This window comes from Eucalyptus grandis, chromosome 3 (assembly GCF_016545825.1).
Source record: "Eucalyptus grandis isolate ANBG69807.140 chromosome 3, ASM1654582v1, whole genome shotgun sequence".
NCBI classification, from domain to species: Eukaryota; Viridiplantae; Streptophyta; class Magnoliopsida; order Myrtales; family Myrtaceae; genus Eucalyptus; species Eucalyptus grandis.
Window position 1 is genome coordinate 50,919,365 of NC_052614.1, and position 286,042 is coordinate 51,205,406.

The window sequence follows — 286,042 nt, forward strand, 5'->3', positions numbered from 1 at the left end:
CCAAAAAAGTGAAGAGATGTTACTTTCAATTAAAAGAGTTCTAGCCATTTCTTGAAGCGACCTATTCTTTCTTTCCACAACTCCGTTTTGTTCTGGAGTATATGGAGAAGAGAACACATGCTGAAAGCCAGATTCATCACAAAATTTTGTAAAACCTTGATTTTCAAATTCACCTCCATGGTCTGTTCTTATACTTGAAATAACATGCCCTTTTTTTTTTTTTTTTTTTTTTTTTCATTTTGAACCTTTTTAGCAAAATTTTCAAAGTAAGAGAAGGTTTCAGACTTACTTGCCAGGAAATATACCCAGGTAAATCGAGAGTAGTCATCCACAATTACTAGGCAATATTTCTTACCTCTAATACTCGAGTTCGGTTGGTCCAAAGAGATCCACATGCGGGAGCTGCAGTACACGATTAGTGGAAACTTGATTTATTGGTTTAAAGGAATTTCTTACACCTTTCCCAATATGCATGGTGTACATAGATCAGACTTTTGGTATGATAGATTGGGTAAACCACGAACAAGCCTTCTTGCTGAAATTTTGGCTATCTGCTTCATATTGATGTGCCCAAGTTTTCTGTGCCATAAGTTCGCTTCGTCTTGAATTGAGATTAGACATTGCGATTCATCTGGTTTCACATCCAAGAGGTAGATATTTCCATGTCTTCGACCCATGAATGGCGAGTAGAATCTTTCTTGGTTCCTTAACATATTCCCTCTTGAAAGTTGATTTTGAAACCGGTATCACACATTTGATCGATGCGGCGCAGATTGTAGTTGAGTCCTTCCACTAAGGAAACATTGCTTATTATGAGGTTTCCAATCTTTACAGTTCCAAATCCCACAATTCTTCCTTTACTGTTTCCTCCAAATGAGACTTTTCCACCATTTACTTATACGAGTTTTATGAAGCAACTTGAATCTCCTGTCATATGTCTTGAGCATCCACTATCCAGATACCATTTAACCTTTTTCTTGATAGTGACCTGCATTTAGAAAAGAAACTCAAACTTTCTTTGGTACCCATATTTTCTTGGGTCCATTGGTGTTAGCATTATATACGGTCTTTGCCCAGACTTTCTTAATAGGTTTCCAGACCATAGGACATTCTTTTTCAAAATGATCTGCATTGTTGCATTTTGAACATCTGAGAGCATTGCGACCTACTGGTTTTACAAAAACTCTTTGGAAATGATTTTTGTAGGCATCTCTTGTAGGTCTTTGCTTAATTCTTTCCTTCACTTTAGGAAAATCAATTAAATGAATGGTTTTCGCAGTCATTCCCAAACCAGATTTATTGAAATAAGGTCTTTGAACAGAAAGAATTTTTTCTAGTTTCTCAGATCCTATAGAAAATCTCTTAGAAATATTTGAGATATCATTTTTCAAGAATGCATTTTCTTTTGAAAGATTGCCTACATTTTCTTCCAAGGTAGAAACATTTTTGTCTAAAGCTTTGACCTTTTCTTTCAAAACATTTTCTTGTTGTTTTAGTGCAGAATTTTCCTTTTTAAGTTCGGAAATCCTTTTAAGAGAAGTCTTAAGACTGAAACACAACTCATCAATGTATTTAGAAACTTTAATAGGGATTTTAAAGTTACTCACCTCAAATTCACTGCCTGAATCTGATTCTGTCTCGGAGTTTGAATCTGAATCCGATTGTGCCATCAAACATTATTGGCATAATTATCATCACTTTCTTCATACTCTGTATCACTCCAGGTTTCTGCTTTAAGAGCCTTTCGATACTTTTCAGCTTTTCCTTTCTTCTTCCTCAGAAGAGGACAGTTGGGTCTCATGTGTCCCTTTTTCTTGCATTAAAAAAAAACTACATCTTTGTTTGATTCATCATCCTCAACAGACTTAGTCTATTGCTTTTGAAAACTTTGTTCCTTTGGATTGAATTTTCTTCCTTTTCTGTTCAGTTTTTGAATCTTCTTATCATGAGAGCAAGCTCTTTGTCATCCATATCGTCTTCAGAATCTGTGACATCAGAATCATCATTAGATTTTAATGCAATGGATTTCTTACCTTTAGGATCTTCATCTTCGTTGATTCGCTCTACTTCATAAGACTGAAGAGTCCCAACCAATTCATCGACCGAAAGTGACATAATTCTTTGTGTCTCCCTTATTGAGGTCTTTATGTGATTCCAATCCTTAGAGAGTACACACAGAAGCTTTTTTACTTTCATGGGATCAGAAATTGGTTGCCCTTGATTTTCAAGGCCATTCACGATCTCGTAAAAACGACTAAACATGTCGGTGATAGATTCTCCAGATTTCATTTTGAATGCTTCATATTGACCGAGCAGAATGTTGATTTGGTTTCTTTCACTCGATCGGTTCCTTCATAAGTGATGTGTAATCTATCCCGGACTTCTTTAACTGTAGAACAAGAAGATATTCTGTTATATTCAGTAGGTGACAATGCACAATATAAAGAATAAATTGCTTTTGCATCAAGAGCTTGTCTCTTGATTATCTCTTCCTGAGTCATTTCACTAGACTCAACAGTATCTTTTCCTCTCTCTAAGATAGGTGCAACTTTAGGAATGATTCCTTTGTCAACAACGTCCAATTCCAGAGGATCCTTTGATCTTAGGAACGCCTTCATCTTGTTTTTCCATATGTTGTAATCATTTCCATCAAAGTAAGGCAGTCTGGTATTGCTTTGCCCTTCTACCAACCCTGGAGCTAACATACTAGCCATGGATCTTTAACTCTGAAGTAAAACACTTCAAACAAAGTGAGTACACAAGCTCTGATACCAATTGAGATAGTTAGTATAAGCACCTAGAGGGGGGTGAATAGGTGTAAAAATAATTCCTCGAGATATAAGAGCAATACTAAGCAGACAATAGAAAGGAAGCTCTTCTTTGGTTAACAAGACTAATTATGATCAAAGTAAAGCAGAGAGTAGGGAAGAGAAAATTGAACACAGGGTTTATAGTGGTTCGGCTTATTCCAAGCCTACGTCCACTCTTCCGCACTGACAGCCCATCGGCTGGATTTCACTTTGAATAAAAGAGTTGTTACAGCAAAGCTCTCCCTTGATTCCACAGTGTAGAAACTCTACCACACTTCCTCAAGGTCTCTCAAAATATATACTCTCTTTTGCGTACAAGATTTCGCTCAGTAAATGAATTGACTAAGAACAAAGAGCTTCAGACTTTGGAATTCTTCTATCGCGCACACACTCGAACAACTGAAACGTCTTCCTTTTATACTCCTTTATGCCATCATACCCGTTGGCACTTACCAAAGGAATTCCTCCAATCTACCCGTTGGACGGAATCAATTAGGAAGATCATTCGAGCTATTAAAGGAACATATCGATAGCCCATCAATCTTGCTCGCCCATACAATCAGGATCTTGGTTTCCATAAGTAGAACCTTTCAAGTATACTTCGTCAATCATCGGATCCTTAATCTCTGAATCAATCATGATCAAATAAAGGATTATATTATGTCATATTGAGCCAAGAGATCTTCTCCAGTCGATAAGGTTAGATCCTTAATGAAACACCCAGTTTTGGATAACCCTTCTTCAACGGATTAGAAACTGTCAATGATAATAGACTTTGAGTCTTGACTCTGGCAGTCCAGAGGTCTTCAAACTTTGAATAGGAGAGTCTGCAGATCTTCAGACTAGACTGATGGAAACATTTTGTCAGCTTCAAAATACTCCAGGAAAATTTCTCCAACATTATTCATCGATTCAAAATCCACTAACTTCTTGCAAATAATGGCTGGTGATGAGATTTAAAAACCCACGTTGTGATCATTGTACTAGCCCTATGCAAACAATCACAAAACATTTTGTTCTTTACGTGTTCATTTTCCTCACTAAGTTTCTAGCAAATTTACACTCTAGCACTTTAGATTTCAGGTACCCTTTACCTTTCTTGCATCTTTTAATTTCGAGTACCTATATTTAAATTCCTTTAATTTACAGCCACTTACATGCCTGTCCAAAATCAACCAAGAATTCATTTTTCATTAAATTTCATAATTCCATCCTTCTTAAAGATTTTCAATTTTTTGCGAAACAATAAAGCGAACAATTCTCAACATTGAAATACCATTGTCAATCCCAGTTGGGTGATATTTCGGTACTTGCACTCGGCCATGATAGCAAGTATGAAATTTTCTTCGATGATTCTGTCATGTTTCCATTATATTTTCAACGACGCAAATGAATTCGAGTTGTTCTTTTCAAACCCCAATGCTCCGACCGTCTGCAGGGCTGGTCAGGGGAACGCTTTGACTTTAGTGGCTTGCATACTTTACCGTCTAACCTCTCTTTCACGGAAATGCACCTTCATCCTCTCCGCGTTCTTAGTATTTTCAGACCTCTCTTTCACGGAAATTCACCTTCATCCTCTCCGCGTTCTTAGTATTTTCTTCATATTGAGAGCGATCGCAGAGCCAACAATAACCTGTCCTTGAGAAGGATTAGTCGATCTTCTTTCACTAAATCCTGTTGCAATTAGCTCTGTTTACACGCTTTGGTTCAAGGGTACCAGTGAACGCAGTGGAGGATCTGCCGCATATAGGACACCACCGAGATCTGCGTGATCGCACCAGTGTGGGGTTTTAAATGCCGGTGCTTTCGGGATTTGTTGGTGATTGCAGCTCTGAGCAGGATTGGCCGCAAATGGGACTGATTGCAGCCGTTGCTTTAATCTCCATCATCTTGGCCTCGATGCTGTGCGTATTTAAGTGCTCTCTGTTCGGCTTATTTTCCAGCGCTTGCTTGATGGGTTCCCGTTTTGAAGTCTCCTTAAAGGCGTAAACTCAGATTCAGGATAATTGGCAGGGTCCTGAGACAACTGACGAGAGTGAAGAAAAGCCGGAGGAGCTCAGAGGCAACGCTGAGCAAGGAAGATGTACCACCAGGATATGAGTACGAGGTTTTCTTGAGTTTCAGGAGATCGGACACACGCAATAACTTCACTGATTGCCTTTACCATAGATTGAGACTCGCTGGAGTCCATGTCTTCCGAGACAACGAAGAACTCCGAGTTGGCAAAGAAATCAGTGGTGAGCTTTTGAAAGCACTTGACAAGTCTCAGATCTACATTCCCATCTTCTCTCAGAACTATGCTATCAGTTCATGGTGTCTCCGTGAAATTGCGCACATGGTAGAAGGCACCTCAAAGTCAGAGGGGAAGAAAGAGATACTCCCTATCTTCTATGATGTCGACCCTGACGACGTTAAGCTCAAAACTAAATTGTACAAGAAGGCCATACCCAAGCACAAGAAGAAGTTCGGTTCTGATGCATTGAAGTGGTGGGAGGATGCTCTTGCGAAGGTTGCACATCTGAAGGGATGGGAACTTAAAGGGAAAGGGTAATGTTCCTCAACCTTTGGTTATCATTAATAAGCACTATAGTTGCACTCCTCATTTCAAGAATTCTGTCATCTCAAAGTTCAAGAATTAAAGACATTTTTTCATTTGAAATTCGCATCAGAAGTTATGACAGCTAGAGCCGACAGAAATGATATTGGATCTGGCAAACCAATCAAAGAAAAAGAAATTACTGTGAGAGAACAAAAGCACACTCAGCAGTGAGGACTCACTCGAGGAAAAGGAAAGAATAGGGCGTAAAAGAATCCGCTTTGATCCAAATTTATGAACAAAGTCAGATGACTCTTACTTAAATGAACTATACCTGACTCCGGTCCGATTACCTGTCGAACACAGTCCTAGAGAGAACTTGCCAAATAAAATCTGTTCAGTTCTCGTTTTAAAAAAAAAAAATAAAAAATCTGTTCAGTTTTTTTTCGCCAAAAATAAAGCTCGTTTACTTAGAAAACAATGAAATGTGAGTCTGTTGTGCTTCTTTTGATTTTGCTTGAGACCTGCATTTATTTCGGTTTTATCTCAGATTCAACTCCTATACGAACACAATCCTATAAATTTAGCTCAATAATACACTCACTTTGGATTTTGCCGCTGCATGTTTTTTAGTCAATGCAGGCATTATGAAAAAAATGTTACCTTACCGAGTTTTGTGAATCTTACTCTATCCATTCCATTAAAAATATCTCCTTCACATGAATCGGCTCCTGCATTATTTTAAGCATCTCCAATACATCAAATTAAGCGACATTCCATGAAATCTCAACACATGTAATAACTGATCATGACGCTCAATTACTGTAATAGTAACTGAAATAATTAACCTATTTTACTGTATGGTCTTAAAAGACCTAGAGATTATCATATCTGGACGAAATTTATACCGTTTTCTTTCATGTCATTGACGAAAACAAAAATTTCCCGATTTGCTGCAGCCATGGAGAACTAATTGAATTGGTTGTTGGAGAGGTATTGTGTAAGCTTAATGCTAGAAACATGGATGTGCCTGAATGTTGGGTCGAAAATCATCATCAAATAGAAGACATACTAGAAATGTTGGAAGTTGACTCTAATGGTGTACGTTTCCTTGGTATTCATGGAATAGGTGGAATTGGTAAAACAGTACTTGCAAAGGTTGTGTTCAATAAAATATCTTCTCACTTTGAAGGTGTTTGTTTCCTCAATGAAGTTCGAGAATCATCAAAACATGGTCTTATAAACGTGCAGAAAATGTTATTAGCAAGTTTTGTGGGTCCTGTGATTGCTGATCATATCAAAGGCATTGGAGATGGGATGAATTGGATCAAGAGAGTATGTTATACTAAAAAAGTCCTCATTGTTCTAGATGATCTAGACAAGGACGAGCAACTCAAAAAGCTAGCTGGAAAATCTAATTGGTTTGGTTCAGGCAGTAGGATCATCTTCACCACTAGAAACTTAGAGATCTTCAAGACTCAAGTGGAATCATCCAGCAAAGAGGTCCTAAATCAACCCAAATGAATTTTGGCTTATGAAGTTCACAAAATGCAATTTAGTCGAGCATTTCAATTGTTTTGTAAGCACGCATTCAGAACAGACTCTCCCCAAGATGGATATGATCATCTTGTAGAGAAAATTGTCCATAGGGTGGATATGCTTCCTTTGGCTATTGAGGTGATAGGTTAATTTCTTTATTGCCACAACTCTAGCGTGGAGCAACATTTTGATAAAAGAAAGTTATGGGAAGACACATTAAAGCAATTAGATGAAGGTCCTTTTAAGGATGTCCGAGTTGCATTAATGATAAGTTATGAAGGACTAGAGAATAAGCAAAAAGAAGTGTTTCTGGATATCGCTTGCTTTTTCACCAACGAGGACCAAACATATCCAGTTATCATGTGGGATGAGTGTAATTACCATCCTCACATTGCAATGAGCGTCCTCCACCAACGGTCCTTGATAAAAATTGGACATGACAATAAATTTTGGATGCATGACCAAGTTCGAGATCTAGGAAAGCACATCATGCTTGAAGAATATCCTCGTAGATTTAGTAGGGTGTGGATTTATGAGACTGCTGTAAAACTATTAGAGAGAAAAGAGGTAAAGTGGAGGAGTATGTCATATAATTTTAATTTGGAAGAGAAACTTGTTGAATTTTTTCTTTCATTTTCTACTTAGCTATGTTTAACTTTCCATTTGTCTTTGAGATAAGTCTCTCTCAAACATTTGGGTCAAAAGGTCTTGTAAATTGTCGAAAAGAGACTAGACCGATTGCCTAGTGGTTAGCTTCGGTTTCTAGATCCTATAGAATAGAAAATAATTTTCTGGAAATTCTGAAACCACAAAGTGCCCTTTCAAATGAAAATTTTCCTTAATGGTGGTAAACGAAAACAAGTAAGTCTACTTGTTGGGAATAGGCGTGTGCCGGGTAGGTTCCCTGTTGGAGAAGTTTGCCAATGTTCACATGCTTCTTTTCTTTATAGTGTTGTAGGAGTGTTGAGTGTTGTCCTCTCAATTAATCTTTGAGTCTTTGTTGGCAGAGTTGTTGGGAATAACGGATCCCCGAAAACCGGATTCGACACTAAATCAAACCCCTAAAGCAATGCGGAAGACAAGCCCGGGAAAAATCACGTATCACCGATCCTAAAGCACATCACGGATTCGAGCGTACCTTGTTAGCCACAGATTAGACACCGACGCCGATAAGAGGAAGAGAATCTGGCCCTGTTCGATCCGATGACGCCTTGAAGGGAAGAAAAACGTGCCTTGTGCTTTACTGTTTTCCTTTAGGGAGAGAGAGCGTTGGAAAGAGAGGGAGACGTACGTACGTTTTTTCCAAAAGGTGCGTTCTCCCTCTCTCTCATCCCTTTTATACGTCCCTCCATCCACGGGCCCTATTCCCGTGGGCCGGGCTTTTAGGCCCAACATGGGCGGACGGGCCAACTTAGGCCCATCACTATAAATAAAACCATCATCTCCCACTCCCACATGGTGGGCTGAACAGGATTCTCTTTACCTCTCTTCAACATTCATACCGGTGAATAATCCGTGCGACCAGCATACTTTGAGAGCTCGTTGCTATACATCTGTTAGGAATATATAGCAGCTCATAATGGGCATCACAATCTGAGTAGATTTAGTATGCAGTACCCTAGATCGATCGATCACATTTATACCTATCTTAATCTCTTTTAAAAAATGATACATATATTGTATTCACAATTATAATTATCACAAAGACAGTCATAATTAGTCGACCAGTGAATACAAAATTATAATGTGATTCCCCAAAATCGATCTTCCTCTTTCCTTTAAACTCTCAATTTCAGTTCAGCTTGCTTTTCTAGAAATGTCCCATTAGATCGAATCAACTCATGACCATTGGCAACATCCTAAGATAGCAAACACTAAATAGAAACCTTGAGAATAAGTAAAAGTCATGAGAGCGCTAAAATTGAGGAATTCTTTTCCTCAAGAGTCTCACACGTCATAAAAGTTGAGATCAAACCTTTTGCCACTCTTATTGGTCGGCTCATGCATACGTAGTATGAAATATGTATTACGGTATTAACTCCTTTCCTATGGAGCGTATGTCTACACCTTTCAATACCGTACAGATGATAGTTCAGACATACCCAATGTCTAACTTGAGTTCATGTATTTACTCATTTACAAAATTCATCAAAACTCACATCTGGCATTTTAGACAGATAAAGTAAAATATGTGGGGTATTTTACTTTCGAACATAGTAAGTATTATGTCCTCATCTTAACACTCAATTAAGGCGACATACGTATTTTAAGCTTGAGCTCTCGATTATCACCTAGATAATCAGCTTAAAAACAGTCTCATCTCTATTTATCACACAGTAAATAGAGGCAATTACCCGTGTGAGTGGGCTAATCTTTTATCTGTCCGACATACTTTCTCAACTTAAAGTAATGCACTGAACATTAAGATGCATAAAGATCAAACAAAAATTCATAGGCATTAATAATGAAACAACACTAGTTCATAAATGTGAACAACTCAGGGAAATTATAATCCAGTACATCAGACTCTACGCAATCCTAGAGATTTTACATGACCACAAAACACATCTCTAGTTATTGGCTTTGTCATAGGATCTGCTACCATTCTATGCGTAGATATGTACTGTAAGTTCACATCCTTTCGTGCAACCATATCCTTGACAAAGTTATACTTGGTATCTATATGTTTGGTCTTGCCATGATATTTTGGATCTTTGGTGTAAGCTATAGCTGCTTGGCTATCACAGTTAACCAACAATGGATTTGCAACTTTCTCATTAACACCTAAATGATCCAAAAATCTCTTAAGCCAAACTCCTTCTTGTACCGTTGCTAATAATGCCACGAACTCAGCTTCCATCGTGGACATGGCTATGCATGTTTGCTTCTTACTGCTCCATGATATGGCGCCATTGTTCAGTAAGAAAGCAAATCCTGAGGTAGATTTTCTTTCATCTAAATCTCCTCCCTAATCAGCATCTGAATAGCCTTCAAGTCGCAGATCCTTTCCTTGGTAATTCAACTTGAAATCAGCAGTTCCCATCAGATACCTCAGTATCCTCTTAATGGTTTTCCAATGTGCTGGACCTGGATTGGATTGGTATCTACTCACCATTCCAATTGCAAAACATATGTCGGGTCTTGTACACATCATAGCGTACATCAAGCTCCCAATAGCACTAGCATAAGGAACATGTTTCATTTGTTCATTCTCTTGTGTAGTCCTTGGATACAGTCTATGGCTCAATCCTTCACCTTTTGCAATAGGAGTGTCTATGGGTTTACAACCTTGCATACGAAATCGTTCAAGAACCTTGTTTATATATGTTTCTTGTGAAAGAGATAACGATCTCTTCGAACGATCTCTTGAAATCTTAACTCCAAGAATGTATGCAGCCTTACCAATATCTTTCATCTCAAAGTTGGAAGACAACCAACTCTTGATAGTATGAACAAACTCCATATTGCTTCCGGCAATTAGTATATCATCAACATATAATGATATTGTGACATCCTGAAATTCGACCTCGTTTCGATAAAATGAATTGTGCATATCGTCGGCGCGCCTATGGTCCTTTTTCTCTGAGCTGATCACTCACGAGTTAGCTAACTTATTGGGTGAAGCCGTTAAGGGATATAACAGCGGTAAAATCCTAAAAGCTACCTAATTTGTTGGATTGGACTAGAATCGCGTCCGGTCGATTTTAATCATGAAATTTAATTCGGTTTGGGAATCGAATATTCGGACGTGTCACAATTCATTTTAGGACCATCTCATCGTCTATCAATTTATTGCCGAGTCTGAAATCTCAAGAAATAAATTATCGGAGGAAAAATCGAAGACCGGAAGAAAATAAAAGGGAATGAGAAAAGGAAAATAATAGAAATAAGAAAATTGGGTTTTCTTATTAAAGTATTATTTTCTTTCCCTTTTCTTTTCTCTTTTTCTTTCTCTCCTTTTTCTCTCTTTTCTCTCTCTCTTCTCAGTCCTTTTTGACTAGTCAAAACTCCTCTCTCTTATCTCTTCTTCTCTCTCCTCTCTCTTCTCCCTCACCCCACGTGACAGAAACCCCTCTTCTTCCTCCCTTCTTCGTGCGACCCGGCTGAACGAAACGAAAGCAGCTCGCACAGGATCGGAGCAGCCGCCGTCGCCGCCCAAGCTCGGCCGCTCGCCGGTCGTCCTTCCCCGCGCGACGCCGCGCGTTCAACCGCTCGCCCCTTGCGCCCGTGCGCCGTCTGCCCCCGTCCAGCGAAGCTGCCGCCTCTGCCCCGCCGCTGTCCAACCCTGTTCAGCCACCGTCGGACCGCCGTCCAGCTCCGATCGGCCGTTGTGCAGCCTCCCCGGAGCTCCGCCCATCCTTCCCGACCCCTTGCCGCCCCCATCCCTCTCTCTTTCTCTTTGTTTTGCAGCGAACCAGCAAACCCGGTGGGTTTTCAGCTGGCTCTTGGGCCGTTTTGGGCCGTTTCCGGGCCCCGAACCCGAGCCGTGCTTTGGGAAGAATCGTTCCTCGCGTCGCCCCCGTCGGATTGATCCGATTTGCGCGCGATTTGGTGAGTAATCTCACTAAGCCAGGATTAGTGGCTAATTATGCTTAAGGTTGGTTTAGATTTAATTAATTATGTTTAGGTTGTTAGATTAGAATAAATTAGCAATTATTAGTCAATTGTGATGCGATTTTGATATATTGATTGCGCAATTAACAAGTAGAAGTGGTCTACTAATTATTGGAAGTGCTTTGGGATTTTTCCCGACCCTTAGTGGGCTCCAATTAGGCTTTTCGGGCCTAAGTGGAATTTTAGTATTTAAATATTAATTTTCGGAATTAAATTAAATTATTATTTATTTTCCGAAAATTCAACTGAGATGGCCCGGGACCAGAATATTGTGCTGATGACCGTGGTGAAGTCCGTTTATTTAATCGGGCTTTATTTTGAGCTAAATTGAATTTTTAATATTAATTATTTAATTTTCGAAATTAATTATTTTTCAGAAATTAAGATGTTGATGGCCGACGACCGAAATCTCGTGCTAATTGTCATGGTGCAGTCCGTTTATTTATTTGAGCTCTACGTTGTATGGAATTGAATATATTGTGATATTTTAGGATTTACCTAAATTGATTGGAATCGATTGAGATTGAATTATTGATTGGTGATTGGCCAAGTATGTTATTCAGCATTTATAATGTTTTGTTGAGTTGATTTAATTATTTGATTGAGAAATCGTTGGGCATTGGTTGTCGGTATTGAAAGTAGATTGATAATCACTTGAAAGAGGACACGTGGGCTCAGCGAATTGATGCATCACTTTGGTGAGATAGCACCTAAGAGAATGCACGTGGGCCAAGGCATCTAAAAGGGCACATGGGCTCGGTGAATTGATGCATCACTTTGGTGAGATAGCACCTAAGAGAATGCACGTGGGCCCGGGCATCGTAAAAAGGGCACGTGGGCTCGGTGAATTGATGCATCACTTTGGTGAGATAGCACCTAAGAGAATGCACGTGGGCCCAGGCATCTAAAAGAGCACGTGAGCTCGGTGACTTGATGTATCACTTTGGCGAAAAGGTCGCCTGAGAGAATGCACGTGGGCCCAAGGTTCGAGGCACGTGGACTCGGAGACTTGGAATGTCGTCCTAGAGAATGTACGTGGCCTCGCTTTTAGATACTCCTCCGTGGAGAATGATTTGTGTGACATGTAATCGACTGGTTCGATTTGTTTGGAATAAATGGGTGCCTATTGTGAATTGTGCTGACTTGCAGGTGAGATCTGAGGCCAAGGTAAGTCCTCTGCTCAGTGCGTGTTTAGGCAGCCTATAGTATAATGGTTTATCTAATCGGGCTTAGTGGGGTAGAACTCGCTGAGACGTAGTCTCATCCCAGTTTGGGGAAAACCATTTCAGGACCCCGATGAGGAGCTGCTGAGGAGGAGTCTGAGAATGAGAACTCGTAGGTGAGACTTAAGGAGAAAGATTTTTGGGAGAAGAAGATAATCCCGAGAAGAGCCTTGAGTACGGCCCGGATGGCTAAGAGTTTATCTTATTTTGAGATCTCCTTTTTGATGTGATTAAAGTTTAGAGTAAAAAGTTGTAGAGTGCTCTAGTTTGTGTTTTGTATAAAAGTTTGGTTATAAGTTTCAATATGAAAAATATGGCCATGCTTTTCTATCCCATCGTTTTATTGTCTGGGGATTTTAACTGCTTCCACATGTGCTTAATAAAAGAAAGGGTCGGCGATATATTGTCCTGGGATATCGCATATTAAAATCGACCAAGGTAGAAGGATGTGTGCGTGCCCGATGATCGGGGCGTGACAGATATGATTACAAATTGATCCTTGGATCTTTTGATATATACACAATGATTCTCATCAATCATCGTAAAATCATATGCTATTATGGCATTATGAAAACGTATATACCATTGTCTTGATGACTGCTTAAGACCATATATCGACCTCAAAAATCGACATACATTTTCTTCTTGGCCTTTCAATATGAAACCAGCAGGTTGTTCCATATATATTCCTTCTGCTAATTCTCCATTGAGGAAAGCAGTCTTTACATCCATCTGATGTAACTCAATATCCATACTAGCCACTATTGCCAGAATAATGCGAATCGAGGTAAATCTCACTATAGGAGAAAACGTATCTTCATAATCTATTCATTCCTGTTGATTATACCCCTTCGCCACAATGCGAGCCTTATGCCTTTCTATCGAGCCATCAGCCTTTCGTTTTATTTTGAGAATCCATTTGTTCCCAATAGCTCTGCATCCTTTTGGAAGATCAACCAGTTCCCAGACTTGGTTTGATTTCATTGAATCCATTTCCTCTTCCATTGCATAAATCCATTTTTCCTTACTAGGGCAATTCAGAGCCTCATTAATATTTCTTAGTTCATCCTCATCTTGTGGAGCAACCATAAAAGTTTCCCCTTCAATGTTAAAACGTCGACGGGGAATACTTTGGAGACTTGTTCGCCGTATGGGAGATTGTACACTTTGCACATCATTCCCCATCATGCTCCCACTTGGATTAGGTAATGATGATGTCGTCTCATCATGTGGTTGTAATTGAGAATGAGTTGAATTCAATTTATCACTTCTCATATTACTCCCACTTGGACGAACTCCACTAAGATCATTATCTTGATCCAAGGTTTCAAATAGGGAGTAATCTTCCCCTATTTTGCCCTTCTTAGGAAACTCATCCTCTAAGAATGTGACATCCCGTGATTCAAATCCAGTTATACTACCACTTTCATGCTCACCTATGAACACATATCCTTTCGAGTGTTCCGAGTATCTTATGAAAATACTATTCTTTCCTCTAGGACCCAATTTCTCAAACTTGTGAGAGCACTCATGTGTATAGGCAGCACAACCCCATGGCTTAAGAAAACTTAAGTCCGGTTTTCTACCTGTCCATAACTCATATGGAGTGGAAGTAACTGATTTAGAAGGCACACGGTTAAGTATATAGGCAGCAGTTAACAACGCATCACTCCAAAAGGTAATAGGTAAGTTAGTATGCGCCATTATGGATCTAACCATTTCCAGTAGGATTTTGTTTCTTCTCTCCGCAACACCATTTTGTTGAGGAGTATATGGAATAGACAACTGTCTTTCTATTCCTTTTTCATCACATAATTTTCTGAACTCATCAGATAAATATTCTCGACCTCGATCGAATCTCAATGCTTTTATTTTCTTGTCTAATTGATTCTCTACCAGGTTCATAAACCTTTTTAAACAACTTATTGCTTCATATTTATGAGAAATTAAATAGACATCCAAATCGAGTATAATCATCTATAAAAGTGATGAAATAAACAGCCCTATGCCTTCCTCTCACATTCATTGGACCACAGACATCATAATGGATTAAATGCAGAGGAAATTCAGCTATTTTACATTTTCCAAATGGTTTCCTTGTCGTTTTCCCTTCTAGGCAATGCTTACATATGGGAAAATCGACTTTTTCAATGTTGCCCAACAAGCCCTCTTTGGCTAGTCTATTCATACGCTGTTGGCCAATGTGACCAAGTCTAGCATGCCACACATTCACATCATTATCATATGTATTAGGAGACGTGATAAGGGAATAACAAACATTTGCATTAACATATTCAATATCTAATACAATGAAACCATCCAGAAAATAATCACAACCATAGTAATTTGTATTCAAAAACAAATCCACACCTCTATTATAGAAGTTCATATTAAAACCTAATTTAACCAACACTAAAACAGACACTAAATTCCGACGAATCTCCGGAGCGTACAACACATCATGTGGGAACAAAGTGCGTCCACCACGCATATTCAATTGGCATGTGCCAATTCCTTTCACTTCAGCTCTGGAGTTGTTTCCCACATAAATCCACTTAGTTCCAGTTGGTACTCGTCGGAATTCCACGAAGGATCCTCTATCCTTCGCTACATGGTCTGTCGCTCTGAATCTACGAGTCCACAAAGATTAGACTCGAGTCAAGAATATATAACTCGACACAAAAGCAAAATTCTGAAAAGTACAAGGGGTGCATACCTTCTTTGGCTCACAACAGTCGCGAGCATAGTGACCCTTCTTGTCACAGTTGTAGCATTTCACCCTTGCAAGCTTTTTCATACGAGGACGATTTTCTCTTTCATGTTGGTTAAACTTGGGTTTCTTCCCTGAAGGACCTGCTTCCTTGCCTTTCCCTTTATCAAACCAGTTAGGGCGTTTGCGCTTGGAGCTCGAAACTCCATGTGAGCTAGAACTAGCATGATAGAGTTCAGCATCCGGCTTAGCCGCCAAGAGGCGGTCCTCTTCCACTCAAGATGGCGCCTTTGCATCCTCAAAAGTTTTTATATTTTCATTATGGGTCAGGTGCACCTTCATATGCTCCCAACTCTGAGGCAAGGAACAAATCACTAGTTGCACTTGCTGCTCATCTGTGAGGACATGGCCAGCATCTTTCAGCTCATTTATCATGTTTGACATCTTTCTAAGATGCTGCTTCATGGTTTGACCATGAGGCTTCTTGTAAGAGTCAAACCTAATAGTGAGCTGTCTCAGTCTGGTCACCGAAGTATGACTAAATCTAGCTGCCAATGCCTCCCACATTTTCTCGGTATTGTCAAAACGCCTAAACTCTCGCATGACGTCATTTTCCATGCTGCTCGGCAACGTGATGCGAGCAAGAGAGTTCTTTATTTTCCATGCAGCAAATGCTTCCTTATCTCTCTTGTACTTGTGCAGTGGTTCCTTCTTCAGGTTCTACCATTGTCAGGTTAAGAGCTTCCAGTGCCTCTTGCTCTTCCAGCACATATTGGATTTTCATGTGCCATATCTCATAGTTGTCACCATTGAGCTTTTCACCTTTGTTCAGCTCGGTAACTATGCTTTTTGTGGCTGAAGCCATTGATCTGAACACATCAGACATATATGCACGAATTAGTTAATGCCTATCATTTATGCATCCCTTTTTGTACAGACCCATCATATTAATAAACAATTTCAAGTAAGGTTTCAGAATCAAAAGGTCACTAAGTTTCCAATCATCCTCCAAAATCCTAATTTAAAACTATCATTAATATAATTGTCTTATGCAAAATAAATTCTATGAAGTTACAAAAACTTCTATAACTACCTACTGACTAACTACCCTGAGCAACCAACAATAACAGGATGCAACAGATAATTGACATACAATATAATAATGCTTTTATATAATACAACTAACATATAGGTTGCTACATCAACAACAATTAGGTAGTAAGCATTACATAAGATGTTCACAAAGCACACTTAACTAAGAAAATAGCCAATTCATCTAACACCAAGCCAGCACACGAACTGGGAAAGATCCTCTTTTGTTCAATTTCTTGATCTTTTCCCTTGTAACAATCCTATAATAGTCATCTACAAAATCCATCACAATTTTCTTATATGAAGTAGCTCCGTTGACATCCCATATGCGATTCAACACATCTTGCCATTCAGATGGAAGAGTATTTATGAAAAATCGCACCATCTCTGACTGTGGCATAGGACGACCATTCCATATGACCTGTTGAATTTTCCCGTTGACTTCAAGGACGTGATCAATTAAGTCACCACTCTCCCATCGATGATCAGTCAGCTCAGTTATCAACTTAGAAAGCATTTCCTTTAGTTCATCGGTAATTGCACGAATAGGTGTGCGCAACCTGAGGGGAGGCATTGTTCCTGCAACAAATGCATAACAAATAAGGGATCACAAATAATCCACATAAACTTAATTGAAAAAGAAACACATTATTTTCCTCCCTTTTTTTTTTGGTCAACGGTCAGGTCAGGTCAACGGTCAACAGTCAGGTCGTCGTCGTCGGACCGGATGGACCGGTCGGCCGGTCGGGCCGGGTCGCACGAACCGACCGCACGTGCCACGCGCGTGCGCGGGTTGACGTCACGCAGACGTCAGCTGGCACGTGCCGCGCCCGTGCCAGGCGTCCGCGGGTCGGGTTGGGTCGCCGGTCGCCGGTCGGGTCGCTGGCCGATGACCGCCCAGCCAACCGTCGTCGACGCTGACGTCATCGATGACATCATCCCAGCGGTTACCGACCGGTGCGTGCCGTTTCGCCGGCCGGCGGCGCACACGTGCCGGTTCGCCGACCGGCACATGTGCCGCACGCGTTGGCCGAGCCAGCGCTTCGGGCGCGTCGCGCCCACGCGCAGCGCCTTCTGGCCGTGCGTGCGGCGTCGCTCGGCGGCGCACGACCTGTCGACGGACTCGCCTCGACGAGCCCTTTCACCCTATGTCTTCAGAAATCGAGTTCGAGTCACAGAAACTCGAAAAAAAAGGACGAACAGTGCTCGGGTGTCAAGATTTCTCGCCCGATCCGTACGGCCGACAATTTTCGCGAAAAATCAATCAAAAACATTAAACAGGTCGGAAAACGTGAACTAGGGCTCGATACCAATGTTGGGAATAACGATCCCCGAAAACCGGATTCGACACTAAATCGAACCTCTAAAGCAATGCGGAAGACAAGCCCGGGAAAAATCACGTATCACCGATCCTAAAGCACACCACGGATTTGAGCGTACCTTGTTAGGCACAGATTAGACACCGACGCCGATAAGAGGAAGAGAATGGCCTGTTCGATCCGATGACGCCTTGAAGGGAAGAAAAACGTGCCTTGTGCTTTACTTGTTTTCCTTTAGGGAGAGAGAGCGTTGGAAAGAGAGGGAGACGTACGTACGTTTTCCAAAAGGTGCGTTCTCCCTCTCTCTCATCCCCTTTATACGTCCCTCCATCCACGGGCCCTATTCCCGTGGGCTGAGCTTTTAGGCCCAACATAGGCGGACGGGCCAACTTAGGCCCATCACTATAAATAAAACCATCATGAGTAATCAAGATGTAGAAGCACTAAGCCTGACTTCGATGGCTGCAGCCGGAACCTCGTACCTGAGGAATTAGCAGCTCTAGCAAATCTAAGGTTCCTTCGAGTTACAGGCATCGATTTTTTTGGCAACTTCAAGAATATTGTTTGGAAGTTATATTGGCTTTCTTGGGAAGTGACGCATAATAATTTTTATGCGGAGAGTTTTCATTTTGCTAGCTTAATCGTGCTCAACCTTTCATGGAGCAATATCGAAGATGACTGGCGTGGATGGAGCCAAATACAGGTACACCTTCCTCTATTCATATTATGGTTCAAATTTACTGAGAGACCAAGAAGAGCATCATTTGGGTAGAGAGTCCATGCTCCCTTGTTTCTTTCTAACTTCACCAATCATTTTTGCACTGTACGTATTGAATTCATGTTCTCTTAATATCACGTGAATGTAAGAACATAAATTATTTTGCACAAGTAACTTCTAGCATTGATCCATCCAAAAAAACATCTAGCATTGACAACAACCGGCTAAATGCATTTAAAAAGGAGAGGAAGCTATAGAATCACATCATTTTGATTAAACCCATTTTGAAAAAATTCTTCTTCAAATATCCCATTTCGAACTTCTATTTCTTCTGCTTTCTCTTTTTCCACGAACTTGTCAGCAATCGCACTCATGATCTTATTCAATGTCGTACCATTTTCTTCTTCATCAAATTGTGCTATGTGCAATTACCCCAAGATTTTACTGAATTATTAAAAAAAAAAAAAAGAGGGTAATTAGGTTAACTTTCCCATCCAGATATGTACCTTGAGATGATCGGTGTGTTTCATTCATTTTAATTCAATTTCTTTTCCAGCAGATGACAAAAAAATTGAAAGTTCTAGATTTAACAGGTTGCACAAAGTTGACGAGGACACCCGACTTCTCTGACTTCATGTCTTTGGAGGTGTTAGTACTTGCTAGGTGTGTCAAGTTGATCACAATCGACTGCTCCATCGGTAAGCTTGAACATCTGGAAACTTTGAATATTGAGGGGTGTACGTATATCTGGAAGCTGCCTGCTCTGCCTTCTTTGACCCGGATTGTCGGGCTTCCGCGGGGGCGACTATTGTGGTCCATAATGAACCCTGGGGCACTGCCCAGACGCCGCGACGGTGGCTGGCAGGTGTTGTATCCGCGCGCGCGTGCCTCCAGCTCCTGCAAGTGGGATTCCTCCCAACCATTAAAAGAAAAAAAAAAAAAAAGTTGTTTAGTGTCAAGGCTGGAGGCACTCGACAATCTGAAATTTCGGTCAAACACTAGATTAGAAGTGGACCCTAAAATCTGTTATAACTTCCAGAGTCTATTGCCAGATAGGAGAGCCAAATTCCACCCATCTCCCGGGCCATTAGTGTTCTTTATGGAATTATTATGTATATTTGATCGTATAATATGACATTTTCAGATGCAAAATTTCGATTCGTAAATGAATGGCTCTTTTTTTGTGGCTAAATTTTAGAAGATGGGAAATATATATAAGAGGAATATTTCGGCAACCACTGTGCATATTATTATCCATTTTAGGACCCCAAAAACGACAACTGTCATGGACCCCTTTTTTTTCATTTCAGATTAAAAGATTTATACTTCATGCAATATGGTTACATTATAATTTTTCCCCAAAATTCATTTGCGCCACATTTCAATAATCAGTTGATGTTTTGTAGGGTTCTTGTTTGAACTTTTTTTAGATGGATTATCCATGTTGTCAAGGATACCTTTTAACCAGTAGAAGAGAGCACTTACGTAAGTGCATAGGGATAAACAAATAATAAGTGTGCCTAGAGAGAGAAGTTGGAGATAATAAGTATATTTTCTTTGATTTTTTATTTTTTATCTTTATCGTGATTGTACATATATCTAAGAGATATAATTGCCATTTAGTTGTATATATCTTTGATAGATCATAATTGATTATCTCCTAATATAATTATGTTATAACATTTATAGATAAACTCATGTATTCTTCATTTTGGTTCAATGAAACATAGAAAAATATACAAAAATTACACAATTCTCTCTTCTACATATTTTTTTATCTAGAGAAAATAAATAAATAACTTTTTATGCTAATCGATAATTATCTTGACTAATATAAATTACATATTTGTGGATTTTGTTATATCATGTTCTTATGTTCGTGTGATATATCTTAAAAGAACATGATATATAAAAACTTTCAGATAAAAATTCGAAGTTGAAATCCTTTTTTGGATTTTCTGATAAAATAGTATACATTATGGAGTGAAGGATAGTGGCATGTACTAAGAATGTCAACCGTAACAAGGAGCCGAGTAGCATTACCGATGGTGATTCAGGATTGAAAGCGTTTATCAATTATCTTTTTCATACCTTCCGGTACTGATGAATGAAGAGAAATCTACTACACTTTAATGAATTTTTGTACCGACCTTCTAATCTAAAGTGTAAATTTGCAGCTGATATCTCTATCAGCTAGTAAAATGGTTTATTTTTTTGGGCAAAAATTCGTTTATTGACATTCTCGCCAAAACTTAAAACATATAATTTAAACTTCAACAACTTATTAAGAAAAATGATATTATACGTTAAATGCTATTTATACTTTTGAGAGGCATCAAGTGTTTTACATTAAAAGAACTCAAATCACAAGAGTCGTGATAATAATAAAAAATAGTGAAAAGTGAAAAATTAACGAAGGGAAGGACTAAAAATCCTAATTGTTGAAAATTTCAATCAAAAAGCTTATATTATAAGTGGAGGGAGACTAAATATAAGACCCATTGAATTCCCATAGACAAAATGTTGTGTGTGGGGATGCTATCCGGCCGGGTGACCCAACGAGTTTTCATGTAGAGATGAACTTGGTTCGTGGATATTGAGAGATTTAGAATATTCAATTAAAATATTTATAGTTAAAAGTTTCATTTACCATCCCCCATGCCTAAGACTTGATCTACCATTGTTTGAAGGTGAACGCAAATTACTGATTGTGTCACGCTCCGAACCTCGAGCGTGCCAACATCCCACTCTGGTCATTCAAATGCGATATTCCCAGGTTAAGTCGCCGACCCAATCAATTCTTTAATGCACATGCGGAAACATATTATAAAACCCCTGACAATAAAATATGGTATAGAAAAGCATGAAGCAATTTCACAATAATACACTTTCATAATCAACGGAGTTACAAACGAAGATCTACAGCCAAAAGTCTACAAAAGACCGGCTCTTAAAAAGGAACTATCCTATGACCTATAAGTCGGACACGTTCTCCAATCCTCCTGACTTCACCTCTGCGACTCCTCAAGGCCAACAAAAGCGATCTAGCCGCTCCGTCCACAAGGGACCTGAAAATGTTGGCCCACAACAGGATGAGATATTGTCTCAGCAAGTTCAACCCCCTAAACCCCTATTAGAAAGAAAATATGTCCAAGGATGGCCTAGCCATACCACATAAAAAACTTACCTTCCCTCAATTCCTTTATGCAGATCAGCACAATTCATATCACTCAATCACATGTTCATATCACACAACCACATACAGTAATACAAACTTAAACAACCAGAACGCATTCGCTTTCATATAATCGACAACCATGGGGGTCCTGATTATAAGACTAAATCGTTATAACACGTCCCATTTCATGCTACACAATTCCGTCCCATAATCCGACACATCAACAACACTCAACATGCATTCCAATTGTTATTTACTGCCACACAAGAGCATAGCCTACTCAATTCGACTATCTACTGGCATATAGCCAGGCATCGTCTCCCCACCTTGGAGCATGGTTTCGTCAGTACCTCGACGGCGTTCCCGAAGGAGCATGGGCCCAAAATCAATTGCAACCCGCAACCACTATGTGGGCATCCCATATAAGGGCAAATCCGACTCAACAACCCAAGACGATTTCCACTTAATTATCACACGACCAATCCACACTCGGCCCAGGACACTTTGCATTTCACACAATGCTTCAATTTAAAATAGTGATCCCGGCCTCTTTTCTTCATATTAAAAATATTCCATAAATTATTCACATGTGTGCGGACACGTTAATTTCAAACCAGGAAACCAATATCTCACTTTTCTTTTCAAACCGCACTATTTAATAATTCTTAAAATCCAATTTTGTATCAAAACCCAACACTTGGGATTTTCTAAATAAAATCCATATTTTCACAATCAATACTCAATTTGCAATATCCAATCATCAAATTCAAATTCTGAATACACGAACGGCGATCGTGAAATTCTGAGAATTTAAGGTTCCCACAAAATTTTCAGAATTTAATAAATAATTAAATTTATTCCGAAAAGTAATTAAATAATAATATTTTAATAATTTCAAATAATAAAATATTATTAAATTATTAAACAATTTCGAAATATTTATTTAATCCAAAAGTAATTCATTTATGTCAAATCACCATTATACTAATATAAACATCAATTTAACCTTAACTAAACATACTTTAAATTAAACCAACCTCTTAATCTAATTCACAATTAAATAAACTAAACTAACCACCTAAGTTTACTTAACTTAAATTAAGAACACCCTAAGCATAATTAACTCGCTAATCAAGGTTTAGAGAGCTAAACTCACCCGATTAATGAACCGAACGGTTCCAAACGACAAGGTCAACGAGGAGATCAATTTTTCTCAAGGTGAGCCGAGCTTCCGGGGTCGGGAAGCCGGCCAAAACGGGCCAAAACTGAGCTGGAATACCCATTTTTACTTGCTGCTGGTTGAGGCCAAGAAGGGGCGGATTCGGTGCCGGTTGAGGTGGAGGAGGACCAACGGGAGCTCGGGCAGCTTGCATGGATCTCCGGCGAGCAGGACGGCGGTTCGCGATGGCTCGGCGACGGCAAGCAGCTGCTGGCAACAATGGATGACGGTGCTAGAGGCTCGGGGCCGCACGGGCAGCAGCGGAGTGGCGAGCTGGCATGCGGGGCGACACGCCCGAACAGGTGGCGACGGCAACGGACTCCGGCGACGTGCGGGTGAGAGGCTGCTCGGCTGGCTTCCAGTCGGCTTGGTGGTTGACGAACGGCGAGGTAGACGGCTAGAGAACGCAGAACAACGGCGGAGCAGAGGCTGGACTCGCGGCTGCACGCAGCTGGGCGTGACGAGCAAAGGAGCGGCCATCGGCGGCGAGCAAGTGGGCGGCGAAGTGGCGGACGAAGGGGGGTGGTCGGGCGGCCTGGTTCCGTTCAGATCTCTCTCTCTCCTCCAAGTTCCAAGAAGCCAAACCAAGGAAGAAAATGATGGAGATAGGGGAAGTGACATCCTACTTTTTGGGTTCAATCTCCACCTCCACTTGTCCATTTCTTCTTCACTTGGCCCCAACCACCATGACATCAAGTGATGTCATCTTCCACTATCTTAATTCCTCCACAACCTCTTCCAATAGTTGCAATTTCATTTTTTGCCGAGGCATGAAACCTTGTACATTAATTTCTTTAATTCCATTTAATTCTCTTCCAATTGAGTTCAATTGAAGTCCTTAAAATTAATCCAATATCACCACACTTCAATTTACATATTTGCTTGACCATAGAACCAACTTGATCTCAAAAATACTACCAAAAGCGGCCTACCAATTTTCCGAACCAAATTCACCATACTTTGATTATTTTGCTAAAAAAATCGGCTTGCATGAAAAATCTTCCAAAGATGAGTCAATGTTCCTAAAATGATTTGTGACACACCAAGACTTTCAATTTCTGAATTAAATCTCAATTTCACGGTTAATTTCACTTTGGCACAATATTAGCGCGTCATGATCTACCGAGTAGCTTTTAGAAATTTTCATACATTTGACCTGTGGTTGATTAGTTCAAGCCACAATGTACATCTTTGACACATTGGCGACTCTCGGTTGTCGTGATAATCTCAAGGTTTCAAATACGGACACAGAGTACCCAAATCGACAGAAAAGTCGGTCCAGTGCCAATCTACAAGAATTGTGCGATCTGGTAGAATCACCCATACTTAATCACATGCCTCTATCGAGTTGATCTATCTTCGGTCTCTAGTTGATTTTTAATTGTGTCGTAATGACCCTTACAGATTAACTCGGTCGAAAGATCGCTTCCTGATCAAATTCTCGAATCTGATGCATTAGAATCTCTTAACAACTTCACCTGATAAACTAGTTTTCACATGAGTGGCTGACTCAAGGAAAGGAACTATATGCGTGCCAATGAAATACCCGTCTCAATTTATTGAAAATAGAATTGGAAAATCGGGATGTCACAGATTGACTTGTTCGTCGTGTCTAGAATCATGAATAAAAGGAATATAATGAATTTAAGTTTTTTTTGTTAGAAGATAGAGGATTTTGTTATAAATAGCGCAAAATGAGGAAATGGAATGTAGTCAACTGTTTGTGGACAAAAGATTATGTAGCACACTTATAATTAGGAAAAAATAACCCAATCAATCTAAATCTATCATACGGATATCAATATACTTCTAAACTTTTCCATTTTATCAATTTAATTGTAAACCCTTTGTAAAATTTTAATGTAGTTCTTTTGGCCAATTTCCGTTGAATATCACTGATGTGGTGGTCTAGTCATCACTAGTCATCCTACATGACACACTATCATGTTAGAGATTTCCAGCAAAGATTGACCAAAATAGCTACATTGGAATTTCGCGCACAAATTTAGAATTAAATTGTTAAAATTAAAAAGTTTAGGACTACATTAACATTCGTACAATAAATTTAGAGTTGATTGGATAATTTCTCCATTGTAACAACTCACATATTAAAAGTTTATTTCAACCAAGACTTCGTTGTCTGCATTAAAAGGTTTTTCGACCTACTTTTGGTCATCCTCATGCGAAATTCGGAATGATTAATTGGGCAAACCCTTTTTTTTTCTACCTTCATTACTCCAAAAAGGAACAAAATATTGTTTAATCTATTAAAAGAAAAAGAAAAGAGCAAAACAAAGAGGGCAGAGACCAATTTTTTTTTTTATTTATGAAACATGACATGTCCAAAGAAGTTGAACGCGAGAACTATCGACGTCGGGGTTTTGCACTTGTGGATCACACCTCGCTGTACCTACGTGAGTTGTGTGATCTATTCAGCTTTAATTACTTAATGAATTTTGTTAATGAGCTCCAAGAGTTGGGGCTATCAAAACAGACCGACAAAATCTAAACCAAACTGAAATTATCCGAACCAAAAATTGAAAGTTTTGCTTTTTGAGTCTGGTTTCCATTTGGCTCGGGTAGGGAATAAAACGACAGGCTTCAGAGAGTTGAATTCTTGTTTCAGATCATAAACCCGAACTGACCGGAACACATTAAAGTGATTGCTCATTCTAGGTTGACGCTATCAATTATTGCTCATGAGTTCTTGACCGTCGCTAACACCACCCATCTCACCTCCCTTGATAGGCTTGTCCCTCTACACATGGACTCGTGCCTCTCCATCACTCCCTCTCTATAAACGTTAATTCTCGCGGCCTTCATCGGCGATCTGAGTAAGGGCAACCTTCGATCGAGGGCTTCCATCAGTTTGGACAATCACTAACCAAATTAGCTCATGTCTGTCTAGATGCAAACATGTTAAGAAGTTCAGTCTCGGGTGAGGGTGAAGGTCGTCACCACCATCAATAGATCCTGGAGATGGAGATGGTGGACCCATAAGGCAACCCAACTCATTAAGCGAAACAGAGAATTAAGTCAATGAAACAACTAATCTTATTAATATTTTGTACAATATAGATAGAGAGATATCAGCTCCTATAATTATTGCCATTTGGTTTGGTTTCTAAAAAGTTGAAACTAGATCAAATAGAAAGGGGAAAAAACAGTCTAGTTTGCTTTGCAAATTGTTTTTTCAAAAAAGTATTCTTTGACCAAATTGAACCGAACCGTCCATTGTAAGGGTTTGAATCGTTTTTTTGCTCAACCCTAGTTACATAGACTTTGTTTTACGATTCGGTTCTCCCTTCTCCAATTTGGAGTCCAAGAAACGAGCCCCAAAAGACATTAATTTAGTGGGTTCGGGCTAACTCCCCTCTCCCACAAAATGTACCCACCTATCCAACCATAATACCAAAAATATATGGAGGCACTGAAAAGTGTGCATCGGAAAAACAGCAAGGAGAAAAAGAAAACCCATTTTTTTTTTATTTCGATTACCAAATTGAGTTCCCGCGTAAAAAGAAAAGTAAGAAAAAAAGAAAAAGCCACTTTTTCTAATGTGATTAACTAAATAGGTTCCCTACTTTCAAGTTTTTTCGGGTTCTTTCAACTCAATCATAAAATTTAATGTCTGTATATCTCCTCCTAATAAAAAGGAAAATAAAAAATAAAAACCAATTTTTTCTTAATTTGGTTAATTAATCAGGTTCCCTACTCCTGATTTTTTTTTTTTTTGTATTTTCAACTCAATTATGTTTTGACCAAAAAAAACTCAATTATGAAATTTCGACAAAAAAAAAATACTCATTTATGAAATTTTAATCTGTCATAACTCAACCCAACGACGTTTCGTAATTTCCCTGTCCAAGGACCCTATCTATGGCCCCGTAATTCCTGGAACAAAGTTGGAAGACTCACCACCAATTTCATAAGAAACAAAATGATGGGTAAGCTTCCCCACAAACAGTTGCCTTTACTCACCGCTTGCAATTTAAACCCTTCCCTCCGTCTCAGATTTTTATTAAACTTTTTTAACTTAAAGCGGACGGGAAAATTGTCCAAAAAATCCTAAACCTATTACACTTTTGCCAATTCAGTCTTAAATCTTTTAACTTTGCTAATTTAGTCTTAAATATTTTCATTTCTTGTCAATTTACTCCATCTGGCCAATTTTGGCCGGAAAATGCTAAAGTGGACGCCGGCGGTGCTACTTAGGACTACCGATGCTGACATTGACAATTTTTAATAATATTTTAATATTTTTGAATTTTGTCTTTTTTTCCTTTTTTTTCTTTTCTTTCTTTTCTTTTTGCCTTTTCCGGTGCCCGGCCAGGGGCGAGGGCTAGCCTCGCCAGATCACATTGCATTCGCTCGGCCAACTCTCGGTGAGGCTGCCTTGGCATGGGTGAGGGTCAACCTCACCCAGGCGCAGCCCGGCAAGGGTCGCCGCGGGGCGGGCTCCCCTCACCGGGACTCCTCCTCGCCCGATCGAGCCTCGCTTGTGGTGGGCGAGGCTAGTGGGCTGGCCGTGGCCAATGGCCGGCCACCGAAAATGCCAAGAAAGCCAAAAACAAAAAAGGAAAAACAGAAAAAATAAAAATAATTCAAAAAAATATTAAAATATTATTAAAAATTGTCCATATCAGCACCAGTTGTCCTAAGTGGCACCGCCGGCGTCCACGTCATCATTTTCTGGCCAAAATTGGCCGGATGGACTGAATCGGCAAAAAGTAAAAAGATTTAGGACTGAAATGGCGAAGTTAAAATGTTTAGGACTGAATTGGCAAAAGTGCAATAGGTTTAGGATTTTTTGGACAATTTTCCCTAAAGTGGACTGTGGTAGGATACCAAAATCATTCTCACCTTCTACCAATTTCACTTTTGCATTATTCATCTTTAAAACCATCACTTTGTATCCTGACCATGATTATGCTTCACGTTACATTTGTCATAGAGAGTAAGGGGCTATTTGGTAACCATCCAAACAGTATCCGATTCTGATTTTTTGTTCCCGAGAGTAGTTTTGGAATAGTATCGCGTTTGGTAAAATTTGTTATTATGAACAAATTTCTATTTTTTTGTTCTCGGAAGTAGATTTCGAACAGAATCAATAATAATAAAAAATTATTTTGTTCGGGGAACAAATCTAAGAATCAAAACCAACTCTTCTTCTTCCATTTTCTTTTCTTCTTCTTCTTCTTCTTCTTCTTCTTCTTCTTCTCTTTTTCTTCTTCTTCATCGACCACCATCCCGCAGTTGCTGTCCGCCACCGTCCACCACTATCCGCCGCCGTCCGCCGCCTGTCGCCAAAGCAACCAGTCCGGCGAGCTCGCTGGAGGCTCGCCAAGCCAAGGCAAGGTTCGACGAGGCCGAGGCTCAGCGGGGCTAGACGAGCCTCGCCCAACTGCCGGCAAGGCTTGGCCGATGAGGGTTGGCCTCGCCGAGGGTCGGCAATGCTCCAGTGAGGTCACGGCCCGAGTGACTGGCCACTTGAAGAAGAAGAAGAATAGGAAAAAATGAAAAAAAAAGTAAAAAAAAAAGTAAAAAAGTAAAAAAAAATTATTTAAAAATTATTTAAAAATTAAAAGAAATTGATTTGGAACAGAATTAATGAGCACGGTACCAAACACAATTCTATTCCATAATCAGAACTTTTGGACAATTACCATGACTTAAAATGCTTAGAAATTGTTTTTGGGAACATAATAAAAAAGAATAATTTCTGATCAAAATATGTTCCCGGAAATAGAATCGTTACCAAACGTTCCCTAGGAGAGCCAAGTTGGAGACACGAAGGGGTTGAATCTGGTGATGTTGAAGATTGTGGTCAAACGTGGTGTGCTAGTGGTGGCTAACGAAGGTGGGTGGAGAAATATCAAAACAAGCATAATTTGTATACAGCACTCCTTTAATGTCATGACTTTTCTTTTCTTCAATCATTTAAGCTCCATATCGGAGAAAAATTTATCATTTTAGTGCCTCTAGCTACTTACTTTGGGGATTCATCGATGTGGCTATTTTTTTTTAATGAATTCTTAATCATGATGTGGCATATCTAATAAAAATTAAAAGTACAACCAAAGGACGGGACAACGTGGCACTTGTGACTAAAACGACGCCGCTTCCTTCATTTGATGGGGAAAAAATGGTTGGGAAAAGAAAACGAGAGGCGAGTGCAGGACCCGAGCGCAGTGCAAGAATGAACAAAGGAAGAAATGCGTAAGAGAAAATATATGGCCGATGTGACAAATTAGAAAAAGGAGCACAAAGCATATTTATGATGCATTTGGTAACGCTTTTGTTCTAAGAAACAATTTTTGCTAAGAAATGATTTTTTTTTATGTCTGTTCTCGAGAACAATTTCTAAACAAAAGAACGCATTTTGTAACTTCCCAAAAAATTTTGTTCCTAGGGATAGAAATATGTTTGGTAAAATTCTTAATTTTTTTAAATTTTTTTAATTTTTTAATTCTTTTATTATTTTTTCTTTTTCTTTTATTATTTTTTCTTTTTCCTTTTTCTTTTTCTTTTTGGCCGATCGTCAGCCACCACCATGGCGGGCAACCGGCTAGGCAATGTCCGGCGAGCTCGGCTGATGGCCGGGCGAGCTTCGCTAGGCCACTAGCGAGGCTCAGGCCGTGGGGGCTGGCGACACTCCAGCAAGGTCATTAGCCCTCATCGGCGATCGTCGGCACCGGTCATGGCCAAGGCTGGTGACCGGCCAAAAGGAAGAAGAAGAAGAAAAGAAAAGAAAAAAAAGAAGAGAGAGAGAGAGAGAGAGAGAGAGAGAGAGAGAGAGAGAGAGAGGAAAATTGATTCTAGAAATTGTTCTTGGGAATAAGAAGCTACCTTTTTTTTTTTTAACTTCTTGTTTCTGTTCCAAATCTATTCCCGGAAACAAAAGTTTTACTGAACATGTTTCTATTCTTTTTTCGTTCCCTAGAACAAAAGAATAGAATTTTTTTTTCCGGGAAATAGAAATAGTTTTTAACAAACGGGGCCTTAGTGTCGGTAAGTTTGTCGGCCAATGGTACTTTTCTCGATATGTGTGGTTAAATTACGAACTTTCCTCATCGGTGTTGTAATTTTCAAAACAAATACAGCAAATACCATTAGCAAATATATATAAAAGCTCCAGTCAAGTGCCTTCTTGAGTTATATAGGTGTAATGCGCGTTGACTATTCAAGGAGTGCAAAACAGTTTGATTTACCATGCTATGAGGGCCGAGGCCCATTATTGGCCTCAAAACATGGAAAAATTTTGCAATAAAAAATGACTTTGGAAAAAATTACCCTATCTATCCTAAATTTATTGTATAGATATTAATTCAACCCTAAAATTTCTAATTTTGTCAATTTAGTTTTAAAATTTTGTGCGAGATTCTAATATAGTGATTCCAATCAATATTTACTGAAAATCACTACAGTGGCCCGGTTGTTCCCTGCGAAAAACAATAAAAGCAGGTCTTTTTTTTTTTTTTAATTCCATAGGAAATGAATGGTTTGTGGTTTTTGAAAGAATCGAATGTCATTCAAGTCCTTGAAAATGAGGCATCTATTGACACCAAATATTGACCATAAAATCAACAAAAAAACAAGCTCTCTATGAGAGCAATGTTTGGTCAAAGCAAATGTGATCAATAAACAAAGTAATCGACGACTAGAAGGAAATCGATAACTCACCAACAGAGTCATCAATAGCAAATAGTGCAGGAACAATCGACGAAAGCCTTCATCGAAGAACCATTGATAGAGTTATCGATAGCAAATTATTACAAATTTCATTAAGTGTTAAAGCAATGCTATTTACAAAGGAAATAGAGTTTTTGCCAAAACCTCAGTCGAAAACAAACATGGCTGCTAGGTAATTATGATTAATCTAAAATTTGTGTGGATAACCATTACTAAATTATAGGATATCCTGTCTAGGATTTGTAACTTCTTATTAATGGTTATAGATAGTACGAGGATGTTATTCATAGATTAAAAATTCACTGAATTTTTGCAAATAATTGTTGATGGTGAGTTATACTCGCCCCAGGCAATATATTAGCCCCACGCAATCAATCACAGAACATTTCGTTCTTTACGTGTTTATTTTCCTCTTTAAATTTCTAGCAAATTTACCTTCTAGCAGTTTAGATTTCCGAAATCCTTTACCTTTCTCACATCTTTTAATTTCAGGTATCTGTATTTCAATTCCTTCACTTTTACTTATATTCCTGTCCAAAATCAGCAAGAATTCATTTTTTTCATCAATTCCATCCTTTTTAAAAATTCCAATTTTTTGTGAAACAATACAGCGAACAATTCTTAACATTTAAATACCATTAACAATCCCAGCTCGGTGATATATCGGTGCTTGTGCTCGGCCATGATAGCAAGTTTATGAAATTTCGTTGACATTTCTGTGATGTTTCTGTGATAATATCAACTACACTAATTAATTTTAGTCTTTCTTTCCAACCCCAATGCTCCGACCAGCAGCTGAGTGGTCAGTGGAGCTTTTTAACGTTAGTGGTTTGCATATTCTGGGAGTGTTTGGGAACGTATGGCTTGGCTCATTCACGTGTACTCTGTTGGAAAAAGGATCTAGGCGGTCGTTAGGTAGATCATAGTGTCAGCTTTCGGATGTATCACAGATTCGATTAGCCAATTTATGAGATTTTGTGATGATAGACAAATCTTTCGAGATCCTAGACTAGCGTGACGCATTTCTAAGCAGTGCAAAAGTGGATAGGACATAATCGGATTGAATGGTACTGTGTCGACAGCCGACCAAGATGGCACTACCTACTCTCATATCAAAGCTAGCCTCTATTACCTTACCGCTTTCACAGAAATTCACCTTCATCCTCTCTGCGTTCTTGGTATTTTCTTCTTATTGAGAGCAATTGCAGAGCCAAAATCGCTGTCCTTGAGAAGCATTAGTCGATCTTCTTTCACTAAATCCCGTCACAATTAGCTCCTCTTACACGCTTTGGTTCAAATGTTGGTGAACGCAGTAGAGGATCCGCCGCAAATTGGACACCACTGAGATCTGCGTGATCGCACGAGTATGGGGTTTCGGATGCTGGTCCTGTCGGGATTTGTTGGTGATTGCAGCTCTGAGCAGGATCGGCCGCAAATGGGACTGATTGCAGCCGTTGCTTTAATCACGATCATCTTGGCCTCGATGCTGTGCGTTCTGTAAGTGTTCTCCTCTGTTCGGCTTATTTTCCAACGCTTGTTTCATGGGTTCCTGTTTCGAAGTCTCCTTGAAGGCTTAAACTCAGATTCATGATAATTGGCAGGGTCCGGAGACAACTGACGAGAATGAAGAAAAGCCGGAGGAGCCCAGAGGCAATGCTGAGCGTGGAAGATGTGCCGCCAGGATATGAGTACGATGTGTTCTTGAGTTTCAGGGATCAGACACACGCAACAACTTCACTGATTGCCTTTACCATAGATTGAGACTCGCTGGAGTCCATGTCTTCCTAGACAATGAAGAACTCCGAGTCGGCAAAGAAATCGGTGGTGAGCTTTTGAAAGCGCTCGACAAGTCTCGGATCTACATACCTATCTTCTCCAAGAATTACGCTACTAGTTCATGGTGTCTGCGGGAGGTTGCGCACATGAACGAATGCACCTCAAAATCAGGTGGGAAGAAAGAGATACTCCCCATCTTTTTTGACGTGGACCCTGACGACATTAAGCTTAAAACTGAATTGTACAAGAAGGCTATACCCAAGCACAAGAAGAAGTTCGGCTCTGATGCATTGAGGCGGTGGGAGGATGCTCTTGTAAAGGTTGCACATCTAAAGGGATGGGAACTTAAAGGATGACGGTAATTTTCCTCAACCTTTTGTTTATCATTCATAAGCGCAATAGTTACACTACTCGTTTGGAGAAACTTTGTCATCCCAAAATTCAAGAATTGAAGACATTTTTTGCATTAGAAGTTATGACAGCTAGAGCCGACATAAATGATATCGGATCCGGCTACCAACCAAAGAAAAAAATATGGCAGATGACCTATGAGCACCAACACTCTCTAGGAGCCTTCGTGTCATGTTGGACACTTTGACATGTGTCGACACTTTTCGATACTTTTTATACTTGGTCAACACGTGTCGGAAAATCTGACACCTGGTCAACTTTCCTGACACTCTCCGACACTCGAGTCGGAATTCTGACATATGAGTTTCCGACACATGATTCCGATATCGAGGTCAATTTTAAAAATTCAATAAATAAGAGTCAAAAATATATATATATGAAAAGATAGAACACGATAATAAAAATAATAAATTGAGAAAGAAGAAAAACATAATCTTCTCTTCTCTTCGACTCCCACTTCCCGTTATACACAATTCGCCCCTTAAGTTTTTTCCTATTTTTCTAACATATCTAACATACGAGTCCAGAATATGAATAGCTTGTTTTTTTTCCAAGTTTTGTGAATTATTGAAATAGAGTTGAATTTGTCAAATTGAAATAATGAATGATAGTAATAAATGGCGGATTAATATTTTTAGTGTAAATTCATTATAGGCTTTTTAATTATTTATTTACTTATGAATTTGATTCAAATTAATTTGATTGAAATAATCATAAAAATAATAATTTAGCACACGCACGCACGCACGCACGCACGCACGCACGTGTCGGAATTCTCTATTTTTTGAGAAACAACATGTCGGCGTGTCGTGTCACATGTCACATGTCGGTGTCGGTGCTACTTAGCAAATGATAGAACAAATTTACACTTAGCAGTGAGGACTCACTGGAGGAAAAGGAAAGAATAGGGCAAAAAAAGGATCTGCTTTGATCCAATTAACGAACAAATTCTGATGACTCTTACTTGAATGAACCACATCTGAATCCGGTCCGATTACCTGTCTGATAGACCTAGAGAAAACTCACCAAATAAAATCTGTTCAGTTGTTTTTCACCCCAAAAAAAAAAAAAAAATTTACTTAGAAAACAATGAAACAGTTTCACCTATCATGAATCTGTCGTGCTTCTTTCGATTTTGCTTGAGACTCCGAATATATTTAGGTTTTATCTCAGATTCAACTGTTGTATGAACGCAATCCTATATATTTAGCTCAATAGTACATAAACTTTGGAATTTATGTCACTGCATGTCAGTTAGTCAATCCAAGCATTATGAAATAAAAAATTACCTTACAAGTTTTGTGAATCTTAGTATGTCCATTCCATCAAGAATATCTCCTTCACATGCATTGGCTCTCGCGTTATCTTACTCATCTCAAATACATCAAATTAATTGACATTCCATGAAATATCAACGCCTGCATCAACTGATTATAATGCTGAATTTCTGTCATAGTAACCGAAATGGTTGAGTTATTTAACCATATGGTCCCTAGGCACCTAGAGATCGTCATATATGGAAGAAATTTGTACCCTTTTCTTTCATGTCATTGATGAAAACAATAATTTCCCGCTTTGCTGCAGCCATGGAGAACTAATTGAATTGGTCGTTGGAGAGGTATTGTGTAAGCTTAATGCCAGAAACGTGGATATGCCTGAAAATTTGGTTGAAGATCATCATCAGATAAAAGCCATAATAGAGAAGGTGGATGTTGACTTTGATGGTGTACGTTTCGTTGGTATTCATGGAATAGGTGGCATTGGTAAAACAGTACTTGCAAAGGTTGTGTTCAACAAAGTATGTTCTCACTTTGACGGTGTTTGTTTCCTCAACAACGTTCGAGAATCATTGCAGCATGGGCCTAAATCATTGCAGCATCGTCTTATAAAGTTGCAAAAAAAGTTATTGGCAAGTTTTGGGGGTCTTGTGATTGATGATCACATCAAAGACACTGGAGATGGGATGAATAGGATCAAGAGAGTATGTCATACTAAAAAAGTCCTCATTGTTCTAGATGATCTAGACAAGCAAGAGCAACTCAAAAGGCTGGCCGGAAAATCTGATTGGTTTGGTTCAGGTAGTAGGATCATCTTCACCACTAGAAACTTAGAGGTCTTGAAGACTCGAGTGGAATCATCCAGTGAAGAAGTCCCAAATCAACCTAAAGGAATTTTGGCTTATGAAGTTCATGGAATGGAACTTGGTCATGCACTTCAGTTGTTTTGTAAGCACACATTCGGAAGAGACTCTCCCCTAGAAGGATATGATCATCTTGCAAAGGAGATTGTTTGTAGAGTGGGCATGCTTCCTTTGGCTATTGAGGTCATAGGTTCACATCTTTACTACCAAGGCTCTGCCCTAGAGCAACATTGTGATAATCAAAAGCTATGGGAAGATACGTTGAAGCAATTAGATGATGGTCCTTTTAAGGATGTCCGAGATGCATTAATGATAAGTTATGAAGGACTAGAGATTAAGCAAAAAGAAGTATTTTTGGATATTGCTTGCTTTTTCACCTACAAGAACCAAGCATATCCAGTTATCATGTGGGATGATTGCAATTACCATCCCCACAGTGCAATTAATGTCCTCTGCCTACGGTCATTGATAAAAATTGTTGATAATGAGTTTTGGATGCATGACCAAGTTCGAGATCTAGGAAGGTACATTATCCTTGAAGAATATCCTTGCAAATATAGTAGGGTGTGGATTCATGAGGATGCTGTAAATTTACTGGAGAAAAAAGAGGTATAACGAAGAGTATGTCACATTAATTTCTTTTTTTGGAGAAATTTGTTGAATCTGTTCCTTCTGCTTTATAGTTAGCTTAGTTCAACTGTCCATTTGTCTTATGAGTGAGATAGCTCTCTCTCAAACGTTTGGGTTAAAACATCTTGCAAATTAGTGGAGAGAGACTAGACAGAATGTCTAGTAGTTAACTTCGTTTTCTAGATTCTATAGGTTGTGGTTTCATGAGGATGCCGCAGATCTACTAGAGAGAAAAGAGGTAAAATGGAAGGGTATGACACATAATTTCTTTTTTAACGGAGAAATTTGTTTAATCCGTTCCTTTTATTTTATAGTTAGCTTTGTTCAACTGTCCATTTGTCTCATGAGTCTCATAGTTTTTAACAGATTGCCTAGCAGTTAGCTTTTATAGATTCTTTAGAATAAAAAATAGCATAAAGAAAATTCTAAAACAACGGCGGGCCATTTCAATTGGAAGTTGAAAATTTTTGTTAATAGTGGTGATCGAAAATATGTAAGTCTACTTTTTCCGAAAAGGAGGGCGCCACAGTATGTTTCCTATTGGGGAAATTGTTTACCAATGTCCACATGCTTCCTTTCTATATAGCTCTATAAAAAATGTTAAGTGCTCTGCATTCAAATTAATGTCGAGTCTCTATTGGCAGAGAAATGAAGATGTAAAAGCACTAAGCCTGACTTCATGTGGCTACAGCTGCGGCTGCAACGTTGTACGCGAAGAATTAGCTTTCGATGGCTGCAACCACAAAATTGTACCTGAAGAATTAGCTGCTCTGCCGAATTTAAGGTGCCTTAAAGTTCAAGGCCTTGGGTTTTTGGCAACTTTGAGAAAATTGTTTCAAAGCTATCTTGGCTTTCTTGGGAGGTGACGCATAATAAATTTTATGTGGAGAATCTTCATTTTGCTAACTTGGTCGTGCTAGACCTTTCATATAGCTACATCAAAGATGACTGGGGTGGATGGAGTCAATTCCAGGTACACCTTTCTCTATGTACGTATTGAGAGATCAAGAAGAGCATTGTATGGGTAGATAATCTATGTCTTCTTTCTTTCTATCTTCACCAATTGTTCATGAAATGAATATATCACTAGGAACAGAAAATATTTCACCGAAGTAACGTCTAGCATGGATAACAACCTACTAGATACATTAGAAAAAGAAGAGGAAGCTATAAAATCACATTATTTTGATTGAATTGTATGTCTTACCATATGAGTCATCTAGACTGAGCAAACCCATTATTCGAAAAATTTCTTCTTTGATTATCCCATTTCTAACTTCTACTTCTTTAACAAACTTGTCGGCAATTGCACTCGTGATCTAATTCAATCTTATAACATTTTCTTTTTCATCAAATTGTGCTATGTGCAATTACCGCAAGATTTTACTGAACTATAAAAATGAGGGTAATTAGGTTTACTTTCCATCCTGATATGTATCCCAAGGATGATTGAAGTGTTTCCTTCATTTTAATTCAATTTCTTTTCCAGCAGATGACAAAGAAACTAAAAGTATTGGATTTAACGGGTTGCATATTTTTGACGAGGACACCTGACTTCTCCAATTTCTTGTCTTTGGAGATCTTAATACTTGCTTGGTGTGTCAAGTTGATCACAATTGACCGCTCCATCGGTAAGCTTGAACACCTGAAAACTTTGAATATAGTGGGGTGTAGTAAATCTCTTGGGAAGTTGCACCCAGAAGTTGGTTCTCTACCTTCTTCAACGCAGATTGTCACGTATGCTAATCGTATCGAACGTTTCGGGATGGCGGTTCGTTTGCTAAATTTAAAGCGAATGGAGCGAAGATCCACGACGTGGAAGAGAAAATCCGAGACCGTTTCATTGTAATTGAGGAGAGTCTCCAGGAGCTGATTGATACGTTTGATTACACCGCCAAGGGGGCTAGAGCAGCGACGTCAGGAAGAGAAAATACGAGGGAGGCACCCCCGGATAGAATGGCACCCAGAGATACTTCCAAAGCCTCTTGTGGCTGGAGTGTGGGCGAACCTTACCCGGTTAAGTTTACATGGGAGTGGGGAAACAAAGGCGCTCCTGGAGGGACTTGACAGCCTGAATTTTCGGTCAGATATCATAATAGAAGTGTGCCCTTGAAATCAGTTTGACTTCCAGAGTCTACTGGAAGGTAAGGAGCCAAATTCCATCCATCTCCCAGGCTATCGGCGTTCTTTATGGGAATTATCAAATCTATATTTGATCGTATAATGTGACATTATTAGACGCAAATTGTGATTACACTGTAAGTTACTTCGTATAGAATGCTTCTCTTTCGGGGCTAAATTTTAGAAGATGGGGAAAATATAATGACAGGAATATTTCGCCAATCACTGTGCAAATTATTATCCATTTTAGGACCCCAAAAACAACGAAAGTCATGGACCCCCCCCTTTTTATTATTTCAGAATAAAAGATTTATACTTCGTGTAATAGTAGTTACATTATAATTTATTCCCCAAAATTCCTTTGTGCCGCATTTTAATAATCAGTTGACGTTTTGTCTGATTCATGTTTGAACTATTTTTAGATAGATTATCCATGTTGGCAAGGATATCTTTTAACCAGTAGAAGAGAGCACTTACGTAAATGTATAGGGAAAAAGAAATAATAAGTGTGCCTAGAGAGAGAAGTAAATAAGTTTATGACAGAAGTTAGGATAATTAGGAAATTTCTCTTGATTTTTTATATCTCTCATGATTGTGCATATATCTACTAAATAAAATCGCCATTTAAATTTATATATAGTTGATGGATTATAATTAATTATCTCATCACTTGAGATAGTCATGTGGTAAAGCTTACAAATAAACTCATGTATTATTCACTTTGATTTACTGACACACAAAGAAATATACAAAAATTACACAATTCTCCCTTATGCATATATATTATTTTGAGAAAATAAATAAATAATGATATTTTTATGCTAATTGATAATTATCTTTTCTATTTTTGTTATATCATGTTGCTGTGATATATCTTTAAAAAAAAAAAAAAAAAGAACATCATATATAAAAACTTTAGGATAAAAATTTGAAGTTGAAATCCTTATTTGGATTTTTTTTTCATATGGAGTAGAGATTACAGAGTGAAGGAGCGGCATGTGCTAAGAACGTCAAGCATAACAAGGAGACGACTACTATTACCAATGGTGATGAACGTTGAGAAATCTAATAAACTTTTCTGGGTTTTTGTACTGACCTTTTAAATCTTAAGTGTAAAAACTTGTTGAACTAAGTCTCCGTTTATTTATTGAAAATTGAATGATTTGGAAAATATATTTTCAAAAATGATCTCTTACATCATTCAAAATATTTTGTCAGTGGAAAATATTTTTATTATCGACAATAAATTATGTCTAAACATTTTCACGAGCAATGAATTTTTTTTTATTCATTCCTTTTTGCAATTGATACAAGTGCTCATTTTTTTTCAAAAAAAAAAAAATCTAAATCATTCATCTTTCACAAAACAAACAGAGCCTAAATAATGGTAAATTTGCAACTAATATCTCTTTTAGCTAGTACAAATTTTTTTTTTAGGCAAAAAGTTGATTATTGACATTCTCGCCAAAACTTAAAACGTGTAGTTGAAACTTCACAAATTATTAAGAAAAATTATATTATACGTCACATGCTGTTTATACTTTTGAGTGGTATCAAGTGTTTCACATTAAAAGAACTCAAATTGCAAGAGCCGTGATAATAATAAAAAGTGAAATGTGAAAAATATACGGGGGAAGGATGTGAAAGGGGATGCTGATCCGGGTGACCCAACGAGTTTTCATTTAGAGGTCAATTTTGTTCGTAGATAGTGAGAGATTTAGAATATTCGATTAAATTAAATATATAGTTAAAAGTTTCATTTACCATCTCCCATACTTAAGACTCAGTCTACCATTGTTCGAAGGTGAATGCAAGAGTCCACTTCTATGTCGTGACTAGAATCATGAATAGAAGGAATTTCATGAATTTAAGTTGAAGATATAGGATTTTGTTAAAATAGCGCAAGATGAAGAAATGGAACTTATCAGTATGGTCTGTTGTCAACTGTTTATGGACAAAAGATTATGTAGCACACGTATGCTTTGGAAAAATTACTCAATCAGTCTAAACCTATTGTACGGACGTCAATTCATTCCTAAACTTTTCAATTTACCAACTTAGTTGTAAGCCTTTCATGAAATTTTCGTGTAGTTCTTCTGGTTAATTTCTGCTAGATGCCACTAATATAGCGGTCCAATCATCACCGGTCATCCTACACGTAGCACCATCATGTTTGCGATTTCCTGTAAAAATTAACCAAAATAACTATATTAAAATTTCGCACAAAAATTTAAGATCAAATTGGTAAAATTGAAAAATTTAGAACAACATTAACATTGGATAATTTCTCCATTACAACAACTCACTGGTTAAAATTATTTATTTCAACCAATACTATGTTATCCGCATAAAAAGGTTTATCGGCCTAGTTTCGGTCATCCTTATGCGAAATCCGGCATGATTATTTGGGAAAACTTTTTTTTTTTTTTTGAACTTCAATGCTCTAAAAAGGAACCAAATATTGTTTAGTCTAAAAAAACAAAAGGAAAAGAGCAAAACAAAGAGGCCAGAGACCAATTATTATTCTATTATGAAACATGAAATGCCCAAAGGGAGAAGAACCCAAGTGCAGAACACGAAGACACTAGGAAATCCAAACAGATCAGTTTGAGTTAGCGGAAGTGATAAGCCATCTTACAGATCAGCAAAGGGCGCCCACGACCTTTTAGCCAAAATTCGGCCCATCAAAATTACTCATTGTAGAAGAGATGCGAATGGAGTTGCTGACTGGATTGTGAAAGCCCAGAGAAACAACATTTTACCGAACAACTGGGTCCAATATCCCCCATAGAGTCTCTTGGACATTTTATGTTCGGATGTAGCTCATCTAAAATATTATTAATGAAATCTACGTATGTTTTTCGATCAAAAATAAAAAAAGAAGTTGTATGCGAGAACTATCAACGTCGGGGTTTTCCACTTGGGGATCTGCCCTAGGTGTACATACATCAGTTGCGTGATCCATTTCAACTATAATTACTTGATGGATTTTGTTAATGAGTGCCAAGAGTTAGGGCTATAAAAAAAGACCATCGAAATTTGAACCAAACTAAATTAATTAGAACAAAAAATTGAGGCTTCTGACTATTCGATTTTGTTTCGGATCATAACCCTGAACTAACCTGGACACATGATAGTAATTGCTTGTTCTAGGTTGATGCCATCAATTATTTCTCATGAATTCTTGACCGTCGCTAACACTATCCATCTCACCTCCCTCGATGGGCTTGTCCCTCCATAGATCGACTCGTGCCTCTCCATCACTTCCTCTCTATAAACATCAATTCCTGCAGCCTTCATCAGCGATCTGGGCAAGGATGACCTTCAATTGAGGGGAAGCTATAGAATCGCATCATTTTGATTAAATCCATTTTTGAAAAATTTCGTCTTCAATTATCCCATTTCGAACTTCTATTTCTTCTGCTTTCTCTTATCCACGAATTTGTCAGCAATCGCACTCATGATCTTAATCAATGTTGTACCATTTTCTTCTTCATCGGATTGTGCTATGTACAATTACTGCAAGATTTTACTGAATTATTAGAAAAACAAAAAAAAAGGGTAATTAGGTTAACTTTCCCATCCAGATATGTACCTTGAGATGATCAGCGTGTTTCATTCATTTTAATTCAATTTATTTTTCAGCAGATGACAAAAAAAATTGAAAGTTCTAGAGTTAACGGGCTGTACAAAGTTGACGAGGACACCCGACTTCACTGACTTCGTGTCTTTGGAGGTCTTAGTACTTGCTAGGTGTGTCAAGTTGATCACAATCGACAGCTCTATCGGTAAGCTTGAACGTCTGGAAACTTTGAATATTGAGGGGTTTACGTATATATGGAAGCTGCCCGCTCTGCCTTCTTTGACCCGGATTGTCGGGCTTCCGCGGGGGCGACTATTGTGGTCCATAATGAACGCTGGGGCACTGCCCAGACGCCGCGACGGTTGCTGGTAGGTGTTGTATCCGCGCGCGCGTGCCTCCATCTCCTGCAAGTGGGACTCCTCCCAACCATTAAAAGAAAAAAAAAAGTTGTTCAGTGTCAAGTCTGGAGGCACTCGACAATCTGAAATTTCGGTCAAACACTACATTAGAAGTGGACCCTAAAATCTGTTATAACTTCCAGAGTCTATTGCCAGATAGGAGAGCCAAATTCCACCCATCTCCCGGGCCATTAGTGTTCTTTATGGAATTATTATGTATATTTCATCGTATAATATGACATTTTCAGATGTAAAATTTCGATTCGTAAATGAATGGCTCTTTTTTTGTGGCTAAATTTTAGAAGATGGGAAATATATATGAGAGGAATATTTCGTCAACCGCTGTGCAAATTATTATCCATTTTAGGACCCCAAAAACGACAAATGTCATGATCCCCTTTTTTTTTCATTTCAGATTAAAAGATTTATACTTCATGCAGTATGGTTACGTTAGAATTTTTCCCCAAAATTCATTTGCACCACATTCCAATAATCAGTTGATGTTTTGTAGGGTTCTTGTTTGAACTATTTTTAGATGGATTATCCATGTTGTCAAGGATACCTTTTAACCAGTAGAAGAGAGCACTTACGTAAGTGCATAGGGATAAACAAATAATAAGTGTGCCTAGAGAGAGAAGTAAATTAGTTTAGGAGAGAAGTTGGAGATAATTAGTATATTTTCTTTGATTTTTTATAATCTTTATCGTGATTGTACATATATCTAAGAGATATAATTGCCCTTTAGTTGTATATATCGTTGATGGATCATAATTGATTATCTCCTAATATAATTATGTTATAAAATCTATAGATAGACTCATGTATTCTTCATTTTGGTTCAATGAAACATAGAGAAATATACAAAAATTACACAATTCTCTCTTCTACATAATTTTTTTATTTAGAGAAAATAAATAAATAATTTTTTATGCTAATAGATAATTATCTTGACTATTTTAAATTACATATTTGTGGATTTTGTTATATCATATCGGTGTGATATATCTTAAAAAGAACATGATGTATAAAAACTTTCGGATAAAAATTCGAAGTTGAAATCCTTTTCTGGATTTTCTGTTTAAATAGTATACATTATGGAGTGAAGGATAGTGGCATGTACTAAGAATGTCAACGCTAACAAGGAGCCGAGTAGCATTACCGATGGTGATTCAGGATTGAAAGCGTTTATCAATTATCTTTTTCATACCTTCCGGTACTGATGAATGAAGAGAAATCTACTACACTTTAATGAATTTTTGTACCGACCTTCTAATCTAAAGTGTAAATTTGCAGCTGATTTCTTTATCAGCTAGTACAATGGTTTATTTTTTTGGGCAAAAAGTTGTTTATTGACATTCTCGCCAAACCTTAAAACATATAATTTAAACTTCAACAACTTATTAAGAAAAATTATATTATACGTTACATGCTATTTATACTTTTTGAGAGGCATCAAGTGTTTTACATTAAAAGAACTCAAATCACAAGAGTCGTGATAATAATAAAAAATAGTGAAAAGTGAAAAATTAACGGAGGGAAGGACTAAAAATCCTAATTGTCGAAAATTACAATCAAAAAGCTTAGATTATAAGTGGAGGGAGACTAAATATAAGACCCATTGAATTCCCATAGACAAAATGATGTGTGTGGGGATGCTATCCGGATGACCCAACAAGTTTTCATGTAGAGGTGAACTTTTTTTTTTTTTGGTCAGTCTTATTCCTTTCCTACTCTATACTCACTCTCAGACTTTTGCCCTGCCTCTTGCAGGGCGTGAGAGTTGAAACCCACTCCTGAAACTTATACGTCCCCACCCCATCCTCCCCTGAGAATATGGGGATTTGAACCCCTCACCTCCCTCTTCCATGTTGGAAGGGTGGCCACTGGGGCGAGTCCTAGTGGTTATGTAGAGGTGAACTTGATTCGTAGATATTGAGAGATTTAGAATATTCGATTAAAATATTTATAGTTAAAAGTTTCATTTACCAAACGGGGCTTGAAAAGAGTGCATGGGAAAAAACTAAATGAAAAAGAAGACTCATTGGTTTTTTTTTTTTTTTTTTTTTTAATTTCGATTACTAAATTAAGTTCCCTCATAAAAAGAAAAAAGAAAAAGTCAATTCTGAGATTTTTTTTTTCCCGAGTACTTTCAACTCAATGAGGTTCCCTGCTTCTGAGTTTTTTTTTAACACTTTCAAACTCAATTATGAAGCTTAACATCCGTTATATCTCTTCCTAATGAAAAGGAAAAAGAAAAGAAAAACTCGATTTTTTTCTAATTTGATTACCTAATTAGATTCCCTATTTCTGAATCTATTTTATGTATATCCAACTCAATTATGAAATTTCGACAAAAAAATTCAATTATGAAATTTCAATATTTGTCATAACTCAACCTCACAACTTTTCTTAATTTACTTGTCAAAGGACCCAAGTTGGAAGACTCGCCAATTTCATAAGCAATAAATTGAAGGGTACTCTCCCCCACAAACAGTTGCCACCAGTCACCGCTTGGAAACCCTTCCTTCCATCTCAGATTCTTTCTTAAAATTTTCAATTTAAAATGGACTGTGGTATAATACCAAATCGTTCTCACCTTTTATCCACTTCACCTCTGCATCATTTGCTTTTAAAACCATCACTTTGCATCCTCACTATTATTAAGCTATACATTAACATTTGGCATAGAGAGTAAGAGAGAATTGATTTGGAGACACAGAGGGGCTGAATCCAGTCATGTTGAAGATTGTGGTTGGACGTAGTGCCGTGCTAGTGGCCGATAAACGTGGTTAGAAAAATACCTACGAAAGAATATCATGACTATCATAATAATTGTATGATGCTCTTTCAATGTTGTAACCTTTTTTTTTTTTTAACCATTTGAGTTCTACGTCGAAGAAAAATCAATTCATTTCAATGCTTCTAGCGATATATTCCGGCCATTCATCTACATGACTTTTTTATAATGAATTCTTCAGTAAGATGCGGCATACTAATAAAGTACAAATGGGCAAAGGACAAGATGACGTGGCACTTGTGACTAAGGGTCTGTTTGGTTCGGCTTTTGGGGAACGCATTTGCCAAAATGCAAATACCTTTGGGTGAATGAGGTTTTCCGAAATGCAAATATCGTTTGGTAAGATTTGCATTGGGATACAACTTTGGCCAAAATACCGTTTGGTAAAATTTGCATTTGTAAAGGACTTTTACTAAATTTAAAAAACAAAAAAACATTTGTATTATTTTTTGAAGTCCGCCACCGGATCCGGTGGCGGATGGCCGGGCGCGACCCGCGACGTTCGCTCGAGGTCGTGCGACCCGGCGACGGTCGCCTGAGGTCGCGTCGCGGGGTCGCGCGACCCGGCGACCGTCCGCGTGGGGTCGCGCGACCAGGCCATTAGTCGCCTGGGTCGCGTGACCCGGACGTCGCCTGAGGTCCGGCGACGGTCGCCGAGGTCGGGCGACCCTCGGGCGGTAGTCGCCGGCGCGCGGGACCCCTCGACCGGCGGTCGTCGATCTCCGTGTAGTGGTTTTCCTCGCCCGATGAACAGTACCTCGAAGATGAACAGTACCCAAACTTGCATTCTCAAAATGCAACTTCCCAAAACACCTCCGGACCTGCATTTGGCTAAAGGCCCTTAGAGCCACTTGGAGATGCAATTGCATCTCGCCAAAGTCACCCAAAAAACCGAACTAAACACGTTTACATTTGGCCAAGGGACTTTAGAGTCCAAATGCTCATCTCCAAAGCTGAACCAAACAGGGCCTAAAACGAGGCAGCTTCCTCCGAGGAGAAAAAGTTGAGGAACACATTCAAAAAGCTCTCGGTTGGGAAAAGAGAACAAGAGAGGTGAGAACACGTAAGAGAAAATATTCGGCCGACGTGACAAACTAGAAAATGAGCACAAAATACGATTAAGTATTTAGCGACAACAACTTTGTCTATCCAATAGTAATTTTCTCGATATGTACAGTAATTTAGAATTACCAATGTCGCGACCAATTTTTTCGGGGTTTGGACCACCTATGGTTTGGCTAATGGATTGTTAAGCCTAAACTTAACTCGGGCTCTCCCAAGCCCATACCAATTCGAGACTTAGGTTTGAATTGTTAACATGCAATTGAATTTTAATTAGGAGTCGCCACTAATCTATTTTTTGTGGGTCGATTAGAAACCCTAGTAAAGTAACGGGAGATTTACTTTACTCCCACGAACCAGAGACTAAGGGTACGGGGACTTGATTACGCTAGATTCCTCTAACGCCCTTTCGGTACCATTTCTTTTATTAAAAAAAAAAAGGTTTTGCAGGCAGCTTGAATTGATTTTAAACTAGTTTCCTAACATGTGAGGTGTTCATGCAGGTGCGCATACCATCAATTTAACACCCAAGAAAACAATTAAATAATGCAGGATTTACCTCAAAGCAACGAAAACATCTGCAGTGTTAAATTGAAATCCACATCAACAACCCTAGATATGGTTTCTAATTAACAAGCAATTACTCAATTTTATGTTTTCGCTTTTCTTAATGAAAATCATGCGATGCATTCTAATAATCTAATATGACATGGCAGCATGACCTAAACTATATGACATGAAGAAATGCAATAATTAGATGCAATCTAAATGACCTAATTCTAATGACATGCAATGCGATGCGATGACATACAAAATTATTTAAACTAAGATAACATGCAGCATATAATTTAATACGCGAGCTATATGTCACACGACATTTATTAAATGATCTAATTTAATGACGGACAATTTCTAATTAGAAATGAACCTAATAATAATCACTAAAATGACATGCATTTCATGAACCTAATTCTATATGACATGCAAATGACATTTTTATTTTGAAAATGCAATCTATCCTAGAAATTGCAACTAATTTATCCTAAGACAAATTTTATGAAATTTGAAATGATCTAACTAGATTAAGATTCTATCTAATTTAAACTAGAGATTAAGTCATATTAAATCCTAATTTAAACTAAGACATTATCTAAATCTAAAATGCAATTTATCTGAAAAAAGATGATCTAAATTTAAAATGAAACATGCAATTCTAATCTAATATGCACAATGATTTTTTGTGTGTTTTTCTTTAAGAAATTGAAATTAAAACTAACACATAATTAAACATGCAATTCAAAAAAACTAACAACCTAAATGATTGCACTTTCTTTTTGGATTTTTATTTAAAAATTCATGATAAGATTGCAATCCTAAATATGCAAGATAACAACAAACCTAATCCTAATTAAGATTTTTTTATTTTTTTATTTTACGAAAATAAGACTTGACTCAACCAACTTGACGATAGCAAATCAAACAAGATAAGATTGATATCCAAAATTGGCGAACCATATCTCGCGCATGAGATCGAGTTGACCAATTTTAAAATTAAATCGCGAATCGAATCTCGGGCTTGAGATTGGATTGTCGATTTTTGTAAGGGATTGCGAGTCGGATTTCAGGCGCGAAAATCGAATTGTCAATCCCTAGCTTGAAGGACTATTTCATGTTGGAATCTCAATCAACATTTAAAGGGAACAATTTCACTAAAAGAATAAAATAAAAAGGAAAGAAAGAAAAAAAAAACAGTAAGTAAATAAATAAATAAAAACTACCTAATTTTCCCTTTTCCCTTTTCCCTTTTTTTTTTGTTTTTTTTCTTCTTTCCTTCCACGATTTGGCAGCTTCGTGGAGGGCCACCGGGAGTTAATCGTCGGAGCTCGGCAATGAGGACCAGCGCGAGCGGATCGGCGGGGAGCGGTGGCGTCGCGAGGAGCGGCGGCGAGCGAGATCTCGGCGCGTCGCGGGCGCAAGTGCTCGGCTCCGACGGCGGGGTGGCGAATGGGACTGCAACTCGGGAATCTGGTCGCGGTGTTGCGGTGGGCTCGGATCTGCGGGCGGAGAGGCTTCACGGGCGTCTAGGTCACGGATCCGCGGGCGGAGCGGCTTCGCGGGCGGATCGGGGACGGGCGGCGCAAGGTGGGGCTCGGCGTCGGGGGAGAGCCGGGAGTGGTCATCGGGTGCGGTGGGGCGGCGGAGGGCGGATCGGCTCGGCGGAGTGCTGGTGCGGGCTGCCGAGGTGAGTCGCGGACTACCGGCGTTAGGCGTGAGATTGCAGCGGCGCGGGATCGCAGCGTGGCGGCGTGGCGTCGGACGGAGCGAACTGTCGGAGCGGGGTTCAGGTGCCGGCGGGCTTCGTGGCTGCGGGTGTGAGGCTCCGGGTTGCCCAGCGGTGTGGATCTCCGGCTGGTGATGCACAATCGTGAGCAACGAAGGAAGGAGACGATGAAGCAGTCCCTGTCCCCACACTATTCCTCCTTTTGCTTTTTACTTTTCCCCCTTCTCCACGCACGGTTCTCTCTCTTTTTCCCCTTTTGACTTTTTTCCTTCTCTCACGTCACTCTCCCTCTTCCTTCGTACTCTTTGGTGCGCATGGATTTGTTTCTGTTCTTTTTTTGTTCCTAGGAAGTAAAAAAAAGTGTTTTGTCCGGGAAAGGTTTTTGAACAAAAGAACACGTTTGGTAACGTTTGGTCCGAGAATAAAAAATGAACAGAAACACGTTTGGTAAATTTTATTATTTTTTGTTTCTTTTAATTTTTTAAACATTTTTTTTATTTTTTATTTTTCCTTTCTTTTTATTTTTCTTTTCTTCGGCGGTCACCGCCTCGACCGGCCGACGGGGCGGCAGCCTCGCCCACCACGGCGAGGCTCGCCGGCCCACGGCGAGGCCGAGCCTGGCCGTGGTTGGGCGAGGCTCGGCCTCGCCGCGCGGCGACGCCGAGCCTCGACGGCGGTCGGCCATGGCCGAGGCCGGCGACCGGCCAAAATGAAAAAGAAGAAAAAAAAAGAAGAAAAGAAAGAAGAGAAGAAGAAGAGAGAGGAGTGATTTTTGTTCTTTTGTTCCTTAGAAGTGTTTCTTTCAGGAGAAACAACTTTTTTTGTTTCTTTTTCTGTTTCTATTTCGTTCAGAAACAAAAAAACAAAAAAAGAAACGCAACCAAACGCGTTTCTGTTCATTTTTGTTCCGGGAACACTTTCCGTACAGAAGTGTGCCGGAAACACTTTTTGGAGTGTTTCCATGCACGCCCTTTCTCTCCTTCTTTTTCTTTATGAAGCAAAACTTCTCTTGACCTTTCTTTTTTTTTTCAAAGAAGCTCCCCAGGTCGTACACGGTTGCTTTTATAGGGGAAGGAATTGGATTTTCAAATTCTTCCTCAAATCAACCTTCGCAAATCTTTTTAATAAAATTCATCTCATATTGATAAGGATTCGAGATCAAGATGAAATTATTTCTAAATCCAAATCTTTTAAAGACAAATCGCAATATTTTTTTACCCATCTGCCCTATCCAAAAAAGATTCATATCTCGGAAAAATTTTAAAATATTATATTCCCACAAGATAATTTATAATTATTAAAAAGCACGGGCTTGGGCCAACCTGTTCGCTTCATGGGCCTGATCCATCTAATTTGAATATATCCGCCACCGGTCCAATAAAATGCAAAAAATGCAAATAACAAAATAAATGCAACTTAAATCTATATGTTTTGCAATTAATATTTTTTTCAGGAATTAAATTAACCCTAATTTTTAATCTGATAAATGAGTTGCCAAAATTTAGGTGTCAACAGCTGCCCCTCTTTGAAAGTGAGCTCGTAGAGGTTGCGTTTAAAGACAAATTGAAACCTAAATTTTGACCATGCACATGCATTGAATGACTTGATTTTTATTTTTGATTTTTTCCGGAAAATGAATTCCATTTTAAAATGCAATTAACATGATGCATAGAAAGTATCTCCTGAGGCAGAATTGAAATATCGGGTGTAGGGAGTCCAGAATTCTTCAGGAAGAATTTTGGTGTCTAGAATTGAACAACTTGCACCTGTGTCAATGAGAGCAATAACAGTGATAGGTTTGGCGAACTTTGATGTAAGGATTTTAACGGGAAGTGTGGATAGTGAGTTTGACTTGAAAATATGTCAAGGTTTGGTTCGGGGATGATGGTGATATATGGAAAATTTCTTGATTTTGAGTCGATTCAGTCTCACCGGAAGTTTGGTAAGAGGGAATGGCACAAAGTGTTTGTTCGGATGGTTCTTCATCAGCGAGAGAATAAGGATTCAATATCATCATTTTCGAGAGAAATACCTATTTCGTTCTCAATATGATGGATTAGATGATTCCGACATTTTCTCGCTTGAGGACAATTTTGGCAAAATGTCCTTTCGATTGCAAATGTAGCAATGGTTTGATTTTTGTGGCTTGTGCGATCCTTTCTTTTGCGTAGGTATCGCCATTTCTTCTTTTTTTCGGAAATGCTTGGAACCATGTTTGGATTTCTTTATCCAAAACTTCTTGTAGTGTTTCTTCTTCCGAGAATGCTTGCCACATGTACCATCACAGTCTTTCTTGGAGCATTTAATTTTCAACTCCTGTCGGGAGCAGGCTGATTCGAGGCGTTTGTCATCTGTGATGTATGTTTGCACCATCCTGCGTTTTAAGCATAATTCTTCTAGACACAGATGGATTTCTTGCTGTATTTCTCCCAAGGGAATATCTTGTATCCGCCTTTGTTTTCCAAAGAATGATCTTTCAACCATCTGGGATAGTTCTTTCGGGATGGAAGTAAGGAAAACATGCTTCAAATTTGGGTCTGCTCCAACTTGATAAAAGGTTTGAAGCATTAATTTAAAATGCTTATCGAGATGTTTCTTTTGGAGGGAGCAACATCGTCTTTCAAAAAACTCTCTTCTTTTTATCTCTATGAGATCACCGGGTTTTCCCACAAAGACATGATATAAGAGAGTGAGGGCATGGCTGAAATTAGGTGACATCAAAAAATGAATCTGGTCCTGTTCTGATAATGATTGCCACCAGAACTTCAGGCTTCCTGTGAATCTTGTGACGAAATTGTACAAGACGTCATTCATATCATGATTGGTGATAGACTGGGTATTTAGCCAAGTATGGAATTCTTCAAGCCTTATCGGCCATTTCTAATAAGGAATGTCATCAATGGTGAAGAATTGTTTTGATGCAATGGACGTATGTCGAGTAGGATTGCTTGTCTGACCCATATCTAGGTCAGAATAACTTGATTCCATATCATCATCTGATCGGTCAGCCATGAATATCGATGAAGTAACTGGTGCAATGGGAAGGGTATCGACTGTAGGAATTGAGAAGGATGAGGAGGAGGAAAAGGATACTGAGGATTCTGTTTCAGTATCATTAGAAGTTTGCTCTACTGAGAGCAGAGTCTGATTTTCTGGTTTGGAAGGATCAGGTTGTTCAGCCGGATTGAGTCGGGTTCTGGGTGCCTAAATCCTTTAGAAAAGATTCTAATGGATTTGATAGCATCATATGTTCTGGGTTTTCTCTTATGACAATGGAGCTTGATTTTTTAGGTGGTGCTTTTTCTTTTCCTTTTTCCTTCTGCAGGGCTTTGAGGCGATTTCGTAGTTCTGGCATATCCGGCTCTCTTCTATAAGGATCTGTTGGGATAATGGCAAAAATGGATGTTTGTGGTGGTGGGGGTAAATACCCGGTTTTAACAGGAGGTGCCAATGGGTCAAATGGTCTGAACCTTCCTTCTTCAAGAAGCTGGATTTGGGTTTTGAGCTTCTCTATTTCTGGCTTTGGATTTTCAAGATAATGGTACCCAAGATGTTGTCCTGATTCCAAGGCGTGAAGCCTTTGGAATTGAGAAAGTATCTTCTTGGTACTTTCATCATACCTTCGGAGATCTTGTTGCACATTTCCAATTTTGGAGTTAATTGCCTTGAAGGCATTGTTTGTGCTAACAAAGTCTCTGATTGCCAATTTAGAACAGCTTCAGCAGCAGAGGGAGTAGGAACTTTGGGAACATGGCGGTATCTGCCATGAGGATCGATAAACTCTTCTGCAGCAGGGAATGAGAGTTTAGAACCTTCCTTGACAAGAGGAGGAAAGTCAGTATCCTGAAACATAGCGATAGAAGAAGTAGGTGATGTTTTTGGTGGATCTGGTGAGGCTTGGGATGTAGTACTGGACTCTGATGATGGAGGTGGTGCATAAGAAACCATGAATTGGTATTTGTCGCATTCACCAAGAGTATCAACGGATGAATCTCCGTCTAAGTACTTTTGGAACATCTTATCATTTGGCCTTTTCCGTTGTAGTGGAGATTTTGCAAAAGGATCTACCTCGTCGGGGGAATTTGTACAGTAAGAACATTGACAAAAGGAGTCCCAAAAACAATGACCATAATTGTCTTTATAGTAATGAACAGGATGTCCATCACCATCAAAGTGTCTTACATGCTTTTTTGGATCTGGCTCAGAAATGGATTGAGGAACACATGGTTCAATCATGAATAGGGTTTGGAAGATAGAAGGACTTTCTTCTTTTTCCTTGCCAAATTTGATAGAAACAGTTCCATCTTTTTTCCTTACGAACTCTGAGTCCATAGACTGGAAAGGCCTGTTGTGCTGATGTAGTTTTTCGTAATTGGTGATCCAAGTCTCCGGAAGGAGCTTGGCCAACGTATCCTTTGGGATCTGCCTAGGAACGTGGATACAGGATGCCTAGTCATTCTGCATGGAGATGAACAAGGCATCTTCATTACCATTGTTGAAGTTGAGGTCAAGTGCATGGTTCTGCACTCGATAAACCATCTGGTAATGTAATGTTGCAGCTACAGAGTCAGCAGTTTGAGGGGCTCCAGTAAGTTGAACTTGGACTTTCATAAAAGAAAGTAACTGAGGATCCGAAAGGGCGATGTTGAAGTTGGGATATAGAGTGACAAAAAATGTTCCTGCATTCAAAGTAGTTTGAACAGTACCAATGCAGGCATGCTGGTATTGTAAAAACCTGGTGTCCAACAATGCAATTCTTGCCACGACCGGCAAACCTTTTCAACCATGGATATATCATATGCTCTTCTTGCTATGAATATGCAAAATAAAATCATAGAGAAATAGGAGATTGGATATATCATATGCTCTCCAAGCAAGTACCTTCTTCAGTAATTAGCCTCGCCTAGGCGAGGTCATAATCGCCCCACTAGTGAGGCTAGCCAAGCGAGGGCGAGCCTACCATGTCGATGGCTAGCACCGGAAAAGAAAGAAAAAAAGAAAAAAAGAAAAAGAAAAGATAATTAAAAAATCAAAAAAAAAAATTAACATATTATTAAAAATATCTATGTCAACGTCAACATCGGTAGTATCATATAAACCAGCCGACATCCATGTCGGCAATATTATGCCAAAATTAGTATAAATGATTGAATTGGCATTAAGTAAAAATATTTAAGACTGAATTTATACTAAATAAAAAAATTTAAGATTAAATTGACATTAATAAAAGATTTAGGATTAAATTGATACAAATGCAATAAATTTATGACTTTTTAAATACTTTTCCTAGATGTTTTTCACCGATTCAAAACAGGCGCTTGCAAATAATTTCTGATGGTGAGATCTAAAACCCACGTTGTGATCATTGTTACTAGCCCTACGTAATCAATCACAAAACATTTTGTTCTTTACAAGTTTATTTTCCTCTCTAAGTTTCTAGCAAATTTACATTCTAGCACTTTAGATTTCCAATACCCTTGACCTTTCTCACATCTTTTAATTTCGAGTACTTGTATTTCAAATCCTCTTATTTACGACCACTTAGGGTGCGTTTGTTTGCACTTCTTTTTCTGTTTTTGGACAATTTTTTGTTTTTTTGTTCCGAGAACAAAAAAGGCAATGTAAACGCGTTTGAAGTGCGTTTTTGTTCCAAAATTGTTTTTTTGTTCCCAGAAACAAAATGGAACAGAAATAAGAAACAATAAATTTATGTTTCTTATTTCTAAAACACATTTGAAGAACAAAAAGGAACAAAAACATAAGGGTTCGTGTTTCTTTTCTATTTCTTGCTCGGCCCCTTCGAACACCGCCTCTCCTCCGCGAGCGTCTCCATCGTCGTCTTCTCTGGCGCCTCCCACTCTCCAGCGCCACAGCCGCCTCTGTCTTGAGACCATCCGGCTTCTCCACCGTCGTCCTCTCCGGCGTCGATAGCCACTGCTCCTTCACTAGGTAAACTTGCTCACTGCTCCTCCTTCACCGATTGATGAGGGCTTCGGCGAGAGCCACCCCTAGCGGATCGGGCGATGGGCGCCGAGCTTGAGCGTGAGGGCTCGCTCGAGCCAGCGCTTGCCCAGATCTGGGGCAGCGTTGCTCGCTAGATCTGTGGCAGCGGCTCGTTTACTCGCTCGAGATCTGGACCAGCACGCTTGCCCAAATGAGCAACTCGCTCGCTGTTGCTCACGCTCGAGCAAGCGAGAAGCGAGCCGGAAGCGAGCGAGCGAACAGCGTCGCTCTCTTACTTCTCTACTCGCTCGTTGCTGCTCACGCTCGAGCGAGCGGAGCAAATGCAGTGTACGCTCGCTCGGCGTGAGCAGCAGCGGCGAGCGCTCGCTTGCTTCTCTGCTCGCGCAAGCGAGCAGCGAGCCCCGCTCCGCTCGCTCGAGCTCTGCTTGCTCAAGCGTGAGCAGCAACGAGCGTCTGCTCACTTGCTTCTCTGCTCGAGTGAGCAAAGCAGTGAGCCTTGCTCTACTCGTTCGCTTCTGCTCCCGTTCGAGCGAGCAGAGCAGTGAGCGTGAGCAATAGCCAGCGAGCAGAGCAATGAGCATCTGCTCACTTGCTTCTTTGCACTTAGTTATGTCTAGCTTATAATCAATGCTGCAGGCATTTCTGAGTCTATCGGTAGTCACCTTGTGAGCGATACTACTGTTTTTGAAATTTCCACTGTTCCATAGTGTCTTGATATCTTGCTGAATTTGCTGCTCACATTTTCAAATTCATCGGGAATGTCATAGGGCTTCTATTATTAAGTGGCTTTAGAATCAATTGGTTCCAAATGAATGTTGGGGATTATACATTATGCGAGATCCTTGGTATCTTATGGCTATAATGCTTCAGTTTTTTCTCTTTAAGTTATGGATTTGCAGAGAATGGAGGGCGCTGTTTAGTTGTTGCCTTATTGCTTCTTGTCTTGAATTTTTCTTTACTTAAGGTACATCCTCACTCTATCTCAATTAGTTGTCTCCTTCCCAGGTGAACAATACTGGTGTTGGTGGATCCATTATCGACGCTGATGCTTTGAGAACTTCGATGGATCCATCCAAAGTTTCGCCTTGCCGATGCCAATCCACGAAGACATATTCTTTTTGCCTTGCTCTGTCCGGAATTTGCTAGTCCTTGCCACATAAATCGCAATTTGCTGACTTTGGAAACAATCATCCGCACGCTAAGGTTGGCCTTTCAGCTTCTTTTTTCATTGTCTTAATCTTAGAGATCTTATAATTTAGTTGGACCGTTCACAAAATAGGATAGGGTATACGGATCCATATAGGTTACCATGCTGATTTTGTGTATGGTGTGTAGTTCTTACGATTTTATGTTATTGATTTAATTCATAACTCATGTGATGCTCAACCGGTCGAAGATTCAATGGCATCTAAGAGACTCATTCAATGCAAAGTGGACGGAGTCTGTAACCAATGTACTTATCGATTTATTGGTGGATGAGGTCAAAAAGGGAAACCGCACCTCTTCCACTTTCAACAAAGTGGGGTGGAGGAATGTACAGTCTGAACTCAGTAGACAGATAGGATTCCAATTTACCATGGTACAGCTGAGGAACAAGGTAAACAAACTGAAAAAATAGTATGGCAGTTTTCACAAACTCATTTCTCAGTCCGGATTTGGTTGGGATAATGTGAACAAAAGAGTTGTTGTCGACGATCCAAGTATATGGGAATCTTATATCAAGGTATTTATTAACTTTGTGGTCATTTTGATATCATTACAGATGTCAATTTTAAAATGTATGATTATATTGCTGAAATGTCATTATTGTGAAAATTGTAGGATAATGTCGAGTAGGCAAGATTCAGGAAGAATGGATTTCCTCAGTATCCTGAGCTCTGTATTGTTTTTGGTGGTACATATGCTACTGGGGATCACGCCATAAGATGTGCTCAAGATATGAATGTGTCAGATGATGATGATAATGGTGATGACAATGTAGGTGGTGACAACAGTGGTGGCGATGCAGATGGTGTCAATGCAGGTGGTGACTATGATGGTAGCAATACAAATGATTTCATTGGACACCACAGTGATGACAGACTCTTTACAACAAACGATGCTGGAACTTCAGTTCGTGGAAAGCACAAATTGGATAGAACTCCAAATAGTAAGCAGAGAAGAAAGAGTAACCAATCCAGTATTACTGAAACTTGCAGAGCCATACAAGATTTTCTGAAAGTTAGGTCATCAAATCAATCTGGTGGTGGCTCTGCGAGCTCAGGGACTACACAACCACCTGTAGACTCTTTCTCCGTATCTATTGTGGTCCAGATTCTACTGAGTATGCCCAAGATAGAGCAAGATTGTCGCGACCTAAATTTTCAGGGCCAATCCTAAAGTTTAGGTTAATGGATTACTAAGTCCGAAGACTTGGCTCGGACCCTCCCAAGTCCTACCAATCGCGACTTGAAATTAATCTATTTAAACATGCAATTATATTCAATTTGGAGCCGCCACTAACCAATTAGGGTCGGTTAGAAACCCAAGTAAAGTATGGGAGAATACTTTACTTTTGCGAACTGGAGATTGAGAGGTTCGGGGACATGATTACGCTAGATTAATCTAACGCCCTTTCGGTACCTTTTATTTTAATTTCAAAAATATTTTGCAGGCAATATTGATTAATTTTAACTTAAGCTACTAACATGCAAATGGTGGTCATACGGGTGCACAATCAATAAAATAACATTCAATAAAAAATGCTAATAAAAATGCATGCCCTAAACATGATTTCTAAATGACATGACACCTAATTTTTCTTTTTTCTTTTAAAAATGTTAATTATATGCAATCTTAATTTAAACTTAATATGCATGAATTTATTTTAATGGCATGCGAGATGCAATTCATATGGTATGACTTAAACTTATCACTATATGTATGCAATCTAATTTTTATAATCCTAAATATGCATGTCTACGTGATATGAGATGAATGACATGGTATTTCTACATGCATGTTCTTTTATGATTTTATTTTAATGATGATTCATTTGTAATGCATATATGCAACCTATGCTAAATAATGATGATGTGAGATTAATTATGAATTAACCTATTAACTAACCAATGAAATGATTTTTTTTTTTTATTTTTTAATGACATAATGTTTTTTATTGAAAAGAAAGTAACTTAATGGTGCAATGATTTTCTTTTAGCATTTTCCTTTTATTAAAAAAACAATTAAACTATAACTCACATGGCATGCATAACATTTTTTGTTCCTCTTTTTGTTTTACTAAATGAAAATTGACTTAATCTAAAACTAATTAGACTAACTAAAGTGAATGATATTCTAATTTATTTTAGGAATCAATTTAACTTAAACTATATTTTATCCTAAAAGCTATATAAAATCAAGACATGCCAACATTATTTAAAATTAGCCCTAACAAAAACCACCCATCTAAAAGTATAATCTAAAAATTATAATCCTATAAATGCAAATTCTAACTTACTAACCCTAAATGCTCTAATGCAATATTTAGATTTTTATGTACTTTTTGATTTTTATTTTATTTTTTAATTTTTCCAAACAAGTAATTATTTTAAAAGAATGAAGACAAGAATTAAAATAATCGAAAAAATAATCCGTTGTCTCATGGATTAAATTAACAATTATTTTAATTCTATAACGATTTAACAATTGAAATACTATCAAAATTCCTAAAAATTAAATTAATTAAAAAAATGACCCGACGTCTTACGGGTCAAATTAATAATTACCATAATTTGAGATAAAGTACTTGCAGTTAATACCTACGAGATTTATAAAAGAAAAGCACATCTCAATATTCTAAATTGAACAATAATAACAAAATAAATAAAATAAAGAAAAGCAAACTACCTAATTTGCTTTTCTCTTTTCTTTGTTTTTGTTTTTTTTTCTTTTTCTTCTAGTCACGTGCTCGTGAGTCTCTGGGTCACTGGGGAGCAGCACGTCGTCGGACCAGCAGGGGCTCCGACGAAGGTGAACCGGCGGTGGGCGAGCGGTGAAGAGGTGAATCGGCGGTGGCTCGAATCAGTACAGGAGCGGTTTCGTCGGCGGAACAGAGGTGGCGCGACGGTGGGCACTGGATCTGCTGGCGTCGCAGGGGGTGGTCACGAACAGAGGTGCTGCAGCATCACGAGGCAGAGCAGCGCGGGGAAACTTCAGGTGCAGGCGCTGATCGGAAGCGGGGCCGTCGTGGGATCTGCAGAGGGGCTCCGGCGTCGCTGGGTCGTTGGCGGGGCTTCGGGTGCAAGTCCGGCGTCGCGAGGGGTTTCACCGGCGGCGAGCTGAGATGCAGATCATGGGTTGAGGTGCGCGGGCAGCCGGTGGTGTCTCGATGGGGAGCGGCGTTGGTGCTGGTACTCGGACGAGGGTGGCGTCGGCAGCAGGGCGGTTGTGAGGCGAGCGTCAGTGCAACAGGGGCCGGCGGATCAGGGGGCTTTCCGTCGGGTTCCGGTATTGAACTTGAGCGTCGCCGGATTGAAGCAGAAAAGGAGCCGTCGGTCTGCAGGCAGCAAATTCCGGCGAGTGCAGGGGAAGAGGATGAACAGTAAACGTCCAATCCCCCCTGCCGATTGAACTTTTGCTTCTCTTTTCCCTCTGCTTTTTTTTGTTTTCTTTTCTCTCCTGCTCTCACGTCACCCTCTTTCTCTCACCTGTCCCTGTCTCTTTCTGCTCCCTGTGTACTTTCTACAGGAAACTTTCTTCTCTTTCTCAACTTTTCTTTTTTTCCTATCCCACAAATCGAAGCCTTCTTTTCTCTTTTTCCTCCTTTAACTTTTCACTTTTTTTGGACAAAGAGGAACCCCTAAACCGAAGCCTCGGCTTCTCTTTATAGAAGAAAAACTTGAAATTGTTGAAGATCCGGCGATATTTACTCAACCTCTTCAACAAAGAAATGGCTCAAAATCCGGCCGTTGAATTATTTTGAATTCAAAATTTCTTTTTCAAAATTTCCCTCTGCAACCAAATGCTATATTATTATTTTCTAAAAAATAAATTAAATTTTAAAATAGGTGTCAACAAAGATGTTTACAATAAAGCAGTGGAACGAGCATGCGTCAGTTGTGAATGGAGGAGGCTTTCATTACATCCACACCTGCAAGGAGGATTGGACTTCTTCAATTCCTTTAGTAGATGTTTGAAATATATTATGAATTGCATGGAGTTTCATTAGACTGTATAACTTATATTATCTATTAATCTTTAGTTTATTCAAATATGATTAGTGTTGAGATTCTTGTACTTATATGTAATGGCATATCTTATTGAGATTTTATGACTTATGTTATTGATTGTTATTGGGATGTCTTTTCAAAATCTATATTGATGTTTTGGTCATTTTTGTGATTGTATAAATACTATGGAAGGGGGATCAAATAGTGTGTCTAATGAACAAGTACAACCAGTTGAACAATTCTTGGGTGATAATATTAACATATTGGTAGCGTGATTCTGCTTAGCTGTGATGGACACATCCCTGCATACAAGAGAACCTATTAGGGACATGATTAATTATCGAAGGCGAGAATGAATAAATGAGATTGTTCATGGACATTCAGATAGGATATATGAAGCATTTAGGATGGAGAGGCATGTTTTTCTGAATTTATGTGACTTAATGAGGGTAAGGGGATGGTTGAAAGATAGTCGACATGTTCAAATAGATAAACAAGTTGGGATATTTTTAAGTGTGGTTACTCACAATAACTCAAATAGAGATTTATGTGAGAGATTCCAACATTCAAAAGAAACGATCAGCAAGTATTTCAACAAAGTGTTGAAAGCAATGATCAAACTTTCAAAGAAGATAATCAAACCACCGTCCTTTGACGTCATTCTATAAGAAATTCTTATTGATCCTAGTCATAAACGCTACTTCAAGGTATGATTTTATATTGATTTTTTATACCGTTAAATACATGTAGTTGATAATCTTATATGATATTAGATTGTTAATATATTGACAGGGCTGCGTAGGTGCTATGGATGGCACCCATATAAATGCTACCGTTCCTGTGTCTTAGCAGATTCCATTTAGAGGTAAGAGTGGAAGAACAACCCATAATGTGCTGTGTATTTGCTCTTTTGATATGAAATTTATTTTTGTGTATGCTGGATGGAAATGATCGCAACGATTGTCGAAAGTGCTTTCAGCAAGACTCGAAAATCCTCAACTGCAATTTCCCCGACCACCACCAGTACTTACTTTGTTTATGAAGACAATTTTATGATTATATATTATAGTTGAATATCACAACAAATTTATATATATCATGTTATAGGGAAATATTACGTAGTAGATTCAGGTTATGCAGCACTTCCAAGATTTTTAACTCCATTTAGAGGCGATCGGTATCATTTAAGCGAGTATAGAGGGAATGGGGGACGACTAAGGACATCAAGAGAATTGTTCAACAAAAATCACTCTTTACTAAGAAATGTAATTGAGATGTCATTTGGGGGCATTAAAGAATCGCTTCACCATTTTGAGACAGATGCCTCCATTTATAATTCGGAAGCAATCACTTGTTGTAATTACTTGTTGTGCTCTCCATAATTACAATCGTGATCAAGATGCGATAGATAGAAACTTTTATCCGGAGTATCCATGTGGACCTACAGAAAGGGAGGTTGCAGATGATACATTGCATGATGCACCTAAAATAAACATGCTTAGGACAAGGATTGCAAATAAAATGGCTAGGGATCATAATATACTTGAGATTTCATGACTTTGTGTTTCCAACTTTTGTAATTTTGTTTTTAAGTATTCACTTATCAAATTCAATGTGATGAAGTTGAACAATGAACTATATTACTTCATTATTGTAATGTTATGTATGAAAGGGTCTATGTAGAGATCTATAAGATATTTTTCTTTTAGGTAGTTCTTATTGTACAAATTTTACTTAGGAAAGTTTGTTCCAAGTATGCACATGACCATGTTCAGAATGTTTGTCTTCACTTACCATGAACAAAATTAAATTGATGAGCATTTCATTAGAATGATAATGCAATACCAAGTTTACACTTTATTGAAAAAAAAAAAAAAAAAAAGGCACGTGAGAAAAATTTGATACAAAGTTTATTTATAAAATTTTCTTCAAAGTATGCACTTGTAATCATGTTCAGAATGTTTGACTTTACTCATCATGAACAAAATTAAATTGATGAGCATTTTATGATAATGATAATTCAAAATCAAGTTTACACTTTATTAAAAAAAAAAACAATTGGGAAAATTTTGGTACAAACTTAAAATTTTTTCTTCCAAGTAAGCAAATATGATCAAGTTTAGAATGTTTGTTTTCACTTAATATGAACAAAATTAAATTGATGAGCATTTAATGAGAATGATAATTTAATACCAAGTTTACACTTTATTAAAAAAAACACTTGAAAAAAAAATTGGAACAAAAATTTTGTACATTATCAAATGTATTTTGCTCTTTTCTATTTCAAAACATAAATTTTTTCGATTCCAAACGCGTGTTTTTTCTTTTTTGTAAGAAACAGAAATTTTATACGATTCCAAATACGTTTTTGTTCAAAAATTATTCTCCGAAGGTAAACACTTTTTTCTATTTTCGTTTCCCAAACAATTTTTAAATAAACGTACCAAACACACACTTACATCCTTATCCAAAATCAATCAAAAATTCATTTTTCGTTAAATTTCCTAATTCCATCATTTTTAAAGATTTTCAATTTTTTGCAAAATAGTATAGCAAATAATTCTCAACATTTAAATACCATTGTCAATGCTAACCGGGCGATATTTCGGTGCTTGCGCTCAGCCATAATAGCAAGTTTATGAAATTTTATTGTATAATTCTCTCGTGGTTTCGTGATATTTCCAACTACACAAATAAATTTAAATTGTTCTCTTCAAACCCTAATGCTCTTATTAGTTGAAAATTAATTAAGAAATTCTCTCTCCTCCACCTCTGCTCTCTCTTCCTCCTCCATCCATAGCCGCCGACCTCCGCTCCTCTGCGGCCGTTGCCACCAGCGGAGTCGCCGGCGGCGTGAACAGGCCGACCACCACTGCGTTCAAGCCGAGCCTGTTTCTTCCGTCTCGTCGTTCTCCAGGTCTCGAATCTGGCCGTCCCATGGCCGAAATCGTCTGCGCTGGTCCGTCCATGGCCGAACGCGTTCAGGCGTCCATGGCCGTCGGGAAATGTGGGCTCCGTCCATGGCCCGACGGCCATGGACGCCTAATTCCTCCGCTTTTCTTCTGGATACGTGAGCTCCGTCCATGGCCGTCGGGATCTCGACCTTGCCCATCACGGCCATGGACGAGCAGTCATGGCCAATCTGAAGGCGGCTTCGGATCTGGAAGCCATGCCTTCAGTGCCCCCATCCACTACTGAAGAAAGCACGACTTCAGTTCAAATTTGAAGCAGAGGGAGCGGAAGCCATGCTTTCTTTCCGAGCATGACCCAATCAGTCCAGATCTGAAGCCGGTCGTCAGTTCATTGCCGTCTGCACCTCGAGCTTGCCGTAAAGGCTCACGGCCATGGACAAGCAAGCCATGGACGAGCTAGGCTTGCGGATCTGGAGGCAGGACTCCAGTCCAGATCTGAAAGAGCAAAGGACTGAGCCGACCGCGAGCATGACGAAGGGGTGGCTTGGGTCGACTGCACATGACGCCGAAAGCGGTGGGGATGCTGGCCGAACGGGCGGTGCTCTATGATGGAGGAGGAAGCGCCGGCGGGCGGCGGCCATGGAGGACAACCAGATCGGCACAGAAAGGAGGAAGAAGGCAAAAATATAATTTTTATTTTATTTTATTCGACTTAGCTCACACTTTTCGATTTATTGTTGCGCATAAGTAAAAAAGCATGCCACGTCAATTGCTGACGTGGCGGTTGGCAACTGACGGATATTTCCTCACCAGGAGCAGGGGTGGTCAGAGGAGCGTTTTGACTTGGTTTGCATACTTTATGGTCTATCCTCTCTTTCGCGGAAATTCACCTTCATCCTCTCCGCGTTCTTGGTATTTTCTTCATATTGAGAGCGATCCAGAGCCCAAAAACGCCTGTCCTTGAGAAGCATTAGTCGATCTTCTTTCACTAAATCCTGTCGCAATTAGCTCTGTTTACACGCTTTGGTTCAAGCGTACCAGTGAACGCGGTGGAGGATCTGCCGCATATTGGACACCACCGAGATCTGCGTGATCGCACGAGTGATTTGTTGGTGATTGCAGCCGTTGCTTTAATCAATATCATCTTGGCCACGATGCTGAGCGTTCCGTAAGTGCTCTCTGTTCGGCTTATTTTGCAGCGCTTGTTTGATGGGTTCCTGTTTTGAAGTCTCCTTAAAGGCTTGAACTCGGATTTAGGATAATTGGCAGGGTCCTGAGACAACTGACGAGAGTGAAGAAAAGCCGGAGCAGCTCAGAGGCAACGCTGAGCGTGGAACATGTACCGCCAGGATACGAGTACGAGGTTTTCTTGAGTTTCAGGGGATCAGACACACGCAACAACTTCACTGATTGCCTTTACCGTGGATTGAGAAACGCTGGAGTCCATGTCTTCCTAGACAACGAAGAACTCCGAGTTGGCAAAGAAATCGGTGGTGAGCTTTTGAAAGCGCTCAACAAGTCTCAGATCTACATACCCATCTTCTCCCAAAACTATGCTACTAGTTCGTGGTGTCTCCGTGAGGTTGCGCACATGGTCGAATGCACCTCAAAATCAAATGGGAAGAAAGAGATACTCCCCATCTTCTATGATGTGTCCTCCGATGATGTTAAGCTCAAAACCAAGTTATACAGGAAAGCCATACAGAGGCACAAGAAAAAATTCGGCTCCAATGCATTGAAGTGGTGGGAGGAGGCTCTTGTAAAGGTTGCACATCTAAAAGGGTGGAATCTTAAAGGGAAATGGTAAATTTCCTCAACCTTTTGGTTATCATTAATAAGCGCAATAGTTACACTCCTCATTTGAAGAAACTCTGCTATCCCAAAATTCAAGAATTGAAGAATTTTTTCTTTTGAAATTTGCCCATACAAATTATTTTGGATCCGGCCAAACAACCAAAGGCAAAGAAAATGACGATGAGAGAAGAAATGTACACTCGGCAGTGAGGACTCACTCAAGGAAAAGGAAAGAATAGGGCAAAAAAAGGATCCGCTTTGATCCAATTTATAAACAAATTCAGATGACTCTTACTTGAATGAACTATACCGATCACGTTTCATTGTTTGCACTTAGAAAACAATGAAACAGTTTCACCTATCATGATTCCGTTCTGCTTCTTTCGATTTTCCTTGAGACCCCGAATTTATTTTGGTTTTATCTCAGATTCCACTCCTATACGAACACAATCCTGTAAATTTAGCTCAATAATACACTCACTTTGGATTTCATGTCACTGTATATCAGTTAGTCGATGCAAGCAATATGCAGAAAATATTACCTTACCAAGTTTTGTGAATCTTACTTTGTCCATTCCATAAAGAATAATATCTCCTTCACATGTATCGGCTCCTGTGTTATCTTAAGCATCTGCAATACATCAAATTAAGCGACATTCCATGATATCTCAACACAAGTATTAACTTAATTGAAATAGTTAACTTATTTTACCATATGGTCCCAAATGACCCAGAGATCATCATATCTGGAAGAAATTTATATCGTCTTTTTTCATGTCATTGACGAAAACAAAAATTTCCTGTTTTGCTGCAGCCACGGAGAACTAATTGAATTGGTTGTTGGAGAGGTATTGTGTAAGCTTAACACCAGAAACGTGGATGTGCCTGAATATTGGGTTGAAGATCATCGTCAAATAGAAGACATACTAGAAAAGTTGGAAGTTGACTCTGATGATGTATGTTTCCTTGGTATTCATGGAATAGGTGGCATTGGTAAAACAGTCCTGGCAAAGGTTGTGTTCAACAAATTATCTTCTCACTTTGAAGGTGTTTGTTTCCTCAACGACGTTCGAGAATCATCGCAACATGGTCTTGTAAACATGCAGAAAAAGTTATTAGCAAGTTTTGTGGGTCCTGTACTTGCTGATGTTATCAAAGACATTGGAGATGGGATGAAATGGATCAAGAGAGTATGTCATACTAAAAAAGTCCTCATTGTTCTAGATGATTTAGATAAGCAAGAGCAACTCAAAAAGCTAGCTGGAAAATCAGATTGGTTTGGTTTAGGCAGTAGGATCATCTTCACCACTAGGAACTTAGAGGTCTTGATGACTCAAGTGGAATCATCTGGTGAAGAGGTCCTAAATCAACCCAAAGGAATTTTGGCTTATGAAGCTCATGCAATGGAATACGGTCGAGCACTTCAGTTGTTTTGTAAGCACGCATTCAGGAGAGACTCTCCCCTAGAAGGATATGATAATCTTACAAAGGAAATTGTTCGTAGAGTGGGTATGCTTCCTTTGGCTGTTGAGGTCATAGGTTCATTTTTTTATTGCCAAAGTTTTGCCTTGGGGAAACATTTTGATAAACGAAAGCTATGGGAAGGTATGTTGAAACAGTTAGATGATGGTCCTTTTAAGGATGTTCGAGATGCATTAATGATAAGTTATGAAGGATTGGAGAATAAGCAAAAAGAAGTATTTCTTGATATTGCTTGTCTTTTCACCAACAAGGACCAAACATACCCAATTATCATGTGGGATAACTGTAATTACCATCCTCACCTTGCAATTGGAGTCCTCCGCCAACGGTCCTTAATAAAAATTGGATGTGACAATAAGTTTTGGATGCATGACCAAGTTCGAGATCTAGGAAGGCACATCATGCGTGAAGAATATCCTCGCAAATTTAGTAGGGTGTGGATTTATAATGATGCTATAGAACTACTGGGGAGAAAACAGGTAAATTGGAAGAGTATGTCACACAATTTCCTTTTTGAAGGGGAACTTTGTTGAATTTGTTCTTTTTACTTTATAGTTGGCTTTATTCAACTTTCTATTTGTCTTGTGAGTGAGATAGCTATCTCTCAAACATATGGGTCAAAAGGTCTTGTAAATTGTTGGAGAGAGACTAGACCGATTGCCTGATAGTTAGCTTCGTTTTCTAGATTCTGTAGAACAAAAAATAGTTTTTTGGAAATTCTGGAACCACATAGTGCTCTTTCGAATGGAAGCTGACAATTTTCGTTAATGGTGGTAAATGAAAACGTGTAACTCTACTTGTTGGGAATAGGCATGTGCCAAGGTAGGTTCCCTTTTGCCGAAATTGTTTACTAGTGTTCACATGCTTCGTTTCTTTATAGTTCTGTAAGAGTGCTGAGTGTTGTGCTCTCAATTGATCTAGACTTCTCTGTTGGCAGACAAATCAAGATGTAGAAGTACTAAGCCTGACTTCCGATGGCTGCAGCCGGGATATTGTACCAGAAGAATTAGCTGCTCTACCAAATCTAAGGTTCCTTCGAGTTAAAGGCATCGAATTTATTGGCAACTTCGAGAATCTTGTTTTAAAGCTATGTTGGCTTTCTTGGGAAGTGATGCATAATAAATTTTGTGCGAAGAATATTCATTTTGTTAGCTTAGTCGTGCTAGACCTTTCAGGGAGCAATATCGAAGACAATTGGGATGGATGGAGCCAATTCCAGGTATGCCTTTTTCTATTCATCATACCAAGAAAAGCATTGTTTGGATAGAGAATCCACATCTTCTTTCTATATTCACTGACCATTCATGCACTATATATATTGGTTTCACGCTTTTCTGATCTCACGCGAATTTGTGAACAGAAATTATTTCACGAAAGTAACACCTAGCATTGACAACAACCGGCTCAATGCATTTTTTTTTTTTTTTTTTTAAAGGAGAGGAAGCTATAGAATGCCACCATTTTGATAAAATTGTATCTCTTATTGTATGACTTCCCAATCATCTTGACCAAGTAAACCCATTTATTGATAAATTTCTACTTTAATGTTCCCTTTTCGAACTTTTATTTCTTCTACTTTCTCTTTTTCCACTCTTTTTCTACGTACATGTCAGCGATTGTACTCATGATGCGATTGTACTCATGATCTGATTCAATCTTTTAATATTTCTTCTTCATCAAATTGTGCTATGTGCAATTACTGCAAGATTTTGCTGAATTATTAAAAAAAAAAAAAAGAGAGTAATTATGTTAACTTTCCCATTCAGATATGTACCCTGGGATGATCAATGCAATTCATTCATTTTAATTCAATTTCTTTTCCGACAGATGACGAAGAATTTGAAAGTTTTGGATTTAACGAGGTGCACGAAACTGACGAGGACACCCGACTTCTCTGACTTCGTGTCTTTGGAGGTGTTAATACTTTCTGATTGTAAGTTGATCACGATTGATGGCTCCGTCGGTAAGCTCGAGCTCTTGAATACTTTGAATATCGAGGGATGTAAGTATCTCGGGCAGCTACCCGCTCTACATTCTTCGACGCAAATTGTCAGGGACTCTTCGACGCAAATTTTTACGGACCAGGAGTGCTTCAAAAATCATTTGAGAGAGCTACTTTATATACAGAAAGCTGCATTGTCATTTATCGAAAAATTTAGTGTCCCATGGCAACCCAGGTGATGTGGGACAAGAGACGCACTCCCCCTTTGCGCACGTCCGGGAACCGAGGCGTGGATACACCACCATCCCTCCCCGTGCATCGTCGCTTGGGTTGTCACACATCTAACTCCTCCAATCGGAGCCAAAAGGCAAAACAAAAGGAAGGGTGCTTCTGGAGGCACTTGACAATCTGAAATTTTGGTCAAAAATTACAATAGAAGTGGACCCTGAAATCAGTTATATAACTTCTAAAGTATATTGCGAGGTAGGAGAGGGAGATTCCACTCATCTCCCGGGCCATTAGTGTTCTTCATGGGAATTATTATGTATGTTTGATCGTATAATGTGACATCTTCATATGCCAATTTCGATTTGTAAAAGAAAAGCTCTCTTTTGTGGCTAAATTTTAGAAGATGGGAAATATATACGAGAGGAATATTTCATCGATCACAATGCAAATTATTATCTATTTTAGGACCCTTGTGACATCTTGAATTTCAACCCCATTCCGATACTATGAAATGAGCATTTCGTTGACACGCCTATGGTCGTTTTTCTCGGAACTAATCACTCTTGAGTTAACTGATCTATCGGATGAAACCATTAAGGGATATAAACGCAACAGATTTGAGAATTCGATTAGAAATCAAAAACTCGACCGTAATAATTGGCAATAGTCAATACGGCATCGTTATAAATGATTAGTGATCAGATATAGGTCGATTCGACGGAATCACGTAATTGAATTAATCACACCTGATTGCAAAATTCACGTTGAACAGCATTAACCCAATTTTATATTGATTCGGTACCCGATGCCCGTAATTGAAACTTTGAAATTTTTATGATAACCGAAAGTTGTTGATGAGTCAAAGATACATAAATGTGAATCGAAAATTATCGACCACGGGTTAAATACGATAAAATCCCTAAAAGCTACTGGTATGTTAGGTCACGCTAAAACCGCATCCGATCGATTTAACCACAAAATTAAATTCGGTTTTAGGAATTGGACATTCGAGCGCATCACGATTCATTTATAGGACATCATCTCATTTTCAGGAAAAATTCCGTCAAATCTCGTTCGAGTCGTAAATAGAAATTCGGATCAAGGGAAATTGGATTATTTGGCCCTCAAAATGGTTTGTTTTGTGAAGAATTGGAGGAAAAATAGCCATTGGTTAGCAAGAAGACTTTGGTGGCGAAGGACTTTAAGGACATGTAATGATGAAATTGATATTTGGCCCTGACTTCCCCCCTTGTGTGTGCCTTCCCCTTGCTGCCGACTTCATTCTTCCTGCCCCTCAACTCCTCCATTTCCCCTCCATTCTGCTGCCCCACGTTTCCCTCCATCATCATTCGCACGCCCACACATCACCACACGCCTCCACCACCACAACGCCACTTCACCCCATCACCTCCCTTTCCATTGTCGCTGCTGCCACACCACACGCCCAACACCATCTAACGCCTAGCTTCTCACGCCTCATCAGCCGAGCAGCTCCTCACGCCGACGCTTCACTGCCAACAGTCACTGTCCAGCAGCACCACTCGCCAACCTCAGCTCGTGTCCAGCACCTCAGCCAAGCCGAATAGCAGCCAGCAAGCTCAGCCAAGCAGAAACGCCTACCACCCAAGCCATGGGCCTTGTAGGGCTTTTTAGCCTCGGCCGAGCCTCCATTGGAGACTAGGTAGTTACAGGATCTCATCGCCGTCGGCGTGGACCCGTTTTCTCGCTAATCCAGTAAGTTAAATCCCTAATCATTGATTAGATTAGTGTTAATTAGTTAAGTTAGATTAGTGCTAAGAAGGATTAGTGCTAAGTAAGTTGTGTTGACACCTAAATTTTATCATTTTATTTATGATTTAATCGCATACAAAATTAGGATTAGTTGCTTAAAAAAAATAAGTAAAGAGTAAAGTAAATAGCTTTCATTAAAATGCATTGCATATGTTTTCATTAAAATCCATTACAAGTAGACATTAGGAGCATTTATATAACTATCACTAATTATTAAATCTAATATTTCTTTTACATCGAAAATTTACAAGAAAAAAGAGAGAGATAGAGCGAAGGACAGAGAGTGGGGGAGAGCTCGAGAGTAGAGGGCAAAGGAAGAGAGTGAGACTGAGAGAGCGTTTCGCCGCCGCCTGAAGTACGCCCGTTGCTCGTCATCCGAACCAGGAGAACACGAAAAACAGAAGGGGGTTGAGAGGGAAGCGGCAGGAGAAGACGCACGGAGGGGGAGCGAGATGGGGGAGCTCGAGAGAACGGAGGGCGAGCCAGAGGGAGAGAGTGAGACCGAGAGAGCGTTTTGGCATTTCTTGAGACCCGCCCGTTGCTCATCATCCAAACTGGGTAAGCCTTCCGAACCGTACGTGCCCCGTTTTAGAAGGTGTCGGATCGGAGCTCGCGATCTAACAGTTCGCGCGAGCTTCGGTCCCGCTGGTCCTTCGTTGATCTTGTTGTGTGTTTTGGCGTGTTTCGATAAGAACTTAGGGCTGTGTTCGAGTCTCGACCGCGTCGCAAATCTCTCGTTCGAGTCGTGCACGCCAACTGTTTGCAAGGATACTTGAATGAAGTCCGAGTATCTTAGTTGGTCTTGACCGAGCCTTATCGTCCTTGAGTTCATACCTATGTTACATTTGATGTGATCTGTCTCTGAGTTGGTCTGGAATGTTGTTTGTGTGTCGATGATCATTGCTTGGTCCAAACAATAGCCCCAGGCGAGCTTGGTTCCTTCCTTTAGCTAGTGCATTCTATGCGTTTGATGAAATGTCAAAATGAGATTTGGAAGTGGTTTCTGCGAGGTTCGTTGCTATGATATTGTCTTTGTTCGAGTTTGAGTCTGTTGTTTGCTCATGCTGATGTTAGTACTCGAAACGACGGAGTTTTGGTTATACAAAAATTTAGAGTTCAAAAATCTAATCTTTAGCTGGAAGCATTTCGGTGAAGGCGTTGATCTCCGGTCAACTAGTGGCCGGCAGAAGTTCAGTAGTGGAAGGGTCGCCGGTTGTTCCAAGCTGCCTTGTTGTTTGGCTGGTTGCAATGAGGCCATGTTTTGGGAAAGGAAGCTTCGGGCGTACAGTGGGCAAGCACGAAGGAGAAGAAGACCAAAGGGAGGAAAAAATGAAAGAAAAACAAATGAAAAAGAAAAGTATAGAAAAAGTAAAAAGTAAAACAAAATATAGAAAAAAAAAAAAAAAGAAGCAAAAATTTGCTTCGGGAAGGAGGAATGCAACGATAGGAGTGCAGCAGAAAAAGACAAAACGTAAAAAGACAAAAAAAAGAAAAGAATTAAAAGAAAATAAAAAGGGAGAAAAAAAAAGTGAGAAGTACGCTAGGGTGTTCTGTCATGGGCTGGGCTCATTTCAAACGTGGGCCGGAAAAAGAGTTAAAAAATTTCATGGACTTTTATAATTAATTCGAACGGCCTTTTAGGGTTAATGTTTTTAGTTTAATCCGATACAATATGCTTCGGGTCTGTTTAGTTGGGTCGGGTCTCATGACCCGGTCCGAATCCTTTTTTTTTTTTTATCAACAATGAATAAATATTAAAAAGAACAAAAAAATCAATTAAAATTTGAAAATAACAAATAAAATTAATTAATTAATCAAAAACTAAAAAAATTCGAAAAAAAAAAATTGAAAAAGGTTTTCGAAATGTCCCAAAAAAAAAATCGTAAAAACTTAAAATTAAAATTCATCAAAAAAATTCAGATTAATCTCTTGGTTTATTTTCTCTTAAAAAATGGAAGTCTTTCAATTTAGAACCTTTCGAGAGGTTATAGTTGTCCTTAAAGACGAATATCTTTGACTATGCAATTTTGGTATGTTGATTTTGGCTTCCATTTAGTCTAGTTAGTATTAGCATTTATCTGTTCCTTCATGTAAAATGTGTGCTCTCCCATGCAATTGATTTAAATGCTTTTTCATTTGCTAATTGCTACTTTAATGATTCTTTTGCATGATCATCTCACATGTTAGTAGATAGGTATAAAATCAATCCAAATTGTCTGACAAAAATTTTTTCTTTTAAAATGAACAAGATTAGATACCGAAATGACATTAATTAATCAATTAGTGTAATCAAATCCCCGACCCTAAATTCTCTAATTGTGTAGGAAGTAAGGTATATTCTTATGCCTCACTTGGTTTCTAGCCGACCCCAATAGGCTAGTGGCGACTTTTCATTGCAAAATTCTAAAAAAAACACCCCAATGTCATGCGAGGTATGGGCTTAAGAGAGCTCGCGCCTAATCATGGGTTTTAAGTCCATCATTTAGGTAATACCCCTAAACCTATTATCTCCCTTGAGGGGTAGGTCATGACAAGTTGGATTAGTTGAAATTCTGATCAATTTACTGGACTCTCGCCGTTTGCCATTTTGTGGATTAAAATGTGCTACAATTTTGAGGTTACTTCTTTCATGAAAAATGTTCTAGACATCTTCATCTATGACATATATTTTACTCAAGATTTTTAGGGATTTGAAAGAATGAGATTTCAGTTTTGTCATTTGCAAACAAAATCTCAGATGGTGCTGGAACTGGTGACATTTTGGTGTTCAAATGATTTTTATCAACCCTTAGGGTTCGATTTTCGAAATGGTTTCTTCACAAAAGTTGTTCCTTACATCTTGTAGTTTAAGATACTAAAATTTCATATCAAACGGACAAGTTTTGGACCTCGAACCAAACTGATTTTGAAAAACGTAATTTCTGGAAACATACCCAGTTTTGGTCTCGACTTGAGCGATTTATTTCTCTCATTCTAGAAGGATTTGGTCACGGTGTCTTCATGAAAAATTTTATTTTATGTGTCTTTTATAATATATTCAAATTTGAGAATTTTCTGAACTCGTTTGATTATGTTTATGGATTTAAACTCGGAGACGCACAGGTGGTCCGATTTCTACCAATTAGGACCGATTATGGTTTTGCGGTTGTTTTTGATGTTGTGCTTACTGAATAAGGTGTATTTAGTGATGTGGTGGACTTGTGGCATGCTGAGAACTTAGGTGTGAGGTGATGAGATGGATTGCTCTATGTTGGTTGTTTTAATATTATTATAAAATGTGACATCTTGGACTATTAAATAGAAAATAAATGAGGTATTGGATCTAGACACCAAAACTTATTTGCGCAATAAAACAATAAGGTTTTAAATTAGGTACGTGCAAAGTTTGACGGTTTAATTTTGAGTACGTTAGTACCTACGAATTTATTTCTAAACGTTTGAACAAAAAAAAAAAAAAAAAAAAAAAAGGGGTTACTAAAGGTTTGTTTTCAAAAGAGGGGGTTGGAAAAGAAATTAGAAAAGAAATATGGTGTTGGGTTTGGACGCCAAGTTTTATTTGCTCAATAAAATGAGGAGGTTTTATACGAGGTGCGTGCAAAGTTTGGCAGATTAATTTCAAATATGGGACCCCGTACAAATTTATTTCGGAAGGTTTGAACAAAAGAAAAAGGGTTACTAAGTTTATTTTTAAAATGAGATTTTGGTGTTTTAGCTATATGATGGAAGCTAAGAGTTGATTTGGTGGATGATGTGCCTGCATGGTCAGGTTAATTAAGTGGTTCAATTTAATTAACCGCAATTTATTTATTTAATTATTTATTAATTATTGTAAATTATACCGAGATAGCCGGTTGTTAGAATTTCGTGCTGATTGTCGTGGTGCAATTAGTTTGTGTAATTAATTGTTAATTTGTGCAATTTGATACCGGGTGTTGATTCTTGAATTATTATTTCAAAATATGAAATTTCGGTATTTAATTAAAAAAAAAATACTGGGTGTCGGTTTTTTACGCCGAAAATGTTTTTAGTACTATATAAAATCGTGAGATTTTTAAAATGAAAAGATATCATGCTTTATGGTCCGATTTGACCGTGTACCCACACACAATTATTTTATCGAGTGCTTTTAATACGAAGAAAATAGGCCAAACATATTATCTTAATTGAGACATTTGAGTGCAATGCACAATGTCCTTGGCCGGGATTAAATGATCGTGTAATGATTATGAAAACCCGTCCACGATGTGCGTCGGGTGGACGATGCCCCTATATGGGATGCTCCTTCGCGATTGCCGTCTAGTGTAAATGTTGCCGTGCTCAATGGGGTAAGACGATGCCTAGTTACACCAGAAGACCACCGAACGTCAAGTAGGCCGTGCTCGTGGGGTCGTAATCAATTGGAATGTGAATGATTGAGATAAACACACTTGATTATGGGACAAAATTGTGTGGCACGGAATGGGACGTATCATAACGATTTGACATTATAATCAAAACCCCTGTGATTGATTATGATATAAGTGAGGTGTTCCAATTGATGTATGCATTTACTATATGCATTTGTGATATGAATTATACTGACATGCAGGGAGGTGTTGAGGCAAGGTAAGTCTTATATGATGTGTGCTTAAGCTGCCTCTAGATGAATTATCTTTCTAGTCGGGGGGGCTTAGGGTTTAACTCGCGATCTATTCTCACCCCCATTGTGGGCTAACCTTTTTTAGGGTCGTAGCATGGAGATCTGCTGAGTGCGGATTTGGTGGGTGCGAGATGGGATATCTCGTGGCAGGCCCTGTTGCTAGTGGAGTTAGGTTGCTTAGGGGTTTCCTTTAAGACTGACTTATGTTTATAAACCCATAGGTTTAACAGGGTATGTATATAAGGTGTGTTTTGTGAAAAATAGTTGCATGTCATTCTACTAAACCTGTATTTGATTGTTGTCCGGGTTTGTATAATTTGCTTCCGCATGTGCATAAAATGAAAAGGATCGGCGACACGTCCTGAGACGTCACAAAATTTTTTAAGTTGACTGCCGAAGGATGTGCGCACGCTCGGGATTCGGGACATGACGCCCCCCCAAAAAAAAAGCTTCATGGACCACTTTTTTTCGTTATTTCGGATGAAAAGACATGTACTTTGTGCCATAGTAGTTATGTTATAATTTATTCCCCAAAATTCAATTTTTGCTGCATTTTAATAATCAATTGATGTTTTGTCTGATTCTTGTTTGAATTTTTTTTGATGGATTATTCATATTGTCAAGGATATCTTTTGACCAGTAGAAGAGAACACTTACGTAAGTGTATAGGGACAAAGAAATCATAAGTGTGCCTAGACAGACAGGTAAACTAGTTTAGGAGATATGTTAGAAATAATTTGAACTTTTCCCATGATTTTTTATATCTCTTGTGATTGTGCATATATATAGAAGATATCATCACCCTTTAAATGTATATATCATTGATGGATCATAATTGATTATCTCGGTACCTCATGTAATAAAGCCAATAAATAAACTCATGTATTCTTCATTTTTATCTAGAGAAAATAAATAAATAAAGACATTTTTTTTTATGCTGATTGTTAATTATCTTGACTATTTTAAATTACATGTTTGTAGACTCTGTTATAACATGTCACTGTTATATGTCTTAAAAAAAAAAAAAAACATGATATGTAAAAACTTTTGGATAAAAATTTGAAGTGGAAATCCTTATTTGGAATTTCTTCATATGTAGTAGATATGGAGTGAAGTTGCACGAGAGAACCTCCAACGTCGGGATTGTGCACCAGTGGATCTCACCTAGTTGTTCGTACTGACGTGAGTTATGTGGTCCATTCAACTTTAATTATCTCATGGATCTTGTTAACAATTATCGTGGCTTAGGGCTATCAATAAGGACTATTAAAATCTATTGAAATGTGAACCAAATTGAATTGATCCGAATCTAAAACTTAAGTTTTGCTTTTCAGGTCAGGTTTTCATTTTGTTCAAGTAATAAGTAAAACAACGGGCTTCTAAATGTTTGATTCTAATTTGGGTCATAAACCAGTTCAACCTAAACACGATACCGATGCAATCCATCTCACCTAAAGACTAAAGTAATTGCTTGTTTTGGGTTGACGCCATCAATTACATTGGCCATCAGTTCCTCACCATTGCAAACACCATCCATCTCACCTCCCTCGATCGGCTTGTCCCTCCGCACACGGACTCATGCCTCTCCATCACTCCTTCTCTATAGATGTCGATTCCCGCAGCCTTCATCGTTAATGTGGGCAAGGGTAGACTTCATTGGTGGTGGCCCTCGTCCACATTGAGGGCCTCCATCGGTTTGGCACAATCACTAACCAAATTGGCTCATGTCTACCTAGATGCAAAGAGGTTGCACAGTCCAGTCTCAATTCAACATGAAGGTTGCCACCGACATCAATAGAGCTTGAAGATCGTGATGGCAAAACCCATGAGGTAGCCTTAATGAGCCTACTCCATTAAGATAAATAGAGAATTTTTTTCAATTAAGACAAATTAATGTTGAATAGAATAAGTCAAGATCATAGTTTGCACAAGGATCAAATTCTGGAACAAGATACTTTAGAAGCACTCAACGAGTGTGCAATAGATTTTAACTACTACTACTACTACTACTACTACTAGTATTATTATTATTATTATTAGTATCATCATCATCATCATCATCATCATCATCATCATCATCATCATTATTATTAAGACAGTCTTGTTATCATCAAAATCTACTAAGAGTTTTCTTAACAAATTAAACACACTAATCTCATTGATATTTTGTGCAGTATAAAGTACTCTTAAACCAATCAAATCGTCAAAAACGGTTTGGTTTGGTCTAACGGTTCGAACCATATTTGTCGTCACCCCTAGTTACCATGGACTTTGTTTTTCGATTTAATTGTAATCTGATGGGCTGATTTGCAGGCCCCGACCTTTTGTTTTTCTCCTTATACAATAAAGGTACATCCCTCCCCTCTCCAATTTATAGTCCAGGAAATGAGCCTAAAAAGACCTTTATTTAGTGGATTCCGGCCTATTTGTCCTCGCCCACAAAATGGACCAACCTATCCATCCAAACCATGGAAGGGACTCAAAAGAGTGCATGATAAAAGGAAAAGAGGAGAAAAAAAAACCCATTCCTATTTCGATTATCTAATTAAGTTCTCTGAAAATAAAATAAATAAAAAAGAAGAGAAAAATCCATTTTTTCTAATTCAATTACCTAACTATATTCCCTATTTCCAAGTCTTTTTGAGTGCTTTCAACTCAATTTTGATTTAATGTCTATTGTTTTTTTTGGGTCAGTCTATTCTATTTCTACCCTACACTCACCTCCTTGAGACTTGTGCCCTACCTTGCGGGCGTGGGAGTCGTGGCAACCCACTCGAAACTTACGCGTCCTAACCTTGTCACGGGAGGTGGGGATTTAACCCTCTCCTCCCCCTTCCATGTTGGAATGGTGGCCAGGGCGAACCCCCAGTGGTTTTTTTAATGTCTATTGTTACTCAACAATTTATTCTCGAATCACATCAATATGGAGAGAACACAACTAAACTCATTCTAATAAATTGAACCAATCATATATAATGAAATAGCACCGAGAATCATTAGGGCTCCACTTTTGAGAATATGGACCGTACACTAAAATCTCTAATTTACATCTAGCCCTATCTAATAAAACGAATCTATGTTATGTCTTTTCATGACAATGGACATGATTTTGCACAGAATTTTCCCAATGTTTAGAGAGAGAGAGAGAGAGAGAGAGAGAGAGAGAGAAGAGCATGGGTCCAACCCAATCTTTGTCACGGCATGGCCTAGGGAGGAAAGGAAAAGGATGGGCGGCTCGGACCATGTGAATGTCCTCACATGCACATGGACATCCACGTGAAAAAGGATAGGAGGAGAGACATTGCCTCATGGAACTGCTCTACCCTTTTTTCTAAATTCATCCCAGATTCATCCCCGTACGTGTAATGTTCCCAGTCCCTACCATTGAAAAAACATCACTTTCCTCGGCTCAACTAAATCTCGAAAAAGAGAAAAGAAAAAAAAATGATAAAAAGGAAAGGATCATGTTGCAAAAGGGTTGAAAGAGATTTAGGCTTCTTCTGGGTATTAGGCCACCAACCTTTTCTGCTTCCCTCCCAAACCCCTGTTTGGCTTCTTGCATGACTCGCTAGATCCGAGGCATCTAAACCTAATGATGAAACCCCAATTGATAGGACAAGTGAAAAACGTAGAACATTTTATTCATGCTCTCTGATTAAAGTTGATTAGCAGGGCGTCGCATGATTGTCCCTCACCCCCAACACCTCCACATGAAATTCTCTAGGCCATGATTGGCTTTGACTGCTTTTTCTCTTTCCCCTTTCTTCTGCCTTTCCTTTTTCTGTTGGAAGATCTACTCCTTCTGACTCCAAGTTAAAAAATCTACCCTCTTTTTCACCCCTCTGCTTTGCAATTTGCTAATTGCTAGGATGGATGCCTTCGCCATATGTGCAATTTTGTGCCACCACTTTGTATACTGCCCTTTTATCTTCTTGAAAGATTTACAGCAGAGTTGATCTGCCACTCATAAGATCCGTTTTTTTACATGCCTGTGTAGTTTCTCCTCAGGAAGTGCCACTCTCACAAGTTGCAATGCTTTGGGAGTGTTAACAGGATTTCAGACTTTCATCAAAATGGACATACTTTCACTCTGGACATGAATGCGATGCACACTTCTTGTCAAGGGTTGCTCACTTGGGGGCATGTTCACTGAGATAAGGGAAGGTTGGTGGTTGATCGCTTGAACCTTGCAGCCCCCCCCAAATGGAAATTCAAAATACCAATGATGGTAACTCACTAAAATGCAATGATTTTACCTAACCCGCTTTCACAGAAATTCACCTTCATCCTCACCGCGTTCTTGGTATTTTCTTCTTATTGAGAGCGATTGCAGAGCCAAAATCGCCTGTCCGTGAGAAGCACTGGTCGATCTTCTTTCACTAAATCCCGTCACAATTAGCTCCTCTTACACGCTTTGGTTCAAACGTTGGTGAACGCAGCAGAGGATCTGCCGCAAATTGGACACCACTGAGATCTGCGTGATCGCACGAGTTTGGGGTTTCAAATGCTGGTCCTGTCGAGATTTGTTGGCGATTGCAGCTCTGAGCAGGATCGGCCACAAATGGGACTGATTGCAGCCGTTGTTTCAATCACCATCATCTTGGCCTCGATGCTGTGCGTTCTGTAAGTGCTCTTCTCTGTTCGGCTTATTTTCCAACGCTTGTTTCATGGGTTCCTGTTTCGAAGTCTCCTTGAAGGCTTAAACTCAGATTCATGATAATTGGCAGGGTCCGGAGACAACTGACGAGAATGAAGAAAAGCCGGAGGAGCCCAGAGGCAATGCTGAGCGTGGAAGATGCGCCCCCAGTATACAAGTACGATGTGTTCTTGAGTTTCAAGGGATCAGGCACACGCAACAACTTTACCGATTGCCTTTACCACAGATTGAGACTCGCTGGAGTCCATGTCTTCCTAGACAACGAAGAACTCCGAGTCGGCAAAGAAATTGGTGGTGAGCTTTTGAAAGCGCTCAACAAGTCTCGAATCTACCTATCTTCTCCCAGAACTACGCTACCAGTTCATGGTGTCTCCGTGAGGTTGCGCACATGAACAAATGCACCTCAAAATCAAATGGGAAGAAAGAGATACTCCCCATCTTTTTTGACGTGGACCCTGCCAACGTTAAGCTTAAAACTAAATTGTACAAGAAGGGAGGATGCTCTTGTAAAGGTTGCACATCTAAAGAGATGGGAACTTAAAGGACAACGGTAATTTTCCTCAACCTTTTGTTTATCATTCATAAGCACAATAGTTACACTACTCGATTGGAGAAACTTTGTCATTCTCAAATTCAAGAATTGAAGACATTTTTTGCATTAGAAGTTATGACAGCCAGAGCCAACAAAAATGATATCAAACTTATTGGGTAAATTTTCCAAATTATAAGTGCGCCACATAATCTTTTGTCCATAAACAGTTGACAACAGACCATACTAATAAGTTTCATTTCTTCATCTTGTGCTATTTTAACAAAATCCTATATCTTCAACTTAAATTCATGAACTTTACCGACGAATGACAATTTGTTTAGAAGGAACATATTACCTGATCCAATATGTACTATATGCAATCATGAAAGAGAGACGGTGGAACATCTCTTCTTATTGTGTCCGTGGACAAGACAGATATCGAGCGATCCTGTGATGAACATTAAAATCTCAAGTCAGGGCTTGACAAGAATTGAAGACTGGTTTTACAGACTCAAAGAAAAGGCGACTCACCCTCCAAACCTGCACTTGGTAGCTGTTGTGTTGTGGTCTATATGGAAGGCTCGAAATCAGGCTATTTTTCGGGTAGAGAACCCGAGGGACCGACCATCATAGAATCTGCAAAAGCGACACCGAAAAGTTATCAAAGATAGAATCCACGGAGGGGTGGTCATCAAGAAGGAGTAGGTGGTGAATCTCAAAACAGAGCAGCCCAAACAGAGCAAAACGAGCAAATTAGTGAGTTGCAACAGAGGCATAGAGAGTCGGGTAGAGAGCAACAAGTTGTCAATAACGAGCTGGGACTCAGACTAGCGAATGAATAGGCGAGCAGAGATAATGACTTCAGAACAGACCTGAGATTTCAACTCAGCGGCGCACGGAGTGAGCGAAATAGACAGCCTGAGGCAGAGGAGGTTGCTGGATGTTACAGCAGAACAGGAACCGGTGCAAGGCCCTCTTCGTTGAGAACCTCAAATACGCGGTATAATGAGGGAGATGAGGACAAAACAGGGAGATCTATACCCTGGAGATCAACTGATGTGTCGGGACCTTTAACCCGAGAGGAAGGCGCAAGCGAGGAAGACAAATCAAAGAACCAATCAGCTGAGTCGCGCCTTCGAACGAGAGGCAAGCGGGGCCGGGAGCTCCACGAGAGGGACGCCGGCGAAGGAGGAAGTGTGGAATCCAGATCCCGGCGCAATGAACGGAACGCTCGCTGCAGTGTTGGTTGGAGGACCCATGAAAATACCATATCTGTAACCAATGAATTCGGAACACCTAATGCATAGGAGGCTGCTAGATGTTACAGTAGAACAGGAACAGGTGTAGGGCCCTCTTCATTGAGAACCTCCAAAACGCGGTATAATAAGGGAGATGAGGACATAACAGGGAGATCTGTACCCCGGAGATCCACTGATGTGCCGAGACCTTCACCCTGAGAGGAAGCGCAAGCGAGGAAGACAGATCGGAGAACCAATCAGCTAAGTTGCACCTTCGAACGAGAGGCGAGCTAGGACGGGAGCTTCACGAGAGGGACGCCGGCGAAGGAGGAAGTGCAGAATCCAGATCCCAGCGCACCGAATGTAACGCTCACTGTGGTGCTGGTTGGAGGACCCATGAAAATACCAGATCTGAAACCCACGAATTCGGAACACCTCAACCATGGATTCCACCACACAAAGGAGCCTTGAAGATCAATCTAGACGGAACGTACGAACCTGGGATGTTGGGGAACTCCATTGCTTGTGTGTGCAGAGACTCGGGAGGGAGGCTAGTGGAAGGAGTAGCTAAAAAGATCAGAGCTTCCTCTCCACTTATGGCTGAAACCCTAGCTTTATGGGAAGCCATTGAGTTTTTCTACCCTAAAAGACACGAAGCTCTTATCTTTGAGTCAGATAGTTCACAACTTGTCCAAGCCATGCACATATCAGACCAGTTCAGTTGGGAAATTCAACATATTATCAGCAAATGCAAGGAAAAGCTACGGGCCTTCACAAATTTTCATATAGCCCACTCATAGAGAGGCCAAATATGGTTGCGGATTGGGTTCTTAAAGCCCATAAAAATAATCACTTACCTTGGAATTGGGTCTCATCCCCTCCACAAACTTTAGTAGACTTATTATGTATTGATGCCCATTTACCGGGCCTCTCTTATTTTCGTACTTAATGAAATAGTCGTATTTCAGACCCAAAAAAAAAAAAAAAAAAAAAAAACTTAAATTCATGAAATTCCTTTTATTCATGATTCTAGGCACGATTCTAAATTGCTTCATTCTTACCGAACTGCTTGCGGAATCAAATCTTGTTCCACAAGATCCTATATCAGCTATACATCCACCTTGCATTTATGCCGGAAATGTCGCTAGTGCTATGGGCTTTGGCTTATGTAGATAAAAAATGATGAATGGGATTGTGGCCCTCCGTCTTTCAGAGGCTAAGGCTAAGCCTTCTAAATTGGTCACGGCAGGAAACCCACGTAGAAGTCAACTATTGCATTCACCTTCAAACAATGGAAGACTGAGTCTTAAGCGTGGGAGATGGTAAACGAAACTTATATATATATATATTCGTAGATAGTGAGAGATTTAGAATATTCGATTATGCGCGGGAGATGGTAAACGAAACTTATATATTAATCGAATATTCTAAATCTCTCACTATCTACGAATGAAAGTGACCTCTAACTGAAAACTGTCTCCCGGATTAGCATCGCCTCTTAAGACCAGAGTGATCGGATCCCACTTTGAATCTTCTCTTGAATATTTTCTCCACTTCAAGTGACGCTTCGGTTCCCGTGGAGAAGTTCATGAGGGTTTCCACTATTGGTTGGACCTCCGCCTGAGCTGCTAAAGACGCCTTGATCGACCGCGCGAAACCGTCAGATCAGCTTCCCAGAGCTGTCGCAGCGAACACTCGACACCGCACCTCCGTTCGTTCCAGCCAAGTAAGCTCCATCAATGTTAATTTTCAATTCCCCACTGCTCTGGTGGCAGCCATTGATGGAGGCGGAAGCCTGCTGCAATTATGGTTTCCTTCTTCCCAGGGAGCCACCGATCGAGATGCTTCATCGACTACCTGTGCTGGGTCAGTTTTTGCTTGAAGGACAGAGTGGTTTCGAGCTTTCCAAATTTGCCGAAGAACAAACCGCGAGAAGCTCAAAGGTGACTGAGGTATGTTCAAATTCAGCTAACCAAATTTCGAATCGCAAAGAACCCTGAGCAGAGATATTGATGTTCAGAGTTGTATCTTTCCAGATCTTCCTCTTCCACGGACAAAGAAGGAGAGCGTGTTCTACTGTCTCGGGGCTTCGATTACAGAGACTGCAAAGGTGATGAGGTAAGATTTTCCTTCTGAAAAGTTTATCCATGGGAGCGAGGGCATCTTGGCAAGCGCTCCATATAATTTTTTTTCTTTTGGGACAGGTGTGGGATTGCCATATTTTCTTCCACCGTGATTTTGGGGTCTGATAAGATTCTCGTTTTTGTGAAACAATATAGCGAACAATTCTTAACATTCGAATACCATTGTCAATACCAGCTGGGTGATATTTTGGTGCTTGCGCTCGGCGATGATAGCAAGTTTATGAAATTTTCTTCGAAAATTCTGTTTTGTTTCCATGATATTTCCAACCACAAAAATAAATTTGAGTTGTGCTTTTCAACCCCGATGCTTCGACCAGCAGCAGGGTTGTCTGTGGAACTTTTTCACTTTAGTGGTTTGTATACTTTACTGTCTAACATCTCTCTCACGGAAATTCACCTTCATCGTCTCTGCGATCTTGGTATTTTCTCCATATTGTGACCAATCGCAAAGCCAAAAATTGCCTGTCCTTGAGAAGCATTAGTCGATCTTCTTTCACTAAATCCTGTTGTAATTATCTCTTTTTACACACTTTGGTTCAAATGTTGGTGAGCGCAGTATAGGATCTGCTGCAAATTGGACACCACCAAGATCTGCGTAACCGCACAGCGTTAGGGGTTCAAAGGCTGGTCCTTTCAGGATTTGTTTGTGATGACAGCTCCGAGCAGGGTCAGCCGCGGGTGGGAGTGATTGCAGCCTTTGCTTTAATCGCCATCATCTTGGCCTTGATGTTGTGCGGATTGTAAGTGGTCTGTATTTGGCTTATTTTCTAACGCCTGTTTGATGGATGCCTGTTTTGAAGTCTCCTTAAAGGCTTAAACTCGGGTTCAGGATAAGTGGCAGGGTCCTGAGACGACCGACAAGAATTAAGAGAAGCCGGAAGAGCTCAGACGCAATCCGGAGCGTGCAAGATGTGTCACTAGGATATGAGTATGACTTGTTTTTAAGTATTAGGGGACCAGACACACGCAGAAACTTCACTGATTGCCTTTACTGTAGCTTGCGACGCAATGGCATCCATGTCTTCCTAGGCGACGAAGAACTCCGAGTTGGCAAAGAAATTGATGGAGAGCTTTTGAAAGCGCTTGACAAGTCACGAATCTACATTCCAATTTTCTCCAAGAATTACGCCGCCAGTTCGTGGTGTCTTCGTGAGGTTGCGCACATGGTAGAATGCACCTCAAAGTCAGATGGAAAGAAAGAGATACTCCCCATCTTCTTTGACGTGTACCCTAATGATGTTAAGCTCAAAACCAAGTTGTATAAAAAAGTCATACCCAAGCACAAGAAGAAGTTCAGCTCTGATGCGCTGAAGCAATGGGAGGATGCTCTTGTAATGGTTGCACATCTAAAGGGGTGGGAACTTGAAGGAAAAGGGTAAATTTCCTCAACCTTTTATTTATCATTAATAAGCGCAACAGTTACACTACTCGTTTGAAGAAACTTTGTCATCCCAAAATTCTAAAATTGAAGACATTTTTTGCATTAGAAGTTATGGCAGCTAGAGCCGACAGAAATGATATCAGATCCGGCAAACCAACCAAAGAGAAAGAGAAAAAAAAATAAGAAGAAGAAGAAGAAGAAGAAGACCAATGACAGAAGAAATGTACACTCAGCAGTGAGGACTCACTAGAGGAAAAGGAAAGAATAGGGCAAAAGAAGGATTTGCTTTGATCCAATTTATGAACAAATTCAGATGACTCTTACTTGAATGAACCACACCTGAATCCGGTCCGGTTACCTGTCTGATAGGTCTAGGGAGAACTCACCAAATAAAATCTGTTCATTTGTTTTTCGCCAAAAAGTAAAACTTGTTTACTTAGAAAACAATGAAACAGTTTCACCTATCATGGATCTATCGTGCTTTCGATTTTGCTTGAGACCCCGAATTTATTTAGGTTTTATCTCAAATTCAACTATTATATGAATGCAATCCTATATATTTAGCTCAATAATACACAAACTTTGGAATTTATTTCACTGCATGTTAGTTAGTCGATCCAAGCATTATTGAATAAAAAAATTACCTTACCAAGTTTTGTGAATCTTACTCTGTCCATTCCATCAAGAATATCTCCTTCACATGCATCGGCTCTCGCGTTATCTTACTCATCTCAAATACATTAAATTAATTGACATTCCATGAAATATCAACGCACGCATCAACTGATTATAACACTTAACTTCTGTCATAGTAACCAAAATGGTTGAGTTGTTTAACCATATGGTCCCAAGACACCTAGAGATCGTCATATCTGGACGAAATTTGTACCCTTTTCTTTCATGTCATTGATGAAAACAAAAATTTCCCGCTTTGCTGCAGCCATGGAGAACTAAGTGAATTGGTTGTTGGAGAGGTATCATGTAAGCCTAATGCCAGAAACCTGGATGTGCCTGAATATTTGGTTGAAGATCATCATCAGATAAAAGCCATAATAGAGAAGTTGGATGTTGACACTGATGGTGTACGTTTCCTTGGTATTCATGGAACATGTGGCATTGGTAAAACAGTACTTGCAAAGGTTGTGTTCAACAAAGTATATTCTCACTTTGATGGTGTTTGTTTCCTCAACAATGTCCGAGAATCGCCGCAACATGGTCTTATAAATGTGCAAAAGATGTTATTAGCAAGTTTTGTGGGTCCTGAGAATGCTGATCATATCAAAGACATTGGAGATGGGATGAATCAGATCAAGAGAGTATGCCATACTAAAAAAGTCCTCATCGTTCTAGATGATCTAGACAAGCAAGAGCAACTCAAAAAATTAGCTGGAAAATTAGATTGGTTTGGTTCGGGCAGCAGGATCCTCTTCACCACTAGAAACTTAGAGGTCTTGATGACTCAAGTGGAATCATCCAGTGAAGAGGTCCTAAATCAACCCAAAGGAATTTTGTCTTATGAATTTCATGAAGTGGAATTTGGTCGAGTACTTAAGCTGTTTTGTAAGCACGCATTCGGAAGAGACTTTCCCCTAGAAGGATATGATCATCTTGCAGAGAAAATTGTTCGTAGAATGGGTATGCTTCCTTTGGCAGTTGAGGTCATGGGTTCATTTCTTTCTTGCCACGGCTCTGCCCTGGAGCAACATTTTGATAAACGAGAGCTATGGGAAGATGTGTTGAAGCAATTAGATGACGGTCCTTTTAAGGATGTCCGAGATGCATTAATGATAAGTTATGAAGGACTAGAGAATAAGCAAAAAGAAGTATTTCTGGATTACTTGCTTTTTCAACAATGAGGACCAAACATATCCAATTATCATGTGGGATGACTATAATTACCATCCTCATAGTGCAATTACTGTCCTCCGCCTACGGTCCTTGATAAAAATTGGACATGATAATAAATTTTGGATGCATGACCAAGTTCGAGATCTAGGAAGGCACATCGTCTCTGAAGAATATTCTCGCAAAATTAGTAGGGTGTGGAGTTATAAGGATGCTGTAAAGCTTCTGGAGAGGAAAGAGGTAAAATGGTAGATTGTGTGGCATAATTTCCTTTTAGAGGCCTAAGGCAAGGAGATCCCCTGTCGCCTTATTTGTTTATCCTGATCACGAATGTATTAACATGGTTAATGACAAAAGCAGTTGAGGAAGGCAGCATACAAGGCATACAGCTTAATAGGTATTGCCTAAAGCTCTCTCACCTTATGTTCGCAGATGATGTTATCTTCTTCTTGGATGGCATCTTAACGGAATGTTAGAATCTGTCATTAACACTCAATCAGTACTGCTATGCAACGGGACAAGCGGTAAACCTAAATAAGTCAGGGGTCTCGTTTAGTAAGAATTGTCCCTTACCACTGAAAGAAACTTGGCTCAAGAGCTGAGAGTGCTGTGGTTGACAAGACTGGAAAATATTTAGGTATCCCTCTGAGTGGTGACAATCCAAGAAAGAATTATTCTCTTGGATATTAACTGAGTAAATTCCAAGTTGGAGGGATGGAAGGAGAAATTACTCACCAAAGCAGGTAAGGAAGTCCTGATCAAGAGTGTGGTGCAGGCTATACCAACATACGCCATGTCGATCTTCAAAGTGCTAGTCTCCATCTGCAGAGCAATTGAAAAGCGAATAGCTTCTTTCTGGTGGCAAAAAGGAGATTCAAAACAGGGAATCCATTGGAAGAATTAGGCTGCTATGAAGAACATAAAGGACAAAGGAGGAATGGGTTTCAAAGACTTAATTACCTTCAACAGTGCGTTGTTGGGTAAACAAGTATGGCGGCTGCACACATCCCAGGATGCACTATGGACTAAAGTCTTGAAGAGTATATACTTCCCCCATGGAGACATCTGGAATGCACAGCAGGGCCGGCGACCATCTTGGGGCTGGAAAAGCATGTTGATGGGGCGAGATTCTATCAAACCAGATATCAAATGGTTAGTTGGGGACGGCAAATTAATTAACATCAGAGAGGATAAATGGTTAACACAGGACCTAAATGGGCAACCAGCACAGCAATAAGAACCAGTCAAGGTGGAAGGTTTGATAAACGAAGACTCTCGGACATGGAAACACACTCTTATTCATCAGTATTTTGAGGAGAAAATAGCGAACGAGATTCTCGCTATCCCCTTGAGTTCAGAGTCAGAACCGGACAGCAGAATTTGGACAGGTAACAGTAAAGGGGTATATACGGTCAAAAGTGGCTATAACAGAACACAGGCAACGCAAACCAAACAAGATTTACAGAAAGCGTCTTGCTCTTACCAGCCCCCACGATCTTTATGGACACAGATATGGAGCCTGTCCGTTCCGCCGAAACTTCGGACCTTTCTGTGGAGTATTTGTCACAACGCCGTCCCTACTAGCGAAAATCTCTACAAAAAAAAGATCCGTCCAGACCCTCTCTGTCAGCTATGTCGCACAGAAATTGAAACCACCGAGCATATATTCCTATTCTGTAGATGGACAAAAGAGATCTGGCGAGATCACAGAATACAGGGAACAAACTTGACGAAACAAACCGGGCGAATCGACCAATGGCTTCGTCGGCCTTCGAATCAAGAAGAGAATTACACGAGAAGAGGTCCTCGCATGGGTGCTATGGCGGATCTGGAAAGCATGCAACGCACGGATCTTCCGAGACAAAACCCCAACCGCGAGAGGATGTAATTGACCTCGCACACACCCAAAATCACGCCTTCAACAGAGGAACGAAAATACGAAACCTCAACCGAACCAAAAATAGACTCTTACCAGAGGTATGGAAACCACCCGAAACCAATGAGGTAAAAGTGAACGTGGATGCCTCATGGGTACCGGGAGAATTTCTATGTTCGGTAGCCGGCATCGCAAGAAATAGAGAGGGATTCGTGGTCGACGGTTTTGCTGCGGAAGCTAGGGTTTCGTCCACGGAACAAGCGAAGCCGAAGCCTTTGTTACACGGTCTTCGCTTTATCTCCAAGCGGCCGTCCAATCACGTGCAAGTGCTTCAAAGTCAAGAACTTCACTTCGTATGTGAAAGCGATAGCTCAGCGGTGGTGGACTATGTCTTGGGCCGGGCCGAGACACCATGGAATCTAAGAAGCATAATCCAAAGGTGCGAACAGGAGCTCGTATGGGCCGTCAAGTATCAGTAACGCATTGTCCCCGAGAGGTAAATAAAGCGGCAGATTGGCTCGTTCGTGCACACCGCCGTAAACAACTTCCTCCAGATTGGGTGAATAGACCCCCTCTATCCCTTAGGAATATTTTACTTTCTGAATGTAACGCCTCGTTGATCTCCAAGACTTCGTAAGCTAATACATCAGTAGCTATTTCGACCAAAAAAAAAAGAGGAGAAATTTGTCGAATTTGTTCTTTTTACTTTATAGTTAGCTTTGTTCAATTGTCCATTTGTCTTGTGAGTGAGATAGCTTTCTCTCAAACGTTCAGGTCAAAAGGTCTTGTAAATTGGTGGAGAGAGACTAGACAGATTGCCTAGTAGTTAGTTTCATTTTTCTAGATTCTGTAGAATAGAGAATAATATAAAGAAAATTCTGAAATGACAACACGCCATTTCAATTGGAAGCTGAAAATTTTCTTTAATGGTGGTGATCGAAAATATGTAAGTCTACTTGTCCAGTAAAAAGAGTGCGCCATGATATGTTTCCTGTTGTAGAAATTGTTTATCAGTGTCCATATGCTTCCTTTCTACATAGCTCTGTAAGAATTTTAAGTGTTCTGCACTCAATTAATCTTGAGACTCTGTTGACAGAAAAAATGTAGATATAAAAGCACTAAGCCTGACTTCTGATGGTTGCGGCCGCAACATGGTACCTAAAGAAATAGCTGCTAAGCCTGACTTCCAATGGCAGAAAAATGTAGATGTAAAAGCACCAAGCCTGACTTCCGGTGATTGCAGCCGCAACATGGTACCTGATGAATTAGCTGCTTTGCCAAATCTAACGTTCCTTCGAGTTAAAGGTATTGATTTTTCTGGCAACTTCAAGAATGTTGTTTCGAAGCTATGTTGGCTTTCTTGGGAAGTGACACATAATGAATTTTATGCGGAGAATTTTCATTTTGCTAGCTTTGTCGTGCTAGACCTTTCAAGGAGCAATATCAAAGATGACTGGGGTGGATGGAGCCAATTCCAGGTATGCCTTTCTCTATTCATCATACTAAGAGACCAAGAAGAGCATTGTATGGGTAGAGAATCCATGTTTTCGTTCTTTCTATCGTCACCAATCATTCATGCACTGTAAATATTACTGGGAACAGAAATTATTTCGCCAAAGTAACATCTCGCATCGATAACAACCGACTAGATGCATTAGAAAAAGAAGAGGAAGCTATAGAATCACATTATTTTTTATTAAATCGTACGTCTTCGGATGACTTCCAAGTCATCTAGACTGAGTAAACCCATTTTGGATCAAATTTCTTCTTCGATCATCCCATTTCTAACTTCTGTTTCCTCAACTTTGTCTTCTTCGACAAACTTGTCGGCAATTGCACTCTGTGATCTGATTCAATCTTTTACCATTTTCTTCTTCATCAAATTGTGCCATGTGCAATAGCCGCAAGATTTTACTGAACTATAAAAATGAGGGTAATTAAATTGACTTTCCATCCGGATATGTATCCCACGGATGATTGATGTGTTTCATTCATTTTAATTCAATTTCTTTTTCAGCAGATGACTAAGAAACTGAAAGTTTTGGATCTATCGTGTTGCGCATGTTTGACGAGGACGCCTGACTTCTCTAACTTCTTGTCTTTGGAGATCTTACGACTTGATTGGTGTATCAGGTTGGCCACAATCTCCATCGGTAAGCTTGAACACCTGAAAACTTTGAGTATAAAGGGGTGTAGAAATCTTGGGGCGTTGCCCCCAGAAGTTGCTTCTCTACCTTCTTTGACGCAGATTGTAAGATACGCTCCATACTTGGAAAGGATGCAGATGGACGCAAGTTTGATAGGTTTGAAAGAAGTACAAGACCAATCAATAAAACATTTTCCGTTGATTCATGTTCCTAAGGGAACTAAACGCCAGAGTATGAGGAAAATGTTATCTTTAGAAATTGTTTTCCAAGAAATAAACGCACCTTAAGGGACGTCTCCAGAAGCTGCGTTTGGAAGAGGAAATAGAATGGCACCCGGAGATACTTCCAAAGCCTCTTGTAGCTGGAGTGTGGGCGAACCATACCCGATTATGTTTGCATTGGTGTGGGGAAACAAAGGCGCTTCTGGAGAGACTTGACAACCTGAATTTTCGGCTAGATATCGTAACAGAAGTGTACCCTTGAAATCAGTTTGACTTCCAAAGTCTATCGATAGGTCGGTGAGCCAGATTCCATCCATCTCCCAGGCCAATGGTGCTCTTTATGGGAATTATCATCTATATATTTGATCGTATAATGTGACATTTTCAGACGCAAATTTTGATTTTACTGTAAGTTAATTTGTATATAATGTTAGTCTTTCGGGGCTAAATTCTAGAAGATGGGGAAATATGCAATAGGAATATTTTCGACAATCACTGCCCAAATTGCTAAATGAAAAGGAGCGTACTGGCAAGGTTGGACGCCTGGAAAAATATTATATATATAACAGGAATATTTCCAGTACTGATGAATGAAGAGAAATCGACTAAACTTGAATTTTTTTTTTTTTTTTTTTTTTTTGTGTACTGAATGTTTTAGATCTGAAGCGTAAAAACTTCTGAAATAAATATGGTGAAAAGTTGTTTGGGGCAAGAAGTCTTTTGTCATTCTCATCAAAACTTAAACATATCATTTAAAAAAATGATTTTGTACGTCACATGATATTTTTTCCTTTTGAATAAGCGTTTCACATTAGAACTCAAATTACAAGAGTTGTGATAATAAAGAAAAAAGAGCAAAAAGTGAAAACAAATTGAGCGATGGGTTAAAAATCCTTCTGGTTGGAAAGTCCTGTTGGAAACATATCTTGAAGATTCTGTTTATGTTGATTGTAATCCAGTCAATTGTGAATTAGTTTTGGTAAATAGGAAAATAGGAAAATAGAGATTCATTTATTATTTTTTTCCTGTTTTATTCTTTAGTCTCTTACACTATAAGTTTACCAATGTAATGTAAATACATACAATGGAATACAAAGGAAAAGCTTTTTCCAAAATCTCCATTACACTTTCTGTCATGGTATCAGAGCCGATACTCCTGGCCTAGCTTCTGCACGTTGCTGAATTGCCACCGTTCTTTTCTGGCCTGTTGTTGCATAAGTCTTACCTGTGAAACAGACCAGCAAATCGGTAAGGAATTCAACTTTTTTTTTGGTGCCATGACAGATAATGTTGAGAACTCCTCAACAGAGGAGACACCTACCTCCAACTCGGCTGTTCTTCCTCGTGAAGACAGACTCTCTGTTCAACAATCAGAGGAAACCCTCTCTGCAAGGGTGATTCCAACGATAGCCCAGACTTCCGGCCCAGCCCAGTGGCCCTCAGCTTTTCCGCCCGCGTATGGACAGGTATGGGCACAGTACCCTTTTGGGCCATCGCCAGGACAGGTGTGGCCCCAATACCCATTTGGGCCATCGCCGTCAGTAGCAGGCCCAACAGAAGCTTCTGGCCAGACAAATACGGGGGCCGAATTTAGACCCATTCCGGGTCAAGGGCGCGGATCCATCCCGGGTCAAGGGACGAATCCCTACCCGGGATTCCAACCCGGATACGCTTCGTCGGGTCAGGGATCCGGATCTGATCCGGGCCAGGGAACGAATCCCTACCCGGGATTTCAACCCGGATACGCGCCACTGTTCTTTCCGGTTGGTGGCGGCGGCCGGCTCGAATCCGGCGACCCTCTCTACACATCACCGGAGGACGGTCCCGAACTATGCCTCATCAGCCTTCAACTCACCGGACTGGGAAACTACTCCTCGTGGGCTCGGGATCTCCGGCGAGCTCTTGTAACAAAAGACAAAGATGGCTTCGTTGATGGATCCGTGCCGTTCCTAACCGACGAACGTCTTCAACGTCACTGGCGGAAGTGCAACCAGTTGGTTCGCACCTGGATCGGCAACACCCTCGCCCGACGTCGGCGCCGGGTTGCCGCCTACGAGAGGACTCCAAGCGATCGGGACGACATCAAGGAGATGTATGGCCGGCTCGATCGAGCACGACTCTTGAGTATAACTCAAGCTTTGACCGAGTTGAAGCAAGGGAACCTCTCGATTACCGCTTGCTTCAACCGGCTTTCCTCCCTATGGAACGAACTAGAATCAGCCGAAGAGAAACTACAAGGACCCGAAGCGACACTCAAACAGTACAAAGAAATTCGAGAAAGAGAAAAGGCCACACGGTTCTTACTGATCCTCAACGAGTCGTTCTCGGCTTTTCGGTCGCAAATCCTTGCGATGGACCATCCGCCGCCGCTCGGCCGCATATATCAGTTGGCCGTACAAGAGGAACACCACCGTGTGGTCGCTGCCGAACACACTCGGGAAGGCGAGGGTATGAGCTTCACCGTCCTACCCTCCGGCGAGAAGACGACCTCCGGCGGAAACCACCTCGCGAACCCTACGGATCTAGCGAAAGAAAGAATTGTGGCTGCGGCGAGGCGAAATGGGGGAAACCCTAAAACATTTTGAACGGACGGTCTGGATCAGAAGGGAGGATCTGACGGCTGGGATCTTGGCGCTGCAATAAACGGCCGCGATCGACGATCTAACGGCTGGGATCTTGGCGCTGGAATAAACGGCCGCGATCGACACGCTGGATCGGACGGCTACCATCTGTCCGCGGCTTCAACGGAGATGGACGGTTGGGATCGTGCCACGTCAGCACCCTTTTATGAGAAAGGGAATGGGCCGAGGAATACCACTTTTGCAAGAAAGGTTAGTGGGCAAACTTCGTATTCTAAAAATAAATATTGCGACTATTGTAAACGCCCGCACCATACTGTTGAAACGTGTTGGAAGCTGCATGGAAAGCCTAATGACAAAGACAAAAAAAGAGAATCCACAGTTTCACAAGTTTTTTCACAAAGGGCCGGTGGATCACCTCATCAAACAATAACTCAAGAGCAATATCAGAATATTGTTCAGATGCTGGATCAATTTCAGATTAGTGACAAGGGTGCAGGATTTTCAGGTACTCTCCTTTCCAGTAAGAATTCCTTTTCAGTTGATGTATGGATAATCGATTCAGGTGCTAGTGACCACATAGTATGCAATAAAAATCTATTTTCTCAAATATACAAAATGCCAGAATTCCCTGTCATGGTGCGTCTTCCAAATGGGAACATCACAAATGTTACCAAAATTGGCACCGTACATCTTGGTCCAAATTTTATCCTCAGAAATGTTCTATATATTCCAGAATTTGAATTCAATCTTCTATCTGTCTCAAGAGTCTGCGAGGATAACTCTTGCCATGCAATATTCAATTCAGACAATTGTCTCTTTCAAGACCATTCGACTGGCAGAGTGATGGGCTTGGGTAGTATGGCATAGGGATTGTATTTCTAGAACAATTCCCCAGGAGATTTAGATTTATTAAATAAGCATGCTTCTTGTAATGCTATCAGTAAAAATAAAAATCTCCTTTCTCATCAACAATTGGGTCACAATGCTTCTTTTCCTAATCCAAAATGTCCAATATGTCCTTTAGCTAAACAATCTCGAGCATCTTTTCCAAAAAGTACATCCCGTACAACAAATCCTTTCTCATTACTTCATATGGACATCTGGGGACCCTATCATACCCCTCACCGTGACAGATCTTGATTCTTCCTTACAATTGTTGATGATTACACTCGTGCCAGCTGGGTGTATCTTATGCAGTCGAAAAGCCAAACTTTTGGTAATTTGTCAAAATTCCTTTCCATAATTAGGAATCAGTTTGGTAGATCTGTACAACGAATTCGTACAGATAATGGGCGTGAATTTTTCACTTCTGATTGCAACACATTATTATCTTCTCATGGTATAATCCATGAAAACTCTTGCACTTACACTCCACAACAAAATGGGGTTGTTGAGCGCAAACACCTGACATATCGTTAGAAGTAGCCCGTGCCCTAAAATACCAAGCTTCTATTCCAGAAGATTTTTGGGGAGATTGTGTGGTCACAGCAGCTTACTTGATTAATCGCATGCCAACTCGGATTCTTAATGGTAGGACCCCTTTTGAGATGCTTTACAACAAACAGCCTGATAATAGTCATCTTAAAGTGTTTGGTTGTTTATGTTATGCCACAAATGTGGGTCCTCGAGACAAAATGAGTCCTCGGGCTACTAAGTGCATTTTCATGGGATATCCTCCTCTTCAAAAAGGATATAGAGTTATGGAAGCTTCTACAGGGACTTTCTTCATTAGCAGGGATGTTGTTTTCCACGAAGATGTATTTCCATTTGAAGAAATGATTTCTTCATCACAGCCCTCTTTACAATCCGGCCCAGACAGACATTTTCTGTCCGATGAATTTTTATCTTCAGCACCAGGGTTCCTTGTTGCACCAGGACCACTCATATCATCAGGACCATCTCCGTCTGTATCAATGGACTCTACATCACCAAACTTATTTGAGGATATTTCTCAATCTCCCTCAACCACATCGCATCACCGTTATTCCCGAATTATTGGATCCTCCAGCACAAAATGTAATCGAGCAGCCTCGACGTTCTGGACGGCAAACTCGTCCACCTACATGGACCAAGGATTACATATGTTCTGCAAAGAGTTCTTCAGGTACACAACATCCTATTACCTCATATGTGTCATTTAATCAATTGTCGCCAGGACATATGTGTTGTATCAGCCGTATATCGGAAAAACAGGAACCATCCTCATTTGCTGAGGCAGCACAAGATTCTAAATGGCGACAGGCGATGGAATCCGAACTTACTGCTCTCATTGAGAACAGCACCTGGGACATTGTTCCTTTGCCTCCCAGAAGGAAACCGATTTGCTGTAAATGGGTTTATAAGATAAAATTCAAGGCAGATGGCTCTATTGAGCGCTATAAGGCTCGTTTGGTTGCCAAGGGATTCACTCAGAAAGAAGGTTTTGACTACCATGAGACCTTCTCTCCAGTAGCTAAAGAAGTCACTGTACGTTCCTTCTTGTCCGTTGCAGCCATACAGAATTGGTCTCTTCATCAAATGGATGTACATAATGCGTTTCTTCATGGAGATTTAGATGAAGAAATCTACATGAATATTCCTCAAGGATTACGCAGACAGGGGGAGTCTCGGGTATGTCGTCTTCGCAAATCCTTATATGGATTAAAACAAGCATCTAGACAATGGTATGCCAAGTTTACCACTGCACTAACCAATGCAGGTTTTGAGCATTCTAAGTATGATTATGCCTTGTTCACACGTACTACAAAAGACTCATCAATTTATTTATTGATATATGTCGATGACATACTTGTCATGGGAAATAATGATTCTGATGTTGCCAAATTCAAAAGGTATTTGCAATCCACCTTTCATATTAAAGATTTGGGACCACCAAAATATTTTCTCGGCATTGAGATTGCTCGATCCAATGAAGGAATTTGCCTTAGTCAAAGGAAGTTCATCTTGGAGATTGTTTCTGAAGCAGGTTTGTCAGGATGTAAGCCAGCAGTCATTCCAGTTGAGCAGAATGTGAAGTTGACGACACATGACTATGACATTAGTTCCCCTTCAACCATTAAGGATTCAGTGCTCAGAGATCCTTCTGAATATCAGCAACTTGTTGGAAAACCGATATATCTTACGATGACAAGACCTGACATTTCATATGCGGTACAAATACTCAATCAATTCATGCATATGCCAAAGCAATCACATATGGATGCAGCGTTGAAGGTCGTGAAGTATCTGAAGGGATGTCCAGGCCTTGGAATACTTCTGTCTCGTGACTGCAATATGAAGACGGCGGCTTTTTGTGACACAGATTATGCCACTTGCCCAATGACCAGAAGATCTATTACTGGTTTTTGCATAAAGCTGGGAAAGTCACTAATTTCTTGGAAGACAAAGAAGCAGTCAACTGTCTCACTATCATCTGCGGAATCAGAGTATCGGGCCATGGCAAAAGCTACCTACGAAATAATCTGGATACGAGCACTACTCTTGGATCTTGGAATACAGGTCACTGGACCAACTGGATTGTTTTGTGATAATGATGCTGCACTCAAATTAGCAAAGCAAACCCAGTTTTCATGAAAGAACAAAACACATAGAAGTGGATTGTCATTTCACTCGGGATAGAATCAAAGATGGAATCCTCGTGACAAAAGGAATTGGAACAACGGAGCAGCCTGCAGACATTTTCACTAAGGCACTATGTCGGAAACAACATAGGTACCTACTGAGCAAGCTTGGTATCCTTGACATCTACAGGCCACCAGCTTGAGGGGGAGTGTTGGAAACATATCTTGAAGATTCTGTTTATGTTGATTGTAATCCAGTCAATTGTGAATTAGTTTTGGTAAATAGGAAAATAGGAAAATAGAGATTCATTTATTATTTTTTCCTGTTTTATTCTTTAGTCTCTTACACTATAAGTTTACCAATGTAATGTAAATACATACAATGGAATACAAAGGAAAAGCTTTTTCCAAAATCTCCATTACACTTTCTGTCAAGTCCAGTAAAAAAAATTATGGATGGAGTGACATTAAATATGAGACCTATCGAATTCCAATAGACAAAATGAAGTGAGAAGGAATGCTAATCTGGTTGATCCGACGAGTTTTCTTTTTGAGGTGAATTTTGTGCTGAGGCAATGAGAGATTCATATTACTCGATTCAAAAATATATTGTTAAAATTTCATTTACCATCACCTATATACTTAAGACTAAGTCTACCATTGCTTGAAGGTGAACTCAAATGACCATGTCGGCTTCTGTGTCGTGTCTAGACTCAAGAATAAAAGGAAATTTCATGAATTTAAGTTGAAAATAGAGGATTTTGTTAAAAATAGCGCAAGATGAAGAAATGGATCTTTATCATTATTGTCTGTTGTTAGCACAAGTTATAATATGGGAAAATCACACAATCAGTCCTAAATTAATTATACAGATGCCACTTCGATCTTAAATTTTTCAATTTTGTCAATGTAATTCAAAAACTTTGTACAAATTTTCAATATAGTTATTCTGGTCAATATTTGTCAAAAATTGTTGACATGGTGGTGTGCCACATGCTTTAAAAATTAGTCATAAGGACTAACATTGAAATTTTGGATAAAGATCTTAAGAGCACAATTGAAAAATTTAAGATTGAATCGATATTTGTACAATAAATTTAGAATTGATTTGATAAATTTTATATTATGATGGCTAATTAAAATGAATTATTTCAACCAAGACTTTGTTATACTCATACAAAGGTTTTTCGGGCTAGTTTTGGTCATCCATCCTTATACGAAATCTGACATGAATATTTGGGCAAAATTCAATGCTCCGAAGAGGAACAAATATTGTGTAATCTAAAAACAAAAGGAAAAGAGCAACACAAAGAGGGCAGAGACCAACTATTATTCTATTATGAAACAAGACATGCCCAAAGAAGTTGGCCGCGAGGACTACCTACGTGAGTGAGTTGGGTAATCAATTCAGTTTAAATTATTAGACGGATTTTGTTAATGAGTGTTCAAGATTAGGGATGTCAAAAAATATCACCAAAATGTGAACCAAACTGAACTGACCTGAATCAAAAATCAAAAGTTTCGCTTTTTAGGTCGAGTTCTATTTGGTTCAAGTTGTGAGTAAAACGACATATTTCTAATTGTTCTTTCTTTTTTTGGTAACCAAGGACTCCTATACCTTGGAGAAGACTAGCATAGGACCCCACCACCATGGTCTCCTACTCAAGCCACAATTGCTTACCAAGCAATATACAGTCACAAAAATCTTTACAAGACATCATCATATATAGGAAATGCATGGTTAGGAGAGTTGATGGACGAAGATGTTAATCCAATTAGGTGTTATCAAATGTTTAGAATGGATAAGATTGTATTTAATAATTTAATGCATGATCTAATAACACGTTATGGTCTTGAAGGAACTAGGAATATTGTTGTTACAAAAATGCTTGGAATATTTCTTCATATTTTAGGACATGGTATAGATAATAGGTTAAGACGAGCGTTTTCAACGCTTTGGGGAAACCATAAGCAGGTATTTTAGCTTAGTATTAGATAAAGTATGTGAAATGAGAAAAGATTTGATCCAACCAGCTAATTGGCAATTTAGGGATGTTCCAGAGAAGATAAAAAATAATCGAAGATTTTATCCATATTTTAAGGTATGTTTCGATTATACAATAAGAAGAAATAACTAAAAGCAAATTTTGATTATACAATAATATTTGTGTTTTTGTTTTAGGATTGTATTGAAGTTATTGATAGCACTCATATCCCAACGGTGATACCTACAAAATATCATATTCATTTTATTGGTCGAAAATGTACACTGACTCAAAATATCTTAGTAGTGTGTAATTTTCATATGGAGTTCACTTATGTTTGAGTTGGTTGGAAGGGACAAGCCCATGATACCTGTATTTTCTATGAAGCTTCAGGGAGATGTGATGTACAATTTCCTCATCCTCCTCCAGGTTTGTTAATTAATGATTTTTGTACATTAATATGTATTAATGTGGTCTATCCTAATTAAATTTATATTATATTTGTGCAGGTAATATTAATTAGTAGATGCTAGATATCTAAATCCGATGGGTTATTTGGGACTGTATCGAGAAGTTAGATATCATTTGCCAGAATTTCAACAAGATCTTGTCCCTACAGGCTATTGAGAGGTATTTAATTGTGCTCATTCCTCGCTGCAGTCGGAAATTGAGCGAGCTTTTAGTGTATTGAAGAAGAAGTGGAAGATTCTAAATCATATATCAAGTTTTCCATTTGAAAAGCAAGTAAAAACTGTTGTAGCATCAATGACTTTGCATAACTATATACGACAAAACGGCATCAATGATAGACATTTTGCAAGAGTTAATTTGGATTCCAATTATAGATACTCAGTTGACCTTGATAATACAAATGAGGGGGCCGATACTTCAAATGATAATTTATTTTCTGACATGACACGTTTACATGATCAGATAGCAATGAGTTAAAGTAAATATTTAAGGATGCTTGTAATTTTCAATGAAAACTTATTTCTTTCTTTAATGCATATATAATCATGTTTGTTATAATGAAATAATTTTTTTCAATTGAGAAAAAGTCCTTTGCATTTTCTTAAAGGCTTTTCCCAAAAGCTTTTCTAAACGCACCATTTATTGTCTATCCTCTCTGTCACGGAAATTCACTTTCATCATCTCCCTGTTCTTGGTATTTTCTTCATTTTGAGAGCGATCCAGAGCCCAAAATCGCGTGTCCTTGAGAAGCATTAGTCGATCTTCTTTCACCAAATCCTGTCGCAATTAGCTCCATTTACACGCTTTGGTTCAAACGTTGGTCAACGCAGTGGAGGATCTACCACAAATTGGACACCACCGAGATCTGCGTGATCGCACGGGATTGGGGTTTCTAATGCCGGTCCTTTCGTGATTAGTTGGTGATTGTCGCTCTGAGAAGGATCGGCCGCAAATGGGACTGATTGCAGCCGTTGCTTTAATCGCCATCATCTTGGCCTCGATGCTGTGCGTTCTGTAAGTGCCCTCTGTTCGACTTATTTTCCAACGCTTGTTTCAAGGGTTCTTGTTTCGAAGTCTCCTTAAAGGCTTAAAGTGAAGTTCATCATTATTGGCAGCGTCCTCAGACAACTGACGAGAACGAAGAAAAGCCAGAGGAGCCCGGAGGCAGTGCTGAGCGTGGCAGATGTGCCACCAGGATATGAGTACGAGGTGTTCTTAAATTTCAGGGGACCGGACACACGTGACAACTTCACTGATTGCCTTTATTATAGATTGAGACTCGCTGGAGTCCATGTCTTCCGAGACAACGAAGAACTCCGAGTCGGTGAAGAAATCCGTGGAGAGCTTTTGAAAGCGCTCGATAAGTCTCAAATCTACATTCCTATCTTCTCTAAGGGTTACGCTACCAGTTTGTGGTGTCTCCGTGAGGTTGCGCACATGGTAGAAAGCATCTCAAAGTCAGAGGGAAAGAAAGAGATACTCCCCATCTTCTTTGACGTGGACCCTGACGACGTTAAGCTCAAAACCAAATTGTACAAGAAGGCCATATCTAAGCACAAGAAGAAGTTCGGCTCTGATGCATTGAAGCGGTGGGAGGATGCTCTTGTAAAGGTTGCACATCTAAAGGGATGGGAACTTAAAGGGAAAGGGTAAATTTCCTCAACCTTTTGGTTATCATTAATAAGCACTATAGTTGCACTCCTCATTTGGGAAACTTTGTCACCCCAGAATTCAAGAATTAAAGACATTTTTTTTATTTGAAATTTGCATTAGAGGTTATGACAGCTAGAGCCGACAGAAATGATATAGGATCCGGCAAAACAACCAAAGAAAAAGTAATTGGGATGAGAGAAGAAATGCACACTCAGCAGTGAGGATTCACTCGAGGAAAAGGAAAGAATAGGGCGAAAAAAGGATCCACTTTGATCCAATTTATGAACAAATTCAGATGATCTTGAATAAACTATACCAGAATCTGGTCCGATTACCCCGTCTGATGGGTCTAGGGAGAACTCACCAAATAAAATCTATTCAATTGTTTTTCGCCAAAAATAAAACTTGTTTACTTAGGTTTCATTTGTTTCGTAGAAAATGAATGATTAGAAAACATTTTCCCTTGATTGATTGTATCACCTGAATAACTAATCAATGAAAATATTTTCATTACCAACAATAATTTATGTCTAAATATATGCATGGAAAATAAAAAGAAATTTTGTTCATCAACTTTTGTAAGCGATACAAGCAAATCATTTTTAGGAAGATATTTCCAAATCATTTTTAGGAAGATATTTCCAAAGCATTTATTTCCCATGAAACAAACAAAGCCTTAGGAAAAAATGAAACAATTTCACCTATCATACATCTAGTGTGCCTCTTTCGATTTTGCTTGAGACACGAATTTATTTTGGTCTTATCTCAGATTCAACTCTTAGATGAACACAATCCTACGAATTTAGCTCAATAATACACGGACTTTGGAATTTATGTCATTGCATGTTTGTTAGTCGATCCAAGCATTATGAGATAAAAAAAACTACCTTACCAAGTCTTGTGAATCTTACTTTGTCCATTCAGTCAAGATTATCTCCTTCACATGCATCGGCTCGTGCATTATCATACTCATCTCAAATACATCAAATTAATTGACAGTCCATGAAATATCAATGCATGCATTAACTGATTATAACTTGATTTCTGTCATAGTAACTGCAATGGTTGAGTTATTTAAGCATATGGTTCCCAGACATCTAGAAATCATCATATCTGGAAGAAATTTGTACCCTTTTCTTTCATGTCATTGACTAAAACAAAAATTTCCTGCTTTGTTGCAGCCATGGAGAATTAATTGAATTGGTTGTCAGAGAGGTATTGCGTAAGCTTAATGCCGGAAACGTGGATCTACCTGAATATTTGGTTGAAGATCATAGTCAGATAAAATACATACTAGAAAAGTTGGAAGTTGACTCTGATGATGTACGTTACCTTGGAATTCATGGAATAGGTGGCATTGGTAAAACAGTACTTGCAAAGGTTGTGTTCAACAAAGTATCTTCTCACTTTGACGGTGTTTGTTTCCTCAACAACATTCGAGAATCGTTGCAGCATGGTCCTAAATCATTGCAGCATGGTCTTATAAAGTTGCATAAAGAGTTATTAGCAAGTTTAGGGGGTCTTGGGATTGTTGATCACATCAAAGACATTGGAGATGGGATGCATAGGATCAAGAGAGTATGTCAAACTAAAAAAGTCCTCATTGTTCTAGATGATCTAGACAAGCAAGAACAATTAAAAAAGCTGGCTGGAAAATCGGATTGGTTTGGTTCTGGCAGTAGGATCATCTTCACTACTAGAAATTTAGAGATCTTGAAGACTCAAGTGGAATCATCCAATGAAGAGGTCCTAAATCAACCTAAAGGAATTTTGGCTCATGAAGTTCATGCGATGGAATTTGGTCGAGCACTTGAGTTGTTTTGTAAGCATGCATTCAAAAGAGACTCTCCCCTAGAAGGATATGATCATCTTGCAAAGGAGATTGTTTGTAAAGTGGGTATGCTTCCTTTGGCTATTGAGGTCATAAGTTCACATCTTTACTACCAAGGCTCTGCCCTAGAGCAACATTGTGATAATCAAAAGCTATGGGAAGATACGTTGAAGCAATTAGATGATGGTCCTTTTAAGGATGTCCGAGACTCATTAATGATAAGTTATGAAGGACTGGAGATTAAGCAAAAAGAAGTATTTCTGGATATTGCTTGCTTTTTCACCTATGAGAACCAAACATATCCAATTATCATGTGGAATGATTGCAATTACCATCCCCACAGTGCAATTAACGCCCTCCACCTACGGTCCTTGATAAAAATTGTTGATAATGGGTTTTTGATGCATGACCAAGTTCGAGATCTGGGAAGGCAAATCATCCTTGAAGAATATCCTCGCAAATATCATAGGGTGTGGATTCATGAGGATGCTGTAAATCTACTGAAGAAAAAAGAGGTAAAATGGAAGAGTATGTCACATAAATTTCTTTTTTTGAAGGAGAAATTTGTTGAATATGTTCCTTTTGCTTTATAAATAGTTTAGTTCAACTGTCCATTTGTCTTGTGAGTGAGATAGCTCTCTCTCAAACGTTTGGGTCAAAAGGTCTCATAAATTGGTGGAGAGAGATAAGACAGATTGCCTAGTAGTTAACTTCGTTTTCTAGATTCTGTAGAATAGAAAATAGCATAAAGAAAATTCTAAAACAACAACACGCCGTTTCAATTGGAAGCTGAAAATTTTTATTAATGGTGGTGATTGAAAATATGTAAGTCGACTTGTCCGAAAAGGAGGGCGCCATGGTATGTTTCCTGTTGTGGAAATTGTTTACCAGTGTCCATATGCTTCCTTTCTATATAGCTCTGTAAGAGTGTTAAATGCTCTGCACTCAAATTAATGTTGAGTCTCCATCGGCAGAGAAATGAAGATGTAAAAGCACTAAGCCTGACCTCCGATGGCTGCCGATTCAACCTTGTACCTGAAAAATCAGCTTTCGATGGCTGCAACCACAACATTGTACCCAAAGAATTAGCTGCTCTGCCAAATTTAAGGTTCCTTCAAGCTAGAGGCATTGATTTTTTGGGCAACTTCAAGAATATTGTTTCAAAGTTATATTGGCTTTCCTGGGAGGTGACGCATAATAAATTTTATGCGGAAAATCTTTATTTTGCTAGTTTGGTCGTGCTTGACCTTTCATATAGCAATATCAAAGATGACTGGGGTGGATGGAGTCAATTCCAGGTACGCATTTCTCCATGCATCATATCGAGAGACCAAGAAGAGCATTGCATGGGTAGAGAATCCACGTCTTCTTTCTTTGTATCTTCACCATTCATTCAGGCAATGAATATATTACTAGGAACAGAAAATATTTCGCTAGAGTAACATCTAGCATTGATAACAACCAACTAGATGCATTAGAAAAAGAAGAGGAAGCTATAGAATCACATTATTTTGATTAAATCATGTCTTACCATGTGACTTCCAAGTCATCTAGACTAAGCAAACCCATTTTTCGAAAAAAAAATTCTCCGATTATCCCATTTCTAACTTTTGCTTCTTCAACTTTATCTTCTTCAACAAACTTGTCGGCAATTGCTCCCGTGATCTGTATCAATCTTTTACCATTTTCTTCTTCATCAAATTGTGCCATGTGCTGTTACCGCAAGATTTTACTGAACTATAAAAATGAGGGTAATTAGGTTGACTTTCCATCCATATATGTATCCCAAGGATGATTGATGTGTTTCATTCATTTTTATTCAATTTCTTTTCCAGCAGATGTCAAAGAAACTAAAAGTTTTGGATTTAACGGGTTGCGTATTTTTGACGAGGACGCCTGACTTCTCCAACTTCTTGTCTTTGGAGATCTTAAGACTTGATTGGTGTATCAGGTTGATCACAATTGACTGCTCCATCGGTGAGCTTAAACACCTGAAAACTTTGAACATAAAGGGGTGTAGATCCCTCCGGAAGTTGCCCCCAGAAGTTGGTTCTCTACCTTCTTTGCAGATTGTCGGATACGCTACCAGTTTCGAATGGCAGCGTTCATGTTTGAAAAAGATGAAGGTAATGCTGTGGCGACGTCCTATGAAGACGCGGCTGGAACGTCAGACGACGAAAGGGAGAGACGTGCTCTATGAACTCGTGGTCTTGTGGCTCGAATCCAAGGCACGTGACAGCGCTCATGTTTGAAAAACATGAAGATAACTGAGTGGGTACGTCCGATGAAGATGCGGCCGGGACGTCAGGAAAGGCTATTGACAAACATGCTCTATGATTGGCAGGTCTCAGTGTTCAATTTAGTCGAATTTGCCAGGGGACCATTGGTAAGAAGGAATATAATGGCACCCAAAAAAATATAATAAAGTGTACCCTTGAAGTCAGTTGGACTTCCAGAGTCTACTTGGAAGGTAAGGGAGCCAAATCCCATCCATCTCCCAGGCCATCGGCGTTCTTTATGGGAATCATCAAGTATATATTTGATCGTATAATGTGACATTATCTGACGCAAATTTTGATTACACTGTAAGTTACTTTGTATAGAATGTTTCTCTTTCGGGACTAAATTTTAGAAGATGGTGAAATACAATAACAGGAATATTTCGCTAATCACTGTGCAAATTATGATCCAATGTAGGACCCCAAAAACAACGAAAGTCACGTTCCCCCTTTTTTTCAGATTAAATGAATTGTACTTCGTGCAATAGTAGCTACAATATAATTTATTCCCCAAAATTCATTTGCACCGCATTTTAATCATCAGTTGATGTTTTGTCTGGTTCTTGTTTGAACTATTTTTTAGATGGATTATCCATGTTGTCAAGGATATGATTCAACCAGTGGAAGAGAGCACTTACGTAAGCGTATAGGGAAAAATAAATAATAACTGTGCCTAGAGAAAGAAGTAAATTAGTTTAAGAGAAATGATAGAGATAATTAGGATATTTTCCTTGATTTTTCACATCATTTGTGATTGTGCATATATCTAGGAGATATAATCATCCTTTAAATGTATACAACATTGACGGATCATAATTGATTATCTTGTTACCTGAAATAGTCATGTAATAAAGCTTATAAATAAACTCATGTATCTTTATTTTGGTTTACTAAAACACATAGAAACATACAAAAATTACACAATTTTCGTTTTGCATATTTCTTATCTAGATAAAGACAGTTTTTATGCTAATCAATAGTTATCTTGACTATTTTAAATGATATGTTTGTAGATTTTGTTAGATCATGTCGCTGTGATATATCTTAAAAAGAACATCATATATACATATATATAAACTTTTGGATAAAAATTCAAATTTGAAATTTTTATTTAGATTTTCTTCATGTGTAGTCAAGATTATGGACCGAAGTTGCACGCAAGAGAACCACCAACATCGGGACCGTGCACCAGTGGATCTAAATTAGTTGTACGTACCTACGCGATTTATGTGGCCCATTCAACTTTAATTATTTGATGGATTTTGTTAACAAATATCGTGGCTTAAAGCTATCAACAAGGACTGTCAAAATCTAAACCAAACTGAATTGACATGAAGCGAGAATTTAAGTTTCATTTTTCGGGTCAGGTTTTCATTTGGTTCGGGTAATAAATAAAATGACAGGCTTCTATATGTTCAATTCTATTTTAGGTCATAAATCTGAACCGATCGGAACACAATGCCAATGCCATCCATCTCACCTAAAGTAATTGCTTGTTTTGAGTTGACCCCAACAATTATATTGGCCATCAGCTCCTCACCATCGTTAACACCATCCATCACACTTCCCTTGATCGGCTTGTCCCTCCACACACGTACTCGTCCCTCTCCATCACACCCTCTCTATAGATGTCAATTCCCGCAGCCGTCATCGTTAATTTGGGCAAGAGCGGCCTTCATTGGTGGTGGCCGTTGTCCAGACCGAGGGCCTCGATCGGTTTGCACAATCGCTAACCAAATTGGCTCATGTCTGTCTAGATATAGCTAGGTTGAATAGTCCAATCTCAATTTAGGGTGAAGGTAGATGGCAGACCCATGAGCCAGCCTACTCAATTAAGATAAATAGATAATCGAATCAATTAAACACACTAATCTCATCAATACTTTGTATAGTATAAAGTACTCTTAAACTGACCAAACCGCCAAACTGTTTGGTTTGGTCTAACTATTCAAACCATGTTTTTGCATACCACTAGTTATCATAGACTTGTTTTTTCGATTTGGTTGTAATCCAACGGGCCGATTTGTAGGCCCTGTCCTTTTTATACATGTCTCCCTTCTCCAATTTATAGTCCAAAAAACGAGCCCAAAATGACCTTCATTTAGTGGATTCGGGCCTATTTCCCCTCGCCCATGAAATAGACCATCCTATCCATCCAAACCATGGAAGGGGCTCAATTTGTTTTTCTCTAATTTGATTACCTAATTATGTTCCCTACTTCAAAGTCTTTTCTAGTGCTTTCAACGCAATTCTAATTTAATGTCTATTGTTACTCAACAATTTATTCTTGAATCACATCAATACGGAGAGAACAATAAATAAACCTATTATAATAAACCAAGCCAATCATATATAATGAAATAGTATGACAATTATTAGGGCTCCACTTTTGAGAATATGGACCGTACACTAAAAATCTCTAATTTACATCTAGCTCTGTCTAATAGAACGAGTCTATGTTATGTCTTTTCATGACAATGGACATGATTTTGCACAGAATTTTCCCAATGTTGAGAGAGAGAGAGAGAGAGAGAGAGAGAGAGAGAGAGAGAGAGAGAGAAAAGAGCATGGGTCCAACCCAATCTTTGTCACGGCATGGCCTAGGGAGGAAAGGAAAGGATGGGCGGCTCGGACCATGTGGATGTCCTCACATGCACATGGACATCCATGTGAAAAAGGACGGGAGGAGAGACATTGCCTCATGGAACTGCTCTACCTTTTTTTCTAAATTCATCCCGGATTCATCCCTCATCCCCGTACGTGCCATGTTCCCAGTCCCTACCATTGAAAAAACATCACTTTCCCTCCTCAACTAAATCTCGAAAAAGAGAAGAGAAAAAAAAAATTGATAAAAAGGAAAGGATCATGCTGCAAAATGGGTTGAAAGAATTTTGGCTTCTTCTGGGTATTAGGCCACCAACCTTTTCTGCTTCCCTCCCAAACCCAACTTTAAAAAACCCATTTTCCTTATTGCCCCACTCTTTGGCTTCTTGCGTGACTCGCTAGATCCGAGGCATCTAAACCTAATGATGAAACCCCAATTGATAGGACAAGTGAAAAACATAGAACATTTTATTGATGCTCTCTGATTAAAGTTGATTAGCAGGGGGTCGCATGATTGTCCCTCACCCCCAACACCTCCACATGAAATTCTCTAGGCCATGATTGGCTTTGACTGCTTTTTTCTCTTTCCCCCTTTCTTCAGCCTTTCCTTTTTCTGTCGGAAGATCTACTCCTTCTGACTCCAAGTTAAAAAATCTACCCTTTTTTTCACCCCTCTGCTTTGCAATTTGCTAATTGCTAGGATGGGTGCCTTTGCCATATGTGCAATTTTGTGCCACCACTTTGTATACTGCCCGTTTATCTTCTAGAAAGATTTACAGCAGAGTTGATCTGCCACTCATAAGATCCGTTTTTTTACATGCCTGTGTAGTTTCTCCTCGGGAAGTGCCACTCTCACAAGTTGCAATGCTTTGGGAGTGTTAAAAGGATTTCAGACTTTCATCAAAATGGACATACTTTCACTCTGGACATGTATGCGATGCACACTTCTTGTCAAGGGTTGCTCACTTGGGGGCATGTTCACTGAGATAAGGGAAGGTTGGTGGTTGGTCGCTTGAACCTTGCAGCCCCCAGCCACCCCCCCCCCCCAATGGAAATTCAAAATACCAATGATGGTAACTCACTAAAATGCAATGATTTTACCTAACCCGCTTTCACAGAAATTTACCTTCATTCTCTCCGCGTTCTTGGTATTTTCTTCTTATTGAGAGCGATTGCAGAGCCAAAATCCTGTCCGTGAGAAGCACTAGTGGATCTTCCTTCACTAAATCCCATCACAATTAGCTCCTCTTACACGCTTTGGTTCAAATGTTGGTGAACGCAGCAGAGGATCTGCCGCAAATTGGACACCACTGAGATCTGCGTGATCGCACGAGTTTGGGGTTTCAAATGCTGGTCCTGTCGGGATTTGTTGGCGATTGCAACTCTGAGCAGGATCGGCCGCAAATGGGACTGATTGCAGCCGTTGTTTCAATCACCATCATCTTGGCCTCGATGCTGTGCGTTCTGTAAGTGCTCTTCTCTGTTCGGCTTATTTTCCAACGCTTGTTTCATAGGTTCCTGCCTAGAAGTCTCCTTGAAGGCTTAAACTCAGATTCATGATAATTGGCAGGGTCCTGAGACAACTGACGAGAATGAAGAAAAGCCAGAGGAGCCCGGAGGCAATGCTGAGCGTGGAAGATGTGCCGCCAGGATATAAGTACGATGTGTTCTTGAGTTTCAAGGGATCAGACACACGCAACAACTTCACCGATTGCCTTTACCACAGATTGAGACTCGCTGGGGTCCATGTCTTCCTAGACAACGAAGAACTCAAAGTCGGCAAAAAAAATTGGTGGTGAGCTTTTGAAAGCGCTCAACAAGTCTCGGATCTACATACCTATCTTCTCCCAAAACTATGCTACCAGTTCATGGTGTCTCCGTGTGGTTGCACACATGAACAAATGCACCTCAAAATCAGATGGGAAGAAAGAGAACTCCCCATCTTTTTTTATTCAACTTTGATGCATTGAGGTGGAGGGAGGATGCTCTTGTAAAGGTTGCACATCTAGAGGGATGGGAACTTAAAGGACAACAGTAATTTTCCTCAACCTTTTGATTATCATTCATAAGCACGATAGTTACACTACTCAATTGGAGAAATTTGTCATTCCAAAATTCAAGAATTGAAGACATTTTTTGCATTAGAAGTTATGACAGCCAGAGCCGACAAAAATGATATCAGATCCGGCTACCAACGAAAGGCTTAGACTGATTGGGTAAATTTTCCAAATTATAAGTGCGCCACATAATCTTTTGTCCATAAACAGTTGACAACAGGCCATACTGATAAGTTTCATTTCTTCATCTTGTGCTATTTTAACAAAATCCTATATCTTCAACTTAAATTCATGAAATTCCTTTTCTTCATGATTCTAGGCACGATTCTAAATTTCTTTGTTCTTACCGAACTGCTTGCAGAATCAAATCCTGTTCCACAAGATCCTATATCAGCTATACGTCCACCTTGCATTTATGCCGGAGACGTCGCTACTGCTATGGGCTTTGGCTTATGTAGATGAAAAATGATGAATGGGATTAAGGCCCTCCGTCTTTGAGGCTAAGCCTTCTAAATTGGTCACGGCAGGAAACCCACGTAGAAGTCAACTATTGCATTCACCTTCGAACAATGGAAGACTGAGCTTAAGCGTGGGAGATGGTAAACGAAACTTATATATTAATCGAATATTCTAAATCTCTCACTATCTAAGAATGAAATTGACCTCTAATCGAAAACTGTCGCCTCTTTAAGACCAGAGTGATCCGATCCCACTTTGAATCTTCTCTTGAATATTTTCTCCACTTCAAGTGACGCTTCGGTTCCCGTGGAGAAGTTCATGAGGGTTTCCACTATGGGTTGCACCTCCGCCTGAGCTGCTGAAGACGCCTTGATCGACCGCGCGAAACCGTCAGATCAGCCTCCCAGAGCTGTCGCGGCGAACACTCGACACCGCACCTTCGTTCGTTCCAGCCAGGTAAGCTCCATCAATGTTAATTTTCAATTCCCCCCGGCTCTGGTGGCCGCCATTGATGGAGGCGGAAGCCTGCTGCAATTTTGGTTTCCTTCTTCCCAGGGAGCCACCGATCGAGATGCTTCATCGACTACCTGTGCTGGGTCGGTTTTTGCGCTCGAAGGACAGAGTGGTTTCGAGCTTTCCAAATTTGCCGAAGAACAAACCGGTAAAAGGTCAAAGGTGACTGAGGTATGATGATTTCCGCTACCCAAATTTCGAATCGCGAAGAACCCCGGGCGGAGATATTGATGTTCAGAGTTGTATCTTTCCAGATTTTCCTCGTCCACGGACAAAGAAGGAGAGCGTGTTCTACCGTTTCGGAGCTTCGATTACAGAGACTACAAAAGGGATGAGGTAAGATTTGCCTTCTGAAAAGGTTATCCTTGGGAGTGAGGTCATTTTGGTAAGCGTTCCCTATAATTTTTTTTCTTTTGGGGTAGGTGTGGGGTTGCCATATTTTCTTCCAGTGATTTGGGGGTCTGAACGTTTTTGCGAAACAATATAGCGAACACTTCTTAACATTCGAATACCATTGTCAATACCAGCTGGGTGATATTTCGGTGGTTGTGCTCCGCGATGATAGCAAGCTTAAGAAATTTTCGTCGAAAATTCTGTAATGTTATCACAAAAATAAATTTGAGTTGTGCTTTCCAACCCCGATGCTCCAACCAGCAGCAGGGTGGTCTGTAAAACTTTTTCACTTAAGTGGTTTGCATACTTTACTGTCTAACCTCTCTCTCACGGAAATTCACCTTCATCCTCTCTGCAATCTTGGTATTTTCTTCATATTGCGACCACTCGCAAAGCCAAATTGCCTTTCCTTGAGAAGCATTAGTCAATCTTCTTTCAATAAATTCTGTCACAATTAGCTCTTTTTACATGCTTTGGTTCAGACGTTGGTGAGCGCAGTAGAGGATCTGCTGCAAATTGGACACCGCCGAGATCTAAATAATCGCATGGCATTGGGGTTTCAAATGCTGGTCCTATCGGGATTTGTTGGTGATAACAGCTCTGAGAAGGATTGGCTGCAGGTGGGACTGATTGCAGCCGTTGCTTTAATCACCATCATCTTGGCCCTGATGTTGTGGAGACTGTAAGTGCTCTGTGTTCGACTTATTTTCTAACGCCTGTTTGATGGATTCCTGTTTTGAAGTCTCCTTAAAGGCTTAAACTCAGGTTCACGATATGGCAGGGCCTTGAGACAACCGACAAGAGCGAAAAAAGGCTGGAGGAGCCCAGAGGCAATCCGGAGCGTGGAAAATGTGCCGCCAGGATATGAGTATGATGTGTTTTTGAGTTTTAGGGGACCAGACACACACAGCAACTTCACTGATTGCCTTTACCATAGCTTGCGAAACAATGGCATCCATGTCTTCCTAGACAATGAAGCACTCCGAGTTGGCAAAGAAATTGATGGAGAGCTTCTGAAAGCGCTTGACAAGTCGCGAATCTACATACCAATTTTCTCCAAGAACTACGCTGCCAGTTCGTGGTGTCTTCGTGAGGTTGCACACATGGTAGAATGCACCGCAAAGTCAGATGGGAAGAAAGAGATACTCCCCATCTTCTTTGATGTGGACCCGGATGACGTTAAGCTCAAAACCAAATTGTACAAAGAAGCTGTACCCAAGCACAAGAAGAAGTTCGGCTCTGATGCGTTGAAGCAGTGGGAGGATGCTCTTGTAAAGGTTGCACATCTAAAGGGGTGGGAACTTGAAGGAAAAGGGTAAATTCCCTAACCTTTTATTTATCATTAATAAGCACAATAGTTACACTTCTCATTTGATCCAATATATGGACAAATTCAGATGACTATTACTTGAATGAAATGTTCCTGACTCCTGCCCAATTTCCCTTCCAATAGGTCTAGGGAGAACTTAACAATAAAATCTGTTAAGTTTTTTTGCCCAAAAAAAAAAAAAGAAAAACTTGTTTACTTAGAAAACAATGAAACAGTTTCACCTATCATGATTCTGTTGTGCTTCTTTCTATTTTGCTTGAGACCCCGAATTTATTTTTGGTTTTATCTCAGATTCAACTCTTATATGAACACAATCCTATAAATTTAGCTCCATAATACACACACTTTGGAATTTGTCACTGCATGTTAGTGAGTCGATCTAGGCATTATCAAAAAAAAATATTACCTTACCAAGTTTTGTGAAACTTACTCGTCCATTCCATCAAGAGTATCTCCTTCACATGGATAGGTCCCTGCATTATCTTAAGCATCTCCAATACATCAAATTAAGACACATTCCATGAAACTCAATGCATGTATTAACTAATTATAATGCTTAATTTCTGTCATAGTAACTGAAATAGTTGACTTATTTTTACCAGACTGTCCCAAAAAATCCAGAGATCATCATATTTTGGAAGAAATTTATACCCTTTTCCTTCATGTCAGTGACGAAAACAAAAATTTTCTGCTTTGATGCAGCTATGGAGAACTAAGTGAATTGGTTGTTGGAGAGGTATTGTGTAAGCTTCATGCCAGAAATGTGGATGTGCCTGAATATTTAGTTGAAGATCATCGTCAGATAGAAGACATACTGGAAAAATTGGAAGTTGATTCTGATGGTGTACATTTCCTTGGTATTTATGGAACAGGTGGCATTGGTAAAACAGTACTTGCAAAGGTTGTGTTCAACAAAATATCTTCTCACTTTGAAGGTGTTTGTTTCCTCAACAATGTCCGAGAATCATCGCAACATGGTATTATAAGCGTGCAAAAAAAGTTGCTAGCAAGTTTTGTGGGTCCTGAGAATGCTGATCATATCAAAGACATTGGAGATGGGATGAATCAGATCAAGAGAGTATGCCATACTAAAAAATTCCTCATTGTTCTAGATGATCTAGACAAGCAAGAGCAACTCAAAAAACTAGCCGGAAAATTAGATTGGTTTGGTTCAGGCAGTAGGATCATCTTCACCACTAGAAACTTAGAGGTCCTAATGACTCAAGTGGAATCATCCAGTGAAGAGGTCCTAAATCAACCCAAAGGAATTTTTTCCTATGAAGTTCATGAAATGGAATTTGGTCGAGCACTTCAGTTGTTTTGTAAGTATGCATTCAGGAGAGACTCTCCCCTAGAAGGATATGATCATCTTGTAGAGAAAATTGTTCGCAGAGTGGGTATGCTTCCTTTGGCAGTTGAGGTCATAGGTTCATTTCTTTATTGCCATGGCTCTGCCCTGGAGCAACATTTTGATAAAAGAGAGCTATGGGAAGATGTGTTGAAGCAGTTAGATGACAGTCCTTTTAAGGATGTCTGAGATGCATTAATGATTAGTTATGAAGGACTAGAGAATAAGCAAAAAGAAGTATTTCTGGATATTGCTTGCTTTTTCACCAATGAGGACCAAACATATCCAATTATCATGTGGGATGACTGTAATTACCATCCTCACAGTGCAATTACCGTCCTCCACCTACATTCCTTGATAAAAATTGGACATGATAATAAGTTTTGGATGCATGACCAAGTTCGAGATCTAGGAAGGCACATCATTCTTGAAGAATATTCTTGCAAAATTAGTAGGGTGTGGATTTATAAGGATGCTGTAAAACTTCTGAAGAGAAAAGAGGTAAAATGGAAGAGTGTGCCGCATAATTTCCTTTTAGAAGGAGAAATTTGTTGAATATGTTATATTTACTTAATAGTTAGTTTTGTCCAACTGCCCATTTGTCTTGTGAGAGACAGCTTTCTCTCAAACGTTCAGGTCAGGAGGTCTTGTAAATTGGTGGAGAGAGACTAGACAGATTGCCTAGTAGTTAGTTTCATCTTCTAGATTCTGTAGAATAGAAAATAATATAGAGAAAATTCTGAAATGACAACACGCCATTTCAATTGGAAGTTGAAAATTTTCTTTAATGGCAGTGATAGAAAATATGGATGTCTACTTGTCCAGAAAAGGAGTACACCATGGTATGTTTCCTGTTGTAGAAATTGTTTATCAGTGTCCATATGCTTCCTTTCTACATAGCTCTATAAGAATGTTAAGTGTTCTGCACTCATTTATACTTCAATCTCTGTTGGCAGAAAAATGTAGATGTAAAAGCACTCAGCCTGACTTCTGATGGTTGGACCCGCAACATGGTACTTGAAGAATTAGCTGCTTTGCCAAATCTGACTTTCCTTCGAGTTAAAGGCATTGATTCTTTTGGCAACTTCAAGAATGTTGTTTCGAAGCTATGTTGGCTTTCTTGGGAAGTGACACGTAATGAATTTTATGCGGAGAATTTTCATTTTGCTGGCTTAGTCGTGCTAGACCTTTCAAGGAGCAATATTGAAGATGACTGGGGTGGATGGAACCAATTACAGGTACGCCTTTCTCTATTCATCATACTAAGAAACCAAGAAGAGCATTGTATGGGTAGAGAACCCGTGTCTTCTTTCTTTCTATCATTACCAATCGTTCATGCACTGTAAATATTACTAGGAACAGAAATTATTTCGCTGAAGTAACATCTCCCATTGATAACAACTGACTAGATGCATTAGGAAAAGAAGAGGAAGCTATAGAATCACATTATTTTGATTAAATCGTACGTCTTATCACATGATTTCCAAGTCATCTAGACTTAGTAAGCCCATTTTGGATCAAATTTCTTCTTCGATTATCCCATTTCTAACTTCTGTTTCTTCAACTTTGTATTCTTCGACAAACTTGTCGGCAATTGCACTCGTGATCTGATTCAATCTTTTACCAATTTCTTCTTCATCAAATTGCGCCATGTGCAATTACCGCTTGATTATACTGAACTATAAAAATGAGGGTAATTAGATTGACCTTCCATCCAGATATGTATCCCAAGGATGATTGATGTGTTTCATTCATTTTAATTCAATTTCTTTTTCAGCAGATGACAAAGAAACTGAAAGTTTTGGATCTATCGTGTTGCACATATTTGACGAGGACGCCTGAGTTCTCTAATTTCTTGTCTTTGGAGATCTTAAGACTTGATTGGTGTATCAGGTTGATCACAATTGAGCGCTCCATCGGTAAGCTTGAACACCTGAAAACTTTGAGTATAAAGGGGTGTATAAGTCTGGGGGAGTTGCCCCGAGAAGTTGGTTCTCTACCTTCTTTGACGCAGATTTTAAGATACACTCCATTCTTGGAAAGGGTGCAGATGGAGGCAAGTTTGATAGGTTTGAAGGAACTACAAGACCAGAAGCTGCGCCTGCAGGAAATAGAATGGCACCCGCAGATATTTCAAAAGCCTCTTCTTGTAGCTGGAGTGTGGGCGAACCTTACCCGATTATATTTACATGGGTGTGGGGAAACAGGCGCTTCTGGAGAGACTTGACAACCTGAATTTTCGGCCAGATATCATGATAGAAGTGTACCCTTGAAATCAGTTTGAGTTCCAAAGTCTATCGGTAGGTAGGTGAGCCAGATTCCATCCGTCTCCCAGGCCACCGGTGCTCTTTATGGGAATTATCATCTACATATTCGATCGTATAATGTGACATTTTCAGATGCAAATTTTGATTTTACTGTAAGTTACTTTGTATATAATGTTAGTCTTTCGGGGCTAAATTCTAGAAGATGGGGAAATATGTAATAGGAGTATTTTGCCAAATCACTGTGCAAATTGCTAGATGAAAAGGAGCGGACTGGCAAGGTTGGACGCCTGGAAAATATTTTATATATAATATATAAGAGGAATATTTCCAGTACTGATGAATGAAGAGAAATCGACTAAACTTGAATGAAATTTTTTTTTTTGTACTGAATCTTTTAGATCTGAAGCGTAAAACTTCCGAAATAAATATGGTGAAAAGTTGTTTCGGGCAAGAAGTTGTTTTTTGTCATTCTCGTCGAAACTTAAACATATCATTTAAACTTTAATAAATCATTAAAAAAATGATTTTGTACGTCACATGATATTTATTAATTTGAAAGTTAAAATCGTTTCACATTAGAACTCAAATTACAAGAGTTGTGATGATAAAGAAAGAAGAGTAAAAAGTGAAAACAAACCGAGCGATGGATTAAAAATCCTTCTGGTTGGAAAGTCCAGTAAAAAAATTATGTATGGAATGACATTAAATATAAGACCTATCGAATTCCAATAGACAAAATGAAGTGAGAGGGGATGCTAATCTGGTTGATCCGACGAGTTTTCTTTTTGAGGTGAATTTCGTGCAGAGGCAATGAGAGATTCATATTATTCTATTAAAATATATATAGTTAAAATTTCATTTACCATCACCTATATACTTAAGACTCAGTCTACCTTTGCTTGAAGGTGAACTCAAATTACTATGTCGACTTTTGTGTCGTGTCTAGACTCAAGAATAAAAAGAAATTTCATGAATTTAAGTTGAAAATAGAGGATTTTGTTAAAAATAGCGCAAGATGAAGAAATGGAACTTTATCATTATTGTCTATTGTCAATTGTTAGTGGACAAAAGATTCTGTAGCACAGGTTATAATATGGGAAAATCACGACATCAGCCCTAAACTAATTGTACGGATATCACTTCGATCTTAAACTTTTCAATTTTGTTAATGTAATTCAAAATCTTTGTATAAATTTTCAATATAGTCATTGTGGTCAATATTTGTTGAAAATCATTGACATGGTGATGTGCCACATGCTGAAAAATTAGTCAAAAAGACTACCATTGAAATTTTGGACAAAGATTTTAAGAGCACAATTGAAAAGTTTAAGATTGAATTGGTATTTGTATAATAAATTTAGAATTGATTTGATTATTTTTATATTATGATAACTGGCTGATTAAAATTAATTATTTCAACCAAGACTTTGGTCATCCATCCTTATACGATGACATGAATATTTGGGCAAAATTCAATGCTCCGAAGAGGAACAAATATTGTGTAATCTAAAAACAAAAGGAAAAGAGCAAAACAAAGAGGGCAAAGACCAATTATTATTCTATTATGAAACAAGACAGGCCCAAAGAAGTTGGCCGCGAGAACTACATACGTGAGTTGGGTAACCCATTCAGCTTAAATTATTAGATGGATTTTGTTAACGAGTGTTCAAGATTAGCGATGTCAAAAAGGATCACTGAAATGTGAACCAAACTAAATTGACTTGAATTGAAAATCGAAAATTTCGCTTTTCAGGTCAAGTTCTGTTTGGTTCAAGTAGTGAGTAAAACGACTTACTTCTAATTGTTCGATTCCATTTCTAGTCATAAACTCGAACTAACCTGAGCACAATATAGTATTGCTTATTTTGGATTGATCCCATCAATCATTGCTCATCAACTCCCTCAATCGGCTCATCCCTTCACACTCAGAACTTGTGCCTCTCCGTCAATCCTTCTATAAACGTCAATTCTCACGGCCTTCATCAGTGATCTGGGCAAGGGCGGCCTTCAATAGGTGGCAGCCCTCAGCCAAATCGAGGGCCTCCACCGATTTGGGCAATCACTAATCAAATCAGCTCATGTCTACCTAGATGTGAACATGTTAAGCAGTCTAATCTCAGTTGAGGATGAAGGTTGACGCCACCATCGACGGAGCCCGGAGATAGTGATGGCGGACACATGAGGCGGCCAGGCCAAATAGAGAATCGAGTCGATGAAACAACTAATCTTATTAATACTTTCTAAATTGAGGGATTTTACATCCTATAGTCATTGCCGTTCGGTTCGGTTTTTAAAGAGCTGAAACGAAATTAAACAGGAAAAAAAAATCTAGTTCGGTCTGTAAATTATTTTATTTTTTTAAAAAAAAGTACTCTTGAGCAGAACCGCACCGTCCAATCTATGGGTTTACTAACCAAAAAAAAAAAAATCTATGGGTTTGAATCTGTTTTTACTCGCCCCTAATCATCTTAGACTTTGTTTTTAGATTTGGTTGTAATCACATGGGTTGGTTTGTACTTTATAGGCTCTGTCCTTTGTTTTTCTCCTTGTAAAATGAAGATACATTTCTCCCTTCTCCAATTTAGAGTCAAAGAAATGAGAGCCCAAAAATACCTTTATTTAGTGGATTCGGGCCTACTTCCCCTTGCCCACAAAATGGACCAACCTACCCATTCATAATACCAAAAATATATGAAAGGATTGGGGCCCATTTGGTTCAACTTTGAGAAAATTGCTTTGCATTTCCTCAAGTATCTTTGAATAAATGGGCATTTAGTGAATACAATAGTGTTTGGATATTCATTTTTGTGCATATTTTGTAAAGCAATTTGAGGTGAAAAGAAAAAATAAAAAACAAAAGAAAAGAAAAACAAAAGAGGAAAGTGTCAAAAAGGGCGAAATTGTGGGGGAGGTGGCTTGAGCTGTTGGTGGTGCTGCTAGTGGCTGGTGGCGGCGGTGGCAACGCTGGTGGGGAGGCGGCTCACTTGAGGTCGTAGATGCAAATGCATCGAAAATGGCAAAATCATGGGGAGGTGGCTTGAGCTGTTGCTAATGGTGGTGGTGGTGGTGGTGGGGAGGTGACTCATTTGAAATCGCACGACCTCAGGCGACGCTACCTGGGTCGCATGACCCAAGTGACTCCTGAGGTCGTGCGACCTCAGGCGAGGCTTCTTGATAGCCAGATTTGGCCCCCCGGTGGCCAAATCAAGCCGGCTAAGCTCCGCCGGCTAAGCTTCACCTCTGGAGTAACAAGTCCAAGAAAGAAGACGATGAATAGTATTTTTTAGGGTAAAAGAGGAAAACACGATTATCAATGAAAGCAATATTAGAAATTAAAAAGAAAAAAAAAAAATCATTAAACCTTGCTTAGCATTCTGAAAATGCTGAAAGTTCAAAACAAGTTCACACCTACTTTAGACTTCCAGCTTTCCAAATACTATCATTTAGCCAATGGGGCTTCAAAATGCTAAACTAAACACCTAATATTTTTCCCAATGGGTTTTGGTGGCTCAAAACCCTTCGGGAATGCTGAACTAAACGGGGTTTGAAAATAGTGCATGGAAAAAAACTAAATGAGAAAAAGAAGACCAATTGTTTTTTTTTTTAATTTCGATTACTAAATTAAGTTCCCTGATAAAAAGAAAAAAAAAGCCAGTTCTGAGTTTTTTTTTTTTTTTTTAGAGTACTTTCAATTCAATGAGCTTCCCTGCTTTTGAGTTTTTTTTTAACACTTTCAAACTAAATTATGAAACTTAACATATGTTTTATCTCTTCCTAATGAAAAGGAAAATAGAAAGACAAACCCAATTTTTTTTTCTAATTTGATAACCTAATTAGATTTCCTATTTCTGAATTCATTTTATGTATATTCAACTCAATTATGAATTTCAACAAAAAAATTCAATTATGAAATTTCAATATCTATCATAACTCAACCTCACAACTTTTCTTAATTTACTTGTCAAAGGACCCAAGTTGGAAAACTCACCCATTTCATAACATAAGAAATAAATTGCAGGGTTCTCTCCCCCACAAACAGTTGCCATCAGTCACCGCTTGGAAGGAAACCCTTCCTTTCATCTAAAGATTCTTTCTTAAACTTTTCAATTTAAAATGGACAGTTGTATAATACCAAAATCATTCGCACCTATTATCTACTTCACCTTTGCACCATTTGCTTTTAAAACCATCACTTTGTATTTTCACTATTATTAAGCTATACATTAACACTTGGCATAGAGAGTAAGAATTGATCTGGAGACACAAAGGGGTTGAATCCAATTATGTTGAAGATTATGGTCGGACGTGGTGCACTACTAGTGGCCAATTAAGGCGTGTCACGCCCCGATCCTCGGGGACGCGCCCATCCTTTTCTGTGGTCGATTTTAACGTGCGATATCCCAGAACTAAGTATCGCTGACCCTATCTTCTTAATTATGCATGCGGAAGCAGTTATAAATCCCCAGACAATAAAACAATGTCATAGAAAAGCATACCATATTTTTCATATTGAAATTCACAACCACACTTTTATTAACAGCACAACTCATAGTATATTTACAATACTATTTACAGCAAACAAGTCTCACACCTATCTACACTAAGACAGGGTTCACAAAAGGGATGGGATCTCAATCCAAATCCGGGTTGTACTCAATATCCCTCTCTAGATCATTTTCTTCTTCTTCAAAAATCTTTCTCCTCCTCAGGTTCCTCTTCCTTGGCTCTTCCTCAGGATCCTAAAATGGTTATTCAATAACTAATGAGACCACGTCTCAACGAGTTCTACCCCCTAAAACCCGCTTAGTAAGAAAATACGCCCTAAGGGCTGCCTAAGCACATCATGGGTCAGAGGGCTTACCTTGGCCTCAGTTTCCTTCATGCAAGTCGGTTCAAATAATAAATACCGACAATCTAGCACAATCAATATTGACTTAACGATCAATCGGGGTTGCCTAAGCACATCATGGGTTAGAGGGCTTACCTTGGCCTCAGTTTCTTTCCTGCAAGTCAGTTCAAATAATAAATACTGACAATCATAGCATCCAATCAATCAGATCGACTTAACGATCAATCGACTAAGTCGATTACATGTCATCAAGACCATCACATGGTCATCCTAACTCTTCATTCTTGACTCTGACTCACAGCCCTATAGGCATAATTTACTTTTAGTGGAATCACGGCCCCACTCGGCAAATTTAGACTTAGTGGAATCATGACCCCACCTAGCAATTTTCTCAACTTGGTGGCATCACGGCCCCACCTAGCAATTTTTAATCCAACTCACAACCTCACACGGTTACTTTCCCTTCAAATACCGACATTTTCCAATTTTGGGATAAATTCTCATATTCACCAATTTCACTCAAATCTCACAATCTGATACTCGAATAAATAAACATAAAGTACCATTGGAATCAGCATAAAATTTCAGTCGTTAGCTATCCCAACCTAATTTTCGGAAATAAATAAATAATTAAATAATTACGGAAAATATTAAATAAATGCAATAAATCCAACTTAGGCCCGTTATAGCCTAATTGGAAGCCGATACAAGCCCGGAAAAATTACTGAGACTTGCTCAATAAATACCAGGACCTATTTCCTTGCTATCTACACTATCCAATTGCCTAATATGCATCGATAAGTCTCTAATTTAATTATTATAATCTAATCTATCCACATAATTGCACTTAATTAAATCTAATCAACCCCTAAGCATAATTCACCGACTAATAAGGGATTAGTGAGCAAAACTCACTTGATAAAAGCGAAGGCCGAGACACCGCGATGGCGACGCGACAGCGACCGAAATCGGGCTTTCGACGACACCGGTGGGCTTGGATCGGGCCTTAAACTTGGGCCCAAAAAATCTCAGCCCAATTGAGATTTGTTCTTGCACTAGAATGGGCTTGCTCTTAGGCTTGGGCCCGCTGAAACTGGACTGAACTAAACGGGTTTCGCTGAACTGGGCTGAAAAATTGCTGGACTGATGGGCTCGTGAGATTTGCTGGCCCAAAGAAACTGTTCACTTGGGCTTCGGGCTGAACAGAATACTGGACTGGCTTGCTAGGCTTGCGGGCTTCATCTGGGCTGAGCTGCTGGAGGAGATGGATTGCTGGGCCCGAGTAAAGAAGTAGCAAGGGCTGCTGGACCTCTCGAAGGCTGCTGGGCCGAGAAGTTGCTGGTGTGGGGTTGGGCTGCGGACAAACGAAGGAAACGGTTGGGCTCGCGGGACTAAAACTCTGCTGGACCGAATTCAAGCAATCCGCGGGCGTGAAGACAGGAGGTGGTCAACAACGGAGCTGCTGGTTGACTACACACACGGAAGACTCGAGGAACAGCTGAGCGTTGACCGCGTGAAAGAAGGCTACCGCTTCGGTGACTCTGCTGGTGGCTGAACGAGCAAGCAGTAGCCTCGGTGGAAGACGTGGCTTCTGTTGGTGACTTCGCTGGTTTGGTGAGACGTTGCAGCTAGCGTCGTTGGCTTCAATCGGTGGTAGGAGATGAAGACACGAGCTGGCAGCGAAGGAGGAAATGAAGCAGCTTCGTTGGTGATCTTCAACGCCGGTTTGTTGACCGACAAGGAGAAGACAATTGGAGTTGATTCTGTGGAGCTGGGCCGAAGACACACACACGAACCAGTTGATCGAAGGAGGACGCACGCGGGGCAACTTCGGCTGACTGAGCTTGAAGAAATTCACTCGGCAAGATGGGGACGTGGACTGTGGCTACTTGAGCAGAAAACTCGTTGGATGATGGAGTTCGGACGCATGGGCGTGAGATAGAGAGAGAAATGGGGCGCGTGAGGTGAGCGAATGCAGGGGAAATGAAGGCTTCCGCGGAGGTGCTCGCTGGATTTGGTCGAATCAGGGGGGAAAGAATGAACCGGATGAAGTGTGCTGGAAGCTAAGGACGAGGGCCAAAGTCATCATTCGTATCCCTTCCATTAAACTCTTGTCCCCTCTAATACTTTCTTGTTCTAATTTCCCACAAAAACATTCATATTAAAGCCAAAATTCCAGCCCCTTGCCAAAACCGAATTTCACCATTTTAGATTTAATTTCATTACTCAAATTTTCCAAATTGAGGTGTCCGATTTCGATGAGGAAAAATCTGGAGCAATTTTCTATAAATCTCTAACACTCACGGACTCAGTTTAAAAGTCTCAATTTCCATTGATTTAGCCCATCTGAATTTTTGCTAATTTTCTGTAACGTTTGAACTAATTTTCCGTAAAAATCTCGGAATCTTTTAAAAATCTTCTGAGATTGAGTTGACGTTCTTAGAATTGATCGTGACACCACAAAACTTTCAATTTCTGAAATCGGACTCGAATTCACGGTTAATTTTCATTCGACGCGTTTTTAGCGTGACCTAGGCTACCAATTAACTTTCAGAACTTTTCAGTGCAAATGACCCATGGTCGATTTTCTTCGAGTCACAATGAACCCACTCGACTTAATGACGACTATTGATTGTCGTGAAAATCTCAATGATTCAAATACGGACACACCAAAACAATAAGAAAATCAATCTAGGGCCGGTCGACGAGAATTTTCTAGTTTAGTGAGGTCACCCACGATTAACCACACATTTCTGTCGAACTAGTCTATCTCTGATTTCAAATCGATTTTTAACTGTGTCGTAATGGTTTCTAAAGATGGACACGGTCGAGAAGCCGATTCTTGATCAAGTTCTCAAGTCTATTGCCTTAAAATTCCTTAATAATTTCCCCAGATAGTTTAGTTATCTCGAAAGTGATCAGCTTTGAAAATAACCCTATAGGTGCGTTAATGAAATGCCCGATTTATTCGATAGAAGACAAGGTTGAAAAATCTGGATGTCACAAGGCGGGTAGAGAAATACTGAGAAAAGAATGTCATGAGTATCATAATAATTGTATGATGCTCCTTCGGTGTCGTAACTTTTTTTTTAACCACTTAAGTTCCACATAAAAAAAAAATCAATTCATTTCAGTGCTTCTAGCAGTATATTCCAGCCATTCATCTACATGACTTTTTTTTTTATGATGAGTTCTTATGTAAGATGTGGCATATCTAATAAGGGATCCATTCATTTCGCGGAAAATATCATGTTTCCGGAAAACATTTTTCTAGAAGTCATTTTCCAGGAAAATGACTATTTTCTAGTAATCGGCCGAAACTTAAACTTTGAGTGGAAAATATTTTCTACCGTTCATTAGCTAATTTAATTGTGTGGGAAAAATTATCAAAAATTGAATATTAATATTTTAAATTAACCAAAAAATTAGTTTTATTTTTATATTTTTAAATGAATTTTTAATTATTTGTATTTTTAAAAAATATAAAATTTTCTTTTTCTTTTTATTTTTATTTTTCATTTTTCTTTTCCTTCCTCCTTCCTCCTCTTTCTTCCTCTTGCCTCCTCCGCTGCCACATGCTTGACAATGGCCGGCTACTTGGTAGCCAACCAAGACCTAGTCGTCAGATCCAGCGAGCTCGAGGCTCGGCTGATCTCACCCAAGCTCGCCAAAGTTTTGCCAGGTTTTGGCGAGCCGTAAGCTCGCCGAATCTAGTGGTGGAGTTCAAGCTCCCCTGGATCGGGACCTCGAGCTCTGTTGGCGAGCTCGTGGCTTGCCAGAGCCCGACGAACCTCTGGTGAGCTCGAGCAAGGCCTGAGCCCTACCTAGCTCGCCGAGATCCGGCGAGCCGCAAGCTTTGCTCTAGGCCGGAGAGCTCCGCCTCGCCCGATCTAGCGAGGCTTGAGCTTGGCTTCGCTAGATCAAGCTAAGCGACGCCTCGTTGGCCTGGGGCGAGGCTCGAGCTAGCTTGCGGTCGGTTGTCGGTCGCCGCCATGGCAACCGGCCAAAGCCAAAGAAGAAGATGAAAAGGAAATAAAGAAAAGAAAAAAAGAAAATTAAAAACTCGATTTTTTAAAACAAAAGAAAAAAATAAAAATAAAGCATAAAAATAAAATGAAAATATATTGGTAAAAAGAAGCAAGATGGAAGAAGCTATGGAAAACATTTTCCTCACTTTTAAAAGTTGTTTTCTTTTCAATGATGGAAAATATCTTCTTTGACTAGTTCATTTTTCATGAAATGAATGGTGGAAAATCCAAAAAAATGTTTTTCGGAAGTCATTTTCCGTTAAACGAACGGACTCTTAAAGTACAACACAGGCAAAGGACGAGATGACGTGGCGCTTGTGACTAAAACAAGAAAGCTTCCTCCAAGGAGAAAAAGTTGAGGAACGCGTTCAAAAAGCTCTCAGTTGGGAAAAAAAGACAAGTGATGTGAGTGGAGGATTTTGGAGCGGAGCACGAATGAACGGAGGAAAAAAAGCATAAGAGATAATACGCGTAAGATGGAAGAAGTTATGGAAAACATTTTCCTTACTTTTAAATGTTGTTTTTTTTCAATAATGAAAAACATTTTCCTTGACTAGTTCATTTTCCGTGAAATAAACGTTGGAAAATCTGGAAAACGTTTTTCTGAAAGTCATTTTCCACGAAACGAACAGACCCTTAAAGTACAACACGGATAGATGACGTGGTGCTTGTGACTAAAATGAGATAGCTTCCTCCAAGGAGAAAAAGTTGACGAACGCGTTCAAAAATCTCTCAGTTGGGAAAAGAAGACAAGTGATGTGAGTGGAGGATTTCGGAGCGGAGCACGAATGAACGGAGGAAAAAACGCGTAAGATATAATATTCTGCCGACATGACAAACTAGAAAAGAAGCACAAAATACGATTAAGTATTTAGCAACAATAACTTATTCTATCCAATAGTAATTTTCTCGATCTGTATAGTGATTTAGAATTACCAACTTTCATTATCGATGTTGTAACTTTCAAAACAAATATAGCAAATATTCATAGCAAAAACAATCATAGAAAAATAGGAGATTGGTTATATCATATGCTCTTCAGACAAGTACCTTCTTCAGTCATTGGCCTCGCCTAGGTGAGGTTGTCGTCGCCTACCACCGGTGAGGCCAGCCAAGCAAGGGTGAACCTACCGTGTCCGATGGTTGACACCAACAAAATAAAATAAAAAATAAAAAATATTAAAATATTAAAATATTAATATACTATTAAAAGTATTCGTGTCAACGTCAATGTTAGTAGTGTCATATAAACCGGCCAACATCCATGTCGGCAATATTCGATCAAAATTTGTATGAATGATTAAATTGACACTAAGTAAAAATGTTTAAGATTGAATTAACACTAAATAACAAAGGTTTAGGAAATAAATTGACATTAATAAAAGATTTATGATTAAACTGACACAATTACAATAAGTTTATGACTTTTTAAATACTTTTCCTAGATGTTATTCATCAATTCAAAACCAACTTCTTGCAAATAATTGCTGGTGGTGAGATCTAAAAACCCACGTTATAATCATTGTTACTAGCCCTCTGCAATCAATCATAAAACATTTTGTTCTTTACAAGTTTATTTTCCTCTCTAAGTTTCTAGTAAATTTACGTTCTAGCACTTTAGATTTCCGATAACCTCTGCCTTTCTCGCATCTTTTAATTTCGAGTACTTGTATTCCAAATCCTTTAATTTACAGCCACTTACATGCCTATCAAAAATCAACCAAAAATTCATTTTTCGTTAAATTTCATAATTCCATCATTTTTAAAGATTTTCAATTTTTTGCGAAACAGTATAGCAAATAATTCTCAACATTTAAATACCATCGTCCATGCTAACCGGGTGATATTCGGTGCTTGAGCTCGGCCATGATAGCAAGTTTATGAAGAAAACAACACAAATAAATTTAAATTGTTCTTTTCAAACCCTAATGCTCTGATCAGCTCAACACACGAGAAAATATTAAGTGGTTTGATACTACCACATCAACATCCTACACATCAACATCGGAAGTGATTGACGTGGAAATTAATTGAAAATTTTCTCTCTCCTCCACCTTTGCTCTCTCTTCCTCCTCCAACCACAGCCGCCGACCTCCGCTCCTCTGCGGCCGTTGCCACCAGCGGAGTCGCCGGCGCCGTGAACAGGCCGACCACCACCGCGTTCAAGCCGAGCCTGTTTTCTCCGTCTCGTCGTTCTCCAGGTCTCGAATCTGGCCGTCCCATGGACGAAATCGTCTGCGCTGGTCCATCCATGGTCGACCGCGTTCAGGCATCCATGGCCGTCGGGATATGTGAGCTCCGTCCATGGCCCGACGGCCATGGACGCCTAGTTCCTCCGCTTTTCTTCTTGATATGTGAGCTCTGTCCACGGCCGTCGGGATCTCGACCTTGCCCATCACGGCCATGGACGAGCAGTCATGGCCAAATCTGAAGGCGGCTTCAGATCCCATCCACTATTGAAGAAAGCACGACTTCAGTTCAAATCTGAAGCAGAGGGAGCGGAAGCCATGCTTTCTTTCTGAGCATGACCCAATCAGTCCAGATCTGAAGCCCTGCTGACGACCGAGCGCCGTTCATGGCCGTCTGGACCTCGAGCTTGCCGTCAAGGCTCACGGCCATGGACAAGCCTTGCAAGCCATGGACGAGCTAGGCTTGCGGATCTGGATGGAGGCACGACTCCAGTCCAGATCTGAACGAGCAAAGGACTGAGCCGACCGCGAGCATGACGAAGGGGTGGCTTGGGTCGACTGCACGTGACGCCGAAAGCAGTGGCGATGCTGGCCGAACGGGGCGGTGCTCTATGACGGAGGAGGAAGCGCCGGCGGCCATGGAGGACAACCAGTTCGGCAGAGAAAGGAGGAAGAAGAAAATAATAATTTTTTTTTATTCCACCTCAGCTTACACTTTTCGATTTATTATTGCGCATAAGTAAAAAAAAGCATGCCACGTCAATTGCTGACGTGGCGGTTGGCAACTGATGGAGCACAGGAGAAACTGTCAGAGGAGCGTTTTGACTCGGTTTGCATACTTCACTGTCTATCCTCTGTTTCACGGAAATTCACCTTCATCCTCTCCGCGTTCTTGGTATTTCCTTCATATAGAGAGCGATCCAGAGCCCAAATGGGACTTGTTGGTGATTGCAGCTCTGAGCAGGATCGGCCGCAAATGGGACTGATTGCAGCCGTTGTAATCAATATCATCTTGGCCTCGATGCTGTGCGTTCCGTAAGTGCTCTCTGTTCGGCTTATTTTCCAAAGCTTGTTTGATGGGTTCCAGTTTTGAAGTCTCCTTAAAGGCTTGAACTCGGATTACGAATAATTGGCAGGGTCCTGGGACAACTGACGAGAGTGAAGAAAAGCCGGAGGAGCTCAGAGGCAACGCTGAGCGTGGAAGATGTACTGCCAGGATACGAGTACGAGGTTTTCTTGAGTTTCAGGGGATTAGACACACGCAACAACTTCACTGATTGCCTTTACCGTAGATTGAGACTCGCTGGAGTCCATGTCTTCCGAGACAACGAAGAACTCCGAGTCGGAAAAGAAATCGGTGGTGAGCTTTTGAAAGCGCTCAACAATTCTCGGATCTACATACCCATCTTCTCCCAGAACTATGCTACCAGTTCGTGGTGTCTCCGTGAGGTTGCGCACATGGTCGAATGCACCTCAAAATCAAATGGGAAGAAAGAGATACTCCCCATCTTCTATGACGTGTCCCTTGATGATGTTAAGCTCAAAACCAAGTTATACCAAAAAGCCATACTGAGGCAGAAGAAAAAATTCGGCTCCGATGCATTGAAATGGTGGGAGGAGGCTCTTGTAGAGGTTGCACATTTAAAGGGGTGGAATCTTAAAGGGAAAGGGTAAATTTCCTCAACCTTTTGGTTATCATTAATAAGCGCAATAGTTACACTCCTCATTTGAAGAAACTCTGCTATCCCAAAATTCAAGAATCGAAGAATTTTTTCTTTTGAAATTTGCCCATCCAAATTATCTTGGATCCGGCAAAACAACCAAAGGCAAAGAAAATGACGATGATAGAAGAAATGTACACTCGGCAGTGAGGACTCACTCAAGGAAAAGGAAAGAATAGGGCAAAAAAAGGATCCGCTTTGATCCAATTTATAAACAAATTCAGATGACTCTTACTTGAATGAACTATACCCATCATGTTTCATTGTTTGCACTTAGAAAACAATGAAACAGTTTCACCTATCATGATTCCGTTCTGCTTCTTTCGATTTTGCTTGAGACCTCGAATTTATTTTGGTTTTATCTCAGATTCCACTCCTATACGAACACAATCCTGTAAATTTAGCTCAATAATACACTCACTTTGGATTTCATGTCACTGTATATTGGTTAGTCGATGCAAGCAATATGCAGAAAATATTACCTTACCAAGTTTTGTGAATCTTACTTTGTCCATCCCATAAAGAATAATATCTCCTTCACATGTATCGGCTCCTGTGTTATCTTAAGCATCTGCAATACATCAAATTAAGCGACATTCCATGATATCTCAACACACGTATTAACCAAATCGAAATAGTTAACTTATTTTACCATATGGTCCCAAATGACCCAGAGATTGTCATTTCTGGAAGAGATTTATATCGTTTTTTTTTTCATGTCATTGACGAAAACAAAAATTTCCTGTTTTGCTGCAGCCATGGAGAACTAATTGAATTGGTTGTTGGAGAGGTATTGTGCAAGCTTAATGCCAGAAATGTGGATGTGCCTGAATATTGGGTTGAAGATCATCGTCAAATAGAAGACATACTAGAAAAGTTGGAAGTTGACTCTGACGATGTACGTTTTCTTGGTATTCATGGAATAGGTGGCATTGGTAAAACAGTACTTGCAAAGGTTGTGTTCAACAAAATATCTTCTCACTTTGAAGGTGTTTGTTTCCTCAACGACGTTCGAGAATCATCGCGACATGGTCTTATAAACGTGCAGAAAAAGTTATTAGCAAGTTTTGTGGGTCTTGTGATTGATGATCTTATCAAAGACATTGGAGATGGGATGAAATGGATCAAGACAGTATGTCATACTAAAAAAGTCCTCATTGTTCTAGATGATTTAGATAAGCAAGAGCAACTCAAAAAGCTAGCTGGAAAATCAGATTGGTTTGGTTTAGGCAATAGGATCATCTTCACCACTAGGAACTTAGAGGTGTTGATGACTCAAGTGGAACCATCCGGTGAAGAGGTCCTAAATCAACCCAAAGGAATTTTGGCTTATGAAGCTCATGCAATGGAATACGGTCGAGCACTTCAATTGTTTTGTAAGCACGCATTCAGGAGAGACTCTCCCTAGAAGGATATGATAATCTTACAGAGAAAATTGTTTGTAGAGTGGGTATGCTTCCTTTGGCAGTTGAGGTCATAGGTTCATTTCTTTATGGCCAAAGCTTTGCCTTAGGGCAACATTTTGATAAACGAAAGCTATGGGAAGGTATGTTGAAGCAGTTAGATGATGGTCCTTTTAAGGATGTTCGAGATGCATTAATGATAAGTTATGAAGGATTAGAGAATAAGCAAAAAGAAGTGTTTCTTGATATTGCTTGTCTTTTCACCAACAAGGACCAAACATATCCAGTTATCATGTGGGATGACTATAATTACCATCCTCACCTTGCAATTGGAGTCCTTTGCCAACGGTCCTTAATAAAAATTGGACATGACAATAAGTTTTGGATGCATGACCAAGTTCGAGATCTGGGAAGGCACATCATGCATGAAGAATATCCTCGCAAATTTAGTAGGGTGTGGATTTATAACGATGCTATAGAACTACTGGAGAGAAAAGAGGTAAATTGGAAGAGTATGTTTCCTTTTTGAAGGAGAAATTTGTTGAATTTGTTCTTTTTTACTTTATAGTTGGCTTTATTCAACTTTCCATTTGTCTTGTGAGTGAGATAGCTCTCTCTCAAACATTTGGGTCAAAAGGTCTTGTAAATTGTTGGAGAGAGACTAGACCGATTGCCTGATAGTTAGCTTCGTTTTCTAGATTCTATAGAATAGAAAATAGTTTTCTGGAAATTCTGAAACCCAATAGTGCTGTTTCAAATGGAAGCTGACAATTTTCGTTAATGGTGGTAAATGAAAACATGTAAGTCTACTTGTTGGGAATAGGCATGTGCCAAAGTAGGTTCCCTATTGCAGAAATTGTTTACCAATGTTCACATGCTTCATTTCTTTATAGTTCTGTAAGAGTGCTGAGTGTTGTGCTCTCAATTAATCTAGACTTCTCTGTTGGCAGACAAATCAAGATGTAGAAGTACTAAGCTTGACTTCCGATGGCTGCAGCCGGGATATTGTACCAGAAGAATTAGCTGCTCTACCAAATCTAAGGTTCCTTCAAGTTAAAGGCATCAAATTTATTGGCAACTTCGAGAATCTTGTTTTGAAGAAGCTATGTTGGCTTTCTTGGGAAGTGATGCATAATAAATTTTGTGCAGAGAATATTCATTTTGTTAGCTTAGTTGTGCTAGACCTTTCAAGGAGCAATATCAAAGATGATTGGGATGGATGGCGCCAATTCCAGGTATGCCTTTTTCTATTCATCGTACTGAGAGACCAAGAAGAGCATTGTATGGATAGAGAATCCACGTCTTCTTTTTATATTCACCGATCATTCATGTATTGTATATATTGGTGTCACGCTTTCCTGATCCCACATGAATTTATGGACAGAAATTATTTCGCGAGAGTAACATCTAGCATTGACAACAACCGCCTAAATGCATTTAAGAAAAGAGAGAGGAAGCTATAGAATCACATCATTTTGATAAAAATTGCATGCCTTATTGTATGACTTCCAAATTATCTTGACTGAGTAAATCCATTTGTTGATAGATTTCTACTTGAATGTTCCCATTTCGAACTTCTATTTCTTCTGCTTTCTCTTTTTCCACTCTTTTTCTACATACATTTCAGCGATCGTACTCATGATCTGATTCAATCTTTTACTATTTCTTCTTCATCAAATTGTGCTATGTGCAATTACTGCAAGATTTTGCTGAATTATTAAAATGAGAGTAATTATGTTAATTTTCCCATTCAGATATGTACCCTGGGATGATCGATGCGAGTCATTCATTTTAATTCAATTTCTTTTTCGGCAGATGACAAAGAATTTGAAAGTTTTGGATTTAACGGGGTGCACGAAACTGACGAGGACACCCGACTTCTCTGACTTTGCGTCTTTGGAGGTGTTAATACTTTCTGGTTGTGTCAAGTTGATCACGATCGACGGCTCCGTCGGTAAGCTCGAGCTCCTGAAAACTTTGAATATCGAGGGATGTAAGTATCTCCGGCAGCTGCCCGCTCTGCATTCTTCGACGCAAATTGTCGGGGACCGAGATGGGCTCAGCTATCATCCGCTTCGGATATTTCGCCTTTTCTTTTCTGTCCTTGGTTTTCTTTATGTTTCTGCTTGTTTTTTGGTTGAAGACCCTGACCCTTTTGTATCTATTGTTTTTTTGGCAAGTACCTTCGCTTGTTTAGCTCTCTTCATTGTGAAAAAATACTCATGTATCATAAGAAAGCTCATTGCCTTATAAGGCAGCCCAACCCAAAACTTTCTCCCTAAGCAATGTGAGACAAGAGATGCACCTCCTCCTTGCGCACGTTCGGATACCGAGGCGCGAATGCACTGCCATCCCTCCTCCCTGAGCATCACTGCTTGGGCCATCACACATCCAGTTCCTCCAAGTGGAGCTCTTCCGGCTGGAGCCAAAAGGCAAAACAAAAGGAAGGGTGCTTCTGGGGGCACTTGACAATCTGAAATTTTGGTCAAAAATTACATTAGAAGTGGACCCTGAAATCAGTTATATAACTTCCAAAGTCTATTGCTAGGTAGGAGAGCCAGATTCCACCCATCTCCCGGGTCATTAGTGTTCTTTAATGGAAATTATTATGTATATTTGATCGTATAATGTGAGATTCAGATGCCAATTTCGATTCGTAAAAGAAAGGCTCTCTTTTGTGGCTAAATTTTAGAAGATGGGAAATATATACGAGAGGAATATTTCATCGACCACAGCGCAAATTATTATCCATTTTAGGACCCCAAAAAGAAAAAACGTCATGGACCACTCTTTTTGGTTATTTCGGATGAAAAGACATGTACTTCGTGCCATAGTAGTTATGTTATAATTTATTCCCCAAAATTCAATTTTTGCTGCATTTTAATAATCAGTTGATGTTTTGTCTGATTCTTGTTTGAACTATTTTTAGATGGATTATCCATATTGTCAAGGATATCTTTTGACCAGTAGAAGAGAACACTTACGTAAGTGTATAGGGACAACGAAATCATAAGTGTGCCTAGAGAGAGAGGTAAACTAGTTTAGGAGAGATGTTAGAAATAATTTGAACTTTTCCCTTGATTTTTTATATGTCTTGTGATTGTGCATATATCTAGAAGATATAATCACCAATCACCCTTTAAATGTATATATCATTGATGGATCATAATTGATTATCTCGGTACCTCATGTAATAAAGTCAATAAATAAACTCATGTATTCTTCATTGTTATCTAGAGAAAATAAATAAATAAAGGCATTTTTTATGCTGATTGTTAATTATCTTGACTATTTTGAAATACATGTTTGTAGACTTTGTTATAACATGTCGCTGTGATATGTCTTAAAAAAAAAAAGATGATATGTAAAAACTTTTGGATAAAAATTTGAAGTTGAAATCCTTATATGTAGTAGATATTATGGAGTGAAGTTGCACGAGAGAACCTCCAACGTCGGGATTGTGCACCAGTCAATCTCACCCAGTTGTCTCTACCCACGTGAGTTATGTAGTCCATTCAACTTTAATGATCTCATGGACCTTGTTAACGATTATCGTGGCTTAGGGCTATCAATGAGGACTATTGAAATCTATTGAAATATGAATCAAACTGAATTGATCCGAATTTAAAACTTAAGTTTTGCTTTTCAGGTCAGGTTTTCATTTGGTTCAAGTAATAAGTAAAACAACAGGCTTCTAAATGCTTGATTCTAATTTGGGTCATAAACCAGAACCAATCTAAACACAATATCGACGCCATCCATCTCACCTAAAGTAATTGCTTGTTTTGGGTTGACGCCATCAATTACATTGGCCATCAGTTCCTCACCATTGCAAACACCATCCATCTCACCTTCCTCGATCGGCTTGTCCCTCCGCACACGGACTCGTAGGGGTGAGCGGTTCCAGGTTCCGGTTTGGTTCCGTCTGGAACCTGGAACCTACCCTCGAGTACAGGTTCCTCAAAATGAGGAACCTGGAACCTACCCGTGGGAACCGAGAACTTGGAACCTACCCTGTCACAGGTTCCAGGGTCGGTTCCAGGTTCCAACAGGTTTTTTTTTTTTTTTTGTTATTTTCAGATTTGAATTATAACATATGCGCACGTTACCAAAATAAAATATAATGTACGCGCACGTTACCAAAAAAACTATAACGTATGCGCACGTTACCAAAAAAACTATAACATATGCGCATGTTACCAAAAAAAATATAACGTATGCGCACGTTACCAAAAAAAAACTATAATGTACGCGTATACTACACGGTAACTTCCCATTGACATGTTATCTTGATACATTAACTTTGCACTGCACAACAATAATAGAATATAATTAGAAATTTCAAAACAAATAGCAAACTAGAAAGTAGAAATAAAACACCACTAGAACAAGAATGTCTAGAGGTACAAGTTTTGAAAACAATTTTGATTAAATCCTTAAATGAACTCAGAAAATTCTGAAATTTGGACACGTTGTATTTAAGACCTGGAGGTACAAGTTTCATGGAGAAATCGTAGTCCAATTCGTTCTGGATTAAAAGATAAAATCGATTTAATTTTCCTATTCTCTACTTGCACAGTTTTTGAAACATTTTTTGTTAAATAGGCAAATGAACTAAAAAAATTACGAAATTTAAATATGTTGTAGGAAAGGCATGACGAGAGATATTTCATGCAGAACACATTTCCAAAAAAACCTCATAAAAAATGATATAGTCCATGCATTGCAACTTACAAGATCCGAACACATCAGATTGCACAGTTTTAGAACCATTTCCGATTAAATACCCAAATGACCTTAAAAAATTATTAAATTCGACTATGTGATAGCCAAGACCATATGGTAGATACTTCATGAAAACATCAAAGTCAAATTCGTCCTAGATAATTAAATATGGACGGTTAAAATCCCTGTTTGTAGTACCGTAATTCCAGATCTAACCATCTCCAAAGGACCACGATTTCACCTACCTATTCTTGTTTTTTTTTCTCTAAATTTTTGATATGTTGTACCTCAGGATGTCCTTTACAACTTTTGTTAAGAAATAGAAGTGAAATTTTGACAAAAAGGTTGCCTTACAGTCCATGCATTCATCAAGGGTCGGTCCCAAAATCTCAAGATCCAGTCTTTCTAAAGAATAACGATTTCACCCACTTATACTTGTTTTTTTTGGTCCTAAATTTGAGTATGTTATACTCTAAGAAGTCCTTTACAACTTTCATTTAGAGGCCGAAGCCAAACTTCAACTAGAACATCACATATAAGTCACTAGAACATCCAAGGTCGAGCTTTTTCTGCCCTAAGTAACCGGTTCCTAGAAAAAAGGAACCGGAACCAGAACCGGTCCCCCTTGGAACCGGGAACTGAACCGGACCGTCCTCCGGTTCGGTTCCGGTTCCCGGGTAACCCGGGAACTGCGCTCAGCCCTACGGACTCGTGCCTCTCCATCACTCCTTCTCTATAGATGTCGATTCCCGCAGCCTTCATCGTTAATTTGGGCAAGGGCAGACTTCATCGGTGGTGGCCCTCATCCACATTGAGGGCCTCCGTCGGTTTGGCACAATCACTAACCAAATTGGCTCATGTTTGCCTAGATGCAAAGAGGTCGCACAGTCCAGTCTCAATTCAAGGTGAAGGTTGCCACCAACATCAATAGAGCTTGAAGATCGTGATGGCAAAACCCATGAGGTAGCCTACTCCATTAAGATAAATAGAGAATTGAATCAATTAAGACAAATTAATGTTGAATAGAATAAGTCAAGATCAAAGTCTGCACAAGGATCAGATTCTGTAACAAGATTCAAGATATGTTATGTGGTAAAACAAAATTTAGAAGTAATCAACGAGTGTGCAATAGACTTTAATAATAATAATAATAATAATAAATGGTTAAGAGAAATTGCATACAAAGTTTATAGTGGTTTGACTAAGATTAAGCCTACATTCACTCTTCCACATTGACAGCCTACTAACTAAATTCCACTATATGATCAACAAGATATAACTTTTGAGTACAAACACTTGATGATAGATCATACTATCTTACTTAATCATTCATTATGTACTTCTCTCACAATCAAAAACTTTTAAGCTCATGAAGAACAAGTGTATATTCAAAGTTTGCTCAGACTTTAGAATTATAGATTCTTGGCCTCCTCTCACTTTCTCTCCTTAGCACCTTAGTCTCTTTATATACTCTTCCACTTCCAAACTAGCTTTTAGATAATATCTAGAGGATTATCTTCCATTCTACTGTTGGACAGACCTATATCAAGAAGATTTGGTGACCGTTGAGTGATAAAAATAGAATTTCTACTTGATTTTGCTCACTCATACAATTTGAATCTCAGTTTTTATAAGCAAAGCTTCTACATTTGGAAAGTACTTGTCTTGGGATTAATTTGCCAATCAAATAAGATTGAATGAATCAAATCTCTGGAGGTGTGAAACAAATAGTCTCGTACTACTTCCTTCTAAACTTCATCAAGATGAGAATGAGAGTAATTCTCTTAGTCTTTATCTTCAATTTAAGATCTAGATTCAAGTATGAGTTTATTCCATCTTAAGTAGACTTTGTAATTCGTGTTAGATTTATTTCTTGGATCAACATACTTCAAGACAATTATCAAATTTACTAAAATCTCATGGATAATTTTGTTATCATCAAAATCTACTATGAGTTTTCTCAACAAATTAAACACACTAATCTCATTGATATTTTGTGCAGTATAAAGTACTCTTAAACCGATCAAATCGTCAAAAACGGTTTGGTTTGGTCTAACGGTTCGAACCATATTTGTCGTCATCCCTAGTTACCATGGACTTCGTTATTCAATTTAATTGTAATCCAATGGGCTGATTTGTAGGCCCTGACCTTTTGTTTTTCTCCTTAAACAATAAAGGTACATCCCTCCCTTCTCCAATTTAGAGTCCAGGAAATGAGCCCAAAAAGACCTTCATTCAGTGGATTCTGGCCTATTTCCCGTCGCCCACGAAGTGGACCATCCTATCCATCCAAACAATGGAAGGGACTCAAAAGAGTGCATAAAAAATAAAAAATAAAAAGAGAAAAAAATCCCTATTTCTTGTTTTTTTTTTTTTTTTCGATCTCTACTTCTATTTCTACTCTACACTCACTCTCAAACTTTTGCCCGCTCTTGCGGGCGTGGGAAATCGAAAACCCACTCCGAAACTTACGCGTCCCCACCCCATCCCCCTGAGAAGGTAGGGATTTAAACCCCTCACCTCCCCCTTCCATGTTGGTAGGAATGGTGGCCACTGGGGCGAATCCCAGTGGTTAATTTCGATTACCTAATTAAGTTCCCTGATAAATAAATAAAAAGAAAAAAATTCCATTTTATTCTAATTTGATTACCTAATTATGTTCCCTACTTCAAAGTCTTTTCGAGTGCTTTCAACTCAATTCTAATTTAATGGCTATTGTTACTCAACAATTTATTCTTGAATCACATCAATACGGAGAGAACAATAAATAAACCTATTCTAATAAACCAAGCTAATCATATATAATGAAATAGCATGCCAATTATTAGGGCTCCACGTTTGAGAATATGGACCGTACACTAAAAATCTCTAATTTACATCTAGCTTTGTCTAATAAAACGAGTCTATGTTATGTCTTTTCATGACAATGGACATGATTTTGCACAAAATTTTCCCAATGTTGAGAGAGAGAGAGAGAGAGAGAGAGAGAGAGAGAGAGAGAGAGAGAGAGAGAGAGAGAGGAGCATGGGTCCAACCCAATCTTTGTCACGGCATGGCCTAGGGAGGAAAGGAAAGGATGGGCGGCTCGGACCATGTGGATGTCCTCACATGCACATGGACATCCATGTGAAAAAGGATGGGAGGAGAGACATTGCCTCATGGAACTGCTCTACCCTTTTTTTCTAAATTCATCCCGGATTCATCGCCGTACGTGCCATGTTCCCAATCCCTACCATTGAAAAAACATCACTTTCCTCCGCTCAACTAAATCGAAAAAGAGAAAAGAAAAAAAAATGATAAAAAGGAAAGGATCATGCTGCAAAATGGGTTGAAAGAGATTTTGGCTTCTTCTGGGTATTAGGCCACCAACCTTTTCTGCTTCCCTCCCAAACCCAACTTAAAAAAACCCATTTTCCTTATTGCCCCACTCTTTGGCTTCTTGCATGACTGGCTAGACCCGAGGCATCTAAACCTAATGATGAAACCCCAATTGATAGGACAAGTGAAAAACATAGAACATTTTATTCATGCTCTCTGATTAAAGTTGATTAGCAGGGGGTCGCATGATTGTCCCTCACCCCCAACACCTCCACATGAAATTCTCTAGGCCATGATTGGCTTTGACTGCTCTCTTTCTCCCTTTCTTCAGCCTTTCCTTTTTCTGTCGGAAGATCTACTCCTTCTGACTCCAAGTTAAAAAATGTATCCTCTTTTTCACCCCTCTGCATTGCAATTTGCTAATTGCTAGGATGGATGCCTTTGCCATATGTGCAATTTTGTGCCACCACTCTGTATACTGCCCTTTTATCTTCTTGAAAGATTTACAGCAGAGTTGATCTGCCACTCATAAGATCCGTTTTTTTACATGCCTGTGTAGTTTCTCCTCAGGAAGTGCCACTCTCACAAGTTGCAATGCTTTGGGAGTGTTAACAGGATTTCAGACTTTCATCAAAATGGACATACTTTCACTCTGGACATGAATGCGATGCACACTTCTTGTCAAGGGTTGCTCACTCTGGGGGCATGTTCATTGAGATAAGGGAAGGTTGGTGGTTGTTTGCTCGAACCTTGCAGCCCCCCCATGGAAATTCAAAATACCAATGATGGTAACTCACTAAAATGCAATGATTTTACCTAACCCGCTTTCACAGAAATTCACCGTCATCCTCTCCGCGTTCTTGGTATTTTCTTCTTATTGAGAGCGATTGCAGAGCCAAAATCGCCTGTCCGTGAGAAGCACTAATCGATCTTCTTTCACTAAATCCCATCACAATTAGCTCCTCTTACACGCTTTGGTTCAAATGTTGGTGTACGCAGCAGAGGATCTGCCGCAAATTGGACACCACTGAGATCTGCGTGATCGCACGAGTTTGGGGTTTCAAATGCTGGTCCTGTCGGGATTTGTTGACGATTGCAGCTCTGAGCAGGATCGGCCGCAAATGGGACTGATTGCAGCCGTTGTTTCAATCACCATCATCTTGGCCTCGATGCTGTGCGTTCTGTAAGTGCTCTTCTCTGTTCGGCTTATTTTCCAACGCTTGTTTCATGGGTTCCTGTTTCGAAGTCTCCTTGAAGGCTTAAACTCAGATTCATAATAATTGGCAGGGTCCTGAGACAACTGACGAGAATGAAGAAAAGCCGGAGGAGCCCGGAGGCAATGCTGAGCGTGGAAGATGCCCCGCCAGGATATAAGTACGATGTGTTCTTGAGTTTAAAGGGATCAGACACACGCAACAACTTCACTGATTGCCTTTACCACAGATTGAGACTCACTGGAGTCCATGTCTTCCTAGACAACGAAGAACTCTGAGTCGGCAAAGAAATTGGTGGTGAGCTTTCGAAAGCGCTCAACAAGTCTCAGATCTACATACCTATCTTCTCCCGGAACTACGCTACCAATTCATGGTGTCTCCATGAGGTTGCGCACATGAACAAATGCACCTCAAAATCAGATGGGAAGAAAGAGATACTCCCCATCTTTTTTGATGTGGACCCTGACAACGTTAAGCTTAAAACTGAATTGTACAAGAAGGCTATACCCAAGCACAAGAAGAAGTTCGGCTCTGATGCATTGAGGTGGTGGGAGGATGCTCTTGTAAAGGTTGCACATCTAAAGAGATGGGAACTTAAAGGACAACGGTAATTTTCCTCAACCTTTTGTTTATCATTCATAAGCGCAATAGTTACACTACTCGATTGGAGAAACTTTGTCATTCTCAAATTCAAGAATTGAAGACATTTTTTGCATTAGAAGTTATGACAGCCAGAGCCGACAGAAATGATATTAGATTCGGCTACCAACGAAAGGTTTAGACTGATCGGGTAAATTTTCCAAATTATAAGTGCGCCACATAATCTTTTGTCCATAAACAGTTGACAACAGACCATACCGATAAGTTTCATTTCTTCATCTTGAGCTATTTTAACAAAATCCTATATCTTCAACTTAAATTCAAGAAATTCCTTTTATTCATGATTCTAGGCACGATTCTAAATTTCTTCATTCTTACCGAACTGTTTGCAGAATCAAATCCTGTTTCACAAGATCCTATATCAGCTATACATCCACCTTGCATTTATGCTGGAAACGTCGCTAGTGTTATGGGCTTTGGCTTATGTAGATAAAAAATGATGAATGGGATTTTGGCCCTCCGTCTTTCAGAGGCTAAGCCTTCTAAATTGTTCACAGCAGGAAACCCACGTAGAAGTCAACTATTTCATTCACCTTCAAACAATGGAAGACTGAGTCTTAAGCGTGGGAGATGGTAAACGAAACTTATATATATTCATTCGTAGATAGTGAGAGATTTAGAATATTCGATTATGCGTGGGAGATGGTCAACGAAACTTATATATTAATCGAATATTCTAAATCTCTCACTATCTACGAATGAAAGTGACCTCTAACTGAAAATTGTCACCCGGATTAGCATCGCCTCTTAAGACCAGAGTGATCCGATCCCACTTTGAATCTTCTCTTGAATATTTTCTCCACTTCAAGGTGACACTTTGGTTCCCGTGGAGAAGTCTTGGAGAAATTTTCTTGAAGTGTTTTGAAGCTGACAAAACATTTCCATCAGTCTAATCTGAAGGTTTGCAGACTCTGCTATTTAAAGTCTAAAGACCTCCGAACAGCCAGACTCAAGATTCAAAGTCTATTCTCATTGACAGTTTCTAATCCGTTGAAGAAAGGCTATCCAGAACTGGATGTTTCATTAAGGATGTGACCTTATCAATTGGAGAAGATCTCTTGGCTGGATATGACATAACGGAATCATTTATTTGATCATGATTGATTCAGAGATTAAGGATCTGATGATTGGCGAAATATTCTTGGAAGGTTCTACTTATGAAAACCGAGATCCTAATTGTATGGGCGAACATGATTGATGGGCTATCGACATGTTCCTTTTATAGCTCGAATGATCTTCCTAATTGATTCCGTCCAACGGGTAGATTGGAGGAATTCCTTTGGTAAGTGCCAATGGGTATGATGGCATAAAGGAGTATATAAAGAAGACGTTTTAGTTGTTCGAGGGTGTGCACGATAGAAGAATTCCAAAGTCTGAAGCTCATTGTTTTTAGTCAATTCATTTGAGCGAAATCTTGTACGCAAAAGAGTGTTTATATTCATAAGAAATTTTGAGGAAGTGTGGTAGAATATCTACACTGTGGAATCAAGGAAGAACTGTGCTGTAACATCTCTTTTGTTCATAGTGAAATCCAGCCGGTGGGCTGTCAGTGCGGAAAAGTGGACGTAGGCTTGGAATAAGCCGAACCACTATAAACTTTGTGTTTAATTTTTCTCTTCCCTACTCTTTACTTTACTTTGATCGTAATTCATTTTGTTAATCAAAAGAGAATTTCCTTTCTATCGTTTGCCTAGTATCGCTGTCGTATCTCGAGAAATTGTTTTTACACCTATTCACCCCCCTCTAGGTGCTTATACTAGCTATCTCAATTGGTATCAGAGCATGTGTACTCACTTTGTTTGAAGCGTTTTACTTCAGAGTTAAATATCCATGGCTAGTATGTTGGCTCTAGGGCTGGTAGAAGGGCAAAGCAATACCAAACCACCTTACTTTGATGGAAATGATTACAACATATGGAAAAACAAGATGAAGGCGTTCCTAAGATCAAAGGATCCTCTGGAATGGGACGTTGTAGAAAAAGGAATCATTCCTAAAGCTGCACTTGTCTCAGAAAGAGGAAAAGATATTGTGGAGTCTAGTGAAATGACTCAGGAAGAGATAATCAAGAGACAAGCTCTTGATGCAAAAACAATTTATTCTTTATATTGTGCTTTATCTCCTACTGAATATAACATAATATCTTCTTGTGTTACAGCTAAAAAAGTCTGGGATAGATTACACATTACCTATGAAGGAACCGATCGAGTGAAAGAGACTAGAATCAACATTCTCCTCGGTCAATACGAAGCCTTCAAAATGAAATCGGGAGAATTTATAACTGACATGTTTAGTCGTTTTACAGAAATCGTGAATGGTCTTGAAAATCAAGGTCAACCAATTTCTGATCCCATGAAGATAAACAAGCTACTGCGTGGACTCTCCAAGGATTGGAATCACATAAAGACCTCAATCAAAGAGACCCAAAGAATCATGCCACTATCTATTGATGAGTTGGTTGGGACTCTTCAGTCTTATGAAGTGGAACGAATCAATGAAGACGAAGACCCCAAAGGTAAGAAATGCATTGCATTAAAATCCAATGATGATTATGATGTTACAGATATGGATGATGAGAAGCTTGCTCTCATGATAAGAAGATTCAGAAAACTGAACAGAAAATGAAGAAGATTCAATCCAAAGAAACAACATTTTCAAAAGCAACAGACTAAGTCTGTTGAGGATGATGAATCAAACAAAGATGTAGTCTGCTTTGAATGTAAGAAAAATGGACATATCAGACCCAACTGTCCTCTTCTCAGGAAGAAGAAAGGAAAAGCTGAAAAGTATCGAAAGGCTCTTAAAGCAAAAACCTGGAGTGATACAGAGTGTGAAGAAAATGATGATGATTATGCCAATATATGTCTAATGGCACAATCAAATTTAGATTCAAACTCTGAGACAGAATCAGATTCAAACATGAATTTGAGGTGAGTAACTTCAAAATCCCTATTAAAGTTTCTAAATACATTGATGAGTTGTGTTTTAGTCTTAAAACTTCTTTTAAAAAGATTTCCGAACTCAAAAGAGAAAATTCTGCTCTAAAACAACAGGAAAATGTTTTGAAAGAAAAGGTGAAATGTTTAGACATGAATGTTTCTTCTCTTAGAGAAAGTGAAGATAATCTTTCAAAAGAAAATGCATTATTGAAAAATGATATCTCAAATATTTCTAAAAAAATTTCTATAGGATCTGAAAAAATGGAAAAAATTCTTTATGTTCAAAGACCTTATTTCAACAAATCTGGTTTGGAAATGACTGTTGAAACAATTCCTTTAATTGATTTTCCTAAAGTGAAGGAAAGAATCAAACAAAGACCCATAAGAGATGCTTACAAAAATCATTTTAAAAGGATCTTTGTAAAACCAGAAGAGGTCGCAATGCTCTTAGATGCTCAAAGTGTAATAGTGCAGATCATTTTGAAAAAGAATGTCCTATGGTTTGAAAACCTGTTAAAAAGGTATGGTCAAAAACCGCATATCATACTAACACCAATGGACCCAAGAAAATATAGGTACCAAATAAAGTTTTAGTTTCCTGTTTAAATGCATGTTACTTTCAAGAAAAAGGTAAAATGGTATCTAGATAGTGGATGCTCAAGACACATGACATGAGACTCAAATTGCTTCATAAAGCTTGTTCAAGTGAATGATGGAAAAGTCTCATTTGGAGGAAATAGCAAAGGAAGAATAGTGGGATTTGGAACTGTAAAGATTGGAAACCTCACAATAAGCAATGTTTCTTTAGTTGAAGGACTCAACTACAATCTGCTCAGTGTCAGTCAGCTATGTGATACGGGTTTCAAAATCTACTTTCAAGAGGGAATATGTTCAGGAACCAATAAAGACTCTACTCAGTCATTCATGGGTCGAAGACATGGAAATATCTACCTCTTGGATGTGAAATCAGATGAATCGCAATGCCTAATCTCAATCCAAGACGAAGCAAGCTTATGGCACATAAAGCTTTGGCACATTAATATGAAACAGATAGCCAAAATCTTAGCAAAGAAGCTTGTTCGTGGTCTACCCAATTTATCATACCAAAAGTCTGATCTATGTACACCATGCATATTGGGAAAACAAGTAAGAAATTCCTTTAAACCAATAAATCAAGTTTCCACTAACCGTGTACTAGCTTCGCATTTGGATCTCTTTGGACCAACCGAACACGAGCGTTGGAGGTAAGAAATATTGCCTAGTAATTGTGGATGACTACTCGCGATTTACTTGGGTATACTTCCTGGCAAGTAAGTCTGAAACCTTCTCTTATTTTGAAAAAATTGCTAAAAAGGTTCAAAATGAAAAATGGTATGTTATTTCAAGTATAAGAACAAACCATGGAGGTGAATTTGAAAATCAAGATTTTACAAAATTTTGTGATGAATCTGGTTTTCAACATGTGTTCTCCTCTCCATATACTCCAGAGCAAAATAGAGTTGTGGAAAGAAAGAATAGATCGCTTCAAGAAATGGCTAGAACTCTTTTAATTGAAAGCAACATCTCTTCACGATTTTGGGTTGAAGCAGTTTCTATAGCTTGTTATATTATCAATAGAGTTTTTCTAAGGCTTATTCTAGAAAAAAACCCCTTATGAATTATTCAAAGAAAAGAAGCATATTGTTTCATATTTTCATGTGTTCGGATGCAAATATTTTATATTGAAAAATGCAAATGATCGAGTTGGCAAGTTTGAAGAAAAATCAGATGAAGGCATCTTCCTTGAATATTCAACCTCAAGCAAAGCCTACAGAGTCTATAACAAGAAGAGTCAATCTGTGGAGGAATCAATGAATGTCAAATTCCAAGATTCTATGCAAAATGAATCTATTCAGACTCATCTTGAAGAACCTGAACCTGCTCCAGACTCTACAAAGTCTAAATCTCATGAAGCAACTCAGACTTTGAAGGGCCAGCAACAAGTGACTGTTGAAGATTCAAGAGAAGGAAGTGACCATCAATCTAACAAATTAACCAGCAACTGGAAGCATAAGTCCAGTCATCCCAAAGATCTTATTATTGGCGACATCAATGAAGGAATTTGCACAAGATCCAAAAGGCGCGAAGAGTCTAGTGCTGTGGCTCTTATCTCTAAAATAGAACCCAAAAGCATAGAAAAAGCTTTGACTGATGAAAGGTGGATTGAAGCTATGCAAGAAGAACTCAGGCAATTCAACATTAATGATGTTTGGGAGTTAACTCCTAAACCAAAAGGTAAATCTATTATTGGTGCTAAATGGGTTTTCAGGAACAAGATGGACGAGAAAGGAAAAGTCATAAGAAACAAAGCAAGACTCGTGGCCAAGGGATATACGCAATAAGAAGGGATAGACTATGACGAGACTTACGCACCAGTAGCAAGGTTAGAAGCAATTCGTTTATTACTTGCATTTGCTTGTCATAAAAATTTCAGGTTATTCCAAATGGACGTCAAAAGTGCTTTCCTAAATGGATTCATCCATGAGGAAGTCTATGTAGAACAACCATTTGGGTTTGAAGACCCAAGGAAACCAGACTCAGTATTCAGACTCAAAAAGGCCTTATATGGTTTAAAACAAGCACCTCGAGCTTGGTACGACAGGCATCGAGTAAGTTTTTAATTCAAAATGGTTTTGTGAAAGGTAAAGTAGACACTACTCTGTTTATCAAAAGAGAAAGCAAAAGTTTTGTGCTAGTTCAAATATATGTCGATGATATTATATTCGGATCTCCTAATGAAAGTCTGTGCAAGAAATTCTCTAAGACTATGCAGGATGAATTTGAAATGAGCATGATGGGTGAGTTAACATTCTTTCTCGGGCTTCAAGTGAAACAAGTGAAGGAATGAACTTTTATTCATCAAGAAAAATATGCTAATGATCTCGTCAAAAAGTTTGGACTGGACAATTGCAAAAAGGCTGATATACCAATGTCAAGTTCCTTGAAGATAGACAAAGATGAAGGAGGAAAGAAAGTCGACCAAAAGCTATACAGGAGTATCATTGGGTCACTTCTTTATCTTACTGCTTCTAGACTTGACATTTTTTTGCATTTGTGTCAGATTTCAAGCAGACCCTAAAGAATCTCATTTAAGTGCTACAAAGTGTATTATCAAATACATTGCTTCAACTTCAAGCATCGGCCTTTGGTATCCTAAAAAGGGATACTTTACTCTTCTTGGATACTCAGACGCAGATTTAGCCGGATGCAGAGTTGATAGAAAGAGCACATCGGGTACCTGTCAACTACTTGAAGGTAGGACAGTGTCTTGGTTTTCAAGGAAGCAAACTACAGTAGCTCTTTCTACAGCAGAAGCAAAGTATGTAGCTCTTGGAAGTTGTTGTTCACAAATTATGTGGATAAAACAACAGTTAAGAGACTTTGGAATTGAATATTCATGCACGAAGATTAACTGCGACAACACCAGTGCAATCAATCTTACTAAAAATCCAATTCTTCACTCAAGAGCAAAACATATTGAGATTCAACATCACTTCATTAGAGATCATGTTCAAAATGGAGAAGTTTCAATTCAGTTTGTTGACTCAAGGAACCAACTGGCGGATATATTCACAAAGCCTTTGGAGAAAAATTAATTTGAAATTATCCATTCCAGACTCAACATTTTGAGGTTTGAAGAAGTTAAAGTCTAGAGGCTCTCAGACTCAGACAAACAAGACTTTGACCTGTAAGTTATTCACTCTCTCGAATCTCATCTTGAAAAGGTACGATTATCAACCGTGTTTGATTATTGCTATCTTTAATTGACGTGATTATTGCAACGTTTCCTTTTCGAAAAAGAAGTTATTTTTTAAATGACTATTTTATTGAAAAAGGCAGTTATTTTTTGAAAATGCATCTTTTTATTTCCTTTATGACTTTCCGTATACCTCTTTTTAACTGGTTATGCACTGTTGTTTCTTCTTCGCTTTACTCTCCAAAAACCCTAAGAAAGCACCAATCTTCCATTCATGTTTTCTTCCCTTGTTTAATCTTCGAAAAAGTTGTCATCTTTCTTGGAAAGTCAAGCAAGGAATCTTTCAAAGACTGAGAAAGATGTCGTCTTCAAGAAAGTCTTCGAGAATCGCAAGCAGGGGACCACGGCAAATGAGTGAGGGGCCTACGCACTTCAATCTCACCGAGGAAGAAGAGTCTCCAAATCAGCAACAGAGCCCACAACATTCTCAGCATCGTCATTCTCCACCAACTAGTCCACAGGGTGCTGGTCATCAACAAGAGGAAGAAATCGTTGAAGACGCAGATCCTGTAAGAATTCAAAGGCCCTCTTTTATTTATAAGCTTTACCATGCTTTAAAGAAGACTGGTACTCCATTGAACTACGTCGATGAGTTTCTTAAGGACAAAGGATATGGGAATGAGTACATCTTTTTGTGAAAAATGGAAAGTTTGGGAATTGCTCCTAAAAGGGTGGCAGAAGAAACCCTTGCAAATATCCCAAGTGATCCGCGTGTTGGGGGATTTAATCCGATAGATGAGAATGATGATGACAAATTGTACAGCCAATTTCAACCAAGAATGGGTGTTGCAACGAAAATTCGAGGAAAAATGGGAGAGTTGTTTAGATCAAAAGAACATAAGGTTCTATACTTAAAATTGCTGAAGCATGGAGTGATAAACCCTAGAAGTGTGGATTTTGATTTTCTTGATGCTGTAAATGTCAATTTGAGGGAAAAGTTCATTTTTCTTCAACTTAAGAAGTTCTGTTCTAACACCACAGAAGCCCATGCTAAATTAACTGCATATTTCTATTCGAATCTTAGCTTCTTGGATGCGAATATAATCTCTTTCAGTGTCCGAGATCAGGACTTTGTGGTGGATATGGATATGCTGGCGGATGTGATAGGGGTTGAGAGAGGAAGATATCAAGCAATCAATGTTTCTATTGCTCGTGCTACATTGGAACTTGTTAAGGATAGAAGAACAGAAGAAAAGATTTCCTACTTGAGGATGAGTGCTTTTAACATTCCGCTTCACAAGATTATGATCAATTGCCTCAGACCGAAATCAACTTCCAAGACTAATGTTTCAAGTTCAGAGGCAAAGCTGATGTATGCCATCATCACTGGGAAATTTTTTTCTCTTCCTCACACTGTTATGTTCCAAATGTATAGAGCAGTGGTGAAGGACAGAGGTCAACTTCCTTATCCAGGTCTTGTGACGAAGTTATTCAGACATCTTAATATTCAGCCTCCACAAATTCTCTATGTTCGATCATGTGATCATATGGTGGTAGAACTGAAAATGGTGACTAAAATACGTCTGAAGGAACTAAGTAAGGCGTTGGAGAAATTCAAGGAGAAGACTCCTGTCAAAACTCATCAAATCTCTTCTGCAGCAAAAAGAAAAGGGAATGAGCCCATGGTTGCTCCATCCAAGAAAAGAAGAGCTCTCATCGTTGAAGATGAAGATGATGATGAAGACATCACCATTTCTGCAATGGCATTAAAGAACCTGAGCCGTTTTGCTCCAAAGAAAAACTCAGAACAGAGGACTTAAGAAAGAGAAGAAAAAGAAGCAGAGGAGAAAGAAACAGAGAAGAGAGAAGCTGAAGAAAGAGATGTTGAGAAGGAAAGAGTTGAAAAAGAAGAAGAAGAGAAAAGAGATCAAGAGGAAAGAGAACATGAGGAACACTCTTCTCCACATGAAGGCATGGAAACAGGGGGAGACCAAGAGAAAAGAGGAATGTCCTCATATCCTGCTACCAATGAGGGAGTCAGTCGCTCACCAGCAGATCCAGAGGACATTTATGCCTCTCAATTTCCTGAGGAAGAACATGATGTTTCATCGCCAAATCTGCATGATTATGCTGATCTGCCATCGTCTGCCTACTCCATCAGATCGTGCCGAAGCCAGTACGCAAACCGATAATTCAGCAGATTTTCGAAGAATTCTGGATGTTCTCTTGGAAATGCGAGGTCAGATTTATGCTCTGGGATGCGAAGTTCAGAATTTGCAGAATGCAGGTCAAACTTCTTCAGATTCCTTGAATGATCATATCCAAGCCCTTTCTCTTGATTCGGGCACGCTAAGGATGAGGAGGTTGCACAACCGAAGGAAGACTTGAAAAGGCTGGAAGGAATCGTTCGGTCAATGGGAGATTTCTAGCTTGTTCGTGTTCCCAAGCAATCTTGACTCTATTTCATTTTCATCTCAACCTTTTTATGCTGACAAACATGGGGAGAGATGTAAGATTTGAAACTTTGAAACTTTGAACTTTTTAATCATTTGGATTGTTTGACTTGGAGTGTTTTGATGTTTGACTTTACTTTTGTGTCTGGATGAGGACTGAATTTGGATTTGGATTTGACTACTTATATCTTGTGGATGACTTTATCACATACAAGTCTAACCTATTTTCTGTGGTTGCGAGATTCTAGTGTTATCATTCATTAAGCCATTTATCTTTATAAGATATGCATATTTGTTTGAGTAATGTTTTGCAGGTCAAAGTTATCCAAATCTGCAGGAAAGTTTTATCACCATCAAAAATGGGGAGATTGTTGGAGAAATCTTCTTGAAGTGTTTTGAAACTAACAAAACGTTTCCATCAGTCTAGTCTGAAGGTTTACAGACTCTGCTATTTAAAGTCTGAAGACCTCCGGACAGCCAGACTCAAGACTCAAAGTCTATTCTCATTGACAGTTTCTAATCTGTTGAAGAAAGACTATCCAGAAGTGGATGTTTCATTAAGGATGTGATCTTATCGACTTGAGAAGATCTCTTGGCTGGATATGACATAACGAAATCCTTTATTTGATCATGATTGATTCGAAGATTAAGGATCCGATGATTGGCGAAATATTCTTGGAAGATTCTACTTATGGAAACCGAGATCCTGATTGTATGGGTGAACATGATTGATGGGCTATCAACATGTTCCTTTTATAGCTCGAATGATCTTCCTAATTGATTCCGTCCAACGGGTAGATTTGAGGAATTCCTTTAGTAAGTGCCAACGGGTATGATGGCATAAAGGAGTATATAAGGAAGACGTTCTAGTTGTTCGAGGATGTGCATGATAGAAGAATTCCAAAGTCTGAAGCTCCTTGTTTTTAGTCAATTCATTTGAGCGAAATCTTGTACGCAAAATAGTGTTTATATTCGTGAGAAACCTTGAGGAAGTGTGGTAGAATATCTACACTGTGGAATCAAGGAAGAACTGTGATGTAACATCTCTTTTGTTCATAGTGAAATCCATCCGGTGGGTTGTCAGTGCGGAAGAGTGGACGTAGGCTTGGAATAAGCCGAATCACTATAAACCTTGTGTTTAATTTTCTCTTCCCTACTCTTTACTTTACTTTGATCATAATTCATTTTGTTAATCAAAAGAGAATTTCCTTTCTATCGTCTGCCTAGTATCGCTGTCGTATCTCGAGAAATTATTTTTACACCTATTCACCCCCCTCTAGGTGCTTATACTAGCTATCTCAAGAAGTTCATGAGGGTTTCCACTATGGGTTGCACCTCCGCCTCAGCTGCTGAAGACGCCTTGATCGACCGTGCAAAACCGTTAGATTAGCCTCCTAGAGTTGTCGTGGTGAACACTCGACACCGCACCTTCATTCATTCCAGCCAGGCAAGCTCCATCAATGTTAATTTTCAATTCCCCCTGGCTCTAGTGGCCACCATTGATGGTGGCGGAAGCCTGCTGCAACTTTGGTTTCCTTCAATTCTAGAATTGAAAGACATTCTTTGCATTAGAAGTTATGGCAGCTAGAGCCGACAGAAATGATATCGGATCCAGCAAACCAACCAAAGAGAAACAAAAAAAAGAGGAAAAAAAGACCGATGATAGAAGAAATGGACACTCGGTAGTGAGGACTCACTAGAGGAAAAGGAAAGAATTGGGCAAAAGAAGGATCTGCTTTGGTCCAATTTATGAACAAATTCAGATGACTCTTACTTGAATGAACCACACCTGAATCCGGTCCGATTACCTGTCTAATAAAATCTGTTCATTTGTTTTTCGCCAAAAATAAAACTTGTTTACTTAGAAGACAATGAAACAGTTTCACCTATCATGCATCTGTCGTGCTTCTTTCAATTTTGCTTGAGACCTCGAATTTATTTAGGTTTTATCTTAGATTCAACTATTATATGAATGCAATCCTATATATTTAGCTCGATAATACACAAACTTTGGAATTTATGTCACTGCATGTTAGTTAGTCATTCCAAGCATTATTGAATAAAAATTTACCTTACCAAGTTTTGTGAATCTTACTCTGTCCATTCCATCAAGAATATCTCCTTCACATGCATCGGCTCTTGCGTTATCTTACTCATCTCAAATACATTAAATTAATTGACATTCCATGAAATATCAACGAACGCATCAACTGATTATAACACTTAACTTTTGTCATAGTAATCGAAATGGTTGAGTTATTTAACCATATGGTCCCTAGACACCTAGAGATCGTCATATCTAGAAGAAATTTGTACCCTTTTCTCTCATGTCATTGATGAAAACAAAAATTTCCCGCTTTGCTGCAACCATGGAGAACTGATTGAATTGGTTGTTGGAGAGGTATCATGTAAGCTTAATGCCAGAAATGTGGATGTGCTTGAATATTTGGTTGAAGATCATCATTAGATAAAAGCCATAATAGAGAAGCTGGATGTTGACACTGATGGTGTACATTTCCTTGGTATTCACGGAACAGGTGGCATTGGTAAAACAGTACTTGCAAAGGTTGTGTTCAACAAAGTATCTTCTCACTTTGACGGTGTTTGTTTCCTCAACGATGTCTGAGAATGCTGATCATATCAAAGACATTGGAGATGGGATGAATCAGAACAAGAGAGTATGCCATACTAAAAAAGTCCTCATTGTTCTAGATGATCTAGACAAGCAGGAGCAACTCAAAAAACTAGCTGGAAAATTAGATTGGTTTGGTTCAGGCAGTAGGATCCTCTTCACCACTAGAAACTTAGAGGTCTTGATGACTCAAGTGGAATCATCCAGTGAAGAGGTCCTAAATCAACCCAAAGGAATTTTGTCTTATGAAGTTCATGAAATGGAATTTGGTCGAGTACTTAAGTTGTTTTGTAAGCACGCATTCGGAAGAGACTTTCCCCTAGAAGGATATGATCATCTTGCAGAGAAAATTGTTCGCAAAATGGGTATGCTTCCTTTGGCAGTTGAGGTCATAGGTTCGTTTCTTTCTTGCCACGGCTTTGCCCTGGAGCAACATTTTGATAAACAACATTTTGATAAACGAGAACTATGGGAAGATGTGTTGAAGCAGTTAGATGACGGTCCTTTTAAGGATGTCCGAGATGCATTAATGATAAGTTATGAAGGACTAGAGAGTAAGCAAAAAGAAGTATTTCTGGATATTACTTGCTTTTTCACCAATGAGGACCAAACATATCCAATTATCATGTGGGATGACTATAATTACCATCCTCATAGTGCAATTACTATCCTCCGCCTACGGTCCTTGATAAAAATTGGACATGATAATAAATTTTGGATGCATGACCAAGTTCGAGATCTAGGAAGGTGTGAAAGCTAGTACGAGCACCTAGATGGGGTGAATAGATGCGAAAACAAATTTTGTAGAGTAAAGTATATAATTTTTCTTTTAAATCAACTCTGATTAACAATAGATTATGAAAAGAAAATTAGACTCTAATAATTAAATAGAGTTACGATCAAAGTAAAAGAGATTAGGGAAGAGAATAAGAACACAAGGTTTATAGTGGTTCGGCTTAATCCAAGCCTACGTCCACTCTTCCGCACTGACAGCCCACCGACTGGATTTCACTAAGAATCAAAAGAGTTGTTACAGTATAGCTCTTCCTTGATTCCACAGTGTAGAGACTCCGCTACACTTCCTCAAGGTCTCACAGAAGTATAAACTCTCTTTTGAGTACAAGTTCACGCTCATAATTAAATTGACAAAGAACAATTAGCTTCAGACTTTTGAATTTCTCTATCGCGCACACTCTCGTATAACATCTTCCTTATATACTCCTTCATGCCACCACACCCGTTGACACTTACCAAATGAGTTCTTCCAATCTACCCGTTGGACAGAATCAATTAGGGAGATTTCAAGTTATTTAAAGAATATGACGATAGTCCACCAATCCTGCTCGCCCATACAATCAGAATCTAGATTTTCATAAATAGAACTTTCCAAGTATGCTTCGCCAATCAATGGATCCAAAATGCCTGAATCAATCTCAAGATGAATAATGGATTCCGAGATGCTATATCCAGCCAAAAGATCTTCTTTAGTCGATAGAATCAAATCCTTAAAGAAATACTTATTTATGGATAAGTCTTCTTCGACGGTCTAGAAACTGTCAATGATGATAGATTTTAAATCTTAAGTCTGGTGGTTCGGTGGTCTTCAAACTTTGACTAAAGAGTGTGCAAGTCTTCAGACTAGACTGATGGAAACGTTTTGTCAGCTTCAAAACACGCAATGAAGTTTTCTCCAACAATCTCCCCCTTTTTTATGGTAACAAAACTTTCCTGCAGATTTGGATATATTTGACCTGCAAAACAATACTCAAGCAAACATAGATATCTCATAAAAGATAATTGGCTTAGTAAAGATAGCATTAAATATGCATCCACGGAAAATAAATTAGTCCTGTAAATAAACAACTATCTTTGTCATGAAATACCAATAGTGCTTAAAATAAACAAACGATCAAACAATCCAAATCCAAATCCAGTCACAACCAAATAACCAAATAAAAGTAAAGTCAATCAAAAAGAGTCAAGAGTTAAATCTCAAATCTGCAACATCTCTCCCCCTTTTTGTCAGCATTAAAAAGGTAGAGACGAAAAGAGAATAAAATTAGGATTGCTTTGGAACATGAACAAGCTGGAAATCTCTCATTGACTGGACAATCCCTTCCGGCTTTTTCAAATTCTCCTTCAGTTGAGCCACATCTTCACCCTTGGCATTTGCTTGAACTTGAAGAGCAAGGGCATATATTTGATCATGCAAGGAAATTGAAGAGGCTTGACCTGCATTCTGCAAGTTCTGAACTTCGCATCCCAGGGCATAAATCTGTCCTCGCATCTCCATAAGGACATCAAGCACTCTACGAAAGGCTGGTAAATTATCAGTCTGAGTATTGGCCTCTACGTGATCAGTCTGAGGTGTATTGGCAAATAATGGCATTTCTGTATGAGCACCCAGACTTGACGATGAAACCTCATGACCTTCCTCTGGAAATTGAGATCCATAGATATCTTCTGGATCTGCAAGTGAACGACTAACACCTTCACTAGTAGCAATTGAAGATGTACCTCTTTTCTCAGCAACTCCCCCTGTTTCATTGCCTTCAAGTGGTGAGAAGTACTCTTCATGCTCTACTTCCTCTTGTTCACCTCTGCCCTCTTCTTCTTCCGCAATCCTTTCTTCCTCTGCTTCTTTTTCCATTTATTCTCTCTCTCCACTCCTTTGTTCGAACTCTTCTCTGTCTTGATCATGTCTCTCCTCTGTCTCTGGAACAAAACGACGTAAGTTTTTCAATGCAAGAGCGGAAATTGTGATATCATCCTCATCCTCTTCATCCTCCAAGATGAGTGCTCTTCTTTTCCTAAATGGAGCAACCATGGGCTCCTTCTCTTTCCATTTTGCAGCCAAAGAGACTGGGTGAGTCTTGACAGGGGTTTTCTCCTTAAATTTCTCCAAAGCCTTGTTAAGTTCTTTCAAACGCATTTTGGAAACCATTTTCAGTCCTACCACCATTTGATCGCATGTTCGAACACATAGAATCCCAGGAGGCTAAATGTTCAAATGTCTGAATAACTTAGTGATAAGTGCTGAGTAAGGAAGTTGGCCATTGTCTTTCACCATTGTTCTGTACATGTGGAACATGATAGTGTGTGGAAGAGAGAACTTTTTGCCAGCATTAATGGCATACATCAGCTTTGCCTCCGAGTCTGAAACATCGATCTTTGAAGTCGATTTGGGTCTAAGACAGTTGATTACTGTCTTGTGAAGCAAAATATTTGAGGCATTCATCCACAAATATGAAATTCGTCCTTCAGCCATTCCATCCTTAACAAGCGCTACCGTCACATGTCCAATAGACACACTGATTGGTTGGAATTTCTCTCTTTTACCCCAATCACATTAGCCAATGTGTCCATGTCAACTACATAGTCCTGATCTCGAACACTGAATGAGAATTTATTCGCATCCAAGAAACTTAGATTAGAATAGAAGTATGCGGTGAGTTCAGCATGAGCCTCTGTCGTTTCAGAACAAAACCATTCTAGTTTAAGAAGATTGAATTTCTCTCGCAGCTTAACATTCAGAGAGTCAAGAAAATCAAAATCCACACTTCTAGGGTTGATCACTCCACGCTTTAGCAACTTAGAGTACAGTCACTTGTGTTCCTCTAAGCAAAACAAATCTGTTCTTTTGCTTTGAATTTTCGCCGCAACACCCATTCGAGGCTTAAAATGAGTGTACATCTTATCATCATCATTCCCATCAGGTTGACTCAGCCCTCCAACACATGGATCACTTGGGATATTTGCAAATGCTTCTTCTGCTAACCCTGCAGGAGCAATTCCCAATCGTTCCATTGTGCGTAAGAAGTAGGTTTCATTTCGATACCCTTTCTCTTTCAAGAATTCATCAATATAGTTCAAGGGAGTACCACCCTTCTTCAAGGCATAGTAAAGCTTGAAAATAAAAGTGGGCTTTTGAGTTCTTACTAGTTCTGCATCTTCAATGATTTCTTCCTCTTCTCGATGTTCAATATCCTAAGGTCTAGATGGAGGAGATGGACGATGTAGAGAATGTTGTGGGCTCTGTTGCTGTCTAGAAGATTCCTCTTCCTCAGTGAGGTCAAAATGCGTAGGACCCTCACGCATTTGTTATGGTCCCCTGTTCGCGATCCTTGAAGACTTTCTTTGAGACGACATTTTTCACAATCTTTAAGAGATTCCAAGCTTGTTTCGCAAGAAAGGTAAAAACTTTTCAAGGATTAAACAAAAGAAGAAAAGAGAAGTTGAAGATATGTGCTTTCTTAGGGTTTTGTGAGTAAAACGAAGAAGAATCGGCAGTATATAAAGCAGTCGAAACGAGGCATACGGAATGACGTAAAAGGAAAAATAAAAAATGACTTTTCAAAAATAACTGCCTTTTTGGAAAAATAGATAACCGTCATTAAAAAAATAACTTCTTTTTCGAAAAGGAATGATTGCAATAATCACGAAAACTGGGGAATATAACATCAATCAATTACAGATTAATTGATGATCGTACATTTTCAAGATTTTATCTAAGAGATAAATTTCTAAAATAGAAGTAACTTACAATTGAGATTCTTGATCTTCTGAGTCTGAATATCTTTAGACTTTTTAGCCCTAAGTTTGAACTTTTTTAGACTTTAAGATATTGAGTCTGGAATGAATAACCTCGAATTGACTTTTCTCCAAAGGATTTGTAAAAATGTCCACCAGTTGATTCTTTGAGTCTTCTCCATTTTGAACATGATCTCTAATGAAATGATGTCGAATCTCTATATGCTTTGCTCTTGAATAAAGAATTGGATTCTTGGTGAGATTAATTGTGCTGGTATTGTCACATTTGATCTCAGTGCATGAATCTTCAATTCCAAAGTCTCTTAGCTATTGTTTTATCCATAGAATTTGTGAACAACAACTTCCAAGAGTCATATACTTTGCTTCTGATGTAGAAAGGGTTACGGTACTTTGCTTCCTCAAAAACCAAGATATTGTCCTATTACCAAGCAATTGACAGGTGCCCGAGGTGCTCTTTCTATCAACTATGCATCCTGCTATATTTGCGTCTGAATATCCAAGAAGATACCTTCGTCTAATTTTTCTTCGAACTTACCAATTCGATCATTTGCATTTTTTAATATAAAACATTTGCATCCAAACACATGAAAATAGGAAACAATTGGCTTCTTTCATTTGAATAACTCATAGGGGTGTGCATGGTCCAAGCGGGCGATTCCCGACCTAGAACCGGGAACCACCCGCTAAGGATCGGTTCCAAAAAATTGGAACAGGATCCACCCGTTTGTTGCATGGATCCACCCAGAACCGGACCGCCGATCCGGTCCGATTCCCGGGTGGATCCATGGAACCGATCTTGACGCAAAACAATTTTTGGTTTTCAACATAGAACGACAACGTGACATCAAAGCAAACCAAAAAAAGAAAAACCAAATTTAAGTACGTGGAGATGCGGACAGCGGGAGAAGTAAACGTAGCGAATTTACAAATACGGTCCGGGCGGTTCCTGGGTATTTTGCACACCCCTAGAAGGGAGTGAGATGAGATCTAGGATTTCTTTTAGTAATTTTTTTTTTAATATTAAAAAGGTTCCGGTCCGGTCTGGGTGGCCGGGCGGGCGGATCCGCCCATGGAACCGGGAACCGGACCGGTACCCACCGATTCCCATAAATTGGAACCAGGAACCGGACGGTTCCCTCAAGAACCGCCGGTTCCGGGCGGTTCTGGTCCGAGCGGTTCCCGGGTATTTTGCACACCCCTAATAACTCATAGGAGCTTTTTCCTAAATAAGCCTTAAGAAGACTCTATTAATAATATAGCACGCTGTAGAAACTGCTTCAGCCCAAAAACGAGAGGAAATGTTACTTTCAATTAAAAGAGTTCTAACAATTTCCTGCAGCGATCTATTCTTCCTCTCCACAACTCCATTCTGCTTTGGAGTATATGGTGAGGAGAATACATGCTGAAAACCAAATTCATCACAGAATTTAGCAAAATCTTGATTTCAAATTCACCTTCATGGTCTATTCGTATACTTGAAATAATACACATTTTCTCTTTTTGGACTTTCTTAGCAAATTTTATAAAATAAGAAAAGGTTTCAGACTTACTTGCTAGGAAATATACCCAGGTGAATCGTGAATAATCATCCATTATTACTAGGCAATATTTCTTACCTCCAATGCTCCGAGTTCTGGTTAGTCCAAAGAGATCTATATGCAAGAGCTGCAGTACACAATTAGTAGACACTTGATTTATTGGTTTGAATGAATTTCTTACATGTTTTCCCAACACGCATGGTGTACATAGATCAGACTTTTGGTATGTCGGTTTGGGTAGTCCACGAACAAGCTTCTTTGTTGAGATCTTGGCTATTTGTTTCATGTTGATGTGCCCAAGTTTTCTATGCCATAAGTTCGTTTTCTCTTGAATTGAGATTAGACATTGTGCGTTATCTGGTTTGATATCCAAGAGGTAGATATTCCCATGTCTTCGCCCCGTGAAAGTCTAAGAGGAGTCTTTACTGGTTCCTGAACATATTCCTTCTTGAAAGTTGATTTTGAAACCTGTGTCGCACAGCTGGCTGATACTCAGTAAGTTGTAGTTGAGTCCTTCCACTAAAGAGACATTACTGATCGTGAGACTTCCAATCTTCACGGTTCTGTATCCCACAACTTTGTCTTTGTTATTTTCTCCAAAAGAAACTTTTCCACCATTAACTTGCATAAGTTTTATGAAACAATTTGAGTCTCTTGTCATATGTCTCGAGCATCCATTATCCAAGTACCATTTGGCATTTTTTTTATAGTGACTTGCATTTAGAAAAGAAACTCAAGCTTTCTTTGGTACCCATACTTTCTTGGGTCCAATGGTGTTAGTGCAATATACGGTCTTTACCCAAACCCTCTTAACAGGTTTCCAAACCATAAGACATTCTTTCTCAAAATGATTTGAGCTATTGCACTTAGAACATTTAAGAGTACTGCAGCCTAAAGGTTTTACAAAAACTTTTTGGAAATAATTTTTGTAAGAATCTTTTGTAGGTTTTTGTTTAATTCTTTCATTTACCTTAGGAAAATCAATTAGATGAATGGTTTCAGCAGTCATTCCCAAACCTGATTTGTTGAAGTAAGGTTTTTGCGCTGAAAGAATATTTTCCAATTTCTCAGATCCTATAGAAAACCTTTTTAGAAATACTTGAGATGTCATTTTTCAAAAATGCATTTTCTTTTGAAAGATTGTATGCATTTTCTTTCAAAGTAATAACACATTTATCTAAACTTTCGACATTTTCTTTCCAAACAATCTCCTGTTGCTTTAGTGCAGAATTTTCCCTTTTAAGTTTAGAAATCCTCTTGAGAGAGTTTTGAGACTAAAATACAATTCATCAATATATTTAGAGATTTTAGTAGGAATTTTTAAATTACTTACCTCGATTTCACTATCTGAGTCTGAGTCTGTCTCAGAGTCTAAATCTAAGTCTAATTGTGCCATGAGACAAATATTGATGTAATCATCATCACTTTCCTCACATTCGGTATCATTCCAAGTTTCTGCTTTAAGTGATTTTCGATATTTCTCAACTTTTCCTTTCTTTCTCTTCAGCAGGGGACAGTTGGGTCTGATGTGTCCATTTTTCTTGCATTCAAAGCAGATTACATCCTTGTTGGATTCATCATCCTCAGCTGATTTATTTTGTAGCTTTTGAGAACTTTGTTTCTTCGGATTGAATCTTCTTCCCTTTCTATTTAGTTTTTTGAACATTCATATCATGAGAGCAAGATCTTCATCTTCGTTGATTTGCTCCACTTCATAAGACTGAAGAGTGCCAACCAATTCGTCAACAGAGAGTGGCATGATTCTTTGTGTCTCCCTTATTGAGGTCTTTATGTGATTCCAATCTTTGGAAAGTCCACGCAGTAACTTGTTAATCTTCATGGATCCAGAGATTGGTTGATCTTGATACTCAAGATCATTCACAATTTCTGTAAAACGACTAAACATGTCAGTGATGGATTCTCCTAGTTTCATCTTGAATGTTTCATATTGACCGAGCATAATATTGATTCTAGTTTCTTTCACTCGATCGGTTCCTTCATAGCTATTTCACAAGAAGATATTCTGATATATTCAGTAGGAGATAATGCACAATATAAGGAATAAATTGCTTTTGAAGAGCTTGTCTCTTGGTTATCTCTTCTTGAGTCATTTCACTGAACTCAACAGCTTCTTTTCCTTTTTTTGAGATTGTTGCAGCTTTAAGAATGATTTTTCTGTCTAGCACGTCCCATTCCAAAGGATCTTTTGATCTTAGGAATGCCTTCATCTTGTTTTTCCATATAATGTATTCATTTCCATCAAAATAAGGCGGTCTAGTATTACTTTGCCCTTCAACCAGACCTGGAGCCAATATACTAGCCATGGATCGTTAACTCTGAAGTAAAAACACTTCAACTTAAATGAGTACACAAGCTCTGATACCAATTGTGAAAGCTAGTACGAGCACCTAGAGGGGGTGAATAGATGCGAAAACAAATTTTGTAGAGTAAAGTATATAATTTTGCTTTTAAATCAACTCTGATTAACAATAGATTATGAAAAGGAAATTAGACTCTAATAATTAAATAGAGTTACGATCAAAGTAAAAGAGATTAGGGAAGAAAATAAGAATACAAGGTTTATAGTGGTTCGACTTAATCCAAGCCTATGTCCACTCTTCCGCAATGACAGCCCACCGGCTGGATTTCACTCAGAATCAAAAGAGTTGTTACAGTATAGCTTTTCCTTGATTCCATAGTATAGAGACTCTGCTACACTTCTTCAAGATCTCACAGAAGTATAAACTCTCTTTTGAGTACAAGTTCACGCTCAACAATTAAATTGACAAAGAATAAGGAGCTTCAGACTTTGAAATTTCTCTATCGTGCACACTCCCGAATAACCGGAACGTCTTCCTTATATACTCATTCATGCCATCACACCGTTGGCACTTACCAAATGAGTTCTTCCAATCTACCCATTAGACAGAATCAATTAGGGAGATTTCAAGTTATTTAAGGAATATGACGATAGCCCACCAATCCTACTCGCCCATTCAATTAGGATCTAGGTTTCCATAAGTAGAACCTTCCAAGTATGCTTCGCCAATCAACAGATCCAAAATGCCTGAATCAATCTCAAGATGAATAATGGATTCCGAGATGCTATATCCAGCCAAGAGATCTTCTTTAGTCGATAGAATCAAATCCTTAAATAAATACTTAATTCTGGATAAGTCTTCTTCGACCGCCTAGAAACTGTCTATGAGGATATCTTAAGTCTGGTGGTTCGGCGGTCTTCAGACTAGACTGATGGAAACGTTTTTTCAGCTTCAAAACACGCAATGAGGTTTTCTCCAATAGAAAGCACATCATCTTTGAAGAATATTCTCGCAAAATTAGTAGGGTGTAGAGTTATAAGGATGCTGTAAGACTTTTGGAGAGGAAAGAGGTAAAATGGAAGAGTGTGTCACATAATTTCCTTTTTGAAGGAGAAATTTGTTGAATTTGTTCTTTTTACTTTATGGTTAGCTTTGTTCAACTGTCCATTTGTCTTGTGAGTAAGATAGCTTTCTCTCAAACGTTCAGGTGAAAAGGTCTTGTAAATTGGTGGAGAGAGACTAGACAGATTGCCTAGTAGTTAGTTTCATTTTTTAGATTCTGTAGAATAGAGAATAATATAAAGAAAATTCTGAAATGACAACACGCCATTTCAATTGGAAGCTGAAAATTTTCTTTAATGGTGGTGATCGAAAATATGTAAGTCTACTTGTCCAGTAAAGGAGTGCGCCATGATATGTTTCCTGTTGTAGAAATTGTTTATCAGTGTCCATATGCTTCCTTTCTACATAGCTCTGTAAGAATTTTAAGTGTTCTGCACTCAATTAATCTTGAGTCTTTGTTGGCAGAAAAATGTAGATGTAAAAGCACTAAGCCTGACTTTCGATGGTTGCGGCCACAACATGGTACCTAAAGAATTAGCTGCTAAGCCTGACTTCCGATGGTTGCAGCCGCAACATGGTACCTAACGAATTAGCTACTTTGCCAAATCTAACGTTCCTTCGAGTTAAAGGCATTGATTTTTCTGGCAACTTCAAGAATGTTGTTTCGAAGCTATGTTGGCTTTCTTGGGAAGTGACACATAATGAATTTTATGCGGAGAATTTTCATTTTGCTGGCTTAGTCGTGCTAGACCTTTCAAGGAGCAATATCAAAGATGACTGGGGTGGATGGAGCCAATTCCAGGTATGCCTTTCTCTATTCATCATACTAAGAGACCAAGAAGAGCATTGTATGGGTAGAGAATCCATGTTTTCTTTCTTTCTATTGTCACCAATCATTCATGCACTGTAAATATTACTGGGAACAGATTCTTTTGCCGAAGTAACATCTCACATCGATGACAACCGACTAGATGCATTAGAAAAAGAAGAGGAAGCTATAGAATCACATTATTTTTTATTAAATCGTATGTCTTATCGGACGACTTCCAAGTCATCTAGACTGAGTAAACCCATTTTGGATAAAATTTCTTCTTTGATTATCCCATTTCTAACTTCTGTTTCCTCAACTTTGTCTTCTTCGACAAACTTGTCGGCAATTGCACTCTATGATCTAATTCAATCTTTTACCATTTTCTTCTTCATCAAATTGTGCCATATGCAATTGCCGCAAGATTTTACTGAACTATAAAAATGAGGGTAATTAGATTGACTTTCCATCCGGATATGTATCCCAAGGATGATTGATGTGTTTCATTCATTTTAATTCAATTTCTTTTTCAGCAGATGACTAAGAAACTGAAAGTTTTGGATCTATCGTGTTGCGCATGTTTGACGAGGACGCCTGACTTCTCTAACTTCTTGTCTTTGGAGATCTTAAGACTTGATTGGTGTATCAGGTTGACCACAATCTCCATCGGTAAGCTTGAACACCTGAAAACTTTGAGTACAAAGGGGTGTAGAAATCTTGGGGCGTTGCCCCCAGAAGTTGCTTCTCTACCTTCTTTGACGCAGATTGCAAGGTACGCTCCATACTTGGAAAGGGTGCAGATGGACGCAAGTTTGATAGGTTTGAAAGAAGTATAAGACCAATCAATAAAACATTTTCCATTGATTCATGTTCCCAAGCGAACTAAACACCAGAGTATGAGGAAAATGTTATCTTCAGAAATTGTTTTCCAATAAATAAACGCACCTTAAGGGACGTCTCCAGAAGCTGCATTTGGAAGAGGAAATAGAATGGCACCCGGAGATACTTCCGAAGCCTCTTGTAGCTGGAGTGTGGGTGAACCTTACCCGATTATGTTTGCATTGGCGTGGGGAAACAAAGGCGCTTCTGGAGAGATTTTTTTTTTTTTTTGGTCAGTCCTACTCTATTCCTACTCTACACTCACTCGCAGACTTGTGCCCTGCCTCTTGCAGGGCGTGGAGTCGCAACCCACTCTCGAAAACTTACGCGTCCCTTCCCCCATCCCCCTCTGAGAAGGTGGGGATTTGAACCCCTCACCTCCCCCTTCCATGTTGGAAGGGTGGCCACTGGGGCGAACCTCCAGTGGTTCTTCTGGAGAGACTTGACAACCTGAATTTTCGGCTAGGTATCGTAATAGAAGTGTACCCTTGAAATCGGTTTGACTTCCAAAGTCTATTGGAAGGTAGGTGAGCCACATTCCATCCATCTCCTAGGCCATCGGTGCTCTTTATGGGCAGTACCATCTATATATTTGATCGTATAATGTGACATTTTTAGACGCAAATTTTGATTTTACTGTAAGTTACTTTGTATATAATGCTAGTCTTTCGGGGCTAAATTCTAGAAGATGGGGAAATATGTAATAGGAATATTTCGCCAATCACTGCGCAAATTGCTGAATGAAAAGGAGCGGACTGGCTAGGTTGGACGCCTGGAAAAATATTTTCTATATATATAAGAGGAATATTTCCAGTACTGATGAATGAAAAGAAATCGACTAAACTTGGATGAATTTTTTTTTTTGTATTGAATCTTTTAGATCTGAAGCGTAAAAACTTCTGAAATAAATATGGTGAAAAGTTGTTTCCGGCAAGAAGTTTTTTGTCATTCCCGTCAAAACTTAAACATATCATTTAAACTTTAATAAATCATTAAAAAATGATTTTGTACGTCACATGACATTTATTCCTTTTGAAAGTTAAAGCGTTTCACATTAGAACTCAAATTACAAGAGTTGTGATAATAAAGAAAAAAGAGTAAAAAGTGAACAAACCGAGCGATGGTTTAAAAATCCTTCTGGTTGGAAAGTCCAGTAAAAAAATTATGTATGGAGTGACATTAAATATAAGACCTATCGAATTCCCACGGACAAAATGAAGTGAGAGGGGATGCTAATCTGGTTGATCCGACGAGTTTTCTTTTTGAGGTGAATTTCGTGCAGAGGCAATGAGAGATTCATATTATTCGATTAAAATATATATCGTTAAAATTTCATTTACCATCACCTATACACTTAAGACTCAATCTACCATTGCTTGAAGGTTAACTCAAATTACTATGTCGACTTCTGTGTCGTGTCTAGACTCAAGAATAACAAGAAATTTCATGAATTTAAGTTGAAAATAGAGGATTTTGTTATAAAAAAAAAAAAAAAAAGCACAAGATGAAGAAATGGAACTTTATCATTATTCTCTGTAGTCAACTGTTAGTGGACAAAAGATTATGTAGCACAGGTTATGATATGGGAAAATTACACAATTAGTCCTAAACTAATTGTATAGATACTACTTCGATATTAAACTTTTCAATTTTGTCAATGTAATTCAAAACCTTTGTACAAATTTTCAATATAGTCATTCTGGTCAATATTTGTTGAAAATCTTTGACATGGTGGTGGCCATATGCTGAAAAATTAGTCAGAAGGACTACCATTGAAATTTTGGATAAAGATTTTAAGGGCACAATTGAAAAGTTTATGATTAAATCGGTATTTGTATAATAAACTTAGAAATGAATTTGATTATTTTTATATTATGATAACTGGCTTATTAAAATTAATTATTTCAACCAAGACTTTGTTATACTCATACGAAGGTTTTTCGGGCTAGTTTTGGTCATCCATCCTTATCTGACATGAATAGTTGGGCAAAATTCAATGCTCCGAAGAGGAAAAAATATTGTGTAACGCTACCTAGGTCGCATGACCCAAACGACTCCCGAGGTCATGTGACCTCAAGCGAGGCTTCCCAATAGCCAGATTTAGCCCTCCAGTGGCCAAATCTGGCCGGCTAAGCTTCACCTCTGGAGCAACAAGTCCAAGAAAGAAGATGATGAACAGTATTTTTTAGGGTAAAAGAGAAAAACATGATTATCAATGAAAGCAATATTAGAAATAAAATTAAAAAAAATCATTAAACCCTTACTTAGCATTCTAAAAATGCTAAAAGTTCAAAACAAGTTCATACCTACTTTAGACTTTTAGCCTTCAAAATGCTAAATTAAACACCTAATATTTTTCCCAATGGGTTTTTGGTGGCTCAAAACCCTTCGGGAATACTGAACTAAACAGGGCTTGAAAAGAGTGCATGGAAAAAAACTAAATGAAAAAGAAGACCAATTGTTTTTTTTTTTTTTTTAATTTCGATTATTAAATTAAGTTCCCTGATAAAAAGAAAAAGAAAAAGCCAATTTTTAGTTTTTTTTTTCCGCGTACTTTCAACTCAATGAGATTCCCTGCTTTTGAGTTTTTTTTTAACACTTTCAAACTCAATTATGAAACTTAACATCTGTTTTATCTCTTCCTAATGAAAAGAAAATAGAAAAGACAAACCCAATTTTTTTATTTGATTACCTAATTAGATTTCCTATTTCTGAATTTATTTTATGTATATTCAACTCAATTATGAATTTCTACAAAAAAAATTCAATTATGAAATTTCAATATCTGTCAGAACTCAACCTCACAACTTTTCTTAATTTACTTGTCAAAGGACCCAAGTTGGAAAACTCACCAATTTCATAACATAAGAAATAAATTGAAGGGTACTCTCCCCCCACAAACAGTTGCCATCAGTCACCGCTTGGAAGGAAACCCTTCCTTCCATCTCAAGATTCTTTCTTAAAATTTTCAATTTAAAATGGACAGTTGTATAATACCAAAATCATTCTCACCTATTATCCACTTCACCTCTGCACCATTTGCTTTTAAAACCATCACTTTGTATCCTCACTATTATTAAGCTATACATTAACACTTGGCATAGAGAGCAAGAATTGATCCGGAGACACAAAGGGGCTGAATCCAATCATGTTGAAGATTGTGGTCGGACGTGGTGCACTGCTAGTGGCTGATGAAGGCGGGTAGAGAAATACTGAGAAAAGAATGTCATGAATATCATAATAATTGTATGATGCTCCTTTAGTGTTGTAACTTTCTTTTTTTAACCACTTAAGTTCCACATTGAAAAAAAAAATCAATTCATTTTAGTGCTTCTAGCGGTATATTCCAGCCATTCGTCTACTTGACTTTTTTTATGATGAGTTCTTATGTAAGATGTGGCATATCTAATAAGGGGTTGTTCGTAAAATTCTAAACGCAAGTACACGTATCGAACAAGTAATATAATGATGAGATAAAGTATCGTCCCACGGAGATTGATGATTAATAAACTAATTAAATACTAAAATAGATTAATTCTAAAATTTATCTAATAGATTAAAATATAATTAAGAATTAATTAAAAACGAAATTTGTAGACTATTCAGTAAATCGATAAGATAAATATGTTAGAGCATCCGATTTCACCACAACCACTAGATATGAATTTCATATTGTTATGAGTACAAGAACGATATCAAACATGTGATAGCGGAATTTCCTAATCTATTTACTATCCTATCTCTAGGCATAGCAAACCTACTCAGCTTATTAATCCACTATATCTCTATGTGAATTAAAATAAACATGAGTGCATTAAAAACTATGAATATTCCCGGTTTACAATGAGTCTTTTGGATCACCTTATCACCGAAATCTACACAAATAACGCGGTATATTTCTATCCACGTTTAATTCATGGTTATACATTATAATGAGCAATTGCATATTATCACTTCTCAGTCTCAAACATGCACATCGAATCATTCAAGTGGTGGCCAGTCACTCAAAAGTATTAAACGTAATAATATATAACTCACATGAATAAAATCAATTGTAAAACATAAAAATCATGAAATTCATATCATCATGGTTAGGCTACATCGTAGCCCTAACAAAAGAAAATTAGAACATAGTAGAAGAATAAATAAAAATATAAATCAAACCCAGCATCTTGAATCAAAGAACAAGAATTATGTCATCACTTTTCTCTTCTCTTCAAAATACTTGAAAAACTCTCAGAAGAATGAAAAACGATCTAACCCCCCAAAAACCTAGCTGCTCTCTCTCGTTCTTATTTATAGGAAATCTAAAATATCTATCTCCCAACGCTTGCAGATAACATTAAAGAACAAAATCAAGCATTTCCTGATTTGATATCCATCTTCCACTGCTGCTTTTATTTGAATTCCTGATAGTTGCCATTCTTTTCCTTATCTTCTCAATATCTCATTATTCTGCATAAACAAGGAAAATTCAAATAATCATAAGGAAATCCAAATATTTTCTCATAGATAATACATTAATTGTTGCCTAAAATAGGTAAAATAACTCTATTTTTATAGAGTTATCAGGGGTCCATTCATTTCGCGGAAAATATCATGTTTCCGAAAACCATTTTCCTATAAGTCATTTTCTAGAAAAATGACTCTATTTTCCAGTGTTCGACCAAAACTTAAACTTTGAATGCAAAATATATTCCACTGTTCGTTAGCTAATTTAATTATTTGAGAAAAATTATCAAAAATTGAATATTAATATTTTTAATTAACCAAAAAATTAGTTTTATTAGTTTTATATTTTTTTAAAAAATAAATTTTTAATTATTGTATTTTTAAAAAATCAAAAATTTTATTCTTTTTTCTTTTTCTTTCTTTTTTTTTTTTTCCTTTTCTTTTTCTTCCTCCTTCCTCCTCCTTCCTCCGCCGCCGCCTCCTTCTTCCTCCTCCTTCCTTCGCGCCGCATGCTTGATGATGGCCGGCTACCCGGAGGTCGAATAAGACCTGGTTGCCAGATTGGCAAGCTCGAGGCTCAGCCGATCTCACCCGAGCTCGCCGAGTTTCACCGGGCTTTGTGGCGGCGAGCTCAAGCTCGCCCGGATCGGGAGCTCGAGCTCGCCGTGCCGGCAAGAGCTCCGCCTCACCCAATTTGGCGAGGCCCGAGCTCGGCTTCGCCAGATCGGGCTAGGCGGAGCCTCGTTGGCCTGGGGCAAGACTCGAGTTGGCTTGCGATTGGTCGTCGGTCGCCACTGTGGCTGGTGACCAACCAAGGCCAAAGAAGAAAATGAAAAGGAAAGAAAGAAAAGAAAAAAAAAAAGAAAAAAATCATAAAAATAAAACGAAAATTTATTGGTAAAAAGAAGTAAGATGGAAGAAGCTATGGAAAATGTTTTCCACTTCTTAGAAGTGGAAAACATTTTCCTTGACTAGTTCATTTTCCGTGAAATGAACGCTGGAAAATCCGAAAAATGTTTTTTCGAAAGTCATTTTCCACTAAAAGAACAGACCCCTAAAGTAAAACACGAGCAAAGGACGAGATGACGTGGCACTTGTGACTATAACAAGGCAGCTTCCTCCAAGGAGAAAAAGTTGAGGAACGGGTTCAAAAAGCTCTTAGTTTGTGGCACCCCGAAGCGCCCAAGGTCACCACATCTTACCAAAGAAGTACCTTAGTTCCTAGGCATTTTTATAAAAAAAACGGTCCCATCGCATCTTATTTGCAGAAGTATAATCAAGTCCTACCAATTCTCCCTCCAACAACCATGATACAATTGCACACCACTAAGCACCATAGGAAAAATAAAGCCAAGACACTATTATTTACATATTTTCATGATGGATTTTCTTGGGTCGGTACAACAAAAGAAAGGCCAAGACTTTTAGCTACACTCAGCCATAACCTCAAAAAGAGACACTCGACCCACTATGTCGATCATGCAAAATCCTCCATCAACTAGTGTCAGCTATCATCCCAAAAAGTTGCAGCTCCTATTTCTCACGCACGGGCCATCACACCCATCCCGGTGCGTTAGGCGGTGGTGGCAGCAACATCCCTCCCATCACTCCGTCTCGACGAACGTGAATAGATATGAACTCTTGTATGACCGAGCCCCCAGCCAGGCCCACATCATACATCACTAACGCGCGAACCCGAATGAACGTCAGACCAAGGATGGTGGGACAGTCGATCTCCACACACTCGACCTCCACGTCCGAAGGAATGCCGTAAAAGACGCCCCACGTGACAGCAGGGAGCAGCATCTTTCTAATCTGAAATGTTGGTCCCCGAAGGGATGAGTACAGCCACTCAGCATGTAAATGACCCAATAAACCACTCAATGCATTACACAATACAATCATAACAATCATAGCATAACACATGTCATTCATACCGCATGTACATACATCCTCATATAATCATCACCATCATGTCATACACTTACCATCATCATGTCACATGTGCCATCATGCCATAGGTGCACATACATCCATGCACTTACCATCATGCATCCATGCACTCATCATCATCATATCACATGTACCATCATACCATAGGTGCATATACCTCCATGCACTTACCATCATCATGTCACATGTATCATCATGCCATAGGTGCGCATACATCCACGCACTTACCATCATGCATCCATGCATACATATTACCATGCCATACATAATTTAATTTCAATTTCCCAATTTTTATTCTTTCATTTTGAGCCGCCACATTCTCTTTCCCGAGACTAGTATTTGCATCCCACATTTATCGCTCACACCCAATCTTGGCATCGCGAGGAACCTCCGGCACACACATCCGGGCATCCAGCACAATACCTGCCAGGCATCTCATACCCCAACTGGCATCACGAGGCATCCCCCGGCACAAACCTTCGGGCTTCCGGCTCCCCACGCTCCGGGCATCTCAAAACTCCCGAGGACCCTCCGGCATTCAGCCATTTAAGGCCACCGGGCATCCGGCCTTTACCCTTCTAGCCAGGCATCCCGACACTCCCGGGGCATCATCGGCTCACACCTCTGACGGCCTTCTCACTTATCATAGTTCATATTTTCAATTATAGCTCAATTTCAACATGGCATATGATGTGATGGCAAACAAGATCATTTTCATCATTTGATTCTTACATGCATTTCCAATCATCATCATACATGTAGCAAGATACAATCACTTATGACAATACAATCCATGGGGTCCATACAACTTAGAATGATCCATACATCATGACTTTTGAGATTTAGCAAATTCCAGCTTGCACAATTTCGGAAAACATGTAAATTAAATATCCATATGATCTTCAAAAATCATGAAATCAGAAAATGTGATAGACAAGACAATAAGGTAGCAATTCCATGAAGAAAATATGCCCAAAATAGCTTCACACAAGAAGATATAACTCACACAATACAGCATGCAAAATTCGGATAAAATCAGATTGTGCAGTTCTTGAAATATTTCGATTAAAATACCCGAATGACCTCCAAAAATTATGAAATTTTACCAGGTGATATTTAAGACCCTAAGGTAGATTTTTCATGCAGACATCTAGGCCATATTCGCTCTAGATAATTAACTATGGACGGTCGAAGCTCCTGTTCCTAGTACCGAACAGTCCAGTTTAGCTGTCTCCGAAAAATCAAGGTTTCACCTACTTATCTTCCATCATTTCCTCTGAAATTTTGATATGTTTTGCCTCAAGAGGTCCAATACAACTTTTATTAAGGGATCTAGGTGAGATTCTCAAAGGATAGTCACCATATAGTCCATGAAGTCTCGGGAGTCCAGTACCATACTTCCAGATCTACCGTCTTCAAAAGAAAATCGTTTCACTAAGCTACACTTGCCCATTTTACCACAAATTTGAGTATGTTAATCATCAGGATGTTTTCTACAAATTTTCTGAGGAAGTTCGAAGTGAAATATTTAGTAAAAAGTGACATGCAGCACATAAAACCACCAAGAGGTCGACAAAATCGTTTCAGATCTGGCCTTTTCGTAGAGGATGGGTTTCACCCCTTAAAACTCAGCCATTTTGTCTCAAATTTTAGTATGTTATACTTTGAGATGTTGTCTACAACTTTTGTGAAGAAGTTGAAGCCAAAATCCAACTCAAAACCCACATGAAAGCCTCTACAACGTTCGGAGTCAGGCGGCACACTCGAAAACAGAATACATTTTCAAGAACAACACACTCTATCTTCGGTTTCTCATACCCTAAACATCCGAGATTTTACCACCACTCAATCACACATGCAAGACACACATGCAAGAGCAGAATATGGATCCCAACTTGCCTCCAAAATCGAGCAAACAACAGCACACGGACGGCGACAAGTGAGCGGACAGACAGCTCCTTCCTCCTCTCTCTCTCTCTCAGTTCCTCACTCTCTCGCAATTCTCTATCTCTCTCACTTGGCTTGGGCGACAGCCCCCTCAACCGGCCACTCTCTCCCTTTTATTCCCCCTAATCAAAATCATTTGCAATGATGAGAAGCCACCCACAATGGCCAATGCATGGAATCTCCTTTTTGCTACTTGGCAAGGCCCATGCATAATGGGCTTGGAAGTGGGCCGGCCACTCCTCTCCTTGGTCGACGGCAGCCCCCTCCATGGGCTTCATGGGCCAAGCCAATTTGGCCCACTTTAGATCAATACTCTTGGGCCTAAAGTTCAACCCTAATAAACCCCAACTTTACTTTTAATTATTCACTTTTAATTCTTTCTTTTATAGATTTCAAATTTTAAATTTCACATGACCATAATCTTGTAACATTTAATCTATAGGGATTTAATCTATGAGGTGCATAGCTAAGAATAAATTCTTCTCATTAATTTATCCTATAATACTAATCTTAATAACTCATGAACACAAATATATATATAACACTTGATCTCAAAAGAAACCAATGGCTAAAGCACAAACCAAAGGTAATTTCATTACCTAATCATGGGCTTTAATTCATCTAGAGGTTGTCTTGAATTTTGGGATGCCACATAGTTGGGACAAGAAGACAAGTGATGTGAGTGGAGGATTTCGGAGCGGAGCACGAATGAATGGAGGAAAAAACACGTAAGAGATCATATTTGGCTGACATGACAAACTAAAAAAGAAGCACAAAATATGATTAAAGTATTTAGCAACAATAACTTCTTCTATCCAATAGTAATTTTCTCGATCTGTATAGTGATTTAGAATTACCAACTTTCATTATCGATGTTGTAACTTTCAAAACAAAAAGATAATTACCTTCTTCGATCATTGGCCTCGCCTAGGTGAGGTCGTCGTTGCTTGCCACTGGTGAGGCCAGCCAAGCAAGGGTGAGCCTACCATGTCCGATGGTCAGCATAAAAAAAAGGATAATTAAAGAATAAAAATATATATTAAAATATTATTAAAAGTATCCATGTCAACATCAATGTCACTAGTGCCATATAAACCAGTCAACATCCATGTCAGCAATATTCGGTCAAAATTTGTAGGAATGATTAAATTGGCACTAATTAAAAATGTTTAAGATTGAATTGACACTAAATAAAAAAAGGTTTAGGAAATAAATTGACACTAATAAAAGATTTATTATTAAACTGACATAAATACAATAAATTTATGACTTTTTAAATACTTTTCCTAGATGTTATTCATCGATTCAAAACCAACTTCTTGCAAATAATTGCTGCTGGTGAGATCTAAAAACCCATGTTGTAATCATTGTTACCAGCCTCTACAATCAATCATAAAACATTTTGTTCTTTACAAGTTTTTTTTTTTTTTTTTTTTTTTAGTGCTGGAGGAACCGGCTTGCAGTCGATAGCCGCGCCGTAAATCCCCAGGTGACACTTAAGCAAGAGGACCCACCACCCCTGAGTCACACTTAATGCACCTAGTGCCTCCCCTGGGTTTTGAACCATTCACCTCTTCGTTGAGGATCAACAGAGTCTTATCCAGTGGAGCCACCATGGCCGGTGGTTACAAGTTTATTTTCCTCTCTAAGTTTCTAGCAAATTTACGTTCTAGCACTTTAGATTCCGATAACCTCTACCTTTCTCGCATCTTTTAATTTCGAGTACTTGTATTTCAAATCATTTAATTTACAGCCACTTACATGCCTATCCAAAATCAACCAAAAATTCATTTTTCGTTAAATTTCATAATTCCATCATTTTTAAAGATTTTCATTTTTTTGCGAAACCATATAGCAAATAATTCTCAACATTTAAAATACCATTGTCAATGCTAAGTTGCTAACTGGGCAATATTTCGGTGCTTGCGCTCAGCCATAATAGCAAGTTTATGAAATTTTCTTCTATAATTCTCTCGTGGTTTCGTGATATTTCCAACTACACAAATAAATTTAAATTGTTCTCTTCAAACCCTAATGCTCTTATTAGTTGAAAATTAATTAAAAATTCTCTCTCCTCCACCTCTGCTCTCTCTTCCTCCTCCATCCATAGCCGCCGACCCCCGCTCCTCTGCAGCCATCACCACCAGCGGAGTCGCCGGCGCCGTGAACGGTCGACCACCACTGCGTTCAAGCGGAGCCTGTTTTCTCCGTCTCGTTGCTCTCCAGGTCTCGAATCTAGCCGTCCCATGGCCGAAGTCGTCTACGCTGGTCCGTCCTTGGTCGAATGCGTTCAGGCATCCATGGCCGTCGGGATATGTGACCTCCGTCCATGGCCCAACGGCCATGGACGCCTACTTCCTCCGATTTTCTTCTTGATACGTGAGCTCTGTCCATGGTCGTCGGGATCTCGACCTTGCCCATCACGCCATGGACGAGCAGTCATGGCCAAATCTGAAGGCGACTTCAGATCTGGAATCCGTGCCTTCAGTGCCCCCATCCACTATTAAAGAAAGCACGACTTCAGTTCAAATCTGAAGCAGAGGGAGCGGAAACCATGCTTTCTTTCTAAGCACGACCCAATTAGTCCAGATTTGAAGCCCTGCTGACGACCGAGCGCCGTTCATGGCCGTCTGTGTTGGTTGGGTCCACCTTCATGTGGGACCCAGCCAGCATTAAATAAAAAGAACAAAAAGAAGTGGAGTTGTCGTACGTGGGTGTGCACCCAAAAAGTGACGAGAGGAGAGAGAAAAAACAAAAACTGCACAAGGGAGAAGAGAAGAAAGAAAGAGGCCTGCAACTTTGCGGCTTTAATTTGAAAACCAAATATTGATGGAATCGGCTCAAATTTTAGTATGTTGTTCATGAGACCAAGGGCTATGAGTTGATGGTTTTGTTCGTCGAGAACCGTCTCCAAATTCTTGATTGCGGTTAAGGTTTTCTTGCTCCAAACTTATTTGTCTACCTATGTGGTGAGAAAAAGATTATTGTAATGTTGATGTTGAGCCTCTAGCGTGTGACTAGAGAAGAATACTTTGTGTATCATGCTATTCTTGATGATTAGTGGATGTTTTTGGGCGGTCCATGATTTTTCCCACATCGGGTTTTCCACGTTAAAACCTTGGTGTCGTTATTTGCTTTGTCTACTTATCATTTCGGCATTATATTTGCATTTTGTGAGGCTATAAATTGCTGGTTGTTGCCGAGGGTTAAGAGATTTTAAGTTGATTTAGTAGCGGGGGAGAAATTGATCCTAGATTGTGTTTGGCCATGGTGAACTGTTGTACCCGAATTCTCCCCAACAAGTGGTATCAGAGCTAAGGTTGAAATTCTAGTGTTAAATGGAAGAAACCAGCGGCACCGTGTTTAAGTTAAATGTCTCGAATTATTCTATTTGGAAGCCTTGGATGGAAGATGTGTTATATTGCAAAGACTTATTTGATCCTATTGAGGGTGATGAAGCCAAAGGAGATAAAGAAGACAAAGAATGGGACAGAATGAATCGGAAAACGATTGGGTTTATCCGATAATGGATTGATGATAGTGTGTTTCATCATATTGCTCAAAAAACGAAGGCAGACAGAAGTTACAAAGTCTCTATGAGAGAAAACTCCACAAAACAAAGCTCTTCTAGTTAAGCGACTTGTGAATTTGAGATACAATGAGAGAAGTAATATGGCGGAACACTTGAGTGAATTTAAAGATGTTGTAAATCAATTGACAAATCTTGAGATTGATCTTGGTGATGAATTGCCAGCATGCTTATTACTTGGTACTCTTCCTAATAGTTGGGACACCTTGGTTGTGGCATTAAACAACTCGGCTCATTTTGGTGTGTTTTCTATGAGCATGGTTAAAGAAAGCTTGTTCAATGAAGAAACAAGAAGAAAAGGCTTGAATTATGCTTCTACATCAAATGCTCTTGTTATAGAAAACAGGGCGAGAAGTCAATTAAGAAGGTTTCAAAGAAATGATACTCGAGGCAAGTCAAGAGGAAGGTCGAAATCAAGACCAAGGAGGAGTGTCAAGTGTTATAATTGCGGCAAAATGGGACATTATGCAAAAGAGTGTTGGTTGCCAAAGAGAGATAGATCCCATGATAAAAATGGAGATCAAACGAAAGAAGAGAAACAAGCTACAACGGCGGTTGCATCCGACGGCGATATTGTGTTTGTATGTAATGACGAATATGTGAAATTTACATGCCAAGACTCTACGTGGGTTGTTGATTCCGCGGCTTCTTTTCATGTCACCTCACGGCGTGATTACTTTGCTTCTTATTGTGGCGGTGACTTTAGTTGCATTAGGATGGGAAATAGTGATGTTTCCAAGGTTATTGGCATAGGAGATGTTTATTTGAAAACCGATGTCGGATGTAATTTGCTTTTGAAAAATGTGAGACATGTTCCGGATATTCGACTTCACTTGATCTCTACGGGTGCCTTAGATGATGATGGTTATTGTAATTCCTTCTTTGATGGCAAATGGAAGTTGACTAAAGGTTTCATGATAGTGGCAAAAAGTAAAAAGACAGGCTGTCTCTACACCATGCAAGCTGACTTAATTAAAGAAGAGGTAAATGCAGTGGAGGATTCCTCGGTTGATTTATGGCATATGAGGCTGGGTCATCTTAGTAAGAAAGGACTTGAAACTCTTGCTAAAAAGAACATTTTACCTTTAAAGGAGAAAAATCTAAAGGAATGCACTCATTGTCTTACAGGTAAGCAACATAGATTCTCATTTCATAGTTCATCTCCACACACGAAATCAAATGTACTTGATTTAGTTCACACTGATGTTTGTTGCATGGATGCTAGAACTCTTGGAGGTGCATTATACTTTGTGACATTTATTGATGATTGTTCTAGAAAAGTGTAGGCTATTGCTTTGAAATCTAAAGATCAGGTACTTGCGGCTTTCAAGCAATTTCATGTCAATGTGGAAAGAGAAACCGGGAAGAAGCTGAAATGTGTTCGGGCTAACAATGGTGGTGAATATAGAGGCCCATTTGAATACTATTGCAGGGATTATGGTATCAAGCTTGAGAAGACTGTTCCAAAAACACCACAGCATAATGGAGTGGCAGAGAGAATGAACCGGACAATTAATGATTGGATTCGGTGTATGATTTCTCATGCGAAGTTGCCTAAATCATTTTGGGGTGAAGCGATAAGAACGGCAGTGGACTTGATAAATCTTTCTCCATCGGTTCCTCTTAAGGGGGATGTTCCGCAAAGAGTTTGGAGTGGCAAAGATGTTTCCTACAGCCATCTAAAAGTGTTTGGTTGTCAAGCATTTGTACATGTTCCAAGAGATGAAAGATCGAAGCTTGATGACAAGTCTAAATAGTGTATCTTCTTAGATTATGGACATGAAGAGTTTTGCTACAGGTTATGGGATCCAGCTGCAAAGAAAGTCATTAGAAGCCGAGATGTGGTGTTTTGTGAGTATCAAACTATTGAAGACATTGATAAGGCAGAAAGACCAAAGAATATAGCTCAACATTCAGTTAGTTTCAACCCAAGTCCTAATACTAATAGAAATCATGGGGGAGAAATGCAAGGAAATCATGAAGATGGTGAATCCTCACATAATGTTGATTCTTCAGCTAAGATTGGTGAAATAGTTGAGCAAGAGCAATCTATCCTACCTCAAGTTAGAAGATCTGAAAGAGAGCGTAGGCCTTCTCAAAAATATTTGCCGCATGAGTATGTGTTACTCACTGATGCAGGGGAGCCAGAAACTTATGAAGATGCTATATCATGTGAACAAAAGAATGAGTGGTATGAAGCTATGCAAGAGGAGCTTAAATCCTTGCATGAAAACCACACATTTGAATTGGTGAAGTTGCCTCAGGGTAAGAGAACATTCACAAATAAGCGGGTGTACAAGTTGAAGACGGAAGAAAATAGTTTACAACCATGATACAAGGCTAGACTTGTTGTGAAGGGCTTTCATCAAAAGAAAGGCATAGACTTTGAAGAGATTTTTTCACCGGTTGTAAAGATATCTTCTATTCGAGTTGTTCTTAGGTTGGCCGCCAGTTTGAATTTAAAAATTGAACAACTTGATGTAAAGACAGCTTTTCTTCATGGAGACCTAGAAGAAGAGATATATATGAAGCAACCGGAGGGCTTTGAAGCTAAAGGCAAGGAGCACCTTGTATGTAGATTGAGGAAAAGCTTATATGGTCTCAAGCAAGCGCCAAGGCAATGGTATATGAAGTTTGAATTGATATTGCTAGTATGAGTACCTAGAGGGGGGTGAATAGGTATATAAAGGATTTTTCTTCAACAAATGCACAATACTAGACAGTTGAAGGAAACGATAATCAAAGTAAGACTGAGAGAAGAGAAAATTGAACACGCGGTTTATAGTGGTTCGGCTTATATCAAGCCTACGTCCACTCTTCTTCACTGACAGCCTATTGGCTGGATTCCACTATGAACAAAAGAGAAGTTACAGCACAGCTTTACCTTGATTCCACAGTGTAGATGTTCTACCACACCTCAAGATTTCTCACAAATATAGACTCTCTCTTTCGTATACAAGTGTTCGCTCAAAGGATTTGTCTAAACAAAAAGGAGCTTCAGACTTTGGAATTCTTCTATCGCGCACCCCTTGAACAACTAAGACAGTCTTCCTTATATACTCCTTTATGCCATTATACCCGTTGGCACTTACCAAAGGAATTCCTCCAATCTACCCGTTGGACGGAATCAATTAGGAAGATTGTTCAAGCTATTAAAGGAACGTGTTGATAGCCCATCAATCATGTTCGCTCATACAATCAGGATCTCGGTTTCCATAAACATAACCTTCCAATAATATTTAGGCAATCACCGGATCTTCAATTTATCGAGTCAATCTTCGATCAATCAAAGGACTTCGTTATGTCTTCTCTAGCCACAAGATCTTCTCCAGTTGATAAGGCTAAATCCTTAATGAAACATCCAGTTCGGATAACTTTTCTTCAACGGATTAGAGGCGCAATGAGGATAGACTTTGAGTCTTGAGTCTGGCTGTCCGGAGGTCTTCAGACTTTAAATAGCAGAGTCTGCAAGCCTTCAGACTAGACTGATAGAAACGTTTTGTCAACTTCAAAACACTTCAAGAAGATTTCTCCAACAATCTCCCCCTTTTTGATGGTGACAAAACTTTCCTGCAGATTTGGATATCTTTGGCCTGCAAAACATTTCTCAAACACATATGCATATCTTATAGAGATAAATGGCTAACAGAATAACACTAGGATCTGCATCCACAGAAAATAGGTTAGTCCAGTATATGATGAAGCCATTCATAAGATATCAATATTGGTTAATAGAAGCAGTCAAGTCCAAGTCTAATTCAATTCTCATCCAGACACAAAACAAAGTCAAACAGCGTTCAAACCACAAAACAATCCAACAAACAATTAAAAGTTTAATGAATGAAAAGTTTTTGATCAAATCTTGCATCTCTCCCCCTTTTTGTCATCATTAAAAAGGATGAGATGAAGTCAAGATTGCTTGGGAACGCGGACAAGCTGGAAATCTTCCATAGGCGAACGATGCCTTCCAGCCTTTTAAAGTCTTCCTTTAGTTGTGCAATCTCCTCACTCTTGGCATTGGCCCGATTACGAACGAGAGAGGGCTTGCATTTTATCATTTAATGAACAGGAAGAAGCTTGACCTTCATTCTTCAAGCTTTGAACTTCGCATCCCAAGGCATAAATTTGACCTCGCATCTCCAAGAGAATATCCATGATTCTGCGAAAATCTGCTCCATTATCGGTCCCGAGTACTTGCTTCGGCTCGATCCGATGGAGTGAATGCGACGATGGTAGATCGGCATAATCTCGCAGGTTTGGCGATGAAACTTCATGACCTTCTTCCGGAAACCGAGATGCATAAACATCCTGCGGGTCCGCTGGTGAGCGATCGACTCCTTCACTTGCATCGGGACATGAAGACTTCACTCCTTTCTCCGATCTCCCCTGTTTCTATGCCTACGAGGTGGAGAAGAGTGTTCCTCAGGTTCTCCTTCTTCTCTTCTTTCTTCTTCTGGTCTTTCCTCCTCTGTTTCTTTTTCAGCTTCTATTTCTTCTTCTTCCTTCTCCTCTGCTTCTTTTGTCATTTGTTCCGATTCTTTCTATGGAACAGGACGACTTAAATTCTTCAAAGCCAATGCAGAGATGGTGATGTCTTCCTCATCATCTTCATCCTCAACGAGGAGAGCTCTTCTTCTCTTGGATGGAGCAACTATGGGCTCCTTCCCTTTTCTTTTAGCTGCAGAAGAGATTTGATGAGATTTTGCAGGAGTCTTCTCCTTGAATTTCTCCAACTCCTTGCTCAGTTCCTTCAGACGCATTTTGGTCACCATTTTCAGTCCTACCACCATATTATCGCATGGTCGAACACAAAAGATTTGTGGCGGCTGAATATTCAGATGTCTGAATAACTTCGTAACAAGGCTTGGGTAAGGGAGTTGACATATGTCCTTCATCATTGCTCTATACATGTGAAACATCACAGCGTGAGGGAGAGAAAACCTTTTTCCAAAGAGAATGGCATACATCGCCCTTGGCCTCGAACTTGAAACATCAGTCTTGGAAGTTGATTTCGGTCGGAGGCAATTAATCACAATCTTGTGAAGCAAGATGTTGAATGCACCCATCCTTAAGTAGGTGATCTTTTCATCTGTTCTCCTGTCCTTCACCAGTTCAAGTGTGGCCCGAGCAATGGAAACTTTGATTGGTTGATATCTTCCTCTTTCGACTTCTAACACATCTACCAGCATATTCATATCCACAACATAGTCTTGGTCTTTAACGCTGAAAGAGAATCTATTCACATCCAAAAAGCTTAGATTTGAATAGAAATATGCAGTTAATTTAGCATATGCCTCTATAGAGTCAGAGCAGAACTTTTCAAGTTGAAGATAACTGAACTTTTCCCTCAAGTTCATATTCACAGCATCCAGAAAATCAAAATCAACACTCCTAGGGTTTATTACTCCACGCTTTAGCAATTTTGAGTACAGATCCTTTTGTTCCTTCGATCTGAACAAATCTCCCCTTTTTCCTTGATTTTCAACCGCAACACCCATTTTTGGTTGAAATTGACTGTATAATTTGTCATCATCATTCCCATATGCAGGATTCGGCCCCCAGTCACGAGGATCACTTGGGATATTTGCAAGGGTTTCCTCAGCCACCCCTTTTCGAGCAATTCCCAAACTTTCCATTTTTTTCAGAAAGATATATTCGTTCCCATGTCCTTTGTCTTTAAGAAACTCATCAATGTAGTTCAAAGGAGTACGAATTCCTTTTAAGGCACGATATAACTGGTAAATATAAGCGGGCTTTTGAACTCTTACGAGTGCAGCTTCCTCGATGATTTCTTCTGTTGTTGTTGATCAACGCCTTTAGGACTAGATGGAGGAGAATGACGCTGCTGAGAATGTTGTGGGCTCGCTTGCTGTTCTGGAGTCACTTCTTCTTCAGTAAGATCGAAGTGCGTAGGCCCCTCACTCATCCGCCGTGGTCCCCCTTTGCGATTCTTGAAGACTTTCTTGAAGATGACATCTTTCTCGCTTTTTGGAAGATTCCTTGCTTGACTTTCAGGAAAGATGACAACTTTTTAGGACTAAACGAAGAAGACAAACGGGAATGGAGGATCGATGCTTTCTAGGGTTTTTGAGAGAAAAGTGAAGAGGAATCGACAGGTGCATGATCGGTTAAAAGAGGATAAACGAACCGTCACAAAGGAAATAAAAATATGCCTTTTCAAAATAACTGTCTTTTTCCATAAAAATAGCCATTTCAAAAATAACTTCCTTTTTGAAAATGAAACAATGCAATATTTATGTCAATTAAATATAGCAACAATTTAAACACAGTCGACGATCGTACATTTTCAAGATAAGATTCAAGAGAGAAAGACTTACGGTCGACGGACATACCAATCTTGTCTTTGGATAAAGTCTTGTAAGTCGAGTCCGAAAGTCTTTAGACTTTGATATCCTCATACCTCAAAATGTTGAGTCTGGAATGTATAGACTCAAATTGATTTTCTCCAAAGGCTTTGTGAATATATCCGCGTTGATTCTTTGAGTCAACAAATTGAATTGAAACATCTCCATTTTGAACATGGTCTCTAATAAAGTGATGTCGAATCTCTATATGCTTTGCTCTTGAGTGGAGAATTGGATTTTTGGTGAGGTTGATAGCGCTGGTGTTGTCGCAATTAATCTCCGTGCATGAGTCTTCAATTTCAAAGTCTCTTAGCTGCTGTTTTATCCATAGAATTTGCAAACAGCAGCTTCCAAGGGCTACATACTCGCTTACGTTGTTGAAAGGGACACGGTGCTTTGTTTCCTTGAAAACCAAGACATCGTCTGCTTCCAAGCAGCGGCAAGTTCCCGAAGTGCTTTTCTATCAACTCGCAACCGGCCAGATCGCGTCTCGAATATCCCGGAAGATTAAAGTCTCCCTTCTTAGGATACCAAAGACCGATGCTTGATGATGAAGCAACGTATTTAATGATACGTTTCGCAGCCGAGATGGGATTCTCTAGGATCCGATTGAAACCTAGCACAGATGCAAACACTCAACAAAATGTCGAGTCTAGAAGCGGTAAGATAAAGAAGTGAACCAATGATGCTCTGTACAGCTTTTGATCAACTTTCTTCCCTTCTTCATCTTTGTTTATCTTCAAAGAAATTGACATCGGTATGTCGGTCTTTTGCACTTTTCCAGTCCAAATCTTTTGACAAGATCATTAACATATTTTCTTGATAAATAAAAGTTCCTTCCTTCAATTGTTTTACTTGAAGACCAAGAAAGAATGTTAACTCTCCCATCATACTCATTTCAAATTCATCCTGCATAGACTTAGAAAATTTCTTGCCTGATTTTCATTAGAAGATCGAAAATAATGTCATCCACATATATTTGAACAAGTAAGAAACTTTTGTTCTCCTTTTTGATAAATAAAGTCGTATCTACTTTACCTTTGACAAAGCCATTTTGTATTAAAAACTTACTTAATCCGTCGTACCAAGCTCGAGGTGCTTGCTTTAAACCATACAAAGCCTTTTTCACCAAGACCGAGTCGGCTTCTTTGGGTCTTCAAACCCTGGTGGTTGTTCCACATAAACTTCCTCTTGGATAAATCCATTTAGGAAGGCGCTTTTGACATCCATTTGGAATAACCTGAAATTCTTATAACAAGCAAACGCAAGTAATAGTCGAATAGCTTCTAACCTTGCTTTTGGAGCGTAAGTCTCATCATAGTCTATTCCTTCTTCTTGCGTATATCCCTTGGCCACGAGTCTTGCTTTGTTTCGTACAACTTTTCCTTTCTCATTCATCTTGTTTCTAAACACCCATTTAGCTCCAATAACAGTTTTACCTTTTGGTTTGGATGTTAATTCCCATACATCATTAATGCTGAACTATCTCGAGCTCTTCTTGCATAGCTTCAATCCAGCTTTCATCGATAAAGCTTCTTCTATGCTTTTTGGTTCAATTTCGAAACTTGAGAGCCACAAAGACTAGACTCTTCTCACCTTTAGGATGCAGTGCGAATTCCTTCATTAATTTCGCTGATTATAAGATCTTTGGGATGACCGGACTTATGCTTCCAGTTACTTGTTGATTTGTGCGGTTGATGATCTCTCTCTTTGTTTGGATCTTCACGAACATCCCGATGCTGGTTTTCAGTCCGAGATGCTTCTTGAGTTGTAAGCATTGGAAGGTGGAGCGAGTTCGGACTCTTCTTGATGAGTCGACTTGATTCATCTTGCGTTGAGTCTTGAAATTTGACATTCATTGACTCCTCCACAGATCGGCTCTTCTTGTTATAGACTCGAAGGCTTTGCTTGATGTAGAATATCCAAGGAAGATACCTTCATCGATCTTTCTTCAAACTTACCAACTCGATCTTTTGCATTTTCAATATAAAACATTTGCAACCGAATACATGAAAGTATGAAACAATAGGCTTCTTATCTTTGAACAACTCATAAGGGGTTTTCTCTAGAATAGGTCTTAAGAAGACTCTATTGATGATATAACAAGCTGTTGAAACAGCTTCATTAAAATCGTGAAGAAATCTTGCTTTCAATTAAAAGAGTTCTAGCCATTTCTTGAAGAGATCTGTTCTTTCTTTCCACAACTCCATTTTGCTTAGGAGTATATGGAGAGGAAAACACATGATTAAAGCAGATTCATCACAAAATTTTGTAAAATCTTGATTTTCAAATTCTCCTCCATGATCTGTTCTTATACTTGAGATAACACATCATTTTTTCATTTTGAACCTTTTTAGCAAATTTTTCAAAATACGAGAAGGTTTGGACTTACTTGCAAGGAAATATACCTAAGTAAAACGGAGTAATCGTCCACAATTACTAGGCAATATTTCTTACCTCCAATACTCGTGTTTCGGTTGGTCCGTAGAGATCCATATGCAGCAAGCGCAGTACATGATTAGTAGAGACATGATTTATTGGCTTAAAAGAATTTCTTACCCTTTCCCAAAATACATGGAGTGCATGGATCGGTCTTTTGATAAGGCAATTTGGGTAGACTTCGAACAAGCTGCTTTGATGAGATTTTGGCTAATTGCTTCATGTTGACATGACCAAGCTTTCTATGCCATAAGCTTGCTTCGTCTTGAATTGAGATAAAACATTGCGATTCATTTGGTTTCACATCCGAAGATAGATGTTTCCATGTCTTCGACCCATGAAAGAGGCGAGTAGAGTCTTCTTGATTCGAGAACATATTCCTTCTTGAAAGAAGATCTTGAAACTAGTATCACACAATTGACTAATCTTTGAGAAGATTGTAATTGAGTCATTCCACTAAGGAAACATTACTTATTGTGAGATTTCCAATTTTCACAGTTCCAAATCCCACAATACTCCCTTTCTTGTTTCCTCCAAATGAAACTTTTCCACCATTTACTTGAGCAAGCTTTATAAAACAATTTGAGTCTCTGTCATGTGTCTTGAGCATCCACTTTGTCAAGATACCACTTTACTTTTTTTCTTGACAGTGACTGCATTTAAAAAAGAGTCTCAAGCTTTCTTTGGTACCCAAACTTTCTTGGGTCCTTTGGTGTTAGTAACATAAGCAGTATTAGCCCATATTTTCTTAACAGGTTTCCAAACCATAGGACACTCTTTTTCAAAGTGATCCGGACTGTTGCATTTTGAACATTTTAGAGCATTTCTATCTACATATTTTACAAAAACTTTCTTGAAGTGATTTTTGTAAACCTCTCTCGAGAGTCTTTTCTTAATTCTTTCTTTCACTTTAGGAAAATCAATCAAGGGAATTGTTTCTTCTGACATACCTAGACCGGACTTATTGAAGTAAGGTCTTTGTGCTGAAAGAATTTTCTCAAGTTTTTCAGACCCTATTGAAAATTTCTTTGATATATTTGATAAGTCTGTTTTTAAAAAAGCATTTTCTTTAAAAGATTATCTTCATTTTCTTTAAGATTGGAAACAGAGACAAGTCTAGACTTTTAACTCCTTCTACTAAAACATTTTCCTTTTGTTTTAGAGCTGAGTTTTCCTTTTCAGTTCGGAAATTCTTTTGAGAGAAGTCTTAAGACTAAAACATAGTTCATCAATGTATTTAGAAACTTTGACAGGAATTTTAAAATTAATTGCCTCAAATTCACTGTTTGAGTCTCGATCCAGTCGAGTCCGATTGTGCCATCGGACATAGATTGGCATATTCATTATCACTTTCTTCACACTCGTATCACTCCCGGGTTTCGGCTTTGAGAGCTTTTCGAAATTTTTCAGCTTTTCCTCTCTTCTTCTTCAGAAGAGGACAGTTGGGTCTGATGTGTCCCTTTTTCTTACATTCAAAGCAGACTACGTCTTTGTTTGGTTCCTCATCATCAATAGACTTGGTCTGCTATCTTTGAAAGCTTTGTTTCTTTGAGTTGAACCTTCTTCCTTTTCTATTCATTTTTCTGAATCTTCTTATCATGAGAGCAAGCTCATCATCGTCCATATCATCTTCAGAATTTGTATTATCAGAATCATCATTTAATTTTAACGCAATGGATTTCTTACCTTTTGGATCTTCATCTTCATTGATCCATTCCACTTCATAAGGCGAAGAGTTCCAATTAGCTCGTCGCCATGAGATAATGGCATAATTTTTGCGTCTCTCTTATCGAAGTCTTTATGTGATTCCAATCCCCTGGAGAGTCCACGCAATAGCTTGTTTACCTTCATGGGATCGAAGTTGGTTGACCTTGATTTTCAAGACCATTCACAATATCCGTAAAACGACTAAACATGTCGATATAGATTCTCCTAGTTTCATTCTGAAGGCTTCGTATTGACCGAGAAGAATGTTGATTCTTGTTTCCTTCACTCGATCTGTTCCTTCATAGGTGATATGCAATCTGTCCCAAACTTCTTTTGTTGTACCACAAGAAGATATTCTATTATATTCAGTTGGTGATAAAGCACAATATAAGGAGTAAATTGCTTTTGCATCGAGTGTTTGTCTCTTGATTATTTCTTCCGAGACATTCCGCTAGTTTCATCAGTTTCTTTTCCTCTTTCGAGCGATGCAATGGTAGGAGTAATTCCTTTTCTACAACGTCCCATTCGAGGATCCTTTGATCATAGGAAAGCTTTCATCTTGTTCTTCCAGATGTTGTAATCCTTTCCATCAAAGTAGGGTGGTTTGGTATTGCTTTGCCCTTCCATCAGCCCTGGTGCTAGCATACTAGCCATGGATCTTTTACTACGAAGTAAAACACTTCAAATAAAGTAAGTACACAGGCTCTGATACCAATTGATATTGCTAGTATGAGTACCTAGAGGGGGGTGAATAGGTATATAAAGGATTTTTCTTCAACAAATGCACAATACTAGACAGTTGAAGGAAACGATAATCAAAGTAAGATTGAGAGAAGAGAAAATTGAACACGCGGTTTATAGTGGTTCGGCTTATATCAAGCCTACGTCCACTCTTCTTCGCTTTGACAGCCTATTGGCTGGATTCCACTATGAACAAAAAGAGATTACAGCACAGCTTTGCCTTGATTCCACGGTGTAGATGTTCTACCACACCTCCTCAAGATTTCTCACAAATATAGACTCTCTCTTTCATATACAAGTGTTCGCTCAAAGGATTTGTCTAAACAAAAGGAGCTTCAGACTTTGGAATTCTTCTATCGCGCACCCCTTGAACAACTAAGACAAGTCTTCCTTATATACTCCTTTATGCCATCATACCCGTTGGCACTTACCAAAGGAATTCCTCCAATCTACCCGTTGGACGGAATCAATTAGGAAGATTGTTCAAGCTATTAAAGGAACGTGTTGATAGCCCATCAATCATGTTCGCCCATACAATCAGGATCTCGGTTTCCATAAGCATAACCTTCCAATAATATTTAGGCAATCACCGGATCTTCAATTTATCGAGTCAATCTTCGATCAATCAAAGGACTCCGTTATGTCTTCTCCAGCCATAAGATCTTCTCCAGTTGATAAGGCTAAATCCTTAACGAAACATCCAGTTTTGGATAACCTTTCTTCAACGGATTAGAGACTGTCAATGAGGATAGACTTTGAGTCTTGAGTCTGGCTGTCTGGAGGTCTTCAGACTTTAAATAGCAGAGTCTGCAAGCCTTCAGACTAGACTGATAGAACATTTTGTCAACTTCAAAACACTTCAAGAAGATTTCTCCAACATGAATCATTCATGGAAGAACAAGGATACAGTAAGACAAACTCCGATTCTTATGTCTTTATGAAAAGATTCTCAAATAATGATTTTCTTATTCTCCTACTTTATGTGGATGATATGTTGATTGTTGGGCATGATGCCAAGAAAATCAAAAGCTTGAAAATTGAGTTGAGTAAAGCTTTTGCAATGAAAGACCTAGGCCCGGCTAAGCAAATCTTAGGCATGAGAATTACTCGTGATAGGAAGAATAAGAAACTGTGGTTATCTCAAGAGAAGTATATTGAGAAGGTGCTTGAAAGATTCAATATAAGCACATGTAAACCGGTGAGTACTCCACTTGTAGGCCATTTCAAGTTGAGTAGTAATGAGTGTCTTTCAAGTGAGAAAGAGAAGGTTGAGATGATGAAAATTCCTTATGCATCGGCCGTGGGTAGTTTGATGTACGCCATGGTTTGTACAAGACCAAATATTACTCATGCAGTTGGTGTTGTAAGTAGATTTCTCTATAATCCAAGTAAGGAGCATTGGACCGCTGTTAAATGGATTTTAAGATATCTTAGAGGCACTTCTACACTTTTCTTGTGTTATGGAAATGCGAAGCCTAAGTTGAGTGGCTACTCGGATGCAGACTATGCCGGTGATGTTGATTCCCGAAAATCCACATCGGGTTTTATAATAATCTTTGCAGGGGGAGTTGTTTCATGGCAATCAAGATTGCAAAAATGTACCGCTTTGTCTACAACTGAAGCAGAGTATATTGCCATTATCGAAGGAGGTAAAGAACTTTTGTGGATGCAAAAATTCCTACAAGAGTTGGGTTTGAAGCAAGAGAAGTTTGTTCTATATTGCGATAGCATGAGTGCCATCCATTTTAGCAAGAATCCAGTGTTTCATTCAAGATCGAAGCATGTTGATGTAAAGTATCATTGGATTCGAGAAAAGCTAGAAGAGAAGCTCTTCCTACTTGAGAAAGTTCATACCGACAACAATAAGTCTGACATGATGACCAAAGCCTTGCCCGTGGTGAAGCTTGACGCTTGTAGAAGAAAAGCGGGCATGACGAACCTTCCCACATGAGGTGGAGGGGGAGATTTGTTGGTTGGGTCCACCTTCATGTGGGGCCTAGCCAACATTAAATAAAAAGAAAAGAAAAATAACAAAAGAAGTGGAATTGTCGTACGTGGGTGTGCGCCCGAAAAGTGACAAGAGGAGAGAGAGAAAACAAAAACTACACAATGGAGAAGAGAAGAAAGGAAGAGGGCTGCAACTTTGCGGCTTTAATTTGAAGGCCAAATATTGACGGAATCGGCTCAAATTTCAGTATGTTGTTCGTGAGACCGAGGGCTACGAGTTGATGGTTTTTGTTCGTCAAGAACCGTCTCCGAATTCTCCAGTTGCGGTTAAGGTTTTCTTGCTCCAAACTTGTTTGTCTACCTATGTGGTGAAAAAAAATGATTGTAATGTTAATGTTAAGCCTCTAGTGTGTGACTAGAGAAGAATACTTTGTGTATCCTGCTATTCTTGGTGATTAGTTGATGTTTTTGGGCGGTCCGTGGTTTTTCCCGCATCAGGTTTTCCACGTTAAAACCTTGATGTCGTTATTTGCTTTGTCTACTTATCATTTCGGCATTATATTTGCATTTTGTGAGGCTATACATTGCTGGTTGTTGCTAGGGGTTAAGAGATTTTAAGTTGATTTAGTATCGGGGGAGAAATTGATCATGGATTGTGTTTGGCCGTGGTGAATTGTTGTACCCAAATTCTCCCCAACAGTTTGGACCTCAAGCTTGCCTTCAAGGCTCACGGCCATGGACATGCCTTGCAAGCCATAGACGAGCTAGGCTTGCGGATTTGGAGGCACGACTCCAATCCAGATCTGAACAACCAAAGGACAGAGCCGACCGCGAGCATGACGAAGGGGTAGCTTGGGTCGACTACACGTGAACATCGGAAGCAGTGGCGATGCTAGCCGAACGGGGCAGTGCTCTATGATGGAGGAGGAAGCGCCAGCAGCCATGGAAGACAACCAGATCGGCAGAGAAAGGAGGAAGAAGAAAATTTTTTTTTTTATTATTTTTTATTCCACTCAGCTTACACTTGTCGATTTATTATTTCGCATAAGTAAAAAAGCATGCCAGGTCAATTGCGGACGTGGCGGTTGGCAAGCGTTGACTATTTCCTCACCAGGAGCAGGGGTGGTCAGGGAAGCGTTTTGACTTGGTTTGCATTCGTTATCGTCTATCCTCTCTTTTACGGGAATTCACCTTGATCCCCTCCGCGTTCTTGGTATTTTTTTCATATTGAGAGCGATCGCAGAGCCAAAAATCGCCTGTCCTTGAGAAGTGTTAGTCAATCTTCTTTCACTAAATCCTGTCGCAATTAGCTCCTTTTACACGCTTTGGTTCGAATGTTGGTCAACGCAGTGGAGGATCTGCCGCATATTGGACACCACCGAGATCTGCGTGATCGCACGGGATTGGGGTTTCAAATGCCGGTCCTTTCGGGATTTGTTTGTGATTGCAGTTCTGAGCAGGATCGGCCGCAAATGGGACTGATTGCAGCCGTTGCTTTAATCACCATCATCTTGGCCTCGATGCTGTGCGTTCCGTAAGTGCTCTCTGTTCGGCTTATTTTCCAAAGCTTGTTTGATGGGTTCCTGTTTTGAAGTCTCCTTAAAGGCTTGAACTCAGATTCAGGATAATTGGCAGGGTCCTGAGACAACTGACGAGAGTGAAGAAAAGCCGGAGGAGCTCAGAGGCAACGCTGAGCAAGGAAGATGTACCGCCAGGATATGAGTACGAGGTTTCTTGAGTTTCAGGGGATCAGACACACGCAACAACTTCACTGATTGCCTTTACCATAGATTGAGACTCGCTGGAGTCCATGTCTTCCGAGACAACGAAGAACTCCAAGTTGGCTCCGAAATCAGTGGTGAGCTTTCGAAAGCGCTTGACAAGTCTCATATTTACATACCGATTTTCTCCAAGAACTACGCTACTAGTTCGTGGTGTCTCCGTGAGGTTGCACACATGGTAGAAGGCACCGCAAAGTCAAATGGGAAGAAAGATATACTTCCCATCTTCTATGACGTGCGCCCTGATGATGTTAAGCTCAAAACCAAATTGTACAAAAAAGCTATAGCCAAGCACAAGAAAAAGTTCAGCTCCGATGCATTGAATCGGTGGGAGGATGCTCTTGTAAAGGTTGCACATCTAAAGGGGTGGGAACTTGAAGGAAAATGGTAAATTTCCTCAACCTTTTGGTTATCATTAATAAGCGCAATAGTTACACTCCTCATTTGAAGAAACTCTGCCATCCCAAAATTCAAGAATTGAAGAATTTTTTCTTTTGAAATTTGCCCATACAAATTATCTTGGATCTGGCAAAACAACCAAAGGAAAAGAAAATGACGATGAGAGAAGAAATGTACAATCGGCAGTGAGGACTCACTCAAGGAAAATGATAGAATAGGGCAAAAACAGGATCCGCTTTGATCCAATTTATAAACAAATTCAGATGACTCTTGCTTGAATGAACTATACCGATCATGTTTCATTGTTTGCACTTCGAAAACAACGAAACAGTTTCAACTATCATGATTCTGTTCTGCTTCTTTCGATTTTGCTTGAGACCCTGAATTTATTTTGGTTTTATCTCAGATTCCTGTCCTATACGAACACAATCCTGTAAATTTAGCTGAATAATACACTCACTTTGGATTTCATGTCACTGTATATTAGTTAGTCGATGCAAGCATTATGCAAAAAATATTACCTTACCAAGTTTTGTGAATCTTACTCTGTCCATTCCATCAAGAAGAATATCTCCTTCACATGTATCGGCTCCTGTGTTATCTTAAGCATCTGCAATACATCAAATTAAGTGACATTCCATGATATCTCAACACACGTATTAACTGATGATAACGCTTTATTTCTATCATAGTAACCGAAATAGTTCACTTATTTTACCATATGGTCCCAAAAGACCCAAAGATTATCATATCTAGAAGAAATTTATATCATTTTCTTTCATGTCATTGACGAAAACAAAAATTTCCTGCTTTCCTGCAGCCATGGAGAACAAATTGAATTGGTTGTTAGAGAGGTATTGTGTAAGCTTAATGCCAGAAATGTGGATGTGCCTGAATATTGGGTTGAAGATCATCGTCAAATAGAAGACATACTAGAAAAGTTGGAAGTTGACTCTGATGATGTATGTTTCCTTGGTATTCATGGAATAGGTGGCATTGGTAAAACAGTCTTGGCAAAGGTTGTGTTCAACAAAATATCTTCTCACTTTGAAGGTGTTTGTTTCCTCAACGACGTTCGAGAATCATCACAACATGGTCTTATAAACGTGCAGAAAAAGTTATTAGCAAGTTTTGTGGGTCCTGTGATTGCTGATCTTATCAAAGACATTGGAGATGGGATGAAATCAATCAAGAGAGTATGTCATACTAAAAAAGTCCTCATTGTTCTAGATGATTTAGATAAGCAAGAGCAACTCAAAAAGCTAGCTGGAAAATCAGATTGGTTTGGTTTAGGCAGTAGGATCATCTTCACCACTAGGAACTTAGAGGTCTTGAGTACTCAAGTGGAATCATCTGGTGAAGAGGTCCTAAATCAACCCAAAGGAATTTTGGCTTATGAAGCTCATGAAATGAAATACAATCAAGCACTTCAGTTGTTTTGTAAGCACGCATTCAGGAGAGACTCTCCCCTAGAAGGATATGATAATCTTACAGAGAAAATTGTTCGTAGAGTGGGTATGCTTCCTTTGGCTGTTGAGGTCATAGGTTCATTTCTTTATTGCCAAAGCTTTGCCTTGGGGCAATATTTTGATAAACAAAAGCTATGGGAAGGTATGTTGAAGCAGTTAGATGATGGTCCTTTTAAGGATGTTCGAGATGCATTAATGATAAGTTATGAAGGATTGGAGAATAAGCAAAAAGAAGTATTTCTTGATATTGCTTGTCTTTTCACCAACGAGGACCAAACATATCCAATTATCATGTGGGATGACTGTAATTACCATCCTTACCTTGCAATTCCAGTCCTCTGCCATCGGTCCTTAATAAAAATTGGACACGACAATAAGTTTTGGATGCATGACCAAGTTCGAGATATGGGAAGGCACATCATACGTGAAGAATATCCTCGCAAATTTAGTAGGGTGTGGATTTATAATGATGCTATAGAACTACTGGGGAGAAAACAGGTAAATTGGAAGAGTATGTCACACAATTTCCTTTTTGAAGGAGAAATTTGTTGAATTTGTTCTTTTTACTTTGTAGTTGGCTTTATTCAACTTTCTATTTGTCTTGTGAGTGAGATAGCTCTCTCTCTCAAACATATGGGTCAAAAGGTCTTGTAAATTGTTGGAGAGAGACTAGACCGATTGCATGATAGTTAGCTTCGTTTTCTAGATTCTGTAGAGTAAAAAATAGTTTTCTGGAAATTCTGAAACCGCATAGTGCTCTTTCGAATTGAAGCTGACAATTTTCGTTAATGGTGGTAAATGAAAACGTGTAAGTATACTTGTTGGGAATAGGCATGTGCCAGGGTAGGTTCCCTATTGCAGAAATTGCTTACCAATGTTCACATGCTTTGTTTCTTTATAGTTCTGTAAGAGTGCTGAGTGTTGTGCTCTCAATTAATCTAGACTTCTCTGTTGGCAGACAAATCAAGATGTAGAAGTACTAAGCCTGACTTCCGATGGCTGCAGCCGAAATATTGTACCAGAAGAATTAGCTGCTCTACCAAATCTAAGATTCCTTCGAGTTAAAGGCATTGATTTTTTTGGCAACTTCAAGAATCTTGTTTTGAAGCTATGTTTGCTTTCTTGGAAAGTGACGCATAATAAATTTTGTGCGGAGAATTTTCATTTTGTTAACTTAGTTGTGCTAGACCTTTCAAGGAGCAATATCGAAGATGATTGGGATGGATGGCGCCAATTCCAGGTATGCCTTTTTCTGTTCATCGTACCGAGAGACCAAGAAGAGCATTGTATGGATAGAGAATCCGTGTCTTCTTTTTATATTCACCGATCATTCATGCATTGTATATATGGTGTCACGCTTTCTTGATCCCACATGAATTTATCGACAGAAATTATTTGGCGAGAGTAACATCTAGCATTGACAACAACCGCCTAAATGCATTTAAGAAAAGAGAGAGGAAGCTATAGAATCACATCAGTTTGATAAAAATTGCATGCCTTATTGTATGACTTCCAAATCATCTTGACCGAGTAAACAAATGATAGATTTCTATTTGAATGTTCCCATTTCGAACTTCTATTTCTTCTGCTTTCTCTTTTTCCACTCTTTTTCTACATACATGTCAGCGATCGTACTCATGATCTGATTTAATCTTTTACTATTTCTTCTTCATCAAAATGTGCTATGTGCAATTACTGCAAGATTTTGCTGAATTATTAAAAAAAAAGAGTAATTATGTTAACTTTCCCATTCAGATATGTACCCTGGGATGATCGATGCGATTCATTCATTTTAATTCAATTTCTTTTCCGGCAGATGACAAAGAATTTGAAAGTTTTGGATTTAACGGGGTGCACGAAACTGACGAGGACACCCGACTTCTCTGACTTCGTGTCTTTGGAGTTGTTAATACTTTCTGGCTGTGTCAAGTTGATCACGATCGACGGCTCCGTCGGTAAGCTCGAGCTCCTGAAAACTTTGAATATCGAGGGATGTCTGTATCTCGAGCAGCTGCCCGCTCTGCATTCTTCGACGCAAATTGTCAGGGACCGAAATACTGGACTTGTTGAGAGCCTCAAGAGGGAGCTGACAGAGACTTTCACGAGGCAAATAAAAGAGAAATTGAATTTCACCTGCTCTAAAGAGAATTTGAAGACCACCTGTGCAGAGAAGTGGAAGACCTGCGTTGAGGTGTCATTGAAGACCTTCCTTGCAGAGAAACCTAATTTGAGGTGTCGCCGGGTGTCATTGAAGACCTTCTTTGTAGAGAAACCTGCTTCGCCGGTAGGTGTAGTGTAGTGCATCCTGTAATGCCATGGGTCTCCACGTCTCCACTGTACACATATTAACACAATACATATTAACACATATTATTCGCTTTGGACACTAAATCATCGCGGTTTTGTTCCTCTCAAGGCAAGATTAACTACCACATACAATTAAAAGGCGCATTGGCTTATAAGGCAGCCCAAAACTCGCTCCCTAGGTGATGTGGGACAAGAGACACACGTCCGAGGACCGAGGCACAGATGCACTGCCATCCCTCCTCCCCGCGCACCGCCACTTAGGCCGTCACACATCCAGCTCCTCCAACCGGAGCCAAAAGGCAAAACAAAAGGAAGGGTGCTTCTGGAGGCACTTGACAATCTGAAATTTTGGTCAAAAATTACATTAGAAGTGGACCCTGAAATCAGTTATATAACTTCCAAAGTCTATTGATAGGTAGGAGAGCCAGATTTTACCCATCTCCCGGGCCATTAGTGTTCTTCATGGGAATTGTTATGCATATTTGATCGTATAATGTGACATCTTCAGATGCCAATTTCGATTCGTAAAAGAAAGGCTCTCTTTCGTGGCTAAATTTTAGAAGGGAAATATATATGAGAGGAATATTTCATCGACCACGGTGCAAATTATTATCCATTTTAGGAACCCTCCCCCAAAAAAAAAAAAAAAAAAAGCGTCCTGGACCACTTTTTTTTGTTATTTCGGATGAAAAGACATGTACTTCGTGCCATGGTAATTATGTTATAATTTATTCCCCAAATTCAATTTTTGCTGCATTTTAATAATCAGTTGATGTTTTGTCCGATTCTTGTTTGAACTATTTTTAGATGGATTATCCATGTTGTCGAGGATATCTTTTCAAGGATATCTTTTCAAAACTCGGGAGAGGCGCTAGGTGTGTTAAGTGTGACTCGGGGTGGTGGGTCCTAGAAGACCTGGGGTTTACGGCGCGGCTGTCGGCTGCAAACCGGTTCCTCCAAAAAAAAAAAAAAAAACAATTACGTAAGTGTATAGGGACAAAGAAATCATAACTGTGCCTAGATTTTTTATATCTCTTGTGATTATGCATATATCTAGAAGATATAATCAGCCTTTAAATGTATATATCATTGATGGATCATAGTTGATTATCTCGGTACCTCATGTAATAAAGCCAATAAATAAACTCATGTATTCTTCATTTTTATCTTGAGAAAATAAATAAATAAAGACATTTTTTATGCTGATTGTTAATTATCTTGACTATTTTAAATTACATGTTTGTAGACTCTGTTATAACATGACGCTATTATATGTCTTAAAAAAAAACATGATATGCAAAAACTTTTGGATAAAAATTTGAAGTTGAAATCCTTATTTGGATTTTCTTCATATGTAGTGGATATTTGAGTGAAGTTGCACGAGAGAACCTCCAACGTCGGGATTGTGCACCAGTGAGTCTCACCTAGTTGTTTGTACCGACGTGAGTTATGTGGTCCATTCAACTTTAATTATCTCATAGATCTTGTTAACGATTATCGTGGCTTAGGGCTATCAATGAGGACTATTGAAATCTATTGAAATATGAACCAAATTGAATTGATCCGAATTTAAAACTTAAGTTTTGCTTTTCAGGTCAGGTTTCCATTTGGTTCGAGTAATAAGTAAAACGACGGGCTTCTAAATGTTTGATTCTAATTTGGGTCATGAACCAGAACCAACCTAAACACAATACCGACGCCATCCATCTCACCTAAAGTAATTGCATGTTTTGGGTTGACGCCATCAATTACATTGGCCATCAGTTCCTCACCATTGCAAACACCATCCATCTCACCTCCCTCGATCGGCTTGTCCCTCCGCACACGGACTCGTGCCTCTCCATCACTCCTTCTCTATAGATGTCAATTCCCGCAGCCTTCATCGTTAATTTGGGCAAGGGCAGACTTCATCGGTGGTGGCCCTCATCCACATCGAGGGCCTCCATCGGTTTGGCACAATCACTAACCAAATTGGCTCATGTCTGCCTAGATGCAAAGAGGTTGCACAGTCCAGTCTCAATTCAACGTGAAGGTTGCCAGCAACATCAATAGAGCTTGAAGATCGTGATGGCAAAACCCATGAGGTAGCCTACTCCATTAAGATAAATAGAGAATTTAATCAATTAAGACAAATTAATGTTGAATAGAATAAGTCAAGATCAAAGTCTGCACAAGGATCAAATTCTAGAACAAAATTCAGAATATGTTATGTGGTAAAACAAACTTTAGAAGCACTCAACGAGTGTGCAATAGACTTTAACAAAAAATAATAATAATAATTAAGGGTTAAGAGAAATTGCATATAAAGTTTATAGTGATTAGACATTCTTCCACGTTGACAGCCTACTAACTAAATTCCACTGTATGATCAACAAGATTACTTTGAGTACAAACACTCGATGATAGATCATACTATCTCACTTAATCATTCATTATGTACTTCTCTCACAATCATAAACTTTTAAGCTCACGAAGAACAAGTGTATATCCAAATTTTGACTTTAGAATTATAGACTAGCACCTTAGTCTCTATACACTCTTCCACTTCCAAAATTTTAGATTCTTGGCCTCATTCCATTTTCATTCTCCTATCAAGTGACCATTAAGTGAAAAATAGAATCTCTACTTAATTTTGCTTGCCCATACAATTTGAATCTCGTTTTTTATAAATAGAGCTTTTACGTTTGGAAAGTACTTGTCTTGGGATTAATTTGCCAATCAAATAATATTGAATGAATCAAATCTCTGGAGGTGTGAAACAAACTAGATTACTAGCCATCATTCATCTTGAACTAGTCTCGTTCTGCTTCCTTCTAAATTTCGTCAAGATGAGAATCAGAGTAATTCTCTTAATCTTTATCTTCAATATAAAATCTAGATTCAAGTCTAAGTTTATTCCGTTTGAAGTAGACTTTGTAATTCGTGTTAGATCTATTTTCTGGATCAACATACTTCAAGATAATTATCAAATTTACTAAAATCTCATGAACAATCTTGTTATCATCAAAATCTACTAGGACTTTTCTCAACAAATTAAACACACTAATCTCATTGATATTTTGTACAGTATAAAGTACTCTTAAACCGGTCAAACCGTCAAAAACTGTTTGGTTTGGTCTGACGGTTTGAACCATATTTGTCGTCACCCCTAGTTATCATGGACTTCGTTTTTCGATTTAATTGGAATCCAATGGGCTGATTTGTAGGCCCCGTCCTTTTGTTTTTCTCCTTATACAATAAAGGTACATCTCTCCCTTCTCCAATTTAGAGTCCAAGAAATGAGCCCAAAAAGACCTTTATTTAGTGGATTCCGGCCTATTTGTCCTCGCCCACAAAATGGACCAACCTATCCATACAAACCATGGAAGGGACTCAAAAGAGTGCATGATAAAAGGAAAAGAGGGAAAAAAAAAACCCATTCCTATTTCGATTATCTAATTAAGTTCCCTGAAAATAAAATTAAAAAAGAAAATCCTTTTTTTCTAATTCAATACCTAACTATATTCCCTATTTCCAAGTCTTTTCGAATGCTTTCAACTCAGTTTTGATTTAATGTCTATTGTTACTCAACAATTTATCTTTGAATCACATCAATATGGAGAGAACACAACTAAACTCATTCTAATAAATCGAACCAATCATATATAATGAAATAAAACTGAGAATTATTAGGGCTCCACTTTTGAGAATATGGACCGTACACTAAAATTTCTAATTTACATCTAGCCCTATCTAATAAAACGAGTCTATGTTATGTCTTTTCGTGACAGTGGACATGATTTTGCACAGAATTTTGCCAATGTTTAGAGAGAGAAGAGCATGGGTCCAACCCAAGCTTTGTCACGGCATGGCCTAGGGAAGAAAGGAAAAGGATGGGCGGCTCGGACCATGTGAATATCCTCACATGCACATGGACATCCATGTGAAAAAGGATGGGAGGAGAGACATTGCCTCATGGAACTGCTCTACCCTTTTTTTCTAAATTCATCCCAGATTCATTCCCGTACGTGTAATGTTCCCAGTCCCTACCATTGAAAAAACATCACTTTCCCCCGCTCAACTAAATCTCAAAAAAGAGAAAAGAAAAAAAAAATGATAAAAATGAAAGGATCATGCTGCAAAATGGGTTGAAAGAATTTTGGCTTCTTCTGGGTATTAGGCCACCAACCTTTTCTGCTTCCCTCCCAAACCCAACTTAAAAAAACCCATTTTCCTTATTGCCCCACTCTTTGGCTTCTTGCATGACTCGCTAGATCCGAGGCATCTAAACCTAATGATGAAACCCCAATTGATAGGACAAGTGAAAAACGTAGAACATTTTATTCATGCTCTCTGATTAAAGTTGATTAGCAGGGCGTCGCATGATTGTCCCTCACCCCCAACACCTCCACATGAAATTCTCTAGGCCATGATTGGCTTTGACTGCTTTTTTTCTCTTTCGCCCTTTCTTCAGCCTTTCCTTTTTCTGTTGGAAGATCTACTCCTTCTGACTCCAAGTTAAAAAAATCTACCCTCTTTTTCACCCCTCTGCTTTGCAATTTGCTAATTGCTAGGATGGATGCCTTTGCCATATGTGCAATTTTGTGCCACCACTTTGTATACTGCCCTTTTATCTTCTTGAAAGATTTACAGCAGAGTTGATCTGCCACTCATAAGATCCTTTTTTTTTTACATGCTTGTGTAGTTTCTCCTCAGGAAGTGCCACTCTCACAAGTTACAATGCTTTGGGAATGTTAACAGGATTTCAGACTTTCATCAAAATGGACATGCTTTCACTCTGGACATGAATGTGATGCACACTTCCTGTCAAGGGTTGCTCACTCAGAGGGCATGTTTATTGAGATAAGGGAAGGTTGGTGGTTGATTGCTTGAACCTTGCAGCGCCCCCCCCAATGGAAATTCAAAATACCAATGATGGTAACTCACTAAAATGCAATGATTTTACCCACACTTTTGCTGAACAAAAAGTTGAAACAGAATCATGAGATTAAGCAACTTTAAATTGTTCATGGTTGTGGGGAGCAAAATCAATTTCCCTAACAGGTGAAATCATGATGGAGTTTCATTGACAGAGATGGGTCACCAAACAAAAGGAAAGGCAAAAACATGCAGTACAAGAACTAGTGAGAGAAAACTGCGGAACAAACTAATGCATTGACTGATTGCAAGAATAAGGTCAAGTGGAAAGAACAGAGCAAAGTGCATATCACATACAAACAATTAATCAAACTTGTACTTTTCCGTGAAGAATTCATTCTGCAATGTATTGCTGTTGCACAAACAGTTCACAGATGGCTAAAGCTCATTGTGAACATGGCAAGTTCTTCATAACAAACTACGATGACAAATATCTCAGAAAACCATTTAGTATATATGCCAATTCTTTTTACCTGAAGATGAGAGCAAGATAAATATTGGTAATAATTGATTTCCTTTATATCACTCTCGATCCTCGACTATTACCATTCTATCATTGGAAAAAGCAGTAGAAAGAGACAGAGAATAGAAAAGAATGACAGCAACGGGTAAAATATTGCTAACATCTCCCTGGCGCTGCATCACCGCATCATGGAATAGATTAACTACCTTTTTAACTTGGAATCATAATGACTAATCACAGCCTTCACAGCTGCAAGATTCTCTTTTTACCAGGGAATTTTCCTTGTTTTACCCAAGACAGAATTGAGAACTCTCTATCACAGGCTGAAACTGTTTGAGAAAGGAAAGTTGAGAAAAAATTTTGGAAAGAAGGTTGAAAGTGTGATTTGGATAATCGAAACAGGTTAGGTGGGGATTACTGAAACAATTCCACACTTTGTAAACTATAAGCTCAAGTCGCTTGGGGTTCAACTTGACAGCTCTGTTTCCAAGATATTGTGAAGTTTTTTTTTTTTTTTTTTTTTTGAGCAAAAGATATTGTGAAGTTTGGCAACTAGCTTGTTATCTTCTTTGGTAATCAAACTTTGTATGATCAAGCTCTTCTTAAAACAAATATACCTGCAAATTGAAATTAGTGTCGCATATTCATTACATACTGAAATTTTTACAATGATAATGTTCTGTTAATAGTGTTCCAGAAATTGGTAGTCTTGTGCCTGAGCAAGAAAGACTAGTCAATGAAACACCCACTAACTTGTAACTACCACTATGTTTTTCCTTTTCCTGTAACAGCAGCAATCCCCATGCAAATGCAAAGGCACTTTCATGCCCGACAATGCATAAAAAGTTTCCTTAATGGAAAACACCCACAACCCAACATTAGATTCACAAGTCCACTGATTTTTTTGTCCTTGGGAATGATCATAGGATTCTGTAATACCTTAGAAGGGCAGAACAAATTTATAAGAGCATCTTAAAGCCAAACGGAACTTCACCCAGGGTCTAGAGGAAATCGATTAATTTCAATGTTGCCGCTTCGATAAATTCAAATTCAATGTAAATCGTGGACAAAACAACAGAGGAAGCCTCAAATACAGAGACGCCTCTGTTCTTCTCCTTCAATAGGCAAGTGAACTTCATGGCCAAATCGCACTAAATGTTCACTTGTTCTGTATTTGTCAAGAGACTGACATCTCGTGTGTCAAGCCTTTTTCACTTACTGCAAAGCTGAAGTTAGGGCCAAAGTTCAACTTCATTAGCATCTGAGATAAGCCCAAATAATTCCTTGAACAAATCATGTAAAGAGCAATCATGTGCATAAAAATTTGATCTTTTTCCCAACATTCGTTTATTTAATATTTTTCCTCATAGGTGGTCCTCCTTCCAGAGAACTCCTTTTCAACTCCTAATAAAGATACTCAGAGTTACGCATGCAATGTCGCTGCTCTGGGCATTGACCAAGAAATGCGAGAGTACAGACAAAAGATGTCCTCCTCAATCACCCATTGCTTAAAAGCAGAGCGCTTCCGCGTTTCAAATCTTCCCAACGGCCAGATATTAACAAAGTCCTATCTTTTGTCAGCTTCTGCAACAGTAGACTTGTGAATGAGCAAGTACCCATCGCTTAAAATACGGGGTATCTCGCAATTTACTCGTCAGAACGACCTTGACATAAAATTGTCTTTACTTGCACCTAATGTTAAGGCACTTTTCACATTTTTCTTCTTGTGGGCCTTCTTATGCAACAATATTTCAGAGAAATTAGCAATCACCATAGAAGCAACTTCCTTTCTTGTTTATCGGTTGTGTAGTTGGCTCTGCCAGCAAACAGGGGAACATGAAACAGAGGAAGTCTTGCATTGCTTCTCAAAACAGAGAAAATTACAATGTGAATACAAACTAAAGCTTAACGTAAGTACTAGGCATCGTAAATAGCGGCATAGTACAGCACTGTACACGTAGCATCATCAAATGTGCCATCTCTAGGGAATGAGTTCTAGGAATTGGAAGGAAAAATCTAAAAATTACGCGAAGCAGCCCCAGTGAATTCAGGGGAAATGGGGTTAAATTAGTGGGACGAGAGAGAGGCATTAGTAGGTGAAATGCGGATAAAATTCGAGGCTAGCTTCAGAATCTTTTCTTGCTGCTAAATCTTCAGACTCCTAGGAGGCGATGCTAGAGCTAAATTCGAGGGAGCCGTAGTCGAGAAGCTCCTCAATCATTTGCTGTATGTGATCGTCTTCGAGAGGCTTGAACTGTTGGGTCTCGGCCTCCTCGACTTTCTCTTTCTTGATCACCCAACTCTCTGATTCTTGCAATTGAAATTGCATCTTTTGATGACCCATATCGTTGTTCCTCTCAAAGATACCATTGGCGTTGACAAAATGAGAACTGGGTGGCTTCTGTGGCTCTTGCACTTGCAATGCAGACTTGGTCATCTGCAACGAGGCCATGTAGCACCTGTGGAGCTTTGCTGTCAATGTCGCCGAGAGGAGCTTCGACGAAGAAGACTGAGACATGTTTGGGTTGTAAGGGAAGTTGGTCCGAGCCCTCGGCCCGCACATTAGCCTTGCCGCCTCGTCATAGGCTCGAGCCGCATCCTCGGCCGTTTCAAACGTCCCTAGCCAAATTCTCGTTTTCCTGCATCGACAGAACGTTTCGGGTTGAGCACGCATTTCATGTCAGAGAACGCAAAACACAAACTTCCAATTAAACATGAACTCACAATAACGGGTGGCGAATTTCAGAGACCCAGGAGCCCCAATGCCTCTGGCGCACGCCGCGATATCGCTGCTGCGGTCGGGCCATGGTCGAGAGAGAAAGAGAGAGAAAAAACAAAGGAGTTTCTTTGACAAAATGCTTGAGAAGACAGGCGCCTGAATGAGAGAGAGAGTCTGCAATTGTCTGCGCAAGAAGTGCCGCTGATCTGTGAATGGAGCGGGAGAATTTGGGGGGTTTTGGAGCTGAAGCTTGTGGACATATATATATTGGAGCCTAGGTGCTGTTTTTCAATAACTTGCTGGATACCAATTTAGAAATGCTGGGTCCCACCGATAAGATGTCCATTTTCTTTTGTGCAGACTTGCAACTTTCTTTTTTTTAGTAGTTTACCAGTTGGCCTATTTGCCTGAGCTTGGTATGATGAATTGATTATTGAAGGTGAGAAGAAGGACCTCGAGAGGAGATTTCAAAATCAAACTATATGTCCAAATTCAATCGACAGGGACTATAATATTAGTGCTTTTTTTTTTTTTTGAACAGAATAATATTAGTGCTTGTTTGCTTTGAAAGGGTTTGATCAAATGGCTCTGAACGTGTTTACCCTTTTGCTCCAAAGGAAATCTAAGGTCATCATCAGAGAGATTCTTCATGTGATGCAGTTGCAAAGTTTGGATAGTGACCCGAGCGGAGTTCATGGCCCCTTAATCATAAATTAACAATATAACGTTTTAATTATTGGTGCAAAGAAATCGCTGATTGTTGCATAGCCATAGGTAATCCGTGAACATATTGAATTTCCTCCGTGAACAGCTTTGGAAAAAATTGAAATATTTGATTTTTTTTTCGACTTAGGGATATCATGTAATTTAGTGAATAATTTTTAAGTGGACCGACCGACCACTTAACATTACATCAAGCACATTCCTTCGAGGTCTGCTTCCTTTCTGATTTCACTCGTTTCACTGTCAAGTGCTTTGCGGTGAAATCTCAAAGGTCGCAAAAGAAGATCGATTTGGATTACTGCTATGTACCAATTGGTTGGTAATGATTGAACCTCCGAAATTCCCTCATGATTATGGTCCAAGCTAGGACCATAATCATCGCATCTCCTTCACTGTTGAGGTATCTAAATGAACTCAGAACCCAATAATCACCAACCACTTTTCACATTCTAATCCGACGGCTGATATTAATTGCGGCCGTGTGACGAGAAAAGTGTCCATCGTAGATCCGAACGACGCTAGGTATATTAAACAGATTTACGAGACCGGTGCATCAGGTGAGGATGCCGAATTCAAAGATCAAAGAACATATGCCAACCGCGTAATCTGAGGGATACATTCCCTTTTCGTTGAACCAACAGGAGAGCAACAGCATTGGATTGGATGTTTCTACAAAAAAAAGTACAGTGGGTAACTTTTCACAAGTGGTGCTGGGGGCTCTAGCTTTCACTTTCATCCAATTTGCCCACTCTCATGCAATTTGAATTTATTCTTTTTTCTAGTTTGTTCTTTTGTGAATGCGTTTCTTGATCCTGTGGGTTTTATCTCCACACGGCTCTCCCCAGCCAGGGCTGCTAAAAACCAAAACATGAGCATATGCCGACCACGTAAAAAGAAGACATGCCCAAATGTGACACACACATGCACATCCCATAAATATGCTTTCGTGACCGCGTTCACTGTTCCTCCACATGCAACACCAGGACATCGTCGCCACGCCCGACGTTGTCCGGACTGATAAGAACAAACAGGAGATGAAGCGAACGACAATTGCAAATGGCTGGTCGTGTTTTGGTTGTTGTTTTCTTGATGGTGTACGCCCTAGGGGTCGTCTAGGGTTTCGCATTTAACTTGTGGGGTTTGCGTCTGGCAGATGAGTGTTGGATCCCCAGCTGCTGCTTTCTGACTCTTCCTGCTTCCTTAATTCAGGACGTATCCACATGTTCCGAACATGTTTGCCACGAACCCCACTTCTTTCTTATCTGTTCATTGAACCCCTTTAGGTTTTTTTTTTCCAGGTTCTACCCTCCCCCACGTGTCCATCCTTAGGTTGCTTGGACGGTCATCCGAAGATCAATTAATACATTATCATCCCACGATTCCTAGTATATTCAGAACGAACGGATGTAAAAGACCCTCGCGCATGTGGTGAAACAAAAGGATGCAAACGAACACGAGAGGTCAAATATTAAAACATCATCAAAGATTAATCATCTTCACGATATCCTTAAAAATGGACACAGCGAACATCAGAAGCGACACGATGGACCCATGAGTTTATTTCACGGGTTAAAAGGGTTCACACCACTGCACGCGGGCCGGTGGGACTTCACATCCGGTTCTCTCACTATCAAATACGAATCACGTTCATATTAGCTCGTCTCATAGTTTCCACGGCTCGAAGACATTGATCGGAGCGTGCCGCGTCGGGTTAGGGTTAATTACCGTTGCGAATCGCTGTCGAGACAAGCTGGGAGAGGAATGAAAATGACAAAAGTAGCTGCGCAAATGGCTTGAGGTATCATATCAAGATTTTAACGGTGACGAGATGAAGAAGATGTCTCGACCCTTGCTTGGATTACAGCTATAAAACCTTGGACCGGAACAGAAGCCACCCGGGTCAAAAGCCAGGGCGTACGTCGCGGTCGGACCGGGCCCACCACGAAAGCGCGTGAGGTGGGACCCAGGAGATAACATGGGTGATTAGGGCTTTAATACAAGATAGCTTGTCAAGCAGCTAGCGAATTTTGGGGAAACAAAAAGTATAGACAGATTTTTAAATGAAAAAAGAAAAAAAAAATGAGATTTGCTTATTTCTTACGGCTTTCTTAACAAGATCGAAAGTATTATATCTAATTATTTTTATGAGTAGGTTTCATCAATTTACCTCAATTGGCTCTTTAATAAGTATGCCTGACCATGTCCCAATCTCAAATGAAAAAGTAGCTCATACAAGGGAGAGGTGAGGTCTTATCACTTTGAAATTGCGTGTGGAAAAAGAAAGAGATATTTCTTTCTTATTTGCTTGATCATTAAAGTTAGTGTTTTTATGGAAGTAGACAAACCAAAAATCGATACAAACTTAAGACATGACTCATGGTAGGAGCACAAAGGTGTGGCTACCTGGAGGCCATTGAATACCCTGGGAGTTTTTATAAACCAATTAAGTTTAAGCATTTGGCTTGTACATAATACCTCGATATTAAGCCGTTTGTATTCAATTGGTGGACTTTAAACCTGATTTTCTGGACATCTCAATCAACTTTTTTAGCATGTTCAACCGGAAATAAGGTTTCACAGTGATATGAAAGTGTGGATACGAATTCTCGACCCTAAACTCTCTCTCTCTCTCTCTCTCTCTCTCTCTCTCACCCGCGCGCGCGAGGAAGTAGGTTTTGAAAACCTCAAACAGTTTCATGCAAACCAAGGACATGGGTCAAGTTAATTTTATTAGGATTAGATGCACAATCACAATAAAAATAAAGGGTAAGGCATGAAAAAGAAATCAAAACACAAGATTTATCTTGTTTCCCATATAATTAGCATCTCACATCTTTGCTACAACTCTCAATTGTAAAATGATTAAAATTGTAAAAGTCCTCTGGCAATTTGAGGCACTGCTCCCTGCAACCCTCGATTGCTGTCCGTTTTTTTTATTGATGAGGAGTATGAATCACGCTTCAACAAATTGCAATAACATTGACATTTTTTGTCGAACGCGTGAGAACAGTGCCATGTGTGTTGGGGGATAAGAACAAAGTGTATGTCCCTGTCAAGGACGTCATGCCCATTTTGTATGTACCGATGCTCAGCTTGCATGCAACACTACACATGCTTTCGTGAAAGTGTATGTGATCTCTAATTTTTCTCCTGATTTTACAGATGTTAACAGACTTTGAAAGCAACACCACCGTCTAAGAATCTCTCTTTTTCCTTCCTCCTCCTTCTTTCAGGGTTTCTTGATCTGCTTAAATTACGCTGGAGAGATTTGAAGATATACGCTTAGTTGTTTCCAATTCATTTTGTGAAAATGACATTTTCATTTGACTTTTTGGGCTCAACATGTTGGCGCACACGCACCTGGTTGAATGTTTGTACTTTGACGAACATGTCTTGAAGTTATTGTTTGAAGACTCGGGCGGACAGATTGGAATTTAAGTGGAATTAAACCCACCTGGTAAAATCTTTTTCCACACAAAGTCACGATAATTATTTGCTAATGTAATTTAATTTTCAAACAGGAAAGAAAAACTGTACGCGGTTCTCAACCCAAACCCGTGAAGTGAAATAAAATCAATCTTCTTTTGAAATTACAAGGAAGAAAAATCCTGAATTATTGTTAGGGAAGAATAGATCGAGAGTACGATGAGGAGGTTTCATTGTTTATCTAAAGATTTTATAGTCATTTACAAGCTCACATTAAAGCATTGATTGAGAGGATCAAAGTGGACCGAGCCTACAAACCCGTAAGGATGCTTGGTGCTTGGAGAATTTCTATTACGTAGTAAAACAAACTATACAATTCTATGTAGGTATCAAAAGTGACCTTTAGAACCTTGTAATACTAGAACTTAATTATTAGTAAATACTAAAAGTGCAAATATGATTTCTTAACTTTATATATTAAAACGTTAAAAGATGACGAACTAACTAATCTTCTTAACGCGGTTTGGTAAGCAAAATCAAGAAAGAGATGACTTAGGGAGAGGGTTGATGTGATGGAAAATGTCCGCATTTGAAGTCCCCCCCGCAGTCTATGGGATTTGTACAGCCTGGTCTCATTTGTTTCTTGTTCTTACTTGTTGAATTACATATATATGTGTGTGTGTATCTGTGTGTATTATGTATATATGAAATATATAAAAATAGAGAGTCCACACAGCATTTTCTCATCATTGGCTTTGCTCGTTGAAGAGATTGCCGTCCCTTTCCATTCCATGTGCATATATCTCTCCCCTTTTGTCTCATTCTCCACGTACGTAGCATCCAATGAAGACCAACAGCAAAAGAAGATAAAAACTATTAAGACCCAACAACTTCGTAATGATCGATACACGGAATTAATGATTTGAAGGAACAAATGGTTTCAGGAGAAGTCGGGCAGCTATTATTTTCTGATTAGTTCCTAAATCAATGCAAATCATCATGTACATAAAACCCTGAATCATCTCTATGACACATTTAATTTAATTCATATGATACTTGGTTAACTCTCTTAAATGCCTAGATTCACTCTTGCTGACGATTAAAACCCTAAATCATCTCTATGATCCATTTGATATAGTCCATCTTATACTTAGTTAACTCTCTTAAATTCCTAAATTCACTTTGGCACGCAATTATTGACATGGCCCTTGATGTAGTATATCTTATGTCAATTAGAATTGCCTTTTTCAACGTAAATCCTACTCGGCCATGAGATAGTGAATTCCATGTGACACAACTGATGAACCATGGTCCAAGTGCCTCAGCAAACTCATGAACACCAATTCTGCTTCAACATATATGCACACCAATTTACAGTTTCAATGTTCATATCATGTTCTATGTCCACACCGCCACAGGAAAACAACATTTCAATCGCATTTTTATCTTATTAAATTTTAAGACCTTGTATTAGGGAATATCCCATTATCTATAACTACGTATAGAATTGATTATTTCTCACGGCACCAATGAGGATGACTGGTCACGCCCAAATTAGGTCAACATATGGATAATTTATAGTTGATGCATGTGGGATGAATAGTGAGAGAGCATTTAAAAGAACCTTTGACAAATCAAATGTTGCAACGACCTCGGATGTTTTTTTTTTCCTGAATTTACTATCTTTGGTCCTAACGAAAAGCAAACCCCAAAATGCCAAACATCTCCTCCATGCCATGTGCACTCAGATTTTAATAATGTTTAGTCCAAAAAATTAGGGCAATCTTTTCAAAGCCGCGTCGAGCCTCTCTGTGTCATACAAATTGGCTCCCAATTTAGGATTAGCTGGAGTTCTTTTGAAGATCCTATGGAGATGCAACTGAAAAATAGGCAGCTAACTAGCCAGTCCTCTTGTAGTTGTTTGACTAAACCAAAGCCAGATAAAAATTAGAATACCATGGCCATAGGAATATGCGCTGGGATATAAAAAAGCAAGTGCCGAGATTCAAGTCGATGTTGCCGTCCCTAAACTATAATACTGAATTTGACAAATCATTTGCTCTACGAAATTGAATTCTCCGTATGCGTACTCGGTGACGATTATGAAACATTTATGGTGAACTTTGAAAAGGCGGTCAAAGTCCGGTGTAGCTGCAGTGCCGATGTGAAGTTATAGTTAGGTTAGGTATGATGCTTTCTTGGTAGATTGAAGTTCAAGTGATGTGCGATGCGATGGTATTTGACTAAGATGACGAGGGAGGAGAAGAGTCGTTGGTTTTGCAGCATGTCTTGAGGCCTTGTCTTCGGGCGATCCATGATTGGTCGACATCATGTGCCTGACACAGATTAAGCCCATGAAATTCACAGTAGAGTGAAGGAATCTTGGGAAATTGTTTTTCTCTTTTTTGCTTCGGCCCAGAATCTTTGGAAGAAAGTTTTGCTGGGCTTGCGAAACTTGCATGATGAGCTAGGCAAAGTTTCAATTTTAGGAGCAGATGACCCATGTCGCGACCCTGTCGCCTGGATAATGTTCTGCCGTAGCTTCAAAAAGTGACTGATGCAATGCAGCGGTAATTGGTTCCAGGGTGTGCACATTCTATATCTAAAACTTAAAACCTAACTTATTAGAATCCATTTCTAGTTTTTTGAATCCAGAACCTAACCTATATGTCTTGTCCGATTTCAAGGAACTTCATTTTTTTGCTTCAGTTTTTTTTTTTTTTTAAATCGAAACTAAGACAAATAGCGATTACAACAAAATAGTATGAGTAACAAAACGGTCCAAAATAAGACATCCATACAAAACAAATAGAAATATAAAACAATAAAGAAGTTAAGCTCATCTAAGAATAATAATTATCTTTTTCCACCTATAAAAAAAAAAGTTCTAAGTTCTAGCCAATTCTTGAACAAGTGGGCGAGTAAGTTTAATGCCCAAAACTTAGAATCTACCCGAACAGTGTCAGTTTCAAAGGTTTTTGTATTCCTTCTTAAGCTTCTATTTCTTCCGTCAAAGAAGATTCAGGAAAACATAGAATAAGAAGACGTGTTTCCAGAATCCGTAGAAAGAACCAAAAACTCAATCAAAAACAGAAAGAAGGAAAGCAGAAGTCGAACTTGTTTTTATTAGAACTGAAAATCGGACTTGTTTTTACGAGTGTTCGGGTCTAATCGGAACGGTTGCTTAGCCCTAACTCAACGAAGATTCCTGCTTTTGAGTGTCTTGGCATGGACAGGGCTCGAGCCCAATGGGCCTTACTTCGATCTGGTCCAAAATGGCAACGGGCCCATGAGAATTGATTTTCTTCCCGACGAAGGAACAAGCAGCTCTGATGGACCGACGCCCATTAGGCCCCTAGTATAAATACAGCCTCCAAGTTCCCTTGCGCCTCCTCTGTTTCCACTGCTGCTGTTTTAGGGTTTTAGGTCTCCTCCGTCTCCCCTCTCGCAGGACCTCCGCCGGCGGCTCTACCAGCAACCAAAGATGGTCTCTCTCTCTCTCTCTCTCTCTTCCTCCGGCTGAATTTGTTATCGAGTTCGATTTCGTGCTGTGTGCTGTTGATTTCGGAAGCGATTTGATTGTGGGTTTTCTGAAAATGGTTCCTTTTTTTGGATTTTTTTTGTTGATTTCTTTTGGGGGTCGAATGTTTGCAGCCGTCGCACAAGACGTTCAGGATCAAGAAGAAGCTGGCGAAGAAGATGAGGCAGAACAGGCCCATCCCTCACTGGATTCGCATGAGGACCGACAACACCATCAGGTTCATATCCAATTCGTTCATGTTTTGTCCCAAAAAAGCTGTCTTTTTTTTTTTGTGGCCTAATTTTTGTCGCCGAAATCGTTCAGGTACAACGCGAAGCGCAGGCACTGGCGCCGCACCAAGCTTGGGTTCTGAGGTGTTTTCATGGAAGGAGGCGCTTTTGCTTTGGGTTAGAGCTTTTTAGTTGTTGCAAAAGAGACCTCTCGATGCTTTTCTGATTATTGCTTTAAAGTGAATTGAAGACTTGTAAGGAAGCCAATAGCTGCCTAGATACAGTGCTGCTTTGTTACTCTCGAGCATGAGCATTTTTTATATCTGATGATCTGCGAATTGTGGAAGTTTCTGTTGCTTCATATGGTTTTGATAGTATCAGGGATGGGATTTAGTGAATTTTAATGTTGCTTCAATTTTATGTCTTGTTAAGCTAGTTGCCGTTACAACCTTTGATCGGTTCTGCTAATGATTGGCCTTATCTTCTTGATTAGATGAGACTTATAGGCTTGTGTTGGACCTGCTTTTCCCATTCAGTGCTTGTTGAGGTCGCGGTGCTTGTGCTCATAGTGTGGTAGTGATTGTTAGCAGTCGTCCTTCCAGACATTGGGGAGCTTTTAGATGTGTCAATTCTGAAGAATTTCAACTTATGTGTGTATGTCTGCAGTAGTGATTGAAGTGCTCAATTTTGTCTACCGGCTGTTTTGCCATCTGCAATGTCTAAATGAGAGTAATCATCAGTTCATGGGCATCTTCAGTAGCTTCAAGTCAGTTTAGCATGCAAATTGTGTTCTAGCATCAGGTTGCAGGATTCATGGCTATGTCATTATTCTTAGTGGGGCATATGCTGCGATTTTCAGCACAGTTCCCTTTGTGCTAGTGCGTGTTGGGATGAAAATCTTCTGTTACTTCGCTTGCATCTTGTATTCAACCAAAACCTAGAGATTGTCCACCAGCGAGTTTTCTAAGATTACAAGAACCATATTGCTTGTGGCTTCTGACGAATGAAAGGTCGGAGCTTTAGTTAGCAAGTTGTGTCATAGCAGAACGAGATTTGTTGGAAGTAACTGTACCAAAATCCCGTGAAGATCCTCTGTTCACCACAGGATTTTGATGAGCCTCTTGAGTTGGTATGACAGGTTTTTCAATATTGAAGTTCTCGACCTTACGTTTCTGCTAGGACTACAGCCCTCCAGGTTGTGATGATTGTTAAGATCGCTTGAATATATACCGAATGCACCACCATGCCCTCATGTTTTTGTATGTGATTTTTATGGCGGTCTGCTCTGTAGCACTACATCAGTTTTGCTGTAAGACTGCTCGAGTCTGGCGAATTTCTGCTTGTGGAAGGATTCGCAATTAGAATTGCTGCTGCTCTTAGGATCGCTCTATGCCCACAATCTGCACTAAAATTGGCCAAGTAATGTCTATAGCTGGCAAAATGGTTGGGTTTCTTCGTACGTTTCCCTTCCATAAGATCGGAGGAACCTTCAAAATCGCTTAAGGGAAAGTAAACGGGTGAACTTCGCATGGACCCTCGATTTGGACAACAGTGATTACTTCTACTTCTCTTAGTCGGGATTAGGGGCCAATTTCCTTTATAAAAAAAAAAAAACACCAACTTGAGGTTGGGTCTTAACTTCAGCCCGAATCCTTTTCTCACTTTCAGTACTCAAGTGTCGGTCTCAATTGAGTTTGAGTTTAATGATGTTGCTAATTTGACACGATTTATATTACGTGCATATTTGTCTCTCGTCCTCTTTTCACTTGTCCTATCATGTTCATTATACTTTTCCTCTCTTTTTTCCTGTGATTCAATTCGCTCCCCAGAAACTCCGTCGCGAAGAAAAGCACACCATTACAAATCAAGACACTACACAATCTAAAGCCCCCTTAGCAAAAACTCAAGCTCTAAACCTATACTGAACTCTTTTACCAAAAGAAGGGAAAAAAAAAAAGAGAAAACCTAAGCTGAACTCGAATCTCAAGCTTATCTTCCAACCACTGGGGGTTCGTCCCAGTGGTCACCCTTCCTAAGCTGAACTCGAATCTCAAGCTTATCTTCCAACCACTGGGGGTTCGTCCCAGTGGTCACCCTTCCACCTTGGAAGGGGGGCTAGGGGTTTAAATCCCCACCTTCTCATGAGGAAGTGAGGTGGGGACGATTTCAGGAGTGGGTTTCGACTCTCACACCCTGTAATCCCCACCTTTCATGAGGAAGTGAGGTGGGGATGATTTTGAGTGGGTTTCGACTCTCACACCCTGTAATGAGATAGGGTAAAAGTCTGAGAGTAAGTGTCAGAGTAGAATTATAGCAGGACCGACAAAAAAAATAAAAATTATTTTTCCGCGAAACTTAAGGTGACCTTAGCTATTAGAGCTTCAAGATCGTGGTTGAGAACCATGAGATCTTTTTGAGCCACAAATCTCGAGGCTACCATGGCCACTCAACGCTTCAGCCTTGCCGCCATTGGTGTATGGGCTTTATGTGGAGACCATTGTCCTTCGAGTTTTGATCCACGAAGCCCCAAGAATATGGCAACTAAAGCTTCGAGCTTGCAGTGGTCACGGTTGTTTGATTTGATATCATGGTCATAATCACTCGATTGATGGTCGTGAGTGGGTACAAATTTGAGCTCAAGGTATTGGCCACTCAGTTCTTGAGCTTGCGATGGCTATGACCACTTACTCAAAACTCAAGCATGGTGACCAGGGCATCCGTTTGAGCGGCCATGACTACGTGCAATGGAGTGGATGAAAGGAAAAAATAAACACAACGTGGAATTTGAATTATCAATGGGATCATTGGATAAAATTTTGAATCCAAAAAGTTTTAAATTTATTGCACTTTAGTCAATTCAATTATAAATCCTTTAATTTTGTTAATTAAGTCCTAAATTTTTTCACATTTTGTCAGTTGAGTCCGTCTGATCAATTGTAACCTAAAACCACTTATGTGAATACCAATTGTTTTATGTAACATAATTGATACTCACGTGAATTTTAATAATTTTTTAAAGTTCCAAATATTTAATGATTTTCTTTTTTTTTCTTTTTTTCCTTCTTTTTTTTTTCTTCTAAGTTCAGTGAAGTTTAATCAATACTCACATATGACAAGTAAGGGTCATGCCAACCCTCGTGAACTTGGCTCAAAAAAAAAAAAGGAAAAAAAGAAATAAAAAAATTATTAAAAAAAATGTAACCATATCAATGCTGGCCAGCTCACGTGGCATTATTGACACTCACATTAGCAATTGCCAACTAAAATTGACTAAAAAAACTTGATTGAAATAACGTAAAAAAGTTTAAGATTGTTGACTAAAAGTTTGTGCATATATATATAGATTTTGTGCTGACAATTTTTCCATTGGATTTGAGTGCTAACTAAAAATTTATAAAATAATGTGCCAGAATTTGGACTCACAAAAGATTGATATAATATTTTTGAGGGATCGGGCCCGTAAACTAGCCACGCAAATAATAATAATAATAATAATGAATGTTTCGTGTCCGAAACGACATTTGCTCAGAGCCGTAGGGTGTCGACGTCGGAGGCCACTTGGTCTTAAAATAAACGCAAAACAGGAGAAGCATGCGCGGCGATCCGCTCCAGCGGGCCACGGCGACGAACCGACGACGATTCCTCCCCACTCCCAGCGGCCAAGTCAGAAGAAAGAACGATGGTTGAACCGTACGTACGTAATGCTGACCCCAAGTTTCACGCCTCGAGTTCTCTTGCAGCGCAGCACTTTTGAATCGGTCAGCAACCCCAGATCCTAAGCCAGTGACACCGCGCGTGCAGATGCGGAGGTCATTTTCCATTCTTCCATTGATCCATAGAATAGGACCATAGTCGACTGTTAATTAAACGAAAGCATTATTCAGTATTTAATTACTTTAACATTCCCTCTCCCTCTTAATCTGGTTTTTTACCTAGTGCTAAATATGAAAATTTGATCGAGGAGATGAATGGAATCTGAAAAATTTGAACTCAAGAGTTTTAACTCTAATACAGTGTGAGAATTTTATAAGACGACAATCAATTATTCTAAAAATTTAAGGTGTTATACAAACACGTGGTTTAATATTTAACTACTCTAATAAGATAAAGGGCGGTTAGGTTAGGTCGTATTAAGATGGTGTAATGATTGTCTTTTTCGTAAGCATGTGAGCAAGGGGTTTAATGGTGGTTTATTGCTTGTACCAATTATATTTAAAAAAAAGGAGGGAGGAAAGATCTCCACGGAGATCAAGTGGCAAAGGAAAAGTGTGGACCAAGGTTCAGAATTTATATTTATAAGGCCACAGCACCCGGTCTACTCTTGGCACACACAGCTTATGGTTATGAGAAAGACGGATGTAACTTGTGTACAAGAGCCATGATGCATTTTGCGACTTGATGTTTAATATGTTGTCATTTGGGGACACAATCAATATACTCATCCTCCATATGACTCGATAGCGGTCGATAGATCTTCGATGATTCGAGTCCAACAAATCATATGCCAAATTGACCGAGTCATGCCTAGACTTATTGAAGACTATTGTATGATCTAAGGAAGATTGGTTTGAGATAGGTAGGTTCAAACCAAAAACTTGGACCTTTGTTAAATTCAATCCTTGATCCTTATGTGAGATTTTGTGTGAATCATTTAAGAGATTTGGGGATGATATTTTAATTAGTTAGTAATGATTCTCACAAAATCTCACATAGTATTAATGCTAGAAATTATGAGTTCGAATCTTTTTAAATCTCATTTCCCTTTTCAATTAAATTTTCAAGCTTAGTACTAGGTAAAAGAAAAGGACCAAACTAAGCATGGGAAGAAGTGTTAGAATAAAAATACACATTTATCTAATAGCTCAAAATTTTTAGAATCATTTACAGTGATCACCACAAAATCTTACACGTTTAAACGACAACGCCGATGGATTCTCTTAAAAACCAGCTTGGAATCGGACTAGCCAGTTGTGGAGTCAATCCAGAAATCACACCTAGGAAAAACATCGAATCAACCATGAATGGGGAAATCTCTTTGTTTTGGTAAGATCCGCTAACCTTACGAAAATCATTTCCTGGGGCGAACCACAAATGGGTGGCCAAGATTTTTTTTTTTTTTTTTTGGTCAGTCCTACTCTATTCCTACTCTACACTCACTCGCAGACTGTCAAGGCTCCGCGCTCAGGGCGTGGGAGTCGCAACCCACTCTCGAAACTTACGCGTCCTTATCCCCATTCCCCCCTGAGAAGGTGGGGATTTGAACCCCTCACCTCCCCCTTCCATGTTGGAAGGGTGGCCAAGATTTACTTCCACAAATTGACGTGAAGTTGCCTCTTGTGAATGCCTAGCTTGCCTAGACAAGAACCCTTCCGCATTTGACAGGGCGCGCCATCTGTGCAAGCGAAAGACAACAGAAAGCAACCAAACAAGGACTCAAATTGACAACCTTAATCCACCCACACCAAAAGGTCTAACGGGTGGACGAGAGCCGCCTACGGAAGACAGTATACAGAACGTATGCGAAATCGTACGCCTGGTATCTGCCCACGTGTAGCGTGTCTGAATAGTGTACAGACGCACGGACTGCTTCGATGAATGATCTCATGTCGCCTCCATCATGTTGACAACTGCGTCGTAATCTAATCCCACCTGCCTGAATATCCAACTAAAACAGAGCAGCCCACTGGTTTCGAGAGATCGAAACTATTAATTTATCAGAGGAAAAGCTGAGCAAGAAAGGAACGCCAACTAATATATCTAACCAACGATTCAACAGAGCCTCGCCTTTCTTGTCCCCTCTTCAGTTCTATCGTCACTCTCTCTCTCTCTCTCTCTCTCCCTCCAGGTGGGTTCTTTGTTCTGTTCTTGATCCGTACGCCAGCTCTTCTACTCTAAAGTTTGAACTTTTTCCTGTTCATTTCGTTTTTGCACTCGGGTTGTTGAGTGCTGAATTGCGCTGGTTGGATCTCTTGATCGTCATTTGATCGTCTCAGATCAATTGGGTAATCGACCGATCGCTCTGAATCTGCGTTTCTTGCAGCTTTAGCTCGATACGCATCGGTTTGGCTGCAGAGGTCGTCGTTCTTGAATCAGATGGCCTCCGCAATGCTCTCTTTTGCTTCGGCTCCGGCTTCACTGTCAGTGCACGAAAATCTCAAGGTACTTATTTCGTTTTCTCGAACGTAGCGATTTCATCTCGTGGATCTCTCTTCTGGTTTCTTTTGCGATGGTTGAATTCGAAAGGCGTGCTTTTTCCTTTTTCTCTGTTTTTGCTGTTTTCAGGGTGGTGTGTCATGTTTTCTCTTTATATATTTCAACGCTTGATTTGGGCGAATCACGCTGATCTTGTTTGCTTTCATTAGGGGAAAGCAAAGATTGGAAGTGCCAATTTCAGAAGTAGTGTGCCAGAGAGAAACCCATTTGCCAAAACTAAGGTATGGTGCTTGCGATCTCCTGTCATTCGTCATCTCTTCAGTTTTGCAGTTCTCTAACTTGGTTTTGCTCTGGTGTCCTTGCTATGAGTTGACTAGGAATTATACGTCTTGAGCATGCTTTGTTTGGCTGGATAAGTGGTATGATTGTGTCGGAGATATGGCCTTATTACTTCCGTTCAAGTTTCAATTTTGTCCTTGTTTCTCTTCCTGATTTTTTGGATTGTGAATACTGTCATACTTTCTTTTTCCTAGTGACTGGTGAAATCCTGTTCATTCTTATTTCTGGATTTGAAGGCAAGCCCGCTGTGGGAGATGGGTTATGCGTTTGGATGTGTAGAGTCACATAGGGATGATTATTAAGTCTCTTACGGTTGTAATCTAGTCAATTTGATTTCTGAGTTTGTATCATCTCTTCTATGCAGCATTTTGGTCGGGTATCTATGAGTGTTGCTGTTAATGTTTCTCGATTCGAGGGCATAACAATGGCCCCTCCCGACCCTATTCTTGGGGTGTCTGAAGCCTTTAAAGCAGACACGGATGAAAGGAAGCTCAACCTTGGAGTCGGGGCATATCGGACGGAAGAATTGCAGCCTTATGTGCTTAAAGTTGTCAAGAACGTGAGTTTTCTTGATCTTAATTAGGCAGTGAATGATTCATTATTTCAACGTGGTTCAATGCTCTCTTTCTTCAGTGAGCTTCATTTTCCTAAAAGAATGGAATTCATGCTTAATGATTTAGAGCTTCTTATCTATTTTTGGTTTTTTCCTCTAGTCAGGTTGATCTAACCATGGATTTTGCTAATCTGTAGGCTGAGAATCTCATGCTGGAGAGAGGGGAAAACAAAGAGGTACACATTTCTCTGAATTATATTAATCATGTGGTGTCACTCTATCAATCTGAGATTATTCTGATATAACTTTGATCTGCAGTATCTGCCAATTGAAGGTTTGGCCGCATTTAATAAAGCAACTGCAGAGTTATTGTTTGGAGCAGACAACCCAGTGATAAAGCAACAGAGAGTATGTCTGCATTATGTGTTAACCGACCTCTTTGCATAGAGTTTCCTTGGAAAACTACATCTTTTGCAATTCTCTGCCAGGTTGCAACCGTTCAAGGTCTTTCAGGCACTGGTTCCCTTAGGCTGGCTGCTGCTCTTATTGAGAGGTACTTTCCTGGAGCAAAGGTGTTGATATCATCTCCGACTTGGGGTATGTGTTATTGCCCATGGAACTTTCTTTTTATATTTTTTGTAATTATCTTGGTGGGTTAAAATTGTTATGTCATCTACAATTCTGCAGGAAACCACAAGAATATTTTCAATGATGCTAGAGTTCCATGGTCTGAATACCGATATTACGACCCAAAGACAGTGGGCTTGGATTTTGAAGGGATGATCGCTGACATTAAGGTTGAGTCCTTACAATGAATGATGCCTGCTTAACCTCATCTTTACTAAGTTGAATAGCATGTCCAAATGAAAACCTAACGAGGGGCATGGCCCTGTTTGTTCAGGATGCGCCAGAAGGATCTTTTATCTTGCTCCATGGCTGTGCTCACAACCCAACTGGCATTGATCCAACCCCTGAACAGTGGGAAAAGATTGCCGATGTCATTCAAAAGAAGAATCATATACCTTTCTTTGATGTTGCTTACCAGGTATTAATCTCTTGTGATCCGAGATTTAGTCTAATTGAGTGTCTTACATACCTCAGATGCAATGAGGATGCTGTAACTCAAAGAAAGGGCCTCTTCTTTTCAAAGTGCAGAATCTTTTAACAGACTCTGTGTAATAAATTTAATTTTGTCCTTCTTGGATGTTCCTCTATTAATTTTATCTGGACTATCATATGCATTATAGGGATTTGCAAGTGGAAGCCTTGACGCTGATGCTGGATCAGTGAGACTGTTTGCTTCTCGAGGCATGGAGCTTCTGGTGGCTCAGTCTTACAGTAAGAATCTGGGTCTTTACGCGGAGAGAATTGGAGCAATCAATGTTGTCTGCTCAACTGCAGATGCAGCAACAAGGTATATGAATCTTTGCTCTTCACATGATGAGAACATAGTTTGCCTGTGAGAACATAGTTTGCCTGCTTATCTTACTTCTATGCCCATTCATGCTTTCAAGAATATGCTGTGTAAGTTTGTCCAAATTTTTTGCTGACCTCAGCAAGTCCAATATTATTCTTATGTTCCATTAGAATGGGCGATAGAAGATCTTCATCACAATCATTCCTTTGCATAAGTGATTGCAGTCGGGTGAAGTAATTGCAGCCTGTTTGTTTGGTGTAAAGTATGTGTTAAATATGATGGGGCTCCCTCTAAGAACATTATAAGGTTTAAAGCAACCTAAATAACTAGAATTTTTGTTTGCTAGAAAAAACTGACAAAAAAATTTGGCAATACTGTGGACAGTGATCTAACCCTTGATATTGCTGGAGAAAGGTGTTGGTAGATTAGATGAGCTTCTTCGAGCAACTTATAGTTCTTAATGGCATAATGCTTCCACTAATATCACGGTGCCCTACATTCTCAGGGTGAAGAGCCAACTGAAGCGGCTTGCTCGGCCAATGTATTCTAATCCTCCTGTCCATGGGGCTAAGATTGTCGCAAACATTGTCAGTGATCCAGCTCTATTCAACGAATGGAAGGCAGAAATGGAAATGATGGCCGGAAGGATCAAGAATGTGAGACAAAAGCTATATGACAGCCTCTCTGCCAAGGACAAGAGCGGGAAGGATTGGTCATTCATACTCAAGCAGATTGGCATGTTCTCATTTACAGGCTTGAGCAAAACACAGGTAATTTCCCTTCACAAGTTGTTACACTCTGTCCAGAATAATTTTCTTGTTTGTTGCCCGTTTCAAAATGAATCATGTCATCCTTCATTGTCCCTATGGGACCCTTATAGTGACAATCAAATGGGATCGCTTACTCTGGTCGCCCTTCCCCACCTTTTTACTTTAAAAAAAAAAGAAACTTCCTGTATAATCCACCGTGCTATCATTGTCTCCTTAGTTATCTTTCTTCGTTGCCCTTTCAGAGCGAGAACATGACAAACAAGTGGCATGTGTACATGACAAAGGATGGAAGGATCTCCTTGGCTGGACTAAATTTGGCCAAGTGTGAGGATCTTGCAGATGCCATCGTAGATTCATATCACAATGTCAGTTGAGTCTCGGAGATGAGGATGAGGTAATTGTATTAGGAACCTTCAAAAGTTTTGGCGAGTCCAATATTGTCATGGAATATCGGCTTAGCAGAAATTGGACAACAATAATTCAGCAATAATGTATCTCCAGCAACGCTTCAAAATAATTGTACTCGAAGTTTCAACTCTTGATGGGGATTGAGCCCTTGGTTCTCTGAAAGAGGAAGTTCAAAGAAAATTTTTGAGTTCTCATGACAAGGTTTTTACACTGATCTGAGTTCAGTTCAGTTGTTGCCTCTTACAATCTGCTTTTACACCTCATAAGCACTTCGACATGCAAGTGCTTCTCTCTTTTCCGTCAGGCAAACTGCCTATGAAGATGTGCTTTGAAGGGTTAACCGTGCTGGTGAAATTCTGCTAATGGATACTGATTAAATGTCTTGTCCTTGTTGACACAGCCTGAATCTCCATGCTTAATAGTATCTTGGTACCGCTCATAATGCCCTTGTCTTTGGATGGCATGGGACTGTTGCTTGAAGATTTGATGGAGTTGGAGATTTCAGATCCCCCCACTCACCACTTTTAGTCACCACCACACCAGTCGCGACCACGTCTTAATGTCAACCCCCATGCTCTTCGACTATCATCTGCATACGCCAAGATTGAAATTTGTTAAGAGTCGCCATGGCTAATGGAACTTATAATTGAATCTATTTGCACACAACAGTTTTCCGGAAAGGTTGAATTCTAAATCATGAAGGAAAAGGACAGAGCGACCGTCAAATGAGACTTGAGCTCTTGCGACAACGAAAATTAGGAAATAATGCCAATGACTGTTTGCCCCAAAAGCTTCATGATTCGAATCTATGCAACGTAACATTTCCTGGACTAATCATAGAAATGAGAGCAGACGGAAGCACGGTCAGTTACGTCCGCCTGTCTTCTTCTGTACAGCGGTGTCTCGTTGACTTTGCAAGAACATGCACCTCTCCCTCTCTCCTAGCAAACCAGTTCTCTTTCAATATAAGCGGCGAATCACCTGTTATCTCTATATGCAGAAATTCTCTTGAAGATTTTGTCTGGACCAGTAGTTCCTTGAGACAACCGTATCTCCAAATTGTTAATAATCAAAAGGCGGTAGGGCGCTGATCGCTAGCTCCAGTGTTCCCCCGAGCTTAACAGGTACAAGAGGAACGAGGGAGTGCACCACATCTGTTATCAGTCGCCGGTAGATCGGTTCTGGTTGCAGACACAAAACAGCAACAGCAGGTGCCTGCAGATACATTAAAACCCAGGTTTCGTATTGCCAAAGCAGTGATACTTAGCGCACGGTTTCTTACTTAGATGGCCAAGTTCTATATAAAGCAAGAAGCAGAACTTATCACAACCTATTGACCGCAGGTTTAGTATTGCCAAAGCAGTGATACTTAGCGCACGGTTTCTTACTTCGCTGGTCAGTAGGTGATGGAACTAGGATTAACATACGAGAAGATCGGTGGCTGCCACAAGGAGTTCTGGGTGGCCCAGCAAACCGTGACGAACCGGTTACGGTAGCCGAACTCATTGATAGGCAAACCAGTGCCTGGAATATCCCAATACTCACTAATTTTTATGACGACACTACAGTTAAGGAAATCCTCACCATTGTGTTATGATAGTTGAATTCGCTTGGATATCCTGAATGTCCCTCCATCCTTTATGCTCTTTTTCATGTTTTGGGATTTCGGTCTGCTCTACAGCACTTAACCAGTTTCACTCTAGTCAAAGGAAGGATTTTCATTTAGAATTGCTACTCGTAGGATCGCTCTATGCTGCCGTCTGCAGGCTGATATTGTTTGTAGCTCGCCAAATGGTTAGGTTCGCCTTGTGTTTTCCTTCGAGGAGATCCGAGGGAGCTTCAAAATTGCTAAAAATGAGAATTGGGTGAAAGTATTTGGACAATAGCGATTCGTACAACTTCTCTTAATCGGAGTATAGAAAATTGCAGGTGGCTGTTTCCGGCCCCAAACAACATTGCTCTGAACCGGAGAGCGAGAGCACCACCTTCTCTATCATTCCCAGTTTTTCTAGAAGTCGGCGTCTCCAGAATTTTCAGAAGAAAAATCAACTGTCAAGTGAGCAAGTTGAAGAGAGGCTCCAGTTCACTTCTCCAAGTGGCCACTCTGGAATTGCCTTGAGACAAGATCAGTCAAAGCCAGCTGTTATGAAATGTCATCTGGAAAATTAAGTATGGAGACTTCCTCCAAGCAAGTGCTCTTTTTGGGCCTGTTTAGTTCGGCTTTGGGTAAAAAAGGCATTGGAAAAATGCAAATACTTTTACTATCAAAAAAGCTATACCATTTGATAAATTATAACTTTAAATAGCATTGGAAAATAGCCTTGACATAAACATCGTTTGGTAAAACCCACATTTAAAATGGGCTTTTGCTATATTTCTTTTCTTCTTTTTTTTATAAAAATCTGAAAATTAAATCAGGTTAGGGTCAAACGTCGAACCGCCACTAGACATAAACACCGTTTGGTAAAATCCACATTTAAAATGGGCTTTTGCTATATTTCTTTTTTTAATCTAAAAATTAAATCTGGTTAGGGTCAGCCGTCTAACCACCTCCGGCGGCTAGATTTGGCCATCCGATTGCTAGGTCCAATCATCCAATTGCTAGAACTAGCGGCTTGAGGTTGCATGAACCTCAGGCAAGGTGGCCTGAGGTCGCACGACCTCAGGTGTGGCTTGGATCGCGACCTCAGGCCCACGACCTAGGCAATGCCGCTTGAAGTCTAGCACTTAGGCGGTCGCCCGAGTCATGGGTCGTGCCACTTAGGCGGTGGTTGCCGGGGACGCACGACCCCATACGGCAATGACGGTCGCTAGAGAAGCCCAACTCAGGCGACAGATTGAGAAGACAAACGGCTATGATAAATGAGAAAGAAGATGAACAATAACGGGTAAACAATAAATTTAGCATTTTGAAATCTGAAAGCCCAAAATAGGTCCCTATCTACATTGGGCTTTCAGCATTTGGCCAAAGAAGTCTCAAAAATACTTGCCAAACGCTTTGTATTTTTCCCAATGAGCTTTGGAGGCCCAAAGCCCCTTACAAATGCTCAACCGAACAAGGCCTTTGTGCAGGTGTGTGGAAAAGCAAGAGTAAGGCAAACATTTGGTGAGAGTACTGTGTGAGAGTGAGTCTCCAAATGTTGAAAAGGACGACTCCTCCGTGTGGAGTCCACAAATAATACATTGCGTGAGTAGTGTCAGTTTTTATAATAATAAAAGAGTGTTCATTTGAATTATCCAATTGAGTCCAACAAGCGGTACCAAAGCAAGTGGTCGAGGACCAACAACCCAAAAATCGGAGCGTGGTACGCGAACAGCGTGGTCAAAGAACATTGTATGTAAATACTGGCTTACTGCCATATTTTGTTGCAACACCGATGCACTCTCTAACCTTTGCAACTTGGTATCGTTAGAACTGCCAAGCTATCCCATGCCTCCTTTGGGGTCTTGCATTCTTGATGTGCTGTAACAACTCATCTTCAATAGTCACAACAAAAACATATAGAGTCTCATCCACTTTGATGTTCCACTTTCTTAACTCGCAATCATTCGTATCTGGTGGTATTGTCGTCGTCAATAATATTACATAAGTCTTGACTCAGCATAACTACCTACTCATGTTCAATGGTCATTGACATTGTCTTCGCACACGATCAGGGACCGAAGTGAGGAGCATAGTCCCATGAGTTAAAGAGTTGTGGAACATCATTTGTGACGCCCCCAATACGTCACAACTAATATGGAACTAATATGGCAGTTACCATTTCCGTTTTTTTTTTTTAAACATGTAAGGGACTAAATTAATCATAGGGTACACTTGACTTTTCGTAAATACGACAATTTCATTTCTTTCTTTCTTTTTTTTATATATGTACATCAGATGACAAGTGGATGCATTAGGGGAATTCAAAAGGTTAGTACTACTAACTACACTATACGTCGATCACCCATTCCCACCTAGCTGCATACATGTTGCCTAACCCTGGCCCCTGACACCATCAAAATCCTCCCAACTCCAAAAAAACCTGCCTCTCCTCTATGTTACAGGGCTGCCTTCATCTCTAGGCCCATTGGAGAACAAGTGGGAATGGACCCACCATGCGCCCATTGACACGGTGTACATCCCGACGAACTTGGCGCACGGGCATACATCCCGATGAACCAAGTCAATAGGCGCAAGGTGGGTCCACTCCCACTATTCTCCAACGTACAGTGTAGTCAGTAGTACTGACATTTTGAATTTCCCGGTGCACCCCACTTGTTGTCCGATGTACATATATAAATAAATAAGAATTGAAGTTGCCCTATTTACAAAAAAATTGCATATGCCCCATGATTAATTCAATCCCTTATGCTTCGGCATGTTTAAGAAAAAACGAAACATAAAAGGTAACTACGATAGTGGTTTTACATTAGCTGTGACATACCGAGGCATCACAGCTCAAATGGTATGAGAACCACCTGTGGGTTATGGCCCCACCACATTTCCGCTGCACTTTTCTAATCATGCGAGATTTGATCCGAATAAAAACAATATCCGAAAAATCGGGGTCTACGAACCTGTCCTCTTCTCACGTGAAGTCTATTAGCACTCTGTAACGGACCATCAGGGAGGTTGGTGGGATCGAAATTCTATTAATATGAAAAGATGAAGTCAACAATCAATGAGTCACAACCTAGCAGGCAGAAGGTCCACTGGTCTATACTATACAAATCGATCACCATACTAACAAAGAAAGGCTCAACAAAGAGTTCATTAAATTGCATGCATATCAACTTACCTGAGAACCTTTTCAAAATACATTATAGACCCATAGTGGTAATAACTTTTTCCAACAGATAGTTAGTTCAAGTCAGAAATACCAAATTCATAATCAATATAAATTCATGCCGCCATCGTCATTCGGGGGAATCCCATTACCTCCTAGGCATCTTGCACCCATTCGGCATCACGAGGGCATCTAGAGGAACCACATTACACCCCCACGCATTTGGGGAACTTAGTTACCCCTTTAGGCATTTCTACTATAACCCGAGACATTGTTGTCCCAAGGACCGACGGCATTTTCAGTCACACATTTACACCATAATGCAACAATTCTATAATTCAATTAAAAGTATGTTAACGTCACTACTATTTAGGAATTTAAGCATGCATCTAATGAATCATCAGTCGTTTTCATCCCCAAGACTAATATAAACTCATATGTACAGAGTTAAATGAACGATAAAGAAGTTCCTACATCCTAGGCCTAAACTAGCCTTATAGGCATCCCGCGTGCCTTTAGATACAATGGTTGTTGCCTACATAAACTGTTTTAAAAAATTATGAAACTTTAATATGAGGTAGACAAGACCTTGAGGGACTTTTTTGTGAGGACTCGTAGTCCAATTCAGCTCATACGGTTCTAAATAATTTTTGCAATCCGGGCCCAAAACAATCAAAATTTCCAGAACGAAATTGAGTAGGAAGATAAATATTTCACCCACCAAATGATACCTAAAAATTATGAAAATTTAATATGCGGTAGCCTAGGATGTACTCTACAACTTTCATGAAAGACACATGTTAGAATTATGGACCGAAAAATATATGAAAAATGGAAAACGAAGAGAGGTTGGTGCAATAAGTCCCAAAACAGATTTTGAATCCCAAATTTTCCAAATATATTTTTGCCGTATCAAGTCCAAAATTTGTGCAATTAAATTATGTCGTAGAACAGCCAATAAGGGTTGATTTTTATGAAGAATTCCCCATTGAAATTTGTACCACATAAGTTGGTACAAAATTAGCAAAATTCGCGGTCAGGCTAAAACCGAACCTGCCCTCAGTCCCAGCACGGATTTAATTCAGAATTTCGACTAGCTCAGCCCCCGCACGTGCTAAATATCGACCAACCATGCTCCTACTATCCAACCACAAGTTCGATCATTTCGAACTCGATGATATATCTAGGTAACATGATCGAAACTTCCGTTTAAACGAAAATCTAAATGACGTTCATGAATTTTTTAGGAAATTATTTTTGTCGCACGACAAACCATCAATATAGGATAGAACAGATCTACTTACCTCGGATCCTTATGTATGGCGGTCGTGACTTGGCAAGACAGAGCTGAGGTTGACAGGAGTGGCGTGTGTGGCTGTGATGGCGAGGGACGGTTTTCGCTAGGGGTGTCAAAAAACCTGAAAAACACGAAACAAGTATTATACTTGTTTCGTGTTCGTCATGTTCGGATAACAAATATAAAACAAACAAAACAATGTGTTTCGGATTGGGTCAGGGTTCGAACATTGTTCGACCCGAAACACGTTAATTCTAAATTCCAAACACGCCAAAAACACAAACCCCAAACAGTCAAACACAAACACATACCTCGTCGGCTCCGCCTTCTTCTCCGATGAGTGCGCCTTCTCGTGGAGTCCGCTGCCGCCCTCCGATTGACGCGCCTCCGCCTCGCCGTCGCCGTCGCCACCCCTCGCCGACGCCGGAACCCTAGCCGCCGCGTGCGGCCGACCATCATCGACGGCTCGGGGACTGGGTTCACTCGGCAATCATGGCGCTCGCTTCTTGCCTCGTTTCCAAGTTTAGATGTATATTTGCTTTAGGCTTGAGCTAAGACACCGGATATACCGGTTGTTCCTTTTCTTTTCGAGCTGCGAGGGAGATTGTTCTTTCGCGTTGTGTGCAGACTCTGTGTTTGCTTCAATTCCTGAGTGAACTGCGGCGTACAGTTTTTGAGCGATCGTGACACTTAAGTTAGCGGGTTCCCGTGTCGGCGTATCTCACGAAGCTTGCTCGCATCTCCATGAAACCATACTGAAGTGAGGATCATCCACGGGACATGATGGGTTCGGAGGTTGAAACGCTTGAGGAGAGATTGAAGTCTTCCTTGGTCCAGCTCCATGCGGAAGGTGCCATTCTTGAAAGGATGGTGTACAAAAACAAGAACCAGCATAGGCGTTGCTCCTATTTCCATTATCTTTTGAAGGTTCCTTTTCTCGCCCACCGTTTGACTGGTGTCATGACTCATGACCTACTTTTGAGCTTTTTAAAATTAGTCAAAAAGGCATTGGAATCTGAGAGATGTCTTATTTGAAAAATGAGAGGGAAAGATTGAAGTTTAGATGAATAGCCGATGAAGGATTCGTGGATCTTAAGTGCTTACTGGTGGTTTTGTTTATACAGCCTAAAAGTTTTAAACCAGTGCAATCAGCAAAAGATTGCGTCATTTTTTTTTAGGTCGGGAAGCAGAAATTGGATTTGGCAAAATTTTATCCCTCTTTTGGAAATGTAAAAAATTTGGGGCCAGGCCAGAGTGATTAAGGTGAAAGCTAGCCCTCTCAACTGATTGTTATTAGTGTTCTTTCTGGCACCTTTTCTTTTTACCGTCGTATGTATGGCCTGGCCGAGGTTTTTCATCCCAGCGATTCCTGGGTTGGCAGGGAAGAGGTTCCTTTTGGGGCTCGTTCTATTTCAACTCAAGTGGGTAAGAGTCATGTTATCTTAATTTCTCGCGAATTCATCTTTTGATGCTTTCTTATTCAAGTTTCCTTCCAGTGAGCTGAGAATTGACCATTTGTATTTGTGGAAATACCTGATCCTGTGTTTTTTCTCTGTGCAGTAAGGAACAAATAGAAAAAAATGGGAGGTGAAAACCCAGAACCCGACCCGACCCGACCCGACCCGACCCGAATTTTCAATGCGAGTCTAATGTGTTTCGTGTTCGGGTCGGGTTGGGTCGGGTAGCATCAAAATCCGACCCGACCTGACCCATTTACACCCCTAGTTTTCGCTGCTGTGGTTGTGTTGCCGAGTGAGGTGAGGGACGGCTGATTTTTTAGGATGAAAGTGGAAGTATGAGTGGTGTCTCGTTCTATTTTCTCTTTGCTCTTTCACCGTCAGTGTAGTCTTCATCCTGGGGCGGTAATTTTGACTCGGCTGTTTCATTTCGTAATTGAAGGTAGTTTTTTTTTTTTATTGGTTGTTTTTTTAAACCTTGGAAATTCCTAAAGTTGTTGGGAGTATTTGGATCAAAATAATTTATTTACGATGAGGTAGCGGCAGTGACTCAGTGATGTAGATGCGTCCTCGGATGAGGTGGAAATAGTGTCACTCGATGATAACGCTATGAGGATGCGAACGGCATAATCCAGCGACGAGCTTGCTAACATAGCGTGGACCATCAAACATTAGGGGCTCGCTATTTTATCAAGTGAAAAAATCCGGATCTCACATCATTGGTGGCGACAACACCATGCCACCCACAAACAATGGCAAATTAAGGAAGTGGAGCAGTGAGGCTCTATAAGTTCTTGTTATGTCTGTTGAAAATGAGTTGTTTACAACACATCAAGAGCTCAAGGTTGTGGCCACTCAGTTCTTGAGCTTACGATGGCTATGACTATTTACTCAAAACTCAAGCATAGTGACCAGGGCATCCGTTGGAGCGGCCATGACTACGCGCAATGGAGTGGATGAAAGGAAAAAATGAACATGATGTGGAATTTGAATCATTAATGGGATCATTGGACAAAATTTGATGAGGTTAGATTTGGGGGAAATTATGCAAAAAGTTCTAACACTTTAGTCATTTCAGTTATAATTTTTTTAATTTTGTTAATTAAATCCTAAGTTTTTTCACATTTTGTCAATTGAGTCCCCCGATCAATTGTAATCTAAAATCACTTATGTGAACGCCAATTGTTTTATGTAACATGATCGATATTAACGTGAATTTTTATAATTTTTTTAAATTTCTGAATATTTTATGATTTTCTTTTTTTCCTTTCTTACTTTTTCTTTTTTCTCTTCTAAGTCCGATGAAGTTCGGTTAGCCCTTGCATATGACTGGGAAGGGTCACACCGACCCTGGCAAACTTGACCAAAAGAAAAATGGAAAAATAAATAAATAAATAAATAATATAAAAAAATCATCCATGTCGACACTAGCTGTCCTACGTGGCATTACTGGCGCTCACATTAGCGATTACCGACTAAAATTGACTAAGTGAACTTGATCGAAAAAATGTAAAAATGTTTAAGATTTAATTAAAAAGTTTAGGACTAAATTAATTAGAATACAACAAGTTTAAGATTTTTTAGACAACTTTCCCATCAGATTTGAGTGCTGACTAAAAGTTTGTGTGGGTATACATATATATATAGAGATTTTGTGTTGACAATTTTTCCATTGGATTTGAGTGCTAACTGAAAATTTATAAAATAATGTGCCAGAATTTGGACTCACAAAAGATTGATATGATATTTTTAAGGGATCGGGCCCGTAAAATAGCCACGCAAAAAAAAAAAAAAAAAAAAATGAATGTTTCGTGTCCGGAACAACATTTGTTCAGAGCCCTAGGGTATCGACGTCGGAAGCCACTTGGTCTCAAAATAAACGCAAAACAGGATAAGCATGCGCGGCGATCCGCTCCAGCGGGCCATCGCGACGAACCGACGACGATTCATCCCCACTCCCAGCGGCCAAGTCAGAGGGAAAGAATGATGGTTGAACTGCACGTACGTAATGCTGACCCCAAGTTTCACGCCTCGAGTTCTCTTGCAGCGCAGCACTTTGGAATTAGTCAGCAACCCCAGATCCTAAACCAGTAACACCGCGCGTGCAGATTACTTTAACATTTTCTCTCACAGTTAATTTGATTTTTTTGCCCAATACGAAATGTGAAAATTTAATAGGGGAGACGAATGAAATCTGAAAAGATTTGAAACCGAAAACTGCAACTCTAATACTATGTTAGAATTTTGTGAGACCACAATTGACTATTTTAAAAATTTAAGATATTATACAAACACGTGGTTTAATATTTAACTACTTTAACGAGATGAAAGATAGTTAGGTTAGGTTAGGTTGTATTAAGATGGTGTAATGATTGTCTTTTTCGTAAACATGTGAGGAAGGAGCTTACTAATGGTTTATTACTTGTCCCAATTATATTTAAAAAAGGGGAGGGAAGATCTCCACACATATCAAGTGGCAAAGGAAAACAAAAGGTGTGGATCAAAGTTCAGAATTTATATTTGTAAGGCCACAACACCCGGTCTACTCTTGGCACGCCCAGCTTATAGTTATGAGAAAGATGGATGTAACTTGTACACGAGCCACGATGCATTTTGCAACTTGATATTCAATATGTTGTCATTTGGGGACACAGTCAATATACTCATCCTCCGTATGACTCAATGATGGTCAATAGCTCTTCGATGATTCGAGTCCAACAAATCATATGCCAAATTGACCAAGTCATGCCTAGACTTATTGAGGACTATTATATGATCTAAGGAAGATTGGTTTCTGATGTGGACATCGAGCCATATCGAGGAGGTGGTGCTAGGGACCCATTGTTTATTCCTACTGGTTCGATTACTCGAGCGCGGGCCAAGCATTTTAGACAAGCTGTTGGCATCATGGTTCGTGATACTTGGCGTGGAAATGACCTTAGATCAAATCTTGAAGAATCTTGGAAATCTTGGCGCAATTTGATTATGTGGACACCAAATATTTGACCAAGTCATACATACATATATATATATATATATATATATATATATATGTATGTGTGTGTGTGTGTGTGTGTGTGTGTGTGTGTGTGTGTGTGTATTCTTGTTTAGGAATATTCTAGAATATGACGCATTAGATTTCTAGGGTTGGTTTTAGAGTTTGTGTGGCGGCTAGAAGACTGACTGAATTTCTTTGGGGGATAGATATATTTTTATTTTTGAGAAAAAAGTTGAGAGATTCTTTTCTACTGTTCTTTTGAGGACTTGACCTTACCAAGGTTCTCTTGTGACGGTCGATTCGACTTATCGAGCGAGATAGCGAATTCTTTCACTCGTGGTGTCTATAACGTTGGTTGGTTGTCACGCGTTCGTCAACAGTTCACGTTCATACCGAGGTTGCCAATCACAGGTTTGATTGGAGATCGAGGTTCACAATTCGCACCATCCGGGCCTTCGTAGAATGATCTTTCCACAACGATTCACATCATTTTGGTATCAAAGCTTGCTTCTACAAGGTATATTTATCTTTAATTTTCTGTTTATATTCAACAATTTGAGATTTATTGAGCTAGGGTTTCGATTCCAGCCAATTTAGGGATCTGAATGCTTTTGTGCTTTCATACGTAGTTGTTTACTATTAGTTTTAACTTTCTCCTAGCATTTTAAATTGTATTTGAGTTCATAAAAAAAAAAAAAAAAAAAGAGAGAAAGAAAACAAACAAAAAAAGTGCGAGAGAAAAAAAAACAGATTCGGCAGAAAAAAAATAACCAAACAAAAAAAAATCAAGAAGGCAACTCATTTGTTAGTGGATTGAATTGAAACAAAATCAGCAGTGATTTGCGTTTTAATTGGAATTTCGAAAGTTGTATTTGTTGGTTTGAAATTGTTACTTGCTTAAACAAAATCAATAGTGATATAATCATGTTTAATTAATTTAATTGATTGTCGTGAGGGGGTTGAGAGACAGGTTTTGAGTCCGATAAAGAGCTTGTGAAAAGAGAATATGAGAGGGAAAAGGCAAGAGTGTGTAAGCTTAATTTAGGGTGGAAAAAGCCTAGACTTGAGTTAAACACGAGGGGAGTGACAAACACCTTGAGAGAAACACGTGAGGGAGTGATTGGTGAGGATTTTTTGTGACTAACATTTACTTGCAGGTCAAAAATATGTCGTGCGAAGAAAGCGTGAATCAAAGGGAAGTTGACTCTATATTAAGGGATGAAGCACTCGTGGAAAGCATCCAATAATTGAGGGTCATAGTGGAGGAGCTTAGTGGCCGAATGATGGGTAATGGCATGAGGGTTAATGGTGACGGAGAGCTACCCAGGGAAGGCCGCAACATCAACGAGACACCTCTAGAACACGACATAGAAGGCAACGGCATTATGATGATGATGAGGCTGACATGGAGGATGATCGAGATGCTTGATTTGAAATGTGGAATGGAGCCTGAGGGTTTAGACACCGAGAAGATAATAAACTTGGCAATATCAAGATGAAGATTCCTTCTTTCCAAGGGAAGAATGATCCTGATGCGTATCTAGAGTGGGAGAAACGCATGCAGATGGTATTTGATTGCCAACGATACTCCAAGCTCAAAAAGGTAAAAACTGTAGCTGTTGAATTTACTGATTATGTTATAATTTGGTGGGATCAACTTGTGACTAGTAGGAGGCGCAATGTTGAAAGACCAATAGAGACGTGGGATGAGATGAAAGCGGTGATGAGGAGGCGTTTTGTACCAAGTCATTACCATTGAGATTTGTTTCAAAAATTACAAAATCTCACACAAGATAATAAGAGCGTGAAAAAGTATCACAAAGAGATGGAGATTGCCATGATCCGTGCTAATGTGGTGGAGGATCGTGAGACCATAATGTCAAGATTTTTGAGTGGTTTGAGCCGAGACATAGTAAGGGTGGTGGAGCTGCAACACTATGTTGAATTGGAGGAATTGGTGGACAAAGCCATTAAAGTTGAGCGGCAATTGAAGTTGGACCGAAATCACAAGAGTGGAGGAGGTTCAAATCAGAATTTGAGATCCAATTGGAGGAAAGATGAGAAGCCAAATTGGAGAGGAAACAACATAAAAAACCGAAACCTCAAAGGAGAAGGAGAGGGACGGTAAAGTTGGAACGAATCTGGCTTCAAGTAAAATCGAAAATCCTAACACTAGAACTCGTGAGATTAAATATTTTAAGTGTTTGGGTATGGGTCATATAGTGAATCAATGCCCTAATAGGAGGGTGATGATCATGACTGGACATGGTGTTATTGAGTCTGAAAGTGAAAGGGAAGAAGAGGATGATGAGATGCCACCGTTGGAGGATTGTAGTGATGGAGAAATAGCGATAAAATGAGACTTATTGGTGGTTAGACGATCTCTTAGTGTGCAGGTAAAGGAGGAGGAGCATCACCAACAAAGAGATAACTTGTTTCATACAAAATGTATGGTGAATGGTAAGATATATAGTTTGATAATTCATTGAGGTAGTTGTGCAAATGAGGCAAGTTATATTATGGTGGATAACTTGGGTTTGAAGACAACAAAGCACCCTAGGCCTTATAGACTTCAATGATTAAATGATAATGGAGAGGTGAAAATGTCGAAGCGAGTTCGAATCCCATTTGAGATAGGGAGATACAAGGACGAGGTAGAGTATGATGTTGTACCTATGCAAGCGGGTCATATCTTACTTGGAAAACCATGGCAATATGATCGAAAGGTACATCATGATAGGTATACTAATCGTTATTCATTGGTGATGAATCAAAAGACTTATACTTTGGTACCAATGACACCTAGTGAGGTGTATCACGATCAGTTAAATTTATAACGAGAAGCTGAGAGAGAGAGAGAAAAAATGTGAGAAATCCGAGGGCTTACGTGGTGTGTCTGAGACGCAAGGAAAAGGAGAGGTCAAGAGAAGGATTGTGGTAAAAACCGAGAGAAAATAAGAGAGAAAAGAAAATAGGCAAAAGAATTTTTATGCAAAATCGAGTGAGGTGAGGAGAGCTTTAGTTCTAGACCAACCGATACTTATACTTTTGTACAATGAGGTTTTGTTTTCTACTGATGATCTTGACCCAAGTTTGTCTAGTCCTATTGTGTCATTATTGCAGGAATTTGAAGATGTCTTTCCTGATGAACTTCCTAGAGGGATACCACCGATTCGAGGCATAGAACATCAAATTGACTTGATTCCTAATGTGCCATTACCTAACCGACCCGCATATCGAAGAAATCCCGAGGAGACAAAGGAACTTTAGCGGCAAGTTAGCAAACTATTGGAACGGGGTATGTGAGAGAGAGTCTTAGCCCGTGCACCATCCCTATTTTGTTGGTGCCAAAGAATGATGGAACTTGGCGAATGTGTGTTGATTGCTGAGTAATCAATAACATTACGGTAAAATATCAACATCTTATTCCTAGGTTAGATGACATGTTGGATGAGTTGCATGGTTCTTGCATTTTCACTAAGATCGATTTGAAAAGTGGCTATCATCAAATTAGGATGAAAGAATGTGATGAATGGAAAACTGCATTTAAGACTAAGTATGGATTATATGAGTGGTTAGTCATGCCATTTGGATTAACTAATACACCAAGCACATTTATGCGACTTATGAATCGTGTTTTGCGTGCTTTTATTGGTCGATTTGTGGTTGTCTATTTCGATGACATCTTGATATATAACCGAAGCCCTGATGACCATATTGAGCATGTGCGAGCTGTTTTACAGGTTTTAAGAGCCGAGCAATTATACACTAATCTAAAGAAGTGCTCTTTTGTTACCAACAAATTAGTATTTCTAGGATTTATTATTAGTGCTGATGGTATACAGGTTGATGAAGAAAATGTCAAAGCAATTTGTGAATAGCCAACGCCTAAGACCATATGAGACGTGCGTAGCTTTCATGGATTGGCAAGTTTTTATCGGCAATTTGTGAAAAATTTCAGTACCATTGTCGCAACTTTAACTGAGGTTATCAATAAGTACATAGGTTTCACGTAGGGGTATGCAAAATACCCGGGAACCGCCCGGATCGCCCGGAACCAAATCAGAACCGCCCGGAACCAGTGGTTCTTGAGAGAACCGGTCCGATTCCCGGTTCCAATTTTTCGGAACCGGTGGGTACTAGTCCGGTTCTCGGTTCCATGGGCGGATCCGCCCACCCGGACCGGACCGGAACCTTTTTAATATTAAGAAAAAAATACTAAAAGAAACCCTAGATTAGATCTCATCTCCTCACTCCCTTCGTCTTTGGTTCTCTCTCTCTCTTTGTCTCTTCCTCGATTCCTCTTAATCTCATCGCCATTTCGATTCCTCCCCGAGCGTTGACGCCACCGTCGCTGCTCCTCCGCCGCTGCTATTCACCCCCTCGCGTCGGTCGCCACCCGCCACAGCCGCGGAAAATTGTTTCGTGATCATTCTATGTTGAAAACCCGACCATAGACCTCCTCCCCTCCTTCCCAACTCATAGACCCAACCGTTCTATGTTGAAAACCAAAATTGTTTCGCATCAAAATCAGTTCCATTGATTCACCCGAGAATCGGATCGGACCGGCGGTCCAGTTCCCAGGTGGATCCATGTAACAAACGGGTGGATCCCGGTTCCAATTTTTCGGAACCGGTCCTTAGCGGGCGGTTCCTGGTTCTAGGTTGGGAACCGCCCGCCCGGACCATGCACACCCCTAGTTTCACGTGGGGAAAAGAGCAAGAAAAAGCATTTAATCTACTAAAGAATAAGTTGACTAATGCTCCCTTGTTATCTTTGCCGAATTTCAGTGCTACTTGTGAGATAGAGTGCGATGCTTCTAGTATAGGAATTAGAGCCGTGTTGATGCAATGAGGGCGTCCCATAGCTTATTTCAGCGAGAAATTGAGTGAAGCAATATTGAATTATCTTACCTATGATAAGAAAATGTATGCTTTAGTGCGAGCTTTGGAGACTTGGTAACATTATTTATGGCCGAAGGAGTTTGTGATCCACACCAATCACGAGACCTTGAAGTACTTGAAAGGGCAACAAAAGTTAAATAAAAGATATGCCAAATGGATGAAGTTCATCAAGACTTTTCCATATGTGATCAAGTACAAGAAAGGTAAGGAGAATGTGGTAGCCGATGCACTTTTTCGAAGGTATGTGATTCTAACTACTTTAGAAGCAAAGTGTCTAGGTTTTGAGCATATCAAGGGCTTATATACTGATGATGATGACTTTGGGAGAGTGTTTGAAGCATGTGAGCATGTTGCATTTGATAAATTCTATAGGCGTGAAAGTTATTTTTTTCGTGAAAACAAACTATGTTTGCCTAAGTGTTCTTTGCGTGAATTGTTGATGCGAGAAGCGCATAGTGGTGGTTTAATGAGGCATTTTGGCATTAATAAGACTTGTGAAGTATTGCATAAACATTTTTATTGGCCACATATGAAGAAAGATGTCACACGTGTCTGTGAGAGATGCATTGCTTGTAAGCAATCAAAATCTACAACTAAATCGCATGGCTTGTATACACCATTACTTATTCCAACGCATCCTTAAATTGATATTTCTATGGATTTTGTGTTAGGATTGCCTAGGTCTAAGTATGGTAGAGATTCTATTTATGTGGTTATTGATTGGTTTTCAAAGATAGCTCATTTTATACCTTGTCATAAAACTGATGATACATCTCATGTTACTGATTTGTTCTTTAAGGAAGTTGTACATTTGCATGGCATGCCTAGATCGATTGTTTTAGATCGAGATTCTAAATTTCTTAGCTACTTTTGGAAAACATTATGAAAAAAACTAGGAATACGGTTGTTATTTTCTACTACTTGCCATCCACGGACTGATGGTCAAACCGAGGTAGTTAATAGAAATTTAGGGGTATTGTTGCATGCTATTATTAAAAAGAATATAAATTCTTGGGAAGATTGTCTGCCACATGTTGAATTTGCATATAATAGGAGCATGCATTCTGCTACTAAATTTATACCAATTGAAGTTGTCTATGGTTTTAATCCGTTAACTCCGTTAGATTTAACCCATTTACCTGTTAATGAGCATGTGGATTTAGATGGAGCAAAGAAAGCCGAATTTGTCAAGGCGTTGCATGAGAAGACGCACGCAAATATTGAGCGCAAGACTGAACAATATGCAAGGTAAGCCAACAAAAGGCGCAAGGAAGTGGTGTTTGAACCTAGTGATTGGGTTTGGGTTCATATGCGCAAGGAGCGATTTCTTGAGTAGCGACATTCTAAGTTATTACCGCGAGGGGATAGACCATTCATGGTGTTAGAAAGAGTTAACAATAACGCCTACAAGCTTGATCTTCCAGGTAAGTATGATGTCAATACTACATTTAATGTTTCTGATTTGACTCTTTTTTATTCAAGTGATGATTTGAGGGCTAATCCTTTGCATAGGGGAGGGAATGATGTGGACATCGAGCCATATCGAGAAGGTGGTGCTAGGGACCCATTGTCTATTCCTACTGGTTCGATTACTCAAGCGCGGGCCAAGCATTTCAAGCAAGTTGTTGGTGTCATGGTTCGTGATCTTCGGCGTGAAAATGACCTCGGATCAAATCTTAAAAAATCTTGAAAATATTAGCGCAATTTGATTATATGGACACCAAATATTTGACCAAGTCACATATATATTCTTGTTTAGGAATATTCTTGAATATGACACATTAGATTTCTAGGGTTGATTTTAGGGTTTGTGTAGTAGCTATAAGGCCTATATATAGATTGACTTAATTTCTTTGGGAGATAGATATATTTTTATTTTTGAGGAAAAAGTTGAGAGATTCTCTTCTACTGTTTTTTTAAAGACTTGACCTTATCAAGGTTCCCTTGTGATGGTCGATTCGACTTATCAAACGAAATATCGAATTCTTTCGCTCGTGGCATCTATAACGTTGGTTGGTTGACACTCGTTCGTCAACAGGTCATGTTCATACTGAAGTTGTCAATCACAGGTTTGATTAGAGGTCGAGGTTTGCAATTCACACCATTCGGGCCTTCATAAAACGATCTTTCCCATAACGATTCACATCAGTTTCGAGATAGGCAGGTTCAAACCAAAAACTTGGAGCTTTGTCAAATTCAGTCCTTGATCCTTATGTGAGATTTTTTGTGGATCATTTAAGAGATTTGGGGATGACTATTTTAAATTAGTTAGTAATGATTCTCACAAAATCTCACATAGTATCAACGCTATAAATCCTGACTTTGAATTCTTCCAAATCTCATTTACCTTTTCAATTAAATTTTCAAGCTTAGTACTAGGTTTAAAAAAAAAAGGACCAAATTGAGCATACGAAGAAGTGTTGAAGTACTTAAACATAAAAACATGCATTCATCTAATAGTTTAAACTTTTAAAATCATTGACAGTGATCATCATAAAATCTTGCACATTCATATGACGAAGCAGACTAATTCTCTTGATAATCAACTTGGAATTGCATTGGCCAGTTGTAGAGTCAACCCAGAAATCATACTTTGAAAAATATCAAATCAACCATGAATGGGGAAATCTCTTCGTTTTGGTAAGATCCGCTAACCTTACGGAAATCATTTCCTGGGGGCGAACCGCAAACGGGTGGCCAAGATTTACTTCCACAAATTGGCATGAAGTTGTCTCTTATGAATGCCTAGCCTGCCTAAAGAAGAACCCTTCCGCATTTGACAAGGCGCGCCATCTGTGCAAGCGAAAGAGAACAGAAAGCAACCAAACAAGGACTCGAAATGACAACCTTAATCCACCCACCCCAAAAGGTCTAACGAGTGGACAAGAGCCGCCTACGGAAGACAGTATACAGAACGTATGCGAAATTGTACGCTTGGTATCTACCCACATGCAGCGTGTCTGAATAGTCTATGAATGATCTCATGTCACCTCCATCATGTTTATGCCTGCAACGTAATCTAATCACACCTACCTGAAAATCCAACTAAAACAAAGCAGCCCACTGGTTTCAAGAGATTGAAACTATTAATTTATCAAAGGAAAACAAAACAAGAAAGAAACGCCAACTAATATCTAACCAGCGATTCTGTTGGAAATTGTGATCCATTTTCTAAAACTATCTAGAAACTATTAAGGGTGCGTTTGGTAACGTTTCTATTTAAAAATTGTTCCAAGAAACAGCAAAAAAAAAAAAAAAAAAACTATTTTTGTTTCGAAAAACAATTTTTTGCCGTAAGAAAGCGTTTGGTAACTACACAAAATTTATGTTCCTAGAATAGAAAAAGAACGAAAACACGTTTAGCAAACTTGTATAATTTTTTTGTTTCTTTTAATTTTTTAATATTTTTATTTTTTTTTTCCTTTTTTTTTTTTTTCTTTTTCTTTTTTCCTACTTTTGGTCGGTCGCCAGCCTCAGTCATGGCCGACAAGGGCCGGCAGCCTCGCCCAACCACCGGCGAGGTTGAGCCTCGCTATGGGCCAACGACGCTCCGGCGAGGTTGCCGGCCCTCGACAGCCGATCGCCGGCCATGGTCGAGGCCAGCAACCGGCCAAAGAAAAAAGAAGAAGAAAAGAAAAAGAAGGAAAAATAGGAGAGAGAAAATTTGTTTCTCGAAAATGTTCCGGGAACAAAAAACGAGTTTTTCTTGTTTCTTGTTTCTGTTCTAAATTTGTTCCCTGGAACAGAATCAAGTCCCGAGAACAAAAATGTAAACAAAATCGTTTATGTTATTTTTTTGTTCCCCGGAACACAAAAACAAAAATTGTGTTCATGACAAGAAAAAAGAAAACAAACAAACGCACCCTAAACCTTCGCAACAGCATCCACGTTGAAGATTGTCTAGAATAGTTGAGAATGGAGGTTGCTAGCTGAACCTAGAAGATTTATGTGGAAATGCGAGCAAGCAGAAGCCAAGTTGAAGAAAAATCCTAGAACAAGCTAAAGAAGTCTACGTGCATGGGAAATCTTGAAAATAAGTCAACAATGGCTGCTTAACCATGAAGAAAGAAGGATCAAGAGTATGTGGACAGCAAGAGTACTTGGAGAAGAAGAAAATTAGTTGTCTTACAACTATACTATGGTGGTGAAAAAAAGTCAAAAGTTGCTCTATAAATAGAGCCTAGAATCATTCATGTAGCATGGGTGAGTGGTGAACCCTCCACCTTTGTGTGAGTGAATCCTCCACCGTAAGAGGTCTTAGACCTCCACCGTGATCATGTGAGGAGATGAGTTTAAAAATCTCCATCAAACTATTTTGTTCAACTAATGAAATTATTTCCCCCATATCTCATGTCCTTCAATTATCTTATCTTGTCTTTTGTCCATCGTCTATAAACTATACGATACACTTGCACACATCACTAATAAAAAACTATCATCAATACCAAAACCATGTTTCCGCATGCACACATCCAAAATTTTTAACAGATTCAACAGAGCCTCGCCTTCTCGTCCCCTCTTCAGTTCTATCGTCACTCTCTCTCTCTCCAGGTGGGTTCTTTGTTATCTTCTTGATCCGTCTGCCAGCTCTTCTAGTCTAAAGTTTTGAACTTTTTCCTGTTCATTTGGTTTTTGCACTCGGGTTGTTGAGTGCTGAATTGCGCTGGTTGGATCTCTTGATCGTCATTTGATAGTCTCAGATCAATTGGGTAATTGACTGATCGCTCTGAATCTGCGTTTCTTGCAGCTTTAGCTCGATACGCATCAGTTTGGCTGCGGAGTTCGTCATTCTTGAGTCAGATGGCCTCCGCAATGCTCTCTTTTGCTTCGGCTGCGGCCTCGGCCCCAGCTTCACTGTCGGTGCACGAACATCTCAAGGTACTTCTTAATTTCGTTTTCTTGAACGTAGTGATTTCATCTCGTGGATCTCTCTTCTGGTTTCTTTTGCGATGGTTGAATTCGAAAGGTGTGCTTTTTCCTTTTTCTCTGTTTTTGCTGTTTTCACGGTGGTGTGTCATGTTTTCTCTTTATATATTTCAAATGCTTGATTTGGGCGAATCACACTGATCTTGTTTGCTTTCATTAGGGGAAAGCAAAGATTGGAAGTGCCAATTTCAGAAGTAGTGTGCCAGAGAGAAACCCATTTGCCAAAACTAAGGTATGGTGCTTGCGATCTCCTGTCATTCGTCATCTCTTCAGTTTTTCAGTTCTCTAACTTGGTTTTGCTCTGGTGTCCTCGCTATGAGTTGACTATGAATTATACGTCTTGAGCATGCTTCGTTTGGCTGGATAAGTGGTATGATTGTGTCGGAGATATGGCCTTATTACTTCCGTTCAAGTTTCAATTTTGTCCTTGTTTCTCTTCCTGATTTATTGGATTGTAAATACTGTCATACTTTTTTTTTCCTAGTGACTGGTGAAATCCTGTTCATTCTTATTTCTGGTTTTGAAGGCAAGCACGCTGTGGGAGATTGGTTATAACTTATGCGTTTGGATGTGTAGAGTCAATCATCAAGTCTCTTACGGTTGTATCTAGTCAATTTGATTTCTGAGTTTATATCATCTCATCTACGCAGCATTTTGGTCGGGTATCTATGACTGTTGCTGTTAATGTTTCGCGATTCGAGGGCATAACAATAGCCCCTCCCGACCCGATTCTTGGGGTGTCTGAAGCCTTTAAAGCAGACACAGATGAAAAGAAGCTCAACCTTGGAGTCGGGGCGTATCGGACGGAAGAATTGCAGCCTTACGTGCTTAAAGTTGTCGAGAAGGTGAGTTTTCTTAATCTTAATTAGGCAGTGAATGATTCATTATTTCAACATGGTTCAATGCTCTCTTTCTTCAGTGAGCTTCATTTTCCTTAAAGAATAGAATTCATGCTTAATGATTTAGGGTGCGTTTAGTTTAGCATTTTGAAAATCCATTGGGAAAATAAAAAGTGGTTTAGCCTAAAGAACTTGAGACAAATGCAAAAACCGTTTGGTAAACTATGCTATGAGAAGTAACTTTGAAAACACATTTGAAAAACCCTTTGAGTGAATAATATTAGCTTTTTTTTTTTTTAATTTCATTTGTATTATGCAACTTTTTAAATATAAATTTTGACAATAATACTAAAAAAATCAAATGCACATATAATTTTTTTTTTAAAAGACCAAACCCTTCATTGGAATTTTTTAATTTTTATTTTCTTAAAATTGAAAAAAAAAATGTATGAATTTTTTAAATATAAATTTTGACAATAATGTTAAAAAAATCTAAAAAATCATATATATATTAAAAAACCAAATCCTTCGTTGATTTTTTTTTTTTAAATTGAAAAAATAATGTATGCAAATTTTTAAATATAAAATTGAAAATACTGCTAAAAAAAAAAAAATCAAATATATATATATATTTTTAAAGACCAAACCCTTCATTATTTTTTTTAAATTTTTATTTGTTTAAAATTAAAAAAAAAAATATGCAACTTTTTAAATATAAATTTTGACAATAATGCTAAAAAATAAAATACACATATATATAATTTTTTTAAGAAGACAAAATCCTTGGTCAAAATTTTTTAATTTTATTTGTTTAAAATTTTAAAAATAATGTATGTAACTTTTTAAATATAAATTTGAAAATAATGCTAAAAAAAATACATATATATATATATAATTTTTTTTAGAAAAAGACCAAACCCTTCGTCGGAATTTTCTAATTTTTATTTGTTTAAAATAGAAAAATTAATGTGTGCAACTTTTTAAATATAAATTTTGACAATAATGCTAAAATAATCAAATATATAGGATAAAAAAATAAAATATATAAATAATTTCTTTCTAAAAAGACCATAAAACATATTAAATTTGATTTTTTTAGCATTATTTTGGCATTTAAAAAAATAATAACGATGGCAAAATAAGAAATTTGAAGAGCGGGTGATGATTTTTGAAAAATAAAAATAAGTTTCAGCATTTAGCCAAATGCTAAAAACTCAAAGCTAGTGCCTAAGATTGGGCTAGTTTTGAGCTTTCACCTTTACAATGCCGACTTCACTGAAAACTACTTCAAAATGGTTGCCAAACTGATCCAAAGATTTCACCAATGGGCTTTAAAAATTGAAAGTTTGGAAATGTTGAACCAAACGCACCTGAGAGCTTCTTATCTGTTTTTTGTTTTTTCCTCTAGTCAAGTTGATCTAACCGTGGATTTTACTACTCTGTGTAGGCTGAGAATCTCATGCTGGAGAGAGGGGAAAACAAAGAGGTACACATTTCTCTGAATTATATTTGATCATGTGGTGTCACTGTATCGATCTGAGATTATTCTGATATAATTTTGATCTGCAGTATCTGCCAATTGAAGGTTTGGCCGCATTTAATAAAGCAACTGCAGAGTTATTGTTTGGAGCAGACAACCCAGTGATAAAGCAACAGAGAGTATGTCTGCATTATGTGTTAACCGACCTCTTTGCATAGAGTTTCCTTGGAAAACTACATCTTTTGCAATTCTTTACCAGGTTGCAACCGTTCAAAGTCTTTCGGGGACTGGTTCCCTTAGGCTGGCTGCTGCTCTTATTGAGAGGTACTTTCCTGGAGCGAAGGTGTTGATATCATCTCCGACTTGGGGTATGTGCTATTGCCCGTGGAACTTTTTTTTCTTTTTTGTAATTATCTTTGTGGGTTAAAATTGTTATGTCAACTACAATTCTGCAGGAAACCACAAGAATATTTTCGATGATGCTAGAGTTCCATGGTCTGAATACCGATATTACGACCCAAAGACAGTGGGCTTGGATTTTGAGGGGATGATCGCTGACATTAAGGTTGAGTCCTTATAATGAATGATGCCTGCTTAACCTCATCTTTACTAAGTTGAATAGCATGTCCAAATTAAAACCTAACGAGGGGCATGGCCCTGTTTGTTCAGGATGCGCCAGAAGGATCTTTTATCTTGCTCCATGGCTGTGCTCACAACCCAACTGGCATCGATCCAAACCCTGAACAGTGGGAAAAGATTGCCAATGTCATTCAAAAGAAGAATCATATACCTTTCTTTGATGTTGCTTACCAGGTATTAATCACTTGTGATCCGAGATTTAGTCTAATCGAGTGTCCTACATACCCTCAGATGCAATAAGGATGTTGTAACTCAAAGAAAGGGCTTCTTCTTTTCAAAGTGCAGAATCTTTTAACAGACTGTAATAAATTTAATTTTGTCCTTCTTGGATGTTCTTCTATTAATTTTATCTGGACTATCATATGCATTATAGGGATTTGCAAGTGGAAGCCTTGACGCTGATGCTGGATCAGTGAGACTGTTTGCTGCTCGAGGCATGGAGCTTCTGGTGGCTCAGTCTTACAGTAAGAATCTGGGTCTTTACGCGGAGAGAATTGGAGCAATCAATGTTGTCTGCTCAACTGCAGATGCAGCAACAAGGTATATGAATCTTTGCTCTTCACATGATGAGAACATAGTTTGCCTGCTTATCTTACTTCTATGCCCATTCCATGCTTTCAAGAATATGCTATGTAAGTTTGTCCAAATTTTTTGCTGACCTCAGCAAGTCCAATATTATTCTTATGTTCCATTAGAATGGGCGATAGAAGATCTTTGTCACAATCATTCCTTTGCATAAGCGATTGCAAGGGTGAAGTAATTGCAGCCTGTTTGTTTGGTGTAAAGTATGTGTTAAATATGATGGGGCTCCCTCTAAGAACATTATAAGGTTTAAAGAAACTTGAATAACAAGAATTTTTGTTTGCTAGAAAAAACTGACAAAAAATTTTGGCAACACTGTGGACAGTGATCTAACCCTTGATATTGCTGGAGAAAGGTGTTGGTAGATTAGATGAGCTTCTTCGAGCAGCTTATGGTTTTTAATGGCATATTGCTTCCACTAATATCACGGTGCCCTACATTCTCAGGGTGAAGAGCCAACTGAAGCAGCTTGCTCGGCTAATGTATTGTAGTCCTCCTGTCCATGGGGCTAAGATTGTTGCAAACATTGTCAGTGATCCAGCTCTATTCAACGATTGGAAGGCAGAAATGGAAATGATGGCCGGAAGGATCAAGAATGTGAGACAAAAGCTAAATGACAGCCTCTCTGCCAAGGACAAGAGCGGGAAGGATTGGTCATTCATACTCAAGCAGATTGGCATGTTCTCATTTACAGGCTTGAGCAAAACACAGGTAATTTCCCTTCACAAGTTGTTACACTCTGTCCAGAATAATTTTCTTGTTTGTTGTCCGTTTCGAAGTGAATCATGTCATCTTTCATTGTCCCTATGGGACCCTTATAGTGACAATCAAAGGGGATCGCTAACTCTGGTCGCCCTTCCCCACCTTTTTACTTCAAAAAACAAAAAGAAGCTTCTTGTATAATCCACCGTGCTATCATTGTCTCCATAGTAATCTTTCTTTGTTGCCCTTTCAGAGCGAGAACATGACAAACAAGTGGCATGTGTACATGACAAAGGATGGAAGGATCTCCTTGGCTGGACTAAATTTGGCCAAGTGTGAGTATCTTGCAGATGCCATCGTAGATTCATATCACAATGTCAGTTGAGTCTCGGAGACGAGGATGAGGTAATTGTATTAGGAACCTTCAAAAGTTTTGGTGAGTCCAATATTGTCGTGGAATGTCGGCTTAGCAGAAATTGGACAACAATAATTCAGCAATAATGTATCTCCAGCAACGCTTCAAAATAATTGTACTCGAAGTTTCAACTCTTGATCGGTTCTGGTTGCAGACACAAAACAGCAACAGCAGGTGCCTGCAGATACATTAAAACCCAGGTTTCGTATTGCCAAAGCAGTGACGAACCGGTTACAGTAGCCGAACTCATTGATAGGCAAACCAGTGCCTGGAATATCCCAATACTCACTAATTTGTATGACGACACTACAGTTAAGGAAATCCTCACCATTGTGTTATGATAGTTGAATTCGCTTGGATATCCTGAATGTCCCTCCATCCTTTATGCTCTTTTTCATGTTTTGGGATTTCGGTCTGCTCTATAGCACTTAACCAGTTTCACTCTAGTCAAAGGAAGGATTTTCATTTAGATTTGCTACTCGTAGGATCGCTCTATGCTGCCGTCTGCAGGCTGATATTGTTTGTAGCTCGCCAAATGGTTAGGTTCGCCTTGTGTTTTCCTTCAAGGAGATCCGAGGGAGCTTCAAAATTGCTAAAAATGAGAATTGGGTGAAAGTAAAGTATTTGGACAATAGCGATTCGTACAACTTCTCTTAATCGGAGTATAGAAAATTGCAGGTGGCTGTTTCCGGCCCCAAACAACATTGCTCTGAACCGGAGAGCGAGAGCACCACCTTCTCTATCATTCCCAGTTTTTCTAGAAGTCGGCGTCTCCAGAATTTTCAGAAGAAAAATCAACTGTCAAGTGAGCAAGTTGAAGAGAGGCTCCAGTTCACTTCTCCAAGTGGCCACTCTGAAATGTAATCTGGAAAATTAAGTATGGAGACTTCCTCCAAGCAAGTGCTCTTTGGGCCGTTTAGTTCGGCTTTGGGTAAAAGGCATTGGAAAAATGAATACATTTCGGTAAAGGGGTTTTCAGAAATATTATACCATTTAGCAAATTATAACTTCAAATAGCATTGGAAAATAACCTTGCATAAACACCATTAGGTAAAATCCACATTTAAAATGGGCTTCTGCTATTTTTCTTTTTCTTTTTTAAATATGAAAATTAAATCTGGTTAGGGTTAGCTGTCTACCCACCTTCAGTGGCTAGATTTCGGGCCGCACAGTCGCGGGTTCAAGGCGGCGCGGGGCCAGATTTGGCCATCCCAACTGCCAAATTTGACTTATGGATGGCCAAATCCAACCATCAGGTTGCTAGAACTAACGACCTAAGATCACGCGACCTCAAGTGTTGCTTGGATCGCGACCTCAAGCCTGCAATCCAAGTGACGCCACCTAAGGACGAGCACTTAGGCAATCGCCTGAGTTGCGGGTCACGCCACCCAGGCGATGGTCGCCGCGGACGCACGACCCCCCGGTGGCGAGTGATGGTCACCAAAGAAGCCTGACTCAAGCGGCAGATTGGGAAGACGAACAGCTATGATGAAGGAGGAAGAAGATGAACAATGACAAGTAAACTGTAAATTTAGCATTTTCGAAACACTAAAAGCTCAAAGTAAGTCCCTACTTACATTGGGCTTTCAACATTTGGAATGCTAGCATTTGACTAAAGAAGTCTAAAACATACTTGTCAAACGCTTTGTATTTTTCCCAAGAAGCTTTGGAGGCCTAAAGCCTCTTGCAAATGCTCCACCAAACGAGGCATTTGTGCAGGTGTGTGGAAAAGCAAGAGTAAGGCAAACACTTGGTGAGAGTACTGTGTGAGAGTGAGTCTCCAAATGTTGAAAAGGACAAGTCCTCCGTGTGGAGTCCACAAATAATACATTGTGTGAGTAGTGTCGGTTCTTATAATAATAAAAGAGTGTTCATTTGAATTATCCAATTGAGTCCAACAAGCAGTACCAAAGCAAGCGGTCGAGGACCGACGACCCAACAATTGGAGCGTGGTACGCAAAGACCGTGGTCAAGGAACATTGTATGTACTTATTGGCTTAATGTCATATTTTGTTGCAACACCGATGCTCTCTCTAACCTTTGCAACTTGGCATCGTTAGAACTGCCAAGCAATCCCATGCCTCTTTGGGGTTTTCGCATTCTTGATGTGCTGTAACAACTCATCTTCAACAGTCACAACAAGTACATATAGCGTATCATCTACTTTGATTTTCCACTTTCTTAACTTGCAATCGTTCGTTTCGGTGGCATGACTACCTACTCACGTTCAATGGTCATTGACATTGTCTTCGCACACAATCAGGGACCGAAGTGAGGAGCATATTCTCATGAGTCAAGGGTTATGGGACATCATTTGTGACGCCCCCAATACATCACGGCTAACTAATATGATGACAATTACCTTTTTCATTTCATTCTTTCTTAAACATGTAAGGGATTAAATTAATCATGTGATACACACAATTTTTAATAAATAGGGCAATTTCATTTCTTCTTCTTTTTTTATATATGTACATCAGACAACAAGTGGGGTGCATTGAGGAAATTCAAAAGGTCAGTACTACTAACTACATTATACGTTGTTCACCCATTTCCACCTAGCTGTATGCGTGTCGTCTAACCCTAGCCCCGACACCATCAAAATCCTCCCAACTCCAAAAATCCTGCCTCTTTCTATGCTGCGAGGTTGCCTTTGTCTCTAGGCCCGTCAGAGAACAATGGGAGTGGACTCACCGTGCGCGTGTTGACATGGGCGTACATCCCGACGAACTTGGCACACAGGCATATATCCCAACGAATCAAGTTCATCGAGATGTACGCCTGTGTCAACAGGCATACGATGGGTCCACTCTCACTGTTCTCCAACGTACAGTGAAATCAGTAGTACTAGTATTGACATTTTGAATTCTCCAGTGCACCCCACTTATCGTCTAATGTACATATAAATAAATAAGAAATGAAGTTGCATTGTTTACAGAAAATCACGTATACCCCATTATTAATTTAGTCCCTTACACTTCCGCATGTTTAAGAAAAAACTAAATGGAAAAGGTAACTGCAATAGTAGTTCTACATTAGTCTTGACATACTAGGGCGTCACAACTCAATTGATATGAGAGCCACCTATGGGTTATGAGCCCACCACATTTTCGCCGCGCTACTCTGGTCATGCGAGATTTAATCCGGATAAAAACAGTATATGGAAAATCGGGGTCTACGAACTTGTCCTCTTCTCACGTGAAGTCTATTGGCACCCCGTAATGGACCATCAAGGAGGTAGGTGGGATCGAAATTCTATTGATCTAAAAAGATGAAGTCAACAATCAATGAGTCACAACCTAACAAGCAGAAGGTCCACCGGTCTATACTATGCAAATCGATCACCATACTAACAAAGAAAGGCTCAACAGAGAGTTCATTAAATCGCATGCACATCAAATTTTTCAAAATATATGATAGACCCATAGGGGTAATAACTTTTTCCAACGGATAGCTAGTAGTTCAATTCAAAAATACCAAATTCATAATCAATATAAATTCATGATGCCATCATCATTCGAGGGAATCCCATTACCTCCTAGGCATCTTGCACCCATCCGGCATCACGAGGGCATCTAGAAGAACCACATTACACCCCACGCATTTGGGGGAACTCAGTTGCCTCTGTAGGCATTTCTACCATAACCTAGGGCATCGTTGTCCCAAGGACCAACGGCATTTTCAGTCACACATTCACACCATAATGTAGCAATTATGTAATTCAATTGAAAGTACATTAACGTTACTACTATTCAGAACTCAAGCATGCATCTAATGAATCATCAATCGTTTTCATCCCCAAGACTAATATAAACCCATCCATACAGAGTTAAGTGAACGGTAAAGAAGATCCTACATCCTAGGCCTAAACTAGCCTTATAGGGCGTCCCGCGCGCCTTTAGATACGATGGTTGTTGTCTATGTAAATTCTTTTGAAAAATTATGAAACTTTAATATGAGATAGACAAGACCTTGAGGGACATTTTTTGCAAGGACTCAAAGTTCGATTCAGCTCATACAGTTCTAAATAATTTTTGCAATCCGAGCCCAAAACAGTCAAAATTTCCAGAACAAAATTGAGTAGGAAAATAAATATTTCGTCCACCAAATGATACCTAAAAATTATGAAAATTTAATATGTAGTAGCCTAGGATGTACTCTACAACTTTCATGAAGGAAACATGTTAGAATCTGGACCTAAAAATCTATAGGAAATAGAAAACGAGGAGAGGTCGGTGCAGTAAGTCCTAAAACAGATTTTGAATCCCAAAGTTTTCAAATATATTTTTGCCGTATGACAGTCCAAAAATTGTGAAATTAAATTATGCCGTAGAACAGCCAATAAGGGTTGACTTTTATGAAGAATGCACCATTAAATTTGCACCACATGAGTCGGTACAAAATTAGCAAAATTCGCAGTCGGGCTAGAACCTGTGCCCTCAGTCGTCCCAGCACAGATTTAATTCAGAATTTCGACTAGCTCGGCCCCTGCACGTGCTAAATATCAACCGACCATGCTCCTACGACCCAACCACAAGTTTGGCCATTTTGAACTTGATGATGTATCGAGGTAACGTGATCGAAACTTCTGTCTAAACGAAAATCTAAACGACGTTCATGAATTTTCTAGGAAACTATTTACGTCGACAAACGATCGATATAGGATAGAACGGATCTACTTACCTCGGATCCTTGTGTATGGCGGTCGTGACTCAGCAGGACAGAGGTGAGGCTGACGGCAGCGGCGTGCGTGGCTGCGATGGCGAGGGACGGTTTTCGCTGCTTCTGCGGTTGTGTTGCCGAGTGAGGTAAGGGACGGCTGAGTTTTGAGGATGAAAGTGGAAGTACGAGTGGTGTCTCTTTGCTCTCTCACCGTCAGTGTAGTCTTCATCCTGGGGCGGTAATTTTTGACTTGGCTGCTTCATTTCGTGCCAGCTGGAAATGTGACGCTGTGTCGAGGCCTAAAGCAGTAGCAAGAAGAAAATTCAAGAGTCTTCGTGTGATTGAGGTAACGTGGCAGCTATTATTGAAGGTAGTTTTTTTTTTTTTTTTTTTTTTTTCTTTAAACCTTGGAAATTCCTAAAGTTGTTGGGGGTATTTGGATCATAATAATTTATTGACGGTGAGGTAGCGGCAGCGACTCAATGATGTAGATGCGTCCTCGGATGAGGTGGAAATCGCATTGTGAGGATGTGAACGGCGTAATCCAACAGCGAGCTCGCTAACATAGCATGGACCGTCAAATTTGGGACTCGCTATTTTGTCGAGTGAAAAAATCCAGATGTCGCATCATTGGTGGCAACAACACCATGGCACCCACAAACAATGGCGAATTAAGGAAGTGGAGCGGTGAGGCTCTATACATTCTTGTTATGTCTGTTGAAAATGAGTTGTACAACACATCAAGAGCACAAAGACCCAAAGGAGACATGGAATAACTTGACGGTGCTATTCGTGAGGATGAACAACGCCAAGTTGCAAAGGTTGAAGAACGAGCTATTGTCGGTGCCACAACAAAATATGATAGTGAGTCAATACTCACATACAATGATCCCTGCTGACTGGCTTCACGTACCATGCTTCGAATTATTGAGTTATCGTTTCCTAATCGCCTGCTCTGATACCACTTGTTGAACTCAAGTGGATAGTCCAAATCAAAACTCTGTTTGTTATCGGAACGCTCACACAATGTATTACTTGTGGATTTCACACGGAGGACTCTTCCTTTTCAGCATTTGGAGACTTACTCTCGCACAATGCTCTCGCCAAGCATTTGCCCTACTCTTGCTTTTCCACCCACCTGCACAATTTTAGAGTGGTCGCTTGGAGAAGAAACCCGCAGCCTCTCTTCAAAGTCGAGACTTGATAGTTGATTTTTAGCCAGAAAATTCTGGAGATGACAACTTCAAGAAAATCTAGGAACGAGAGAGAGAGAGAGAGGCGATGCTCTCAGAGAGCTTCGATTTAGGAGGCTGCGTGGTCTGAAATGAATGCTAAACAGGATTGCAAGTGCGGCGATCCAGCGTGCGCGACTGAGCGACGAACTGACGATTCACTCCCAGTGGCAAAGTCGGAAGAAGAATGATGGTTGGTGATGGGTGTATGCAAATGCTGAGCTGAAGTTTCTAGCTGGAGTTCTCTTGCAGCTCAAAACTTTTAACTGGTGATCAAGAGATACAGCAAGCTAATTAGTAATACGACGTTCAGAAGCCTAAATTTTCCCTTCTTTTATTGGTTATTTATTTTAGCTTTCTTTGATGGTCAAGGATAGTTAGGTTGTATTAAGAAGGGGCAAGGATATTTTTTTTTCCTTTGGGAAAATCACCGAATCAAATCTCAACCTGTTATACGAATACAAATTCAATCGTGATTTTTTAAATTTTTGCCAATATATGCTTAAACATTTCTGTAAAAATTCAACATAGTACTTCCGGCTATTTTTTGCCTCAAAATGCTAATGTGATGGTTTAGTTATCGCCACCCATCCTACATGTACCACCAGCAATTTGGGATGGACAACATGACCTTGTTTTGTCTAGCTTTCTAAACTAACTCTTTTCTTTTCTTTTTTTTAATCTTTTTCCTGAAAAAATTGTCCAAAAAATCATAAACCTATTGTATTTTTGCCAATTAAGTCCTAAAATTTTCAATTTTACCAATTGAATCCATCTAACCAAATTTAGTTGGAATTAGCTCATGCGGAATTGATATGAACTTTGAGTCCATCCCCATATACTCCTCCAAACTTTGAGCACCATCTTTGGAACTTTGAATTTATTTGCAACCATGCTATCTGATTTCTTGTACATAAGTATATAATTGATTTTTAGGCATCAATTTGCCAGATACTATATTATTTCGGTAATAAATTATTTTTATTTGATATATTTATTTATCCAAAATATATAATAAAAAAATGTAAATTAATTCAGTTTCTGGCTCCCGCATATTTAAGTAGGATGTGTTTATGATTCTTATTTGGAAACCCCAACTCAAATTTGGGACGGGCTCGATTTTTATTTAGGACTATTTCAAGTTTGAAATAGGGTTAGGCCTCTCAAATTTACTTCGCTGCAATCTCTAGCTAAAATAAATTTGTAAAAGATTGTAGGCATTTTATGTTAAAGGGAACTAAATAATTTAATTTAACTTAGAAACTTATAATTTTCACAAATGAATCCGTATGAGACCACTCGGAGTCCATGTAGCAATAGCATATGAATAATTATTCTGAAGGGAAAGACATAAAGTTTTCATAACTATTAGTTTCAAAAGTTGTAGAATGGAATAAAATGATCTCATAAATTGCAGTTCATGTAATTAAATGATGATGTCGCCTATTATGCCTTAAAATATTTTATTGACGACATAAAACATGAGACATAGTATTGACGATGCGCATTATTATAATTACATGTCACAATTTGTTAATTTTGATCAACTTTAAGCATAGTAATATCGCAGTAATATGTAAGTGTATTGGCCATGATCATGAAGGTTTTTTTGTTTAATTAAGCATAACCTAAATCTAAATTACCTTCTGGAAGCTATAAAGCATTTTAAAAGGCCCCAATTTCCCCGGGACCGTGAGAGGAAGTTATCCAATTCCTAGGCAACAGTTATGTGGTTAATAGCAAACCATCACTCTCCAAAACGTGATGGGACCATCTAGCTTTCTATAGGTAAAAAAGATTCCCGAAAAGCAAAATAGGTACAGATTTGGTACCATCTTCCCCGTATCCAATTATATTCCACACATAATATAGTCGATGACATTATTGTTTAAATAGTTACACAGATATAGATCAAATAAAGATTCTTGCTGATTATAACCATAGCTAACACCTGATATAGAACGTGTCACTTAAATCAATTTTTTGTAGTATGCTCGTGGTGAATATGCGTGCTAATTGTGAACAACTTTGATGCCAAACGAACCAAGTCATCCGGTTTTCGAGAAAGGGATTTGTGGTCGATAAAGGTCCGTTGCTCTCCTGGGAAATAACGGATCGTCAGGCAACCATTTTCATTCTTTTGAACAAACCTCCGCAGTCGGATGAGGTATATGCATCCTGTCTGTTTGGTTTGAAGCATGTGTTCAATATGACAGCGCTCCCTTTAGGGATGTTATGTGGTTGAAAGCAACTTAATGACAAGAAAGTTGTTGATTAGGTTACATGAGGTTCTTCGAGCACCTTTTAGTTTTTTAAATCGCGTTCCGCTATCTCGATTACCCACCAATATCATGCCACCCAACGTTCTCAGGGTGAAGAGCCAACTGAAGCGGTTCGCTTGGGCAATGTACCGTAATCCTCCCGCCCATGGGGCTGAGATCGTGCCGACCATTGTCGGCAATCGGGCTCTATTCAATGGATGGAAGGCAGAAAGGGAAATGATAGCTGGAAGGATCAAGAATGTGACACAAAAGGTGTATGACAGCCTCTCTGCCAAGGACAACAGCGGGAAGGACCGGCCATTCATGCTCAAGCAGATTGGCTTTTTCTCAATTACAGGCTTGAGCAAAACTCAGGTAATAATTATTCTCATTCATTGCATATTTCGAAATGAATCGCGTTGGCCTTCCTTGTCGCTATGGGACCCTTATGGTACCTGCCAAAAGGGGACCGCCCACTCACCACCTTTGTACTTTGGAAACAAAGGCAAAGCTCCTTGTGTCATCCATTGCACATGACAAAGCACGGAAGGATCCCTGTGGCCGGATTATCTTTGGCCAAGTGCGAGTATTTTGCAGATGCCATCATTGATTCGTATCACAACGTCGGCTGAGACTCTGAGACAAGGATTAGGTAATTGTATTTAGAACCTTAAAAAGTTTCACTAAGTCCAATATTGTCATGGAATATCGGCTTAGCGGAAATTGGACGACAATAATTCCGCAATAATGTAATCTTCAGCAACGCTGCGAAATGATCGTACTTGAAGTTTCAATTTTCAATGGGGATTAAGCCCCTGGTTCTCTGAAAGAGGAAGGTCAATGAAAATTTTGAGTTCTATTGACAGTGTTATACATTAATTTGAGTTGCAGTTCAGCTGTTGCCTCTTATTTACATGATAGATGACCTAAGGGGTTGAATGAGACCAGGCAAAAAGTCCAAATGCTTTTCGCCAAATGACGCTTTCTTACGTACGACTGGTTTTATGCCGATGATATAAGGACATACAACACCTCATGAGCGCTTCAACATGCAAATGACAGCAACGAGATATGCTGCTATTTATTAGGCAAACTGCTCTTGAGGACTGTGCTGGCCAAATTCTGCTGATGGATATTGATGAAATGGGTTGTTCTTCTTGGCACAGCCTGAATCTCCACACTTAATAGTAAGCCAGTGCTTCTTGTAATTCCCTTTTCTTGGAATGGCAGGGAACTGTTAGTCAAAGATTCGATGGAGTTGGACATTTCAGATCCCCTTCACTCACCTATTTTAGCCACCATCACATCAATAGTGTCCCTGTCTTCATGTCAACCCTGTGCTTTCAACTGTCCCCTTCTTCAACTATCGTCCGGATGCAATAAGACCAAAGTTGTCAGAAAGTTCCTACAGCCGATGGACTTATGAGTGAACCCCTTTTGCACACAATGGTTTTCACCAATGGTGAGATTCTGGTTCCATGAAGGAAAAGGACAGTATAATCATCAAATTACAATTGAGATCTTGCGACAAACAGAAAGTAGAGAATAATGCCAATGACTCTATTTGCTCCCAATTCCTGGACGTAATCATCAAAACGAGGAGAAGAAGGGCAAGCAGTTAACTGAATGTACCTAACCTATGGTCACCTAAATGAAGAACTATTGTTCGCCTGACTAAGAATTTCTTCTGTACACCTGCATCACATCGATGATGTTCAAACATGCACCTCTTTCTCTTCCATCAAGCCAATTCTCTTTCGATATGAGATGCAAACTGCCTATAATTATCTATATGCAGAAACTCTCTTGAAGATCTTGATTAAACCGGTTCCTTCTTGAGACCACCCATATCTTTAAAATTATCATGAGATCAGAAGGCGGTGGGGTGCTGATCCTAGGTCTTCAGTGTTCCACCAAGCTCAACAGGTACAAGTGGAATGAGAGAGTGGAGTACATCCGTTATCAGTGGCCGGTAGATCGGTTCTGGTTGCAGACACAAAACAGCAACAGCAGCTGCCTACAAATATATTACAAACCAAATTTTAATGATGCTGAAAAGATGATGCTTAGCACATAGTTTGTTACTTAAACAGTGAAGTTCTATACAAAGCATGAAGCAGAATTTATCATCTCAATTTATAGACTGTAAATTCAATGATTAATCAACAAGAAAAAGCTGAATTATCACGACCTAAATCATCTTCTGTCCATCAATACTAACTACTTTCAACAGAGGAATTGGCTTGGAAGACCAGATGACTAATTGAAACAAAAGAAGAAAATTTAGGAACCTGGTATAAGTGCTTGACATCCATCGCATCTCTAATTACAGGATCCACGATATCTGGAAGCTTAGTTCGGTCGGTCAGCTGAGGCATGGCCTGTGCATATCAAGATAAGACAACCCTTTCAACTGTCAAAAGTTAATTCCTTACATGCATGAAAGAATCTATCAGACTTTATGGCACTAGCCATACCCATGTAACAATAGACTGGCACTGAGTGGGTGCTACTATCTCAAGAGGCCTTCTTCTCAAAAGGAGCTCCAAAAGCACAACTCCAAAGGCATAGACATCACTCTTATCAGTCAATTTACCTGCGTAAGTTAAGTCGAAGTTCAGTATATTTTCAAGAAGGAAATAACAAACAAATTAACTCAGGTTTGCAAAACAAGGATCTTATTTTCTAGCTATTTGAATAATAACTTCATTCTACTGTTGAATTAAATGGGAAGATGAACCAGAAGAACTATTTGTAAATTCAATGGCATTAAAGCTTACATCCACATGTGATTGGCCCAACCCATTATGCAGAACAAGCAAAAGTGTGTCCTTTGATTTTTACATCAATGGTAGACATGTCAATGATGTTATACTCAATCCAGGAGTCAAAACCACATGGTGACTCATTCAAGGAACTCTTTCCGTATTTGGCTACAATGACGAACAACTGAAGCAGTACAGTGCTGAAAATTGAAGATGTTGAGTTAGCTCGTTTCAGCTGGAAATGCACGCACAAGATGGGTCTTGCCAATGGAGAACACAACTATGCTAAGCATAACTTTTCTCAATCAATGTCTACCATATTCCATCTTGCAATTCCCGTGAAAGCTCAAAACTGAAAGTTACTGTCAAAAACATGTATCAAACAGTCACTAGAAAGTCGTCAATACATTACAGCATGGATATTGTTGCCTCACCATCCAAGACATATTCTGGGGCTACATAACCCAAAGTGCCCGATAGCTTTACCCTGTTTTTCTTCCGGGTCACCTCAGTCACAGCTAACCCAAAATCTGCAAGCTGAGAGAGAGAGACAGAGACAGAGACAGAGAGACAGAGAGAGAGAGAGAGAGAGAGAAAGAGAGCCATAATAGAATGTGATTACGTATGTTAATACAGTGAAAGTTCAAAACAGAGATTTGAAATATTTTCCCAAGTCTATTTGTGAATTTTACCTTGGCATTGAAGTCAGCATCTAGAAGTATGTTAGCTGACTTCAGATCTCTGTGGATGACTGGCGGATAGCGATGCTTATGCAGATACTCTAAGCCTCTGATCAAAACACGCCAAATTATTTTTCACTCCATATACCATTTGATGTGAATAATGAACTTGAAAATCTGAGTGACCCTAGAGTCTCACCTAGCCATGTCAAGAGCTATTTTCATCCGTCTATGCCATGTCAATGCTGATCCATTTGAAGACCCTGATGGAAATAATATTAACAAAAAAGAATTGTCTCCTCCTTTATTTAACTACACTCAGCCTCTATTAAAATTGTAAGTAGAATGATGGAAAAGTTCTTTACCATACAATTGAGTCTCCAAAGAACCATTTTGCATTAGTTCATAAACGATAAACCTTGCCTCACCATGGATACAGTAACCCATTAGCGAGATGATATTTGGGTGCTGCATTTTACTTAAGAAACCCACCTCACTCTGCAATCACAAGAAGCCTCCTAATAAAATACCAAAAACGCAGCACAAACTTCCGACGTTTTAAAAGTGAGAATAACAAGACAGTTTAAACTAATATTTTACCTCATATACTTTGGAGGCATCTTGGCTTCCACAATCAAGCTTCTTGACAGCAATATGCATGCCATCATCCAACATCCCCTTGTAAACACAGCCAAATGCACCTTGCCCCAATACGTTGCTCTCCTTAAAACCATCCGTCGCCTTTTCCAACATCTTGAAGTCCATCACTAGAATAGAAACCTTCCTGTTAACCATCTTCAAGGAACTGAATCTATCCAAAAATGAAGTCACCGACAGCCCCATCTCTGCTTCCTCAGAATCTAACCACCACCGATGTACAATAACCCAAAGTAAGCAATACGTAGTGCTCTAGTAGATAACCATGCTATTAATTCGAATATTTTAAAACAGACTATCAACATTTTTTTAGGCCAAAGGCAATCAATATTTGAAAGTTACTGGATGCTAGTAAAAGATGATTACCTGAGCTCTGAGTACCATCTCTTTGTGCTCTGCGCTTACGCTTGCTGCGAAAACTCCACCAACATACAAAAAAGAGCGCACTTGCGCCCAGCGAAGAGCAAACAACAATGAGTGCAATGAGTGACTTCTTTTTAAAGTCCATTTGGCACTTCGCACCTACAAACCAAAGTCCTTGACAGCATGAGAGTCGTACATATTTAAACTTTAAAAGCACAGAAATGAATCGCTTCATAAGTTTTTGATATATCCAAGCATTTTGTCTGGAGAAACCAGAAGAAGATACAATTTTTGGTCAAACAAAATGGTAGTCTCCACATATTTCATCGACAGAAGTAGCAGCAAAATTTGCCGATAAACTAACTGATTGAATGAATAATTTCAGAAATTTAAGATGATATTTGAGATTCTTCAACAAGCATAAATTCTTAGGGAGACAAGGGTAACAAGGCTCTCTTAGGACACTCACCCGGAGCGAAACAGGACAAATAGGAGATAAAGCTGATGGTAAGCAAACAGGAGATGGAATGAAGGATTGAGGAAGGTAAATTAGAGCATCAGTTCAAAGGGGTACGTGAAAAGGAAGCTGAAATTTCATTCTATCTTTTCTTGTTCCTTCATAGGAACACATGAGGCTGGATGCATCTGAGAAATCAGAATCCCAGAAAGAGTAAGCTGTGGTAGCTCTAGGTTGTTGAGCTTTTCTTCTTTTTCCTAAAAGCACCTGCTTTTGCTCCTTAAATGAACAGAAAAAGGGATGCAAAAGAGAAGAAAGATTTGGGGAAAGCAAAATCTTGCTGGGGTTGGGGTGACTTCTCTGCAGCACAATCATGGGAGCAGTCAACGCAGCAGCAGCACAATCCAATCAAATACCCACCAAAGAAAAAGCTGTTGAGGAGCAGATGGCATGTAAAGACAAAGAGAATTTTTTGGACAGCTCTGGAAATTCGGTTTTCCTGACCCAATACCCGATGGAAGGGGTAGCTTAGAGCCTCTCCTTCCACAAAGAAAAGAGAAGGAAAAAAATCCTATTTACCCAAACAAAAAAGAAAAGAATATTCTTTTATTAAACCTGTGAAAATCTTGACCTTTACCTCTCCTTGTGGATGTATGATATAGTCTGATCGACATGTACTCCACCAATCCAGTTAGTAAATACTTTCTACAAACATGTACCCTACAGAAGTATGGGGGAAAGAACTACTGATTTTTCAATATTGGAAGTTATGGGGAACATCATTGTCTTTTCTTTAAGACAATCACGTGGACTTTACCATCATCTCTTCGTTTGTTTATGTCTTGCATTGCTGATGCGATGCTTCCTCCACACATTTGAATAATCCTACTTTAGCTTATCTAGTCGAGAGTCCCAACACCACGAGAGTCCCAACACCATCTGTCCTCATCCCTTCTTTTCATACAAAAGGCTGAAGAAACCCACATGAATTCTAGGCCTAAATCACCCGTCATTCCATCCTGGAAACCTTTAATTTTTTACTCCAGCTGAGCAGCACAGTCTCTGCATGCCCCAAGGAAAAAAGCAAAAAAAAAAGAGCCCTTCATGCGCCAAACCGCCGACAATCAATGCCGAACCGTTTACCCTGGGGGGTTAGTTGAACAGCATGCATCAGATGAATTTCTTTAATTAAAAGTGAGGCTGAGATGCTTTGAATGGGAATGCTCTCCTAACAGACATCATTAGAATAATCGACAATGGGATGGTTTTACCTACTTTTGATCCCGAGAGGGAAGTATCATGTCATTTCTCTCTCTTTATAAAGTTAAGACATGCAAAGTACAACCACCCTCCAACCCTATCACTATGGTTTCTGTGAACCAGAACCACCTATATGGATGATGAAACTCAGACCATATGGCAAAAATAGGAATGAAGGGGGCCCTCTTTTCTTCGTAGGTCATAAATGCCTGCGGGAATGAAGCTATATAGCAAGGCTAGATAGGGAGTTTGGTCATCAAACCAGTGAGCTAAAGATAGACTAAGCCGCCGCGTCAATATCCAAAACACAGATTTTTTGTGCGGAAAAATATATTGCTGGGCATATTCAGGCGTCAGGTAGACTGCTTGAGGTAGGCCGATTGCTCCGATGTCAAGTTGTGATGTGAGATTTGATTTGAGGAGGATTTGCCGGGAACCAAACCATCCAAAACCTTATATTATTGTTTGGGTTGATACCGGGATAACCTATAAATTGGTATACTTATGATAAATTTATCCTGAATTAATTTTTAACAACAAAAAATTTTAAACTCATACACTAGTGATAAATTTACCTTTATTGAGTTTCCATCAGATATTACCATCAAATTATTAAATTAAATAACCTAAATATTACCATCAAATTGTTAAATTAAATAACACGTCGGTTGACGGATGTACTAATTTAATATTTCACCCTCCATTTGTCGCAAATATACCACTCGTAGTTTTTCATGATATAAATCCAATTTAACGGAAACTAAAAAATGGTAAATTTGTCACATATCTATCGGTTTAGAGTTTTTATGGTCAAAAATTAGTTTAGAGTAAATTTATTATAAGTGTATTAATTTAGGAATTTTTGTGATCAAAAAATTGGTTTTAGACAAATTTATCACGTGTACAAATTTAAGATCTTTTGTGATATTAACTCTTATTATTTCGATCAAAGATTATCATTGACGCTGAGTTTGAGCATCAACTAGGTGGACTGGAGCCGAAGCGGGCTTTATGACGAAATGTCCAAGATCATGGTCGGGTCGGGTTTGAGCCGTCCCAAGATCTGAAGCTGGCACCGACAGCAAAGGCAAACCATGGTTCAACCGATCTCAAGTCATTAACCTCCCCGGTTCACGGCGATGTCAGCAAAGTTGGGTCCTTCACTGATGCTACATCTCTCTCCTATCAAGCCCGTGAGGCCCAACATTTAGTGTCGTCGGCCCACTAATTTCTCTTAGTTGGGCCTCAAATTCTAAGTCAATTTGTCCGACGCGAAATTCCACTCTTGACCATCGAGAAGGGGATGAAACATCCTAGTCTACCGTCACGTCGGACGGTTGAAAATTTGAATGAGGGACAAGACCATGCTTAGCCCAAAATTTGAACTTACGTTTTTGACGGCATAAACATTTGAATTAAGGAAAAATTCAATTGCTTGTTCATTATTAGTGGAGGCAAATGTCTATGTCACTTGCACTCAACAGGGCAAGCAAACCCAATGCACAAGATTCAAGATTATATATGACAACATGCCTTTTTTAGGACGACAAGGACGTTGGGTGCACCTAATTTGACCATAAGGTGTACTAAACAATATTCTCTGTTAGGCTCCAAAGAAAGATTGAACCTTTCAAAAGTCAAGATTAAACAGAGACATATTGATTGAGAATCAGATACAAAAAGAACATGAGTTCGATTTTTCGTATCTATATTTATATTAAGTACAAAGCAAACTTTAGAATTTGGTGTCCATCCTCATGTCTGGAAAAAAAATGCCTTTGATTTTCCTATTCTTTTTATTGAAATTCCTTGCCGTTAATTAAACTCACGTCGCCAATTAGAATTGTAGGAGTGGTTAGAAATCTACATGCCACTTTTCTGCTTACTTAGTTCTACAAAAATCGTAGGTGTTGAATTAACTTTCTGTTAGGGCCAATCCGAGGTCCTAAACTTCGTTACTCCATTGCAAGATTGAGTTCTTAATTTTGTTGCGACATATCGCATTTTGAATTAGGGTTTGAAGAAGAAGGGAAAATTGGCTCAATCTTTCCGAATTATGTTAAATTTGGGGCAAATGTGTTTAGCAAAACTTAAAATATGTGACCTAACTTCGAGAAATTACTTCTTTTTTTTTTGTCGGTCTTATTCTAATCCTATGCTAACACCCACTCTCAGACTTTTGCCCTTACTTCCTTACAGGGCGTGGGAGTCGAAACCCACTCCTAAAATGAAATCGTCCCCACCCCAATCCCCCCTGAGAAGGTGGGGATTTGAACCCCCAACCTCCTCCTTCCAAGTTGGAAGAGTGGCCACTAGGGCAAACCCCCAGTGATTCGAGAAATTACTTCAATTGGAAGAAAAAGGGGTACGAACACTTATTGGGCCTTGTGATGCGAAGTCAAATTGGCTTGGCGTGATTCAAAAAGATTGATAAATCACCCATGAAATCATTTCCCTCGCTTATCCATTATTAATTCAAAAGATGACGATTATTCTTAATTATATTATCTAGTCCATCGCAATACGTTATGGTAAGATATGGTAATGGATCTAACGGCTCAAGCCTCACCCACCAAAATCAGTGGGCTTGGCTAAGGATCAAGTCTAGTCATTGCCATTGCATCGTTAATTAATAACTACCAACAACTTTGCGATGGCTCAAGAACTATTTATAACACGTCGCGCATCGACATTTGTCTATGACTTTGATCTGGAATCAGATTGATTAGAAAAAATCACGATTAAATCGAGTCAAACTACGCAGGCCCGTGTCCGGTTCCTAGTTGTCAAAAGCTAATCCGACCTTGAAGCCCCTCTGGCGTCCGATCTACGCGTGCTCGCAAGTGCAAGTGGACCGAAAATGGTGGAAAAAATTTATAAAAAAAAAAGTGACGTCTTCTTTTTCAGGGAATTTCCTGGCCAATCAAAGACGAGAACGTGGGAACCGCCCCTTCCTCAGCGGCGATGCCGTCGGTGGGAAGCGATGTACCGGATCACAGCTCATCCAATGGCGGTCCACGGGTCTCTAATCCCAGCCGCCCCCCCCGACAAAGTCGGTCGGCCAGTTCCGAGCCACGCGCGACACGTGTCCCCAATCACGCTCCCCCAACGGTCCACTCCCACGGACCCAACCGCCTTCCCCGCGCTTTTACCATACTGCCCCTCTCCTTGCGGGGACATCCGCGTGGTATTTCCGAAATTAAGGGGGATTCGAGGGGCGATGGGTTAAGGGAGGGAGAAGAGATCATCACGCCACGACAGGCCGTCGGTCACACGTCATGGGTGGCGGGGCCGCGCTCCGTCCGCGGCGCTTTCCTCGAGGGGGACGACCCAGCCCTCCGCCCACGCGCTTTCCCCGTTGCTTCTCCACGCCACGCGCCGTCTCCGTTGATCGTTGACCCTCCCCTTCCCCCACATGCCACTTTTTTTTTTTCTTTTTCCTTTCTTTTGGAGGCCATAAAAATCTAATTTGAGGGGTGGGGGTTAACGATATCTTTAATGGATCCCCACCGATGGAATTTTGCCAATTCGAAAATAAATTCTCGATATCTCGTGATTATTTCCACTCATGAAATTTCCTCTTTTTCTCACAAATCTATAATCATTACCATATTCGACTTTCGATATCATGAACGTATTGAACAAGCAATTTTCTTTCTTTTTTTGTTGGCCCCATCTGCCGAATTACGCATAATTTGCTATTTGCCGGCTAGATGCATTTTCCTTCGACATTATCATATCACTCCCTTCGGGCCCAGCCGAAGACGAGGTCAAAGGATTCATGCACAAATTCCAATTTTAAAAGAGAACATTAGGCGAGTGACGACCACGTCATACGGCCCGAGGCGGTTCCTAGACCTCCTCGCCTTGCCTCTCCCAGCAAGCTACCCAATCCTCTTTATAATTACGCCTTTTTCTAAAGAGGGAAAAAGAAACATCCTTTTCCGACTCTCTCTGTCAAAAGAACCGACGCTCTTCTCGTCTTCCCCTGATGCTATAAAACCGCCATAGCCACAAACCATTCAGATCTCCCAAGAGTATATTTGCAGCCTGTTTCTCCTTCTCCCTCTCCCCACATCAAAGTTTGCTCCTTTTCTACTGCAAAGATCGTAGCTTTTCTCGCGCTAGGAGCCCTTCGTTTCTCGTGTTTCTCTTTGTCCATTCCAATCCGATTTGCCGCGATGGGTGTTGCGGTTTTACATCCCCAGAGCCACTTGGTAGCCGACCCTCTCTTCCCCAGAAAGCGCGGCCTGTTGCGGCCCCCGGCGAAGGCGCCGGCCAAGGCCAAGCCCAACGCTAACCGCGCCCACCAGAACCGCCGGAGGAAGAGCTCCGCCAAGTCCCCGGCGACCCCGCCGCCCCCCGCGCCGCCGGCCAAGAGCCTCGTCGTGGGTCATGTCAGGATCCTGAAGCGCGGCGAGGTGGTCGCCTCGCCGGCCACGGCTCCGGAGTCGAAAGTCGAAACTGGAGCCGAAAGGACGGAGGAAGTCGCGGCCAGCGTGAGCCCAGCTCCGGAAACGGCTCAAGCCCGGGCCCAGAAGGCCGAGCCGGCCGCCCGGGTCAGTGCCGGGCCCGACCGAGTCCTGGCCGGGTTCTACGCCGGGTCGGCGTTCATCACGTCGCCGCCGCCTAGCTCGGTCCCGATGCCGGCGTTTTTCAATAAGAAGACCGATGGTCTCGTGGGATTCGTCGACCCGACGAGCGATCTGAGGCGGCTTTTGCGGCTGGATTAGCAGATGACAGCAAAATCGGGGGTGTTCCCGATGGTTTTTCATACTAAAGTTTGGAACTTGATGGTGTTTTTCCGAGCTCCGCGACTCTCGATCCTTCCCTTATTTTTTCAAGGGGGAGGCCGAGGTCGTCGCGGCTCAGTTAAAGCGATAGTTGTTTAGGTGACTGGCGACTACTACCGACTCTTTCTTTAAGGTTTATGTAGCTAGGCTCTAATTGTCTGTACAGCTTCGTCTCGAAAAGACCCAGTTTTTTCCTCACTTGGGTAGGTTTCATTCGTGTCTTCTTGTAGCTGAATTTAGATTGGTGTTAAGCCTTGATACGTAGACGTCTGTTTCCATTTGTTTCTCTCTTTTCTGTTTGTTGGGTTGGGGAAGATTACAGCTTTGTATTGTGTTGTCTAGTTTCGAGTTCCTGGTTAATTTATAGAGTATGAAACCTCTGTGATGATGTAGTAGCAGCAGCAGCATCCTCAATGAAGTTATATCATCTTTTTCGTTTGTGAAAGTTCAGAGCTTTGATGATTTTTCGTGTGTGGACCGCAATACGATCGATTGACGTACGAAGCAGTTGCTGCAACGCAGCTCTGCACCAGAGATTTCCGACCTTTTCGGTTGCTTTTGGTCTCTCGACAGTTCATCAATGGCGGTAACCAGTTGCGTGTGCGTGCTGAGGGCTGGTGGTTGGTGGGGAAGGAAGAATTGATGGCGGTCTGCATATAATCCAGACCCCACCAGAAAATCAGGGCGGCATTTAATTTCAGATGAAGGGAGAGGACGTTTTCAAGGGTGACTTCTCGATTGGCGACAAGATTTGGAGGGATTTGGATCTTTTGATGATTGGGGGAATTTGCACAGATTGGTTTTGTTGTTATTCAATTCGGAGCAGATGCATCGAATCTCTCATGTTTTTGGGTATAGGTGGAGTCTGGTTTAATTAAATAGATCTTTACCAAAGATGAGGCGTGAGAAAATCAAGCAAGTTAAAAATTACCTAAAAAAGAGGTTGCCATGAGATTAGGTCGAGGTCGTGAGAGATCGTGATCTTGATCTTATCCTTGGGAGGGTGGGTTTTTAAATTGCTGCCCAGAAGACGAGACGGCGGCGTTTGGTCTTTGTTTATAATTCTCTTGTTAGTCCTCTAATTTCGGCTTTTGGACCGGCTTGTCCTGACGAAGGCTGATCGGCCATGGGCGCTATTAGAATTGGTCAATGAGAATGATTGTGCGGTGAACGCCGTGATGATCAAGCCGATTGATGATAAGTTGAGTTGGCACAAACCCAATCGATATTTTGCACGTATGGACGTGCTACCATTGGGGATCTAATTGCGATAGATGATAAGTTGAGTTGGCACAAACCCAATCGATACTTTGCACGTATGGAATGATCGTGCGGTGAACGTCATGATCATCAAGGCGATTGATGATAAGTTGAGTTGGCACAAACCCAATCGATACTTTGCACGTATGGAATGATCGTGCGGTGAACACCTTGATGATCAAGGCGATTGATGATAAGTTGAGTTGGCACAAACCCAATCGACACTTTGCACATATGGACGTGCTACCGTTGGGGATCTAATTGCGATAGATGATAAGTTGAGTTGGCACAAACCCAATCAATACTTTGGACGTATGGAATGATCGTGCGGTGAACACCATGATGATCAAGGCGATTGATGATGAGTTGGCACAAACCCAATCGATACTTTGCACGTATGGAATGATCGTGCGGTGAACGCCATGATGATCAAGGCGATTGATGATAAGTTGAGTTGGCACAAACCCAATCGGTACTTTGCATGTATAAATGTGCTACCATTGGGGATCTAATTGCGATAGCAAGAGATCATTCCTGACAACTCGTTCAATTAATCTTATTATGCATCCTACTTATATTAGCTTAAGTGCATGTGAGTTGCAAAATTAGGACATTCAAAATGTTAGCAAGTTGGATTAATCGTGAAGAATTATTAGATATTAAAGGTGTGTTTTATTTTATGGTAAACTTATAATTAAAAAAAAAAATCTCAAAAATAATTGGTTATGTTGCTTAGAAAAAGGTCAATAGAAAATATTTTTATCATTCACAGCAATTCAATTAACTATTTTCTTAGGTACTAAAATACTTTAAATTCATTCAATTTGTAAACGATACAAATAATTATTTTTTGAAAAATATTTTTCTAATCTTGAGTTTTCAAATGAAACAAACGCACCACAATATGACAATATCGATTTTCATTGCTTTAAATTGACGATAGCACTTAAGTAATCTTTTTTTTTTCATAAAAGTAAATTAGAATGATCCGACGAAAAATTTTGACAGTAAAGTGAGGAAATATTACAGCACACTATTAATGTCCTCTTCTCCGTGATACTCAATAAAACGCATATGAAACAATCATGATCTAATTGCTCACATTAATTGAGTGCTAGTAAGAATCTAAAGCTCAATCATCACATCTACGTGCAAGAGAGGATGAGGGTCCGATCAGGCGACCCCAATTATAGTGAAGCCCCGAAACCGAACTGGTGACGCCAAAAACTCTCTCGCATTGGTAAAAACTCATTCCAATGAGGCTTCTCCATTATGGGATTAAAGCATGCGCAATGGTCTTCAGCTATTGGATGACACTACTTGATCATAAAAGTTGAACTTAGTTAACGAATTTGCACTGACGGACACCAATGATGAATTGACGCATTGTTCACCGAAAACAGAAGGCCAACGCCACATGTCGCAGCCCCACCACTAACGACAGTCCAAAATGATACTCGAAGAAGATAATACCATGCTAACGCATAAAAATAAGATGGTAAAGAGAAAAACAAAGCGAATCAGACGCTACGCACATAAGGGTGGTGGATCATTAAAGTGTGCTTTCGGATTGATTCAATTCAATAACTAATCTGAATCGGCTTACTTGATCGGTTCGAGGTCGGTTACACTGGGATTTATCCATCTCCGATTCCAAATTTTTGGAACTACGCTTGATTGGTTTAGTTTCCAATTCACTCCTCTCCTATATAAGGTATTGTCAACTTTTGAGAACAGTACAAAAAAAAAATCTAAATTTATTACATTTTTATCAATTTAGTCATACTCCTTAATTATATTTATTGAGTTTTAAATATTTTGATGATTGCTTCATCTTCCACATTTGGCCAAAAAATCGTTGACATAGACGCTTGTCCTCTTACGTTGACCCGTGCTAATTTGGACATTTAAAAAAAATTATGAATCTCTTTGTTTTTTTTTCCCTTTTTCTTCTTTTCTTTCATTTTTTCCCCAATTGTGAGTCAATGAGGTTGCCTGCCATAGGTTAGGACCTCGACACCCTCATCTATGGCCGCCCTAAATTTTGTTCATATCAATGTTGATTATATTACGTCGTACAGTTAGTGTACATGTCAACAATTTCTAGCTAAAATTATATGAATGTGCTATATTGATATATTTTTAAAAAAATTATAATTTAATCAGCATAATTAAAAGATTTATGATTGAATTAATACAAGCGTAATAGGTTTTTTTTTTTTTTTGGGTACTTTTCCTCATCAAAATTTTCTCTCCACTTTATTTACCAACGATGTACCAAGGAATGGTCCATTTTATTTAAAATTATCTCCGACGAACTTCCTCTTTCGTTTGTTGAGGATGCTATATTTATGACTTATAGTTTGATTATTTTGTTTAGCTCTTAACAGATTACAATAAGATCTACAAGAGCTTCGTTCCTGTGATTGTCTCGGGTTTTATGCAAGGCTGGAATAGTAAGAGAAATTTACAGAATCGTTCAAGTAATGAAACCTAAAGACAAAATATAAAATCATTCAATTCCAAAGTTCACCCTAAACCAACAAGTTCGGTTTTACACTTGTTCCAAGATTTATTTCAAAATATGAAAACCGAATATAACATGATATGTTAGGTTTCAGCTTCAAAGTTTGAAACATCGAGCTGATCACCTCTATTGGGTCATAGCAAATCATTTTATTGACTCGCATAAGCGAATGAGGTTGTGATCAAATTTAAGATTTCTATACAACTTTGTTGAGAAAAAGAAAATCATATAGAAGTCTATCATATATGTTTGCCGTTGGCCTATATGGTTGTATTTTCTTATCTTAGTGCCTTTGGGGCTTTCAGTTGTTTCATCTTTTACATCGGTTCTCTTCCACTCTTAGCTCTTTGAGAGTGTAGGTTATGGACCCGATCTTTTGTACTTGTCCTATCTCTTTCCTTTTATTTAATTACCCTTACCAAAAAAAAAGAAAAAAAAGAAAAGAAAATCATATAGAACTTCATATGGTTCACGTGTTGGTTAACTGATATTCAAATTAGACTAATTATATTTGCCATGATACCATCGTTTGCTATAATGCGCAAAATTATTTACATAATCATATTATCATTTCTATAGTACTTTGTTTTATTTACTTATTCGTACAGGGACAGCCTTGGCTTTAAAGCAGTGGGGTGGCTGCCTCCGCTCAGTTTGTCGAAAATTGGGAATGTGTCGAGGTTTTTAAAACTGTTTCTAAATTACTTTTGGCCTGAAAAACAACTCTTTGGCTCATTAAATTACTAAAAGATATACAACAAAATCAAAAGTAAATACTTTTCATTTTGATTTCCATAGATTGATAAAAAATAAATTCAATAATCTTGAAAACATAGTTGTCCTGAAAAAAAAAACTATATAATATAAAATTCCATAGATCTATCATTTATTAAATTGCTTATTGATTTAATTTTTCCCCTGCTAAGAGAATTTTCTAGATCTTTCCTGCATTTATGTGTTTTCTAAGGTTTGAGTGGATATCAAATTCCTATTAATATAATCGAGACTCCATTAAAATTTTATCTTGAAATTAGCATAGGTTCATGTTTTAGTTGCGTCTAATTGGATTTGGGATGCCATTCTTAACTATTCCCTGTGTGATTTAAAATTGCCAAGAACCCCAAAATAAAATGAAAAAGAAAAACTGAAATCGCATTACATCGTCTCCAACATACAATTTGTGCATAATCTTTCAAATGTGGCAAGTTAAAACCGATATAACGTTGAAAAGAAAAGAAAAATCGATGTCGCCATTAGGTTATCATTTCGTATTTACCAAGTTTTAAGAGTAAAGAATCAACGAGTATTTCACAAGCACTTATTAAACAACCTGGATCTTAGCATGCCCTTAAACTGTTACGTTTGAACTTTTTAATGTGAAATTCAAGAGTATTCCCTTGGAGGGGAAAAAATATCTCTCCAATTAAGAGTTGAGGTGTGCAGACATTAACACTCATATATTAAAATAAAGAATACAGTTCTAACAATTCATCGGGTTTACTTGGTAGGCAGAGAAGCCCTCAGCGGAGCTCTCGAGCTTCTGTGATATGATGAGGTACAACCGTAACCACTATTGAGCATCCACTAACACACCCCCATAAAGGTTGTCATTTCATATTCACCCCAGCTTTAAGAATATGGTTTCAATAAGCATCTCATGAGCACTTATTAAGCAACCAATTAAGGAAATTCTATTAGCTAATGTATTGCTTTGCGTTGTGTTATGAATAATCGGTGCATTAAAACCCACCCCGTGGTAGATGAGTTGGTTCGCGCTTTACCTCTTCATTCAAGAGGGAAGAGGTTTGAAACTTTTTGCCCTCATTGCACGACTTAAGTGGGGTGTCATGGGAGGTGCGCCCCGCGCTAATGCCCTCGAATTTACATCGCCAGTTGCCAGTTGTATGGCGGTTCTTAGGTCATAAAAAACGGTTGTATGGCGGTTCTCAGGTCATAAAAAAAAATCGGTGCATTAAAAATCGAGCTATTCCATGCTTAGGACACTCAATTAATATATTACTAGGGAAAGATAAATCTAAGACTCGTCTAAGCAGAAATTTCAGTAACTCCTCCATTAGCAGTAGCACCGATTGATCATTTAGTATCAAATTTTTGATTGGAAAGCAAAATCTACATTTTCATTTAGTTATCTTCATTTAGGTATCCTAAAACAATCAAAGCCCTCGATCTGTTGGAATTGGTGATGGATTAGACTTTATTCGAAAAAAAACCGCAAGTCTAAGGGTCTAGTTGCACAAAGCGCAAATATTCGAGGACCGTGTCAGAAAAACAGTGTCAGTTTCGCCACTAGAAGCCCCAAAAACCAAAAAGAAAAAGAAAAAGGAATAACCGAAAACAAAATGAAAAATAAAAACCGAAATCGAATTACATTGTCTCCGATATACAATTTGTGCATAATCTTTCAAATGTGGCAAGTTAAAACTAATACCACGTTGAAAAGAAAAAAATCGATGTTACCATTAGGTTATCATTTCACATTTACCAATTTTTAGGAGTAAGGAATCAACAAGTATTTCACGAGCACTCATTAAGCAATCCGAATTTTAGTATATCTTTAAACTGTCACGTTTGAACTTTATAACGTAAAATTAAAAGGTATTCCCTTGGAGAGGGGGAAGAAAAAATATATCTATAATTGAGAGTTGAGGTGTGCGGACATTGACACTTATACGTTAAAATAGGGAACACATATTTAATAGCTCATCGGGTTTACTTGGTAGGTAGAGAAGTCCTTAGTGGAGCTCTCGAGTTTTTGTGATATGGTGAGGTACAACCTTAATCACTACCGAGGATCCACAACACACCCTCATAAAGGTTGTCATTTCGTATTTACCAAGCTTTAAGAATAAGGCGTCAACGAGCATCTCACGAGCATTTATTAAGCAACCAATCAAGGAAATTCTATCAACTAATGTATTAATATGTGTTGTGTTACAAACAATCGGTGCATTAAAAATGGAGCTATTCCATTCTCAAGACATTCAATTAATATATTACTAGGCAAAGATAAATCTAAGGTTCATCTAAGCAGAACTTTCAGTAGCTCCTCCATTTGCAGTAGCACCGATTGATCATTTATTATTAAATTTTTGATCGGAAAGCAAAGTATACATTTTCATTTAGTTATCCTAAAACAATCAAAGCCCTCGATCTGTTGGAATTGGTGATGGAGTAGACTTGATTCGGAAAAAAAACGCAAGTCCAAGGGTCTAGTTGCGCAAAGCGCAAAAATTCGAGGACCGTGTCAGAAAAACAGTGTCAGTTTCGCCACTAGAAGCCCCAGGAACCAAAAAACCAAAAAAAAAAAAAAAAAGAAAAAGGAATAAAATAAAAGTCAGACGATGAAGGAAAAAAGCAGGAAAAAAAAAAAAGAAGAAGAGGAAAATAAAAAGGGTACTCCAATATAGAGAATGAGCAGAAGCTCCTCGTCCGCCTCAACCCTTCCCTCTCTCTCTCTCTCTCTCTCTCTCTCTCTTCTCTCTCGTTTCCTCTTCCTCCTCTCTGCAACACAAGCCGCACAGAGAGAGAGAGACTCATCACTTCATCTTCACGCTAAACCCGCCTCCTTCTCTGCCTCTTTCTCTCTCTCTCTTCGGTCGGTTTCCCGGCGAGCATCTGGGTATCGGGTTCTTGGTTCCTTGCGGCGGACGACGGCGGCGACGATGGTGGCGAAGGACGAGTGGGTGAAGACGGCGATGGCGGAGGACGGAATGGTCGCGGAGCTCCTGGTGCGACTCAAGCAGGAACCCAGATGCGCGCCCGCTCCACCGCACCCGCCCTCGTCCTCGGCGGCGGCGGCGGCGGTGGTGGCCTCGGCCTCGGGCTCGCCCCTGCCGCCGCCGAGGTGGGGGATCCGGCAGCCCCGGTCGAGGATTGCCTTCCGATGCGACGCCGGCTCGCCGGCGAAGAGGTGCGGCGACTCCGCGAGGAACAGCCCGACGACCCCGCTCTCGTGGAGCGCCGCATCCTCCTCCGGCACCGCCGACGGCGTCTGCGACGACTCCAACTTGCAGTTCTGCGGCTCCTCCTCCACATCTAAGGTAATCTCTCTCTCTCTCTCTCTCTCTCTCTCTCTCTCTCTCTCTCTCTCGCGTCTGAACCGAGCTCGCGGTTCTCGACATCTTCGGTCGCGCGAGGAGACGCCCGCGTGCGTGTTCTTCGATCGGTCGTAACTCGATTTAGCAGATTATCAGCGACCCTGCATGTCAGATTTGAGTTCCTTCTTCTGAAATCTCTGTGTCAGGTGCCTTTTTGAGCTCCACCGCCATTTCATCTCTCTCTCTCTCTCTCTCTCTGTGCGACCAACGTCGTGCCATCCTCTAACTTGCGAAATCGAAAGCGTCGTGATCTTTCTGAGGGTGCTTAAAGATCGACCGTCGCTGTTCGGTCCCCCCTCTTTCTCCGCGTTATTTACGGAAGTGCCACCGCCACCGCCGGCGTCTGGCGACGGGCCACCGGCGCGCTTCCCGTCTCTCCGCCGCGAAACGGCCGCGAGATCGGTGGCGTCTCCGCCTGTCCGCGACGGCCCGTTAACTCGTCGAGCACGAACTGTTCGTGGGAGAGAGAGACGCGCACTTTCCTTTTCCGTTTCGCTCAATCCATCCCTCCTCCAACCACCTGTTTTTTTTTTTTTCCTTCCTTTTTATTTTTCGAAAAAATTAAAGATGACGAAGCTCTTGAAAAGGACGTTTCGTTTCGCCAACGGGGGGGTGGACCCAAACGTCGCCGGATCCGGCGGCGGCGGAATGCCCGCCGTCCGTCGGGCCAATGGGGGGAAACTCCCTCCCCTTCGCCCGCACGATCTCCGTGTCCTGGTTCCCCTTTTTTGGCTGCTTCTTCTTCTTCTTCTCTTCCCTGAAAAGTACACCGTCCAAGTCTCTGAATTTCTTCGGAAGGAGGTCAAAAAAGGGAAAGGCTCGCGGGGGGGCATTCACGTCATTCGCACGCGGACCGGGTCCCTCCTCGGTGGGGCCCGCGATGGGGGAAGGGGACGGGAGCGATAGGACTGAGGCGTGACCCCTGTTCGGTGCGATGTTGTTGAGTGGGACGGACAGGGAAGGGGAAAGGGAAGGCGTAGAGGGGCGGCTATCCCCTGCGCGCGTGTGCAGGGCTGCCCTCCGTGCACCCTCTCTCTCTCTCTCCCTCTTTCTCTCTCTTTCTTTCTTTGTTTGTCCATGTCTTCGGGTCTTTTTTGGGGGAGTTGAGGAAGATCGGATTCGTCGTGTTTTCTTTTGGGCGGGTTGTGAATTATTCTTTTGCGCCCCGACCCTTTCTCGAGGCGAAAGAGAGAGAGAGAGAGAGAATCTTTCAAATGGGAAGTGGGGTGCTTTGACATTGCCGATCCAGAACGGGACCCACCGGCGGCCTTCGCGACTGGGTGGTTTTTTTTGTCTCCTTGTTTTTGGTGTTGTTTTCGTTTTCCTCATTTTAAAAATTGAATTTTTGGTTGGGGGCGTGGAGGTGGGGTGGGGGGGAGCTTTCGTTGAATGTCGCTCCCTGGTCAGGAAACGCACGGAATCGAAGGGCAGGAAATTTCTCGAGCGGGGAGGGAGTATTCTAAAGGGAGAAGGAAGCGGCGGATTCGGGGGGGTTGGTTTTGCAAAGGGGTGCGTGTCTTTTTCTCGTCCTCCCCCTGTGGGGGAAAGAAGTCAAAAAGGGAGAGCTCGCGGCTCGTCACGTGAGCCGGGTCACGTGGTGCTGGCCGATCGATGCTCCAAGATGCGCACTTTCGATGGATGTGCCGGGACGTGTAGGAATCAGGGGTGGCTTTGCTTTCTGCTTCACTAATTGAAGTGGCGGAAACGGGTCGAGGAGGCCTCGATGGGTAGCCTTCGTTCGGGTTCCTTTCTTCTTTCGTTTCTCGAATCGTTCCGCGGTCGAGCTTTCTCTTTCATCTTCCGGGAGTTAGATCCATCACCTGTTGTCTTTGTTTTGATACTGGTCATTGTCTAGTTTCAACATCGTTTTGAATGATAGCATGATTACCCCTAATTTGAATTTCTTTCTTTTGGGTTGCAGGTCATTGCTTCGAGTGATTCTGGGACGCCGGATCTTAAGAAGTCAAGGAAAAGGAAGGTACTTGCTCGTTTTATACCTGCCCCAGTTAACAGCTAAACTGACACAGATTATTTAAAGCAGAACAGTATTTTGGTTTGCCAATATAAGCTTCTCAAATCAATCGTGAATGTTTCTGCCATTTATCAGTGAAGAAAGATATAGGTGTTAACCTTTTGATTTCTTGTTCTTAGACTTTTGCTGAACTGAAAGAGGAGGAGGGCCTGCTTTTGAAGGAAAGGGTACACTTAAACAAGGTATTGGCATTTCCTTTCTTCTGCCCTTCCTTTTGATCACATCTCCTTCATTTCTCATCTCTGCTTTCATATTTTCTGAGCAGGAGATAGCGACCTTGCGTGCAACTTTCAAGGAGCAGAGCACAAGAAACGAGAGCTTGAAGAAAATGAAGGTGCTTTGCATGTCTCCTGGCTTCGATCTTTTCTCCCTTCTTCCCTGCTAATTTCTGCTTCCGTGAACCAAAGTAGTAGACTGGCATTACTTTTCAGAAAGTGCTTCCTTCTTGGGAGAACAATTGAAAGTGGGTCGCATAGTAAAGCAATTCAATCGCATAAACTGCATCTGAAAAGTACATACAACTTCCCTCTGTTATAGAATTTGTTTTACCTAGGCCTTTTCCACATAGTTTCTTCGAAACTGCAGCAGCTCCTACCTTATTTTTTACTCTTTGGGTCCTGAGTAGCGGCGAAAGTTTTCTAAGATGGCATTCACTTTGCAGCATGATGTGGATATGAACACAACAAAGATCGCCACCATCAGCGTCACCTGCGAACCAGAAAAAGCGAATTCCAACGCACCAGAAAAAGCGAATTCCAACGCGCATGGCGTTGAAGCTCCCTCCACTGTGGATCATGCTGCTTTGACATTGCCAATGCATGTCGCAAGCCCTAGTCGATCCTCAGATTCTCAACAAAGGTGCGGATCTCCCGAGAAGCAAAGCGCCTCTTTCCTCCTGCCGGATCTCAACATGATGCCGTCCGAAGACGATCCTCTCTCTGAAGCATTGAAGGGCATGAGTAGCGGAGAAACACTAGAAACACTCCAGGTGTGTGTCAACTGAAGCGAGCGGTTAAAACCATGCTCGTTTTATGTTGCTGTCCGATTCGTATATGCTGTTTTTTGATGATGCATTCTAGTAAGAAGAGGATCTACTCCAAACTGCCTTGCCTGGAGACGATCTTGGCAAGAAAAGCAGGGGATCATAAGTCAACGTCAGCACGGAAGGAGATTCCTTGCAGTTGGTAGCAGCAGTTGGCGAAGTAATGGAGAAGGTTTTTGAGAATAGCGTAGGGTATCGTAGCTGTAGCAGCAGCAGCAGCAGGTGGGCGAAAGCTCCTTTGGGAATTCTTTTTCTAGTAATTCCTCGTTACTTCCTTATTTCTTTATTATATGTAGGGGGGGTCAATGACTCAATTCTTTCCTTTATGTAAAGAGCCCGACGGATTCTGAGAATTACTTTAATACTTTCTCTCTTTATTAGATTCAATCTGGTCTTTTCCATTTCCGCCCTTTGTTCGTCTAGTCCGATGCTGTTTCTTGAAGATGCCGATACCGGACTTTGGCCTGGCCACGCATCAAGCGATACTAGATGTTTTTAAGGTTGCGTGATTATGGTGCATTTGTTTGATGAATTTGGTGAATTTGGTGTCTTTTTCAATGGAAGGCCAAACGATTCAAGGATGAACATGAGCGATTGGATCGGTTTTTCAGGGGCTCGATGGGGCCGAGGGCTAGTGGGTGGGTGGCCGGTGCAGCCTGGTCTTGGTTGGTCAGATGTTTGGATCGGACAAGGCTATACCACATTATCGACGTGATGATTTAGTCAGGCATGCCAATTTTATGCAATCAAGTCAAATTTTTATGTTTAAGATTTGAATGTTGTGGATCAAATGGAGTCTCAATTTATTCAATTAGTATTTAAAAAATATGGGCATATGACAACATGATATGAATTATGACTTGTGTTGGCCGACAAATGATCTTCCAATTGAGGACAAAATGCACATATTTGTCATTATATAGGTTGTGTCGAATTTACAAGATGAGCACAAGAAAGAAAAAGATTAAAAAAAAAGAAGGGAAAAAACAAATTCTTGGATAAAGCGTCCCGACCCGGTCCAGGGAAATCTCTATCCCAACCGAGAACTTACGCTCCTTCCGCATCCAAACAGCCTCCAATCGTCCTCCCCTGATGCAAAATCGCAACTGCCCGATCCAGTGAGAGCTCGACTTCTGCAACTCCCAACGCCTCTCTCGATCTCGATCTCGATCTCTTCGACGCTTCCCCATCCCCGTCCCCGCATCGCCGGCAGATCTCTGGCGCCGGAGCCTCGCCGGAAATGGAGCCGGACGTCAGCATCGAGACGGGCGCCATGATCCGCGTCGCCGTCCTCCCGGTCGGCCACGTCCCCACGCCGCTGCTGCGGGACTACGCCGCCATGCTCCTCCGCCACGGCTCCGTCTCCCTCTCCGCCATCAGCTCCTTCTACACGGAGCACCAGAAGTCCCCCTTCGCCAACCAGCCCTGGGACTCCGGCTCCCTCCGCTTCAAGTTCGTGATCGGCGGCTCCCCGCCCAGCCCCTGGGAGGACTTCCAGTCGAACCGCAAGATCCTGGCCGTCGTCGGCGTCTGCCACTGCCCCTCGTCGCCCGATCTCGACGACGTGATCGAGCAGTTCGGCGTCAAGTGCAAGGGGTACGCGTCCGCGCTCGTTCGGAGGTGCTTCGCGTTTTGCCCCAGCGACGCTCAGGTTCGGTCCTTTCGATTTTGTTGGATAGAGAGTTTGGCTGAGTGTAATCGATGATGAAATGATTCTTTCATTTGGCTATGGTGCTCGAGGTCTACAAGGCGCCAAAAAAAACTGTAGCTTTTATGATTGGGGTTAGTTAATAGTTTAGGCATCTTGTTGGCTTGCCGTTGTCACTTCTTTAAGAGTGTTAGTATTATGGTTAGAATATGCGTGCTGTAATGTAATTCGTTCGGCGGCAGTTTGGTGTGGACTTTGTTTCCAGAAAAATGTTGAAGGGGTATCTAATTTTCTGATTTACTGCAGCTAGAGGATGGAAGTAAGAAGGACTCTAATCTCAAGTTGTTCCCACCTGCTGATCGTCAGACGCAAGAGTTCCATTTGCAAACTATGATGCAAGACGTAGCTGCTTCATTACTAATGGAATTCGAAAAGTGGGTTCTTCAGGCTGAGTCTGCCGGAACTATCCTGAAGACGCCTCTTGATTCTCAAGCGAACTTCAGTTCAGAGGAGGTTCATGTTTAGGTGTCCTAAGAATTTGCAATTTGTTTTTTTTTTTTTTTTTTCTTTTTGTGGTTGCGGATTATGTTTGTAGCTTTCTTTGGAAAACTATGTTGAATGCTGTTCTGTAACCTTAACTGATTTCATACAATGCAGTTGATTAAGGCAAAAAAGCGAAGACTGGGTCGAGCACAAAAGACCATTGGGGACTACTGTTTATTGGCAGGATCACCTGTTGATGCTAATGCCCATTATCAAACAGCTTTAGAACTTGCTAGGTTGACGGGAGATTATTTCTGGTATGCGGGAGCACTAGAGGGCGGTGTATGCGCATTAATGGTAAGCTATCTCAAATTATGTGAATTCATTTACTTCATGATTTGATATTTTATTCCTGTCTCTGAAGCTTTTGCCTTCCCTATGAAACTTTTAAGAAGGTGAACATTGATCACCTTGAGATTCTTCTAGGCAAATATGCCCAGTTATTTATGTGGATCCTTTGAGCCAGATGATGTTTGGTCAAACTACTAGGGAGAATAGGCTGGTGAATAGTCCTCCATGTGCCTTATGAACAAAAATTGATATAATATGCATAATTAAGGACTTTGGGTTCCTTTAGCTTTATTTTCCATTTGATCTCATTTGATTTACTTTTTTGACTCATTATCAGTTAGATCGGATGGGACACATGGATCCGGAATTAGTGGATGAGGTAAAGTACCGGTACAACAGTGTCATCGGACATTACAGAAAGTCATCCATTCAGGATAATGCACAGAGGTAACTAATGCTTGTTTCTTGGCTTATGTGTAATTTCCTACTATATTTTCATTGGAAGACAGCACTTTCCCACTCTTACTCTTTCTTTTTGGTTCAGTTATTTGTGGTCAGCTATATGAGTTTGTAACATCCAGGTGATGGTGCTGATAACACTTTTATTTGGTATACAGAGTATCACCATTGAGCTTTGAGCTTGAGGCTACCTTGAAATTAGCAAGGTTCCTTTGCAGGTAAATTCTAAAATAAGTTTATCACTTTGAACTTGCTTGATGTCCCCTTTTATAAAATAAACTTAACTAAGATAGCCACATACCCTTTGGTGGCCACTCCAGATATTACTGCTGGATGAGAGGATACTAACAAGACACTTGTGCTACCAAGAGATGCAATTAATATGTACCTACAGACATCATGTTCTCATTTGGTGTAGTTATGCAGTTAAACTGTTGATCAGTTATTGTAGCATGCAACAATAAACTGGATATTGTCCAGTAGAACACTTCACTCTGTAAAGCTGGATCAAAATCTGTCAGTATTGCACAATCACTTAGTTTATGTTACCTACTAGACTAATGCCAGCCATTCACATTACTTGAGCAGGAGGTTTAAAAATGTCATAATTGGCATATGACATTGGCACTTCATGGGGATTCCCCTTACAATTAGCAATTTCATAAATGGAATGAATTTGGGGTCTTCAATGTCAATCTTCTTAAGGTTGACAATAATTGCTAAACAAGCTACTATGGTGGAAATAAGTCTGATGGTTTGGCTTATCATTAGAAAAAAGCAGTAGCATCAGTTGCATGCAATTATAGAGAATAAGCTCTTACAGTTTTGTTCAAGATTATTTTTTGTCAAAACAGAGGAGCGGAGGGTAGCAAGTCCTTCCATTATACACTGCGTTTTATTTTGATCTGGCAGATGCTTTTGAATGGGATAATTACCTCCTTGCTCTTGAAACTTTGTAGGCAGAGAATATGGTTGGCCTATTGTAGGCTCTCTAGTTTTTATATGTACTTGACTTCCTTTTGTGGTCATACTTATGCCCCTTCCTGCCTTTTATCTGTCTGAAATAAGCAGCTTCGGGTGGTTCCATGATATGACCCTCAGAATCTAAATCGGTTTTTTGGCCTTTCATTTTTGATGTTACAGAAGAGATCTGGCCAAGGATGTGGCTGAATTGTTGACGAATGCTGCTGATGGTGCAAAATCTTTGATTGATGCGAGCGACAGACTCATATTATTTGTTGAAATAGCTCGCCTCTATGGGAAAATCAATTATCAAAGGAAAGCTGCCTTCTTTTCAAGGCAAGTAGCTCAGCTGTACTTGCAACAAGAAAACAGATTGGCTGCTCTTAGTGCCATGCAAGTTCTGGCAATGACAACAAAAGCATATCGTGTTCAAAGTAGAGCATCTGTGTCCGAGCATCCTCTTGATGATGTGAGTGAAGAGAATGAAACTTTGGCTAATTTTGGCTTACATTTGACTCTCCATAAATGCGACTGTTGATGCCATTACGAATTTTGGAACTTCAGACATTTAGTGTTGTGAAGAGTAAAGTTAATGCCGAATCATCAAAATTTCTTTAGGAGACGTGTGACACTGAGGAGCATAATGAACCATTCACTACAATGTATTTAAACTCATCAGTTGCTTCAAGACTCGTTTTTCCCTTTTCAGTAATCTTCTGTTTGTTATTTGTCTGAGCCTGTCAAAACACATTACTGGGAAGTAAACTTTCTTAAGTACTATGACCAGTGTACTGTGGCACCATGTTACTGCATATGTCATACATCTGATAAGTGTCTGCTGTTTTCAACTTCTATGCCACTCAACTAATGCATTGGGACAGACATTGAATGGCTTCTTTATTTCACATTTATCATCTCTTGGTTTAAGCTCCTATGAGGATCATTCCCCGATCCCATGTTCATCTGGTACCCCTTGCTTTTCTTTCTATGCATTAAGAAGGTCGATGGTTAGACACCCAATTCTAATAGCTTGTTAGTTTCATAGGGAAATTTCGTCAAGCAAGCTTTTCTGCGAGTGGTTTTTTGTAAATTGTTTTCAGAAGCTTACCTTTTCCAGGAATACCAGAAAATTACTTTTAGAGAACTTAAACAACCACTAAGAATTTTTTTGATTAGATAAAGCAGTTCTACATTCTGCCCGTTATTTTGGCCAAAAATGGTTGTTACTTTGCAGATAGTTGCATATACTGCATGGAGAGGTACAAAGTTAACCAAAGCAAAAAAATTAATGAACAAACCAAATTGTTGAACAATGAGTTTTAATTTTTTTCTTTTCTTTTTCTGTCAATCCCTCGTTGAGCATAACAAATTCTGTAATATGCTTTTGATGAATAGGATGTTGGTCAGGGTTCTGCCAATGGTGGAAAGGTGCTGCACCAGTCGATAGTTTCCCTCTTTGAGTGTCAATGGAGCACTCTGCAGATGGTTGTGCTGCGAGAGATACTACTTTCTGCTGTTCGCGCAGGGGATCCCTTGGCTGCTTGGAGTGCAGCAGCTCGTCTCCTAAGATCATATTACCCCTTAATTACGCCTGTCGGACAGAATGGTCTTGCTAATGCACTTGCAAATTCAGCAGAGAGGCTTCCGTCAGGAACTAGATGTGCTGATCCTGCTTTACCATTTATAAGGTACTTATAATACAGAGAATGACTTCCATGACTTAGAAGCTCCATAATGTTAAAGCCTTTTCTGGGAAACGTAATTGATGAGGCGACAGTGCTGCATTTGGTTCTTCTAGTTTCTCTGCAAATGCTAATATTTTTTCTTGTACAATGGGCTTCTCCTTCCAAATGTTATCATGGTTTCCTTTGTGATCTTTTTTCTGCAAGCATTGATTTTGCAGTTCAGATGTTTCCACATTGTAATTTCTCAGATTAATGCAGTCACTTCTCAAGCGCTTTGGGACTGATTGTGAACTTTTGGTGACTTCTCTTCCAGTTTTTTATAAAAGCTTAACTCCGATATTCTTCTATTTAATCATTCATGTGGACATTATGCCTTACGTTTTTTTTTTTTTTTTTTTTTTTTTTTTTTTTTTTTTTTTTGGGTTAGTTCCTGGGGTTTTTTTTCTTCCCTCTCCTCTTGGAGGGAGGGGTACACTGAAAAAGGTCTGAGTAATTTTTTTCATGTTTTGCAGACTATACTCATTCCCTCTACTCTCTTCACAAGTAGATGTTGTGAAACGCAACCCATCTAGAGAAGATTGGTGGATGGGATCAGCTACATCAGGGCCTTTCATATATACACCATTTAGCAAGGGTGATTCAAATGATAGTGGCAAGCAGGAGGTAATATGGATTGTTGGAGAACCAGTCCATGTCTTGGTTGAACTGGCTAATCCTTGTGGTTTTGATCTACGGGTAGATAGTATATATCTATCCATGCATTCTGGAAACGTTGATCCTTTTCCTGTTAGTGTAAATCTTCCGCCTAACTCATCAAAAGTGATAACCTTGTCGGGGATCCCAACATCAGTGGGGCAGGTCACTATACCAGGGTGCATGGTTCATTGTTATGGGGTAGTGACTGAACACCTTTTCAGGGATGTTGAAAATCTGCTTCTTGGAGCTGCACAAGGTCTTGTTCTTTCTGACCCATTCCGATGTTGCGGATCTGCAAAGTTACGAAATGTTTCCGTTCCAAATATATCTGTAGTACCCCAGCTTCCACTTTTGGTGCCACACATTATAGGGGGTGATGGTGCCATAATTCTATACGAAGGAGAAATTCGTGATGTGTGGATAAGTCTGTCTAATGCTGGTACAGTTCCAGTCGAACAGGCTCATATTTCTTTGTCTGGAAAGAACCAAGATTCTGTTATTTCAGTTGCATATGAAGCCTTAAGAGGTTCTCTTCCTCTGAAACCTGGTGCTGAAGTTACTCTGCCTGTTACTTTGAAAGCGTGGCAGCTTGGTTTGGTGGATCCTGATAATGCCAGCAAGAGTGGATCAGGTATCACGGGCAGGCATCATAAGGATGGGAACAGCCCTATGTTGGTAATCCATTATGCAGGTCTCTCTCTCTCTCTCTCACACACACACACATTGTGCTTTTCCACTTCACTGGATTGATATTTAGGCCTTTTGTCAAGTTCATGGCAGCTAGTGGTCAATTTGATAGTTTAAAGCAAATGCTTGTGCTTACATCTGGTTTCCTTTATGGACAATGATGGAGGATAATTTTGGTTGGTGGTGAATGAATTCCAGAAAAGAAGATAATGTTTGTCTTGGGAGAAATCATGGAATGTCACAGAACTGGGTTTGCTAGAGTGTATTCTCTCCATATGTTATGGCATTTTTAACCAGTACACAATTTCTTAGGATTATTTCCCAATCACGAGAGCACATGATGGCCAATTTGACTTGATCTGACAAGTCTTACTTAACATTAGTTAGGGAGGAAACGTGATTGTTTTATTCACCTCCTTTAAATCAATCTGTTGCATGACACTTTTGCTCTAGCTCTATTTGCTGTCTCCAGCTGTATAACATGTTTATGACCCCTACATGCTGCTCTTTTTCATGTTTATGTTGTTCGTCACCAAGAACTTCTAGCATGCAAACTGGTGATATTTATATAAACCAGAACAACTGAATGTTATTGCTGATGAAATTACATCCAATTTTTATGGCTTACTTTGTTCATTTTCATTCTCAGGACCGCTTACAAATTCTGGAGATCCCACGGCTAATGGATCTGCTGTAACCCCTGGCCGACGACTGGTGGTCCCATTACCAGTTTGTGTGCTACAAGGCCTGTCTTTTGTCAAGGCTCGTTTACTTTCCATGGAAATTCCAGCGCATGTCAGTGAAAGCAGTCCTATACCAGCTTTTGGAGATGGCAATTCTACTAAGGAAGCTCTGTCTTCAGAGCGTAAGTTGGAGAGACTGGTAAAGATTGATCCTTTCCGAGGGAGCTGGGGACTGCGTTTTTTGGAGCTTGAGTTGTCTAATCCAACAGATGTAGTTTTTGAAATAAGTGTGTCCGTTCAGTTGGAAAATCCTATAGCTGATATTAACAAAGCAATTGATCAAGATGCCGTTGAATATTCTTGTCCAAAAACTAGAATAGACCGTGATTACTCTGCAAGGGTACTCATACCACTGGAGCATTTCAAATTACCCGTTCTTGATGACTCCTTTTTTCTGCGAGATACTCATTCCAATGGGGCTAGTACAAGTAGAAGTTCAAGCTTCTCAGAGAAGAGTGCTAAAGCTGAATTAAATGCCTCTATCGAAAAGTTGATTTCCAAAATTAAAGTTAAATGGCATTCAGGACGGAACAGCTCAGGAGAATTAAATATCAAGGACACCATACAGAAAGCCCTGCAGTCATCCGTTATGGATGTATTGTTACCAGATCCGTTGACATTCGGCTTCAGACTGGTCAGAGATGGTTCTAGTGATGCCGCAGTACCTGACATGCCAATGGCATCTATGATTCAGGTGGAAAAAACCGCATCAGAAGGCTGTATGATGGCAAATGAGGTCACTCCTATGGAAGTTCTGGTGCGTAATAACACGAAGGAGACGATCAGGATGTGCCTTAGTATCACATGTCGGGATGTAGCTGGGGAAAATTGTACTGAAGGAGCCAATGCTACTGTATTATGGTCAGGTAATGCTCTTATGTTCTTTCCCTTAAGATTTTCAGATAGAAATGTAGTCAATTCACTCTGTGGACTTGACTGTGTCAGCTCCTGTGGGTTCCCTGCCTATTTTACTAGATTTCTTCATGTTATGAAAGAATTTGAGCTGTCATAAGTTAGCACCCTCATCCCTCTCCTATTCCTTAATGTTTCTTCGCGATATATCTGTGACGAAAATAGTCTTCTTGAGTAGCGGATTATCCCAAGTCATTTCTCATTCTGACCTTTACATGCAGGGGTTCTGAATGGGATCACCATGGAAGTTCCCCCACTTAAGGAAACTAAGCACCTGTTCTCCCTCTACTTTCTCGTTCCTGGGGAGTACACATTGGTGGCTGCTTCAGTGATTGAGGATGCTAATGACATCCTGAGGGCTCGTGCCAAAGCAGATTCTCCTGACGAGCCTATATGCTGTCGTGGGCCCCCGTTTCATGTCTGTGTCATGGGCACTGCTTGACCTGTCCCGACGTCCGGAGCATCTACTAATGGTCTTGTCCGATGTCTGGTTTCTTCCCTGATTGGAATTGGGAAGAGGTTAATATCTTGACCCTGTCATCAACTGCAAAGCTGCACTTCTTCATATTAGAGGTCTTCGTTAAGAGACACTGCGCTTCACAGTATCGGCTCAAGATTAAGGATTGATCCATGATACTTTGGCTGATGTCAGGATCTGGATGATTAGTTTGGTCGTGGCAATTTGTGCAATTTGTGTATAACCTGTATCATCCCAGGGTGCGTACTTGGCTGATGTATTAAGAAACCACGAGGAAAATGAGTAGTTTAAGCGATTTCCTGCGTTTATTTCTTATTAGTTGAAGTAATAGATGTACCGAAATGTGAGAACGTAGCTCATGTGCTAAGTGAAATTGTCCATAACGAGGACACACCGGAGATCTGTTTAACTTTGTATCACAGCTTTTCGTAGGCCGTGGCGGTCCAGCCTCTTGGCCCAGTGCGCATGAAACTTTTCGGGCTTTCTATTCGTCTGAAAGCTCCTTCGATGAACGAATCAACCCACCCTTGCATATCAAGTGACTTCACTGGAGATTTTATCAAGGAGTCGAAGTTTGTTCCATCTTTGTTCATAGCCTTGTCCTTGAACCATTGCATCACCTCATGCAGGAGTAGAGCTTGGCAATCATCATAGACTTAACGGGAAACAGTAGATCTGTCCAGGCCCGCCGAGTTCGGTGTCCCTTTCTCCTTATGCTGAACCAAACCACCCGGCTAGGCCTGCTTCTACTCGTTATATATTCATTGAAGGAAATGCTAACACGAAGTGAAAACGAAGAACATTTTGTAAGGCTTGGCATCAGGAAAAGGACCCATCTCGAAGGTACAACAAAATAGAGCCTCAATGAGCATTAGCATCCTCTTGGGGAGATTTCCTTATCCGGAGCCTTTTTCAATGGAATAACTTCCCCCTAAATTATTGATGGAGTGAGTAAACATGGTGGGGTGCCTCCATTTCATCATCACCAGATAATGGACATGGCTTTATATAGAACACACATTCAATGTAGGGTCGATCCAGAGTGGTCCTAGGAAACCAAATTGCGAGGTGGGAAACCCTAAGAAGTTGGTATCTGTAGCTGTTGACATTCACTTTCCCTGATATTTGTTTCGTGTTCCTGCTTTGTTGAGGAATCAAATCATTCATCGAGGAATTTCGGTCGTCTATCGTCCTCCTTAACGTTTTTTTTTTTTTTTTTTTTTTGGGGGGGGGCGGTCAGGTCCTCCTTAATGTTCAAGGACATGCTTTATGCTGAGGATGTTGAACTTGTCTAGCAGGACAATGACTTCTTCATCTTGAAGAATTTGGGTGGTGGTGCTTTCTTTCTCTTTTACATGTTATTGGATGATTTCCTTTTCTTCCGTGGGCTCAAACGAAGAAACCCTAGGATGTGGATTCGAAAAAGGGAAATGCTAACACTGAAGTTTCAATCAAGATATTATTTGCTTATTGCTCCACTTTCTTAATTCTAATGGGTATTTACAACAGGATGTGAGGAAGAAAATGTAGTATATACATGTTATTTTTGCCCTGGCGAAGCAATGTGTACATAGGTAAGTCCCGAGCCCGTTAAAAATCCAACTAACTTTATGGGCGAGCCGAAAATAGACGTCCTAATCAAACAAGGTCTATAATTTGCTCATTTGCTCAATTAATGATTAAAATAATAGGTGAGAATACAAAATATATCTTGTGGAGCTCAAAAATGATTTACTTTGTCTAATAGAATTAGTCTAGATATTGATCTCTTTCATTGCGAACTGTAAACAAAATGATGAAAAGTTAGCTTCAACGTTATGGTCAATCTAATGCTTATAAGGTACAATAACAATGATTTGAAACCTTAAGTGAGACCTCATTTGGGGAAACCTAAAGACCTAAACTTAGAAACAATGAAGTTTCGCCTAAATTCTTCAAGCAAACTCCAATACAATGCTCTCATTTCCTCATTTTGATCCCCGAAAGCTTAAAACCACAGATAATTTTAGACGAGCGTCTTTACGTACTAACAAATTACTCTTGAAAAATTCAACCGAAGAAGAAAACGATGTTTAGCTCATTATACTTAGCACCGAAGAGATCCAGCCTTCGTAGTCATGCTACAACTTGAGGGTATGATTGACAAAGTTGGTACGACATACGAGACTTTCGCTCTCTGTTTGCCCAATCTGCTGTTGAAGAGTCGCTTTTTACCCCTTAATAATCTTTCCCTCACCGATTAATCTTTGATTCTAAACGAGTGGTTTAAAAAAATTACATCTACCAATTCACCAACAAAATCTGATATCCAGCAGTGATGCTTGACATTGAAGATCTGAAGAGAAAAAAGAAAACCCGGTTGGAGAATGTTTAATCCACGAAGTATATATCAACAGCTGCGAACGGGATACTGTTATCAACATACTTGTCTTAGATACAGACTATGGCTTCCATTTGAATTGATACTTTTGTCATTTACATCTTCGGTTGAACGATAATTGTCCACGTTGCCTAACATTCATTAAAAAACTCCTTCAAAACAATAGAATATGCGAAGTCTTTGGTCAATGGAATGGAAGTAGTCATTTTCTCCTGCTTCCCATACTACGATCCAAATCAAGACCGAATGAATGACCTTTCTGTGCCGTTTATGTGATTCCTGAAGCAATCAGCATGATGCCAATGTTTCCTCATTTCCTTGTGAGCTGTTGCACATCAAGCCTTCACAAAAAAAATCTCCATCTCCATCAGGCAATGCCCCTCACATTCTTCCAATGCGCTGAATTGACTTGTTTGTGCAAGGAAAAACATGCCCAACAGTTCTCCCTCTCTCGTGTACACCTAGCACCTTCCTTGGTCTCTGTCTGTTTCTCTCTCTC

At 39.6% G+C, this 286,042-nt stretch overlaps 20 protein-coding genes and 1 long non-coding RNA gene across 35 annotated transcripts; 19 read left to right on the top strand and 2 right to left on the bottom strand.

Annotated features, from left to right (window-relative positions):
• Window positions 1–4,604: 4,604 nt before the first annotated feature.
• LOC104424025 (TMV resistance protein N-like) lies at window positions 4,605–6,870 on the top strand. The gene is made up of 3 exons (XM_039309754.1): window positions 4,605–4,714; window positions 4,824–5,357; window positions 6,306–6,870. Exons 1-3 carry the CDS (start codon window positions 4,605–4,607, stop codon window positions 6,868–6,870), a joined length of 1,209 nt encoding a protein of 402 aa, XP_039165688.1.
• Window positions 6,871–31,805: 24,935 nt separating this feature from the next.
• On the top strand, window positions 31,806–67,818 carry LOC120292216 (disease resistance protein RUN1-like). Of its 3 annotated transcripts, none has more exons than XM_039310421.1 (5): window positions 31,806–32,147; window positions 63,205–63,738; window positions 64,544–65,690; window positions 66,149–66,430; window positions 67,039–67,818. In XM_039310421.1, the coding sequence occupies exons 1-5, from the start codon at window positions 32,017–32,019 to the stop codon at window positions 67,390–67,392; spliced, it is 2,448 nt and encodes an 815-aa protein (XP_039166355.1). In that variant the 5' UTR covers window positions 31,806–32,016; the 3' UTR covers window positions 67,393–67,818. The 3 variants fall into 3 exon arrangements, with proteins under 3 accessions (XP_039166355.1, XP_039166356.1, XP_039166357.1); XM_039310422.1 differs by lacking the exon at window positions 31,806–32,147 and adding an exon at window positions 61,720–63,103 and having other exon boundaries at window positions 63,193–63,738; XM_039310423.1 differs by lacking the exon at window positions 31,806–32,147 and adding an exon at window positions 61,721–63,103.
• LOC120292217 (TMV resistance protein N-like) lies at window positions 34,627–38,019 on the top strand. Of its 3 annotated transcripts, none has more exons than XM_039310425.1 (3): window positions 34,627–35,586; window positions 36,252–36,580; window positions 37,097–38,019. In XM_039310425.1, the coding sequence occupies exons 1-2, from the start codon at window positions 34,801–34,803 to the stop codon at window positions 36,471–36,473; spliced, it is 1,008 nt and encodes a 335-aa protein (XP_039166359.1). In that variant the 5' UTR covers window positions 34,627–34,800; the 3' UTR covers window positions 36,474–36,580; window positions 37,097–38,019. The 3 variants fall into 3 exon arrangements, with proteins under 3 accessions (XP_039166359.1, XP_039166358.1, XP_039166360.1); XM_039310424.1 differs by having other exon boundaries at window positions 37,100–38,019; XM_039310426.1 differs by having other exon boundaries at window positions 36,299–36,580; window positions 37,100–38,019.
• Window positions 67,819–78,036: 10,218 nt separating the features above from the next.
• LOC120291066 lies at window positions 78,037–78,956 on the top strand. Its single transcript, XM_039307933.1, has 2 exons — window positions 78,037–78,434; window positions 78,539–78,956. The coding sequence occupies exons 1-2, from the start codon at window positions 78,316–78,318 to the stop codon at window positions 78,858–78,860; spliced, it is 441 nt and encodes a 146-aa protein (XP_039163867.1). The 5' UTR covers window positions 78,037–78,315; the 3' UTR covers window positions 78,861–78,956.
• A 3,395-nt stretch (window positions 78,957–82,351) lies between these two features.
• On the top strand, window positions 82,352–85,619 carry LOC120291939 (TMV resistance protein N-like). Its single transcript, XM_039309755.1, has 4 exons — window positions 82,352–82,356; window positions 83,039–83,122; window positions 83,212–83,757; window positions 84,704–85,619. Exons 1-4 carry the CDS (start codon window positions 82,352–82,354, stop codon window positions 85,617–85,619), a joined length of 1,551 nt encoding a protein of 516 aa, XP_039165689.1.
• Window positions 85,604–90,378, top strand: LOC104437621. Its single transcript, XM_039308954.1, has 3 exons — window positions 85,604–85,848; window positions 88,681–88,962; window positions 89,618–90,378. Exons 1-3 carry the CDS (start codon window positions 85,642–85,644, stop codon window positions 89,639–89,641), a joined length of 513 nt encoding a protein of 170 aa, XP_039164888.1. The 5' UTR covers window positions 85,604–85,641; the 3' UTR covers window positions 89,642–90,378.
• A 4,300-nt stretch (window positions 90,379–94,678) lies between these two features.
• LOC120291940 (uncharacterized mitochondrial protein AtMg00810-like) lies at window positions 94,679–96,007 on the top strand. Its single transcript, XM_039309756.1, has one exon. It carries the CDS (start codon window positions 94,679–94,681, stop codon window positions 96,005–96,007), a length of 1,329 nt encoding a protein of 442 aa, XP_039165690.1.
• A 3,395-nt stretch (window positions 96,008–99,402) lies between these two features.
• LOC104439847 (disease resistance protein RPV1-like) lies at window positions 99,403–104,134 on the top strand. Its single transcript, XM_039309757.1, has 6 exons — window positions 99,403–99,464; window positions 99,566–100,099; window positions 101,285–102,449; window positions 102,909–103,232; window positions 103,770–103,911; window positions 104,004–104,134. Exons 1-6 carry the CDS (start codon window positions 99,403–99,405, stop codon window positions 104,132–104,134), a joined length of 2,358 nt encoding a protein of 785 aa, XP_039165691.1.
• A 3,870-nt stretch (window positions 104,135–108,004) lies between these two features.
• On the top strand, window positions 108,005–109,516 carry LOC104437622. Of its 3 annotated transcripts, none has more exons than XR_005549558.1 (3): window positions 108,005–108,283; window positions 108,388–109,033; window positions 109,236–109,516. XR_005549558.1 is itself a non-coding variant. In XM_039308956.1 (3 exons), coding segments are annotated over exons 1-3 (345 nt in total). In that variant the 5' UTR covers window positions 108,013–108,164; the 3' UTR covers window positions 109,237–109,516. The 3 variants fall into 3 exon arrangements, 1 of the variants encoding a protein (XP_039164890.1); XR_005549559.1 differs by having other exon boundaries at window positions 108,007–108,283; window positions 108,388–108,851; XM_039308956.1 differs by having other exon boundaries at window positions 108,013–108,283; window positions 108,388–108,612.
• A 51-nt stretch (window positions 109,517–109,567) lies between these two features.
• Window positions 109,568–110,177, top strand: LOC120291501. Its single transcript, XR_005549560.1, has 3 exons — window positions 109,568–109,789; window positions 109,889–110,017; window positions 110,101–110,177. It is a non-coding gene; the product is annotated as an uncharacterized LOC120291501 (long non-coding RNA).
• Window positions 110,178–110,749: 572 nt separating this feature from the next.
• On the top strand, window positions 110,750–192,339 carry LOC104437624 (disease resistance protein RPV1-like). 4 transcript variants are annotated; one of them, XR_005549557.1, is made up of 4 exons: window positions 126,134–127,285; window positions 127,387–127,920; window positions 128,728–129,873; window positions 191,955–192,339. XR_005549557.1 is itself a non-coding variant. In XM_039308953.1 (3 exons), the coding sequence occupies exons 1-3, from the start codon at window positions 110,785–110,787 to the stop codon at window positions 129,377–129,379; spliced, it is 1,323 nt and encodes a 440-aa protein (XP_039164887.1). In that variant the 5' UTR covers window positions 110,750–110,784; the 3' UTR covers window positions 129,380–129,873. The 4 variants fall into 4 exon arrangements, 2 of the variants coding, with proteins under 2 accessions (XP_039164887.1, XP_039164886.1); XR_005549556.1 differs by lacking the exon at window positions 191,955–192,339 and adding an exon at window positions 130,325–131,097; XM_039308953.1 differs by lacking the exons at window positions 126,134–127,285; window positions 127,387–127,920; window positions 191,955–192,339 and adding exons at window positions 110,750–110,921; window positions 111,021–111,554.
• On the top strand, window positions 161,072–162,320 carry LOC120291500 (disease resistance protein TAO1-like). The gene is made up of 2 exons (XM_039308955.1): window positions 161,072–161,322; window positions 161,865–162,320. Exons 1-2 carry the CDS (start codon window positions 161,095–161,097, stop codon window positions 162,162–162,164), a joined length of 528 nt encoding a protein of 175 aa, XP_039164889.1. The 5' UTR covers window positions 161,072–161,094; the 3' UTR covers window positions 162,165–162,320.
• Window positions 189,304–193,295, top strand: LOC120286314 (disease resistance protein RPV1-like). The gene is made up of 4 exons (XM_039309758.1): window positions 189,304–189,515; window positions 190,348–191,494; window positions 191,955–192,236; window positions 192,813–193,295. The coding sequence occupies exons 1-4, from the start codon at window positions 189,304–189,306 to the stop codon at window positions 193,293–193,295; spliced, it is 2,124 nt and encodes a 707-aa protein (XP_039165692.1).
• Window positions 193,296–200,515: 7,220 nt separating this feature from the next.
• Window positions 200,516–201,647, bottom strand: LOC104437627 (ethylene-responsive transcription factor ERF003). Its single transcript, XM_010050611.3, has 2 exons — window positions 201,408–201,647; window positions 200,516–201,322 (listed from the first exon to the last, which is right to left on the bottom strand). Exons 1-2 carry the CDS (start codon window positions 201,488–201,490, stop codon window positions 200,845–200,847), a joined length of 561 nt encoding a protein of 186 aa, XP_010048913.1. The 5' UTR covers window positions 201,491–201,647; the 3' UTR covers window positions 200,516–200,844.
• A 7,248-nt stretch (window positions 201,648–208,895) lies between these two features.
• Window positions 208,896–209,726, top strand: LOC104437628 (60S ribosomal protein L39). The gene is made up of 3 exons (XM_010050612.3): window positions 208,896–209,038; window positions 209,206–209,309; window positions 209,396–209,726. Exons 1-3 carry the CDS (start codon window positions 209,036–209,038, stop codon window positions 209,442–209,444), a joined length of 156 nt encoding a protein of 51 aa, XP_010048914.1. The 5' UTR covers window positions 208,896–209,035; the 3' UTR covers window positions 209,445–209,726.
• Window positions 209,727–214,950: 5,224 nt separating this feature from the next.
• LOC104437629 (aspartate aminotransferase, chloroplastic) lies at window positions 214,951–219,148 on the top strand. Of its 3 annotated transcripts, none has more exons than XM_039309060.1 (12): window positions 214,951–215,139; window positions 215,339–215,460; window positions 215,664–215,735; window positions 216,158–216,352; window positions 216,544–216,582; window positions 216,665–216,754; window positions 216,835–216,943; window positions 217,034–217,143; window positions 217,248–217,391; window positions 217,594–217,760; window positions 218,269–218,533; window positions 218,776–219,148. In XM_039309060.1, the coding sequence occupies exons 2-12, from the start codon at window positions 215,395–215,397 to the stop codon at window positions 218,905–218,907; spliced, it is 1,389 nt and encodes a 462-aa protein (XP_039164994.1). In that variant the 5' UTR covers window positions 214,951–215,139; window positions 215,339–215,394; the 3' UTR covers window positions 218,908–219,148. The 3 variants fall into 3 exon arrangements, with proteins under 3 accessions (XP_039164994.1, XP_039164995.1, XP_010048915.2); XM_039309061.1 differs by having other exon boundaries at window positions 214,951–215,135; XM_010050613.2 differs by having other exon boundaries at window positions 214,952–215,146; window positions 215,342–215,460.
• A 19,504-nt stretch (window positions 219,149–238,652) lies between these two features.
• On the top strand, window positions 238,653–252,752 carry LOC104437632 (aspartate aminotransferase, chloroplastic-like). 2 transcript variants are annotated; one of them, XM_039309047.1, is made up of 11 exons: window positions 238,653–238,917; window positions 239,114–239,244; window positions 239,453–239,524; window positions 239,943–240,137; window positions 241,579–241,617; window positions 241,701–241,790; window positions 241,871–241,979; window positions 242,067–242,176; window positions 242,281–242,424; window positions 242,624–242,790; window positions 252,215–252,752. In XM_039309047.1, the coding sequence occupies exons 1-11, from the start codon at window positions 238,653–238,655 to the stop codon at window positions 252,639–252,641; spliced, it is 1,749 nt and encodes a 582-aa protein (XP_039164981.1). In that variant the 3' UTR covers window positions 252,642–252,752. The 2 variants fall into 2 exon arrangements, with proteins under 2 accessions (XP_039164981.1, XP_039164982.1); XM_039309048.1 differs by lacking the exons at window positions 238,653–238,917; window positions 252,215–252,752 and adding exons at window positions 243,279–243,543; window positions 243,788–244,085 and having other exon boundaries at window positions 239,126–239,244.
• A 743-nt stretch (window positions 252,753–253,495) lies between these two features.
• Window positions 253,496–257,776, bottom strand: LOC104437631 (probable receptor-like protein kinase At1g80640). 2 transcript variants are annotated; one of them, XM_039309049.1, is made up of 10 exons: window positions 257,664–257,776; window positions 256,573–256,728; window positions 256,150–256,409; window positions 255,915–256,047; window positions 255,749–255,812; window positions 255,562–255,658; window positions 255,304–255,406; window positions 254,582–254,700; window positions 254,396–254,485; window positions 253,496–254,121 (listed from the first exon to the last, which is right to left on the bottom strand). In XM_039309049.1, exons 1-10 carry the CDS (start codon window positions 257,698–257,700, stop codon window positions 253,999–254,001), a joined length of 1,182 nt encoding a protein of 393 aa, XP_039164983.1. In that variant the 5' UTR covers window positions 257,701–257,776; the 3' UTR covers window positions 253,496–253,998. The 2 variants fall into 2 exon arrangements, with proteins under 2 accessions (XP_039164983.1, XP_039164984.1); XM_039309050.1 differs by lacking the exon at window positions 257,664–257,776 and adding an exon at window positions 257,039–257,585.
• A 4,436-nt stretch (window positions 257,777–262,212) lies between these two features.
• Window positions 262,213–263,524, top strand: LOC104437633 (translation initiation factor IF-2). Its single transcript, XM_010050619.3, has one exon. It carries the CDS (start codon window positions 262,468–262,470, stop codon window positions 263,017–263,019), a length of 552 nt encoding a protein of 183 aa, XP_010048921.2. The 5' UTR covers window positions 262,213–262,467; the 3' UTR covers window positions 263,020–263,524.
• A 6,774-nt stretch (window positions 263,525–270,298) lies between these two features.
• LOC104439853 lies at window positions 270,299–274,463 on the top strand. Its single transcript, XM_010052866.3, has 5 exons — window positions 270,299–270,927; window positions 272,906–272,962; window positions 273,136–273,198; window positions 273,282–273,350; window positions 273,678–274,463. Exons 1-5 carry the CDS (start codon window positions 270,550–270,552, stop codon window positions 274,017–274,019), a joined length of 909 nt encoding a protein of 302 aa, XP_010051168.2. The 5' UTR covers window positions 270,299–270,549; the 3' UTR covers window positions 274,020–274,463.
• Window positions 274,464–275,093: 630 nt separating this feature from the next.
• LOC104437635 (trafficking protein particle complex II-specific subunit 120 homolog) lies at window positions 275,094–283,476 on the top strand. Of its 2 annotated transcripts, none has more exons than XM_010050622.3 (10): window positions 275,094–275,709; window positions 276,013–276,219; window positions 276,364–276,546; window positions 276,878–276,987; window positions 277,158–277,217; window positions 278,143–278,431; window positions 279,358–279,650; window positions 280,160–281,034; window positions 281,680–282,639; window positions 282,907–283,476. In XM_010050622.3, the coding sequence occupies exons 1-10, from the start codon at window positions 275,299–275,301 to the stop codon at window positions 283,125–283,127; spliced, it is 3,609 nt and encodes a 1,202-aa protein (XP_010048924.2). In that variant the 5' UTR covers window positions 275,094–275,298; the 3' UTR covers window positions 283,128–283,476. The 2 variants fall into 2 exon arrangements, with proteins under 2 accessions (XP_010048924.2, XP_010048925.2); XM_010050623.3 differs by having other exon boundaries at window positions 275,095–275,709; window positions 279,370–279,650.
• Window positions 283,477–286,042: the final 2,566 nt, after the last annotated feature.

Bases quoted from the DNA above. Each gene is read 5' to 3' on its own strand.
- LOC120291500 (XM_039308955.1), top strand. From the start codon at position 161,095: ATGGTACCTAACGAATTAGCTACTTTGCCAAATCTAACGTTCCTTCGA. The intron at 161,323-161,864 runs GTATGCCTTTCT...CTTTTTCAGCAG, and splicing joins GTGGATGGAGCCAATTCCAG to ATGACTAAGAAACTGAAAGT.
- LOC104437629 (XM_039309060.1), top strand. From the start codon at position 215,395: ATGGCCTCCGCAATGCTCTCTTTTGCTTCGGCTCCGGCTTCACTGTCA. The intron at 215,736-216,157 runs GTATGGTGCTTG...TCTTCTATGCAG, and splicing joins ACCCATTTGCCAAAACTAAG to CATTTTGGTCGGGTATCTAT. The intron at 216,583-216,664 runs GTACACATTTCT...TTTGATCTGCAG, and splicing joins AGAGAGGGGAAAACAAAGAG to TATCTGCCAATTGAAGGTTT.
- LOC104424025 (XM_039309754.1), top strand. From the start codon at position 4,605: ATGCCGGTGCTTTCGGGATTTGTTGGTGATTGCAGCTCTGAGCAGGAT. The intron at 4,715-4,823 runs GTGCGTATTTAA...GATAATTGGCAG, and splicing joins ATCATCTTGGCCTCGATGCT to GGTCCTGAGACAACTGACGA. The intron at 5,358-6,305 runs GTAATGTTCCTC...GATTTGCTGCAG, and splicing joins TGGGAACTTAAAGGGAAAGG to CCATGGAGAACTAATTGAAT.
- LOC120292217 (XM_039310425.1), top strand. From the start codon at position 34,801: ATGAATAGGATCAAGAGAGTATGTCATACTAAAAAAGTCCTCATTGTT. The intron at 35,587-36,251 runs GTATAACGAAGA...CTCTATTGGCAG, and splicing joins ATTTACTGGAGAAAAAAGAG to AGAAATGAAGATGTAAAAGC.
- LOC120286314 (XM_039309758.1), top strand. From the start codon at position 189,304: ATGGTAGAAGGCACCGCAAAGTCAAATGGGAAGAAAGATATACTTCCC. The intron at 191,495-191,954 runs GTAAATTGGAAG...CTCTGTTGGCAG, and splicing joins AACTACTGGGGAGAAAACAG to ACAAATCAAGATGTAGAAGT. The intron at 192,237-192,812 runs GTATGCCTTTTT...CTTTTCCGGCAG, and splicing joins ATGGATGGCGCCAATTCCAG to ATGACAAAGAATTTGAAAGT.
- LOC104437635 (XM_010050622.3), top strand. From the start codon at position 275,299: ATGGAGCCGGACGTCAGCATCGAGACGGGCGCCATGATCCGCGTCGCC. The intron at 276,988-277,157 runs GTAACTAATGCT...TTTGGTATACAG, and splicing joins ATTCAGGATAATGCACAGAG to AGTATCACCATTGAGCTTTG. The intron at 278,432-279,357 runs GTGAGTGAAGAG...TTTGATGAATAG, and splicing joins CCGAGCATCCTCTTGATGAT to GATGTTGGTCAGGGTTCTGC.
- LOC104437627 (XM_010050611.3), bottom strand. From the start codon at position 201,490: ATGGCCCGACCGCAGCAGCGATATCGCGGCGTGCGCCAGAGGCATTGG. The intron at 201,323-201,407 runs GTGAGTTCATGT...CTGTCGATGCAG, and splicing joins GAAATTCGCCACCCGTTATT to GAAAACGAGAATTTGGCTAG.
- LOC104439853 (XM_010052866.3), top strand. From the start codon at position 270,550: ATGGTGGCGAAGGACGAGTGGGTGAAGACGGCGATGGCGGAGGACGGA. The intron at 272,963-273,135 runs GTACTTGCTCGT...TCTTGTTCTTAG, and splicing joins AGAAGTCAAGGAAAAGGAAG to ACTTTTGCTGAACTGAAAGA. The intron at 273,351-273,677 runs GTGCTTTGCATG...TTCACTTTGCAG, and splicing joins AGAGCTTGAAGAAAATGAAG to CATGATGTGGATATGAACAC.
- LOC104437632 (XM_039309047.1), top strand. From the start codon at position 238,653: ATGAGTTTAAAAATCTCCATCAAACTATTTTGTTCAACTAATGAAATT. The intron at 240,138-241,578 runs GTGAGTTTTCTT...TACTCTGTGTAG, and splicing joins TGCTTAAAGTTGTCGAGAAG to GCTGAGAATCTCATGCTGGA. The intron at 241,980-242,066 runs GTATGTGCTATT...ACAATTCTGCAG, and splicing joins GATATCATCTCCGACTTGGG to GAAACCACAAGAATATTTTC.
- LOC104437631 (XM_039309049.1), bottom strand. From the start codon at position 257,700: ATGTCGATCAGACTATATCATACATCCACAAGGAGAG. The intron at 255,659-255,748 runs GTGAGACTCTAG...TGTTTTGATCAG, and splicing joins ATAGCTCTTGACATGGCTAG to AGGCTTAGAGTATCTGCATA. The intron at 254,701-255,303 runs GTGAGGCAACAA...TAACTTACGCAG, and splicing joins CCCAGAATATGTCTTGGATG to GTAAATTGACTGATAAGAGT.
- LOC104437621 (XM_039308954.1), top strand. From the start codon at position 85,642: ATGTGGGATGACTATAATTACCATCCTCATAGTGCAATTACTGTCCTC. The intron at 85,849-88,680 runs GTAAAATGGTAG...TTCCAATGGCAG, and splicing joins AGCTTCTGGAGAGGAAAGAG to AAAAATGTAGATGTAAAAGC. The intron at 88,963-89,617 runs GTATGCCTTTCT...TTGGTGTATCAG, and splicing joins GTGGATGGAGCCAATTCCAG to GTTGGCCACAATCTCCATCG.
- LOC104437624 (XM_039308952.1), top strand. From the start codon at position 110,785: ATGGCATTGGGGTTTCAAATGCTGGTCCTATCGGGATTTGTTGGTGAT. The intron at 110,922-111,020 runs GTAAGTGCTCTG...ACGATATGGCAG, and splicing joins GCCCTGATGTTGTGGAGACT to GGCCTTGAGACAACCGACAA. The intron at 111,555-112,271 runs GTAAATTCCCTA...GCTTTGATGCAG, and splicing joins TGGGAACTTGAAGGAAAAGG to CTATGGAGAACTAAGTGAAT.
- LOC120291940 (XM_039309756.1), top strand. From the start codon at position 94,679: ATGGAATCCGAACTTACTGCTCTCATTGAGAACAGCACCTGGGACATT.
- LOC120292216 (XM_039310421.1), top strand. From the start codon at position 32,017: ATGGGGTTTCGGATGCTGGTCCTGTCGGGATTTGTTGGTGATTGCAGC. The intron at 32,148-63,204 runs GTAAGTGTTCTC...GATAATTGGCAG, and splicing joins GCCTCGATGCTGTGCGTTCT to GGTCCTGAGACAACTGACGA. The intron at 63,739-64,543 runs GTAAATTTCCTC...GTTTTGCTGCAG, and splicing joins TGGAATCTTAAAGGGAAATG to CCACGGAGAACTAATTGAAT.
- LOC104437628 (XM_010050612.3), top strand. The intron at 209,310-209,395 runs GTTCATATCCAA...GAAATCGTTCAG, and splicing joins AGGACCGACAACACCATCAG to GTACAACGCGAAGCGCAGGC.
- LOC104439847 (XM_039309757.1), top strand. From the start codon at position 99,403: ATGGGACTGATTGCAGCCGTTGCTTTAATCGCCATCATCTTGGCCTCG. The intron at 100,100-101,284 runs GTAAATTTCCTC...GCTTTGTTGCAG, and splicing joins TGGGAACTTAAAGGGAAAGG to CCATGGAGAATTAATTGAAT. The intron at 103,912-104,003 runs GTGAGCTTAAAC...CCTTCTTTGCAG, and splicing joins CACAATTGACTGCTCCATCG to ATTGTCGGATACGCTACCAG.
- LOC104437622 (XM_039308956.1), top strand. From the start codon at position 108,165: ATGCTGGTCCTGTCGGGATTTGTTGGCGATTGCAACTCTGAGCAGGAT. The intron at 108,284-108,387 runs GTAAGTGCTCTT...GATAATTGGCAG, and splicing joins GCCTCGATGCTGTGCGTTCT to GGTCCTGAGACAACTGACGA.
- LOC120291066 (XM_039307933.1), top strand. From the start codon at position 78,316: ATGCTGGTCCTGTCGAGATTTGTTGGCGATTGCAGCTCTGAGCAGGAT. The intron at 78,435-78,538 runs GTAAGTGCTCTT...GATAATTGGCAG, and splicing joins GCCTCGATGCTGTGCGTTCT to GGTCCGGAGACAACTGACGA.
- LOC104437633 (XM_010050619.3), top strand. From the start codon at position 262,468: ATGGGTGTTGCGGTTTTACATCCCCAGAGCCACTTGGTAGCCGACCCT.
- LOC120291939 (XM_039309755.1), top strand. The intron at 83,123-83,211 runs GTAAGTGGTCTG...ACTCGGGTTCAG, and splicing joins GCCTTGATGTTGTGCGGATT to GATAAGTGGCAGGGTCCTGA. The intron at 83,758-84,703 runs GTAAATTTCCTC...GCTTTGCTGCAG, and splicing joins TGGGAACTTGAAGGAAAAGG to CCATGGAGAACTAAGTGAAT.